This window comes from Rana temporaria, chromosome 5 (genome assembly GCF_905171775.1).
Source record: "Rana temporaria chromosome 5, aRanTem1.1, whole genome shotgun sequence".
Lineage (NCBI taxonomy): Eukaryota > Metazoa > Chordata > Amphibia > Anura > Ranidae > Rana > Rana temporaria.
In genome coordinates, this window is record NC_053493.1 from 318,126,876 (window position 1) to 318,415,233 (window position 288,358).

General features: G+C 40.9%; 1 protein-coding gene across 6 annotated transcripts; it reads right to left on the reverse strand.

The window, feature by feature from the left end:
* Positions 1-18,418: 18,418 nt before the first annotated feature.
* ST18 (ST18 C2H2C-type zinc finger transcription factor) lies at positions 18,419-173,197 on the reverse strand. Of its 6 annotated transcripts, none has more exons than XM_040354186.1 (20): positions 173,147-173,197; positions 160,681-160,711; positions 153,615-153,808; positions 136,907-137,593; positions 133,268-133,402; positions 129,650-129,740; positions 115,882-115,974; positions 113,702-113,901; positions 111,320-111,528; positions 89,086-89,331; positions 60,876-60,991; positions 52,148-52,210; positions 49,748-49,816; positions 48,049-48,111; positions 47,885-47,965; positions 44,669-44,890; positions 40,866-40,954; positions 33,319-33,422; positions 26,911-27,054; positions 18,419-23,930 (listed from the first exon to the last, which is right to left on the reverse strand). In XM_040354186.1, the coding sequence occupies exons 1-20, from the start codon at positions 173,151-173,153 to the stop codon at positions 23,790-23,792; spliced, it is 2,985 nt and encodes a 994-aa protein (XP_040210120.1). In that variant the 5' UTR covers positions 173,154-173,197; the 3' UTR covers positions 18,419-23,789. The 6 variants fall into 6 exon arrangements, 5 of the variants coding, with proteins under 5 accessions (XP_040210120.1, XP_040210119.1, XP_040210121.1 ...); XM_040354185.1 differs by having other exon boundaries at positions 33,319-33,425; XM_040354187.1 differs by lacking the exon at positions 48,049-48,111 and having other exon boundaries at positions 33,319-33,425.
* Positions 173,198-288,358: the final 115,161 nt, after the last annotated feature.

The window sequence follows — 288,358 nt, forward strand, 5'->3', positions numbered from 1 at the left end:
AAAAACAATAAGGGCAAATTATTTAGTCACATCACCCCCTGCCACCAACACTCCCTGCCTTCACCCCCTCTGCGGTGCCTCCAATCTCCCCCAGACCCCCTGCCTCCAATCACCCCCTGCCTCCATCCCCCTCTGCGGTGCCACCAACAACCCCTGTCTCCATCCCCCACCCTCTGCGGTGCCACCATCCCCCTCTGCGGTGCCACCAACACCCCCTGCCTCCAATCACCCCCTGCCTCCAATCACCCCCTGCCTCCAATCTCCCCCTGCCTCCAATCTCCCCCTGCCTCCATTGCCCCCTGCCTCCATCCCCCTCTGCGGTGCCACCGCAGCCACCATCACCCCCTGCCTCCAATCACCCCCTGCCTCTAATCTCCATGCGCAGTTCCAATCCCAACCAATCTTGGCTATTTTTACTGGCACATTCCCGCAACTACCGACATTTACGAACGGGGGAAACAAGTACCTGTTTTTACGAACTGTCCGTAAAAATACGAACGGTCGGCAACACTGCCTACAACCGGTCATCCTACAGCCAGCCAGTGCCAACCTTCTGGTCACATGGGATAGTCCACATCGCTTTCTTGGGGATACCAAGATCCCATTAACAGTTTCAAATGAGTGTGAATCTATAAAAGATACCCCATAAACAAACACACAATGTAACTCATGGGACAAAGCAGCAACTGATAAACACAAAAACAGTAAATAGGGCAAGAAGGTAACCTACGTGGGGCCCTTTAAGTTACAAGCTACACCCCTACTCTCCAGATTGAGACATCATATATACTGTAATTTGTACATCACTAGAGGGTCCTCCTTTAAGGCACCTCCTCCCCTTTTTTCATTACTGATTTAAATGGTCTATGTGCGCTCTAATTTGCCACAGAATGGATGTAATAACACAACAAACGACAACTGTCAGGATTTATTTCCTTAATTAAAGTAGCAATGGGCCTGCTTCTAGGGAAGTGGGGGCTTAGAGGATTAGGTCTTAAACCTAATGTTCATTTTTGTTTGCATTTTTCTTTTTAGCCTTTCAACACATTTCCCTGAAGTCTGAGACTCCGATTTCTTGACACTACAATTGCTTCTAAAATTTGTATACTGACAAATGTCTGAACTCTAGCTAATCTGTCTTGAATCTCTCTAAGCATGAGCACATTTAATATAACTCTACCAGAGACTAAAGATTTAGGGGCAGATCCACAGAGCGAGTATGCCGGCGTATCTACTGATACGCCGGCGTACTTTCAAATTACCCGCATCGTATCTTTGGTTTGAATCCTCTAACCAAGATACAACGGCATCTGGGTTAGATCCGACAGGCGTATGGCTTCATACGCCTTCGGATCTTAGATGCAATACTTCGGCGTCCGCTGGGTGGAGTTCTCGTCGTTTTCCGCGTCGAGTATGCAAATTAGCTATTTCCGACGATCCATGAACGTACACGCGGCCGTCGCATTCTCTTACGTCGTCTCTAGTCAGTTTTTTCCGGTGTATAGTTAAAGCTGCTGTTTTGCGGCGTATAGTTAGACTTGCCATGTTAAGTATGGCCATCGTTCCCGCGTTTCTTTTGAATTTTTTTCTTTGCGTAAGTCGTCCGTGAATCGGGATGGACGTAATTCACGTCTATGTTAAAAAATATATCGTCCTTGCGACGTCATTTAGCGCAATGCACGACGGGAAATTTAGGGACGGCGCATGCGCAGTTCATTTGGCGCGGGGACGCGCTTCATTTAAATGAAACACGCCCCCTAATCGCCGATTTGAATTCTGCGCCGTTACGCCGATTGAGATACACTACGCCGCCGTAACTTACGGCGCAAATTCTTTATGGATTCGATTTAAAGCCAGGTAAGGTACGGCGGCGTAGCGTATCTCGGATACGATGTGCCGTGGCAGATCTTTGTGGATCTGCCCCTTAATATTTAACTGCTAATTTTTGTCTAGGGGTTTCAGGAAGCCAAGATTTACTCACCAAATCCTCTGAACCTCCAAGCAAAATACTGTCCCGTTTGGCTCCTGCCCCCTCCCCCCAAAGTCAAGCAGTCCTGTGTGGTGGACTGTTCCAGACGTCACCACCCCCATGGACCAGCTCTAGACATGAAGATGTCGGGAGCAGTCCACCGCTGGACATGGGGAGTGACGCTTTCCAGAGGATTGAAGGATTTGGTGAGTATAGGTGCTGTGCTCACCCCTGGAGAAAATGAGCAGTTAACTCATGCAGTGTGGCAACAGACCCACTGCATGGGGAAAAAAAGGAAATTGCCCAGAGTTGGGCTTTAATAATAGATTTAGCAATTATTCGACGAATACACGTACTGTATATATGCATTTGCTATCATTGCAGTTTTAACATTTGCTGGAGTTTTTCTTAAAATAATGCTATATACAAAACAATATTTATTGTGACATTTCTGAATGAAAAGTTAGCCACTTTTGATTTCTAAATATACGTATTTATAGATATTATATACCATGCAGATAATTATTTCTAGTGAGCAAAAATGGAAGTGCTTGAAATTAACTTTGGATTATGCCATAACAGGTGCCGGAGAGAAGTAGGCTGGTGACAGATGGATAAGATACACAAACACAGAACAAAGTGAATTTGAATGGGGAAGGAAGAGGATCATTAGCTACATAAGAGAGCAAAAATAGATGAATTATTGAACAAGCTGGTATAGCTGGATTCTCTTTGAGAATCATCATCCTCTGTTTAGCACAACAGGGAACAAGCTATTTAGTACAGTGGCAGATGCATGTTTACATGACATAAGTTTATATACAACATCTTATTTTTTCTTTGGGAAAAATGCTGATCTATATGATTGAAAATATTTTAAAATTACCATTTTTGTCTTACAAATCATAAAATGTAAATACTGTAATAACTTTACACTAGATATATTATATATTTATCATACAATGGAGGACATACACTTGATTAAAGGCTATAGGCTTGAACCTTATGGTTATTAGCACTGGTAAAGCTTTTGAGGAAACATACCTTGTTTCTTGTTTCCTAAGGTAATGCATCTCTTCTCCTGTATTTAGAAATTACCCATAACTTACCTAGTTTATTATTTTATCTTCAAATTCTTCAATCAGCTATTTAATTAACTTTTCCCCATCTTCTAATACAAAAACAGAAGCAGTGCATTGGGATTGGTGCAATCTCGGTCAAACCTTGGGAGTCATACCAGGGCGGCACACCATTGGCACATCCTGTAATGTTGCATTGGGCACTGAATCCAACATGGGTGCTTAGCACTATATGCAACGCATGTAGAAAGGCCGCAGGATAATATATATAATATATAATATATATGTCCAGGGCTGTGGTCCATTCCTATGGAATACAAGGGAAGATCCCATCAGGGGCATGATCATCATGACGGGCAAAGCATGGACCCTATATAGAGACCAACAACATGGACAGATAAGTCAGGGTCACTCTGTATCCTTTGACCGCTACTGTAGTGCCACAGCGAGCATAAGGCAAAATATTTCTGTTACTTGCTTTATGCATTTATGGGTAGATTCAGGTAGGGGCGCGCTAATTTGCGGCGGCGTAGCCTAGCGTGTTTACACTACGCCACCTTAAGTAAGAGAGGCAAGTACATGATTCACAAAGTACTTGCCTCCTTACTTAGGGTGGCGTAGTGTAAACGCGGCGGGCGTAAGGGCGCCTAATTCAAATGGGTTGGAGGGGGGCGTGTTTAATGGTAATGAGGCTTGACCTCACGTTTTTGATGTTTTTTGGCCACTGCGCATGCGCCGGGCGCCTACATCTCCCAGTGCGCATTGCGGCTAAGTACGGGCCTATTGATTTCGACGTGGACGTAAATGACGTAACTCCCTATTCGAGGACGACTTACGCAAACGACGTAAAGAATTCGAACCTCGCGGCGGGAACGGCAGCCATACTTTAACATTGTTATTCCACCTAATAGGTGGAATAACTTTAGGCCGCCTAAGGCCTTACGGAAACGGCGTAAAACGACTGCGGCGGCCGGGCGTACGTTCGTGAATCGGTGTACAAACTCATTTACATAATCTACACAGACCGCAATGGAAGCGCCACCTAGCGGCCATCCAAAAAATTGCAATCTAAGATAGGACGGCGCAAGCCGTCCTATCTTAGATATGTTTAAGCGTATCTCTGTTTGAGCATACGCTTAAACATACATCGGCGTAGATTCTGAGTTAGGCCGGCTTATCTACTGATAAGTCGGCCTAACTCTTACTGAATCTACCTATTTATGTGTATTATGGTCTTTAAGGCCGGGTACTAACGAGCAAACATGTACGATGAAACCGGTCCGTCGGACCGTTTTCACCGTACATGTCTGCCAGAGGGCTTCTGTACGATGGCTGTACTAACCATCGTACAGAAGTCCGCGCGTAAACAATACGCGGGGCGTGTCCGCGTCGTCGCCGCGACGATGATGCGGCGATGACGCGGCGACGTGGGCGGGCCTGCCATTTAAAGGCTTCCACGCATGCGAGGGACGGCAGGCGCTCGGACATGTACGGTAGGTCTGTACTGACGACCGTACATGTCCGAGCGGGCAGGATTCCAGCGGACGGTTTTAAAACACGTCCAGGAATATTTGTCTGCTGGGAAAAGGCCCGGCGGGCAAATGTTTGCTGGAATTCGGCCCGCTCGCGCCTACACACGACCGAACATGTATGCTGAAACTGGTCCGCGGACCAGTTTCAGCATACATGTTTGGTCGTGTGTACGGGGCCTATCAGTCACCAAAGGGCACCAAGAGTCATGAAACATTGATAGAAGCAAACCTGATCATCTCATGGATGGAAAAACTCTTTCCAGTGATCTCTGCTGTACACATTCCTGGAGTGAACAATTGGACCACTGACTACTTAAGTCATCACCACCTGGACCAAGGAGAATTGGCCCTTCATTCAAGCATCTTCGGCCTGATGTGTCAGAGATGGGAGACTCCAGATGTAAATAGCCTGACCTCCAGGTTCAACAAAAAGTTATCCCTGTTTGTGGCCAGGACCAGGACCCTCTAGTACTGGTGTTTGATGCTCTGATAATGCTCTGAACTCAGTGCCTTTCTATTTGCTGTTTCGAGGCTCCTTGTTACATTCTGCAACTGGATTTAATGGAAGCTCGGGTCTTGAGAGATAGAGCCGACATAATGTCCACCATCCATGATGACACTACAGTTGAGATTCAAAGAAGATGAAGTCCCATTGAAAAGCCCACATGTGTCCAAGAATACAGGGCCAGATTCACATAGAAGAGCGGCGGCGTAACGTATCGTAGATACGTTACACCGCCGCAATTTTTCATCGCAAGTGCCTGATTCACCAAGCACTTGCGATAAAAACCTATGCCGCGGCCTCCGGCGCAAGGCGGACCAATTCAAATGGGTATGTACCATTTAAATTAGGCGCGCTCCCGCACCGGACCTACCGCGCATGCTCCGTTTCCGAACTCCCGCCGTGCTTTGCGCGAAGTGACGTAATTTTTTTGAACGGCGACGCGCGTAGCGTAATTCCGTATTCCCGGACGGCTTACGCAAACAACGTTATTTTTTAAATTTCGACGCGGGAACGATTGCTGTGTAAAGTTAAGGCACCAAAAAAAATGACTAACTTTGCGACGGGAAACTAGACTAGCGGCGACATAGCGAACGCGAAAAACCGTCGGGGATCGCCGTAACTCCTAATTTGCATACCCGACGCTGGTTTACGACGCAAACTCCCCCCAGCGGCGGCCGCGGTATTGCATCTTAAGATCGGACAGTGTAAAACAATTACACCTGTCGGATCTTATGGCTATCTATGCGTAACTGATTCTATGAATCAGTCGCATAGATAGAAACAGAGATACGACGGCTTATCAGGAGATACGCCGTCGTACCTCATTTGTGAATCTGGCCCACAGTCTCTACATGGTGAGGGAGGGGTGGATTTCAACAACCAAATGCTTCAGCCCTATTTGTCAATAAATAGGTCCCAATTCTGGTACAAGAAAGTAGGAATTTATCTAATTAATTTTCGCCATTTATAATGCATACATAATCTACACCAAATCCACAGAAAGCCCAACCCACTTCCTAAAATTCATTGAAGAAGTTGTCACGTCCATCATCTATCAACAAAGACCCCCCCCCGCCCCAGAAAACCTTCGCTCTGATGCTGTTAGCTGACTTCATGAGCGCCTATTCTAGGACAACATTCCACCATCTGAAGCAGGCCGAAGACACCAAAAAAGATGTTGCGTATGCAGCAAAAGCGGATTTCAAAGAAATATCAGCTACTATTGTCTCCAGTGTCTCTCCAAACCCGACCTTTGCATTAGTAAATGCTTCTGAAATTTATCACACATCCCTAAAATATTAGCCCATATTTGTATCCATTTCTCCATTTTCATCATCTGTGCTGACCATTTTCCATGCTTCCTCAAATAACCATGCCACTGCCTTCCACATGAACTGACCCTAGCCTGTTTTTGATTATGCCTCTGCCTACTGTTTGGACTGCTTCCACGTGAACTGACCCTGGCCTGTTTTATCAACTATGCTTCTGCCCACCGCTTGGACTGCTTGCACGTGAACCAACTCTGGCCTATTTTATCGACTATGCTTTTGCCTACCGCTTGGACTGATCTGTTGCCTGCTACTGTAGTACACAGGAACCTTACATGTGATGGGCTCCAGAATAGTTTTTCCAGGTTTTGTAATTTTTGGATTAGGGTCTGGAGTCTGGAGGCTTCAAAGAGATTTGGGTGGGTGAAGCCTCTACCCCTGCGCCCCTGTGCCCAGGTCTTATTTGATTGAGGTCCTCAGCCTGCTGCTGACTTACTGCCATCATGCCTCTGCCTGCCGCATAAACTAACCTCACCTCTGCCTGCTACCTGGACTATGGAAATAATTAGCTGTAGCAAGAAGCAGTATGTTTATGAAGGGCTGGAGAGCAATACAATAATGAGTGTCTGTAGGTAACAGTGTACTGGGATCAATATTATGGCTGTGCTGGCTGTCTCTGTATGAACAATTCCTATGGACACATGCTTTGGCTGTGCTGACAATATCCTTGTGCTGTCTATAGACAATATTCCTGCCTGTTGCCTGGATAATTACTATTGATGTCCCTAAGCACATTCCTGCCTGCTGCCTGGACCAATTCTCTCCTCAGTGGACACTACTAAAACCACAGGTAATACTTTTTTTTACCCCTATCGCAATAGAATTTATTTTGGAGTACAATTCTTGGTATGTACATGCTATGTGTTAGAAATATAAAGGGCCTTCACAAATGATAGGTTGTCAGGAAATTTGATGTGTAATTTATGCTCCTAGAATGATGGAAGGTGCTATTTGAATGTTAGGCCTCTGTATATGGCCAGGCTGTGTAAAAGTCTAACACATATGGTATCGCCATACTCAGGAGGGGTAGAAGAATCTATTTTGGGGTGACATTTTTGCTATGTACATGCTGTGTTAGAAATGTTGTATAAATGGACAACTTTGTGTAAAACAAAATGCTTTTTAATTTTCTTTCCACATTTTCAAAAAACATGTGGAAAAAAATTACACGTTCAAAAGACTCATTATGCCCCATAGCTTATAAATTGGGGTGTTTGCTTTCCTTAATGGGGTAGATTTTTGGGCATTTCCATTGTCCTGGTGATCCAGGGCCTTCAAAAGTGTGATAGGTTGTCAGGAAATTATATGTGTTATTTATGCTCCTAGAATGCCTGACGTTGGGCATCTGTATGTAGCTGTGCTGTGAAAAAATCTCACAGATGTGGTATTGCCATACTCAGTAGGAGTAGCAGAATGTGTTTTGGCGGTGTAGTTGCAAGTGTGCATATGCTGTGTGAGAAAAGTAACCTGTTAATGTGCCAATTTTGTAAAAATAAAAAAATAATAATTTTGCAAAGAATTGTGGGATAAATAAATTACAACTTCAAAAAACTCACCATGTGACTTACTAAATACCTTGGAATGTATACTTTCTGAAAATGGGGCATTTGGGGGTTATTTGTACTTTCCTGGCTTGTTCGTGTCTCAAGAAATGGGAGATAGGCCTTCAGTACATCGGGTGTGATCAATTATTAATTTATAAAATATTATGACAGAAACAAAGAAAAAGGCATTTTTTTATAGCACAACAAAAAAAACAGTGGTGATTAAATACCATGAAAAGAAAGCTCTATTTGTGTGAGAAAAATGACAAACATTTCATATGGGTACAGTGTTGCATGACTGAGTAATTGTCATTCAAACTGTGAAAGCACTGAAAGCTGAAAATTTGCCTGGGCAGGAAGGGGGTGAAAGTGCCCTGTAGGCAAGTGGTTAATATTCACAGCCTTTGCCATAACACTCAAAATTGAGCTCAGGTGCATCCTGTTTCCACAGATCATCCTTGAGATGTTTCTACAACTTTATTGGAGTTCACCTGTGGTAAATGTAGTTGATTGGACATGATTTGGAAGTTACCAGTGCATGTCAGAGCACAAACCAAACCATAAAGTCAAAGAAATTGTCTATAGACCTCCAAGAGAGGATTGTATCGAAGCACAGATCTGGGGATGGGAACTGAAAAATGTCTGTAGCATTGAAGGTCTCAATGAGCACAGTGGCCTCCATCATCTGTAAATATAAGAAGTTTAGAACCACCAGGACTCTTCCTAGAGTGGGCTGCCCGCCCAAACTAAGTGTTCTGGGAAGAAGGGCCTTAGTCAGGGAGGTGACCTAGAACCCGATGGTCACTCTGACAGAGATCCAGCGTTTCTCTGTGGAGAGAGGAGAACCTTCCAGAAGAACAACCATCTCTGCAGCACCCCACCATTTAGGCCTGTATGGTAGAGTGGTCAGACGGAAGGCACATGATGCCCCGTCTGGAGTTTGCCAAAAAACAGCTAAAGGACTATAAGACCATGAAAAACAAAATCCTTTATTCTGAGGAAACAAAGATTACACTTTTTGGCCTGAATGGAAAGCTTTGTGTCTGGAGGAAACCAGGCACTGCTCATATCCTGGCCAGTACCATCCACACAGTGAAGCATGGTGGTGGCAGCATCATGCTGTGAGGATTTATTCATTGGAAGGAACTTGGAGAATAGTCAGGATCGAGGGAAAGATGAATACAGCAATGTACAGAGACATCCTTAATGAAAACTTGCTCCAGAGCGCTCTAGACCTCAGACTGGGGCGAAGGTTTATCTTCAAACAGGACAACAAACCTAAGCACACAGCCAAGATAACAAAGAGTTGGCTATGGGACAACTCTGTAAATGTCCTTGAGTGGCCCAGCCAGAGCCCAGACTTGAACCCTATTTAACATCCCAGGAGAGACCTGAAAATGGCTGAGCACCAAAGCTCCCCATTCAATCTGATGGAGCTTGAGAAGTCCTGCAAAGAAGAATGGGAGAAACTGCCCAAAAATAGAGGTGCCAAGCTTATAGCCTCATACTCAAAAAGACTTGAGGATGTAGTTGGTGCCAAAGATGCTTCGACAAAGTATTGAGCAAAGGCTGTGAATACCTATGTACATGAGATTTTTTTTGTTCTTTATTTTTAATACATTTGCAAAGATTTCAAACAAACTTCTTTCGCATTGTTATTATGGGGTAATGCTTGTAGAATTTTGAGGAAAATAATGAATTGAATCCCTTTTGGAATAAGGCTGTAACATAACAAAATGTGGAAAAAGTTAAGTGCTGTGAATAAGGGAAGAGAAGTATATATCACTAGATTTGCATTGTCTGCCATATATAACTCCTAGGGCAGTGATGGTGAACCTTGGCACCGCGGATGTTTTGGAACTACATTTCCCATGATTAGGGATGAGCCGAACACCCCCCCCCGTTCGGTTCGCACCAGAACCTTCGAACGGACCGAACGTTCGTGCAAACATTTAGAACCCCATTGACGTCTATGGGACTCGAACGTTCGAATTCAAAAATGCTAATTTTAAAGCCTAATATGGAAGTTATTGTTGTAAAACGTCTTTGAGAACCCAGGTCTTGCCCCAGGGAACGTGTATCAATGGAAAAAAAGTTTTAAAAATGGTTGTTTTTTTCAGGAGCAGTGATTTTAATGATGCTTAAATAAAAAAATAAAAAAATGAAAAATTCCTTTAAATATTGTACCTGCTGGGTGTCTATAGTATGCCTGTAAAGTGGCAAGTGTTTAGAACTGTCCCTGCACAAAATGAGATTACTATAAGAAAAAAGTAATTTAAAACTGCTTGCTGCTTTAATGTAATGTCTGGTCCCTGCAATACTGGCACACAGCCAGTACACACCAAGTAGCTTTAAGTGCAAACTACAGAGGACACAGACAATAAACCACGTAAGAATACTGCAGCTAGCACAATCACCTGCCTGCCAGTAAATTAGGAAGAACTGATCTAGCTAAACTATACAGTGTATAAATATATGTACAACACCTGGGATGTATATATATCCTCTACACACTGTAACATTAACTGACTAGCCTGCCCGCCTGCCTGCCTTCTCTATCTACCTGCAAAAAATGACACTCTCTCTGTCTCTCTCTGTTCTCTCTAACATTGCCGCAACACACTACATAAGGCCGCCCTGCAGGCGGCCTTTTATAGTGTGGGGCGTGTACTAAAGCCCTGAGCCATAATTGGCCAAAGCCACCCTGGCTTTGGCCAATTATGGCTCTCCATTTTTTGCGCGCTGTGATTGGCCAAGCATGCGGGTCATAGTGCATGCTTGGCCAATCATCAGCCAGCAATGCCGCAGTGAATTATGGGCCGTGACGCACCACTCGAATTTGGCACGAACGACCCGTTTTGTTCGTATTTCGACGAACGATCGAACATACGATGTTCAAGTCGAACATGAGTTTGACTCGAATACGAAGCTCATCCCTACCCATGATGCTTAAAGCGGGAGTTCACCCATTTCTAAAAAATTTTTTTTTCTTCCCCTAGATTCCTGCTCGTTCGGTCTAGGGGAATCGGCTATTTGTATTAAAATAGGTGCAGTACTTACCCGTTTTCGAGCTGCATCTTCTTCCGTCGCTTCCGGGTATGGTCTTCGGGAGCGGGCGTTCCTTCTTGATTGACAGTCTTCCGAGAGGCTTCCGACGGTCGCATCCATCGCGTCACTCGTAGCCGAAAGAAGCCGAACGTCGGTGCGGCTCTATACTGCGCCTGCGCACCGACGTTCGGCTTCTTTCGGAAAATCGTGACGCGATGGATGCGACCGTCGGAAGCCTCTCGGAAACCTGTCAATCAAGAAGGAACGCCCATTCCCGAAGCCCATACCCGGAAGCGACGGAGAGGATGCGTCTCGTAAACGGGTAAGTACTGCACATATTTTTAAATAAATAGCCGATTCCCCTAGTAATAACGAGCAGGAATCTAAGGGGGAAAAGTGCCCTCTAAGGGTGAACCCCCGCTTTAAGCACTCTGCAGTGTAGGAAAGCATCATGGGAAATGTGGTTCCAAAACATCTGGGGTGGCAAGGTTCACCATCACTGTCCTAGGGTAATGTATGAACACCCTTTGAGTCATATAGTATTCTAATATAGGACAAGATATTCCATATGACACCACAGGCTAACCCAGAATTTAAAGAAATGAAACAATACTCCGGTCAACCATTTATTATATTAGAGTATTCTGTAGAGTTTCGAAAGATAAACCATGCTGTCCAAGTTTTGTGAAAGCAGGCAATATTATCAGTTGTGAGGTCTAGGGTTTCCTCTGTGTCATACAAAAGATCTACCCTATATAGCCAATCTTTCACAGAAGGGACACAGATAGGCTTCCAGTGTATAGGTATCAAGGATTTGGCCACCCTGAGCAGATGCTTAACCAGAGAATGATTGTATTTACATAAGGAGTACTCAGATACAGTATATGTAGTAAACAACAATGCGGTGTCAGATCGAGATTTACTTTGGTAATAAGGGCAATTAAATTGCGTATCTGAGTCCAGAATGGCACAAACCGTGGACAATGCCAACAGATGTGCACAAGTGTCCCCTGGTCTTGACCACATCTCCAACACAAATCTGCAGAAACCACTTTTTGATCCTGACAGGGGTGGAGTACCAATGAGTCAGCAGTTTATAAGCTGCTTCTTGTGTTTGAGTACTTATGGAACATTTATGCGCCAGTATGCATACCTTTCCATTGTTTCTCAGAGATATCCATTTGTAGGGCAGCTTCCCACTTCTCCATAAACCCATCCAGAATCATTTTTTATAATGTTGTAGCCATACATTGATGTAGACCTTTTTGCATCTGAGAATCATTAAAAAAAATAGGGCCAAATCCTCAAAAGGGATACGCAGGCGGAACTGCTGTTCAGCCTGCGTATCCCTGTGCCTATCTTTGGAACTGATCCTCAGAAGCAGTTTTCCAAAGATAGGCAGAAGATCTGACATCTGTAAGACACTTACACTGTCAGATCTTGGGATGCAGTACCGCATCCGCCGCTGGGGGCATTTTGCGTTGAAATGCCGCTTTGCGTATGCAAATGAGGACTTACGGAGATCCACAAAGCTTTTCAGCTTTGTTTTTTCTGCGTAAGTTTACGTTTGCATACGTAAAATTAGGGATGCTTTTACAAAGTGTAAACTAGTTACACCTTGTAAAAACAGACCTTTTTTTCGATCGCCGCTATTTTTTTAAAATTTTGATTTTTTTTTTTCGGCGCGTAACTTTTTTTTTACCCGACGCAACTTTATTGTCCCGTCGCAATCCATAAAGCCCGGCGTAACGTAATTTCGCGCGCTGCCCGTCGGGAAAATGACGTCACGAGCATGCGCAGTACGGCCGGCGCGGGAGCGAGCCTCATTTAAAGTGTCATCGCCCCCTGCAGAAGAGGACCGCCTTGCGCCGGAGACATTTAAGTTACACGGCCGAAAATTTCTAGGTAAGTGCTTTGTGGATCGGGCACTTAGGTAGAAATTTTCCGCCAGTGTAACTTAAATGGTAAAAGTTAAGTTAGGCTACGTTTTTGTGGATTTGCCCCATAGTTTCTAGTGCCGTAGGCACCCTAGGAAAGAGTCCTTTCCTCTGATGACTTGTTAGATAACTATTAAGCTACAGATATTACCAGAACAGAAGTGGCTGTTTGATTTTTTTCTTCGTATTGTGTAAGTCGCCTCAAATATTATTAGATAAAATATACCAAAATATGAAAAAAAATGGAAAGAAAATGGAATTATGTTATTTATTTTTTTATTTTTTAATTACTTATTTGTTTAACAAATCCATTCATATTATTCAGCTGCATGAGTCACCATTGTCCTCATTTCACCTGCTGACACACATATAAATGGCTTTATTTACCTTCAAACCCATTAAAATATTTGAATAAGTATGAAGATTAAATAATCCCTGTCATACCAACAATCCCTGGAGGCTTCTGTGATCTGTGTCATGGTAAGAAGGAAAGCATTTTGACAGAGAAACAGGTAGCAAAGAACAATTTGAATGGATGGGACATAAAACAAGAGAAGGCCAGGAAAGGAGGATTCTGAAAGGGGAAGAAAGCTTGGAGCAGTGTGACTGATGGGGATATAGTTTTATTGGGGGGGGGGAGAAGCAGCCAGGGAGAATGGCAAGTGGGGGAGGTGGGAAAGGCAACCTTTCTATACAGGAGCTAGTACAATTTGTCATAACTTCTAAACGAGAAGGCTGGCAAATTTGTTTACATTATACAGGAGCGCTGGCAGTGACTCCTGTATGGGTATAAACAATGCTGTGCTCCAGAACTACACATAACTGAGCCATGGTATGGAACAATTAGGTACATGTTTTGAAAGCAAAAAAATAAATAAGAAAATATTGGTTGCCATGATAGCTTAAAGGATAAGTTCACCTTTGTAAAAAAATAAATAAAAAAATAAATAATAAATGCACATCTTTTTGGAGGTAAAGGGCCAGATTCACAGAGCGAGTACGCCGGTGTACTTTCAAATTTGCCGCGTCGTATCTTTAGTTTAAATCCTCAAACCAAGATACGACGGCTTCTGGCTTCGATCCGACAGGCGTACGAAGCCGTACGCCTTCGGATCGTAGGTGCAATACTTTGGCGCCCGCTGGGTGGAGTTTGCGTCGTTTTCCGCGCCGGGTATGCTAATTACCTTTTTCCGTCGATCCACGAAGGTACGCGCGGCCGTCACATTCTCTTACGTCGTCGCTAGTCGGCTTTTCCCGGCGTATAGTTAAAGCTGCTATTTTGCGGCGTATAGATAGACTTGCCATGTTAAGTATGGCCGTTGTTCCCGCGTCGAAATTTGAATATTTTTTTTTGCGTAAGTCGTCCGTGAATAGGAAAGGACGTAACTCACGTCTAAGTTGGTGCGACGTCATTTCGCGCAAAGCACGGCGGGAAATTTCAAAACAGAGCATGCGCAGTTCATTCGGCGCGGGGACGCGCTTCATTTAAATGAATCACGCCCCCAACCCGCCGAATTTCGAATACGCCGCCAGAAAAACACTACGGCACCGTAACTTACGGTGCGAAATCGCTGAGGATTCAAAATTCCGCCAGGTAAGATACGGCAGCGTACCGTATCACTGATACGCGGCGAAAGTGCAAATGTCTGTGAATCCGGCCCAAATTTTTTTGCATTTATTATTCCTTTTACTAGGAGTCTGCAATGCATTGCACCGGCGATCAGCAAATCACGGGTGTAATGCAGAGCTCTTGCAGACTGTTAGTGTAAGCCAGGGATCTTCAAACTGCGGCCCTCCAGCTGTTGCAGAACTACACATCCCATGAGGCATTGCAAAACTCTAACATTCACAGATATGACTAGGCATGATGGGAATTGTAGTTCCTGAACAACTGGAGGGCCGTAGTTTGAAGACCCCTGGTAAGCTGTCTGCTCATACCTTGTACGGGCAGGCAGTTACACACTGACAGGTAGCATCAATGAGCTACCAAGAGCGCTCAACAGCTCTCTGGTGGTTCATTGAGATCTGTAAGGCGACAGCCTCCCATTTACAGAAATGTAAAAAACAAATTGTGATAAAGGGTGCGATCCCCCGCTCACTGTCACAACAGGAGGATAGGGGGTGCGGAAGCTGCTGCAACAGGAACATGTTACAAGAGGTAAACACACAGTTGTGCTCATAAGTTTACATACCCTGGCAGAATTTATGACTTCTTGGCCATTTTTCAGAGAATATGAATGTTAACACAAAAACTTTTCTTTCACTCATGGTTAGTGTTTGGCTGAAGTCATTTATTAACAATCAACTGTGTTTATTCTTTTTATATCATAATGGCAACAGAAACTACCCAAATGACCCCGATCAAAAGTTTACATACCCCAGTTCTTAATACCGTGTGTTGCCCTCTTTTACATCAATGACAGCTTGAAGTCTTTTGTGGTATTTGTAGATGAGGCTCTTTATCTTCTCAGATGGTAAAGTTGCCCATTCCTCTTGGCAAAAAGCCTCCAGTTCCTGGAAATTCTTGGGCTGTCTTGCATGAACTGCACATTTGAGATGATGAGGTCAGAGACTGAGATGTCCACTCCAGAACCTTCACTTTATTCTGCTGTAGCCAATGACAGGTCAACTTGGCCTTGTGTTTTGGATCATGGTCATCTTGGAATGTCCAAGTACATTCTATGCGCAGCTTCCTGGCTGATGAATGCAAATGTTCCACCAGTATTTTTTGATAACATACTGCATTCATCTTGCCATCAATTTTGACCAAATTTCCTGTGCCTCCTGTGTAGCTCACATATCCCCAAAATATCAGCAATCCACCTCCGTGTTTCACAGTAGGAATGGTGTACCTTTCACCATAGGCCTTATTGACTCTTCTCCAAATGTAACGTATATAGTTGTGGCCAAAAGGCTAAATTTCGGTCTCATCACACCAAATGACTTTGCGCCAGAACATTTGAGGCTTGTCTCTGTGCTGTTTGGCATATTGTAAGCAGGATACTTTGTGGCATTTGTGTAGTAATGGCTTTCTTCTGGCGACAAGACCATGCAGCCCATCTTTCTTCAAGTGTATCCTTATTGTGCATCTTGAAACAGCCACACCACATGTTTTCAGAGAGTCCTGTATTTCACCTGAAGTTATTTGTGGGTTTTTCTTTGCATCCCAAACAATTTTCCTGGCACTTGTGGCTGAAATTTTAGTTGGTCTACCTGGCCGCAGTTTGATTTCAACAGAACTCCTAATTTTCCACTTCTTGATTGGAGTTTGAACACTGCTGATTGGCATTCTTAATTCCTTGGATATCTTTTTATATCCCTTTCCTGTTTTCTACAGTTCAACTACCTTTTCCTGCAGATATTTTGACTATTCTTTTGCTTTCCCCATGACTCCGAATCCAGAAACGTCAGTGTAGCAATGGATTAAAGATACAAGGGTCTGTCAGGAGTCCAGAAACTCATTGACCTTTTATACACACACGCACTAATTACAAGCAAACAGATCACAGGTGAGGATGGTTACCTTTAATAGCCATTCATCCCCCTTTGTGTCAACTTGTGTGCATGTTATCAGGCCAAAATCACCAGGGTATGTAAACTTTTGATCAGGGTCATTTGGGTAGTTTCTGTTGCCATTATGATTTAAAAAGAGTAAACACAGTTGATTGCTAGTAAATGGTTTCAGCCAAACACTAACCACGAGTGAAAGAAAAGTTATTGTGTTATCATTCATATTCTCTGAAAAATGGGCAAAAAATCCTAAATTCTGCCAAAATAACAGTATTTTCCTTCTACATATTAAAAATAACTGCAGCTGATTAAACAGTGACAGAAATGTTTACTGTTTTATATGGATCTGTTTCATTTATGAAAATACTGAAAGTTTAGAGTTTCAGTGAGACCTTTAAATGATAAATACATGTTATTGTTAATAAACATCTATACTATACTTACTATTTATAAATCATAGAGGCAGGGGCATTGCTTGGTCTACAAAAGATCTCGGGCTAGAGCCCATAGCAGCGAAGTAAAGTCATACTCCAGAGCCCTCCTCATTACATCAGGGTCCTCAGAGAGCCCCTCTTTACATCAGGGTCCTTTAGAGAGCCCCCTTTACATCAGGGTCCTCAGAGAGCCCCCCTTTACATCAGGGTCCCCAGAGCTGATCCTCTTCTAGCATTAAATATAAGCCTTCTAAAATTTCTTACCTTCTTTAAATTCGCAATGTGTGAAGGGCGAGGTGGGTCTAAATGAGAAGGTTCCCCACTGGGAGGGAGAGGACTAGAAACCAACCACCGAGGAGACAGTGAGCAAGGGAGGTTTGGCAACAGCCAGCCCAGGACAGGACTGCAAGCTAGGAAAGTTCCGCTCTCCGCTGAGTGCCAGGGGGCGTAGTCATGTGGTTGGTTGCTAGATGCCAGGTGGTCCTAGCAACAAACCACCGCTGGAATGTCAGTCAATGGCGAGCAGGAAATGGGATTGCCAATGGAGTATGGCACCGCTGCACCCGGTAAGAGACTCGGGGCTAGAGCCCCAGAAGCCACCCCCTAGCGACACCACTGCTTAGAGGCATTTTGCCAAAACAACATTTTTGTTCAGGTAGACCTATCTCACGATTGGTATTCTATTTCAGTAGGTATTCAGTAGAGATGAGGTCAGGTCTCTGTGCAGGCAACTTATGTTTTTTCACACCAACCTCACTGGAACAGAAGCTAGAACAGAAAAGGGCTTACCCCAAACTGCTGCCACAAGGTTGAAAGAACTCAGTTGTCTATTCGTAGAATTACTTGTGCTTTTCATTGAAAACATCTGAACATGACAATTTGGTTTTAGAATGCAATGTCCAACAAGCCTTTATATAGGATTGAAGGTACAGTGTCCTCAGACTTTGGGCCATGCAATTTAGTTTCCATCTACATATAACTTTTATATCTCTTTTAGGTCATAGAAAAGAAGTGGAGGGCCATAGTGAAATTGACAGAGTAAATGTCCTGAAACATTTTCAGAAAGAGGGAATTAGTATGAAATGTGTGCAAATGTCCTGAGTTACACTTCTGTTGTCACACATCTTTGAAAATCAATATTGGTTGTAGCTGTAAAGCTCATATTTTCTTGTTTATAAAAGGAAAGACATTGGGTAATAAAAAAAAATGGCAAAATCTGCAAAAACATGAATAGCAAATATTTCATTTGCTAAGCAGTTATGTAAACCTTTAGAAACAAGTAAATGTTTTAAATGTATTTGTTAAAAATGTATATAAATTAGGTTTATACTCTATGTCGGGGATATGCAATTAGCGGACTTCCAGCTGTTGCAGAACTACAAATCCCATGAGACATAGCAAGGCTCTGACAGCCACGAGCATGACACCCAGAGGCAGAGGCATGATGGGATTTGTAGTTTTGCAACATCTGGAGGTCCGCTAATTGCATATCCCTGCTCTATGTGTATTAAATACAGCAAGACAAAATGAAGCTTGGTGTTTTATAATCAACTTTATTTTCTAACATCCACCAGTTGTACATCACAAAACACAATTTGTTGCTTTGAATGTAAGAAATATTAATTTGTGAAGACACAATATATAAACTACTCCAGATAAAAGTCGCATACATTGCTCCATACAAAAAAAAATCTAATTTACAGTGTTGCTCACTGATGCAATTTAACACAAAAATCAGTGCACATTACATAGGAAAAAAATGTAAATAAAAAAAAAACACATCAATTACAAAAGAAGCAAATTAATAAATACAAACATATACTACCAAACACCCTTAGCATCAGAAATAAATTAATAATTAAGCCTTAGCAATAAATACATAGGTCAGTGAAATTTATTTTTCTTAACTTAAATATAAAACACATTTAGACATGTAGTAAATAAAATATTAACAATTGCTGTGATTCCTGTAGTAACTATTACTTCCCTGAATACTCCCATTGTGTAGATGCAAGATCTCAGAAACCTTCTCTTGTAAAATGGAACAGCCACAGTTATGATTTTTAGGTTAGGTTTGTTGAGATATAGCCACAGGCATTTTAAACTCACCACTTTTTACAACAGAATCTGCTTAGGACCTCAGTGGCCCTTCGACCTGCCTCCTTTCACCACAGAGACCTGTGTCCAGGATCAGCCTTAAGTTATATTGTGCCCTAAGCAAAATCTGAATATTGTGTCCCAGGGCAAAAGCAAATCTTGTCCGTTAGTATAGGCCACATATAGCTAAGGCCGTCATTGCCCATGTCTTTCGGTTATTATGAAAGTCATGATACTGTAAATAATATTACAGTAATAAAATTGTATTAAAGCATTCTGACACAGTTGCCTGAACTATAGTATATACATACATTCAATAAATCCTATTTCTCTTCCAGGTACTACTTGGATAAGCTATTTTTCAACTAGACAATAATGGTCTTTGAGGCATTTTTCTCTGTCTACTTGGCTCCCTCTGCTACTGGGCCCAATGGCAAATGCATCAGTTGCTATGGCTATAGTTACCTCCTTGGGTATAGCAGACATTTTTTATGATTGATAGATTTGACCTTCACTTTACAAAGTATGTATGTAGACATAATGTAGACTTAAATGTCAATATATTAGATCTAGGTAGCTAGCAAATTCTATCACTTTTTCAATATCAAAGCTTGGCTAGAGACAAACATTCTTTAAAATGTTTGCAATGGAATGAGATGTTTGGAAACATTACACGAGAAGTAATACATCATAAAAACATCTCCACTTCTATCCGTCTACCTTTTCAAAGAAGTGCTACTGTATATGTGAGTGTTTGTATATGTAGCCCAAACTGAGTACATATGTGATATTAAATAAATTGTTTTCCATTTATGTACTAGCAACTTCGCTAAGTAAAGCTTTGAGGTGCAAGGTCAGAATTCCTGTCTGTCTCGTGCTACATAGCCAACAGAAGCCCTAGTCAGAAGTCAGATAAAGCAGTTCTCCTGACAATAAGCAAAGCTGATTGATTGCCAATTTGGGCCCATCTACAAGGCCTGCACCCCGAATGTCCCTCTTTATCAGGACTACATATTGCATTGTAAATCACCTTACTTTTTGCTATGTGAAAATGCTACACAATGAGTCACAATGTGCAAAACAGATCTAGCACCATGAAATGACATTAGGGCTCAGATACACTAGATATTTTTAACTAATTAACTTATTGATGGCATTGTGGTTTATATAAGGCAGTTTTCAAAAAGGGGTAATCTCATGCTGTTAAGTGAGTACAAATCTGTGTAGCTGAGCCCTTTTTATTGATGGATATCCATGGCACATACAAAACACTTTAAATATAATTTATGAAGTGATTAAAACAGTAATTAGCAATGCATTGACTTTTAATGCATCTTATCTCAAAGAATAGTTATCGCCTGTTTATATGCTACTGAGTCTCACCCACATTAGGAGATTCTCCTACAGATGACCAAACTTGCTCATTGTCAATACCAGATTTTTTAATATGACCAATTGTAAAAAAAAAATACAATAGCACATAATATTGCTTATGGGTATACGTGTTAGAATATGTTAATTAGTCTTGCAGCCAGGCAAAAAACTTTTTACTAAGTGCCCTATTATTTTCCATTGTGTAATGGTAATTCAAACACCAATGCAGACAGTCTACTTCTAAAACTTTTATTCCCCAAAAAATAAATTAAAGGCTTCTAAATGAATGTACAGGAAGGTCACTATCTCCAAGGGATCAGTAAAAATCAAGACCTGTTGGGAATGAAAGAATGAAGAACCACCTTTACCAACACGTGAAACAAATGTAATAATCATTGCACTCAAAATCAATAACTGTACCATGTATGCACTTTAAAAAAAATGCATTTGACTTAGCTACAGCACTGTTTACATTTCCTTTACCTATCCCTAACTGAAAAGTAAACTTTTTTTCTGAGCTACTTTTTACCCGGTAGTCAGAAATAGATTTTCAACTTGAGCCAGAAGATTGAAACTTCTCAAAGCAATGCTTTATTGCAAGGAGACTTTCTGCTTTTGGGAGATACTTGACAAATTAATTTGTTAGTACCAAATTAAAAAAGAGAGACATGCTTGCATTTTAATACACCACTCCAAGCTGAAGAGTGAATATGATGGTCTTGAATTCCATTTTGTAGTTGGTTTTTATGCCAACTTAATTATCAGGGAAGTGGTTGGAAATTAAGTTTTGAAATATTTATCATGAATACATTTTAGAATATTTCCTTAAATATTGTTTTGAATAATTTATAATGTCTTGCTAAATCAAACTTGTAAAATGTTTCACTATTATAACATGGCACATTTTTTAAACTGTAAAGTAATCTTCATATTTCTACGTCTAAACAGTGATTACTATAAAAGTGGCACAAATTGTGCATTTTATTAATAGGTTCTTCTTCATCCAGGGATCATGGCAGATATGTAACATTTGTAACACATGTTTGCTGCCCTGTTGAGTTGATGGTTGTTGATTTTAATAGTAATTGACCTTTCCAATTCCAAAAAAACAAGGGCACCAATCAAAATGAGATAACCTGAAGTACTTTTAGTATTAAACAAACACATGTTGAACTAACTCGTTTATACTGAGGCACATATGCACAACAAAAGTGCATACACAAGGCAGTTTAGCTGGTATTTTACATCATCTTGCAAAAATATAGTATGTGAAAAAAATACACGGGAAAGCACTATAAGCATATTTAACTGTCCTAGTTTCTATAAATTTAGTATTTGTACACAATTATGTGATCAGTAATAGTGTGCCCTCATGAACTTGGCATATTGGCATAAGAAATAGAAGAGAAAGTCGATTTTTCTAAAGCAACCTGGTCATCCTAAATTAGGATGTGGAAATCTATTTTTTTTAACTTGCAAGATTGTACTATCTGTACATCTTTGGGGAGCAGAACAGTGGCAAAATGATGTGTCTCTAATCAATAGCAAATGGACCTTTGTTGTTGGCACTTAGTAAAAATGGGAAACCCATGTCCAAATGCCACATAGCCAATGTTATTGTCAAAGAAAGGTGGGATCAAACTACAGTTGTTTATAATCTTTACATTTTCATCATCTAATGGCAATAACATTGAAAAAAAAAACAGGCAACAACTGGGATACCTATGACTTCTACAAACCTCAACCGATATCCTTAGTTGATATCATTCAAGAGAAATAGGTGTTATCTGGGCTGGATTATTTTATCAATTAGCAGATTGTCCTCCTAAAATCTTTATTTTTCTCCCAAGAGGCACACCAACAATTGGTGGGTCATTTTACAAGAAATAGTCCCAAATCTTCATGTGTCTCAGAATAAAATACTTGGACATAGTTGTTCAGACAACTTGGATATTTCCATTCAGCCATCACCAAGTGTCAATAGTGCATTTAAAATCACCTGAACATAACACCCCATTATTTGTTGAAATGTACACGTGCCTTCAAAACATGTCTAGATATTTAAAAAAAGGTTGGCTGCTGGTGTTGTATCTTATGACTGTATAACGGTTTAACAGTTGCCTTTTATAGAAAGGATTTATTAAAATAAATGTTGTACAACTACAGCCAAAACAAATGTTCATTTTTTTCTGAGTATGTTAGATATATTTTAGATTTATCCAAGCCCCAATATCCCAATATCTGTCCTTGATATCTGTTTTTTTTTTCAACAACTGTTTCTGCAGAAATATGTCAATTCCCATAGCAGAACCTACTCTCTCTTCCATCACTCCTGTGGTAATCAGGCATAAACATAAAAGAAGCAAGGGAGAGAAGCTCATATACACCAGCCCTTATTTACAATCTAAGAAAATTATGGTAATGAGAAAACAGTTGGATTTGCACAAATAAACTACAATATATAACCTGTAAAAATAAGTCATATTACAATATTGAGCTCTAAAGGATTAAGATTAGATTGCCCCAGTATGTGGAAGAAGACTTAACTTTTATATTTTTAAGAAAACATGCCAGTAAAGCATAAAAATCCTAGAAACAAAAACGGTAGTGTTATATGTCTTAATTTTCTATATGCTAAAGGCCATGAGGTATCATTTATGAATTATTCAAGTGCTAGCAAGAAATCCAGTGTTTATGACACAAATAAATAATATATATTACAATAAACAACATTAATTTATATGCTACTAATTATTATTGCTAGCATTAATCTAAAATAAACAAAAACATTAAATAAAAAAATCTTTATATTGGTGGCTATCTGTCATTTTTTATCGCTGATCTCATGGTGCAGCAATGCTACTTTTAAAACTGATATTAAGGATTTAAGGGATACAGTCGATAGTACCAAAAATATAATAATGACCTTCACCTCATTTTTTTTTCTGTAGTAACATGTCTTTTCATTTTAGATTTTTCCATTGTTATTTACAGAATCACCAATCCTTAAATCTGTTTAAAATCCACTCATAAAATAACTCAGGAAAAAAAGATATTTGTAAAAATATGGTAATCCTAATCAAATAAAAAATTCATCAAAAGTTATGAACAAAACGTCTTTTTGAACTGAAATAAATACAATTTATAAAAAATAGTTGCAAACACCTTTTTACATTCACTATACAAAAAAGAGTGCAATAGAGAAAAAAATGAGCTGAAATAAGTACATTGGAATACACTCTTAAGTGTGATGCTGTTCATTTAAACAGTCACTTATTTTAGTTTTTGATTTATGACTGCTGGGAAAGAAAATAGTGCAGTTTTGGAGTACATCAATCCATAATTTTCATTGTGTTGGTAGACGTACTTTAGCAAGATACCGATGGACTTTTCTTTTCAGTTATATTGCAGTGCCCAGCAGCTTTTTGCATACTATACATGAATACCCTTCACTGCCTGCTTTATATTTTCCAAGAGCGCTTTGCATTCTGGGGAATAGTCCTGCTCCATATTGCTGTACATCTCAGTGAGAGTATTTACATAGGCCTCAAAATTATGTTCACTGATTGGTTCCTAATGGGAGAAATGAATATGGATTATTACAGATCAAGTTTATATAGGTGGATTGCAACAACATCAAGTAAGAAGATAGCATGTAAACGGAAACAAATCTGTCTTGCAAGTTTCTAAATAAAGTCAAAACTTTGGGATAGACCTCTCTTTATCCCATTGGGAAATCACCCATCACTTCCTGTTCTGAAAGAGAAAAATCTCCAAAATGAAGAAAATTCCATCTCAGATCGTTATCCCTGTCACAGGTCCCTAACTGGAAGATCTCTCTTTATTAATTTGGTGACAACGCCGAAGTATTGATTTTTCCATCACTTTCAGCCCCAGTGACAATCATCATCAAGACAAATACAGAGAGAATGAAGCTCCGTAGCAAGGACACGGATAGGGATACCACTGTATCCAAAAAAGTTATAATATTTTGGCTTTAGATACATTTTAATGTAAGTATATACAGTACAGAAAAAACAAAAGATTTCTACAGAATATTAATTTGTGATTTCAAAGTCAATGAATAAAAACCTTAATCCTCCTAGCACCACATTGCTTGGCCATCCACTTTCAAGAGGTCATTAGTTTTTATGTATTGGATGCACATATATAAATTGCAATTTCTGCTTTATATCAGCAAAAAAAGCCAAGTTGCTACCTTGTCCCTTGTATATAGTTGATCAATAGTTATCTGTATACATGGGAAAAGGAGGTGGTGCTCTTTGGGAAGCGGCAGAACTTTGTGGCCTCAACTGATACATTTAAGCATCTTATTCAAGCAGTTGTCATGTCAAGTAGTGGGATTGCTTCAGCCACTACCATGCAGAGCCCGTAATATGAAAAAAAAAATGATATTTAGAACAACCAATTGGTTTCTGTGGTTAATCCAGAAAATATTTCTTTCAGGCAGTACGTCCAAATGCAAAATACTTTTGTGTTGGCCAAGAAAGTTGAAGGCATAGGAATTGTCTTAGTAATTAGGGCAGCCATGAGGGATACCATTTGGTATATCTTTATAGGTCACAGTTTTAATAAAGGGTTCCAAATTTTAAGAGGTTTACACAGGGGTGGACTGACAACTCATGGGGCCCCTGGGCAATAGAAGATTATGGGGCCCCCGGGCTTATAGATGGCCACCACGCCAGGAGGCAGTGCAGAGGCAAGGCAGGTAAAATCCCAGGCATTTCACATCAAAAGCATGTCGGTTTCGGACATATCAGGGACAGATGTAAAAAAAACACAGATTTGTACATACTGTCCCTGTTTTTTTTTAGCCTGGCAACCCTGATGGGGCCCCCTAGTGGCATGGGCCCCCCCGGGCAGTGCCCAAGAGTCCCAATGGTCAGTCCGCCCCTGGGTTTACAACACTTTGGCTTTGCCATACCACTTTCTCATTGTTATAGGAAAGTGGCGTTGGGAGTTGACAAGCGTATCTAGCAGTATTTTTTATGAAATCATTAAAAATTCATAATGCTGGTATACCCTTCTTAACCAGTGAGGCATTCACTTCCCATCAAGACATTATACACAAAGTTTGTGTGAGCTCTGTCACTATCATTACTGTATGCAATTTCTTTTTTACCTAGAAATAGAAAAATGTACAAACTAAAACAGTCCTATGCCTGTTTCAAGGTTATAACCAAGCCAGCTGTATTGTGCACATATCTCTGTGCTTGTTTTAGGAAGTTAGGGAATAAGATGCATTGTGCCACGGTCCTACAGGAATGGTTACAATCTTTCTTTATTATTCTGTAATAAAGAATAATAGAAAGATGGAAGTTAACTAATAGTTCTATTTGACAGATCCTGGGAAAAATTCACCATAGTAACAAGCAACTAACTGAGCAGGTATTAAGCAGATGGTATATACATAAGGGTAGCAGGCGTGAACAAGTTGTTCATCAATAGCCTTGGTATTATATTTTCAGATCTTACTCTCCATGTACAATTACACAATAATTGTTGGTCAGATACATCACAACCACTACACTGTTTATATTTAGCTACCAGATGGACAGTTGTGTTTTGCAGTAGTTTAGCTTACAACTATCCACAGAGTTGAATAAACTATTTTATAATGGTAGCAAGGTGTCTTAGTTTTTAAGAAATGTGGCTTTACAGTTATGCCATTCCAGATGCATTTCTTATCTTGAGCACCATCTACATCGAGTTTTATGTTTCCACTGTGTGTGGGTTTCCTCTGTGTACTGCGTGTTCTCTTCTCTATTTATAAACTTACTTGTAGGTAAATCAGTGTCTACCAAAGCTGACACTAATGTTTGTAATTCTTTATAACTGTTACAGGGGACATTAGACTGTATGCTTCATAGTGGATATGGGCTGAAATGAATAGTTTAGTGGTTTCTCTATAATTTGATGAAATGTGTAGGTGTTACATACAGTCAAATAAATTGTGGAGGAGGGGTCCTATTTTGAAGCTGAAGACTGTGGGGGTATAGCCCTTTGAATCTGTGGTATATAATTTTCTTCTGTTAGAGAGGCCATAGATGCCAACTTATAAGTTAGATGAGCATTAGTGTATGAAGAATGAAGCCATGCAAACAATATCAACACCCATGACATGAAGTTAGATTATCTACTGTAGACTGAGCTACTGTATGTTCAACAGTTTCAAGTCAACAAAACAGCATCGTCCATGACAAAAGTCAGCTACACTCAGACATGCCCAGAGTTTATTGTTCACCCATAAAAACCCTGATCTAATATGCATTCTACCGATCTATTTGTTAGCTTAATAATTCAGAGTGTCATTACTTCAGTCTCAGCAGTGTCTGTGAGAAGGTCACATCAGTTCTTAGCACTGACATTTTTTAACATCAGGTCCATAGTATCATGCATGCACTTTTGGCCAAAATATGACCTAATTTTACTGATTTTCTTTTAAATTTGTGTTTCACAGCATACAGATGACTTGGCGCATATCAAGGATGCTATCATAGGTGGATAATGATGGCAAACTTTATAGCCTTACCATTTGTGGAAGCTGTATATCGGCAAGACTTGAGATAAGGGCTTGGCTCAGACCAGCCAACTCCTTCAAAAGACTTTCATTGTTCTGCTCTATGAGTTTGTTCTCCTCCTCTATTGTTTTCAGATTTGTCTCCATTGAAGAGATCTAAATCAGAAGATTTTGAGGGTTACATGGGAACTATGAAATTATGGCCTGAATGAGAGACACAACTACATAAACAGAGATTAGTGTATTGAAAGACCTGTAGGAATGATGAATACTTTCCCTTTTTTAAATTGGCTTTTCTTTCCAGGAATATTCCCTATGCAGGTTTACTCCTAAGCAAATGAAGTTATTGTGCTGTGCTTTTGATTGAACTTGACTGAACTTGCAGACAAATTGTCCAGTAGGGCCCAACTTGTGAATAAGCAGGAGTATACTGTATCAGCTAATGTATAGCAGACAAATATACAGTTCCACTTCCATATTCTCAAAAACAACATTGAACACCTACAGTAATAGGTGTTATTTTTCTGCCCTTTCAAATAGATTGATTGCAGTACTTTCCCGTTAATGGCAGGTCAAGGGACTCTACATCATTGGCTTTTGTTTGCTTATATCTGTATATAAGATTTTGTTCTTAAAGGTGGTTAGAGTAAAAAACAGAAAGGATTAAAAAGTAAAGAAAAAAGTGATCCACAACAGATGGGGTGGCATAACAGAGTCTGACACATGTTATTGCTACCTCCCAGGTGCCTGTTTTTTTTTTTTTTTTTACTGTTTTAGATTGCTGAATATCATATATGCTTCAAGGGACTGCACTGTAACTGCGAGCCAAACATTTGATTCATTGTTTCCATGCAGCTGCATTGATCTCAATGGGTGAGTTTGAATGGCAGTGTCGTCTGCAGCTGGAGTTAAAAATGCCATAGCCATTGCATGTGAACAGCCCTATCAGGCTGCAAAAATCCTGGCTCAGCCACCTGTTTTTACTGCACACCTTCCCCAACCACTCGGATGAAAGAGCCCTAACTGCTTAAAATGTGTTAGTTAGAGTTTGAGAATGGAAACTAGAAGCTTATTGCCATGCACAGTTGCCTCAGATTCTGGCGCTCCAGGCCTCCAGCAAATTCCCCTTACTGTATGTATGGTGGCCTTATCATGATCAAGTGACCTTGATTGCAGCACAGATTCTTGTTAGTATTGGTTTCAGCCCTGTTATTTTTGTCCTTTATTATAAGATCAGGCAAATCTGATAAACCACTAATATTGATCATTCCATGAAACCATATGAAGAGATAAAGGCCATTGTCACCCCCCACATCTTGGGATTGTCACAATACTGTATTTGATGGAGGGGTTGAGGTGAACCCTGTGTCACTACATGTTGCATAATGACAGGTAGAGATGGGTTTGCTGTTCAACTCGAACATCAGCTGTTCATAGAACAAACAAACATATTAGGGGCTCACGGCAAGTTTGCCTACCACTGAGCGAGATCGCCATGCATTATGACCCCACACAGTTGTTGTTCATAGATTTTTCATATTGCTGGGAATACATTACAGCCATGAGCAAGTTTAAATTAAATGTTTTCCTTTAGAAATGTCATTATTTCTGTGGCATGTTCTACACATCGCGTGCCACTTTGCAGGCAAACTAAGCCCCCCCCCCAGGTACGATATACTGTATAACGGAATATTCAATTTTTATTGTTTCACTTTAACCAATTTAATTAAAATCACTGCTCCTGAAAAAACAATAGTTTAAAAAACTTTAAGCCTTTAAAATTAGGACTTTTGATTTTTCATCTTCGTGTCCCATAGACTTTAACCACGGACGATTTGCCCCCTTAACCACTTCACCCCCGGAAGAATTTACCCCCTTCCTTACCAGAGCATTTTTTGCGATTTGGCACTGCGTGGGTTTAACTGACAATTCCACGGTCGTGCAACGTGACTCCCAAACAAAATTTACATATTTTTTCCCCCAAACATAGAGCTTTCTTTTGGTGGTATTTGATCACCTCCGTGATTTTTATTTTTTGCGCTATAAACAAAAATACAGCGACAATTTTGAAAAAATATTTTTTACTTTTTGCTAATAAATATCCCCAAAAAATCTATAAAAAAACTTTTTTTTCCTCAGTTTAGGTCGATACGTATTCTTCTACATATTTTTGGTAAAAAAATCGCAATAAGCGTATATTGATTGGTTTGCGCAAAAGTTATAGAGTCTACAAAATAGGGCATAGTTGTATTGCACTTCTATTTATTTTATTTTTTTTACTAGTAATGGCGGCGATCTGTGATTTTTATTGTGACCGCGACATTGCGTCGGACATATCGGACACTTTTGACACTTTTTTGGGACCAATCACAGTTATACAGCGATTAGTGCTATAAAACTGCACTGATTACTGTATAAATGTGACTGGGAGGGAAGGGGTTAACACTAGGGGGTGCTAAAGGGGTTAATATGTTCCCTAGTGTGTGATTCTAACTGTAGGGGGGGACTCACAAGGGGAGGAGACCAATGTGTGTTCCTCTGTACTGGGAACACACACATCGGTCTCCTGACCTGACAGGACCGTGGATCTGTGTCCTGCCGTTATTGCAGGCAATCGCGGGTGCTCGGCGGACATCGCGGCCACCGGGGAAGCGCACCAGGTCCCGCGCAATTACGCTGGTGCGCGTGCCCCCTAGACGACCGGGAAGCCGAGGACGTCATATGAAATCCACCCAGGATAGGAGATCCCATCTGTGGACGTCATATGACAATGGGCGGTAGGGAAGTGGTTAATAACCAGGCCTTTTTTTGCAATATGGCTTTAACAGACAATTGCAACGTCATACACAATAATGTATGTCCTATTTTTCCCACAAAAAGAGCTTTCTTTCAGTGGTATTTGATAACCTCTGTGGATTACATTTTTTGCGCCATAAATAAAGAAAGACCAACAATTTTGAAAAAAACAAAACAACATTTTTTACTTTTGCTTTAATAAATATTTCCTCAAAAAAAAAGTAAAAAAAACCAATTTCTTCATCACTTTAGGCCAATATGTATTCTTCTACATATTTTTGGTAAAAAAAATAGCAATAAGTGTATATTGATTGGTTTGCGCAAAAGTTATAGTGTTTACAATATAGGGGATTTATGGAATTTTTATTATTGTTTTACTAGTAATGGCAGTGATCATTGATTTTTAGCGGAACTGCGACATTGCAGTGGACAGATCAGATTTTTGACACTTCTTTGGGACCATTTACATTTATACAGCGATCAGTGCTATAAAAATGATTACTGTGTAAATATCCCTGGCAGGGAAGGGGTTAACACTAGGGGATGATCAAAGGGTTAAATGTGTTCCCTGGGAGGTGTTTCTAACTATGGGGGGAGGGGACTGACTGGGAGTACAGAGAGATTGCTGTTCCTAATCACTAGGAACAGACGATCACTCAGTACTCCCCTGACAGAACAGGGATGTTTGTTTACATTGACAGATCCCCATTCAGGCTGTCTCGGAGCAATTGCGGGTGGCCGGCAGACATCGCATAAACCAGAACGGGACTCTATTTACCATACCTATATACATTATGCATGTAATTAGTGGTTATTATAAATGCATGTAATTAATGGTTAATATAAATGCATTTATAAATAGCTACAAAACTATTTTACTTTGATTAAACTAACCAATGTCTTGTACTTTACCAATATGATATATGGGCAATTCAAGGAGTACTCCATGCAGAACACCAAATGCATGTTATATATGTAATGCAATTTTTTTTTACCTGCGTTTGATTTAAATACCGGGCTTTAATACACACCTCTATACCGGGCCTATTCTGGCACGTCTCTCCTACATGTACAAATCATCATTCTTTTGCTAGAAAATTACTCAGAACCCCCAAACATTATATATGTTTTTTAGCAGACATCCTAGGGAATAAAATGGCGATCATTGCAACTTTTTATCTTGCACGGTATTTGCGCATTAATTTCTCAAACCTCTTTTTTTTTTAAAAAAAATGGTTTCATGAATTAAAAAATAGTAAAGTTAGCCCAATTTTTTTATAAAATATGAAAGATGATGTTACGCCGAGTAAATTGATACCTAACATGTCATGCTTTAAAATTGCGCACACTCATGGAATGGCGCCAAACTTCGTTACTTAAAAATCTCCATAGGCGACGCTTTAAATGTTTTACAGGTTATCAGTTTAGAGTTACAGAGGAGGTCTAGTGCTAGAATTGCTGCACACGCTTACACACGCGGCTACACCTCACATGTGTGGTTTGAACGACGTTTACATACGTAGGCGGGACTTACGTGTGTGTTCGCTTCTGAGCGCGAGCTACCGGGGACAGGGCGTTTTAATTTTTTTTTTTTTTTTTTTTACTTATTTATTTATTTTTTACACTTTTTTTTAAAAAAGAATTCCGATCGCTGCTATTCCTTTTACAAGGAATGTAAACATCCCTTGTAATAGGAATAGTGTGTGACAGGTCCTCTTTAAGGAGAGATGCGGGGTCAATAAGACCCCACATCTCTCCTCCAGGCTGGAAAGAATGAGTTTCTGAAAAAAAAAATCACAGATCTCATTCTTTCTAGCCGCAATTGCGGTTTGTTTACTTACGGGTACCCGGACGTTACGTCATCACATCGCACCCGGCCCTCTGGCGGTCATAGAGATGACTGGTGACCATCTGGTCACCAGTCATCTCTATGCCTCCCATCCGGCGCACAGCGATCATCTCTCCGGGCCCCCGATGCCACGGGAGAGCCCGGAGAAGCACTGGATGGCGGCGGGAGGGGGAGATGTCCCCTCCCACCGCCTATAAGAATGATCAAGCGGTGGAACCACCGCTATGATCATTCTTATGGTGCGCAGGATCGCCGCCGGAAGAAAATGATATGTGAATGATGCCTCTAGGTGCAGGCATCATTCAGATATCACCGCACAAAGTACAGGACGTCATATGACGTCCACCCGGGATAAGAGATCCCCTTTTTGGACGTCATATGACGGCGTGCGGTTTTGAAGTGGTTAATGTTTCAGATTTTCAAGAAGCCTGTTTTTTTACTTTGTTTTATTTAAATGGTTATGTCTACAAACAAAACACTAATGCAGTGTACACACGATCGGATTTCCGATAGGATAAAATCTGATGGAATTTTCCATCGGAATTCCAATGAAGCTGACTTTCATCAGTCTTACGTACACACTATCAGACTAAATTCCGACTGTCCAAAACGTAAAACACTACGAGCCGAGAAAAATTAAGTTCAATGCTTCCGAGCATGCGTCGACTTGATTCTGAGCATGCATGGATTTTTCTCCGATGGAATTCCACACAGACGATCGGAATTTCCCATCGGATTTTTTCCATCGGAAACATTTAAAACATGTTCTATTTTTTTTACACCAATGAAAATAAGTCAGATGGGGCCACACACAATCGTTTTTTTACGATAAAAATAGTCCATTTTCTCTTGGTAATAATGGGGTGGATTCAGGTACGAATTGCGCCCTCTTACGGAGGCGCAGCGTACCGTTTTAACGCTGCGCCTCCGTAAATTACGTGCGCTACGCTTTATTCATGAAGCAGTAGCTACGTAATTTGCACGGGCGCTCCTTAAAAAAAGGCCCGGCGTAAGGGCGCGTAATTTAAATGATCCCGTAGGGGGCGTGGATAATTTAAATTTGGCGCATTCCCGCGCCGAACGTAGTGCGCATGCTCCGTCGGGAAACGTTCCCAACGTGCATTGCGGCAAATGACGTCGCAAGGACGTCATTTGCTTCAACGTGAACGTAAATGGCGTCCAGCGCCATTCACGATTCACTTACGCAAACAACGTAATTTTTAAACATCGCAACGCGGGAACGACGGGTATACTTAGCATTGGCTGCCCCTGCTAATAGCAGGAGCAGCCTTACGCGGAACCCGACGAACGTAAACGACGTAAACTGCGTACGTAGGGCGCGGGTACGGTTGTGAATCGGCGTTAGTATGCAATTTGCATACTCTACGCTGACCACTACGGGAACGCCACCTAGCGGCCAGCGTAAGAATGCAGCCTACGATATGACGGCATAAGAGCCTTATTCCAGTCATATCTTAGGCTGCAGTCGGCGTTTCGAGCTCTCTGAATCAGGAGCAGTCGATACGCCGGCACAACTAAGCAATTGCGCTGCGTAACTATGGTTACGCAGACGCAATTGCTTTCTGAATCTACCCCATTAACTATAGGAAGTGAGGGCAAATCTTCCAAACAGGGACATAAACAGCAGATAAACAAGGAAAGGTGTTCACTGGAGTTCCGCTCTATAAAAAAAAATGGTTTGACCACGGCGATTTTTGTATGCATAATTTGTGTTTTGAATAGAGGTGTTAACAGAAGGACTGAAATATTCTAACCTGGGTTTGAAGTTTCATCATATCAGCTTCTATCTTCAAATTTGATTCATTCAGTTCTTTGATCTCTTCATCTAAATTCCTGATATCATCCCCATTCTCTATGCCTGCTGGGTACATTAACACATTTATATTTATGAACAGTTGTTTTCAGGGTGATGCCAGTGTTCAGATGTATAGTATAACATCAATGAAATGTGGGAAGTGAGCTTGGTAGAACTACATTTAAAATATATAATTTACGGGCTTTAATGTAATCAATCATTCAATAGATTAACAACTTCAGCAGAAGCTAATGTTAACTAAAAATGTTGTTGTTTTATAACGTTTGTTATGGAGTTTACAAATAGGATTGTTTGAACTGAAAAATTTCCCGAAAAAAAGGCATTTTATCATTAGTTTTTTAATCCTTCCAACATGTTTTATTCTGTTTTGTATGACATTTACTATTAAAGGCGCATTAATATAGGAAACATCACATATGTTGAACTATATTTATTCAGCTTGTTTTAAAGGAATAAGTTAAAAGTTGTGCTTCACATTTAAAACAAATAGGGTTGATCCCTTCATACTGTATCTCTTTTTTAAGACATTTTAGTGTTTTTCTTGAACCTGTGAATCACTAAATCATAATAAAGCTAGCCATGGGCCTTTAAAATGTAAAATGTGGTGAAGAGCAGCAAAGTAAGTTAAACCTGATTTTTTAAAGTGGCTAGTAAATTAAAGTAAACCTGTTCACTTCACTTCAAACATCTAATTATTTAAAGGAGAAGCTGCATCCATTCTCTGCCTGTGATTAGAAAGGTTGATGGGCACTTTTTAGAAGAATAGCTTAATTGCAGATTTAGGGCTCTTTCACATGGGTGGCCGGTTCAGGTCCGCCTGCCAGTTTTTTTGGCAGACCTGAACGGGCGCTCCGTGCTCCTCTATGGAGTGTGACGGAGGAAAAACCTACTTTTCCATCTGTCTGGCGGATCGGGTGAACACGGATAGACGGTCCGTGTTCATCCGATCCCCCCATAGGGGAGAGCGGAGAAAAGACAGGGCGGTCCCTGCACAGTGTGCGGGGACCGCCCTGTCATCCGCCGGCTCAGCGGGGATCAACGGAGCGATCCCCGCTGAGCAAGCGTAGGTTCACGGGGCGGATCATTGCTGATCTGCCCTGTGTGAAAGGAGCATTACAAACCTTTTTGTTTGTCTGAATATATTCCTGCATATTTGCTTAGCCACTTAAGAACCATCTCACGACTTTTTACGTCATCAGAATGGCACGGACAGGCATAGGTATGTACAGGTACGCCCCCTTTAAGATGCTGCCGTTTGGTCGCCACCGCCGGCGTGCTCGGGACCCTGCGGCCTTCACCGTGAGTTTGATTGCGGTTCCCATGCACTCGATCGCCCCGGGGATACCCGTGATCGTCTCACGGAGAGATAGAGCGGGGAGATGCTTATGTAAACAAGCATCTCCCTGCTCTGCCTAGTGACAATGACAGTGATCACCGCTTCCTGTAATCGGAAGTGGTGATCGCTGTCTTGTCACACACAGCCCATCCCCTGTACAGTTAGAAGCACTCATCAGGGCACACTTAACCACTAGGTAGCGCTTTATGGGTTAACCTCTTCACTGCCAGTGTCATTTTCACACTAATCAGTGCATTTTTATAGGACTGATCGCTGTAAAAATTATAATAGTCCCAAAAATGTGTCAAAAGTGTTCAACAGGTCCGCCATAATGTCGTAGTCACAATAAATGCTTATTGCGATTAATTTATTTTTTAAACAAAAATATGTGGAATAATACACATTGGCCTAAACTGAAGAAAACATAGTTTTTTATATATTTTTTGGGGATATTTATTATAGCAAAAATAAAAAAATATTGCATTTTTTTTTAAATTGTCGCTCTATTTTTTTTATAGCGCAAAAAATAAAAACCGCAGAGGTGATCAAATACAACCAAAAGAAAGCTCTATTTGTGGGGAAAAAAGGACGTCAATTTTGTTTGGGAGCCACATCGCACCACTGCGCAATTTTCAGTTAAAGCGACGCGGTGCCGAATCGGTCCGGGGCTGAAGTGGTTAATTTGATGTTTAATATTAATCAGTTGTGGACAGTGCTTGTGATTCTTGGTCTCTTATTCGTATCATGAGAAAACAACCAGTTCAGCAAGTTAAAGTAACAGCTATGACTAAGCACCAAGTAATAGTGTGAAACGCGTCAGCTGGTATCCTGTTTGCTGTGGCATGTATTTTGTGATACTGTTTTATTAATAAAAAGCTACATTTTCGGAGTGCGGCTGTCCAGACATTCCTCCTTATCTTGCATTGCCAGCACCTGGGGCTTCAGATTTGGTGAAAAGGTTCATCATTTGCATCTTCTACCTTGAGCGATGACTCACTTTCTCTTAAAGTAAACTGTGTTATCTTTAAAATAACTAACTAAGCTTTTTGGCATGTATGCACCATAAAGTGTTGCGCATTGCTGTCCATGTTACATTAATACTTTTTGGAGTTTAAAAGCTTCCGGACCACGTATTGTCATGTGGGTGTGCTCCTAAAATTATGCAACTACTGAATTCCAGACTGCAGGTATAGGAACGTTTGTGGTCATAAGTGGCGCATTGAAGGGGGTTATTGTACCTCCCCTTCATGGTGTCTACTGTCTGTCATATATTGTAGCGTAATCCATTTTCACCAGTACAAAAAAACAATTCGGTAAACTGCTAATACCATCTAACAAATAATATAACTTTACTAGCTAGAATTTTCTTAGAATTTACCCTCCATCTGAATTTTATATAATTATTTGAAGACAGATTATTCAATTTTTTTTTTACAATGCTTGTAGGTGGTAATGCTTGTAGGCTTGTAGGTGGTAATACAGGTTTTAGTCAGACTGTGTGCTGTGCTAATGTCTCCTGCTCTGACATGTGGAGGTTACAGTGGCCTCAGGTAGACTGGGGTTTCCAGGAAAGACTAAGGGTTTTTGGAAATGCATCCTGTCTACTAGGGATGGGCGAATGGTTCGGCCGAGCATGAGTTCAGGCTGAACATTGGCTGTTCGCCCCTTTGACTAACACCCAAATTATCGGGATGTTCGACCGTTTGTTTGGCTTGCCAAATGACCACATGACCACAATGCACTGGAATCCCTGATTAGCTGAAGCAATGAAAGCTTTGCCCAATCAGGGCACAGATCACTGTCAGAGCCAAGATTGGATGCTGTCATGATGACTCTATCCAATCATGGCTCATTGTCATTAGTCCCGCCCCACACTATAAAAGTATTCTTTCAATAGAGGCCATTTTTATTGTGATATCGGTGTTCAGTGCTACTAGACAGTTAGTATGCTATAGTGTGCTATTCTGATTCTTTTATCAGTGAAGAATATCAGTTTAGTGTGACTCTAGTGATAGTTCAGTCAGTGTGAGTGTAATGACCACCATTCATCTTTACATTAGTGTGAATCTAATGATAGTTCAGTCAGTGTAGTGTGTGACCATTTTTACTTTAGTGTGGATCTATTGATAGTTCAGTCAGTGTGAATGTAGTGACTGTTTAACACAGTGGGGTTATTTACGAAAGGCAAATCCACTTTGCACTACAAGTGCACTTGAAAAGTGCACTTGGAAGTGCAGTCACTGTAGATCCGAGAGGGACTTGCGAGGGTTATAAAAAACATTTTAGATTGCACATGATTGGATGATAAAATCAGCAGAGCTTCCCCTCATTTCAGATCTACCCCTCATCAGATTTACAGCGACTGCACTTCCAAGTGCACTTCCAGTGCACTTGTATTGCAAAGTGTATTTGACTTTCGTAAACAACCCCCAGTATATTTAAGCGCATGTATATTTCTGTGCATTAGTGCATGTTTAACGCAGTTTACTTCAGTGCGTTACTGCAAGTTTAATGCTGTATATTTCAGTGCATTATGTGCCGTTTAACGCAGTATATTTCAGTGTGTTACTGCAAGTTTAACGCTGCATATTTCAGTGTGTTATGTGCCGTTTAATGCAGTATATTTCAGTGCATTAGTGCACAAGTTTAACGCAGTATATTCAAGTGCGTTATGTGCCGTTTAACTCAGTATACTTCAGTGTGCTAATGCAAGTTTAACGCTGTATATTTCAGTGTGTTACGTGCAGTTTAACCCAGTATATTTCAGTGCGTTACTGCAAGTTTAACGCCCTATATTTCAGTGCATTACGTGACGTTGCATGCCATTTAACACACAACCCCAATGAGGCAGCCATCTTGGAAAAGTAGAGAGCAGCCATCCTATTCCATAATATTGTGGAGCTGTTATCTCCCGACGTAGAGTTCCCGCAGCTCAGCTGTCTGGGCCTTTATTTAGCACATGTGCAGCCGATTGCACTGTTGGGTACCAAATGCTTGACAAGGCATTTAACCTTCTACTACTCAGCCTATTGGCACAAGCACCTAAAAGCCACACAAAAGGGGGGCAATTCTGTTTCTCCTGCTTACTCACCTCAGTCTACCCCTGCTATACCTCATAACCTCTCAGCAGCCTCCACTGACAGGGATGATGGTATAGCACAGGGTGTCCCAGGTCCTTGCAGCACATTTGCCAGTAGCACACCACCATCCGTAGATTATAGGCGGCAAATTTCTCAGCCCCATCTGCTACAGCCATATGCAAGCTTGTCAAACCTGCTGGCTCTACAACTTCTGCATTTCCATCTGATGGATTCTGCCCCTTCTGTGAATTTGTAGAATGGGCTGTGCCCATTGATGTATTGTGTTTAACTTATTTCTGTAATACCTGTCATGGTCCATGAATAAAAACCAAATCAAGTCAAACAAAATTGTATTCTTTAAAAATGAGTAGCACCCCCTTGGAATCCTGCAGTTTTTATAACACACCACAGTGCTTTATAAATGTGATGGCATTTTTAAGTAGCAGCATGGACACAGTAAGTTCATATCTGCCGATTTTCTTAAAAGGGCCCTAAGTAGTGAATTGTCATCTTTAGAAGGGGGTCAGAAATGTCAGATCAGGTATTTCTCTCAGGAATTCTTACATCATTTTGTTTACTATATACATATATATATATATATATATATATATATATATATATATATATATATATATATATATATATATATATATATATATATATATATATATAGTGCCTTGAAAAAGTATTCCTACCCTTGAAAATTTTCAAATGTTGTCATGTTACAACAAAAAATGTAAATGTATTATATTGGGATTTTATGTGATAGACCAACACAAAGTGGCACATAATTGTGAAGTGTAAGGAAAATTATACTTTTATTTGTATTTTTTTACAAAAACATATATATGTAAAGTGTGGTGTGCATTTGTATTCAGCCCTCTTTACTCTGATAACCCTAACTAAAATCTAGTGGAACCAATTGCCTTCAAAAGTCACCTAATTAGTAAATAGAGTGCACCTGTGTGTAATTTAATCTCAGTATAAACACAGCTGTTCTGTGAGGTCCTCAGAGGTTTATTAGAGAACCTTGGTAAACAAAGAACATCATGAAGGCCAAGGAACACACCAGCCAGGTCAGGGATTACGTTGTGGAAAAGTTTAAAGCAGGGTTAGGTTATAAAAAAATATCTCAAGCTTTGAAAATATCATGGAGCACTGTTCAATCCATTATCCAAAAATGAAAAGAGTATGACACAAATGCAAACCTACCAAGACATGGCCATCCACCTAAACTGACAGGCCGGGCAAGGAAAGCATCAATTGGAGAAGCAGCCAATAAGCCAATGGTAACTCTGGAGGAGCTGCAGAGATCCACAGCGCAAGTGGAAAAATCTGTCCACAGGTCAACTATTAGTAGTGCACTCCACAAATCTGGCCTTTATAGAAGAGTGGCAAGAAGAATTGCATTGCTGAAAGAAAGCCATAAGAAGTCCCATTTGCAGTTTTCCAGAAGCCATGTGGGGGACACAGCAAACATGTGGAAGAAGGTGCTCTGGTCAGATGAGACCAAAACTCAACTTTTTGGCCTAAAAGCAACTATGTGTGGCGGAAAACTAATACCGCACATCACCCTGAACACACCATACCCACCATGAAAATTGTGGTGCTAGCATCATGTTGTGGGAATGCTTTTCTTCAGCAGGGACAGAGAAGCTGGTCAGAGTTGATGGGAAATTGGATGGAGTCAAACACAGGGCAATCTTAAAAAAACACCTGTTAAAGACGGCAAAAGACTTGAGACTGGGGTGGAAGTTCACCTTTCAGCAGGACAACGACCCTAAACATACAGCTAGAGCTACATTGGAATGGTTTGTATCAAAGCATATTCATGTGTAAGAATAGACCAGTCAAAGTTCAGACCTAAATCCAATTGAGAATTTGTGACAAGATTTGAAAATTGCTGTTCACAGACGCTTGAGCTATTATGCAAAGAAGAATGGGCAAAAATGTCACTCTCTAGATGTGCAAAGCTGGTAAAGACATCCCCAAAAAGACTTGCAGCTGTAATTGCAGTGAAAGGTGGTTCTACAAAGTAGTGAATAAAAATGCATGCTAGAATTTTCAGATATTTACACACGACCAGTTTCCTCGGCAGAATTCAGCTTCCGACCGAGTTTCTGGCTGAATTCTGCCGAGAAACCCGGCCGTGTGTACACTTTCGGCCGAGGAAGCCGACGAGGACCTCGGCGAGGAAATAGAGAACATGTTCTCTATTTCCTCGTTGTTCTATGGGAGAACTCGGCCCGCCGAGGTCCTCGGCGGCTCCAGGACTGAACTGGCCGAGGAACTCGATGTGTTTGGCACGTCGAGTTCCTCGGCCGTGTGTACGGGGCCTTACGGTATGTGCCACTTTGTGTTGGTCTGTCACAAAAAAATTCCAATAAAATACATTTACGTTTTTGGTTGTAACATGACAAAATGTGAAAAATGTCAAGGGGTACTTTTTCAAGGCACTGTAGTTATTAAAATTTTGAGGAGTCCTCCTTTAACTGCTCACTTTTTGAATTTAAACTATACAGTCTATTGAATTTTTTTTAATTTTAAAGTCAATGTTGTTTGCTGTCCCCCTCCCAAACACACATTTATTTCCTTCTTTTTAGATTTTAGGTAGCTATGTAATGATCTTACTTAGTACACAAAACAAAGTCCAATTGCTGAATGTTATAAGAACATATTTTTAACCAAGCAATCTCATTGAATTATTTCTGCAAAGTCTGTTGATCATTATTCCCCTGGACTCTGAGACTTAAACAAATTCAAAATCTCTGTCAATGAGTGGGAGTAACTTTGGATAGTGAACATGTGAAATACAGGATTTGATATTTCTTTTATGGGTTATAACAGTTACCTTTAAATTCCTTTTACAGCCCTAGGCAAAACATTGAAGTGGACTCATGATATATTACAAAAAGCCACGTAAATGTCAGAAATCATATTCACTTGGAGAAATGCATTTATTTTGCTTTCATGTTTGAATGAAACATTTACTGTATGAGTATCAAAGACGAGGATGTATTTAGATTAGTTGCGGCAGCCTTTCATAAACATTGATAAACAGCACCTTACCTCCGCTTGTCTTCAGCTTTACACTCATTAGTTCCTCTGATGTTTTTCCCTTTTTTATGGATTGTGCATTTAAAGGGCATCCAGATAAACTGTAAATCATGTAAAAGAAAATATTTAGTGTTAGTCTAAAAAATCTCCTAAAATTATAAAAAGTGCAGTGTAAATAAACAAAGGTGGCAAAACTATATGGGTTACATTGGGTGCAGCAACTTGTATGGTGCTGATGGAAAATGCTTTGGTAAGGGCTGCCACTTTTACTTATCACAGAGAAGAAAAATAGTAATCAAGGCAGGTTACAAATCCTGCCTGACTAATTGTTTCTGATGACCATCATTACTCAATACAGAATAGAGAAGGTCACTTAGGGCCAGATTCACAGAAAAAGTACGCCGGAGTAACTGCTGATACTCCGGCGTACTTTCAAATTTGCTGTGTTGTATCTTTATTTGTAATTCACAAACAAAGATACAACGGCATTTGGCTAAGATCCGACAGGCGTACGGCTTCGTACGCCTTTGGATCTTAGGATGCAATACTTTGGCGACCGCTGGGTGGAGTTTGCATCGTTTTCCGCGTAGGGTATGCAAATTAGCTGTTTACGGCGATCCACGAAGGTACGCGCGTTCGTCGCATTCTCTTACATCGTCGCTAGTCGGTTTTTCCCGTCGTAAAGTTGCACTTTCTATTTAGGTGGTGTAATATTAGACAGCCCATGTTAAAGTATGGCCGTCGTTCCCGCGTCGAATTTTTTTTTTGCGTAAGACGTCCGGGAATACGAAAGGACGTAAAGCACGTCGCCGTTCAAAAAACACGTCGGGGCGCCGTAATTTCGCGCAAAGCACGGCGGGAAATTTCCTAACGGAGCATGCGCAGAACGTTCAGCGCGGGAACGCGCCTAATTTAAATGGTACACGCCCCATTTGAATTAGGCAGGCTTGCGCCGGATGGCTTTACGCTACGCTGCCGCAAGTTTACAGGCAAGTGCTTTGTGAATCAAGCACTTACGCCGAAAACTTGCGGTGGTGTAACGTAAACGGGATACGTTACGCCACCGTAATTCTACATGAATCTGGCCCTTAAAGTAGAACTACTTTAGGCAATTTTTTTCCAATTTGGATATAGCAAGAGAGGGTTATAGCCCCTGACAGATTTTTGTCACCATCTGTATCCAAGGAAATTCCTGCAAACTAAAGGAAATTCCTTGGGGAACCCCAGGTTACCAGAACTAGTGTCCCAAGTCAAAGATTTCCACACATTTCTGGGGACAACCCAAAATGTTCTTTTACCTTGAATGATAATGATAAACAGGACATATTTAGAGGGTGAATCTCCTTAACGGGCACAGACAGCAATAAAAATTGACAGATGTTCTAATACCTCTCCAGTCTATCCAAAACAAAAACAGTTTTGCCTTTAGTTATACTTTAAGGTTACAAAATAGTTCATAATTAGGAGATCAAGAGGAGTTTAAATTGAATTGGTCTGACTTCCAGTTTCATCTCAATGGAACTAGCTGGCACAAGCACAGAAATGGGGAATAAATAATTCTTCCTCTTGCTATTGTCACTCAACTCGGTGGGCTCGGAGCGCAGTTCTCTGCGCCCCGAGCCCACCCTTTTTTGAAGCTTATTAGAACCTCTGGCTCTAATCACGTGCTTCAAAAAAACACTCCCCCCCTATTGGAATAAGTGAAAAAGGAGGGTGCTAGAAAGTGATTATAAAAAACACTAATATATATTAAATATACTAAAGTGAGAAAAATACAAATCATAAAGTTCTCCCAAGTGGATAAACCAGTGATATACAATTAGTGGCAATAAATCTTTAAAATAGATCACCAAAAAGTGTTGCACACATAATATAAGTCCATAAAGAAAGTGTTTGACTCTTTTTAAGGAAACATATACAAAGAAAAAAAGATAAAAAATTGTCCCAATTGAAAAAAAAAACTAATAATGTGATTAATTTCCAAAATCCATCCACCAACAAAAAACAAAATCTTGCTGTAAAAGGATTGTTGTCCAGACAGTGCAAACGTGTTCCTTCACCATACTTTTAATGTACGTGGCCATTTGGCCTTTTTTGTTCTGTCATTTTATTCTTTTATTAAATGGTTTGCACTATGGAAGTTTTGGCTTTTTCATTCCATGTTCCATCTCTGCAATGGAGGTCTTAAGCCAATACCCACATCTCCCGTTTATGGCCAAGTGTGCAGGCACGCTCCTGCTAAGCGCATGAGATCTTTTTCTAATCAAAAAGATCCATTGACTCTGGTAAGCACATTCCCCTTCTGTGCACTTTGGGTGTCTTATCCTTGCGTATGGTGAAGGAACAAGTTTGCACTGTCTGGACAACAATCCTTTTACAGCAAGATTTTGTTTTTTGTTGGTGGATGGATTTTGGAAATTAATCACATTATTTCTTTTTTTTTTCTTTTTTGCTTTGTATATTTTTCCTTAGAACGAGTCAAACACTTTCTTTATGGACTTATATTATGTGTGCAATACTTTTTGGTGATTTATTTTAAAGATTTATTACCACTAATTGTATATCACTGGTTTATCCACTTGGGAGAATTTTATGATTTGTATTTTTCTCACTTTAGTATATTTAATATATATAAGTGTTTTTTATAATCACTTTCTAGCGCCCTCCTTTTTCACTCATCACTTTGTAGTAAGAATTATAGGAGCAACTTAATAATTGAATTGAATTAATCACTTTTAGATAATTGGCGCGGATTTATTCTTTTTAAATCCCCTATTGGAAGCCATAGTCCGGCGCCCTGATATGTAGATCAGTTGGCCGGATGCATGGATAGGGGAGGCGGCACTCGTGCACTCTCTATGGACGGGATGCCACTGCAAATAACACTAGCTGAAATGCTGATGGATCGTACCAAACAACAAGCTCCAATTTTTGTGTTTACACTATGAATGGTGTAAAATGGATGCAAATATAAACATACACATTTTAGCTTTAATACTAAATAATTTTCATGCCAGGGACTTAAAATGTCTTTGGGCACTACACATTTTATTAAACTAACGATCAAAGGGGAAAATGACTTTTGATACTGCTGTGGTAAGTCCAACATCTTGGATTGCCTTCCATCTATATAACCAGTGGCATCTGGTCGGTTTTTCTTTGGGGGGAGGCAGCAAAAGTCAACTCCACCCCAGGTGGCCAGCGGTCCGGCACTTACCCGATCTAGGTAGCAGGCTGTGTGCCCTCAAGCACGGTCCGCCCACCATGCATGCTGCAGGATGCGGGCAGTGGCTTCGGTGTCCGCTCCTCCAGCAGCTTTCTCTACCATGTGTCTCTTCTCTATTCCACCTAACCCCTAGACAGATGCTTTGGGCAATCGGGAAACAGGTCGCCTCCTGATTGGTTTTTGATTGTACCAAAGAACAAGCTCCACTTTTTGTGTTTACACTATGAATGGTGTAATATGGATGCAAATATTAACATACAAATACTAAATTATTTTCATGCCAGGGACCCTATACATTTTATTAAACTAACGATCAAAGGGGAAAATGGTTTTTGGTACTGCTGTGGTAAATCCAGCACCTACTATAATAAAAATCTTATATTGCCTTCCATCTCACACACCTGTACTTTCCCTCAGTCAAAGATACACCAGCTGTGGAACATTATATAATGATATTCATTATAAGGTGCTAAAAAGAATTCATAGCAGCCCTTTTAGCAGCATAGAAGATATGCACTAGGAGATACAATATATTTATATGGTAGAAAGTATAGCATAAAAATTGCAAACAGGTAAAAAATTGAATTACCTTCGGTGAGTGACAAAAACATTATTGACATGGCCCAGTCCATTGCAGCCTGGAAGTGGACAATGTGGCAACTCCTGCTTATTCTGTTTCCAGGCCAGTGCTGCACCATTCAAAGAGCTGTCCTTCTGCCTTTTTGCAGCCAAGGGGCAACCAGAAGCACTTCGATGGGATGTGTATTTGCCAGATATATGTCCCTGGCCCTCACAGCCTGAAACTGGACACCTGTTCAAACATGTAATGATACTATTATTGTAGACCTTTCTATCAAACATATAATTTTACAAGTTTAGAACAATTATTTCTCAGTAATTTATTAGTTAATTTTATGAACAATATATCTTCAGTGGAAAAGTTTCAGTAATATTTATTTTATTCCTCTGTACAAACTGCTCTGACCTTATCTAATCTTAGCACAGCTAGTTTGTATATGCCCACAAAATGTGTATTCAAAGATCATTTTGTGACTTGCACACTTTTTTAACTTATGCAGAACATACAAATACAGTTTGTGCAAGAAATGTAGACAGAACAACCTTGGGTTCTGTGTCAGTGTTCTACAAAAACATCCAGAAGGAACAGATATTATTTAAAACTGAACTCTGGGCATAAATGTTTTTTAATATTTATAATGGTGCTTTCTCACCTTGAACAAATGTGGTGTTGCATGCATTAATAAGTATATTACTGCTTCAAAACTGGGCCCTTTAACCCCATTCGTGCCCAGGCCAATTTTCAGCTTTCAGCGCTGTCACACTTTGAATGACAATTACGCAGTCACAATGCTGTACCCAAATGACATTTTTATAATATTTTTCACGCAAAGTGAGTGAATTTTTTTTTTAAAATAGTTTTTGTTAGTTTCTATCAGAAAAACTTGTAAATAAGTAATTTAGCCCTTGTTAAAGGGAGCTTCCAGATTCTGATAAGGTTCTCACCCGCATACCACCACAACCATTGGCCTGGGTGGCAGGGAAGAGGCCTTTGTCCCCATCAACCTCATGTCTGAGGTTTACAACCACTTTAATGCTTTTTGGGCCAGATCCACAAAAGGGGTACGCCGGCGTATCTACTGATACGCCGTCGTATCCCTGTTTCTATCTATGCGACTGATTCACAGAATCAGTTACGCATAGATATTCCTAAAAATTCCGCGTCGGGTATGCAAATGAGCACTTACGGAGATCCACAAAGCGATTCCCCTTCGTGAAGTCTCCGTAAGTTGTTAGTTTGCAAACGCAAAATTAGGGCTACTTTTACAAAGTGTAAAGTTAGTACACCATGTAAAAGTAGACCCTTCTTTCCCGCGACACTGTTAAATTTTTTTTAACATTTTTTTTTTTCCGCCGCATCTCTTTTTTTTCCCGACGCAACTTTTTTTACCCGGCGCGATTCACAAAACTCGACTCAACGGAACTTCGCGCAAAACACGTCGGGAAAATCGTGTCGGGAGCATGCGCAGTACGTCCGGCGCGGGAGCGCGTCTAATTTAAATGGGACTCGCCCCATTAGATTGGGCACGCCTTGCGCCGGACAGATTTAAGTTACACAGCCGAAAATTTCAAGGTAAGTGCTTTGTGGATCGGGCACTTAGGTAGAAATTTTGCGGCGGTGTAACTTAAATAGGAAGATTTAAGTTAAGCCCGCTGGCTGTGGATCTGGCCCTTTGTTTTTAGTATTTTTGTATTAATTATATGAATTTTAGTCACTTGTGTGCATTTCCTCTTTTATTTGGATGATATATATGGTGCTTGTGTTATAAATTTGAGGCTGCAGCTATTTTTTACTTGTAGTTTCTCCTAAAAGTACAGTGTGTCTTTTATTTGATTACTATTTCAAAAAGAAAACATTATTGCCATGGATATTCCTATCATATTCACTTAAGCAGGTCCCAATACAATTTTGGTTGACTAAAGCTTTAAGCTACATTTGCTGATGTAGGCAAGACCCTGATTCTGAGAATAAAATTGTAATTTCTGTTATAACAATATAATCACATGTGTTCCTGGCTAAAATATCTGCATACACACGCAAGCAAAGCACTCCCATATACAACTTTGCATTTTCCATCTTTAACCACTTCCCGACCTCCGCATGTAAATGTACGTCCACAATATGGCACGTACAGGCACATGGGCGTTAATGTACGTCCTTGCCTATTAGCGGGTGGGGGGTCCGATCGTGACCCCCCCGCTACATGCGGCGGTCGGGTTCGCTCGGGGAGCGATCCGGGACCACGGCGCGGCTATTTGTTTATAGCCGCTCCATCGCGATCGCTCCCCGGAGCTGAAGAACGGGGAGAGCCGTATGTAAACACGGCTTCCCCGTGCTTCACTGTGTCGGCGCATCGATCGTGTCATCCCCTTTATAGGGGAGACACAATCGATGACGTCAGTCCTACAGCCACACCCCCCTACAGTTGTAAACACACACTAGGTGCACCCTAACTCCTACAGCGCCACCTGTGGTTAACTCCCAAACTGCAACTGTCATTTTCACAATAAAGAATGCAATTTAAATGCATTTTTTGCTGTGAAAATGACAATGGTCCCAAAAATGTGTCAAAATTGTCCGAAGTGTCCGCCATAATGTCGCAGTCATGAAAAAAATTGCTGATCGCCGCCATTAGTAGTAAAAAAAAAAAAAATAATAATAATGCAATAAAACTATCCCCTATTTTGTAAACGCTATAAATTTTGCGCAAACCAATCGATAAACGCTTATTGCGATTTTTTTTACTAAAAATAGGTCGAAGAAAACGTATCGGCCTAAACTGAGGGAAAAAAATGTTTTTATATATGTTTTTGGGGGATATTTATTATAGCAAAAAGTAAAAAATATTGCATTTTTTTCAAAATTGTCGCTCTATTTTTGTTTATAGCGCAAAAACTAAAAACCGCAGATGTGATCAAATACCACCAAAAGAAAGCTCTATTTGTGGGGAAAAAAGGACGCCAATTTTGTTTGGGAGCCACGTCGCACGACCGTGCAATTGTCTGTTAAAGCGACGCAGTCCCGAACTGTAGGGAATCTTTAGGCTGCATATTGGTCCGGGGCTTAAGTGGTTAACTGGATTAGCAACAGAGGGACTGGAGAAAGAAAAGAAAGACTATCCAAGAACACCATTCTCATCTCTGTAGTAGTCTAACTAAACACATGCTTAAATATAAACAGAAAAAAAAGATATAAAGTAGGAACATTTTAAATGTGTTTGCTTACTTAAGTTCTGGGTCTTCTTTATCTTCTTTGCTTGGAAATGCCTTGACCCCACTTTTTCTGGCTCTTGGACACCCTGATAAACTATGGAAGTAATTAACATAATAATTATTTATATATCACAACCTATTGGTAGATGAGATGATGCACCTAGAGAAACATTTTACCTTCTATGAGATGCATAATTTCCAGTAACATGTCCAGATCCATCACAGCCTGGTGTCGGACACCTGAAGACATAATAATCATCACTTGTTCCATTCACTTGCAATGAACATGCTGTTAGGTTCCCGATGCATATAGTCTTGTAATTACGTCATTCCTCTTGAGCTATTTGGTTGCATAGCATAAAGAGGGAGACTACACTTTACAGAGTTTGCTTTCTTGCAGATTTTGTGCCACTGCCCCACATTCTGTCTGCTCCCTGGACTGCCAATAAACATCTCAAAAAATATAATGTGATTCCTGACCTCTCCTTATCTCCTCACCCCTACCAGCTTACAGCACATGTACGGATAACCCTGATTTGAATATTCATCCAGCCAATGGGAAATGGATTTTACAATTAGCTGAAATGGGAAATTGCTTCAAGTCTTTTGCAGTAAATCATATTATAATTAAACTAAAGAGGTCTTTTCTATACTTGACTTGAACTGTTCTGAGGCCTCAGTGGTTTACATCATGAATTTGTCTAATAACATTAGTAATGAGTAATCTGTCTTTAAGGTAACGGCATAATTTACTTTATATATGATGTTCCTATTAGAAAGTTTCTTCGTTTCCTTTCTGGATTCCAGAAAAATATCGTTACAAATTGTTCCTAATTGTTTGATTTAAAACACTTTAACATACACCTCTTACAAATATGGACAAATCAGAACATATCAGTATCTCACAAAAGTGAGTACACCCCTCACATTTTTGTAAATATTTATTCTATCTTTTCATGTGACAACACTGAAGAAATGACACTTTACTATAATGTAAAGTAGTCAGTGTAAAGCTTGTATAACAGTGTAAATTTGCTGTCCCCTCAAAATAACTCAACACACAGCCATTAATGTCTAAACAGCTGGCAACAAAAGTGAGTACGCCCCTAAGTGAAAAAGGTCCAAATTGGGCCCAAAGTGTCAATATTTTGTGTGGCTACCATTATTTTCCAGCACTGCATCAACCCTCTTGGAAATGGAGTTCAACAGAGCTTCACAGGTTGCCACTGGAGTTATCTTTCACTTCTCAATGACGACATCATGGAGCTGGTGGATGTTAGAGACCTTGCGCTCCTCCACCTTTGAGAATGCCCGACAGATGCTCAATAGGGTTTAGGTCTGGAGACATGTTGGCCAGTCCATCACCTTTACACAAAGTGTAATTTCTTCAGTGTTGTCACATGAAAAGATATAGAAAAATATTTTAAAAATGTGAGGGGTGCACTCACTTTTGTGAGATACTGTAAATAAGAAATACGTCAGTAGGGGTGAAAGCCATATGTCAAAATGATCAGAGATTGACAGACATATATATTTTCTGTAAAATTTGAGCTTGGTCCCACCACATAATGCCTCTCCAGCATCCCAATTATTCCTATTTGTGATGGGAGGTCTTAATGGCCTATTGAGTTTCCCAGGACAATGCAATGATGGTGCCAAGCTTCAATTTTTATAGTAAAAGTTGAGATTTGCTTGTAAATTCAGATGCCCGTAACTCTGAATCTACTGATTGTTTTAATTTGGAGCTTTCACAGACCTTTTCTCAGTTTGACTTACCCATATTTGTGACTGGTTTACTTTAACAGAAAACCTAGATAATGTTCATATTTCACAGTGTGTGCACAGTGCAAGATTTACTTTGATATGAGACACTTACTTGAGTTCCTGGGAGTTTGCAGCCATTAGAGACTTCAGGGTTTTATCAGCCAGTGGACAGCCAGAAACACTGCAAATTACAATGATAACATCATATTAAAGTATTGTGTTCTTGTTTTAGATACTAAAGGCTCATACACACGGTCAGACATCCAACACAATTTCCCTTGGATTTTTGTCCTAATTGATTTGTCCGGTCACACCCATAGCATACACACAGTCAGACTTTTCTGCAAACTTTTCTAAAACTTTCCTAACATCACGTGTTTTTTTTTTCTCTTTTCTGCTCTTTACCGCCACCCTTTGGTTAACTTCTGCTATTGTTTGTTGCTTTTAACATTGGTTCTGAGCATGCGTATTTGCACTTTGTCCAAAAGTTGGTTGGATTGCTGTACACACGGTCAGACAAGGCACCATCGGACTTTTGTTGCCGAAAAGTTGGTCCGTTTGCAGACCCAACTTTTTGTCGGATGAAACCCAAAAAAGTTGGTCCGATGGAGCGTACACACGGTCGGACAAATTCGAAAAGTTGCAGATTTTGAAGTTGGTTGGCCAAAAGTCCGACCGTGTGTATGGGGCTTTAGTAATTTGGACTTCTTAATTTGCTTCTATTGAATGGTGTCACTATACATTTTGTTTCAGACACAAACGTGTCTATACAATTTAGAATAAGGCATAGCAAATGGATTATGTCGGACAATTATTATTATATTTTTATTTCAATAAAGTATGCAGTGATAATAATGAAGTGATGCGTTATATTTTTATTAGCTGTCTTGAATTTTGACAATATTTGTTTAGTTTGGACTTCAGCTTTAAGAAAGGTTTAATAGGCAGAGTGGACAACGTACAGGCAGTGGCAAAAGATTCCCTGGTGTGTACTTAAAGCTGGAGTTCACCCGAAAAAAAAATGTTAACAGTAGATTGAGCCTAATTACGGGAAGCAGAATCGGGTGTTTTGATTAAAATCAATGCAGTACTTACCTTTTTTGAGATAGATGTTCTTCCGGGTATGGTCTTCGGGACTGGGCGTTCCTATTTGATTGACAGCCTTCCGATGGTCGCATACAGCGCGTCACGAGTTGCCGAACGGCGCCTGCGCACCGACGTTCGGCTACTTTCAGAAACTGGTGACGCGTTGTATGCGACGGTCGGAAGGCTGTCGATCAAATAGTTCGCGCAGCCCATACCCGGAAGCGGCGGGAGAACATTTATCTCAAAAAAGGTAAGTACTGCATTGATTTTAATCAAAACACCCGATTCTGCTTCCCGTAATTAGGCCCAATCTACTGTTAAAAATGTTTTTTTTTGGGTGAACCTCCACTTTAAAGTATTACTAAACCCACAACATTAAAAGCAGTCTGTATATGCAGTAATGCATGCTTGTTATACTCACCATGGAACCTAAGGGGTTAATCCTCTGCAATGTGAAAAAAGGTTGCCTGATCCTGTCTTCTCTTAACCCTTAACCTCCCCTTCTTCCCACTGTCTCCAATTTATCTTGCATTGTTGGTTCACTTACCCTTTCCTTCGATTTCCCTTCTAAATGTTTTTTTTCTTTGTCTGAAGTTCTCACTTCCTGTTCCTCCTCAGTAAGCTTGCTACCATCATTTAGTCAGCCAGAACAACTTACTGAGGAGGGACAGGAAGTGAGAAATTCAGACAAGGAAAAAAAAGAAAAAAAAAACATTTAGAAGGGAAATCAAAGGAAAAGGTAAGTGAACCAACAATGCACTAGCTCAAAGGAACCTATTTAGAAAAAAACAAACCTTTACAACCCCTTTAACCAAGACACTGGTAGAAGTCATAAGACTACTCTAACTGCTGATGAGAAAAGGTGTTTACCAGTTTATATTTACTAAAAAAATAGCATTTTCATGTTCTGCGTACTGGGTTTAGTAACAATTTTATGTTATATTATTAGATGCATTATATAATTTTGCAGCCCTGTTTAATTGTAAATTACAAAAAGTTTATATTGTTGCAAAACAATCTAGTATATGCTGGAATTCCCCTTTAAAGAAAAAATTTAAATATAAAAAATATAGTATAAGTTCAAATTGCAGAACTGGAATTCAATGAACAGAAAATATATTGAGAAACTGAAAATCATCTGACAGGTAATCATTCCACAGTAGGCTTGCTGACAGCTAACTGCCTTTTATTGTATGCAGGAAGATCTACACAGTAAAATGTTCTTTTAAGGCAGGTCTGAACTTAACATCGCAAGATTCTTGTAAAAGTTTAATAATTTAAACCTTTTATTATGTAATGAATATGAGAGAGACAGAGAGAATTAGCAGTACTTTTCTATTCATGTTTTAGTCGTATAGTTTTTCAGCTGAAATAAAAGTAATACAAAAGCCCTGTATTTAATGGTAGCTTCCTGTGGGTTTTGTACCTGCGATGAGAAGCATAGTTTCCTGTTACATGACCACTACCATCACATCCCGGGGTTGGACAACTGTGGGAAAAAAAACACAAAAATAAACATAGAGTATTTTGCAGAGATATGGTGGATACTTGGCATTTGACATTGAAATATTTTGTTTTAACATTTCTTCTTTGTCTATGTATATTCTGATGGCTGTTTACACTGAACTGTGGATCACCCCATATTTTGAAAACATTTAATCAAAACACAGGAAAGACAGCCAATCCTGGGAGAGCTGGACGGGAGAGGAGAGGAGGAGAGGGGAGGAGGATGTGAATCGTGCACTTTACAGAAGCTGTGCATGTCTGCAAGCTAGTGCACAAGATATGTAAATAACCTGTCACTCAAGCAAGGACTTTGGTCTTTATCTGGAAGTCTGTTTTCACTGAACAATAAAAAGAGGATTGCTCAGCGCTGGATTAACTCTGTGTGGCAAGACTGGGCACAGATGATAGGAAATCTTATTCTCTACATTGTGACATCAAAAAATAAATAAAAAATTTGGGGGTTTACATCCACTTTAACAAGCGTTAGAAAACTTTCAGCATGGAGAAAGAGCTCCACAACCACAAGTATAAATGTTTCTCAGTTGTATGTTTTTACTAACCGTATATTGCCATATTATTGATGCTCTAATCACATATGTCATCTGCAAAATCTGCAAAGCATAAGTCAGCAATATATGATAAAGCTATCAAGATTCTATATGCTGCTCCTAAATGTATTTTTTAAAGTGCATTAACACAATTACCTCCATAAAACAAAATCTACCTGACCCCTATGCATAGACTAAAAGACATGCAAGTCCAGCTTTTACAGTGCTAGTTATTATTGACTTGGTAGAATTGGCAGAATTTATTTGTGGCAGTTATGCCCTGTACACAGGATCGGTTTGTTTGATGAAAACGGACCGATGGACCGTTTTCATCGGACGAACCGATCGTGTGTGGGCCCCATCAGTTTCTTTCCCATCTGTGAAAAAAAATAGAACCTGTTTTAAATTTTTCTTATGGTTAAAAACCGATAGAAAAAAACGATCGTCTGTGGGGAAATCCATCGGTCAAAAATCCACGCATGCTCAGAATCAAGTCGACGCATGCTCATCGTTGTGTTTTACGTCACCGCGTTGGACGAGATCGAATCTTTAACTGATGGTGTGTAGGCAAGACTGATGAAAGTCAATTCATCGGATATCTGATAAAAATCCATCGGTTCGTTTTCATCTGACGAACCGATCATGTGTACAGGGCATAAGGGTGAACAATTTCCTCCCCTGTGCCCCTGGTGCTTTTGCCCACTGGGGTCCTTTCTAAGGATTCCCACCATGGCTCTCACTTTCTTGGACCTCATTTAATACATGCTCCACTGCAAAGCCAGAGGAAATTATGTGATAATGCTATTAGATGAGATGCTGCAATCACTAATGTAATCTCTGTAGAGCTTCCAGTGCCTATAATTGTAATCTCAGAAGACCATTTTGGGAAAGTCTGTGTTTCAATGAGATTCCGTGCCATCCTCAAAACAAGGCAGCCTATAAATCTGGTGATTCTAGGTGCATGCTCCTTTTTGAGTCAAGATGCAGATAAAAAGCTTTTACAATGATGAGCTTAAAGGGTCACTAAAGGAAAAAAAAAATATTTTTTTGCTGAAATGACTGTTCACAGGGTATAGAGACATAATAGTTAACTGATTCCTTTTAAAAACGATTAAAAATAGATAAAAATCAATCATATAATGTACCTGTAGTTTTTTAGTTTCGTTTTTGCATTTAGTTTCAGTTTTAGCATGTTATGCTGTATTTGTGCTGGACAGTGCCATAGAGCAGTATTGGTTTGAAAACAAAACTAAAATCTCCCAGTACTGTGGTGATCAGGAAACAGACAACCAGGAAGTGTCCAAAACAGAGGAGAATTACAGCAACATCAGAGCAAAAACGAACAATGGGGACATGAAACCAGGACTGCAGTAAGGTAAAGGAAGCTATTTAGCTAAAAAAAAAAAATCCTTTAGTGACCCTTTAATCTAGTGACCATTTGGGAAAGTCTGCCACCTATTAATGACATTGTTCTATGCTTAGGTATACTCACAGAGCAGAGTGACTAGTGGCAAGCTAGTAGCCATAGTTAGAAATAGAAGAAAAGCTGGAATCTGCAAATCAATTACAGTAAAACCTTGGTTTAAGAGTAACTTGGTTTGAGAGTGTTTTGCAAGACAAGCTATTTAAAAAAAAAAAATTTGACTTTATATACAAGCGATGTCTTGATATAAGAGTAGCGTCATGTCACAACTGAGTATAACATAGAAGAGAGGCGCCTCCAACTGTAGCAATATGGTTACATTTAATGAGGGTACAACATTTAGCAACTCTCATGGTTGATGATTAAAACATGCACATCTAAGTATGCAGGCATCCGGGGTAAAGCTGTCCATTCTGCTCACCACCATTGATGTTGTCCCTTCCACTAGCGCTACAAGCCTTGCATTCAGATCACTCTACTGCAGGGTAGTCTTTCTGGTCATGATTGCAGACTGATAGCGGTGAGAGTCGGCGGTAAGGAGGACGGTCTATGTGGATCGCTTTACCCCAGATGCCTCCATACTTAGATGTGCCTATTTTAATCATCAACCATGTGAGTTGCTAAATGCTGTGCCTTCATTAAATGTAACCATATTGCTACACTTAGAGGCCCCTCTCTTCTCTTTTAAACTCTCTAGCTCCTGCTGGATTTTTCTTCTAATCCACTTGGGGAGGCTTCCATTTGTGGACATTTTATGGTTACACAACTTATCACATTGCTATAATCTTTTTATATGGACTATAAACTGAAGGACTTATGAATAAATGGTTGTGGAATGAATCATTTGAGTTTTCATTATTTCTTATGGGAAAATTCTCTTTGATATACAAGTGCTTTGGATTACAAGCATGCAACTGGAACGAATTATGCTCGTTTTACTGTATTTGCAAATTTTCTCTGTTCAGATATTTTATTAAAGTTTCAAAAGAATAGTTACAAAGGAGTAAACAGCACAGAGGTATCTACAGGCCTTTACAATCAGCATAAGTTTACATAACAGTGGGTTAACAGGGAAAGCAACAGTTTAGGTAATAAGATGCAGCCTAAGAGTACTCAGGTGGGAGACCAGACATTAAAGATAGAGATTGTGGAATTCTTCACTAATAAGGTGAGTGTGCGGTCAGGTGGGAAGATTGCAGGTAAATGGCAATCGGGGATCAATTAGGTCAAAAAGCTTAAAAGAAGGCTTGGGGTATAATTGTGCCATAAAACTATACATAACAGAAATCAAATCCCTAGGGGAGACTAGGACATCCGTGGTAGTTTTGGGAGCAATAAAGTGTCATTGAACCCTGGAGGCAAATAAACCCAGGGTTTCCAGAGTGGCAACTTTAGCCAACGGAACTGCTTCAATTTTGGCGTAAGCCATTGCTTGGGTAATTCTGTGTTTCGTTGCGAGCACACAGAGAGAGGGAGATTTCCAAGCTTTAGATTTGCAATTTGCTAATTTTTTTACCATCTGCAACACAAGATTTTCTCACTGGGAAGAACAAGTATTGGAACATGAAAATGAGTTGCTTTATGAATTTCAATGGGATAATTAATGAGCAAAGAGAACTTTGTAGTAAGCATCAGTTCTTTGCTGCATATAGTGGTCAAACTGATAAAAGCTGATTTCTTCTTGTTTGCTACAAGTGTCACAGCTCTCTCTTTCCCATTAAAAAAAAAGCCAATAAATGTTTTTATACATCATACTGCACATTGTTTTTAGAAAATGTAAATTATAACAATAGCAATACGACATTTAAAATCAAGCCTCATTTTATATAAAGTACAGTGGAATTTTAGGATAGGCCTTAAAAGTTTGACATTTAGTAGCTGATTCATTCAAACTAGAGAAAGCCTTATGCGTTCACATTCATTTCTCAGTTTTCAGCCACTTAGATTTTACTGTCCTTTTCCAAATACACACAGTATATTCTGTTCTGTGTTTAGAAATGTGCAAGACATTATATTAAACCCACAATGTAAATGTTAATACAAGTCAGGTATAAAGTCTGAAATTAAAAGAAAGGTATTGTAAATTACAGTACTGCATATATTTGTGTTATTTGTTTCTTTAGAAGTGGATAATCCTGATAGTATTTCCATATACTTGTGAAATTAGCTGGAATAAAATATTGTATATGTAGTCATTTCAGAAAGAATGCAGTACTTCTGCATATCCACAAGATGGCAATAAATTGCAGGCATTTTCTAAAGAATGCATGGTCTTCATGTTTAACTGAATATACATTTTTATAAAAATGAATAAAAGTTAGATTTTAATAAATTCATGATGAAAACATAAAACTGTATGCAGAAATGCACAATTGTGATTTTAGGTATATCTTTTAGCTTTGTGTGCTTCTTTCTGGAAGAAAGCTTATTCAGAAGTTGCTGGTCCTAGAAAAAAGCTCTAGTCCTAGAAACTCTGTAATGTTGCTATCACATCTTGCGTAATAGAGTGGCTCTAAATTTAATTTACTTTCTACAGCTAATGCTAACCATAAACTAGAAATAGACATTGTGGAAGACCTACAGACTCTCAGAAGCTTGACTTTAGTAAAAAGTACTTCATCTGCTGTCACATCACCCTCTTGTACACACTCAATGGCAGGAACACTTTATGTGAAAGAAAAAGAGCTAAGCTTTTCATCCCTTTCATAAAAGGTCCATTCCACCTCTACAGATTGTTCAGAATGTAAAGACATGAACCAATGTGGGCCCATTTTATATCATTTCCATCCTGATCTTAAATTTTATTTCTACCCCGCTCTCTGTGGCTCAGATTCACAAAGGAGATAAGACGGAGTATCTCAGATACTCCGTCGTATCTCTCAGAGTATCTATGCGGCTGATTCATAGAATCAATTACGCATAGATAGCCCTTAGATCCGACAGGTGTAATTGTTTTACACTGTCGGATCTTAGGATGCAGTACCGCGGCCGCCGCAGGGGGGGAGTTTGCGTCGTAAACCAGCGTCGGGTATGCAAATTAGGAGTTACGGCGATCCACGACGGATTTTCGCGTTCGCTACGTCGCCGCTAGTCTAGTTTCCCGTCGCAAAGTTAGTCGTCATTTTGGGTGCCTTAACTTTACACAGCACACGTATGTGCTGTATAAAGTATGGCCGTCGTTCCCGCGTCGAAATGTAAAAATTAACGTCGTTTGCGTAAGCCGTCCGGGAATACAGAATTACGCTACGCGCGTCGCCGTTCGAAAAAATTACGTCACGTCGCGCAAAGCACGGCAGGTAATTCAAAAGGGAGCATGCGAAGTAGGTCCGGCGCCGGAGGGGGCCTAATTTAAATGGCACACGCCCCTTTGAATTACACGGGCTTACGCCGGAGGCCGCCGGCGTAGTTTTCATCGCAAGTGCTTTGTGAATCAGGCACTTGCGATGAAAACTTGCGGCAGTGTAACGTATCTACGATACGTTACGCTGCCGCACTTCTACCTGAATCTGGCCCTGTGTTCTTAAAGTGTATCTATAGCCAGAATGTTTACTAGGGAAAACCCCTGCCAGGTTTTTTTTGCTGTCTTCGTCCCCACAAGGCAGAATATTTCTGTCTATTTACCATCACCAAGACAGAAAGTGATAAGAAGGCTAACATTTATTATAGGCACAGGAGTTGTAGAGAAAACTCACAATGAGGACACCTACTTCGCTTTTTGCCTGAAGTTTCACTTTCAATTTTAAAATTGCCCATTAATAATAATGCTTGCAGGCCCATTTACACTGCATATGTTTGAATTACCATGTGCTACTGCTGTGTGCTGCAAAGCATTTTACAATATTGTAGGCAACTCAGCACAATTTACTTGCGTTATGAGACATCTGTGTGTTGTGGTGCACTGCATATTTATTTTATCAATGCATTAAGATGTGCTGTCAGACCATTCAGAAAATGGCACTAAAGTATGGCTGTCACAAACTGCGAGCAGGCAGGCTCTTTATTGCAGGAATGACATGCAATGTCTATTCTGCAATAAAATACACCTACCTGCCTGCTTGCAAAGTTCTCTAGCATATAAACTGCACATTTACAGCTTGCATTGCTGGCATGGTTCCCGTGTGTAGGGATGACTGACACCTGCACATGCGCAGGAGTGACATCACCCAGCACTGGCTAGCAAAGACGGCCAAAGACCAGCACATAGAAGAAGATGTTGGCTCTAGTGAGGGATGTGGACCATTGAAAAAAAAGTACTTTTAGTTCCGTTTTAACCTCTGACTAACTGCTACAAACAAACAAACAAGCAAAATCTTTTTTTTTTCTTTAACCAATGTAAGTATTTACCAAACATAATGTGGGTACAAAGACTGTCAGCCACCCCAAATAGGCAAAATTAACCACTTGCCCACCGCTGCATGCCAATATACGCTGGCACAATGGGAGCACTGGGCAAACGGGCGTACCTGTACCTCCCCTTTAAATCGCGGAATTGTGGGCGCGCACGCTTTCCTGGACAAAAGGCTTTAAGAAGTTTCCTATATTATCCTACAATGTCAAGAGGTGGTATGTGTTGCTATGGCCATTTGTATAGTGACCTAATTGCAATAATATAGAGTTAGGTTTAATAACAGCATATGTTTACAGAGGCCTTTCCCGCTCCATTGATATGTAAATAACTGAGACCAGAAGTTCTTTGCAGGAAGTTGGTGTATGCAGGGAATAGGTGGGGGGTGGGGTGGGGGTGGAGCTTGGAGAGCTTTTGGAAAGAAACATGTGTTTGGAGACAGATGTGTTTGGAAGGACAAAGAGGAAGAGGAAGACATGGATGCAAGGAGCTCAAGAACTTTGTGAGTTAACATATATTTTGTAAGCTATGAGTTGTGTTGTATTGTGCATCCTACAGTTGTATGTGCAGCTTTTCTGTTTAGTAAAGCATTGATACACTACAGAAGTCTAAAACTTCCTTAGTTTTACCACAAGAACTTAATGGAGTTGTAAAGGAAAACATTTTTTTTGCTGAAATGACTGTTTACAGGGTATAGAGACATAATAGTTAACTGATTCCTTTTTAAATTGATTAAAAATAGATACAAATCAATCATATAATGTACCTCTAGTTTCGTTTTTGCATGTTATCCTGCCTCTGTGCATGTACAGAGCCATAGAGCAGTGATGGTTTTGGAAAATGAAACTAGAATCTCCCAGTACTGTGGTCATCAGGAAACAGACAACCAGGAAGTGTCCAGAACAGAGAAGAATTACAGCAACATCAGAGCAAAAACGAACAATGAGGACATGAAACCAGGACTGCAGTAAGGTAAAGGAAGCTATTTAACTAAAAAAAAATAATTCCTTTAGTGACCCATTAATAGAGAGACGTAAAGCATTACACCCACCTGGGTTGTATTGCAATAAATATTCAAAAATACATCCCTATACTGAGCCTGCATTTTTGTGTGCTCTGGAACTGGTACATGGGTTGAAAGCCTCTTAATAGGTAAGGGAAGACCCAGTTTGTTTCCAGCAGGCCCACTGTGGGCAAGAGCTACACATATAATAAGAGGCTTATTCACTAAGACAGTAAGAAAAATCTCCTGCAACCCGTGGTTGCAGGAAAGAAATTTGCACCGTGTTAGCTAGGATTGGATTTTTTACTTGCTTGTCTTTTATTTAAAGACTAAGTTAGTTTTAAAAAAGCAGCACAAGTAGCATTATTTACTTTTAAAGTGGTGATGTCCCTAATCTAGTTCCCCCATGCCCACGCACTGTAATCATTTGTTAACAGGATTAATAGAGCTGATTAAGATTAAGAGTGCCGAATATGCCCACCGATTTCTCCCATCTCCTCCATTCATAGAAGCTATGCTAAAGCTTCTATGAATATAATACGATCTACAATTACTGAAGGATTACAGCAGCAGAAATTAAGGTGGGCATGGGGGAAAGAAGATTTCAAGAAATGCAGGAGCCAGCACCACAAGGGAAATGTGGATTTGTTAGTAAGTAATATTCCCTGTGCTGATTTTTCGTTTTGTTTACTAAACCTAAAAAGACATGTCAATCCAAAACTAACCTATCCATTGGGTAACAATGCTGTTGTGCGATTTCAGTGCAGAATGAACAGTGTTGGCAAACTTTTACAGGGAATGAGAAATAGCAAGATCAACAGGTAATAATGTTGTTGTTTTTTCCCATAGTTAAGCTCTCAGGCCGTGTACACACGATCGGTCCATCCGATGAGAGTGGTCCGAAGGACCGTTGTCATCGGTTAACCGATGAAGCTGACTGATGGTCTGATGTGTCTATACACCATCAGTTAAAAAAACGATTGTGTCAGAACGCGGTGATGTAAAACACAACGACGTGCTGAAAAAAATGAAGTTCAATGCTTCCAAGCATGCGTCGACTTGATTCTGAGCGTGTGCAGGTTTTTAACCAATGCTTTTGCATACTAACGATCGGTTTTGACCTATCGGTTATCAGTCCATCGGTTAAATTTTAAAGCAAGTTCTCATTTTTTTGACCGAAGGTTAACTGACGGATGGGGCCCATACACGATCGGTTTGGACCGATGAGAAGGTTCTTCAGTCCGTTTTCATCGATCGTGTGTACGCGGCCTCAGGCTTTATTTGCAAACATTCTGTCACAGATTTTTTTTTGAAATGTAACAAACATACGTGATGAGCTCCTTCTTCATATCCCTTGCATGAAACTTTGCTTTAGGGCCGGTCATTGTAGCATCTCCAGAGTATTTTGTTTCATCTGTGTTTTCCGAACAGCTTCCAGGATCAAGCTGGAACAATAATGTAGAAATATGTTTAGTTTGTATTTTATTATTGCAATTTTTTTCATATCGCCAATAATTTTACAGCTAACTAAGTGGCAGAACCTATACCTAGCTAACCTAAAATATACAGTTGATTGTGTCTTTCGTATTGACAATGAATCAACAACACATTAGGCCACTTCGCCCATAAATTTTCCATGAATGGCTTTCTTGTATCCTGTTCCACTTTGGGAGTGTATGCCCTTTTTTCATCCAACAAATATACTTCATATTTAGCTAACATATCACCTTAACCCCTTTCTGCCAAGAGAACGTGTTTCTGTATCTGTGGGACCGCATATATGCGCTGCAATGTTTGTGCTGGGAGCACTCTGCACAGCGCACTCCAAACACAAATACCAAGCTTTCAGTCACAGCTCTAGATGTCATACTAACGATCAGGAACGGAGAGGCCCAGTTCCCAATCACCTGATTGCTGTGAGTTTCTGAATGGCTATCATAGTGATCTGTCACTATACAGCCCAGTCCTGTGTTGTTTTCTCCTCATGAAGGGAGAAAAAGATATATTGGGGTCGATTCACTAATTTACCACAAGCGATAAAGGTATCAGGTTACTCATTTTCATAAATTATTGCATGCAGTAAACTAAGTCCAAGTCACAAAGAAAAAGTAATGATTATGCTGTATTTACCGGGAAAAAAAATGCTGTATGCAGTATTTACCCCAAAAATAAATAAATGTGACGGTAAATACCGCATAAAAAGCTCTTAAGTCCAATTAAAAAACGATCAGAGTATTAATGTGATAATTACCACCCAGGTTTATTTGGCGGTATCACATGCAGTATTTGTCAAAAAAAAACCTGGGTTTCCCAGGCTGTTTTTTAACAAATAGCTAGTTGCTAATCAGCGGGCCAGGAAGCCGGCCGCCGCGTCCTTAGCAACCAATGACTTTTCAGCTGTGAGCTGGCTTCCCTGCTCACATCTGATTGTAAAAAAAAAGCAGACAATTAAAAAGTATGAAAAGAAAAAACGTTAAGGGGTCCTCCCAGTCCATAATGGCTCTTTGGGTCTGGTATGGATTTTAAGGGGAAGTGAGTGCACCCCCTCCCGAACCATACCAGGCCACATGCCCTCAACATAGGGGAAAGGGCCACAACTGTTGCCGATTGTTGTGGGGGTCCCCAAACTTTTACTTAACACGCAGTAACATGAGATTAGCAAAAGCAGCCCCAAGGGTTGTGCAAGTGGAATCGAACTTCCCCTGCCGTCATACGTGTTGAACGTCACCGCGTTTGAGAATGACGAGATTTTGTCTTGACAGTGTGTACGCAAAGAAAGCTTGTCAAGATTCTCGACAAGCCTAACAAGGAACTTGTCGAGGAAAACGATGTTTCATTTACGACGAGTTCCTCGGTCCTGTGTACGGGGCCTTAAGATAAAAAACCTTCAGTGCGCAGTAGCCTTACTCAGCCCCCCTAATACTTACACGAGCCCCATCCCAATCCACAGAGCTAGAGCCTTGACTGTCTGGCACTCTCCCTCCTGATTGGCTGAGGCACAGCAGCAGGCAACATTGGATCCCATTTCTGATAATCAAAGTCAGTAAGCCATTGAGGAGAAAGAGGGGGTGGGGCCGAGCCATGGCACCGTGTCTGAATGGCAGAGCAGCAGATCGGCTCGGGTGCCCCCAACACAAGCTGCTTGCTGTGGGGGCACCCAGCATGAAGGAGGTGCCAGGAGCGTCAGTGAAGGACCCCAGGAGGATCTGGACTGTGTTGAAAACCAGGGATCACTTGGCTTTCAGTTTTGCAGGCTCACGTGTGTGGCCAATCAGACAATGAGGGTATTGACAACCATAGAATTTTAATCAAGCAGGGTGGACAGATGCATAAGAATGTACCCCCTATGAGTTACAATGCAAACTTCTAATGTTGATTTGAATGTACTTGCACATGCTCCATGTGATTATGATTTCTTCGTCAAGGATTATGTTTGCTCACCAGTGGAATGGGTGAGTTGGAAACATTCTAGATGCCTGATTCAAAACAAAAGATAACGTTCCTACTAGTACTGGAACAAGTATGTACAAATCGAACTGCATTTGGTAAAATTTCATAGCTGCCTTTCACACGTACCCTGCTAACAGGACATCTAACCATTTTAGTGAAGTGTAAATCTAAAATATGCAAATGCAATAATGGTTTTATTTACTGTGAGCTCATAGCACCAAGAGGAATTATGCAGAGCATTATCCAATATTTTTTCTCATATTCCAATTCAAATATAACAAAGGCAGGCCTTTATTGCCACGCTACATAAGCTTAAAAAACAAGCCTTTATCTCTTCACTGACCTTTCTGGTTATTTATCAATAAAAAGGTAAAGTCAGCCATCTGTTGTTTTGTAGGTTGAGTGGGTGTTTTTTTAATGATTCAAAATTAAAACAAAGGTATAGTGCATAAATAACTTTTGTCCTTTAAAGTTAAATTCTAAGCAAATGTTACTTTGGGGACCTAATTGCTGTGTACTTTTATCATGGTGTTAATGAGTAACTAAGTCTTAAATGTTATATTTGCTGGATAAAGGCCTCTTATAACTCTCATGAAAGTCCTGAGTATCCACAGCTGTAGAGGAAGTACAAGTCTTAGCATGCTGGGACCACGTCTGTGGAAATACCTTAAATTCATCACAGTCTGCCCTGGAAGCCTAAGTTCGCCTAAAACAAAAAAATAAAAAATTAACACAAGGGACATTACTTAGCTTGTGTGAGATGTGCATAGGATGTGCATAGGTGCAGAAACTCAACTAACACCCCCCACCAAACAGCAATAAATGGTGGGTGTGGAGTGCGGTTTCAGAGGTGCCCTATGCACAGAATGCAGAGATCAGGGGTGTGTTACATACAGAGCTATGCACTGAGTACAGAGAGCAGGGTTGAGGAGTGTGCTACATACTGAGTGCAGTGTTTGGGGTGTGCTATGCACAGTGTGCAGCGTTCAGCTCTCTTTCACAGGCTGTCCACATCTCACTTACACCCCTCCTTGGCTCTGACCTCTGCACCACTCCCCCCATCCCCGACCTCTGCAGTCCTCTCCCTCCACAGCCCTCATATGCTCCCTTCAAAAGCTTCCTTGCATCTCACCTACCTTTCCCGACTCTAGTACTGTCAGTGTTGGTGACTCCAGCACTCTCTCTCACTTTCAGGGAGATCATTGGTCACCACCACATCCACCTCCCACATGCCACATCCCACACTGCATCTGTAGTTCCCTAGTCCCCAGCATGAGTGCAGGGCAGGCAGTGAGAGCCACTGAGAGGAAAGCTGTCCTTGTAAACACAGAAGACTTCTGTGTTTATAAGTGGCAGTAGAAAGCAGAGGTTGAAAAGCCAAAGTTGGGGGAACAGGGGGCCAGATCCACAGAAGAATTACTCCGGCGTATCTATTGATACGCCGCGTAATTTCAAATTTCCCGCGTCGTATCTTTGTTTTGTATCTAAAAAACAAGATACGACTGCATCTGGGCTCGATCCGACAGGCGTACGTCTTAGTACGCCGTCGGATCGTAAGTGCATTTTTCCACCGGCCGCTAGGTAGCGTTTCCATCGAATTCCGTGTCGAGTATGCAAATTAGCTAGATACGGCGATCCACGAACGTACGTCCGGCCGGCGCTTTTTTTTACATCGTTTGCGTTCGGCTTTTTCTGGCATATAGTTATAGCTGCTATAATGGGGCGTACTCAATGTTAAGTATGGCCGTCGTTCCCGCATCCAATTTTGAATTTTTTACGTCATTTGCGTAAGTCGTTTGCGAATAGGGATTTGCGTAGAATGACGTCACCGTCGTAAGCATTTGCTTGTTCCGGTTTAATTTCGAGCATGCGCACTGGGATACCCCCACGGACAGCGCGGTTAAAAAAATATGTAATTTACGTCGGGTCAAGACGTATTTACATAAAACACGCCCCCATCACATATATTTGAATTCTGCGCCCTTACGCCGCCTAAGTTACGCTACACCGCGGTAACTTACGGCGGAAATCCTTTCAGGATGCAAAAAAAATGTAAGTTACGGTGGCGTAGCGTATCATAGATACGTTACGGTGGCGTAGCGTATCATAGATACGCTACGCCGGACGGAGGAATGCGCCAATCTACCTGGATCTGCCCCAGGTTTTCCGCCATGTACCAGCTGAAAAAAAGTCCTGGCTGCGAGGGCCACATAAAATGACTTGGCGGGCTGAATTCGGCACATGAGCCTTGCGTTTGGCACACATGTTTCACTGTGTGACACAACACCTAGAAATTCACAGATCACCAGACTCCATTGGACCTTTGCCTTCTTTTTATTGAAACACCATACCATTCCTAGCTCAGCATACCAACGCTTGATTGTGAAACTTCTATTCAGTGCAGCGCAGAGCTGTATTTTGGATGTTTGGAAACAATGACAGATGCCCTCCATTGCCGATTTCAATGACATCAGAACAGAGGATTCAATTGCAACAAAAAAAGGTACTTGCAAACATTTTAAAAAAAAATGTTTACTTGCATGAATCCTCCTTTACTCCTGAGCATAAACATTTGATGAGAGAGTCTTAAAGTATTTTGGCTGAGGCATGGGCTGGTCTCTTGGACCTGGTAGAGGGAGATGCGAATACTTCCCTTACCTTCCTTTTGTTCCTTTGTGGTCCCCTTCCAGTGTTTGTCCACCTCTTGGTTTTCCCTTACTCCTTCCTACCCTACCCCCTTATAAAATGCACACTATTGCTTTTGGGCTTTATTACAGGTAAAAACAACAACTGACATACACATGTGGTATCATTGCGATCGTCAGGAGCAAGATGATTTATTTTGGGTTGTTCTTTGGTGGTAGGTTATGGTAGTAATAGGAAATATACAGCTAAATTTCAATTCTTTTTTTACTATTTCGGGCCAGTTTTCTTTTGATAAAAAGGAAAATTAGGAGATATCAATTACTATTTACTACCAAATAAAAGCCCAATTTGTCCTGAAAAAACAAGGTACAATCCACCTGGATGCACAAAGTAGTTGGTAGTTGTGATGATATGTACGGTTTTAGTAAAACATGTAAAAATTGCACAGTTTGCATAGGCATTAAGGTTTAGGCGTGACGAGGTTAATGGCTTGGTAGCCAGTTTGCTGAAACAAGCTCTCTTGTAGAGCTATGTGCACCAATAACACCCCTCTCCTTCTAGCGGCTCTGGTACCTCTTTCCAACCTCTGGTCATTGCAGGACACAATAGTGAAAAATAAGCCAGAAAAAGGAACGAAAGCAGTCATCATGAGGCATGCTATTTGAAACCCCAAAACTGTGGGATAATATCAATGCACAGAGCTCTGCAAGAGGCCAAAGATTCAGCAAACTACCCACCAGAAAGGTAGATTAAAGCATAGCACTTTCAGAGTATTGGTATATTTTTACTTTTACCTGCAACAGGGTCACTTTGACTTTTTTTTATCCCTTGTTGCATTTAAATAATGATGATCTCCTGCAGCCACATCCTGCTTACATGCTTACACTACAGTGATGGCAGCCTGACATTTTTAGGACAGGTTTCCTGATAGTCAGGCATGGACTGGCCTTTGGGACTCCCGGGAGTTTCCCGGTGGGCCGATGGCTCAGTGGGCCAGGCAGGTGCAGTCCTGGAGCCATTCCTCTCTGACAGTGAGTGATCTTGATTTCACTCCTGTCTGGAGAAGCAGCAGCCGTCACTTGCTGGAGTGAGTATTAGCCTTTCTGCTCCCTATAGGGGGAGATAGACAGTCGGCAGACTTTCCTTCCTCTCTCCCCTTATCACTTATCACATTACTGGAGAGAGGAACGATGCTGCCTTTCTGGAGAGCTGTGAGTGAGTACATGTGGGAGGGGAAGGAGAGGGCGGACACTCTGATTCAAGGGGGGACACACTGATGGGGGACACTTTGATGGGGGACACTCTGGTGCAATAGGGGACACTGATGAGGGACACTCTGATCCAGTGGGGACACTCTAAAGCAAGGGGGAAACTCTGATGGGGGACACTCTGATGCAAGGGGGAAACTCTGATGTAAGGGAGACTCTCTGATGCAAGGGTGGACACTGAAGGGGAATACTCTGATGCAAAGAGAACTCGATGGAAGGGGGATCTCTGATGCAAGGGGGGACACTCTGATGCAAGGGGGACTCTGATGGGGGACACTCTGATGCAAGGGAGATTCTGATGGGGACACTCTGATACAAGGGGGGCTCTGATGGTGGACACTCTGATGGGGGACACTCTGATACAAGGGGTACTCTGATGCAAGGGGGACTCTCTGATGCAAGGGGGGCTCTGATGGGGGGACACTGATGTAAGGTGGACACGGATGCAAGGGGGACTCTGATGGGGGACACGGATGCAAGAGGACTCTGATGGGGGACACTCTGATGCAAGGAGGACACTCAAAATTACCCATTGGTAATTAAATTATTCCAAAAACAGCTGCCCTCCAGTAATATTTAAAAAAAAGTGGGTAACGTTGCTGTTTCCATAATGACTTTTTGGCAGCCATTATGGTATGCAAAATTAACAGAATACGTTAATCCAACATTTCAAAATCTTGATATGCACCTGCTGTAACATGTACTTGAATGAACAACTATCCTGTTCCCTCTGCATTGCTTCCTTTGTATGAAATCCCTGGTGCTCCTGCCAGTGCCCCTGCTTTACTATTAAAACTGACCACACTAAGCCTAACAGCACATAGTGGTCAGTTTTCTAACTGTGCTGGGAACTGTGCCTGCTCTTCTCAAAAGATCAGACAAGTGTTGATACTCCCCTTGCACATGATAGACAGGGGGATGTAGTGGCGCTTGCAAATACTAAAAACCGACAATAATTTAAAACAATAAAATATTCTAAACAATGATTCCTAAAGTATGAGAGTGAGTCCGTCCTCTACTGGGGTAAAAATGTGTAACACTCGAGGTCTATGCCCAAAGAATACCATCCAACATCAATAATTAGATGTGGAAGGAACTGCGAGTGAATAAATAATGAAATCCAATGGATAAAAGTGCCTGACTGGCCGCACAGTGTACATGGGATAATAATCCTTTTTTTAAAAATATGTGTCATAAATCCTTAAAGTGCTTGATGAAAAACAAGTGCAAAGTGCTAATAATTAAAACAATAATAGCAGTGAATGAAAGCTCCAGCTCTCCTGGAAAGTAGTGGTTAATTACTAATTAGCAAACACATGCAGGAAAAAGCAACAACTGAAAAGAAGTCCAAAAATGCAAGTGTCCTAAAAACCTAAACGGTTCAATCATAAAACTGTTGTTTTTCTGTGCAATGAAAAAGATATAATAATATAATAATAAAATAAAAAATAAAATAAAAAAATAAAAAAATCATAAATAATAGTCCAAAAACAGATAGTACAATATCACTGCAGGATTAGTGATAGTGAATAAAACTATATCCAGTGCACAATCAAGTGATAATGAAATATTAAAAATAAAGTCCAAAGTGCAAAGTGCATCTGTGCTCCATTCAACAATTCAGATGATCAGTGGTTAATTCAGTAAAGACTTGTTACATTGTGCTCATTCAATGAAGACTTGTTACATTGTGCTCATATGTCTGTGAATCAAACCAGCCCGATTTTCCTCAGTGTGGGGATTATTTTTACCAGCCTCTTACCTTCTTGAGGCTTTTACCAAGCCTGTAACAGGAGCTGCTCTGCAGTCACATAAATACAATCCAGGATCCAAAGACGGCTCACACTCCTCCCCATTCAGGCTCTCAAAAAGAAACACAGGAATGCCTCCATAGCATAAAACCACAGGATATCAGTTTAATAAAGAAAAACGAATACACTCACAAACATTGCTGTGTTAAACAGCGTGTGTACAATCGAGTGTCACCGCTCTGCGGCCGCAAAGCAGGTGACTTCACCAGCAAGCCCTCTGTGTCCTCCTCACGCGTATCGCGACAGCCCTACGTCGCTTAATCATAGGATCCTATGATTAAGCGACGTAGGGCTGTCGCGATACGCGTGAGGAGGACACAGAGGGCTTGCTGGTGAAGTCACCTGCTTTGCGGCCGCAGAGCGGTGACACTCGATTGTACACACGCTGTTTAACACAGCAATGTTTGTGAGTGTATTCGTTTTTCTTTATTAAACTGATATCCTGTGGTTTTATGCTATGGAGGCATTCCTGTGTTTCTTTTTGAGAGCCTGAATGGGGAGGAGTGTGAGCCGTCTTTGGATCCTGGATTGTATTTATGTGACTGCAGAGCAGCTCCTGTTACAGGCTTGGTAAAAGCCTCAAGAAGGTAAGAGGCTGGTAAAAATAATCCCCACACTGAGGAAAATCGGGCTGGTTTGATTCACAGACATATGAGCACAATGTAACAAGTCTTCATTGAATGAGCACAATGTAACAAGTCTTCACTGAATTAACCACTGATCATCTGAATTGTTGAATGGAGCACAGATGCACTTTGCACTTTGGACTTTATTTTTAATATTTCATTATCACTTGATTGTGCACTGGATATAGTTTTATTCACTATCACTAATCCTGCAGTGATATTGTACTATCTGTTTTTGGACTATTATTTATGATTTTTTTATTTTTTTATTTTATTTTTTATTTTATTATTATATTATTATATCTTTTTCATTGCACAGAAAAACAACAGTTTTATGATTGAACCGTTTAGGTTTTTAGGACACTTGCATTTTTGGACTTCTTTTCAGTTGTTGCTTTTTCCTGCATGTGTTTGCTAATTAGTAATTAACCACTACTTTCCAGGAGAGCTGGAGCTTTCATTCACTGCTATTATTGTTTTAATTATTAGCACTTTGCACTTGTTTTTCATCAAGCACTTTAAGGATTTATGACACATATTTTTAAAAAAAGGATTATTATCCCATGTACACTGTGCGGCCAGTCAGGCACTTTTATCCATTGGATTTCATTATTTATTCACTCGCAGTTCCTTCCACATCTAATTATTGATGTTGGATGGTATTCTTTGGGCATAGACCTCGAGTGTTACACATTTTTACCCCAGTAGAGGACGGACTCACTCTCATACTTTAGGAATCATTGTTTAGAATATTTTATTGTTTTAAATTATTGTCGGTTTTTAGTATTTGCAAGCGCCACTACATCCCCCTGTCTATCATATGCTGTCAGTGCGTGAGCACTATTAGTTGTGGCTGCTGCTTGATTGTAACTTTTAATTTATTTGTACCACTATATATATTTTTTCCCGGGTTAGGCTGGTTTGCGCATTAGTTCCCCCCTTGTTTTATACTCCCCTTGCACAGCCATCCACTGGGAAGTTCAGTGTGTTGCTGATTCTCCTCCCTACAGAGGGTATGTGATCACTTATAAAAAGGATTTTTTTTTATAAAATGCACAAATGTTTTGCCTTTTATTTCTATTTTAAAATGAATGGGCTGTTTTACAAGATAAGGGTTCCCATATACTTTAGCTTGTTTCAAAATTTAGCCAAGTAAGGGTAGATCAGGGCTTGGTTCAAATCAAGTCCATAATCGAAGCACTAACTTCCTAGCTGAAGCTGGTATTTGCATAATAGTGTAACCCAGGTTTTGGTCTTCCCTGATGTGTATACCCTTCCATTACCATAACTGTACCTAAATGTTTAAAAGTTTCTGTATCTGCCCTCCAAATCCTGAGGGAGGAGCCAGAAGCACTGGCGGGGGACCCGAAAAGAAGAGGTATGGGGTCACTCTGGGCTTCAGGAGACTTTAAGCTAAGTTTAGTTTACGTTTACTAGTTCCCTACCGAGCCATAATAATATGACATCGGCAGGAACTGTCTGTCCTTCAGAATGGACGTCATACGACGTCCTGTGCATCGTGGTCTATAGGGGGCGCGCGTGTTGCAAAGCTTGCGACCCCGTGCGCGTGCCCGGCGGTCGGGTGTTTGAAGTGTGGATCTGTGTGTGTAAACACACAGATCCAGCTCCTGTCAGAGGTGAGGAGATGGATGTGTGTTCGCCGGAAACAGAGGAACACAGATCGGTCTCCCCCCCTGTGAGTACCCCTGCCCCTACGGTTAGAAATCACTCCCAGAGAACATATTAACCCCTCCAGCGCCCCCTAGTGTTAACACCTTCCTGCCAGTCACATTTACACAGTAATCAGTGCAGTTTTATAGCACTAATCGCTGTATAAATGTGAATGGTCCCAAAAACGTGTCAAAAGTGTCCAATATGTCTGCCGCAATGTCACGGTCACAATAAAAATCGCAGATCGCCGCCATTACTAGTAAAAATTTAAATTACATAAATCTTTCCCCTATTTTGTAGACGCTCTAACTTTTGCGCAAACCAATCAATATACGCTTATTGCGATTTTTTTTACCAAAAATATGTAGAAGAATACATATTAGTCTAAACTGAGGAAAAATTCTTATTTTTTTTTTTTAAATGTTGATATTTATTAAATCAAAAAGTAAAAAAAATTGTGTTTTTTCAAAATTGTTGCTCTTCTTTATGTTTAGAGCGCACAAAACTGCAGAGATGATCAAATACCACCAAACAAAAGCTCTATTTGTGGGGGGGAGAACATAAAGATTTCATTTGGGTACAGTGTTGCATGACCGCGCAATTGTCATTCAAAGTACAACAGCGCTGAAAACTAAAAATTGGTCTGGGCAGGAAGGGGGTGAAAATGCCCTGTATGGAAGTGGTTAAATTTAATTGACTTGTCATTGGAAAGATATGAAGTAAGTAAAGAAAATGTAAATGGGAATAAAGTGGTAAAAGTGTAAGGGGAAAAAGTACAAATTACGGGAATAGCTGTAAATTTTTAATACACCTAACTAAAGCATGTGATTTATAGTTTTTTTATGAACTATACAAGCAACCTATTCTTAATATAAAAATTGGTGTTTTATGTTATGCGTTTATATTGAACTGTATTTTACTCCAATTGGCTTCTGAAAGATAATTTTTGATATTTTGCCATATGTTGTTTTCATCATTTTCACCTTATAAATACTATGGGCCAGATTCACATAGAATTGCCCTGTCGCAGCGCATCAGAGATAAGCTACGCCGCTGTATCTTACCTGGCGCAGTTTCGAATCCAGGAAGATTTTGCGCCGTAAGTTACAGCGGCGTAGTGTATTTCTCGGCGCGTATTTCAAATTGGGCGGGTAGGGGGCGTGATTCATTTAAATGAAGCGCGTCCCCGCGCCGATTGAACTGCGCATGCTCCGTTTTGAAATTTCCCGCCGTGTTTTTCGCGAAATGACGTCGCACCAACGTAATTTTTTGAACTTCGACGTGAGTTACGTCCTTTCCTATTCACGGACGACTTATGCAAAAAAAAAAAAATTTGACTCAGGAACGACGGGCATACTTTAACATGGCAAGTCTATCTATACGCCACAAAATAGCAGCTTTAACTATACGCTGGGAAAAACCGACTAGCGACGACGTAAGAGAATGCGACAGCCGCGCGTACCTTTGTGAATCGACGGAAAAAGCTAATTAACATACCCGACGCGGAAAACAACGCGGACTCCACCCAGCGGGTGCCGAAGTATTGCACCTACAATCCGAAGGCGTACGAAGCCGTACGCCTGTCGGATCGAAGCCAGACGCCGTCGTATCTTGGTTTGAGGATTCAAACTAAAGATACGACGCAGCAAATTTGAAAGTACGCCGGTGTATCAGTAGATACGCCGGCGTACTTCTTCTGTGAATCTGGCCCATTGTATTATAACTTTTTAAATATTCATCCTCTTAGAAACTTGTTCAGCTTCTAACTCTACTTGGCAAAATGTTAGTAAATGTAACCTAAAATTTTCAAAAATGTTTTTGTAAATGTTATTTTATAAATGTGCATTTAATATTGAATTTAAATACAGACTTTAACATAATGTTTTAAATATCCTCTTTAGTTTGTCCTTTAAAAAACTATGATAAAGATGACATTTTGTAGGTGTATTGTGTTTGCATGCTTGGTGGTGATTCAAAAAGAAACAGAGAGGGAGGAATACGCTAAATTCCATTAATATGCAGATGGAAGTTTATAGTGATTCCAGAAAAGACCAGAACATAGTGCTAAAATGAATAACACATAATGGCATCTGGCACTTTAGACATTTTTTTAGGCCTTGAAATTGTTGGAAAACTGACAGTTTGAACTAAACTAACAGCCCTATTTATTTATCAGGGATTTTGTAGAGAATTTGAGCCGTGTCCAAATTCATGCTTTTTTTTTTGTTGTTGTTTGTTAGAGGGCATCTGGACAGGCTATTTCATGGAGACATATAGACAATATTTTCTGTAAATTGCCACCCAAATTAAGCAACTGTTGTGTGTATGAACTGGTGCAATGAGCAAAAGACCACATATCAAAAATACCATTGTCTACAATTTACTAGAAAACAAACAGCCAAACAAAAAAATTATCATTTCCATCCAAAGTAGTGGAAATGTTTTGCTGTAGGAGGCACTGGAAGGAAAGCAACTGTACAACTGTGTCTCCATATGTAGTAATCTGGTCACATAAATCAAATGGGGAACGGTTATGTTACTCCAAAAACAGAACAATAGAAAAGGAATCCAGGACTAACCTTCATTTCTATGTTATTTTTGTGTTGCTGTGTACAAATAAAGGAACCTTCCCTTTCATGGCTGTCATTCCTATCCTGTGGCCTTATTTTTTAGCCTGTTACTGGTCAAGAACAAGTATGCAGGTCGGAAATTTTAGCTCTATTATTTACATACATGTTCTACATCAGTCACTCACTGGATTTGATTTAAAGTGATTGTAAACATTATTTTTTTTTCTAAAAACATAAACGTGTCATACTTGCCTGCTCTGTGCAATGGTTTTGCAAAGAGCATTCCCAATCCTCCTTTTCTGGGTTTCCCTTGCAGGCACACCTGGCTCAACCACTTCGGCAAGTGTCTCCATAGCCATTTCCTATGGGTGCACTCATGTGGGCTTGATCCCACATCTATAGACACAGACAGAGCAGCCCGGCCCTGTCTCCCACTCCTTCACCATAGAATTTGATTGACAGCAGCAGGAGCCAAAGGTGAGGGGGAGAGGGTTTCTGCTCTTGGACACAGAGCTGGATCGAAATTGGGCTCAGGTAAGTATACAGGGGGAATGGGGGTTGTAAACCCTTGTGTTTTTTCACCCTAATGCATCCTATGCATTAAGGTGAAAAAACACCTTGCAGTGTCCGGCCCCCCAGCCCCCCATTTTACTTACCTGAGCCCCGAATTTCCATGTGAGTGATCTCGCATCGCACTCTCCGCGACTTCTTTGCTCTTCATTGGACAGATTGATAGCTGTGCAGCCATTGGCTCCCGCTGCTGACAATCAAATGACGTGGCCGCCTGGGGCAGGGCCGAGTCATACACTTGGCGTCTATGGAAAACTTGAACCTTTAATATCACTTTAATACAGTGACTGAATTAAGGTAAACAACATTAAGCCTTTAGAACCACTTTAATACAAGTATTCTTCATATATTTATATGAATAAATATATCTGACACTAGGTCAATTTTAAAGTTGTTCTAAAGCCTAAACATTTTTTACTGTGCTCTTTGTTGTGCCTGCTCCTAAAAAAGTCAAAACTGTGACAAGGGTGCAAGGGGCAGGGGCCGAGGGGTGCTGGTTGTGTCTATGGACACAGGTAGCATAGCTCAGGAATAAGCCTATAAGTGTGCCGCAATAGGAAGCGGCTTATTATGATGGCACACAGAGAAAAGGAGGAGCCAGGAGCAATGGCGGGGGACTCGAGAAGAAGAATTATGGGGTCACTCTGGGCTTCAGGAGACTTTAAGCTATGTCTAGTTTATAAGTGAAAAAAACATGAAAATATCTGCGCTAACTTAAATATAAAGGAGAAAGCTGCTAGCACTATATGTGGATAAGACAAGCAAAAAATAAAGGAGAAAGTGCAGCGCTATAAAACTTATTAATGAAATAAAACGGTGTCCAAATGAGTATAAAAAACAATCTTCAAAGTGTTCTAATGCCGCGTACAGACGGTCGTTTTTTGTGATGAAAAAAAAACGACGTTTTAAATCATGAAATAAAACAACGTTTTTGAAACTTGATTTTCAAAAACGACGTTGCCTACACACCATCGTTTTTTCACAATGCTCTAGCAAAGCGAGGTTACGTTCACCACTTTTTTCCATTGAAGCTCGCTTCATAACTAGCTTCTGGGCATGCGCGGGTTTAAAAACGTTGTTTTTTGCTACACACAGTCAATTTCTGTGAAACAAAAAATTACGTTTTGAAAAACGACACAAAAAATTCAAGCATGTTCGAATATTTTTTTGTCGTTTTTTTGAAGACATGAAACAACGTTTTGCCCACACACGATCATTTTAAATGACGTTTTTTAAAGCGTCGTCTTTTTTCATCACAAAATCTGTACGCGGAATCAGTGTTGAAAACGAAGAACCTCCAATGAGAATTCAGTGTGCAGATATGGAAACACACCACACCCTGTGCAGTCAAACTGCTTACCAGATAGACATCATTATAGGCATGTAGAGTTAGATAATGCAGGGATCAATGGCAGTCGCACTTCCACTCGGAAAGTAATAATCCACAGACCACATCAAGGATAGGAAAACATCCATATCTCAAAAGGATCCACAGATATATATTGCGTTCATCTCTACATGCCTGAAGTAGCTGCAGGGGTATGTTTTTTTTGGGGCATTTAGAGGTGTCCAAAAAAACACACCAGAAACCAGGAAACCAGCTCAGTATCAGGGGGAATCCTTGATTTTATACTCATTTGGACACTATTTTATTTCATTAATAAGTTTTGTAGGGCTGCACTTTTGAACTTTATGTCTAGTTTATGTTAGGGTGATCAGTACTGATCATTTTGAAAAATTATCAAAGAAAATGTACTGTTTAAATGTAATTTACTTAGAACAGAATGTGAGGCTACGGCAGTATGCTGAGCCTGCATGGGATAGAGCAGAGGGAGAAGTGGGCTGCCGCGCTCTGGGGTAGTAACAGCCTCTGATTGGTCAGCTGCGGCAGCCCCCTTCTCTGATAGGTCCGTTCGCGTGAGGTAAAACCTGCACTGGACGAGCCTATATAAGGGAGAGGCTGAGGCGATTTGCTCAGTCACATCTCCTGACAAGCAGCATCGCCCGCCTCTCCCTCTCTCTCAGGATGAAGCGCGCTGTGCAGGACAGCCGTGAGGAGCTCTTATGTAGACTCCTAGAGAAGGCGGAGAGCAGGGGAGGTGAAGAGTGGCTGAAGCGTTGCCTGTCTGAGGAGAGTGGCTCTGTTTTATCTGTCAGCCCAGCTGCAGTACCAGAGATGAGCGTGGGCGCCCCCAGGAAACAGCCTGGAAGAAAAAAGAAATGTAAGACCAATAATTTAGCTCCTCAAGCTGAGGGAGCTGCAACAAGAGGTGCTTCTTGCCAGCAAGGGAGCAGCGCTGCCTCTTCCCCCCCTCCTGGGGACTTGGGTGAGCATGTTTTACCTGAAGTTGTTTTCAGTAATGTTAACCAGTTATCTGCATTTTCTAGTCTAATTGAATCTTTGTCTGTCATTGTGCAGCAGTTCAAAGGTATACATGATGCGGATTTTACCTCACAAAATGTAAATATGTATGTGCAACCAGGTGAGAGTCTGAGTACTCAGGCATGCACAGTAAGTCAGAGTGCACAGGAGACTGGTGCTGGAAATAGCGATAATGCTATTGATATGGAGGAGGTTGGTGTGGTGTGGCATGAGGCTGGTCATCCCTCTCTGCTAAATAAGGATGTTACTGTCAGATCGAGTGTGAGGTGTCCTGCTGTTAATAATACTTTACCCCTCAGATCCTCGGCTGCTATGGTCAGCGAGTCTTCCTTTAAGGAACCCCTCCCTTGCAGTTTATCCCCGCTGGGTTTTCATCTGTCTAAGTCAGTCAAAGAAAAAATTTGGAGGGGTGAATATCTCGATATATTATCACTTCTCCCTGCTTCTAAGGAGTTTTTGGCTAAATCTGACAGGCAGTCCAGCGAAAGAACAGAGGAAGATAGGAGGAGAGCGGTTCCTAAGACATTTCAAAACTGGCTGCAAGCGTTCTGTATCTATTCAGCAGTTATGGGAGAACGCTTCCCGGGGAAGTGCTCAGGTTTATTCCAACACCTGGATATTATTGCGGAGGCCTTTCGCCACTTTGGCGGCTCCGCATGGTTCTCATATGACGAGAATTTCCGTCAAAAACTAGCTGTGCACCCATCGCTGCATTGGGGGGCTAAGGACGTTGGTTTATGGTTAAACCTTATGCTGCCACCTAGGCCCCAGTTCACCCCTCGCCCCGCTTCAAATGGTCAGAGTCCAGTCAGGAAGGGTGTATGCTTTGCATTCAATGAGGGTCAATGTAAATTCTTATTGAATTGTAGATACAAACATGAGTGTTCTTATTGTGGCGGTACTCACGCGGCGAGCAGATGTTTTCGTAAAGCTGCCGCTAGTTCCTCTTCATTCAGGACCCAAGGACACACATGGGAAAGGCCCCGACTCCGGTGAGCCTGGCAAGAATGCGCCCATGGCTCGAGCGCTATCCAGACCACAGGATGGCGGCTCTGCTAACTGAAGGTTTTGCCAATGGTTTCTTAGTGCCATCCTTTACTGGTTCAGGGTGTACACCAGTTAAAAATTTACTATCGGTATCCATGCACTCTAACTTAGTGCTTGAGAAAATTTGCAAAGAATTGTCTGAGGGTAGGGTGGCTGGCCCCTTTAATGACCCGCCATTCTCTAATTTCCGGTTGCCCCCTTTGGGCATCGTACCCAAGAAAGAGCTGGGTGCGTTCAGACTGATCCACCACCTATCTTACCCACCGCATTCGTCACTCAATGACGAAGTTGCCTCTGTGGAGGCTCCAGTCTGCTACGCCTCATTTGATGAGGCTTTGTGTCTTTTGAGGCAAGCAGGGCAAGGGGCTGTGCTAGCAAAGGCTGATATTAAGTCGGCTTTCCGCCTTCTTCCCGTGCATCCACAAGGCTTCAATTCTTTGGGTTTTCAATTTTTGAATAAATATTATTTTGATAAATGCATGCCAATGGGGTTTTCTATGTCATGCTTTTATTTCGAGGCTTTTTCCTCCTTCTTACATTGGGTCGTGTCAGTCGTTATCCCTCAAGGCCTTATCCTACATTATCTAGATGACTTCTTGTTTTTAGGTCCCCGGGGGTCATCAGTGTGTATGGAAGCTTTACAGGTTTTCTTTGACGTTTGTCATGACTTTGGCGTGCCTCTGGCCCAGGAGAAAACAGTTTTTCCCACAACAGTTATTGAATTTTTGGGGATCACGGTTGACTCCGAACGAATGGAATTCAGATTGCCACAACAGAAGATACATAAAATGAAGTCTATGATTGCAACCTTTCTTGTCAGTAAGAAGGTGTGCTTAAAGGAGGCACAATCTTTGCTGGGTCTTTTTGCTTTTGCAGCCAGAGTCATCCCTATGGCGAGGGTATTTTCGCGCAGGTTCTCGTTAGCCATAAAAGGTATGGTGAACCCTTACGCTCATTTCCGAATTTCAAAAAGCATCAAGGATGATCTAAGAATTTGGGATGCTTTTTTAAATGAGTTTAATGGTTCCTCGGCCTGGCAAATGGACTTTATTAATAGTTCTCAGTTGGAATTCTTCACCGATGCAGCTGGCTCTGCTGGGTTCGGGGCTTTCTTGGATGGGCGCTGGTGCGCCCAGTCCTGGCACCCTGATTGGCTCCAGAAGGAGATACTTCAAAATCTAGTTCTGTTGGAGCTCTTTCCAGTGATTGTGTCGGTGGTTGTGTGGGAAGACATCTTTAGGAATCGTAGAATCTTAGTTCATACGGATAATAAAGGTGTCTTTTTTGCCATCAATACTCTGTCCTCTAAGTCTGATCCCGTTCTGAGGTTATTGCGTTTCCTTGTACTTCATTGTATGAACTGTAATATATGGTTGAGAGCTGAGCATATTGCAGGTAAAGAAAATAACATAGCAGATTCTTTATCTCGTTCACAGTTCAAGAGATTCCGAGAGTTGGCGCCATCAGCGGATCAACATGGCACCCATTGCCCAGACTTCCTCTGGGGCTTAATTTGGGAATAATATTCCGGAATCTCAAGGCTTCAGTAGCGGAAAACACCTGGAGGGATTATAGGCTTTCATGGCACAAATGGTGCTCTTTCTGTCAACCATTGGGTTTGGATCCACTAGATGTATCTTCTTACGTGGCTTTGTCTTTTTTGTCCTTTCTCATTCAGTCTAATCTGTCCCCGGCTTCCATAGGTAAAATATTGGCTGGAGTTTCTTTTTTCCTTAAGTTTGCAGGCCTTCCTGCTCTTACCTCTTTCTTTCAGGTCACTCAGGTTTTGAAGGGCCTCAAAAAGTCTAGGCCCTCTTTAGATAATAGGCGTCCCATATCTATCCCCATTTTGATCGATCTTCTTCAGATCCTTCAAGATGTCTGCTCATCCAATTTCGAATCTTTGCTTTTTAAGGCTGCTTTCTCTATAGCATTCTTTGGAGCCCTTCGGTTAGGTGAGTTTACTGCAGCAAATAGAAACGCTTTTTCATTTCTCCGTTTTTCTCATGTTCAGTTTGACGTCGGTTCTGTCCGTCTGTTTTTGTCCAGATCAAAGTCCTCTCAGGTTGGCCAGTGGTTTTCTTTATCCAGTTCTCCTAATGAGGCTATCTGTCCCGTGTTTCATGTTCGTAATTATCTTTTGGTCAGACCATTGAGTAACGATTCCTTTTTTATTCATGAAGACTTGTCCTCTCTAACTAGGTACCAGTTCTCAGCTGTTTTGGCCTCCTGTTTGAAGCGCTTGAATTTATCTGGGTACCAATTTTCTTCCCATTCTTTCCGAATTGGCGCTGCCACCACAGCTGATTCTATAGGTTTTTCAGAGAGTAAGGTTAAAAAAGTGGGCAGGTGGGGCAGTAATAGATATAAGTTATATGTTCGTCCCAGTCTTCTAACTTTATGATTCTCTTTCAGATTTATCCAGGAATATCGCTTGGGTCATAGGTCACTCCTACGTGTTCTGGGCTTACAAGCACTCCGGATCCAGATCATACTCTGCTAACCTGGGGCTTGATCCTGATTTATTTTTAATTTTATGGTCAGGTGTTAGAGGTATGCGGTGGCGCAATTTAAAAGACCACCTAGCTTATTTGTCTTCTGTCTGGCCTCAACCCCAAGTGATAGTTATCCACGTGGGGGCTAATGACTTGGGTAAATTCAACACATGGGACTTGTTATGTGAAATGAAAAGGGATCTCTATTCCATAACTCAAATGTTCCCAGGTTCAGTGTTAGTATATTCTGAGATGGTTCCCAGGCTGTTATGGTCGCCGCACGGCACCCTTTTCTACGTGGATAGAATCCGCAGACGGCTAAATAGGACGATTCATAGTTTTATGCCTTCAATTGGTGGCTCTTCCTTTCGTCATTCCGAGTTAGAGGGTTTTTTGCCTGGGTTGTTTCGGGTTGACCAAATTCATCTGTCAGGCATTGGCCTGGACATTTTTAATATGGGTATCCAGTCCATGATCGAATCAGCCACGGTGGTGGGGGGGCCTCGGCCAACAGCTTCGCGGTTGGCCCCGGCCGGTGGGGAGTAGTCGTCCAGCTTTTGCTGGATGGACAGAAATTAATTTGATTTTAAAGTTTTAAGTTTAGCCAATTTGGCCTTTTGTAATTTAATTTATTTATTGAGAAAATTTTTGTAACCCCGCCCCCACATTTTATGGATGACACCGTGGCCAATTTTACCAAAGTTAAATAAAAATGTTGTATCAAATTGTTGTTTGGTCTCCTTATTCAATACCTCTGTACTAGCCCATGTGAGGCTACGGCAGTATGCTGAGCCTGCATGGGATAGAGCAGAGGGAGAAGTGGGCTGCCGCGCTCTGGGGTAGTAACAGCCTCTGATTGGTCAGCTGCGGCAGCCCCCTTCTCTGATAGGTCCGTTTGCGTGAGGTAAAACCTGCACTGGACGAGCCTATATAAGGGAGAGGCTGAGGCGATTTGCTCAGTCACATCTCCTGACAAGCAGCATCGCCCGCCCGCCCACCCTTACCTGTCAGTTTGTCATAATAAGTCATGGGGTCGTCTGTATGGGGGGAGTAGTCGTCCAGCTTTTGCTGGATGGACAGAAATTAATTTGATTTTAAAGTTTTAAGTTTAGCCAATTTGGCCTTTTGTAATTTAATTTATTTATTGAGAAAATTTTTGTAACCCCGCCCCCACATTTTATGGATGACACCGTGGCCAATTTTACCAAAGTTAAATAAAAATGTTGTATCAAATTGTTGTTTGGTCTCCTTATTCAATACCTCTGTACTAGCCCATGGCATTGCTACCCAGTGTCCACTAATATAAAAGATAGGACTCTACAAAATGTAATCTTTTTCTCAGAAATGTTTTTACAATATATGCATTTCGATATAACCTGTCTTTAATTTAAATTGTAGCATACCATATTATTTTAGATTATTGTCCTTAAAATAAAATTACAGTACTATGCAGGGTAACATGTAATTAACACAGTTCATCAAAGCCTAATAAGTGCTAATTATACAAGACAGAAAAAAAAAACGTATTTTCTATATTTCAGCTACTAAACATTAAAGCCAATGGTACAATTTTCCACAGTGATTCTGCTCCCTGTCATGATATGTCACAAATAGCCCTATTAGTGAAATGCATACATTCACTGAAATCAGTAGATTTGTTCATTTCTGTGTCAATGCCCCTGCACATGTTCACCAGCAAACCAATCCATCCCAAGGGAGCGCTGTTCTAAATGATGTAAACAATAGTTTCTACATTGCCACCAACACAGGCAGCTCAGACTTAGTAAGTCCAGTGCATTATTTCTCATTTGTAAGCCAGGGCTACCTAAACACTTCGGGCCAGATTCACAGAAGAAATACGCCAGAGTATCTACTGATACTCCGGCGTATTTTCAAATTTGCCGCGTCGTATCTTAATTTGTGATTCACAAACAAGATACAACGGCATTTGGCTAAGATCCGACAGGCTTGCGGCTTTGTACGCCTTCCGATCTTAGGCTGCAATACTTTGGCTGCCGCTGGGTGGAGTTTGCGTCGTTTTCCAGCGTCGGGTATGCAAATTAGCTTTTACGGCGATCCACGAAGGTACTTACGTGCGTTACGTCGTTGCAAGTCGTTTTTTCCCGTCGTAAAGTTAGGCTTGCTTTTTCATGGCTTAACTTTACACCAGCCATGTTAAAGTATGGCCGTCGTTCCCGCGTCAAATTGTTTTATTTATTTTTTTGGTGTAAGTACGTTACGCACGTCGCCATTCACAAACACGTTGGGGCGCTGTAATTTCGCGCAAAGCACGGTGGGAAATTTCCAGACAGAGCATGCACAGAACGTTCGGCGCGGGAACGCGCCTAATTTAAATGGTACATGCCCCATTTGAATTAGGCGGGCTTGCGCCGGACGGCTTTACGCTATGCCGCCGAAAGTTTACACGCAAGTGCTTGGTGAATCAGGCACTTGCGCTGAAAACTTGCGGCGGTGTAATGTAAAGACGATATGTTACGCCGCCGCATTTGTACCTGAATCTGGCCCTATATTTGTAAACACCAGTAGGACCCCTTTTCTGCTGCATTTTAAAGTGTTATCTAAGTAGAAAAAAACTGTGGCTTTTAACAGAAAGGCTATAACATTTGATGTACACTGTAAAGCTGGATTGAAATTTGTCCGGTTCAGCAGGGACCGAGTGAGATTATTTGTACCCAAGTGGATCCATCAATCAACTTGGGCACAACCAGCCTGGCAAACAAGAAAGCAAAGTGGGCGCCAAGTTAGTATTAATAAAATAAACAATACTTTAATTCCATATCCACTTACATAAAGGCTTCTCGCATGCTATATACAGGGCTAATGTGGTGTGCTTGTTTGTTTCTGAGGGAATCCCACACCTGCTGAGGAGCTGCCAGAGATTGTGTGTTTCTCCCTCACTCGCCTGTGGATATGTCCATCTGAGCATCCCTTCTCCATTGTTTTCCAGCCCTGCTTTGTATTGCTTGTTTATGGCCTGGCGGATTTTTTTTACATGCGATTACTGCCAGTGGCTATAGCTTCTAGCAGTAATCTTTGTGTTCTACTGAGAAGGCTCTACATGCACCCCTCCCCCCCATTGGCAGCACCTACGGTGTAAGGAAAGAAAATCAAATCATCTATTGGATGCTTAATACCATGTTTGACCTGCAAGTGGAAAATTTGGAAGAAACATGTACTGAGGATAAATGGCAACTGCTGTTGCTAACCTCTCTTTTGAAAAGTTAATCCTCTGGTTAAAATGCTTAGCCAGCACCTTAAATACTCTCCCTAAAGTTGGCCATAGAAGGATTGACATTTGGCTGGTTTCAGCCGGCACTGGACACATTTTTACCAGTGTGGACATCTCTGTTCACAGGAGATGATATTTGATCGACTTCTATGGAACAAACAAGTTGGATAACTTTTCTAAATCAGTAGCTACAGCTTCTCACCAGTGTATTCTGACATCAGCGGGAGCCACTGTACGAATACAATGTCCCAGTGGGGGGATTTCTCCACCCACCTTGCTTGTGTGGGTACTTGTTGTTTTTTTTTCTTTCAGCATGCTAGTTTTAAAAGTAAGCACAATAGAAGTTTTGACTTCATCCTGTCTTTCCCTTTTTGCTTTGCTTCTGAAGAATATCACCAATTTCATCCTCTGTATTTTTTTTAGTACTTTTTTTAAATAATATCTCTGAGATCAAGTTAACCACAGAAGTTATATAAATTACTTTTGTAGAACGCACAGTTTTTCTACAAATGCATGAAAACGATTTTTTTTTGTAAAAAATACAATAAATTATGTTGAGTGCAGACAAACTATTATTGTAATTAAAATAGGTAAATGGCGGTAGGTTAATAAATAACAAGTCCTAAAATTGTGTGCTTAACAGTGAAAAGTGAAAATATGAAAAACTGTATATTGGTGATGCATTTAAATCCTTTACCGCTTTATCTAGCGTTAGATAAACTGATTTCCTTTGCAATTATGCCTAACCCTTAAAATGTGTGTTCAAACCCACGCTGTTTAAAGGCTTTAAAAGCATATAGGTTGTACTTCATTTATCTCTGTATATTTTTATATAGTTTTATGTAAATTAACTCAATGTATTATTTTTTTGTACCTTTAACTTTTTTTCTTGCTTAAAGACAGACTCTTAGCAAGTAGTCAAAATCACTGCTGAAATTCATACTGTATATGAAAGTGACAAGAATTTATAATTTTCTAAAGCCAGGCTTGCAATCCAACCACCCCTGTCTGAAAGCATAGCTAACACTACAAGACGTGAACACATCCCAGTCTTTCTGACTAAACACTGAAAAAGCAGGAATGTGGTCATCTCGATGCTCTAACCTCCTATCAGCATGTTTAATACATTAAAGGGGAGGTTCACCCTAAAAAACACTTTCTCTAATTACACTGGCCCCCCACATTACAATACGATTATGCCTGTTATGTTTTTTTTCATGCTGTACATACCTTCGTACAGCTATTCACCCGTGGCTTCGGGGTTGCGAGTCCCGCGGGAGTGGGCGTTCCTCACATGCTGGTGATTGACGTTTTGACAAAAAAACAGCTACCCCCGTCGCGTAAGCTGCGTCACGACTGGCGAAATGAGCCGAACGGCGAGTCGGCGCTATACTGCCCCTGCGCATCGCCGTTCGGCTCCTTTCGCCAATCGTGGCGCGGCTTACGCGACGGGGGGGAGCTGTTTTTTTGTCAAAACGTCAATCACCAGCATGTGAGGAACGCCCACTCCCGCGGGACTCGCAACCCCGAAGCCACGGGTGAATAGCTGTACGAAGGTATGTACAGCATCAAAAAAAATATAACAGGCATAATCGTTTTGTAATGTGGGGGGCCAGTGTAATTAGAGAAAGTGGTTTTTAGGGTGAACCTCCCCTTTAATAATTACAGGATGCATTGTTGCACAGCCTTGTTCTGGTCCTGTGTTTTCCAGTCTCAGCGCTGCTATACAAATGATAACTGGATGCTGTCTTCAAGACAGTTTTAAGTATTCCTGATAGTTGCATATGAAAATTCAAATAAATATACACTTTTTTGGTAAATGGGTAGAGGTACTATGCACCCCACACTAATTTAAATAGGGGGTGGGATCTGGGGGCCCCCTTGTTAAGGGAAACTTCCAGATTCCAATAAGCCCCCCACCCACAGACCGCCACAACCACCGGGCAAGGGTTGTGGGGATGAGGTCCTTCTCCCCATCAACATGGGACCCCAAAGCACCCCCCATGTATGGTTCAGGAGGGGGGCATGCTTGTTCGTCCCCCCTCTTTCCTGACCTGCCAGGCTGCGTGCTCAGATAAGGGTGACCCCACACCGTTTCTTTTCTTTATTTTTTTTTCAATAGCCGGGTGCCGTGAGTCAATTTAAATGTGATTTGTCTCCTTTTTTTTCTTTAGAAATTATATTTTTGCTGCAGCACATTCTATACATGCTACAGACGCGCCACTTTACAGGCAGACTAAGGGGACCCCCATGCACAATATTTGAAGGCATTTTTATTGTTGTACTTTAAGCATAATTAAAATCACTGCTACTGAAAAAACAATTGTTTTTAAAGAAACGTTTGCGTTGATACATGTCCCCCAGGGCAGTACCCAGACCCCCATATACCTTTTATGGCCAATTACTTGCATATAAGTCTTCAAAATGGGCACTTTTGATTTCTCATGTTCGGCTCCCATAGACTTCAATGAAGTTTGCTGTTTGGGGCAGAACTTTTCCCTGCTCGGGGGTTCTGCTGTGAACCGAACCGGGGGTTGTTCGGCCCATGTCTATGTGTGAGTTCTAATTAATCTTCCTCTGTGTTCAGCAGATATAAAGTGATTGATTTGCTAAAAGAAAGTAGGATGTTCACTTTTCAAGAGAATTAGTGAATGTGGTAACAACTCACTTTGCAAAGAATACCCAATCACGTGCAAGGGGAAAAAAAAATGTATTTTTCTTTGCACGTGATTGGAAGTCACCTCATTCACTTAGCTAAAGGAAGATTCACTTGCAAAGTAAACAGCCTATTTGACCTTAGTAAACTAACTCCAGGGAATCCTGATCAGCAGCAGAAGTGTAATCAATGCATTGGATAATGGGATTTCATCAGTTTTTTGGAATTTGCCATCCTGAAATTAATTACATACAGTAGGTGCTAAACTTAGAGGAGACCTAAGTGAGAAACATGGATGTGGGCAGTATAGGTGTGGCAGGGGGTGTGCCCACTGAAATCACATGTACAATGCTCATATACTGTAGGTCTATCATTAACTTTTAAAATAAGATGATGACTTCCTTAAATCCCAACTCCAGCTTTGCTGATTTATTTAAAAATAAATATGCCAGCATCTTACAAAAAAGGTTATCAAGCAAGGAAAATACTGCAGGGAATAATGTCCCATCACTAAAGCCATACTGTGCCTTTAAAATATAGAATTCCTTTTATTACTGAAGACAGAAGAGGAGGAAGAGGGACTGTGATATTAATTGAATGGACTGAGAGCCGACGCATAACTGGTATGTATAAACTTGTTTTTAAAAAAGAGACTGCATAGGTGGTACAGGTTGGAGGGGGGGGGGGTGCAGCATCTGTGATCCCAAGACATATACTGCACATCATTGGCTGAAAAAGAGTTAATTACTTATGGGAGCCCTAAGGGTAATGTATTTGGCCAGCTTTGCAACTGATGGCTTCCTTTTAGGTGTGCTTTGAACAAACTATAGTGTTTTTTTAAAAGTACCAAGATTTTAACTTCATTATATTAATTTCTGTTGTTTATATAGCACTGATATACATTATCTCACAAAAGTGGGTACACAGTTTTTTAAATATTTTATTATATCTTTTCATGTGCAACACTGAAGAAATGACACTTTGCTACAATGTACAGCTTGTAAAACAGTGTAAATTTGCTGTCCCCTTAAAATAACTCAACACAGCCATTAATGTCTAAACTGCTGGCAACGAAAGTGAGTACACCCCAAAGTGAAAATGTGCAAATTGGGCCCAAAGTGTCAATATTTTTTATGGCCACCATTATTTTCCAGCACTGCCTTAACCCTCTTGGGCATGAAGTTCACCAGAGCTTCTCAGGTTGCCACTGGAGTCCTCTTCCACTCCTCCATGATGACACCACAGAGCTGGTGGATGTTAGAGACATTGCACTCCTCCGCCTTCCATTTGGGGATTCCCCACAGATGCTCAATAGGGTTTAGGTCTGGAGACATGCTTGACCAGTCCATCACCTTTACGCTTCTTTAACAGGGCAGTGGTCATACTGGAGGTGTGTTTGGGGTCATTATGTTGGAATACTGCCCTGCGGCCCAGTCTCTGAAGGGAGGGGATCATGCTCAGCTTCAGTATGTCACAGTAAATGTTATCATTCATGGTTCCCTCAATGAACTGTAGCTCCCCAGTGCCGGCAGCACTCATGCAGCCCCAGATCATGACACACCCACCACCATGCTTGACTGAAGGCAAGACACACTTGTCTTTGTACTCCTCACCTGGTTTCCACCACACATGCTTGACACTATCTGAACCAAATAAGTTTATCTTGGTCTCATCAGACAACAGGACATGGTTCCAGTAATCCATGTCCTTAGTCTGCTTGTCTTCAGCAAACTGCTGGCTTTTTTCTGCATCATCTTTAGAAGTGTCTTCCTTCTGGGATGGCAGCCATGCAGACCAATTTGATGCAGTGTGCGGTGTATGGTCTGGGCACTAGCAGGCTGACCCTACACCCCCTAAACCTCTGCATCAATGCTGGCAGCATTCATAAGTCTATTTCCAATAGACAACCTCTGGGTATGACGTTGAGCAAGTGCACTCAACTTCTTTGGTCGACCATGGCTAGGCCTGTTCTGCATGGAAACTGTCCTGTTAAACCGCTGTATGGTCTTGGCCACGGTGCTGAAAATTTCAAATTTCTTTGCCATGAGGTGCCATGTTGAACTTCCAGTGACCAGTATGAGAGCGTGAAAGTGATAACACCAAATTTAGTACACCTGCTCCCCATTCACACCCGAGACCTTGTAACACTAACGAGTCACATGACACTGGGAAGGGAAAATGGCTAATTGGGCCCAATTTGGACATTTTTACTTAGAAGTGTACTCACTTTTGTTGCCAATAATGGCTGTGTGTTGAGTTATAAATTTACATTGTTATACAAGCTGTACACTCACTACTTTACATTGTAGCAAAGTGTAATTTCTTCACATGATAAGATATAATACAATATTTACAAAAATGTGAGGGATGTACTCACTTTTGTGAGATACTGCATATTACTAAGGCCTGTACATTTAAATACATTAAAATCGTTGAATTGGGTAAATTAGTACACTTACCCGTGTGTACTTTTGCAATAGTATAAAACCTATAATCATCTTTAAATTGAATTTTTTTAATTCAATTAACATGTATATCATTAAATCTTTATAGGGCATTTGGTATTCAGATATTTCATTTAAATACTACATTTCAGGTCTGCGATTTTGAAGCATAGCCTAGAGTTTACTCTTTTTTATCCTAAAATTGGTCAAAATACACTGACTTTTGATGCAAACAATTTTTATTAGAATATTTTCTTTTATAATGTACGTCGGTTTGGATAAAAGAGACAATAAAAATGTATTTTTTCAAGTGTAGTTCAAATGCTTAATTGTCATGTTGCACTGATCGCCGGGTTAGAGGATATGATTGCCCAATTATGGAGTATTAACAGGGTGATTACAACATGCCGGGCACTTTGACATCACAATGCCCAACCAGAGGATTGTTGGTACTGTCTGTTATTTATCACTGGCATTGAATATTGGACAACTACTACTTAAAATGTAATTTAGTTATGACAGTGTTATTTACTTCTGTTTTGATTTCCTCCACAAAACAATGTAGCTTTGCTTGTGACATTTTAAGCATTTACACTCTAATGAGTCAATATGACACATTTTCAAAGCATCCCAGTAATTACCCATCAATTACCTCAATGTCCTCTTCACTTGTCCCATGAACTTTACTGTAGTTAATTGGTGCATCCCAACCTTCTTTTTCACAGAGAGCTTTGTAAAAGGCAGCATTGACCAACAGGCTACTAGTTTTGAATGGAGAAGAAGATGTTGCTGTTATGATAGGACTACAAGCACCTAAACTGCTAGTCTTGTCATTTAGCCGATTCTTCTTCATACTCAAGTCCAAAGTTCCATTTTCATCAACTTCAATCTCCGCAGCCTGGGGAAAACAGTAACAATATATTTTAAAATTGATGAACAGTTTGTGGCTTTGATAATGCAGCCATGTGGTGCTTTTAAGGGATAAAAGTAAATGCAAGCTTTTATTTAAATAATATCTGATTAAAAAGCTGCTTTTGATTTACATCACATCAGTTAATGTGTAATTCTTTGCCAGAGTTCTGGGTAACCTCATAATGCTTGCCATCTTTTGCAGCTTATTGCATGTAGAATTTAAATAAGACGCTTCCAGATTTTAACTACAATTTATAAAGCAAAAAAAAAAAACTAAATCTCAGTTTATTTGAATAAAAATCAGTCAATAAAAAGCTGCCTGATCTTTTTTGATCTTTTTGATACAATAAAAAAAGTTGACCCAGTTTCATAAATGGAGCTTATGCCATCAATGCATATTCCTGTTCTTTCACACATACACACATATGAGTTATTCATTACTGATACTGTTTATATTCAAGGTACTGTATTTCCCATTGTTGACCTTTTTGTATTATGGAAGAATTGTTTGGAAAGTAAATAATTTTTCAAACAATCTGTTTTGCTAACTACACTATTTCTGGATCTTCTGATTTCTAAAGAAAAATTGAGACACATTTCCTGTTAATGTATTTAAAATTGTAATACAAACATTTAAAAGCTAGATAACGATTGGGACTCGTTCGAATTCAAAAGTGCTCATTTTAAAGCCCAATAAGCAAGTTATTGTTGTAAAACTTCTTTGAGAACCCGGGTCTTGCCCCAGGGAACATGTATTAATGGAAAAAAAGTTTTAAAAACTGTAGTTTTTTGCATGAGCAGTGATTTTAATGATGCTTAAATAAAAAAAATTAAAAATGAAAAATTCCTTTAAATATTGTACCTGCTGGATGTCTATAGTATGCCTGTGAAAACGTTGTTGAGAACCCGGGTCTTGCCCCAGGGAACATGTATCAATGGAAAAAAAAGTTTTAAAAAAGGTCGTTTTTTTCAGGACTCCTGAAAAAACTACGTTTTTTTAAAACTTTGTTTTCATTGATACATGTTCCCTCGGGCAAGACCCGGGTTCTCAAAGACGTTTTCACAGGCATACTATAGACACCCAGCATGTACAATATTTAAAGGAATTTCTCATTTTTTTTTATTTAAGCATCATTAAAATTACTGCTCCTGAATCTTTAGGTGCAAACTGCAGAGCACACGACCAGTACACACCAAGTAGCTTTAGGTGCAAACTACAGAGGACACAGGCAATAAACCACTTAAGAATACTGCAGCTAGCACAATCACCTGCCTGCCAGTAAATTAGGAAGAACTGATCTAGCTAAACTATACAGTGTATAAATATATGTACAACACCTGGGATGTATATACTGTATATCCTCTATACACTGTAACATTAACTGACTAGCCTGCCTGCTCTATCTACCTGCAAAAAATGACACTCTCTCTGTCCTCTCTTAATCTGCCTGGCGGTCTTCCCGAGTGTGACTCGGGGTGAGATTTTCAGGCTGCGAATGGTTACCCCGAGTCACACTCGGGCATGCCTCGCTCGATCCAGAAAAAAGGTTTTCTTACCTTTTCTCCGCGATCCAGCGTTGAATCCTCGCAGTGCACGGCGGGCGGATGTCCGCTCGATGCTGTGTGTTCCCCTGATTCCCTTCCCTGCGAGCGTCGCGACGCAGGGGGCGGAAGGAGGGGGGGGCGGCGGGAAATTCAAACGTATAAAAAGTAAAACAAAGTAAAACACAGTAAAAACACACTGATATCATTGGATAAAATTTTAAAAAAATACAGTGACCTTTGATTGCCCCCCCCAGTGCTTTCCAGTGCCCTGTCTGCAGAATTACTGTATCAGTATCTGTATATTGCACAGCAATAATGGCAAAGCGCGCCTCTGCATCAAACTTATTATGCGACTTGCTGCCAAACAGCGACAGCGATGCCGAATCCATTGCGGAGGAGCTGAGCGACAGCGACGCGTGGGAAAGTTCATCGTCGGATGCAGAAAGTGATGTGGTTGACGATCCTGCACCTGTGCCCAGCGACGTGCGGACCTGGTGCGCAATTGATTGCGCTACGGAGCACGTAGCGCCCCCTAGGTTTCCGTTCACAGGATCACCTGGAATAAAAGTGGACATAGAGGATGACAATCCCTTAGAATACCTCCGACTATTTTTGACCGATGAGGTGATCGACAAAATTGTTTTGGAGACCAATCGGTATGAAGAACAGCAATCTGCTACCCAGCAGTTATTTTCAAGACGCAGAAAATGGGAGCCTGTGACCAGCGAGGATATATGGAAATTCCTTGGCCTCCTAATTTTGCAGGGAGTGGTGGGAAAACCACTCCAAAAGTGGTACTGGACCACAAATAAATTATTGGCCACACCTTTTTTTGGAACAGTAATGTCCGAATATCGGTTTTCACTTATAATGAAATATTTGCACTTTGCAAATAATGAGGAATTTGACGAACGGTCTCATCCAGCTCCAAAGCTTAAAAAAATTTGGGATATTTACCAAATGGTCCTGCAGAATTTCCAGCGGACCTACATACCTGAGAGGGACATTTCAATAGACGAAAGTCTCATGGCCTACAAAGGTCGCCTAAGCTGGATTCAATTCATTGCGTCTAAGCGCGCTCGCTTTGGGATAAAATCCTTTATGTTATGTGAGTCCAGCTCGGGATATATTTGGAACTCAGTACTTTATACTGGCAAAGGGACCAAATTCTCCCCGAGATTCAGTGATTTTGGGATGGCAACCGCGTCAGTGCTTTCATTGATAGAGCCCTTGCTCAACCAGGGCTACTGTATCACTACGGACAATTTCTATACGTCCCCAGAACTATACGAGTTCCTACTTCTGAATAGGACAGACGCTTATGGGACTGTGAGGCCTAACCGGCGTGACATGCCGTCAGGATTTCCAAACAAAAAGCTCGGGAAAGGACAAGTAGCTGCATGGCAAAAGGGGAAAATGTTGGCTCTGAAGTGGCGGGACAAAAAGGACGTTTCCCTTTTGAGCACGGTCCACAACACCTCGACCGCCATGGTCCATACCAAAGGTGGGAAAGACGTTCTAAAGCCACAGGTGGTGTTGGACTACAACCACACAATGGGAGGTGTGGACAGGGCTGACCAGGCCATGACTTTTTACCCTGCAATGAGAAAGCAGCAAAAAAAATATTATAAAAAGATTTTCCGACATCTTTTGGAGCAATGTCTTTGGAACTCTTTCATCCTGCTCAAAAAAAAAAAATGTCAGGTCTATCGTCCATGCGGACTTTATGTGGAAGGTGGCTGAACAAATTTTCCTCAAAAACCAAACACCAACGGTGGTAAACCGTTCTGGACGACGGGCTTCTGGGGTTGTAAATCCAGAGCGACTAACTGGTCGACATTTTTTGGAATATGTACCACCCACTCCAAAAAAAGCAGCACCCACACGGATGTGTGTGGTTTGCTGCTCCAAGCGCGACGCCAGCGGAAGGAAAATTCGCAAAGAAACGCGCTACTGTTGTCTCGACTGTGATGTTGGACTTTGCGCCATACCGTGCTTTAAGGATTTCCACACCCGAGACATTTATTGAATTATCATTTTGCACCCCTGTTTGACCCCCAAAAAAATCAGAGTATCTGAATATATTATTTGTTAAAATTTATTGAATAAAAACTATTGTTATTATTAAATTATTATTTGTTATTATTTATTATATTATAATTTATGATTTTGTGTTTCAAACTTTGTCATAGTCTATTAGAGACTCTGGTTTGGACAGATTTAGGTGAGTTATTCCTAAGAATTGCAGGCCTGCAATCTAAAACGCCAAATTTCCATGCAAAATAATGGTACCGCTTTCAGCACCTTTTTTCAGAAAGAATCATACCGCCAGGGAGGTTAACCACCGCAACACACTACACAAGGCTGACCTGCAGGCGGCCTTTTATAGTGTGGGGCATGTACTAAACCCCCTAAGCCATAATTGCCCAAAGCCACCCTGGCTTTGGCCAATTATGGCTCTCCGTTTTTTGCAAGCTGTGATTGGCCAAGCATTCGGGTGATAGTGCATGCTTGGCCAATCATCAGCCAGCGATGCCGCAGTGAATTACGGTCTGTGAAACGTAACTCGAATTTGGCGCGAACGACCCGTTTTGTTTGTATTTCGACGAACGATTGAACATACGACGTTCGAGTCGAACATGAGTTCGACGCGAATACGAAGCTCTTCCCTAGTGATAGATGACCTCCGTTCCAATAGATCCAAATGTGTATCACTCTACACCATGTGAGCCCCCACCTGTGGGAATATCATTTACCAGATATTATGACTTCCAGATTATAGGTAGGTCACAATGCTTCCAGTGCACAAATAGATCATGGATCTCCTCAAACTGTATCAGAAGGCTGTACTCACTTTAACCACTTGCCAACCGCCCCATAGCAGATTTATTGCTACAGGGCTGCTGCGCTGTGCAGAATCGCGTATATATGTGATTAAGCACGTCCAGGTTTTGGGCATGAGTACGCATCGCCGCCGGCTCGCTCCAACTGTTAATTTACACTGATCAGCAGATCCCAAGGACCCGATGTCTGCCAGCACCCACTGATCATTCAATATATTGACAGAATGGCCGTCTGCCTATGTATACAAGGCAGATTGTCATTCTGTCAGTACAGAAGAAATGGCTCCTGTAAAGCAGAAACACCAATCCATGCCTTCTACTAGTAAAAGCACAGTGACAGTGAATATTTTTAGCACTGATCACAATAATAATGTCACTGGTTCCCAAAAAAGTGTCAAAGGTGTCAGGTGTCCTACTGCAATATCGCAGTCCTGCTATAAGTCGCCGATTGCTGCCATTACTAGTAAAAAATAAAACATGAATAAAAATCCCATAGTTTATAGATGCTATAACTTTTGCGCAAACCAAGCAATATACACTTATTGGGATTATTTTTTACTAAAAATCTGTAGCAGAATACATATTGGCCTAAATTGATGAAGAAATTAATTTGTTTTATATATTTTTTATTGTATGTGTTTTAGAGCAGAAAGTAAAAAATATTGGTGCTTTTTTTTTCCAAACTTGTCGGTCGTTCTTTGTTTCTAGCGCAAAAATAAATAAATGCTGAGGTAATCAAATACCACCAAAAGAAAGCTCTATTTGTGATAAAAAAAAGGACTTAAATTCTATTTAGGTACAGTGTTGAACGAACACAATTGTTAATTAAAGTAAAGCAGTGTCGTATCGCAAAAAAATGGCCTGTCAGGAAGGGGGGTAAACCTTCCGGAGGTCAAGTAGTTTATCAATTTGCATCTTTCTAATATGAATGTTACTCAAACAGGAGCAAAACCTCCCATAGAATAATCAATTTTTTTTTAAAGAGAGTGCCAGTGGTGAGCAAGGTGCTGATATAGTTAGCCCTGCCCTACTTGTTTCACCATAGTAACTTCATCATGAGATGTGGCCATATCTAAGGGTGCTTTATTTCCTATCTGATTTTGTCTACTTGTTAAATTGCTTATTTTTGTCGACATAAAGAACAGAAATAGTGAGGGACATACCGTAGTTGCTTAGCAACTTTTTCCCTTTTCTGTTGCTTATATCTTATGGTTAATGTAATCATGCCCTTTATTTAAGTAATAAACAAATGTTTTAAAATGACAAGCAAATAAAACAGTCATGCATTCACCCCTAAAGACAATATGTAAAATCAGGCTAAAAAATAAAATCAGTACTTAGCAAAAAACATAAGTACTATAAACTGCAACTAAAAGATGTCACAGAGCTGGTATATTTGACTGTCATAATAAATACATTATTTTACCATATTTATATTACAGTACTTTAACTAAGTGTTTCTGGCCATTTCACTACAATAGTTTAATCTGATGTGATAGTTTTAAGTACTGAATTTAACGTTGCAGCTTATCCTAGATAATAACTTAGTAACAACATCTTGTGCCATCTGTATAATATCAAATGCATTTGACGTTAGTATTAATAACTCTTAGTTACAGAAATCCTAGACATTAACTATATCTGTACCAAATGACACAAAGTTTGAATGGAATCAGTAAGTTTAATTTGAATATTTTAAAATCTAGAAAAAGTTTTTTGTTTTGTTTTAAAGAATACATTTTCTTCTTTAAATTTTTTTTTTAAATCTAGTCATACTAACAGTGTTGCCAGTAGACCAAGACTTTTAATAATAAATGGTTCTACTTTGGGAGAGGTAATGTAAAATATAGGTCATAGTAAACATCTTTTATGTATTTTTTTATCTGTTAATTGTCATTTAAAACATTAACAAATATCTCTAAAGGGCTAATGAGTAACAGATAATGATACATTTAAATTACCCATAAATAAATGTTTTACATTTTTTTTTAAAGTACTTAAAAAAAAAACGTTTTTGTGTTTGAGACATGTTAATTTAAACACGGCAAATTGGAACTAACAGAAAGAGCAAAAGGGTGCATTATATGCAATAAATGATGATAGTACTGGTAAAGGACGCCAATGAAAGTTAAAGTAGTTGTGAACATACAATGTTATAGAAACTCTCTAATACTATTATCACTATGCAGGCACCATAATTGTTTTTGCTTAGTTGTTCCTCTGAATGGCCAGCCAAAGAATGAAAACTGACCATGCATGCACTTCTCACCTCCTGTGCTTTGCATGGTCAGTTTAGTACATGGAAGAAAGGTGACAGGCTAGATCAACCAGATACTTCAGATATAAGTATACCCTGTTCACTGACCACAGGCGAAATTAAACCAACCAGTTACTGGTTGATGTATTAATTTGTACTTTCATTTGGGCTTCCTGTCATGGTCTTACCTCTCTCCTGTCTCCTTCGTTTGACATGTGCTGGCGGCCATCTTGGTTTCTGGGACTCTTGTAGCCTCCCACCCTGCGGCTCCTCCTTCCCACTGGGAGGAGCTGGATGCCTGGCTCACATATATAGGAGCTCTGTGGCTTCAGTTCCTTGCTTGGTCCTCCTGTGTTCACATGCTTCTAAGACTGCTGCTGCTTCTGGTTCCGATCCTGGCTTCGTCTGACTTCCCTGCTGGTTCCTGATCCTGGCTTCGTCTGACTTCCCTGCTGGTTCCTGATCCTGGCTTCGTCCGACTACCCTTCTGGTTCCTGACCTCTGGCTTCGCAAGACTCTGTTTAACCATCTGTTTGGACTTTTGCTTTACAGCTTGATTTTCAATAAAGCCTTCTTATTTTCACTTATCTCTTGTTGTACGTCTGGTTCATGGTTCCGTGACATTAGGACCAAGCCATGAATTTTGACGGTACAGGGCCATCCTCGCTACCCACGCTGGTTGCCAGACTTGATCAGCAGGATTACCTGTTGGGTCAGTTCGCCGTGGCGTTGCAAACCCTGCTTGAACGCACGGCTCATTTCGCTCCCGTTGCCGATGGGTCGGTTGTCGCTCCTGGGCCCGCTCCTACTGCCGCTCCGGTTGTTGCACCAGAGTCTACCCCGACACCTGTTGTTGCGCCTGCGGTGTTTCGGGGTATGACCGGTTCTGCCCCCCTTCCACAGCGATTTGGGGGAGAGCCAACTCAGTGCCGAGGTTTCCTTAACCAAGTGGGCATTTATTTCGAGTTGCTGCCACATGCCTTTCCCACTGAGAGATCAAAGGTGGGCTTCTTGATCTCGCTGCTCTCGGACAAGGCCTTGGCCTGGGCCAGCCCTTTATGGGAGAACAACAATCCGGTGGTTGCCGAGTTTTCCGGTTTTGTTGCTTCTCTTCGGAAGGTATTCGATGTGCCGGCTTGCGCCGCCTCTGCTGCGAAGCTCCTTATGTCCGTCAGACAGGGTTCACGATCCGTAGCCGAATACGCCATTGAGTTTCGTACCCTGGCAGCAGAGGTGGGCTGGAATAATGAGGCTCTGGTCGCTGCTTTCTCTCATGGTCTCTCGGATGCCTTGAAGGATGAGGTTGCAGCTAAGGACCTACCAGTGGAGCTCGAGGCTCTTATTTCTTTCCTGATTTTGATTGACACCAGACTCAGGGAGAGACCTTCCTTTAAGGAGAGCCTGCGGAGGCCTCCTAACAGTTTGGCGCCTACGTTTGCTGTCCCACCCGTGCCTCCCTCTCCTCCCACGCCTCCTGGGGTTGACTTGTCTGGGGGTGAACCCATGCAGCTGGGGTTTGCTCGCCTGTCCGAGGGGGAGAGGGTACTCCGGAGACGCGAGGGCCGATGCACGTACTGTGGTCTCGGTGGGCATTTTCGGTTGGCATGTCCGAACCGTCCGGGAAACGCTCGCACCTGAGATCCTGTCGGGGGCAGATCTTGGGTGGAGTCTCCTCGTCCCCGGTTTCCCGTGTTGATAAACCACTGATCACTGTTGTCCTCTCCTGGGTCGGGGGCTCGGTGACGACCCAGGCGTTGGTGGACTCTGGTGCTGGTGGTTTTTTCATTGATAGTGAGTTCGCTGCCGCCAATTCCATTCCTCTGCAGGCTCGAGGTTCCCCGCTGGCTCTAGAGGCGATAGACGGCAGACCCCTCCAGCCGTCACACGTGACTCATGAGACCCTTCCAGTGGGGATAGCCATTGGTGCCGTTCACAGAGAGTCAGTCTGCTTCCAGGTTATTTCGTCTCCACACTACTCGGTGGTCTTGGGGTACCCCTGGCTCCAGAAGCATAATCCGACTTTTGACTGGAGATCGGCCGAGATCCTCTTATGGTCACCACAGTGTGGGGCTAGTTGCATCCATGGGCCTGTCAAGTTGCTGTGTACTTCCTCTGACTCTCTGTTGCCTCCTGAATACGAGGAGTACCGGGATGTATTCGATAAGGTGCGCGCAGTTGCCCTACCTCCGCACCGCCCATACGATTGTGCCATAGAGTTACAACCTGGTGCCGTTCCTCCTCGCGGCAGGGTCTATCCACTGTCGGTTGCGGAGAATGAGGCCATGGAGGAGTACGTGATGGAGGCGCTGTCCCGTGGTCACATTCGCAAATCCTCGTCCCCGGCAGGGGCTGGATTTTTCTTTGTGAAAATAAGAAGGCTTTATTGAAAATCAAGCTGTAAAGCAAAAGTCCAAACGGATGGTTAAACAGAGTCTTGCGAAGCCAGAGGTCAGGAACCAGAAGGGTAGTCGGACGAAGCCAGGATCAGGAACCAGCAGGGAAGTCAGACGAAGCCAGGATCAGGAACCAGCAGGGAAGTCAGACGAAGCCAGGATCGGAACCAGAAGCAGCAGCAGTCTTAGAAGCATGTGAACACAGGAGGACCAAGCAAGGAACTGAAGCCACAGAGCTCCTATATATGTGAGCCAGGCATCCAGCTCCTCCCAGTGGGAAGGAGGAGCCGCAGGGTGGGAGGCTACAAGAGTCCCAGAAACCAAGATGGCCGCCAGCACATGTCAAACGAAGGAGACAGGAGAGAGGTAAGACCATGACACTTCCACAATTTTCATATAAACTAAATGTAGATTGAGCAGTCCAAAGCAGCGTAGCACATCTTAATCACCCTTTACACAAGTGAAATAATGCTCAGTTTCTGTATTGCTTCCTTACTCTGCTGAGTGGTAAAAGCTTCTAATGTTTTATTACCCTCTTTTAGTCCTATATACACTATGGGCCAGATTCACAGATGAGATACGACGGCGTATCTCCTGATATGCAGTCGTATCTCTGTGATCCGCCCGTCCTAACTATGCGGCTGATTCATAGAATCAGTTACGCATAGATAGCCATAAGATCCAACAGGTGTAATTGACTTACACTGTCGGATCTTAGGATGCAATTCTATGCCGGCCGCTAGGTGGCAATTCCATTGCGGTCGGCATAGAATATGCAAATTACTAGTTACGGCGATCCACGAAGATCCGCGCGTTCGTCGCAATCACGTACGTCGTCACTAGTCGTTTTTACCCGTCGCAAAGTTACACCTGCTTTAACATGGCTTATCTTTAGAATTTAGTTTTTTTTTTTTGCGTAAGACGTCAGGGAATACGAAACGCCGTAACACACGTCGCATTTAAAAAAAAACTTCGGGCGCCGTAATTTCGCGCAAAGCACGTCGAGAAACGGGAACGCGCCTAATTTAAATGGTGCCAGCCCCATTTGAATTAGGCGGGCTTGCGCTGAGCGCATTTACGTTACACCGCCGCAAGTTTACAGGTAAGAGCTTTGTGAATCAGGCACTTACGCTGTAAACCTGCGGCGGTGTAACGTAAATGGGATATATTACGCCGTCACGGAGTAACGTATTTCTCTCTGAATCTGGCCCTATATTACCAAAAGTATTGGGATGCCTGTCTTTACACGCACTCAACCTTTAATGGCATCCCAGTCTTAGTCCTTAGGGTTCAATATTGAGTTGGTCCACCCTTTGCAGCTATAACAGCTTCACCTCTTCTGGGAAGGCTGTCCACAAGATTTGGGAGTATGTCTATGGGAATGTTTGACCATTCTTCCAGAAGTGCATTTGTGAGGTCAGGCACAGAACGAGAAGGCCTGGCTCATGGTATCCGCTCTAATTCATCCTTAATGTGTTTTATCGGGTAGAGGTCAGGACTCTGTGCAGGCCAGTCAAATTCCTCCACCACAAACTCGCTCATCCATGTCATTATGGACATTGCTTTGTGCACTGGTCCAAATCGTTTGGTGGAGGGGTATCATGGTGTGGGATTTTTTTTTCAGGTGTTAGGCTTGGCCCTTTAGTTCCAGTGAAGAGAACTCTTAAGGTGTCAGCATATTGAGACATCTTGAACAATTTCATGCTCCCAACTTTGTGGGAACAGTTTGGGAATGGCCCCTTCCTGTTCCAACATGACTGCACTAAGCAAGGTCCAAAAAGATTTGGAAGAGTGAGTTTGGCATGGAGAAACTTGACTGGCCTGCACAGAGTCTTGATCTCAACCCGATAGAAAACCTTTGGGATGAATTAGAGCACTGCGAGCCAGGCCTTCTCATCCAACATCAGTGCCTGAACTCACAAAAGCACTTCTGGAAGAATGGCCAAACATTCCTATAGACACACTCTTAAACCTTGCGTACAGCCTTCCCAGAAGAGTTAAAGCTGTTATAGCTGCAAAGGGTGGGCCAAATCAATGTTGAACCCTACGGACTAAGACTGGGATGCCATTAAAGTTTATGTGCGTGTAAAGGTCGGTGTCCCAAAACTTTTGTAAACCACCTATTTCAGTCCCCTCTATCCCTATGTATTTTAAGCTCTTAAATAAATATTTTCACAGAGGTTAAATAATATAAAATTTTTCACAAACTCATTCACACAAATTATAATATTTGATGCTAGCCACTCCATCATTTTATATTAACATATTATTTTTAGTTTAAAATGGAAATTTGGCTTAGAAAAACAATTGCTAGCAGGAAAGTTTTTACTGCAGAAGAGACTTTTGATGTCTATTCTTAAATAAAAGCATCTTACCTGACTACTAGCAAATTTTAAAGATACGATTTTAGCCTCAGAATGAATTAACTCCTTTACACAAGCATAGGAGTTGCATCTTCCTGGGCCAGGCATTCAAGATTGCTGAAGACTCTGAACCTGCAAGTCCGGGCGAAGGTTTTAAGGTTTTTAGTAGAAGAGAGAGCTTGTGGGTGTTGCAGCTCTAGAATGGAGGTAAGGGAATTGGACTTTAGTTCTGCTTTTCACATGGGTGTCATCAGTTCAGTCACTTTTTAAAAAAAAAAAAAAGCATCAATATGGATTCAAGTTACATCGGTTTACATCAGTTTGCACATCCATCTTCATTTCAGTTCAGTTTACATCAGTTTTTGCATCTGTTTGTTTAGTTGTTGCAGAAACCAATCATATGAGACAAAAGTATAAACAATAAATGTTTCTTGCCTAAAAGCAGACATAAATGGTATAGGCTTAAACAGGCAGCATATGTTTACATCCATTCAGATTTATCTATATGGAAAAGGTTACAGCCTGAATGGATGTAAACAGATGATCATCTGTTTACATCCACCCACCCATAGACATACATTGTAGTTTAGTCTGGATTTGTCTGAAAAATATACAGATGGACCCAGATTGAACGCCATTGTGAAAGGACCCTTAGGGTTCTTCGGCATGCATTGCTGTGGTGTGTGGGTGGTTTGCTCTGAAAAAAAGTACTGCATGCAACAGAGTGACTGCACACTGGCCCATAGTACTCAATGAAATTTCAGTGTATGACATGTCAATAAAATAAGTTAAAAAAACAAAAAAACAATGAGATGCACTCTGTGTTAGTTGGCTGGACCACACCGCACCGAATTGTTATGCAGCATACAGTGTAAACTGGCCCTTAGGTTGATACCTTTTAGATTTAAGAGCAACCTATTTTTAACAGTGAACTACTATGCACTGCATGCTATACTGTATTATTGGCTCTACAATGTTTCCTTCTATTTGCTTCCAGAACAAGAGCAAATTTCGACTGGCAGAGATGGGAGCGCTGAAGAATAGCATAGAGAGCAGGTGGATGTTGATGTGTTATATGGTCTATGTTGGGATCAGGAAAGAGGGGGAAAAACTGATTATTTAATGTGTAGTACCGAGGTTGTGACTGGGACCCTGTACATCAACTGCACTGTAGGCCTTCGCCAAGGTTTTACTTGTGTATGAAATAGCCCTGCGGGGATAAAAGGTGAGAAAGGACTATTATATATCCCAACATTTTTGTGGAGATAAATAATTTAGTCCAGATGGACTGACATTTGATCTAAATTTAATCAAATGATGAATTAGAAAAATAGATGGTTAACTATTTGTTTTAAGGGAAGAGATGATTGATAAGATCAGAGGTGTCTCATAAAATGTGTCTGTTTTTAAAGAATAGAGCCCTAAGCTTGCCCAAACCTAACCCTCTACCACTTTTAGGAAAAACATATAGAGGTTCATTTACCAAAACTGGAGAGCGCAAAATCTGGTACATGGTACATGGTAGCCAATCAGCCTCTAACTTCAGCTTGTTCAATTAACCATTTCAATTTGTATCACCTTCTTGCCCAGGCCAATTTTAAGCTTTCAGTGCTGTTGCACTTTGAATGACAATTGTGCGGTCATACAACACTGTACTCAAACTTAATTTTATAATTTTGTTCATACAGCTAGAGCTTTCTTTTGGTGGTATTTAGTCACTATTGTTTTTTTTAATTGTTTGTTAAATAAATGAAAAAAGCCTGAACATTTTGAAAAAAAAAAACAAGCTTGTCTTTGTTTCTTTTATAACATTTTGCAGGCCAAAATGTATTGTGCTACATTTCTTTGGTGAAACTAACCCAAATCAGTTTATATTATTTAGTTTGTAGGAAAGTTATAGAGTCCACAAACTATGGTATATATCTGAAATGCATCAATCCTGATGCACTCCCATCCCATCTAATTTCTTAAGGCCCAAAAATGTCAGGACAGTACAAATATCCTCCAAATTACCCCTTTTTGGAAAGTTGTTCGACCATCCTGCTTCTGGCATCTGTCTTTCCCTCTGCTGCTGGTCAGCTAGTGATGGGTCTGGTGAGCCGTGACAGGAGACCTACCGCCATGGCTGTCTGGGACGATGAGCTTGTTTTACACTACAATTCTGTGAGTGTTTTTAACTGCATTTGTTGAATAAATACTGGTGTTACTGTACTTAAAGGGCCTCTCTTTCTATTTTTCTTTTACCTCTTTGAGTGCTGCTCACGTTCCCTCTGTGCATCCTCCAGTTCTAATCCATTTGGTGGGAAGCCTAGAGAGTCATGATATCCAGAGGTACCATTCATACAGAAGTGCCCTATATACTCCTCCTTTTTCTTTATTGGAAAGTAGACAGTCCAAGGTATTTAGTAGGAGGCATGGCGGGTTTTTTGAAGTTGTAATTTTTTGTCATGAATTTGGGGAAAATTAAGAAATAAAAAAATATATATATATTTCTTGCATACTGTCTCGAGTGCAGTACAGCATCATCAATGTTTCATTTTTTTGTATTAATTTTTTATTTACAATTTGCTTTTTAATACACTGTGACCAGAGTAATATAATGTTATATTATAATAATATAATGTTACCATTCTGGGGAAGTGATCAGGATTTATTTTTTTGCACATTATGATTGCTTATAGCAATGAATTGAATTGCTATAAGCAAGCATTTTACTGAATTAAATGGAATCCGTTTTGTTGTGATTAGCTGTAATTGGCCAGAGCTAATCACATGATACAGATGGACTGTGATTGGCCCTGTCTGTACCATGTGATCACATTGACCAGTCTCAGCTAGCAACACAATTGTATACAACGGATGGCATGAAAGGAAGCCATCCATTGTTTACATCTGTCATGTGATCTGCTGTGATTGATCACAGCGGTCCCATGGTACCAGCAGTGAGGCGGTACACTGATCAGTCATGTCCGGTCCTCAGAAGGAGCAAAGGCCCACCTGGGATATAGCAGATTTAAGGTGTTAAACAAAAAAAAACTGGAAGATAATTGTTTCCAAGCAGAGCAGCACCAAATTTTGCTCTCTTCATTTTTATTAAAACAACCCCATGATGTCAGACAGGGATTCAACATTGAAGAGAACTGACAGAGCAGAAACACCACATTACACGTTTTCAGTTTTATACATTTTTCAGTCACCTCTTTCCAAACCAAAATAACATTTTCGTACTATTTTAATTTTTTTTATATATATATATATGAAAGTGGCTTTATATACTGAGTTTAATGATTATAAAATATGATTTTAGCAAATAATCACATTGTAAATGGGTTTATGATCACAAACTATCACTTTCAGCAAATAATCACGTAGTTCAAAACAGAAGACTTAATTTTAACAATAAAATTCACCTAAAACTCCAGACCTCGGCAACAGATGGCTTGGATAAAGAGCAATTCAACTGGCCTAAAATCCTTTTATGGTACAAAAACTGTAAAAACTCTCCTACTGAAAAAAGTACTCTTAAGGCAGCAAATGAGCAATATTCCTTTACTCCAAATAACAGATTTGCCTAAATTAGAGAGCATACTGAGTACTTAACAACTGAAAGCAAGTACTAAATGTCTTCCTGCTGTGTTCAGTCCTCACTGAGCAGATTTACTATTGTTGATATTATGGATTTGTTTTGCAATCGGCAGCATTTTGTACCTGGATTTTGGCCTGTCTAATTATTTTAGACTTGAATAGTTTATAAATTGTTCCTCTTTTATACATCTTGGTTAAACATTTATAAAAGACAATTAACCTTTTGCCTATATCTGAATCCTTTTGAAATTGTAATTTGTTTTCTTTTTTTCTCAGAATATTCACAAAAATACAATGGACTTATCTTCTAAAGAGAATATTCATCTAGAAAAGGTTAGTGAATAAAAGTAAACTATGTTTATTTCATCGAGTAATTAGCAAGGTACTATCCTGATTCCTCAAATTCTCCTGCACGTGATTGGGTGTTCAAAGTGAACATATACAGTGCCATGAAAAAGTATTTATACCCCTTGACATGTTCCACATTTTGTCAACATAAAGTGGCACATAATTGGGAAGTGGAAGGAAAATATAGATACTGTATATGGTTTCAATTTTTTTTACAAGTAAATATCTGATAACTGTGGTGTGCATTTGTATTCATCTCCCCTGAGTCAATACCTTGTAGAACCATCTTTCCCTGCAGGGTATCAGTGTAAAGGGGGGTGAATACAAATGCATGCCACACTTTTCAGATATTTATTTGTAAACATTTTGGAAAGCCATTTATAATTTTCTGTCGACTTCACAATTATTTGCCACTTTGTGTTGGTCTATCACATAAAATCCCCATAAAATACATTTACGTTTTTGGTTGTAACATCAAAATTTCAAAGAGTATAAATACTTTTTTAAGGCACTATGGGCCAGATTCACATACCTTTGCAGGCGGATCGTATCGTCTATACGTTACACCGCTGCAAGTTTTCAGCGCAAGTGCCTGATTCACCAAGCACTTGCGTGTAAACTTACGGCGGTGTAACGTAAAGGTGTCCGGCGCAAGCCCGCCTAATTCAAATGGGGCGTGTACCATTTAAATTAGGAGCGCTCCCGCGCCGGACGTACTTTGCATGCTCCGTTTTGAAATTCCCGCCGTACTTTCGTATTCCCGGACGTCTTACGCAAAAAAAAAAAATTGAAATTCGACCCGGGAATGACGGCCATACTTTAACATGGCTCGTCTAAAGTTAAGCCATGTTAAAGCAGGCTTAACTTTGCGACGGGAAAAAACGACTAGCGACGACGTAACGAACGCAAAAAACCTTCGTGGATCGCCGTAAAAGCACATTTGCATACCCGACGCTGGAAAACGACGCAAACTCCACCCAGCGGCGGCCGAAGTATTGCATCCTAAGATCCGACGGTGTAAGTCAATTACACCTGTCGGATCTTAGGGCTATATATGCGTAACTGATTCTATGAATCAGTCGCATAGATACACTCAGAGATACGACGGCGTATCAGGAGATACGCCGTCATATCTCTTCTGTGAATCTGGCCCTATATTCACTTTATTAATTGTGCTAAGTGAACTCTCCTTACGTCCTTGGACTTGTGGTCTTTAAAGTGTAACAAGTGGTTCACGGATGATCTTCATTATCATTACCAATACAAGGATCTGGTTAAAAAAGTTGAAGCTAAGAAGAATGATAGAACACCCGAATCTAGTGTTGATTTAGTACTGATTTAGCATCTGGAAAGTGGATCCTGAATACTGATTGGATGCTATCGCCCCGTCACCCTCATACTTACCTGAGCCCTCACTCGATCCAGCAATGTACCCATCTACAGCAGCTCTCTCCTCTCACTTCCTGGTCTTGCAGGCTTTGCTTAGGTCAAACACTGTAATGAGGGTGTAGGGCTATGTCCATAAACACATAAACATAGGCAGCGTGGCTCAGGATCGAACATGCAGATGTTTCACAATAGGAAGTGGCCTCCTATGGTGGCACACTGAGAAGAGGAAAATCACCAGCGGGAGACCCCAGAAGAGCAGGTTTGGGCTTCTCTGTGCAATTCCATTGCACAGAGCAGGTAAGTATATGATTATTTATTTATTTATGTATTTATTCATTCCCAAGTAAAAAAAAAAACTTAAAGTAATGATGTGAAAATGCAACGACCTGCAGTCTGCTATCAGTCACACGTTAGAAGAAAGCTAATCCATAAAGGCCACATAATTGTTATCAGAGATGAGCTCAGTGATTACATAACTCCAGTTCTTGATTTTTAGGCTTTATGTATTAAAGACCGAGGGAAAAATGTTTATGACAATTCTAGATTATTTTACTTTTGACTGATTCTTAAAATAGCAGGGTAAACAATGATAAAACTGAACTGTGTAATTTCGCAGTTTATGTTTGAATAGACTTTGTTGTGTTGCCCATTCAAGGCAAAGTGACAGGTTATTATAAAATAACAACCCCCAATTCACTGATACTTGCCATCCCTGCCATCCCTGGCACATTGGTGCTTTGTTGGGGTGTAAGGTAAAACACTGTGTAAGCTCAATGTCTTCTGGTGTAGAAGCTTTAACCTCCCTGGCGCAATGATTCTTTCAGAAAAAAGGTGCTGAAAGCGGTACCATTATTTGCAAGGAAATTTGGCGTTTTATACTGTAGGCCTGTAATTTTTAGGAATAACTCACTTAAATCTGACCAAACAAGAGTATTGTAGGGATCCCGGGTATGACATTTTTTTAAAAACAAAATTATAAATTATAATATAATAAATAATTATAAATAATTATAACAAATAATAATATAATTCAAATAAAAATTATTCAATAATGTAATCAACTCAAAATCACTGAAATTTGCTCAGTTGCAGAATTGTTGCTGTCATTATTTTTTTTTTTTATGACGAATTTCCCCACAAATCGCTATCGCACAATTCTGCAATTCTGCAAGTGATTATAATTTATTATCGCTGTTTTCTAGCTGCTCTAAAACCATTTTTGACATAAAGGGACACTTTTGGTTGCTATGGACAATATACAGTTTGCAGGGAGTAAGAACCGTTTTTATTATATAAAATGACATGTAGGGCACTGGGCAGACCACTAGGGACAAGGGGGGTGTGTATGTTTTACATACAGTACTGTAATCTATAAGATTACAGTATACTGTATGTAATGTGTTTGTTTACTTTTTTGAATTTGGCGCCGTTCTCCGCTCCCGTGCGTCGTAACGTCGCAGGGAACGGAGATCGACGGCACAGGAGGACGCTGTGTGAATCGAACGAGGTCCCGCTCGCTCACACAGCGCGGTGGCATCGCTGGATCCAGGAACAAGGAAAGAAAACACTGCCTGTGGATCCAGCGAGGCGAGCCCGAGTCTGACTCAGGGTTACTGATCGCAGCACAGAAATCTCACCCCGAGTCAGACTCGGGAATACCGCCAGGGGGGTTTAACAAGGTGGTAGTTGACCAATCTGGTCTGAACACCACATCTAATGATAAAGGGGAGGAGGTTCCTCCAATATTTGGAACACTGTGTATTTCTGAGGGTTTGAAACAGAGCAACAGATTAGAGTGCTGACTTGATTGGTGTAGAGGAACTATTGCGGCGTGCACAAAGTCGTGACCGCTGAACACCTTTGGGATGAATTTTTTTGACAAGTCTCCTTGTCCACCACCAGTACCTACCCTGACAAATTTTCTTTGGCTAAACGGGCACAAAATTCCTCACAGACAGACTTCAGAACCTTATATTTGTACAAGAAAAGATGGATCACCAGACACTGTTTCATCTGATAATCCAAAGCATCTTACCATCTCAAGACATAGAGGGTACCTAACAATTCTCTTTGTATTGAGTTGCTATGATGTTTCGGATTATCAGATCATTTCAATAAAGCAAATTGATTTTCAATGCACCACTGTGCAGTCATCCATTTTTTATTGAGCTTCTTTGCAAGACTGGCACCTTCTGCATGGATTTAGGGTTAGATCCTAGTTGGACTGATTTGGAGCATCGGATATTCCGATCGTGTGTAGCCCCATCTGAGTTTTTTTATCGGAAATTCCGTTGAATTCCATCAGAGTTTTGATATAGAACATGTTCTATTTTTCTCCAATGAAATTCCATCGGAATTCCGATGTGATTTGGCTGGACATAAGCCCGATCATATGTACACGGCATAACTGTAAGTATCAGATGCAGGCACAATTTCTCATTATTGGTTCAATTTGTAAATGCACTCAAATATGTTTGGTTAGTCTAGCCCCAAATACTGTTCCTATCCAATAACAGGCTTCAGTTAGAGGCAAATCAAGAGAGGCATTCTGAAGGTCTTAAGTTCTTTCATAGTTATGTGAATTTATTTAACTTTCTACTGAATACTTTTTTTTTATTAGCAAGGAATAATGTAGTCTAGTATATTATTCTATGCTTATGTTTTCATATGTGAAGAGAGCCACAATTACAATAAGTTCATTATAACCTCCCAGTATACACCTTGCTACTTTCTCCAATTGTTTATCCACTAAATGCTTATAGCTCAATGCTTATAGCTCCTTCCTCAAATTCTTTATTCCTCTAATCTATTTTAGAATTCAACATACAATGACCACACAAATGTCTTTATTTTGGCATTTGCAGAAACTCACCACAGACTAATTTTGATTGTTATTTTTCTAAATCGAGATGCTGGACTCACAATACACTATGGCAACAAATAATCCACTTAATGATTCATTTTCTCAGGAGGGATGAGCATAATGATCTCCCTGCTCTGTTATTTACCCAGCAGTCTTTCAAGGACTATTGCATATAATCTTCTCACATCCTTGGTAAAGACTTCCAGCTAATAATTTGAATACATATTGGCTGAAACAAGAAAACCTACACCACAGCACATTGCATAGCTTGAAGATATCTCACTCATTCTATTTTTAGAGACTTGAAGGATAAAAGAACACTCTAAAATTTGATATTGGCCAAACAGAAAACAGGAGCAAAGCAGCATGGCGTCTAAGTGGTTAGCACACTAGCTTTTCAACACAAAGATCTTTGGTTCGGCTCTAACGGAAACACTATTTGCATGGATTTTTTTTATATATACTTCCTAATTTTTCTTAAAGTTTCCTTTGATTTTGACCCAGAAACACATTACTAGAAGCATCCCTGTCACATTGATAACATTTTTAAAGCCAGCTGCACCTGTGAAAGAAGACACCTGTGACACCTGTGAAAGAAGACATATCTCTTGACACCCGTGTGTCCCAACCCCACTCTGTTCCTAATGCCCCGTACACATGACCAGGTTTTCTGATGGGAAAACCACGAGGAGATCTTTTGGCCCGAAATCACCGGCCGTGTGTATGCTCCCTCGCAGTTTTTCCAATGGGAAAACTGACAAATCCGCCGCCAAAAAAAGAGAACCAGCTCTGTTTTTTCCCATTGGGATTCCCGACTGACTTTTTTCCCGTCGGAAATCCCGAGCGTGTGTACAGGGCATAAGAAATCATCTCCCAAAGTCTCCTGGAAAACAATCATTACTGGGAATGTCGATCTCAAGGGTTCTCCTCAGCTCGTACTGGTTTCTTAGAACTGCAGGAAACCCATGAGATTGACACTACTGGATTTGTTGGTTTCCCAGTGGAATTCAGGGGATTATGTTTCAGAAATGGAGTGGCTTTTGAGGGCAGCAGGAAAGGTAAGTATTCCCTCTCTCCTTTTACAGGCACTGCTTACCTTATTTTATTTGTAGGTCACTTAGAAACAGGGTTACTTTAACCAGTTGGTCTTAGAATGTGTGTATGTCACTAAATGGCTGTTCGAAGTACATTGCAAGCACGGAATGGTGAAGGCGAATGATTCAGTCTGGGACAGGAAGTGTGTTACTGGCAGGATCACCAGGTAAAAATAAAAGGTAAAAAAGCAAAAAAGGAAAACAAATGCAGCTATTACTTCTAAAGACTGCTAAGCTGCAATATATATATGTTTATCTTGGGTTTAGATACAGTTTAGGCTTTACAATGTGAAAATGTAATACTTTGAATATTTTTTATCCATACCCACTTAAGGCCTGATTCACACCTATGCAGGTTGCAGTTTGCATATTCCAGGTGCATTTTGCATTTTTAAATCCACATTTTAGATCCATTGAAGTCTATGGAACTCAAAACCAGAAACAAATCCCTAGTCCTTTCCATAAAATGCACAGAAGTTAACTACATCTATAGGAAACCATGTTAAATGGACTGTAGTGTGTTTCTGAAAAACCAAAAAAGTAATAAAAAATGCATAGGTGTGAACCAGGCGTTAATGCAGAGATTATCTGATTATTACAATATTAGAACCAACCTGAATGCTGTAATAAGTGATAAATGTTATAGGGCTGTGTTGCGTCTTTCATTCACTGGATTATCAATAATTTAAAGTGTGATACTTTTTGAAATGTAGAAATATCACGAATAACATCACAAAGATGTTTTCTCTTTATAAGTATAATCTTAAAAAGATTGAAACCCTTTTAGGATCCTAATTATGAGGTGTTAAATATGACAAGTTTCAACTATTATTGTGTTCAAGGTAAATAGATTAGTACTTGCTTAATTCACCATGTAAGATGTTCATCCAAACTCTGTGTGAATCTTCCTAGAACAATACAAGCAGGATGGAATTACCTAGTGCACATCTCTCGAGAAAATCATAGCTATCTAAAAATCTGCACTTTGAAAATTCAGCTCCATTACCCTGGAAAATAAAAATGGAACCAATTTTTCTCTCCCCGGGCCTTCTGCAGATGACAATTGGTTATGTCTTACATCCAACTAATTTCCTAATGCTCATAGAAAAACATAACTTGCTTCCAGCTCCACAGAATCATTTTATTTCACCATGTTTTTGTATAAAGTATAGAGTTGCCCCTAGATACAGTAACAGTACATCACATGTTTTTGTGGCCTTTAACACTAATGTGAAAAGCAGTTTATTCACAGCTCAGTAGCCACTACAGGCTCCAGGATCTTGGATTCTCCTACCTTGGCAGACAGACCCAATGGTTTGTTGGACAGGATCTCTGCTGCTGCTTCCCTGCAGCGGGTGGAAAGGTTGAGGATGGCAGCAGCTGCTGCTATGTGGGTGTCTTCACTACACTGACCATAGCTGTAAGAGCTGGCATGGCAGGGACTCTGTGTGTGGGCGCTAGGCAGTCGGTTGGAAGATTTTACTGGACTTGTAAATTGTTTTGCTGTTAAAGAGAGATGAGATTACATGCATACAACATATTTTGTTCATGGCTGAATAACTGATAATACATTTCAGACAATACAAATGGTTTCTGATGTAGGAAAAGCACTAAGAATCTTAACTAAAAATGTTCATCCATTCTATCTTACAATTAACACTAATTTGTTTAGTGGGAAATTATTTAATATTTTTCTCTGTATCATGTTTTTACCATTAAATCACTAAACACGTTTATTGTCCTATAATAAAAAATGTGTAAACCATATGCTTTCCTCTTTTTTTAAATTTATGTATAGACATTTTTTAGTTTAGAATAGGGTAGGTCAAGCTATCATTTCTGTCTGTGCACCATCTAGGTAGATTTACCTTCTCTGTTTGTCCTTATAGAAACAGAGAGTAATATAAAATAATATAATTCTGAAGTTGCTACCGGAACAAGAGGTGAGGGGAAATCTTCCAGAGGGGACACCTTTTCTGGGAATAACTGTCTAAGGCTGGGTTCACTCCATTGCGAATTGGATGCGGAATCCTTGCATCTGATTCGAAATAGCAGGAGGTTTTGACTGACTCTCTATGGAGCCGGTTCACATATCTCCGCAGTGGGGTCTATGCGTTTTGCACAAAAATGTTGTGCGTCTTTTTGTCTGTTTTAGGTCTGAATTCAGCCAAAATCCGGTCTGAAATTGGATCTTAAAGGGTGAACCAGCACATCCTGGACCCCAGTTGTGAGTCGCATGTGGCCCATATGTGAACCGAGTCAAAAATTTGTACAGAATTTCGCTCACTTCCTGTTGCATCCCCAAAGCAGGAAGTGAAAGGAAGCCTCTCCAATGGGACAAAGGCAGGCAAAAAAAAACTGACAAGGGTTTAAGCCCTTCCTTATTCTTAAAATAAACTTACAGGTAAAAAATTCAGTTGCACTATGAGATATTTAGCATGGTATAAAACGGTATTGTTTTAGACAAAAGTAATGGATAGTTCAGCCTGTGATCTCTCTCTCAGACAGGGCTGTCCTGTGGGTTTTGTCCAGAACCGGAATAATTAAGTTTCATACCACACTAGATATTTCAGTGTGCAGCCTTTTTTTCTGTGGTCTGGCTGGGGAGCCTGAACAAGCTTTGGTTCAGGGTTTACAATTGAGTTGGTAAAAGCACTGGTCAACATGGGCTTGTCAGCACTCATTTTATGTTTAGTAAGTAAAATTGCATGTTCACAGGCCAGCTAAATGGTTATGCTGGTAATTTGGTGAAACACATAGGAACATTTGTCAAGGCATGAAAAATTGTTTTACTGTTGCCTTTAAATTTTAGTGGATAGAAAACAAATGATCACCTCCAGAGACAAGCACTATTACTACTTCTTCTGCTACTTCAACTGCTACTAGAGATGAGTGAACTGGTTTATCCAAACCTCGAATCACAGTTTGATGTGCTCCTTACAAGTTAATTTTCTGTATGTAACAGCTTTTCTTCCCTTTCTTCTCTTTGTCCTCACCCACCCTCCTGTCATTCAGTAAATGGCTTAATGGGCAAGTGGGCATTTTATTGGTGATGGAGGTCATGGCCTTTTTAGTGTGCCATGTTATCACGGTGTGCAGTATATACCATGGGACCTCAAACTACGGCCCTCCAGTTGTTCAGGAACTACAATTCCCATCATGCCTGGTCATGTCTGTGAATGTCAGTGTGTTACAATGCCTCATGGGATGTGTAGTTCTACAACAGCTAGAGGGCCGTAGTTTGAGGATCCCTGGTATATACCATAACCTTACTAAGTCCAATAATAACAGCTTTGTCATAATAATATGTGCACTTACCAAATCCCACACTATCAATAAGAGGTGGTGATACATGTTGGAAAATTATTCATTTTAGAGTTAAAGTGTATATAAATAACTCTAACAATAAATATCCCTTATTTGCTCACTTTTGGTCTAGCAAATATATCACTGAAATGTTTTATTTATTTCTGATCATATTTGATTTTTTTTATTACACTTGGCAATCTTGGTGCCGCAATTCAGTCACTGACAAAGACCAGGTTTTTGACTTTCAATGAATAGTAGAGACATGTCTGGTATGGCCAGATTTAAATAATTTAGCAGCATGATTATAAACCTGACAAAATACAGTATATTTTTATGCACATAAAGGTAAGCTGATTATAGTTCTTACCATCACCATTAGTTGTCTCTTGGCTTCGAACAACTGTTGCAATAGTATGTTTCCCAAAAACTTGAGCATCAAAACTGGCATAATCAAATGGAACCTTCCCAAATCTATCATGTTCTTTAATTATTGTTGCTCGTGTTGTAGTAACTGGTGCAGTCCGATAACTGAATTGTGTTACTTCAAGATGTTTCACACATGTTGCTCTGAAAAACATTTAATTTCAGAAAAGTGATGTTAATCAGCTTACATAGGGACATAACATAGGGGCATAACAAGGGGGATAACTCCCCTCAAATCAATAAAGGGGCAGAATTCCTCCCAATGACGTCAACAATGGGGCACAATGCCTCCCAATGACACCAAAGATGGGGCAGAATTCCTCCCAATGACAACAAAGATGGGGCACAATTCCTCCCAATGACATCAACAATGGGGCCAAATGGCACAAATGATGGGGTACAATTCCTCCCACTGTCACCAAGGATGGGGCATTGTTCAATCCCACTGATGTCAGGACCTTTTCTACTCCCAATGGCCACAGTCCAGCCCCCCATAAGTCTGAAGAACATTAAACTGGCTCTTTGTTTAGAAAGTTTGGAGACCCCTGCTCTATTTAATTTGCGCTAATGACGTTCCATTTTTTTTCTATTTTAATAGGTAAAAGACTAGAACCAAAACATTTCCTGTGTTGGTAAATACATTAAAGTGTTTGTTACCCCAACACTTCATATCCCTGATATGTGCCTGCTGTACCGTGTACTTGTATGGTAAAGTATCCTGTTCTCTTTGTATTGCTTCCTTTGTGTGAAATCCCTGATATTCCTGCCAGTCCCTCTGCTTTCCTATTACAAACTGACCATACTATGCAGGAGAGCACAACGTGATCAGTTCTCTAGCTATGATGCTAACTTAGCCTGCTCTCCTCCAATGATCAATCTTGTCCGTACACTCCCTCCCCTCTGCACATCCATTCACTGGGAAGCTCAGTATACTGCTGCTCCTCCCCCAGCCCCTATGCAGCTGAGAATAGAGGGAATGTGATCACTTATAGAAAAAAGGTATTTATAATGCTTTTTTTTATATCTATACAAGCATGTTTTGCATTTTATTTCTATTTCAACCACTTCATTACTGGGCACTTAAACCCCCTTCATGCCCAGACCAAATTTCAGCTTTCAGCGCTGATGCATTTTGAAGGACAATTGCGCGGTCATACAACACTGTACCCAAATTATATTTTTATAATTTTTTTCCCACAAAGAGAGCTTTCTTTTGGTGGCATTTGATCATCTCTGCCATTTTTATTTTTTGCGCTATAAACAAAAAAAGACAGAACATTTTGAAAAAAAAACACACTATTTTTTAATTTTTGTTAAAATAATATCCCATTTACAAAAAAATAAAAAAAAATTCCCTCGGTTTAGGCCGATACGTATTTTACTACATATTTTTGTTAAAATAAATCACAATAAGCGTATATTGATTGGTTTGCGCAAACGTTATAGCGCCTACAAAATAGGGGATAGATTTATGATTTTTTTTTTTTACTAGTAATGGCGGCGATCTGCGATTTTTTTTGTCAGGCCTGCGATATTGCGGCGGACGTATCGGACACTTTTGACACAATTTTGGGACCATTCACATTTATACAGCGATCAGTGCTATAAAAATGCACTAATTACTGTATAAATGTGACTGGCAGTGAAGGGGTTAACAGTAGGGGGTGAGGAAGGGGTTAAATGTGTATCCTGGGTGTGTTCTAACTGTGTGGGGGGAGGGGACTGACTGGGGGAGGTGACCGATGCTGTGTCCCTATGTACAAGGGACACAGATCGGTCTCCTCTCTCCCTGACAGGACGTGGAGCTCTGTGTTCACACACAGAGCTCCACATCCCTGCTGTCACCGCCGATCGCGGGTACCTGACGGACATCACGGCCACCAGGCACACGCATCGGCTTCTCAGCGATGCGCCGGGCACGTTGTTTCCCCGCTGCGCGCCCCCAGCGGCGCGCACAGGGAATGTCAACAACAGGACGTCCAGGGACGTCCACTTGGCACTTGTTTTACAAACACTTGAAATATGTAAATGTGCATTTGGTTACTATTATAAAAGGACTAGAGACTTATTTAATAAGCCAGTACAAGGGGCAATGATGACTTGCAAGGTAGACGACATACACACCTATGAATGGATTCAAGGTTTGCACCAGGGGAATAATGTTTTTCTTGTGTTTTCGAAAGCTTTTCTGCTGCAGCAATTGGACAACCTGAAAGACTTTAAACAAAAAAAAACAATATATATATATTTATGTATAAATTACGATTACACAGAAAAATGTTTTTATATATATATATATATATATATATATATATATATATATATATATATATATATATATATATATATATATATATATATAATTATCACTAACAAAGAAGAATCCTAGCCTTGATGTATGAGTGTTTAAAACAAGAGGAGAAGCATAATATAATAAAATATGATAAGGATAGCAAGGCATTATTTAAAACTGAAAAATCTTAACCACTAGCTAACATAGCTAGTAGCTAGTAACAGTTTTTTTAATTGCTAAATGTTACCCCACATAATATCTGGGAGAGTACAACTCCCTCCAGCCAAAGCTACTAAAACATGGAAAGCCCAGGAAGAAAAAAAAAAAGCTTGAAAAGCTTTTGCTGGAGGGAGTTGTAATGTCCCCATGAGATTGTTATTGCTGCTTGCAGTTCCTTGAAAAAGTATTCATACCCCTTGAAATTTTCCCAAAAATGTTTTGTTAGAACCAAAAACATAAATGTATTTTATTGGGATGTTATGTGATAGACCATCACAAAGTGGCACATAATTGTGAGGTGGAAGAAAAATGATAAATGGGTTTTTATTTATTTTTTACAAATAAATATGTGTGGTGAGCATTTGTATTCAGCCCCCTTGAGTCAATACTTTGTAGAACCACCTTTCACTGCAAATACAGCTGCAAGTTTTTTTGGGGATGTCTCTACCAGCTTTGCACATCTAGAAAGGGAAATGTTTGCCCATTCTTCTTTGCAAAATAGCTAAAGCTCTGTCAGACTGGATGGAGAGCGTCTGTGAACAGCAAATTTCAAGTATTGCCAAAGATTCTTAATTGGATTTAGGTCTGGACATTGACTGGGCCATTCTAACACATGAATATGCTTTGATCTAAACCATTCCATTGTACACTGTAGCTCTGGCTGTATGTTTTGGGTAGTTGTCCTACTAGAAGGTGAACCTCCACCCCAGTCTCAAGTCTTTTGCAGACTCTAATGCCTTGTACACACGATCAGTCCATCCGATGAGAACGGACCGATGGACCGTTTTCATCGGTTAACCGATGTAGCTGACTGATGGTCCGATGCGCCTACACACCATCGGTTAAAAAAACGATCGTGTCAGAACGCGGTGATGTAAAACACAACGACGTGCTGAAAAAAAACGAAGTTCAATGCTTCCAAGCATGCGTCGACTTGATTCTGAGCATGCGTGAATTTTTAACCGAAATTTTTAAAACAAGATTGCTTTTTTTTAACCTATGGATAAATAACCGATGGGGCCCACACACGATCGGTTTGGTCCGATGAAAATGGTCCATCAGACCGTTCTCATCGGTTTGACCGATTGTGTGTACGCGGCATTACAGGTTTTCTTCTAAGATTGCCTTGTATTTGGCTCCATCCATCTGCCCATCAACTCTGATCAGCTTCCCTGTCCCTTTATAAATGTAATATTATAAATGCTAGTTGTGTGTTATCAGTGTAACAAGCATACTAATGTTAGTGTGTGCTAGTCCAAAACATTTATTTTATATTTTAGAGTAGGAAAGGGTTAAATCCCCTTTTAGGTTTTAACTGCTATCTGATGCTTTTTTAGGGCTCCATGCACAGTGACTTAAAAAAACGAAACTTCTACAGAAGTTTTGTGTTTTGGCTGTAGAAGCAGCTCAATGTTATCCTATGGATCCATATAGGACGATTACAGGCATATTTTAAGCTTATCATTTAGAGGCAGGGAAAAAAAACTTTCTGGTTTGCGTTTCTGATTGGAGCTTTTTGGCAGAAAAAAATGCCAAATTCTCATAAACTCGCCTAAACCACAGTATGTACAAAAAATACTCTATATGAAAGTTTCTTCCTGCCAAGGGAACAGACTTTTTTTTTTAAGCCCAGTGTGCATGGAGCCTCGGGGAGATTTCCTTTCACTTATTGCAATGGTGACAAAGGTTTAACCACACAGAATGTATGGGAAAATCTACATATATAGAGACACAGACAACGATAAAAAATCGGAAAGGATTTTAGTGTTTTTTTACTCATTGTTCTATCTGTGTTGCTATTGGAGATATTCCCTCATTTGCTGTCCAGTGAAACCATTATCTCCAGGATAGTGAGAAGAAATCTTTCTAATGAAGCCCTGGGTAGCTGTAAAAATCTAACAGGGGTTCTAATTCTTCAACTCTGTATCCAAAAAAAATATACTTAATGATGCGTAGCATAGAATAGCAGCCTTCCATTTCATATTCTATTCTTCACTAAAACTAGTAAATGGAAAGAGGAACACTGACTAGACATGTGCACACTGAAATATTTTGTTTCGGAATTTCGTTTTCGTCCGAAAAATACATGTAGTTACTCCCGAAATTCGTTTATAATTATTTTGTTTTTTGTTGGAAATTGCATTCATCCGAAAATCTGAACGAATTAAGGCTGAATCTGTCATAGAAGGCTTATGGTGTCTGTCGAATGTTCAAAGAAGATTCGATGGAGCAGCGATACTGTACGACGCTGCAATCATACTTTTCCGGTCGAATGTTCCGCCTACAAGCTATAGTAGAATTCTAATGTTGTATGACTAGTAATAATTATATTTATTAATTATTATTACTAGTCAACCAACATTAGATTTTTCCTATAGCCTATGGGCGAGCATTTGACTGGAAATGTATGATTGCAGCGTCGTACAGTTTAGCTGCTCCGTCGAATCTTCTTAGAACTATCAACAGACACCATAAGCCTTCAATGACAGATTTGATGTTTGTATGTTTTTCGATGCTTCTTCGAATCTTCGTCATTCATTTTGAATTGTCAAGTTAGTTCTAGCTATGTTATTGCTCCTCCTCTTTGGTTACAATCAGCCAATACCATTCATCATCATCATTATTTTTATTTTACTTCCCCCACCCAATTCCAGCAGCAATCTTTTCTCTCTATAATGTTGAATCTTTTCTCTATATAATGTCAAATCTTTTCTCTCTATAATGTTGAATCTTTTCTCTCTATGTAGAAGAATCTTGGACTAATAGAGTTAAGGTTAGGCACATTCGACCAACGAAAATGAAAATAATTCATTCTGTGCGTTCGTTTTCGTTTGTTAAAACGATAATGAAAATACCTGAAATTCGGATTAAAATGCATTCGGACGAAAACGAATGCACATGTCTAACACTGACCAGTTTGCAATGATGCTCAACAGAGCAAGTGAGAAAGGCTGCATTTGGACTTCACCAATGCCTCGTTTCCACTGAGTTTGGAATGGTTAGAATAGTCCGGTCTTTTCTGGTCAGTGGCGGCTGGTGCTCAAAATTTTTGGGGGGGCGCAAACAAACAAAAAAAACATCAATTGCTGCCACTGTGCCCTTCAAACGCAGCCACTGTGCCCATCAAACGCAGCCACTGTGCTCATCAAACGCAGCCACTGTGCCATAAAATTGTCGCCACTGTGCCCTGCCATTAAACGCAGCAACTGTGCCATGCCATTAAACGCAGCAACTGTGCCATGCCTTAAAACGCAGCCACTGTGCCCATCAATTATCACCACTGTGCCATGCCATCAAACGCAGCCACTGTGCTATCAATTGTCGCCACTGTGCCCATCAATTGTCGCCACTGTGCCATGCCATCAATTGTCGCCACTGTGCCATGCCATCAATTGTCGCCACTGTGCCATGCCATCGATTGTCGCCACTGTGCCATGCCAAACGCAGCCACTGTGCCATCAATTGTCGCCACTGTCCCATGCCATTGTCACAACTGTGCCAAGCCAAACACAGCCACTGTGCTATCAATTGTCGCCACTGTGCCATCAATTGTCACCACTGTACCATCAATTGTTGCCACTGTGCCATGCTATTGTCGCCACTGTGCCCATCAATTGTTGCCACTGTGCCATGCCAAACACAGCCACTGTGCCATGCCATTTTCGCCACTGTGCCCATCAATTGTCAACACTGTGCCATGCCATTGTCGCTGCTGTGCCATGCCAAATGCAGCCACTGTGCCATCAATTGTCGCCACTGTGCCATGCCATTGTCACCACTGTGCCATGCCAAACGCAGCCATTGTGCTATCAATTGTCGCCACTGTGCCATGCCATTGTCACCACTGTGCCCATCAATTGTCGCCACTGTGCCATGCCAAACACAGCCACTGTGCCATGCCTTTGTCGCCACTGTGGCCATCAATTTTCAACACTGTGCCATGGCATTGTTGCTGCTGTGTCATGCCAAACGCAGCCACTGTGCCATGCCATTGACGCCACTGTGCCCATCAATTGCCGCCAGTTTGTAACGTAAAATGCCGCCAGATTGCCCCTTAAAATGCCGCTAGATTGCCCCAAAATACCGCCAGATTGACCCCCGCCCGGCACTTACCTTTTTCGATCAGCCATCCTCCTCCACGATCCCTCAATGTCTTCTGCCGCCCTCAATGTCGCTTCAACCAATCAGGTTACCAGTATCCAGATCCGGTGAACCTGATTGGCTGAGATTGGCCCACTATGGACACACAGCCACTGATTCTGGTGAGTCCTTCTACTGCAAGTCGGACCATCCGGGCCAAACAGGGTTTAGAAAAAACACCAATCAGTGGATTGTAACTCCGCCCTAACCGAACCGTACCATTTTCTATGGCCCCACATCTGAAGCAGGACCCAGAATGGTGCGGTATGGTTCGGTTGTATGGGCCGCTTTCATAATGGAAACACCCAAAATAGCGCACCATACCAAACCGATCTGCTCAGTGGAAATGAGGCACAAGTGATCCTCATATTTCTTATTTATCAATATGTATTAACCTCTTAACGACCGTCGCACGAAGATATACGTCGGCAGAATGGCACGGCTGGGCAGATGGACGTACCGGCACATCCTTTACATCTACCCAGCCGTGGACAGCCGTGGATCACCGCTGGGGTCCCGCGATCGCTCCCCGGAACTGAAGAACGGGGAGAGCCGCTTGTAAACACGACTTCCCCCGTGCTTCACTGTTCACTGTGGCGGCTGCATCGATCGTGTCATCCCCTTTATAGGGAGACACAATCGATGATGTCACTCCTACAGCCACACCCCCCTACAGTTGTAAACACACACTAGGTGAAACATAACCCCTTCAGCGCCCCCTGTGGTTAACTCCCAAACTGCAACTATCATTTCCACAATAAAGAATGCATTTTAAATGCATGTTTTGCTGTGAAAATGACAATGGTCCCAAAAATGTGTCAAAATTGTGCGAAGTGTCCGCCATAATGTCGCAGTCACGAAAAAAAACGCTGATCGCCGCCATTAGTAGTAAAAAATAATAAAAATGCAATAAATCTATCCCCTATTTTGTAAACGCTATACATTTTGCGCAAACCAACCGGTAAACGTTTATTGCGATTTTTTTACCAAAAATATGTAGAAGAATACGTATCGGCCTAAACTGAGGAAAAAATTTTTTTTTATATATTTTTGGGGGATATTTATTATAGCAAAAAGTAAAAAATATTGATTTTTTTTCAAAATTGTCGCTCTATTTTTGTTTGTAGCACAAAAAACAAAAACCGCAGAGGTGATCAAATACCACCAAAAGAAAGCTCTATTTGTGTGAAAAAAAGGACGCCAATTTTGTTTGGGAGCCACGTCGCACGACCGCGCAATTGTCAGTTAAAGCGATGCAGTCCCGAATCGCAAAAAGGGGCCTGGTCCTTTACCTGCATTATGGTCCGGGGCTTAAGTGGTTAAATGGGAAATGTGTGGCGAGCCACATCTGAGAAGGTTATGGGGAGTGGCGATATGATTATTCAGTGGCTCTGCTCGATAAGTAATAGTATTTAGTAATCTGTAAGAACATCATGTGCAAAATATGTGATGTCAGTGAATCAGCCATCATTGCTGTGTCAAAACAATGTTGTGAGGCATTCTACATCAGTCATCCTTGTATATCTCAGTATGTGTCTAAATAACGAGAATAACAACATTTGACTCACAACAGCCATGCAGGCCAAGAGGATAAACATACATACTATTTTACATATTTATTATACCTCCCACACATTATTTTTGATGTGAAAATAAATTAGATTTAAAGCAGCCTTTTTAGTTACTGTTGCTAATACTTATTTTCTTTCCCTAAGGCGGAAGCCTATTAAAACATTGTAAGATATCAATACACTTCTTTAACCGCATGCTGACCAGCCGCCACAGTTATGCTGCGGCAGGTTGGTTCCCCTAGGTGAGCTGTCGTAGCTGTATGTCGGCTCTATAAGATGCCATAGCAGGTGTGCGCGCTGTCAGAGGCGCATGTGCGTGCCCGCAGCGTGTCCCCAAAGCCGATGCTTGTGCCTGGCAGGTGTGCTGACTGCCAGGGAACCCATGATCGCTCATGACAGAGTGAGAATCGGGATCTGTGTGAGTAAACAAACAAATCCCGGTTCTGTCAGGGGAGAGGAGAGAGATCGTGTGTTCCCACTAAGTAGGAACAACGATCTCTCTCTTCCTTTAGTCAGCCACATTCCCCCCACCGTTAGAAACATACGCAGGGAACACAGTTAACCCCTTGATCGCCCCCTAGTGTTAACCCCTTCTCTCGCAGTGTCATTTACACAGTAATCAGTGGCTATTTTTAGCTCTGATCGCTGTATAAATGTCACTGATCCCAAAAAAGTGTCAAAAGTGTCCGATCTGTCTGTCGAAATGTTGTAGTCCTGATAAAAATTGCAGCTCGCTGCCATTACTAGTAAAAAAAAAAAATTATAATAAAAATGTCATAAATCTATCCCCTATTTTGTAGACACTATGGGCTAGATTCAGAAAGATTTCGGCGGGAGTAGCATATCTCAGATACACTACGCCGCCGTAAGTTAGAGCAGCAGGTCCTGTATTCACAAAGAAGTTGCGCTCTAACTTACGGCCGCGTAGTGTAACTGGGCCGGCGTAAGCCCACCTAATTCAAAATAGACTGGTTGGGGGCGTGTTCTATGCTAAATACTGTTGACCCCACGTATTTGTCGTTTCTAACGAACGGCGCATGCGCCGTCCGTGGACGTATCCCAGTGCGCATGCTCCAAATTACGCCACAAAGACTCATTGGTTTCGACGTGAACGTAATTTACGCCCAGCCCCATTCAAGGACGACTTACGCAAACGACGTAAAACGTGAAAAATTTGACGCGGTTCCAACGTCCATACTTAACATTGGCTGCGCCATCTTTTTGGTGGTTTATCTTTACGCCTGAAAACGCCTTACGTAAACGGCGTATCTTTACTGCGACGGCCGGGCGTACGTTCGTGAATAGGCGTATCTAGCTGATTTACATATTCTAGGCGTAAATCAGTGTACACGCTCCTAGCGGCCAGCGTAAATATGCAGTTAAGATACGAGGGCGAAGGAGACTTACGCCGGTCGTATCTTAGCAATATTTAAGCATATCTCAGTTTGAGAATACGCTTAAATATACGACGGCGGGGATTCGGATTTACGACGGCGTATCTACTGATACGCCCGTCGTAAGTCTACATGAATCTGGCCCTGTAACTTTTGCGCAAACCAATCAATATACACTTATTGCGATTTTTTACCAAACATATGTAGAATAATACATATTGGCCTAAACTGATGAAGAAATTATTTTTTTTAATACATTTTTGGGAAATATTTATTATAGCAAAAAGTAAAAAATATTGTGTTTTTTTTTAAATTGCACTCTTTTTTTGTTTATAGCGCAAAAAAAAAAACACAGAGGTGATCTAATACCACCAAAAGAAAGCTCTATTTGTGGGGAAAAGGGACATAAATTATTGTTTGGGTACAACATCGCACGACCGCACAATTGTCAGTTCAACGATGCAGTGCCGTATCGCAAAAAATTGGCCTGGTCATTGGGCAGACAAATCTTTCCGGGGGTGAAGTGGTTTAATGCTTAATCTGTCAAAAATCTATAAACACAATGTTTGGGGGATTTGAGTTGAATTATAATTTTAATATATTTGACATCCACCCTATGGGGGTATACTGTACTTCTAGTTATCAATAAGCTATCCCTGTTGGGCTACAGAAAACAAAAAATAAAAAATGGTGCATCATTAGCTTCAAAAGTGATTCATGTTCTATTAAATAGATTGTAGAAGCACCTGTAATTTCAACAATACTTAAAGCAGGATTCCCCCTGCGATTTTTTTTTTTAAAGTCGGCAGCTACTAACAGTGTAGCTGCTGACTTTTAATAAGGACACTTACCTGTCCTAGGCGCCCGCAATGATGGGCCCCCGACGGCTATAAATATATAAATAAACAAATGTATGCATCAATTTAGGCTAATATGTATTCTGCTACACATTTTTGATAAAAAAAATCATAATAAGCGTATATTGATTGGTTTGCAAAAAAGTTATAGCGTCTACAAAATAGGGGATAGATTTATGGTATTTTTTTTTTTTACTAGTAATGGCGGTGATCAGCGATTTTTAGCAGGACTGTGTGAAATTGCGGCGGACAGATCGGACACTTTTGACACTTTTTTTTGGGAACAGTGACATTATTATAGTGAACAGAGCTAAAAATAGCCACTGATCAGTGTATAAATGACACTGGCAGGGAAGGGGGTTAACACTAGGGGCGATCAAGGGGTTAAGTGTGTACCCCAGCCATCTTTTCCCTGTGTCTGCTCTCACCATCATCTTTACTATGGGAACCCGGTTGTGACAGCTTGCGGCTTCACAGCCGGGTGTCCAGTGCTCATGTGTGAGCGGCGCTGCATGTGGCAAATGGTACTGCTGTCTTCTGGGACCTGTCATGTGTCCCAGAAGACTTTGGGAGGAAGAGGCGAAGGAGAAATTCTGCTTCCGATCTCCTAGGAGGTCGGAGCAGAAGTGGGAGTGGGTATCTGTCAGCATCAGGTACCCACTCCCCCCTTCCTCCCCAAAAGCTCCATTTCAAAAACAGGAGCAGGGGAGGATTCCTTAAAGTGGAACTTCCCCTTTTGGGCGGAGCTCCGTGTTAAGACACATTTTTTTTTAAGTTTTGCTATGTGACTGGTAACAAATATTAAGTAAGCATTATTCCAATACCCTGAGAAAAAAAGTCAACACATTTTGTTTCCACAATGTAGTTAGCAATCATATTTATTTTATTCATTATATCCACTTCCAGACCTTAGGTGTTTTTCAGATTCGGTGTTTGCAAGACTAAAACAGTTTTTTCTGCTAGAAAATTACTTAAAACCCCCAAACATTATATATTTTTTTTTCTAACACCCTAGAGAATAAAATAGTGGTCATTCCAATACTTTTTGTCACACCGTATTTGCGCAGCGGTCTTACAAGCGCACTTTTTTTGGAAAAAATTCACTTTTTTTAATTAAAAAATAAGACAACAATAAATTTGGCCCAATTTTTTTATATATTTTGAAATATAATGTTACGCCGAGTAAAATGATGCCCAACATGTCACGCTTAAAAATTGCGCCCGCTCGTGGCATGGCGTCAAACTTTTACCCTTAAAAATCTTGATAGGCGATGTTTAAAAAATTCTAGAGATTGCATTTTTTGAGCTACAGAGTAGCTCTAGGGCTATAATTATTGCTCTCGCTCTAACGATCGCGGTGATATCTCACTTGTGTGATTTGAACACCGTTTTCATATGCGGGCGCTACTCACGTATGCGTTTGCTTCTGCGCGCGAGCTCGTCGGGACGGGGCACTTTAAAAAAAAATTTTTTTTGTTTTCTTATTTATTTTTATTTATTTTATTATTTTTTACACTGAAAAAAAAAAAAATAATTTGATCACTTTTATTCCTATTACAAGGAATGTAAACATCCCTTGTAATAGAAAAAAGCATGACAGGTCCTCTTAAATATGAGATCTGGGGTCAAAAAGACCTCAGATCTCATATTTGGGCTTAAATGCAAAAAATAAAAAATAAATAAAAAATGTCATTTTTTCAAATGACCAAAAAAAAAATTTGTCTCTTTAAGAGGCTGGGCGGGACTGACGTTTTGACGTCACTTCCGCCCAGCCGAGCTATGGGGACGGGCGAAGGAGATTTTTTCTTCAGTCTCGTCCCCGCTCACCAGCCGACAGCATCCGATCGCCTCCGCCGCTCCCGACGGCTCCGGTAAGCGGCGGAGGGCGCGGGAGAGCGGCGGGAGGGGGGGGCCCTCTCCCGCCACCGATAACGGCGATCTCGCGGTGAATCCGCCGCGGAGACCGCCATTATCGGATTCCAGACCGCGCACACTAAAAATGGATACCTCGGTTGTGACAGCAGCTGCTGCCGTTACCGAGATATCCATCTTTAAAAATAGGACGTACATCGTCGTGCGCAGGTCTGGAAGTGGTTAAACTTTGCATTTTCAGTTGAGGGGGTTTTAAAAGTATATTCATTATGTATGAAGTATATTCATTGTATAGCAAGTATTTATTATGTAGCAAAGAATGCATGTTCTTCACCAGAGGAATAACTCGATTCTTCAGGATCGGTGCAAGAAACCATGAAGGGCCATCTGACCCCTGACCGGGGCCCTTCCCACTGATCCCAGGGCCTTTTTACTCCCATTACAGGGGCCCTTTATTACAATCCCACAGAGGGATCCTTTCACATGTTCTGCAGATGGCCTCCTACTTGCTGTCTTGGTCCGCCACACGGTGACAGAACATCGTCAGGGTCTGGTTAAAAGTACAACCTTTATGACGCTAGTAGTTCCACCACTGCCTCCTGTCCTAATTTGACAGGTACGTGGGTGCATGTGTACGGCCTCAAATACAGACAGTGTACATTTGGGGCCACCCACCAGCACCTGCACACTTGTCAAATTAGGACCGGAGGCTGTGTTGATACAGCCACCACATCCCCATAGAGTAACGGTTGCTCCAGCTGCACAAACTGTTAATTTATGGGTCAGAGAACCTGTGTGAACGAGCCCTTAATTTTTAATATTATTATTATTATTATTTATATTTTTAATTATTTTTACATTATTTATTATTGTTGCAATTTTATTTTTTAAAACATTTTCCAAAATGCTTCTGGGATGGAAGGGACTCTGGTGAGATATTATGGATCTAAACAGACCACTGAAGTCTCACTTTTAAGACACAGAATGGGACTCTGGAAACATGTTCCCCAGTTTCTTTCTACATCCTCAGCTGCACAGAATGAATGAACAAGAAGAGTTCTGCACAGCTTTTCTGTTTATTCATAAACTCAAGTATAGTAAACAGTGTTTCCTATGCTTCAGTAATGAACATGGTGAGTGATGATCACTCACTGTGTGCCCATTAAGAGAAGGCTGGGGTCAGTAAATGACATATTTACTGGCCACTTCCTCTCTCTCCATTACTTGCAGCAGCTGGCGGGAAAGGGGAGAAGGAAATTGGGCAGAGCTGCAGGGGGCACACAAGGGGGGGTGGTCAGCAGGCCGCTTATTCATCTCCTCCGCCCCTCCAGTGCCACATTTTGACAGGTCCGCTTCCCAACTTCTGGGGACGGCGCTGCAGCAAAGTTTGGCCCCCCTTCTCCTTCCTCCACCACTGGGCCAATTAGAAAAGGCAGCGCACTTGACGCTTGCACAGTAGGGAACTGGCTGTGGGCACAGACACACAACCAATAGAGAGAGGATGCAATTGGAGGAATTGATCCCCTGTATGCAGCAATTGGGCAGGAGAGGAGGAGAAGCTTTAAACTGTTTCAGGCTGTGCTGTGCAGGGAATCAGATCCTATAATTGCCCCCCCCCCCCCACAAAACCTAATGTGACAACAACACAGCGGTCCATCGGTTCGATTTTAAAGCAAGTTCTAAAATTTTTGACCAAAGGACAACGGACCGATGGGCCGTACACACGGTCGGTTTGGACCGATGAAACTGGACTTCAGTCGGCTTTCATCGATTTGGACCGACCGTGTGTACGCGGCCTCAGAGTTGGAGATAAAGTGCATGTGCACTTTTATTGATGGTTAGAAAACATGAATGGAAAACTAAGTTCCATAGATTTCACAGATACATTTCGTCCATTTCTTCTTTAATTAAAGCAGCGTCCCCCCTCCAATGCCACATTTGGCTACGTTCAGGGGGGAAGGGGGAACAGGGACCTGTTTTTGACTGTTACCATTCCCCACTTCCGGAGATGGTGCCGCAGCAAAGCTCGACCCCCCTCCTCCTGCCTCCACCGCTGGGCCAATTAGAAAGTGCAGCACATGTGCGGTAGGGAAGCAGCTGTGAAGCCGAAAAGCTTCACTGCTGAGTTCCTTTACCAGCAATGGCGGTGTCTGCACCCGACAGACGATCCGAAGATCGGCTGCGTTGCCGACATTGTGCGCTCCTTGGACAGGTAAGTGTCCATATATTAGGGGTCACCAGATGCAGTATTTGTAGCTGCTGACTGTGTGGTGGGCAGACCACCGTTTTAAGGGTGCTTTACCTATAATAACAAGATCTATGGATTATGCATAGCTCAGAGCTAATAGGGACTCAAATTAATTTTGCCACAGAAGAATTATCGGATAAAAACTGTGAGTGGATGAAGCTTTCTGAGATGAAGAGTAGGACAGCACACATACAATACAATTAGATTTACTTTTCAGGCAATACGTTTTTACAAAAAAAATATTTGAAACTACTTTTTAAAAAAAAATTTTTTTTAGAATAAGTGAGGTGATAGATAAATGTAAGTCTTTATCCCTGTACACACGATCGGTCTATCCGATGAGAACGGTCTGATGGACCATTTTCATCGGTTAACTGATGAAGCTGACTGGTGGTCAGTCGTGCCTACGCACCATCGGTTAAAAAAACGATTGTGTCAGAACGCGGTGACGTAAAACACAACGACGTGCTGAAAAAAAAGTTCAATGCTTCCAAGCATGCGTCGACTTGATTCTGAGCATGCCTGGATTTTTAACCGATGGACGTGCCTACAAACGATTGTTTTTCTTTCTATCGGTTAGGTATCCATCGGTTAAATTTAAAAACAAGATTGCTTTTTTTTAACCTATGAATAAATAACCGATGGGGCCCACACACGATCGGTTTGGTCTGATGAAAACGGTCCATCAGACCGTTCTCATCGGTTTGACTGATAGTGTGTACGCGGCATAACTCTTAGCAGTCTCTTGTTCTTTCTATTTCTATTTACTTTACATCATATTACAAATGCAGACAAGAAGTCGATGTCGGAAATAAATGTAAGCCTGTATAGACCCCTATACCATATAAACATATACATGGTGATCCTATGGAGGCACTTCACCTAAATTTTTACTATATAGCCTTTCAAACTTGTCTTATTTCTAACTTAAAAATTCACGATGGTTGAATGATCAGAGAAATTGTCCCTAGAGACAATGTACTGATATACTGCAAATCATTACTAGTAATGTAGGCCAATGAAGCCATAAATGAAAACCTGTAGCCTTTTGCGGCATCTGCTTTTGAAATGCACAACCCTTTCAAAGTTTGAAATCACTATTTTCATTTAAATAAATCTGTGGCTTCAGTAGACTCTAAAAAGCTTCCCAGTAAGCACACCATCTGCTCAATCCTGATTTGTTACAAGATGGTTCCTTTGTAGATGGCAGCCTATTGCTTTATCCAAACAGTCATTTGTCTTGTCAATCATAGTTCAATCATGCAACAGTTTTTAAATCCAGTATCCATTGACGGTACCTTCTGTGAGTGTTACGATTACTGTTCACATGTCCTCTTCCTGTACATCCTGGTGTTGGACACTTTAATACGTTTTCATGCATGGCCAAAACTAATTAAAGAAAAAAAAGAATGATAGAAAACAACATCAGTAATTCTTACCAAATTAAGAAATAAAAAAAATATGTCAATCAAGGGAATTAACTAAAGAAGAAACAACACCAGTGGGGTAATTTTCACTTCCTTTCCAATGCCATTTTAAATAGGTTACATTGTTTGGTTTATTTGTAAAACTATAGCAATAAAAATGGTTGCTGCCAACAGCAGCCAGTAGGGTTGCAGTTTTTTATTGCTAAACTAGAGATATGAATTTTGTTGCTATGGGTAACATCTCTACTTTCGATTGCTTCAGATTTCCTACATTGAGTTGCTGCCCAGTTAGGGTTCATATCCTTTTCTTCTCTAGTTATTTTTGTTTTAAAAATTGTCCCTAGCTTTCTTTCAGCTTTGTCTCATGGGGTCTACAGACATAAGAGAATGCTTGCGTGAACATTCAAATATCTGCAGACATCCCTGAGACTTCTCAGGGGAAGAGTAGATTGGCTGCAATGGCTTCTCTCAGTCAGTTGCTATTTTTTTTACCTGGTATTGGGGTGCCTGTAGAATGCTTATTTTGCTCTACAGAATCAAACATGCACATATTCCTCAGTGGCCAGATTGTCATGTAATGTATTAAGGCATTAGATAACTGTTGACTATAGTTGACTATAATGCTAAAATACTGCTCAAAGAAGACCTACCCCCCTTCCTTAACAGTCCTGACTACATTAATGCAGGCTATCTAGTAAAACTTTTAACATTAGTAGTACTTACCTGCCTCCTTGCACTGTTTCTCCATTCTCAGAACTCTGTCCCTACTGTCTATCAAAATCCGAAGATGTAATTTTAAAAAATGGCATCAGTAGGGCAATAGAAACTGAGGAAGAAGAAGCTGACCATCAATGATGTTTTTTTTAATGACATCACAAGATTTTGACCGACAGTAGGGACATAGTGCTGAGACTGCTTGAAAAAAAGGACTTTCCCCCAAGACCACTGGAAGAAATGCATTCTTTTCTAACAGATCATAGTATGGCGCATTCATCAGATGAGTTGAGAGACATCATGTGCTTCATCTGGTGCATGCACCGTATTACATTACACTATTCTGTTGAGAGAAAACATATTTTTTCCAAGATCCCAAGATTTTTCAGGGGGAGAAAGATGAGATCTTCCTGGAAGGCACTGGTGACAAGCCCTCCAAGAGGGCTTCTATGAAGTCAGGGCTACATTCACAGTGCCTCACTTAACCATGTCCACATATTTGCTTGCATTAGTGCAAATACAGCTGTGTACGGCACAGTTACCAGCTTCTAAGGGAAAGCCTCCAATTGCTGCTTGCAATCTGGAGCTTTCCGATCATGTGACCGACGTGACAGCTAATCACTGCGGTCACATGATCATAAATCTCACCCCAGGCACCGGTTCCAAGGGGTTAAGGATGTGTAATGAATAACATGCAGAACTGCATGCACCTAAGATTTTTTACTTTAGGGGGGAAGAGTCCACTTTGATGCACCTTCAACAGTGCTAAAGAGAAAACACGTACAATGGAACCTCGGATTGCGAGTAACGCGGTTAACAAGCTTTTCGCAATACGAGCAACTATTTTTTTTAATCCTGACTTGGTTTGCGAGTGTTGTCTCACAAAACGAGCAGGATTCAAGCCTCTGTGGTGTGCAGTACCACATTTGGCCAAAAGTGGGGGGGGCGCTGGTGACACTCAGAGATGTTCTGAAATACTCGTAAACACTCAGAAATGCTCAGTTTTCAAGTGTTTCTGAGCCTTTTAAAGGGTTTCTAAATGCAGCAGAGCGATCTCTGAGTATTTCGGAGTCTCTCTGGCACCTCCCCACATCTGGCCACATGCAGTATTGCAGGCCGTAGAAGTCAATGTGGAACAAATTATTTTAGTTTCCATTAACTTCTGTGGGGAAACTCGCTTTGAAATGTGAGTGCCTTGGATTACAAGCATTCTCCTGGAACAGATCAGGCTTGTGATCCAAGGTTCCACTATACAAGTACCTATGTTAGTCTTCAAATCAGTTTGTGTGTGTCTTCTTTGATCCCATGGCCAGGCTGTTTAAGGGTCTTTGACTTCTGCCCAAACTAATATGTTCCCTCATGGTGCTAAGTTCCATACATTTTATTCAACTGTCAATGTCCTGGCCAAAACTAATTGTTAAGCTAAAAGACACATCTGACATAATTTCTATAAAAAATAATATCGTTATTGCACTTTAATAATATCCATTTAATTTTTCTTCACAAGCTCTTTGCATTTAAAAATATTTGAATTAAAAATAACATGAATTCAGTCTCACAAGTGAGAAAAGTATAAAATGTACCTTGCATGTAGCATCAGTATAATCAATTAGTCTTATTTAAATAAAGAAAATACTCATTGTATTTGATGTTATGTGGTATAGATTTTTTTTATAACTGCTTTGTAATCAATTTTGTTATGAATGTAATTTAATTTCAGATGATGAGGCAGCTTTATGGTTGCATGTTAATTGGGTAATATATTAAATAATTTTCTATCATGACACAGTTTCTACTATCATAAATACTGATAAATAAACTGTAAATTCTGTTGAAGAATTAAATCACTCTCTGGCATAGCAGATGGATAAATAAAGATTTGTAATACTTATCTTTCCTGGAGAGAATACTCTCAGACTCTATCCAGGTTAGGCTTTTGGTCACAAGAAATGTGATGAAGGGAATGATATGCCAATCTAAACTCTGCTCCTACCCGTCAACATCTATCACATTATTTAGTGTGGCAGAATTTGGTTATTTGAGCTGAATTTTCTTCAGGAAAGGTATCTCAGTTGCTCAGACTATTAATATATACTGTATATATTCCAGCAAGGCCGGTTACATAGCTTTATGTAAAGGTGTACTGTAGATATTTCATTTTTTGAAGAGATAGTAAATATTTGAAGTGTACATTTAAATGTTATATCTCGCAAGTATTTATTCACATAGCAAAATGCTTGCGCCTGGGTTCATAAGGTCTCCTACATGCTATTGCTTTGACCTTTCTCAAAGGCTGACATTCTGCCTGCTTGGTTTAAAAAGAAGAAGACTTTTTTAAGGCCAAAAACCTCAGTCATACAGTGGGCAAATCATAGAACTGGAGTATCCAAAAGCTATAACAAGTAAGGCGGTGATTCCAAACACCAATTTACACCCATCAATAAATACTTATTTTGGGTGGACTGACCCTTCAACAGTTATAAGACATTACACTGAAGGCATAATGTATATGCTTTTTGCTTTGCAAGGGAATTTTCCCTGCACTTAGTGAGTGTGGTAAACATTCACTTTGCAAAGATCTTGTGCATGGAAAATGAAAAACAGAATTTTTGCTTGCACGTGATTGGAGGACGGAAGTCAACAGAATTTTGCCCCATTCACTATGCTAAGGAAAAATGTTTTTTTTGTCAAGTGAACAGCCCATTTCCCAAAAGTAGGTTAACCCCAATGTGCATGTTTGGTGATCATGATTAATCACTAAGTTTATTTACTGACTTTCTAAAGGCACTCGAACTTTATGAGGACACCCAGATAAACTACGATGATGTGGGTAGAGTCCAGTCACATGACCTGTGCCATCACAGCCTGGGATAGGGCATTTGGTTTCACGTTTATCAGAGCGTAGAGAACCTAAAAGAAAAAAATAATGTCCTTTTAAGCTTCAAATCTAACAACACTAAACCAACACTTTTATATCCAAAGGTAGCCAAAGTCTTCATTGAGTATTATGTAGTACATCTTTTTTCTTTTTTTTTATTCCATCTGAATCATAGGTCTGACCAATCAAAACATCTCAGTTATTTGTTTTAAAACAAATTCTTAATATAGTGCAGTTCTAACAACCCGAGACCTTGGTTTTACTGTGATTATGACATGGGTCAGTTATAATTGATATAATTGTGTAACATTGGACAATTTAATTGAGTAGATCTGAATATCCTACCATAAGCATACAATAAATAAATCTATCTTGGTAACATAAACTATGTGTTGAAGCTTTATCAAGACTTAAGTTAAAGTTCACCTGTACCCAGGCTATGGGCATTACGGGATGTACAGTACATATTAATAACAAACAGTAATATATTTTTAAAACAAGCCATCCCTAACCTTTCTAGCTGCTTTAATGGTTAAGTAATTAATTCTCAAAGATTACAACAAACTCTGTAAAGTAAGTTTAAATTGGACCTTCCCTCCCCTAAAGCACTTTGGAACTTTTAAACCTTCCCTGCCCCTATAATCGTAAGACACATATTTTTTCTGTTTAGCTTTTTTAATTATTTGTGTGCCCTGACCATTCCCCTACCCCCTATTTTGCCGGGAATAATGTGTACCCCATGCCAGTAATCTGGCATACCAGTACTGGGCAGCACAGCATTGCCATCTAGCAGCACTAGGGTCGTCATTTCAAATCCCAACCACGACACTACCTGCCTGGAGTTTGCATGTTTTCCTTGTGCCTGCGTGGCTTTCATCCGGCTTCCTCCCACACTCCAAAGACTAGCTGGTAGATTAATTTGATCCTGTCTAAATTGCCCTGGTGTATGAATGTGAGTTGGGGACTTTAGAGTGTAAGCTTCTTGAGGACAGGTACTGATAAAAATGTGCAATATATATGTAAAATGCTGCATAAATGTACAGTGCTATATAAGTATCTGTAATTAATTAAGTCTCCTGAGATATTTGTGTAAGATATCCAGGAGGCATCAGCTTATAGAGAAGGGCAAACCCAGAGGCGCACCATTGGAGGTGGCTGCAAGAACCCTAAAGAGACAGCTGGTTCCCAATGACATCAGAAACAAAGGAGGTGGTGTGGACAGGGGATCAGATAATCACAGAAGAACAATGGTGGATTGGCTGGGCAGGTGAGTATGCTATTTGAGCTCAACTCATTCAAAAAAGTAAGAGGGAATTCAAAGCACAACATTTTGTAAAACATTTTGAAGCCCCCCAAGCAATTATAGATGTTCGCAAAGCAGAGGCCCTGGAGAATAAAATATTGGCAGCTGCATACAAATGTGTATTTTAAACACATAGATGCACCAAAATTTGCTTTGGTGTACACAAACACAATATAATATACTGTATTTATCGGTGTATAACACGCACAGGCGTATAACACGCACCCCAACTTTAAGAGGGAACTTTCAGGAAAAAATTTTCCACAGCCCACTGCGTATAACACTCAGGCACAGTTTACCCTCTATTTTCAGAGTAAAAAAGTGAGTGTTATATGCCAATAAATACAGCATTTTTTTTATCTAACATATTGCATTGTAATCAGTAAATAGATACCCAACATGTGAAGCCTTAAAATTGTGCAAATCCATGAAATGGCACAATCAATGGTACCCAAAATTGTTCATAAACAATGTTTAAACGTCTTTATGGGTTGTCAGTTTAGAGTTGACTATGAATTATGGCCATATAGTGTTTGCTCTCACCTGGATGTTTGCGGCGATATATCACATGTGTGGCACAATTGCATTTACATACACATGCATGCCCTATGTATGCATTTGTGTGCATGGGGTGACATGGGTGCTTTAAAATGTGTTTTTTAATATTTTTATTTATTAGAGCGAAGTTCCACTCAAAAGTTGAAGTTCCGCTTTAAGCACTTGTCACCCCATTACATGCTATATTTGGGATGTCATTTTTTTTGGAGGGGGGGGGGGGGCGGAATGGGTACCTAGTTTTGACAGGTACCCAGCTTCCACTTCTGCTCAGGCTGGGACTCGAGTGGAAGTTCTCCTCTCCCCCTCCCCCTGCAATCTTCTGGGACAGGTCACAGGTCCCTGAAGATTGCCTGGCCATTGAGGAGGCGCAGAATGACTCGTGCATGTGCAATGTGCACCCGGCTGTGAAGCCTCAAGCTGTCACAGCTGGGCGCCCACACTTGTAATGCCAGCACCGGGGAGAGGTGTGGGAGAGAACCAAGGGTTTGGGTGGCCGCATCCCTGGATCATGGGACAGGTGAGTGTGTGTTTATTAAAGTTCAGCAGCTACAATTTTTGAAGCTGCTGACTTTTAAAAAACACAACAATGTCTCAGAACTCTGCTTTAAATTATATGTATTTTTTTATAACTTTTCTTGAACTAATTTATATTTGTTTCTATAACAAGGGCTGTATTAGACCCCAATGTCTCCTTATAGCCTCCACAAAATAGGGGATAGTTTCATGGCACTAGTAATAGCGGCGATCTTCAATTTTTATCATGACCGCTATATTGCAGCAGACACATCGGACACTTGTGACACTATTTTGGGACCATTGTCATTTATACTGCTATAAAAATGCACTGATTACTGTGTAAATGACACTGGCAGTGACGGAGTTAAGCAGTAGGGGGCAAGGAAGAGGTAAAGTGTGTCCTAGGGAGTGATTCTAACTGTCAGGGGGCTGGGCTACCAGTGACATGGCAGTGATCACTGCTCCCGATGACAGGGAGCAGTAGATCTTTGTCCTGTCACCAGCCAGAACCCGGAAATGATTGTTTACAAAGGCATCTCCCCGTTCTGCCGCTCCATGACATGATCAAGTCCCATGGGCACAGTCACGGAGCTTGCGGCTAGACAGCAGATTCAAAGCAACATACTGGTATGCCATTGCCATGCCATTCTGCCAACGTATGTCAACAGTAGGCAGTTGGAAACTGGTTAAAACTACTTTTTCAGAATATGTAAATACTTTAATTTGCATAGTCTTGGCACAGGTACACATTATTGATTATGCTTGATCATAAATCTTGAGTATTCCAAATAGAAATAGTTGCTATGGGCAACTCAGATACAGTTGTTTTAAACCAGGGACTGTTTATTGATTGTGTACTGGCTGGAAGGGCAAAACGGCTCGTGAAAGCTGAATTAAAGATGTACCCTTTAACATGAAATGTGAATTTGCACTGCTACAATCCTAGCACATTCATTATACTCTGCTATGATAAATCAGGTAGTAGATCCAATGGCACTCATTTTCACATTTGAAACCCTACCATACTGTAAAAAAATAAATAACATAGAAATGAGATAAGTACACGACAACCAACTAAGTTTAGTCTTATGATGTTTTATCAGCAACACCATTTATTTTCTCCAATGTTTATACACTACACCCTGTTAGATTCTCTTACTTTTGTTGCAATATATTTGTCGCCCTGCTACATCAATAACTTTTGTCTGTCTTCTTTCTCTTGCTAGATGCTCCAGGAGAAACATGTCCAGTTCTTTGTAAGTGCTGTGAAACATGTGTCCTTGTTCTGCTTCTATAGTTATTGCTTGCTCAAGCAGACTCAAGTTTCCTTTTGTTTTATCCAAATCCACAGATTCTTCTGTAATAATCGAGAGACATTTATCATCGTCGTCACTCTTGGTGATCTGCTGGTGACTGGTGATGTCAGGCTCTGATAGATCTATTGATGAGTTGCTTTCAGTTTCTGATAGTTTCTCATGTTTAATGTTCATTTCTCCCTTGTGCTTATTGACATGACTGAATGTGTCCTTTGCATGGTCCTGTGCATTGAGCTCTGAGTAACTGGAAGAACTGTCCCACCCATTTTCAGATATGTCAGTGCTGCGGTTATTGTCTTCAGGTGAAAATGGTGGAGAGTCATTTTGCTTGGATAACTGCATTCCATAACTTTCTTCAAGACTTTCTATATTTGTTTTAGTTGATTTAATAACACTTCCTGTATGGTTATCTGTCAGTGTCTCTTTTACTGTCCTTCCCAGCAATGATGGATCAGTGATAAGATTCTGATAACAGGTCTTTGCCTCGGTTGTATGGGTGGTCACACCAGTTGACTGCACAATAATTGTACCTATACAAGACAAAAGACAGACATTAAAACCTCTACAAACTTTGTAATATATATATATATATATATATATATATATATATATATATATATATATATATATATATATATATATACCATATATACTCGAGTACAAGTCGACCTGAATAAAAGCCGAGGTACCTAATTTTACCACAAAAAACTGGGAAAACGTATTGACTCGAGTATAAGCCTAGGGTGTCCATCTGCATGCCTCACTGTGCCTCACTGTGTCTCACTTTGCCTCACTGTGTCTATGTGCATGCCTCACTGTGCCCATGTCTCACTGTGCCCATGTCTCACTGTGCTCATGCCTCACTGTGTCCATGCCTCACTGTGCCCATGCCTCACTGTGCCCATGTCTCACTGTGCTCATGCCTCACTGTGTCCATGCCTCACTGTGCCCATGCCTTCACTGTGTCCATGACTCGACTGACGTTTAACATGGCAGTCTATAGAAGGGGTGACTGGGTTTGAAAAATCGATGCTCCCCGGCCGTAGGTCCCCCAGTCAACAAACTTTGCACACTTGTAGAGAAAGAGTGGGGCTACATGTGTGCCAAGTTTGGGGTCCAGCGGACTTACGGCCGGCCAGAACCTGGTGCCCAAAATCCAGTAGATCAGGTGCAAAAACGTGAGTATAAGCCGAGGGGGGGGGGGGCATTTTCAGCACAAAAAAATGTGCTGAAAAACTTGGGTTATACTCGAGTATACATATGGTATATAAGCTCAACGTCTTCAAGCAGTACTCAGGTAAAGTGTATCTAAAGGCAAAACATTTTTTGGATAGAGTGGATAACCATGGGAACCTTTTTTTAATAATTGATATAGTCTTTTTGTGTGACTGCTGTAGCACTTTATAACTAAGCTGGTTCCTGAACCCTCCTAATTTCTTGAAGAGTCCCACCATTCAGATGGACATTTTCACAACCCCTAAAATGTGTTGGGTGTAGTAACTTATTTCATTTTAATTATGGACAAATACATTTATTTTTCTGTATCCTTCAGCAATTAGTGTGCCACTCATACGTTTTTTTTTTTTTAAATGTTTGAATTCCTCCCAGTTTGCTCTTCAAGGCCCCCCAATATGCTTAAGCTGCCAGAGCATCAAGGAGGTTCATGTATCACTCCCTGTTTAATCATACATGTTATTGCCTCACATCCATATACATTAAAAAGGTTTTATTGCTGCCTGGGAAAATTCACGCTCTTTATTAGTATCCATTGTCACTAGAACTGAAAATTAGGTAAAAATTCAAAGTTAAGCCAGTTATAGATGGATGGAATCTTCGCCAGTTCAGCAGGGACCGGCCAAGATTCAATCCATCTATGGGCAGTCTGGTTGTATTGAACTCAATACATTAATTTCAGAAAAATCAACCCGTAATATTTGATTACTGCCTGTAGCCGCTAGCAGTGATCATTGTGTTCTGCCAACAGGGAAGGCTCCCCGCTTGCAGAACACAATAACACTGTGGAAAATTGCATCGTCTATGGCTTGCTTTAGAGTTGTCACTAGAACAGAGGGAATTATTTCAATGGAGTGTTCGTCAGGTTGACAGCTGTCTAATGCCCTGTACACACGATCGGAATTTCCGTCGGGATAAACTCGGACAGAATTCCATTCACGCTGTCCTGCATACACACTGTCAAACCAAATTCCGACCGTCGAAAACGCAGTGACGTACAACACTATGACGAGCCGAAAAAATTAAGTTCAATGCTTCTGAGCATGAGTCGACTTGATTCTGAGCATGCATGTTTTTTTCTCCGTTGGAGTTCCACACAGACGATCGGAATTTCCGATCGAAAAAAAATAGAACATGTTTCTCTTTCTAAACGCTGACGGAAAAAAGTCCAATGGGGCACACACACGGTCGGAATATCCGATGAAAAAATTCCATCTGACTTTTTCCATCGGAAATTCCGATCGTGTGTTAGAGAGGATTTCTGCTACTTTTAAAAGATTTCCTCTTGTTTCCTATTTTGTCGACTGGACAGGAAATAAAGAGATATGAAATGAAGGAGCCTGGTAGGTAGTAAAGAAAAGGAATGTACCACATCCAATATTAAATAGGAAGTACAAAAGAAAAACGGGTTGGGCTTTATAGTTACTCATAGACTACACAGCAAATACTGGTAAAATTGTACATTTTTATTTGAGAAAGGTTTGTTTGAAGATAAAGTATGTGATATAAAACCAAACACAAGAAATTATCTCTTCCATGCATAGTTCCCCCCTTATTCAGTCATATACAACTATATTAACTAGTTACATCATATCATGCAGCTCAAGTTTCTTCAACACGTTTCATGGGGCAAGCTGCTTCATCAGGAGAATGGAGGAGTTGAAGAGGTGATCATATCTCTAGATCAGGGATATACAATTAGCAGACCTACAGCTGTTGCAGAACCACAAGTCCCATGAGGCATAGCAAGACTCTGACAGCCACAAGCATGACACCCAAAGGCAGAGGCATGATGGGAGTTGTAGTTTTGCAACAGTTGGAGGTCCACTAATTACATATCCCTGCTCTAGATAATCACCTCTTCAACTCCTTCACTCTCCGGATGAAGCAGCTTGCCCCATGAAAGATGTTGAGGAAACTTGGATACACCCTTTCAGCTCTCATTTTGATGTAATGTTAAATTATCTTTAAAAACTTTATCTAATATATTTTTACACTTTTAACAGTATTTACTGTGTAGTCTATAGGGATTAATTAAAGCTGTATTTATTGGCATCTAACACTCACTTTATTACCCTGAAAATAGAGGGTAAATTGTGCCTGCGTGTTATACGCAGGGGGCAGTGGAACGTTTTTTTCCTGAAACTTCCCTCTTAAAGCTAGGGTGTGTGTTATACGCCGATAAATACAGTGATTTTAATTGTTTTACTTTCTAGGAAATCTCCCTAATGGAGACAGGCAAAAAACAAAAACCTAAATGTAATTTTAACCATTCCTTACACTATCAAAAGCTAATAAAGAGGCTTTGGATCTAAAAACAAACAAAAAACAAACCCAAAAAAAAACTGCTGAGGAAAATACAAATCTGACTTTTCTGAATTCTCCTTCTGTAAAAGCAATTCCCTGACTCTGTTTATGATCCTGTAACTGTATTTTTCTGCACCGCTAACTCTTGTTCCTGATCGGTGACTCAGAAAGGACTGAAGGCAGGGAATTATGTGACTGGCAAGCAACCTGCTTTTCTGGAAGGATATGAAATGCCATCCCTTGTATTTCTAATAGTAATGTACTGTGGCAGCCTTTTTCAACCATGGTGCCCAGGCACCCTGGGTGGCCTTAAGGTTTCTTCAGGGGAGCCTTGGCAAAAGTGCCTAAAAATTGCCCAAAAATGTTATACAAACCAGCGTGTGACTAAAGCCTTTTAGTTGCATAAAGCCACAGGTTTTCATTGAGCTCCATTACAACTATCAAGCTGCTTGCGTCCTAATGACCAATGGCATCATCGGTTGATATGGAGGATGTCAGTCGCCTGCATAGCATCCTTGTTTGACCCTCCCCTGCCCCTCTCCATCAGCATAGGGTTATATTTTCTGAGTGATGGAGAAAAACTGAGGGAGAAGAGAAACATTGGAATACTAGCCAGTACCAGTTTTCAAAAGTGTATTTGCTTTGGAAGAATAAATCACCTCTAATGCCGCGTACACATGATCGGATTTTCTGTCGGAAAAATCTTGGATGGTTTTTCCGATGGAATTCCGCTCAAGCTTGGCAGGCATTCACACGGTCACACAAAAGTTCTCTGAACTTCTGACCGCCAAGAACGCGGTGACGTACAAAACTACGATGAGCCAAGAAAATTAAGTTTAATGCTTCCGAGCATGCGTCGAATTGTTTCCGAGCATGCGTCAGAAATTTTGCGTGTTGAAATTGGTACAGACGATCAGATTTTCTGATAGGATTTTTTTCCGGCGAAAGATTTGAGGACCAGCTCTTAATCTTTTGTTGGCGGAAATTCCGACAGCAAAAGTCTGATGGAGCATACACACGGTCGGAATTTTGGACCAGAAGCTCACATCGGACTTTTTTTGTCGGAATTTTTGATCATGTGTACAGGGCATAGCATTGGTGGGGGGAGAGCCGGAGACACTCCGGGTGTCTCTGGCTCCTCCCCCACCTCTGGCCACATGCGGTACTGCATACACTAGCTGTGACACTGGAACAAATTATCTGAGTTCCCACTGATTCCTATGGGGAAACTCGCTTTGATATACGAGAGCTTTGGATTACAAGCATTCTTCTGGAATGGATTATGCTTGTAATTCAAGGTACTACTGTAGTTGGAATTCCTTATTTATTTCTTCGGACATTCGGATGCATGCGAATGTCCCAAAGATGCAAAATTTGACCGAATTTTGATTTGTTATGAAACGAATTGCACATGTCTAGTGCCTTAAAGTGCAGTTCCCGGGCATCATTTTTTGTTTTACAAGCTAAAATTAATCACATTAAATAGTCCCTAAAACATATTAATAGCTCCCCAATTGTTCCAGAAATCATTTCAAACACTTGCCTTATATCCTCCAGCTCATGTTGTGGCTGTATCCATCATATGTGTGGGCATGTGAAGCCCAGTTCCTTTTTCTTCCTGGTTTTCAGGGAGAGGTGCATGCTGGGCGATTTTTAGGCACAGTAATGCCCAGAGACTCCTGGGAAATGAGTGTCATTATTTCCCAGGAGGCAATGGGGTCTTAGGACATGAAGTTAAACCATCTAGGACTAGGAAGTAGACAGATTATGAAATATGCCTAGTAACAGGCAGATAGAAGTGAATAAAAAAAATGATTTACATTTTTTATTTTTTTACATTAAAGACAAGCTGTTAATAGAAAGTACATTTTTAGGGTGGAACTCCGCTTTAAGACTGTCCATTGATTTTAAAGGGGGGGCCTTGACTGAAAAAAAGGTTGAGAAACACTGTACTATGTTACTGAGAACAAAGTGGACTCTACACCCCAATTTTTATAATGCTATAGTTCTGACTCAGTAAGAAACATGCTGGACCTCTGTAGGGTGACCACTGCTTACCCTCAAACAGCATGCTGACAGTGGATAGACTTTCAAAGAACAAAAAAAAACTATACAACTTTGAACACATTTTTATTCACCTGGAATGTATTTATCTGATTTAATCTGAAGGTTCAATTGGACTTGAAAATCTTAGGGCACTCACCTGTGGCCATAGCAAATCAAAAGTAACCCTTGTGTTTTCAATTACTATCCAATGACCTCTTATCCTTTTTGTGATTTGCTACTAAGGAATAGGGATGAGCTGAACACCCCCCTGTTCGGTTTGCACCAGAGCCTTCGAACGGACCGAACGTTCGCGCGAACATTTAGAACCCCATTGACGTCTATGGGACTCGAACGTTCGAATTCAAAAGTGCAAATTTTGAAGCCTAATATGCAAGTTATTGTTGTAAAACGTCTTTGACTTGGTGTTTACTGGCCGTGTGCTCTGTAGTTTGCACCTAAAGCTACTTGGTGTGTACCGGCCGTGTGCAGAGGCGGCTCTAGGCTTTGTGAGGCCTTAGGCAAAACTTGACATGGGGCCCCACTCACACCCATGAAGGGAAAAATAATTCAAGGACAAGAGCCTCTTCCCCTCAACCCTGGCCGGTTTTTGTGGGGGTCTGCAGGCAGGGGGCTTATTGGAATCTGGAAGCCCCCCAGATCCTGCTCTTTAATAACCAAGGGGAGGGGGCCACCCGGTGATGTCATCTGTTGAACCCACCCCCTTGTGACATCATTGACCGAGGGCATGCTGGGTCATTGACGTCACAAGGGGTGGTGTCAGCGATATTCACTGGTTGTTAGGGATGCTGGCGGCCCCGCTCCTGAGGGCTCTTAAAGCTGCCTGAGCACAGCTGCGTTAAGGTCCCCTGTCCCTCAAACCTGGGGTAATGCATTGGGTAAGTTAGGCGGCCGCGAGGCCCCTGTGAGTGCGAGGCCTTAGGTGACTGCCTAATTTGCCTAATTACATGTGAAAACGTCTTTGAGAACCCTGGTCTTGCCCCAGGGAACATGTATCAATAGAATTTTTTTAAAAAAAAACAGTTGTTTTTTTCAGGACTGAAAAAATTACCGTTTTTAAAACTTTTTTTTCATTGATACATGTTCCCTTGGGCAGGACCCAGGTTCTCAAAGATGTTTTCACAGGCATACTATAGACACCCAGCAGGTACAATATTTAAAGGAATTTTTCATTTTTTTTTAATTTAAGCATAATTAAAATCACTGCTCCTGAATCTTTAGGTGCAAACTACAGAGCACACGGCCAGTACACACCAAGTAGCTTTAGGTGCAAACTACAGAGCACACGGCCAGTACACACCAAGTAGCTTTAGATGCAAACTACAGAGGACACAGGCAATAAACCACATAACAATACTGCAGCTAGCACAATCACCTGCCTGCCAGTAAATTAGGAAGAACTGATCTAGCTAAACTATACAGTGTATAAATATATGTACAACACCTGGGATGTATATATATCCTCTACACACTGTAACATTAACTGACTAGCCTGCCTGCCTGCTCTATCTACCTGCAAAAAATGACACTCTCTCGGTCTCTCTCTGTCCTCTCTTAACCACCGCAACACACTACACAAGGCCGACCTGCAGGTGGCCTTTTATAGTGTGGGGCGTGTACTAAACCCCCTGAGCCATAATTGGCCAAAGCCACCCTGGCTCTCTGTTTTTTGCAAGCTGTGATTGGCCAAGCATGCGGGTCATAGTGCATGCTTGGCCAATCATCAGCCAGTGATGCCGCAGTGAATTATGGTCTGTGAAACGTAACTCGAATTTGGCACGAACGACCCATTTTGTTCATATTTCGACGAACGATTGAACACACGATGTTCGAGTCGAACATGAGTTCGACTCAAATACGAAGCTCATCCCTACTAAGGAACAATATCAAATTGTATATTCCCATGGTAGAATACATTCTACTGTTTTCTTAATGCAATTTAATATCCCAACCAGGACCAAGCCCTATGAAACAGCTTTGTTTGTAAAGTGGCTGGGGAGAAAAACCAGCATTAAATTAACAACCTAAAATCCCATCACTTGCTGCAGAGTCTTTCAATGAGCCGTGCGTATTTCATAGACCTTTGTTTTCATTAGATTTCTGCTAAAGTTCTGCAGCCAGGAAACTTTAATAAATATCTCTATCTGTGTTAATTATCATGTTTCTGTCAAAATGACAATATGAACTGGAAAAAAATGGAGAAAAGCAGCAGGTTGTAGCAACCCGGATGAGAGGGTATAATGATAGCAGACAATACCGCTTTTATGCTCCACTGCAATCCTTATAAACAGCTCTGCAGACAAGGGCACTCACGAAAAAAAGTCTACATTATGTATCTTTCTTGTAATTATCCCCCTAAAATCAACAGTGAACTGCCAGGATCAAGTAAATATTGTCATAGTAACTAAAAGCATTTTTGGAAGAAGTCACAACACTAGCCCTTTTAATAACTTTGATTATAGATGGCGTTCTTTTGTTTGGATCTATTCACTCTAAACCAAAAAAAAAAAAATTTAACATTTTGCATCCTAGAAAATAGACTGCATAAAGAGCCACATATCATTCGGCACAATGGCCTATCATCTCTAGATTTCACATCCAACAAACTCCAGTTTTAAATAATAAATTAAACATAGTCTAAAATGCAAATGAAGTTTTTCTCAATAACACTGCAAGCTATTGAGAGATGGTGTAAAGGGTTATGATAATTTTAAAGTATTATGAACTGGAGAAAACAAATAAAAAGCATTTTCTGTGAATATGCTCAATTCATTGAACTATTCTCTCAATCCACTTAACTACCCACATGTGTACAATAATGATTTATAGACATTATGCCTAATTATGCATATTTGGGCTGTGTTAAAGTGCCTAACAAAAGCTCTGGAAAGCAACAATTACCTCTGTTGCTTAGTTACATAGTTTAAAATATTCCTATTAAGTGCAGATTACAGGGGGTAGATATGCACATGTGCGGCCCAATGCATTTCACTTTTCTGTTGCCAAACTGTTAGCATTTTGGGACGTTTCCAACTTACCTAATGTTCGGTTCAACTGTTTGTTATGTGTTAAAAGAAAAAATATTTATTAATTATATTTAAAAGAATAGGATTCATACAGTGAGTGATGATTTGAATTCTGCAAAGAGCAGTTTTACCCAAACCTTACAGTTCTCACTTTTAAAGGACTCCTGCTGTGTTCCAACCCTTGTAAGCTGAATACAGAATTTGGCATGCAGATAAAATAAGGGATAACAAGTAGGGACATTTTTTTTTTCTTTTTTTACTTCCTCATTTCCCTTCAGTTAGAAAATTGTGGCTTAGCATTAGACTTGACTCTATTTTTACAATTATACATTTAGCTTCCCACATTAGAAATGCATTTATTTTTCATAATAAAATAATTAATGGAAAGAACAGTTTGACATATATACATAATTTATAATTTCAATACTTTGCTGACATATTATGGCATTGATGAATTAAATTTTATTTGGAATGCTAATGTAGAGCCTATTTAGAGAGTGGAACTAAGCAGGGTAAATAAATGACTGCTCACATCACTCTCATCTACAGTAGTTGTGGACCAATGATATACTCAGCAGAAATATGATAAGTGACAACTACCTTATAAAGTCATATAAAAAAATAAAAAATAAGGAAAAATCTCTCTCCCTGTATGATAAGTAGTCCACTTCAATACCACAGTTAAACCTACTTAAGTATGTATTCTTGAAGGGGTTGTAAACCCTCATGGTTTTTCATCTTAACCTCCCTGGCGGTATGATTCTGTCTGGAATTACGTACCAAAAGCGGTACAATTATTTTGCAAGGAAATTTGGTGTTTTATACTGTAGGCCTGCAATTCTTAGGAATAACTCATTTAAATCTGACCAAACAAGAGTCTAGTAGGCATCCCGGGTATGATTTTTTTTAAAAAACAAAATTATAAATTATAATATAATAAATAATTATAAATAATTATAACAAAAAATAATATATTTATAATAAAAATTATTCAATAATGTAATCAACTCAAAATCACTGAAATTTGCTCAGTTGCAGAATTGTCGCTGTCATTACTTAAATTTTTTTATGACGAATTTCCCCACAAATCGCTATCGCTCAATTCTGCAAGTGATTCTAATTTATTATCGCTGTTTTCTAGCTGCTCTAAAACCATTTTTGACATAAAGGGACACTTTTGGTTGCTATGGACAATCTACAGTTTGCAGTCAGAAAGAACAGTTTTTATTATATAAAAGAACATGTAGGGCACTGGGCAGACCACTAGGGACAAGGGGAGGGTGTATTTTTTACATACAGTACTGTAAACTAAAAGATTACAGTATACTGTATGTAATGTGTTTGTTTATTTTTATTGAATTTGGCGCCGTTCTCCGCTCCCGTGCGTCGTAACGTCGCAGGGAACGGAGATCGGCGGCACACAGGGACACTGTGAATCGAGCGAGGACCCGCTCGCTCACACAGCAGGGATGCATCGCAGGATCCAGGGACAAGGTAAGTAACTTTGTCTGTGGATGCTGCGAGCACGTAAGCCGCGCCACTGCACATCTACCCCGAGCGTGACTCGGGGATACCGATCCTAGCATGGAAAAACCACCCCGAGTCACGCTCAGGGATACCGCTAAGGAGGTTTATGCATTCTATGCATTAAGGTGAAAAAACTTGTTTTAGTGCTGCAGCCCCCCAGTGCCCCCCTCCCCCCGTTTTACTTACCTGGACGCTTTTATCTTCTGTTCAGGAACGTGCACACCATCTGTAGCTGGTGTCTCTTGTCCCGATTGGATAGATTGATAGCAGTGCAGCCATTGGCTCCCACTGCTGCCAATCGAATCCAATGACGTGGACGCCGGGGGTGGAGCCAAGTATGGCATTCGTATCTATAGACGCAGGATGCTGGACTCGGGTGCGTGCCCGTAAGGTAACCCCCCAGGAGAGTGCTTTTCCTAGGTTATCTGAAGTGAGGAGGAGCCACGAGTGCCGCTGGGGGACCCCAGAAGTCAGTGTTCGGGGGCCACTCTGTGCAAAACGAGCTGCACAGTGGAGGTATGATATGTTTTTTTTTTCTTAAATGATCCTTTACAATCATGTTGCTCTTAACAACTCCAAATCTCCTAATTCCTAAATTTCTTTTTTTTTTCTTTTGTTGCTGTGATCCGACTTCCTGTTAGAGCATGGGTGCTCAACCTGTGGCCCTTTGGCTGTTGTCAAACTAAAATTCCCATCATGCCTCTGCCTTTGGGAGTCATGCTTGTAACCGTCAGCTTTGCAATGTCTCATGGAACAGTATAGTTCAGCAACAGCTGGAGGGCTACAGGTTGAGCACACATGTGTTAGAGGGTGGATACATTTGTTCTCCATGGTCCCATTATATGTAGGAACATAGCCACCTTCTCTTGCTCACTCCCAAAGATGTTTATGGACTAGTGTTGGATGAACGGTTTGGCCCGATTATGAATTCAGGCCATGATTGGAGAAATGATGACTGTGCCCAATCATGGTTCATTGCTCATAGACCCACTGCACACTATAAAAGGTTCCTTCCCAGAGCAGCCATTTGCAGTGTAAAATTGGAGTGGAGATAAAATATAACAGGGCTCTGTTCATTATTGGGCTATAGTGTGCTATTCTATTGTGAGTGTAGAGTATAGGTGTAGTGTGAATCTAGTGATAGTGCAGCGTGAGTGTAGTGCAATCTTTCTCTTTTACTTTAGTGTCAGTTTAGTGTGGATATAGTGATAGTGCAGTGTGAATGAAGAGCGACCATTCATTTTTACTATAGTGTCAGTTTAGTGTTTCTGGGCAGGTTTACTGCAGTATATTGAGGTGTGTCAGTCTAGAGTGTCACGGCAGTTTTACTGCAGTATAGTAGTGTGTCAGGGCACTTTTACTGCAGCATATTGAATTGCATTAGTAGATGTTTATTGCAGTATATTGAAGTGTATTAGTGCACGTTTACTACAGTATATTGACGTGTCTTGGTGCACGTTTACTGCAGTATATTGAAATGTGTTAGTGCACATTTACTGCAGTATATTGAAGTACATTAGTGCACGTTTTACTGCAGTATATTGAAGGACATTAGTGCACTTTTACTGCAGCATATTGAAGTGCATTAGTGCACTTTTATGGCAGTATACTGAAGTGCGTCAGTGCAGTTTTACTGCAATATGTTGTAGTGTGTCAGTCGAGTTTGTCTGTATCGTAGGTACTCAAGGTAAAGTGCATCAAACACCAGATTCAATTGATTAAAGTTCATCCAAGTACACATTTCCCTGTCTCTATTATTATAATTATGTAATTTGGTTATTAAGCCCCCCATCATGTCTGGGAGGCCAACAAGGAGAGTCAGACATTCTCATGGCACTGTGAGGTAGCCAGCAGCATATACTTCCACAGGCAAAGGTGGACGTAGTCCATCCTCAGGCAGGGCATCATTTCCCCTTTTTAGTGATGTTGCCCGTGCTGTCCAGCCACAGCATGCAGAGGAGGTGGCAGACTGTCTTACTAAACCATCCTCATCCTCCTCATCCTCCTCCACCCAAGAAGAGACTAATATGCAGTCTACCGCAGCTGCCAGAGTGGCTTATTCTGCCTCCTTGTCCACAGTATCATGCATGCAGGAGTCAGCTGAGTTATTTGAACACAGCGTCAGCCACTTGCTCCTTGACGATATACAGACAGTACTTGATTCTGATGCAGGTTCTATACATGGTACAGATGTTCTTCTTTACAGGTAGACAATGGAGACCACCCAGACACTATATTTAAAGGAAGTTTTCATTTTTATTGTTTCACTTTAAACATCAGTAAATCACTGGTCATTTAAAAATTAGTATATTTACAAACTTATTTTCGTTGATACATGTTCCCCAGGGCAGTACCCAGCCCCTCATACCCTTTGTATGCCCAAAAACTTGCATCTAAGCCCTCAATTTTTGGGCATTTTTGATTTTTACAGTTCAGGTCCCATAGACTTCAATAAGGTTTGTTATTTGGCTCCGACCCTTTGCAAGGTTCGAGAGTTCTGGTGTGAACCAAACCAGGGGGTGTTCGGCCCATCTCTACTAGGTACTATGGACTATGGGATTCATAGAGTAGCAGAGAAACCAAAGTGAAGTGCAAAAAGAGAGACTTGGACATTACAAGGGGGCAGAAAAAGATTACAGGGCCATTAACCACTTCAATACCAGGCACTTCCCTTCCTGCCCAAGCCAATTTTTAGCTTTTTAGCATGGTCACACTTTGAATGACAATTGTGCGGTCATGCTACACTGTACCCAAACTATTTTTTATCATTTTGTTCCCACAAATAGAGCTTTCTTTTGATGGTATTTGATTATTTGCGCAACAAAAAAAAATCTATTTAGAAAAAAAAAATGTTTTTCTTTGTTTCTGTCAAAATTTTTTGTAAATAAGTATATTTTCTCCTTCAATGACGGGCACTGATATGGCTGCACTGATGGGCACTGATAAGGTGGCACTGATGGGCATTGATGATGGGCACTGAGAGGCAGCATTGATGGGCACTAATGGCTAATGATAGGTGACACTGGTATATGGCACTAATGGATACTCATAGATGGCACTGATGGGCACACATAGGTGACACTGATGGGCACTCATAAGCGGCATTGATTGATACTCATAGGCAGCACTTATGGGCACTCATACGCAGCACTGATGGGCACTCATAGGCAGCACTGATAGGTGGCACGGATGGGCACTGATAGGTGTGCACTGATGGGTACAGATGGGCACTGGTAGGTGGCACTAATGGATACTGATGGGTGGCACTGATGACACTGATGGGTGGCATTGCTGGGCATCACTGATCTGGCAGACATCCATAATGGTGCCAGTCAGTGCCCATTTGTGGACACTGATTGGCATATATTGGGCATGTTGTAGCAATCCTTGTGGTCATAGGGGACATACTTGGCCATCCACATGATGGGGACTTCCCTGGTGTTCCTGGCGGCACCCCTGGTGGTTAAGTGGGGGCATCCATGGGGGGCTGCGCTGGTAAAAAAAAAAACCATCAGCAGAGCCACCGATCGTCTCTCCTCTACTCGTGTCTGACAGATGAAGGCTCTGTCAGAGGCTCTTTACAGAGATCGGTGTATCGGCGTGTCAGACTGACACGCCGCACCACCGATCAGCGTGATGCGTGCCCCCAACAGCGCGTGGCGGCAGTTATCCTGCTCTACATCATATGACGCCCAGTCAGGATAACTGAACCACCGCCCGGCCGTCATTCTGCTATAGGCCGGGCGGGAAGTGGTTAAAGTGGAACTTTAGTTAAAAATGTAAAATGGGCAAACAGACAGGAATTTTAATGCAGAAGGGACATGCTTTGCCTCTTTTGCATCAAAGTAACCTACCTGCTCATCTGCTCTTGTACAGTGAGCCATGCATGTGCAGCTCACTGTACAAATTTGGCAATGACGATCAAGAGCCAGAAGCTGGCCACCCAAAGGTGTCAGCGGCTGGGCAAGGAGCTCGAGGACAGAGCATCACTGGAACTGAGGTGAGTATAGCTCTGCTTTAAGAAGAGGATTTGTATGTATTATTTTTGGAGTATAAGGAAATCAATTAGTGTCATATTAAGAATCAGACTTAGCATTAAAAATGTTTGGCTTCAGAAAGCCAAAAGACTCATCTCTTAAAAGAATATATTTTCTCCTTTATTTGGGCAACTGTTCTTTTAAATGTTGTCATTAGTAAATGTGACTTCACTGGGCCAATCACCAAGCACCAGCACTGTCATATGAAGTATCAGGTATTTTCTTCACTCCTGTCAGGTTAGCAAACCAAAAAGGTGAGTACGTGATGCTTGCCTAAAGTAGTGAGTGGTAAGCCTTTCTAATAACAAAAATCATGTTTCAACAGATATAGTCAAGCCTAGATTGACTGTGAGATTTGTTATTTAGCAATCTTGCCTTTACAGTACTTTTCCACTTGACAACTGCAGGTCGTGTGATCACTCTCATTTCTACAGCAATATACAGACCTGCCAATGGGAGTGTGTAGTATCGGGGCATGTAGATCAGAACAGGAAATGACGTTGCCTCTGAGCTTTTGCGTTTCCATGGCAATGTAACACAATCAGACTTGATGGCAAACTTTCCCCAAGCCAACAACAGTGTGCTGTCATGCACTCACTGTTAGGCCTCGTACACACGACCGGGTTTCTCGACAAAAAACAGATTCCTGTGCGTGTGTGTACGAGGCATTCAGGTTTCTCGTCTGGAAATCTGGCCAGAATCTCGACGACAAAAAAAGAGAACCTGCTCTCTTTTTTCTCATCGAGATTCTTGTCGGTCTGTTTCCGAACGAGAAACCCAAGAGTGTGTATACTTACCTGTAGCCGTGGAAACCCGCGCATGCTCGAAATGACTTTGACGCATGCGCGGTAGCTTCCACGGCATAGGTAGGGTGAACCAAGATGGCGGCGACGGCGTGGAATGTGACAAGCGCATGCTCATCATAAGCAATGACGTCACCGCGTTCTTTCCTTTCAAGAGAACTGCGGTTCTTTTGAAATAAAAGTCAGTACACTCTGGCTGCAAGAGTTTCTTGCCAAGAATCTCATCAGGTAAAACAACAGGTTTTTCCTGACGAGATTCTCGGACGTGTGTACGAGGCCTCAGTCAAGGCAGGAGGGATGGGCGGGGAGCGTGTTTTTTTACTGACTACAGAAGATACAGACACTCTGGGGTTGATTTACTAAAGGCAAAAAGACTATGCACTCTGCCAGTGCAGTTGCTCCAGAGCTTAGTAAATGAGCAGAAGCTCTGCTGACTTCCTTTCTTGCAAGTGATTGGCTATTCTTTGCAATGTGAAGCCTTGCCTCATTTACTAGGCTCTGGAGCAGCTGCACTTGCAGAGGGCAACTGCACTTTGCAAAGTGCACAGGCTATTTGTCTTTAGGAAATCAACCCCTCTTTGTTCTTGCACAGCACACCTGTATGTTCAGCGGGATGACACAAGATAAGATAGAACGAGTCCAGAGACAGGTAACAAAAGTGGTGAAAGGTGTGGGGGATAAAACATATCGAGAGTGACTTCTGGAACTTAATATGTACAGTCTGGACGAAAAAAGGGAAAGTGGAGACATGATTAAAACCTTTAAATACATCAAGGGGGTAAATAAGGTTCAGGAAGGCAGTCTTTTTCAATGTGAAACCAAAATCAAGAACACGGGGAGATGACCTCAACTAACTGGAGGAAAGTTCAAAACGAATCTTAGAAAGTGTTATTTTACTGAAAGGGTAGTTGATGATTGGAATACATTTTTTACCAGAGGTAGTGAGCCAGTCAACAGTAAATGACTTCAAACATGCTTGGGATAAACATAGATCTATAGTCAGACAATAAGTTGAATAAAAAATAGTAAATAAATAAAATGGGCAGACTTGATGGACTGCTCAGTCTTTTTCTGCTGTCACTGTTCTATGTTTCTATGTTTCTAACATGTAAACTGATCACGACAGCATGGATCGGCTGCTATGCTACCGTGGTCAGTTTACTTGTAGAAGGAGCTGCACAGGCAGGGTCAACCATTTAAATTAGAGCGTCGGCAGCCAGAAATATTATAAAGACATTAGAAATCCCCCAGTGAGCTCAGTGTTTTAATTCAGTGGCCCCTATGTCATTACTATGCCCTGTAGTCATGTAGAAACCTGTGGGAGGAACCCACTGGTGTGCTTATTTTTTTATTCGTGTGTTGTTTTATTCGTTAATATTATACATATTTCATCTTCTTTTTTTTTTACTTTAATACCCAGCCAGTAATTTTGATGTTTTTGTAAATCACCCCATACCTTTATATTTTTACATCACAGTATTTATAGTACATTTTTCAACATTTACCAGTGATTCTACATGATGTGCATATATCCTGACATATTTGCCTACCTACCTGTAGTAGTACAGCATTTCTTCTTAGTGAATTTAAAGCTAACAAACTCAGACTTATCCTCGCTGTCTTCATCAAGGTCTTCACTAGGGTTATAGTGCTGGGGTTTCATTAGCAGTGACTTTCTTTTGTTGACTGGAGCTGTGGAACCCTGTTCTTGAAATTTCCTCTTCTTTGACATAATGCAATTGTAAGTACTAGAAAAAAAAATTGGAATATTGATAAATCTGAGTCATCTGAATTCTGAAGATTACAAAGTTCATTATAATTATTATATTTTTATGTTTTAATTCAACGTTTGGATTTGGTTGGTGCGGAAGCCCAAATTCTGCCTGCAGCAAATAGCATTTAAAATAAAGCATATTTTAAAAATCAAATATTCAGTTCTAAATAAGAACATGTTAATCCATGATGTTCGGTATTGAGCCAAGAAAACACAGGATAAAGAAATGTTTTCTTTTGCTAATCTTGATGCATAGCAGATACAAAAAAAAACATACTGTGATACTGGGTTACTTCTTGGAATGTTTTAGTGTAAAAAAAGAAATCTGTTATGTTGATATTTTTTTTTTTTCTTATTACTCAAGACATGTTAGTGTGCTTAGTTTTAGTTTCACAGTTGAATTTTGAATTTAATAAATTTTCCCAATCAAAAAGTTAAAAATAAAAGGCAGGGCTCAGTTCTATCATAATGTCAGAAGCAGGGGTCAAGTCCTGGGGAACAAAGTGTGGGAACTCCCACCCAAGATCCACTCCCCCACCAAAAAAAAATAAAAAAATGATACACTCATATGCATAATTACTAAACCGCAAGTTCTTTCTAAATCCCGCGATAACTTGCGGCAGACCTCCACAATGTCTCCTGGGAACAATGACAAAAGCTCCCAGGAGACATTGCGGCATCAAGGAAGTGATGGAATACCTGCAAACTACCTGATGAATCCATATACAGGAAGCGGCCAGTAACATAAAGGATTACTAAGGTTCGCCTGCCCCTGACAGTAACTCGAGCTGGGCATCGCCGCTTAGTGAAGGATTGGCTTGGGCGGCTCGGCTGCTCTAGTCCTGCAAAGGGATCTGAGTTCCTGCTGTGAAAAAAGTGCAGAAACTCTGTTCCCGCGCGTTCCCGCAGGACTTGAGCCCTGGTCAGAAGCATGGTTATATTATCTCCTCATGGTTGGCTTACCATAGCCGATTGTTGGCAAACATATTTGTTTTATAGAATTGAGATGACTTTACCCTCCTATATACACTTCCCTTGCTTTATAGTTTTTAAAGCTAATATACTATGTTTTGTAACAGTTGTCTTAGCATAAGCATTTTAGCTTTCTGGATGTTCTACATAGGAATCCATAGATTATTTGATAGAAAAACTCTAGTGCTTTGTATTTTATTTATTAAGGCAGTCATACACATATCAATATTATACTTTTTTCCTTGTTTATTTTACTTTTTATTTTTACACCAAAAAAATTTGGATCACTTTTATTCCTATTACAAGGAATGTAAACATCAAACAATGCATGACAGGACCTCTTTAATGTGAGATCTTGGATCAAAAGGACCACAGATCTCACATTTACTCAAAATTGTCTCTTTGAGGCCGTTGGGCGGAAGTAATGTTTGACATCGCTTCCATCATCCAACAACATTGAGTTCGAGGGGGGCCATCATTCCCTCACTTGACTTAGTGCCAAGCAAGGGAAAGGACTGGATCGTTTCCACTGCTTCCAATGGCTTTGGTTAGCGACAGGAAGTGTGGGGGTCCTCTCCCACCACTGATAAAGGTGATCTCGCAGTGAATCCACCGCGGAGACCATTTTTATCTTAATGCAGATCACCCGCTGTGTAAGAAAATACCAGGGTTATGGCAGCTATCTGCTGCCATAACCCCGGTGCTTAATGTCAAAGTACCAACATATAACGATGGCGAGTGGTCCAGAAGTGGTTAAGAAAAAGTGTTTTGCTTGCACATGATTGGATGATGGAAAAATGCACCGACTAATTCCCTTTAGTAAATCAACTCTTAGGCCTCGTACACACGGCCGAGGAACTCGACGTGCCAAACACATCGAGTTCCTCGGCCAGTTCAGCCCTGAAGCCGCCGAGGACCTCGGCGGGACGAGAGCTCCCATAGAACAACGAGGAAATAGAGAACATGTTCTCTATTTCCTCGCCGAGCTCCTCGTCGGCTTCCTCGGCCGAAAGTGTACACACGACCAGTTTCCTCGGCAGAATTCAGCCAGAAACTCGGTCGGAAGCTGAATTCTGCCGAGGAAACTGGTCGTGTGTACGGGGCCTCAGGGCCGGTTCAAACTGCTGTGATGTGAGAACCCGTGTGAGTCCAGTACCTGTTACCTAATCACATAGAACTCGCAGGCAGTTCACATTGCCCTATGAGACCCGCTGTGGGTGTCAATAGAAAGTTAATGACACCCCCGGATCGGTTCGAATATAGCAAGTCGAACTTTCAACTGGACAGGAATCGGATCGCATGGGTGTTACCTGAAATTTACTGAACCTATTACAAAGATCTCCAGTGGGGCCCCTTAAACTGCTTTACAAAACACACAAAGTAAACAATTTGACTAGGTGTTTCAGTTTAGTAAAGTTTCTTTTTATACAAGGCAAAGTAATCATGTTATACATGTTTGAGGCCAAACAGTATAGTTTTGGTATGGATTAACCACTCTCAACATGGATAGGATATCCTGCTGGTGATGGGCACAAGGGCATTCTTCTCCACATCCCTATGTGGATTAAGTATGAATGATTTATAAATATGTGGAGTTCTGTAAGTGTGATCAAGAAACTATTTAATATATAAATTATATTGTATATATTATTTTACTACTAATGTTGAAACAAAATGTGATTATATCTAATATTTCCATATTGATTTTGATAAAAAGTCATTTTATATTTAGTTGTAAAATTCTGAATTATTCTTATACAGTACATTTTTATTTATTTAAAACAATGTTTTCATTGTATTTTAAGCTTAAAATGGATCTACTTAATGATGGGAACTCAACTCTATATCTCCCTGCAATTTGCAAGCAGATGCATTTTTTATTTAAGCAACATGGCAAAACTGCTATCTTTATGGCTTAATACTATAAATGTTGTTTTTTACATGATAAATACCCATGTTTATCTGTTAATCCCCGGTTTGGTAGCTATGGAATCCAAATCCACTGAGAACATCATGTCTGCAAATCCTTAAGGACTAGGTCAGAGATTCTCTATAGCCCTCCCATAAAAGAAATATATACTTGTTTGAAAAAATTGTACCATTTGGTGCAGAAAATATTTTTTAGCACTATGTGTCAGCTGAAAGTTGGTAAGATATTAATACATTTGAAGAAACACAAAAAAAAAAAGAAAGCACATTATAACACAACATACAACCAATTAAGACATTTCAAATATAGAATGTGCATTTACCAAGATACATTTATTGAAGTAAAACTCTTGTTTTCTTTATTTAAACCGTTTTGCTGTAATAGATTTAAATGATCGAGCATATAACTTTATAGACCCTAACTTCAAGATCATGTTTTTCTGCTTTTGAAAAATGCTATTGGGACAAAAATTGTGATATGGTTGTATTATCCTACTCATAATTATGCCTCACTCCCTGTTAACAAGGAAATGCTACAATATTCGATCAAAGTAGATTTAAAGCATACCATTCCCCACAACACTGAAAATCCCTGGTGCATACACCTTTGCATACCAATCCCAAAACACCTGTAAGTCATCTGTTAAATTAAAGATTTATTTTGTTACTCACATTTAATTAATTCACACTTACTGGCCTATCAAGGCACTAGTAAAGTAGTCAGGACTTCACAGCTGACCCCTGGAAAGGCTACATCATGTGTGCCTTTCAAAGATCTTGGCCGTAAACTGTGAGGCCTCGTACACACGTCCGAGGAACTCAACGGGCGAAACACATCCTTTTGCTCGTCGAGTTCCTTGTGAAGCCGCCGAGGATCTCGGCGAGCCAGATTTTCCCATTCCCGTCAAGGAAATAGAGAACATGTTCTCTTTTTGGCCCGACGAGATCCTCGACGGTTTCCTCGTCGAAAAGTGTACATACGACCAGTTTCCTTGGCAAAAAAAAAAAAAAACAGCAAGCTTCTTGCTGGTTTTTGCCGAGAAACTCGGTCATGTGTACGAGGCCTGAGATCTTGTGAAATTTCACAAAATCTTGTGAGATCCCAAATAAAAGGCCTTAGTTTTGTGTATATCTTGCCATGGTTTTGGCAATTTAAGTGTTGGGTAGTCTAATGTCACTTAAGCTACCAAAGCCATGACAACGTATAAACAAGAAAAAATGACACCAGATCCCTCATGTGCACCACATCGCAAATGTGTGATCCAGCACTGATGTCATTGGTAGGCCAGCAGTAAAAACACAGAAAAATAAGTCACTGAAGCCACTCATGACATCTACTTCTCGAAATGGTGGAGCTGGATTGCACGAGGGGGAGAAAAGGAACATTAGCTTGTGGCAACAGGGAAAACAAGGAGCAAAAGAAAGAAAGAAGCATGCTATTTCTGCAATACTCACCTCTTTTCTGGGTATCGTCCCCTGCAGTCTCACTGTTCCCTGCACATCTTTTCAGTTGAATGACACCAAGTGGGAGATTTAGTAAAACTGATGCACACAGAATTAGGTGCAGCTGTGCATATTAACCAACCAGCTTCTAAGTTTTAGGCCGGGTTCACACTGGTATGACAAACTGTATTATTTTCAAAGTCGGCCCGACTTTGAAAATGCTCCCTGCACTACTTTGGTCTGACTTTGATCCTACTTCAGCCTATTGAATATCACTGAAGTTTGCCGTCTTGACTGATCTGACTTTGGCATGTGACTTGTGCTCTGAGCATCTTGAAGAGGAACGCCACGCCATTTTTTTTTTTTAACAGCATGGGTTCCCCCTCCAAGAGCATACCAGGCCCTTCAGTCTGGTATGGATTTTATGGGGAACCTCCATGCCAAAAAACAGCGTGGAGGCCCCCCCCAATGTCCATACCAGACCCTTATCCAAGCACACGGCCTGGCAGGTCGGGAAAGGGGGTGTGGATGAGCGAGCGCTCCCCCTCCTGAACCGTACCAGGCCAAATGCCCTCAACATGGGGGGTGGGTGCTTTGGGGAGGGGGGCTTATCGGAATCTGGAAGCCCCCTTTAACAAGGGGGGCCCTAGATCCCAGCCCCCCACTCTATGTGAATGAGTATGGAGTACATTGTACCCCTACCTATTCACCTAAAAAGTGTAAAAAATTAAACACATTACACATGTTTTTAAAGTAATATATTAAGGCAACTCTGTCGTCTCTTCAGATCTCTTCTCCCCTCTCTAGCTCTTCTCCTCCTCTGCTGACTTCTTCTGCCTCTGTCAGTTCTTCTCCCCTCTCAGGGTCTTCTCTGCTCACCGCTGATGTCTTCTAGCCCTCTATGGTTCTTCTCCCTCTGTCCGCTGTGTTCTTCCTCTGCTGGGTCTTCTCGGCTATCTTCTCACTTTTTTGCTTGGTCTTCTCTGCTGTCTTCTCCCTCTGTTCTTCTTCCAATGTTGACTCAACACTATTCCTCGCTCTAATGCCGGGTAAACAGCGTGCCACTTCTTATATTGGCATGGGGTGGGGTCACTGGAGGCCCGCCCCTTATGACATCATGCCCATCATGTCCCAGGCAGTGACGTCATATGGGGCAGGGCCTCCGAATGACGTCACACGGTGACCCCAGCCCATGCCAATATAAGTAGTGGCACACTGCACACCCAGAATTAGAGCACGAGAGAGCGCTGAGTGAACATCGGAAGAAGAACAGAGGGTGAAGACAGTGGAGAAAACCCAGCAGAGACAGAAGACAGAGGACAGAGGGAGTAGAACCGAAGAGGGCTAGAAGACATCAGCAGAGAGCAGAGAAGACCTGGAGAAGGGAGAAGAACCAGCAGAGGCAGAAGACATCAGCAGAAGATGTCAGCAGAGGAGGCAGAAGAGCAGGAGAGGGGAGAAAAGATCGGAAGAGATGATGGAGCTGCCTAATAAATTACTTTAAAAAAATGCGTAATGTGTTTTATTTTTGACACTTTTTTTAGGGCGAATGGGCAGTGGTACAATGTACCCCATACTCATTCACATAGGGTGGGGGCCAGGATCTGGGGGCCCCCTTGTTAAAGGGGGCTTCCAGATTCCGATAAGCCTCCCACCCGCAGACCCAACAACCAACGTCCAGAGTTGTCGGGAAGGTGCCCTTGTCCTCATCAACATGTGGACAAGGTGCTTTGGGGTGGGGGGTGCAGGGCTCCCCCTGCCCAAAAGCACCCACCCCCCATTTTGAGGGCATGCAGCCTGGTACAGTTCAGGAGGGGGGCGCTCTCTCGTCACCACCCCCTTTCCTGACCTGCTGGGCTGTGTGCTCGGATAAGGACCTGGTAAGGATTTTGGGGGGCCCCTACGCTGTTTTTTTCGGAGTGGGGGTTCCCCTTAAAATCCTTACCAGACCGAAGGGCCTGGTATGCTCCTTGAGGGGGAACCCATGCCATTCTTTTTTTATTTGGCAAGTTTGGCGACAATACCAGTGCTTGGTATTGCCTGGGATCAAAGTCAAATCCCTGTTCATTGAAGTCGGACGCATGTCTGACTTCAAGTTGCAAGGCATAGTCGGATCCAAAGTGGTACAACTGTTGTGTCGTACCTATGTGAACCAGGCCTTATTTTGAAAGCTTAATTGAACTTAAAGGGTTTGTAAAGGTAAACAATGTTTTCCCTAAATAGCTTCCTTTACCTTAGTGCAGTCCTCCTTCACTTACCTCATCCTTCGATTTTGATTTTAAATGTCCTTATTTCTTCTGAGAAATCCTCGCTTCCTGTTCTTCTGTCTGTAACTCCACACAGTAATGCGAGGCTTTCTCCCTGGTGTGGAGAAAGCCTCTTGAGGGGGGAGGGGGCGAAGCAGGAGAAAAGGATTGAGTTTTCCTAACATTACAATGGGGTTATGATCCACAAATAGTGAGCAAATGGGATCTACTTCAATTTGTATTTATTTTCTTTTACCTGAGTTCTTGTGCTAACGAGTCTTCTTCCACTGTTGAATAAAAGGAAATAAGAGTAAGCCAACGTACTTGTCAAACACAGAGACTTCTTTGATACTTTGAAGACATAAATGACTGCTTGAACATTTGAAGAAAACAACAAGGGATGGCTATGAAAGTGCAGCGCTTACTTATTAGCATTGCTAAAAATCTCATATTTGAATGCTTGCATTTTTTTTTCTTTCTAGGACATGTGGTGGGAAAGCTTTGCTCTTGTTAGCAGTAAAAATGATCTGAGAAAGATGAAAGCTGGTGTTTATCAATACCTGCCCACACAAGGGTACACAACATATTGACAGAGCCAACAGGTGGTTTAAAAATTATTCATGTTGTTATAACAGCGACACTTGCGGAAACACACTCCGCGTAGATAATAAATGAGCAAGCCAGTTTCAGTTTAACCCCCGACTGCAACGCGGTGTAAAGATAATCCATTATCACACTAGCATGAAAAGCTTTAGGCACATAAGTATCATTAGCGGCCGTAATGCTGCAGTGCTTGAGTTTACTATTTTTTTTTTTACATACAAATGAAGCAATGTCACCCATAACAAGAAAAAGCTAAATTGTATGTCTTGGTTAAACAATGACTTCAAGGCATTCCTTATGCAAACTTACTTTGGGAATGATTCATAAAAGCAAGAACAATTTAGTTTACCTACAACAGCCAATCATGCATTAACTTTTTTTTTTTTTAACCGGAGTTAGACTGATAGCTGCAATTGTATTGGTTGCTAATAACAACAGCTTTGTATTTTATTCCTTGTTTTATCTCAACAAGCATTTGTGAAGGAACAGCCATTTCAGTGGTTACTTAATTAGTCATTGAGAAGAAGATCTATTATTGCTACGAACTAGGTAAAATTCTGTTACCATTGACTTGCATAAATTTGGGATTACATCATTATGTTTGCTGAGGTCCTGCATTTAATCCTTTGTTAGGTCCCCTCTCTGCCAACAAGCAGAGCTACAGTGCAGAATAATTCATATACAGGCAGTCCCAGAATTACAAACATCCGACTTCCAGTATCTCACAAAAGTGAGTACACCCCTCACATTTTTGTAAATATTTTATTATACCTTTTCATGTGACAACACTGAAGAAATTACACTTTGCTACAATGTACTGTAAAGTAGTGAGTGTACAGCTTGTATAACAGTGTAAATGTGCTCTCCCCTCAAAATAACTCAACACACAGCCATTAATGTCTAAACCGCTGGCAAACAAAGTAAGTTCACCCCTAAGGCCTTGTACACACGAGAGGATTTCCGCTGGAAACGGTCCGCCGGACCGTTTCCAGCAGATAAATCCTCTGGCGGATTTTGATCTGATGGCTGTACACACCATCAGATCAAATCCCCGCGGAATACATCCGCGGTGACGTGGCCGCGCCATCGCCGCGACGATGACGCGGCGACGTGCGCGACCCTGGAAGGTCAATGCTTCCACGCATGCGTCGAATCATTACGACGCATGCGAGGGATGGGATCGGACGGACTTATCCGGTGAGTCTGTACAGACGACCGGATAAGTCCGGCGGACAGGATTCCAGCCGATAGATTTCTTAGCATGCTGAAAATCCGTTGGCTGGATTTTTATCCGCCTGAAAATGTCCGCTAGGCCGTACACACGACTGGATCTATCTGCTGGAACTGATCCGCGGATAAATCCCAGCGGATAGATCCGGTCGTGTGTACGGGGCCTAAGTGAAAATTTCCAAATTGGGCCCACGTGTCAATAATTTGTGTGGCCACCATTATTTTCCAGTATTGCCTTAACCCACTTGGGCATGGAGTTCGCCTGAGCTTCACAGGTTGCCACTGGAGACCTTTTCCACTCCTCCATGATGACATCACAGAGCTGGTGGATGGTAGAGACCTTGCACTTCTCCACCTTGCGTTTGAGGATGCCTCACAGAAGCTCAATAGGGTTTAGGTCTAGAGACATGCTTGGTCAGTCCATCACCTTTACCCAAAGCTTCTTTATCAAGGCAGTGACCATCTTGGAGGTGTGTTTGGAGTCATAATCATGTTGGAATACTGCCCTGTGGCCCAGTCTACAAAGGTAGGGGATCATGCTCTGCTTCAGTATGTCATATGTTGGCATCCATGGTTCCCTCAATGAACCATAGCTCCCCAGTGCCGGAAGCACTCATGCAGCCCCAGACCATGACACTCCCACCACCATGCTTGACTGTAGGCAAGACACACTTGTCTTTGTACTCCTCACTTGGTTGCCACCACACACGTTTGACACTATCTGAACCAAAAACAAATGTATCTTGGTCTCATCACACCACCGGACATGCATCATCTTTAGAAGAGGCTTGTTTAGTGAATTTTCATTTTGCTCAGTAAATGCGGGCAAACTGTGCTAGCTTCAATCATCAAATCTTATGGAAGTTTCCATTTGTCCTTATTTCCTGGAGACAGTCCCCATGGTGAAGGGTCAGTGCCCTGGAAGCAGGCGCCCCCAGACTTGTCCCCAGGAATAAATGTTGTGCTCAGGTAGATAACGTTTGTAGTGTACAGGCCACTAAGGCACCCTGTGTGTGCACAGCTAGTAATGCTGCCACTCACATGCAGACCCCTTCAGCCATACCACTTCTAACTCACATTGCAAATGCCAATCTATGTTTTTGCCTGCAGTGTGATTGATTGGAGCCTGTGCATTGCAAATCTTACACTGCCTGGTGGCTGTCAGGGACATTGCTCTAAACTGTAGGTAACTGCAGCTGGCTTGTTGGATCCTTGTTGCTTTATACCTCTGAACAAGTGTGTTACTTAACTGCTTGCAGACCGCTCGCCTGAAATGTTCTGTAAACAAGTGGCTCATACAGGTGCAACAACCTAGCTGTACTTCAACGCCTGTTTCCAGGTATAGGGCACGCCTGCTCCCCCCACCAGCCTACTTTCACTGTGAGTTTATCAGCAGGTCCCGGCCAATGATTCATAGCCAGTACCTGCTGATCGGCTATGTCCAATCACAGCCCAGAGCCCTGTGTTGACAACCAATACAGGGCTCTGTACAGACGGATTGATCACTCTGTTTCTTTTCCCTGCAAAGCAGGGAGAAGAAGCAAAGAGATATTTAGTAAAAAGCAGAACACATTATAACTTGTTAGGCACCCATTTAACAACTTAATTGCCCTAGATGTTGACCCCTTTCCAGCCAGTGTCATTGCCAGCCAGTGTCATTAGTACAGTGACAGTGTATAGTATTATTACTGATTTCAGTTAGTGTCGGCTTGCCCACACGCTATCACACTCCCCCTATAAGTCCTTGATCACCGCCATTACTAGTATAAAAAAATCCTAGTATACATAACATAATTTGTAGATGCTATAGCCTTCATGCAAACCAATCTGTATACACTTATTGTTTTTTTTTTACCAAAGTCACGTAGTAGAATACATTTTGGCCTAAATTTATGAATACATTTTTTTAAATTTTCTTTATTTAATATGTTTAATAGCAGAAAGCAAAAAATATTTTGTTTATATAATAAAAAATAAAAAACCCAGTGATGATTAAATACCACCAAAAGAAAGCTCTATATGTGTGAAGAAACAATATACATTTTGTTTGGGTACAGTGTTGCATGACCAAACAATTACCAGTTAAAGTAGCGCAGTGGTAAATAGAAAAAAGGAGGTAAAACTTTTCAGGGCTGAAGTGGTTAATCTTGACCCCTGAACTCTGTATGTTACTTAATAAGTAAAACACAGAATTTAGAAGTAAGGATTAAGTAATCACAAAATATATGCACCAAATAAATACATTTTGCAATACATGTATTATGTAATACATAAACTTAATAATAAAGTGTCATAAATAAATGTTATATATATACAGTTGTGCTCATAAGTTTACATACACTGGCAGAATTTATCATTTCTGGCAATTTTTCAGAGAATATGAATGATAACACAAAAACTTTTCTTTCACTTATGGTTAGTGTTTCCCTGAATCCATTTATTATCAATCAACAGTGTTTACTCTTTTTAAATCATAATCACAACAGAAACTACCCAAATGACCCTGATCAAAAGTTTACATACCCCAGTTCTTAATACCGTGTATTTCACCCTTTAACATCAATAACCGCTTGAAGTCTTTTGTGGTATTTGTGGATGAGGCTCTTTATCTTCTCAGATGGTAAAGCTGCCCATTCCTCTTGGCAAAAAGCCTCCAGTTCCTGGAAATTCTTGGGCTGTCTTGCATGAATTGCACATTTTGACATCTCCCCAGAGTGGCTCAATGATAAATTGAGGTCAGGAGACTGAAATGGCCACTCCAGAACCTTCACTTTATTCTGCTGTAGCCAATGGACTTGTGTTTTGGATCATTGTCATGTTGGAATGTCCAAATACGTCCCATGCGCAGCTTCCTGGCTGTTGAATGCAAATGTTCCTCCAGTATTTTTTGATAACATACTGCATTCATCTTGCCATAAATTTTGACCAAATTTCCTGTGACTTTGTAGCTCACACATCCCCAAAACATCAGCGATCCACCTCCGTGTTTCACAGTAGGAATGGTGTACCTTTCATCATAGGCCTTGTTGACTGAAAATGTTGGTCTCATCACTCCAAATGACTTTGTGTCAGAAGGTTTGAGGCTTGTCTCTGTACTGTTTGGCGTATTGTAAGAGGGATACTTTGTGGCATTTGCGTATTAATGGCATTCTTCTGGCGACTCGACCATGCATCCTGTCTTTCTTAAAGTGCCTCCTTATTGTGCATCTTGAAGCAGTCTCACCACATGTTTCCAGAGAGTCCTGTATTTCATTTAAAGTTATTTGTGGGTTTTTCTTTGCATCCCAAACTATTTTCCTGGTAGTTGTGGCTGAAATTTTAGTTGGTCTACCTGACCGTGGTTTGGTTTCAACAGAATCCCTCATTTTCCACTTCTTGATTAGCGTTTGAATACTGCCGATTGGCATTCTCAGTTCCTAGGATATCTTTTTATATCCCTTTCTTGTTTTATACAGTTCATCTTTTCCCCCGTAGATCCTTTGACAATTCTTTTGCTTTCTCCATGACTCATAATCCAGAAATGTCAGTGCAGAATTGGATGAAAGATGCAAGGGTCTGTCAGGAGTCCAGAAACTCATTGACCTTTTTACACACACACACACACACACACTAATTACAAGCAAGCATATCACAGGTGAGGATGGTTACCTTTAATAGCCATTCAAACCCCTTTGTGTCAACTTGTGTGCATGTTATCAGGCAAAAATCATCAGGGTATGTAAACTTTTGATCAGGGTCATTTGGGTAGTTTCTGTTGTGATTATGATTTAAAAAGAGTAAACACAGTTGATTGATAATAAATGGCTTCAGCCAAACACTAACCATGAGTGAACAAAAAGTTTTTGTGTTTTCATTCGTATTCTCCATTGGCCAAGAAATCATAAACTCTGTAAACTTATGAGCATCTATAGCTATATATATATATATCTATATATTTTTTTCTATATATCTATATATAGAGATATATATCTGTGTGTGTGTGTGTGTGTGACATCCAAATCCTGGATCCGCAAACAGGGGAAATGAGGCAACCGTGACCCAGAGGTAAAAAATAGTAGGCTTCAACCTTCTGAATATAGGCAAACAATGCATGTATTACAATTGATGGATGGGCTGGATGAATAGATCTGTGTCTCGAGTAACCTGCAGCCTGATCCCCAAACACTTCCCACACAGCAGTCTTTCTGCTGTATCATTGCCTTGTTAAATGCCATTCAGTATCATGCCAAAAATACAGGACAAGATAAAAAGGAGGCTCTCATAGTGCAGCATTAGAAGACTTCATTATGAAATCAATTAATTAACCACTTGCCTACAGGGCACTTTCACCCTCTTCCTGTCCAGGCCACTTTTCAGCTTTCAGTGCTGTTGCACTTTAAATGACAAGTGTGCGGCCATTCAGATGGCAGAGACAGATATAGCTTTCTTTTGGTGGTATTTACAAAGGGTTTGGGGGTTTGGGTACTGCCCTGGGGGACATGTATCAATGCATTTTTTTTATAAACAATAGTTTTCAAAGGAGCAGTGATTTTAATGATGCTTAAAGTGAAACAATAAAAATTTAAAATTCCTTCAAATATAGTGCCTGGGGGGTCCCATTGGTCTGCCTGTAATGTGGCACATCTGTAACATGTATAGAACATGCTGCAGCAAAAATTATATTTCCAAATAAAAAGAAACAAGTCAAATTACATTTAAATTGAATTGTGGTTTAAAAAAACAGCATGGGACACCCCCCCTCTTGTTCATACCAGGCCCTTCCGCCAAATAAAAAGTCTCGAGACCCCCAAAATCCATACCAGACCCTTATCCGAGCACGCTGCCTGGCAAAGTGAGCACCCTGTGCTATGGTGGGTGCTATGGAGCCTGGTCCTATATTGATGGGGACAAGGGCCTTTTCTCCACAACCCTGGGCTGTGGTTGTGGAGGTCTGCGGGTGGGGGGCTTATCAGACTCTGGAATACCCCTTTAACAAGGGGGCCCCCAGACCCACCCCCCCATGTGAATGAGTATGGGGTATATTGTACCCCTACCCATTCACCAAAAAAAGTGTCAAAATTAATAAAAACAGTAGACAGGTTTTTGACAATTCCTTTATTTAAAAAAAATAAAAACACTATTGTCCACCGATGTAGATCCAATGCCTATCACCACTGTTGGACTCCGCCGTCAATGAAGGCAAACCGCCTACTGCAGGCTCCGCCAGTTCTTATATAGGTAAGGGTCGGGGCCACCAGGTGACACCAGGTGACATCACCAGGTGATGAACAGCCTGCTGAACGCACAGGAAATTTGGGTGTTCAAAGAACACCGAAACGGTCGAAGGTCGGGCCTAACGTTAGTTTTAGGCTGAACTTCCACTTTAAGTTACACACAGTTTAGCCTTAATTCTGACCCCTGATTTTTGTGCACTACTTAATCCTGACCCCTGCATTTGTACATTATTTAGTCATGACCCCTGAACTATGTGCATTAAATTAAATTGCATTAAAAACATATTAATTAGAAAATGTCTGTCTGGATTTTCAACTTTGTCTATGACCCTATTGGGGAGATTTTCCATTATTTCCGGTCCCTTTTATGCTATAGCAGAAATGGGGGGTGAGGTTGTCACCAGTAATTAAAATATTGCCAGATGTTCTAACTATTCTTCTCCCTACTATAAATTTGCATTTGTCTGTGTCCACAAGGAGACATTTCCCATTAGATCTGACTCTTACAGAGAGTCTGAGGCCTCGTACACACGACCAGACATGTCCGATGTAAACGGTCCGCAGACCGTTTTCATCGGACATGTCTGCTGGGATCATTTGGTCTGATGTGTGTACACACCATCAGACCAAATTCCCCGCGGACAGAATATGCGGTGACGACGCGGTGACGTGGCGGCGGCGATGACGCGGCGACGTGCGCGAACCCAGAAGTTCAATGCTTCCACTCATGCGTCGAATCACTTCGACGCCATGCGCGTGATCTCGGGCCAGCGGACATGTCCAATGAGTCGTACTGACCATCGGACATGTCCGACGGACAGGCTTCCAGCAGACAAGTTTCTTAGCATGCTAAGAAACTTTTGTCCGCTGGAAACCTGTCCGCTCGGCCAGGAATCCGGTCCGGTAGGCCCTACACACGGTCGGACATGTCCGCGGAAACTGGTCCGCGGACCAGTTTCAGCAGACATGTTCGGTCGTGTGTACGAGGCCTCACTCATCTCTATTCAAAATGAAACTTCATGTTGTCGCTGGGACTGGACTATATTCTTTTATTTTTATTTTTTTCCATTACATGCTTTTAAACTCTGTGGTGATTAACAATTTCAGTGCTTGTGGACGAGCATCACTTGAGAGTATTTTATGCTTGGTACGGCACTGGATTATTGGAATATGTTTATGTAAAAGATCCTAGCCTGACTTTTTTAGTAGATCCTAGTCTGACTTTCTTTAGTAAAGTAAGAAAATAGAGTGTAATTCCGGTAAGCACATACCTATATAAATATGTAGTGTGATTGTATTGTCTTTTCACTATTATTTTACAGAACTGTGTGAAAATAAATACACTCTCCACAAGGCTTTAAATCTGTAGTCAGCCATGAAGTTCATTTCCAAAAACTTCTTGCTTATTTGTGTTGTGGATAATTAACAAGTCAACTCCACTTCCAACCAATGATAAAATAGAAAGATGCACTCCTACTGGGAACCAATTAATAGAAGCGTCAACAGAGGGACTTCTGCAACTTTCACACAGAAAAATACATTTCAAATACATGGATAATATGCAATTTTTTTTATTTGAACTGAAAATATTCCCTAATATAAAAATTACTTAAACACCAAGCAAATTGCACTCTTTACATGTTTGTTTTGTTGCAGTTAACTATATATTAACTATTGCAAAGTAAATGCTGATTGTGAGGTAGGTCTTCTTACAAATGCTCTTTTGGCTGAAAAGGCACACTACAAAATATAAAAAGCCTTCCCAGGAAAAGGGGAGGCTGTTATAGCCACAAAGGGGGGTCAACTCTCTAAAAATATCCATGATTTTAAAATACTATGTCCAACAAGCTCCTGGGTGCCCACAAACTTCTGGCCATACAAAGAACCTGGTTTAAAGCTCTGCATTACAAACCTGAAGAACAGGATCTCAGTTTATACACAGACTGTTAAATACCTTATCTTGTCACAGTGCCAGGGTCCAAAGGCTATACAGGCATACCCCACTTTTAAGTACACAATGGGGTTTATTTACTAAAGCTGGAAAGTGCAAAATCAGGCTCACTTCTGCATAGAAACTAATGAGCTTCTTACCAAAGCTTGTTCAATTAAGCTTTTGTAATAAAACCAGGAAGCTCATTGGTTTCTATGCAGAAGTGAGCCTAATTTTGCACTTTCCAGCTTTAGTAAATAAAAGCTATTGTGTACTTAAAAGTGGGGTATGCCTGTACTGCATCCTGTGGCCTTCTTTTCCCAAAGTTGAGCCAAGCTGGAAAGAATCTTGGTGACAAGCAACTACTGGCAATCAAGTCAGCATTTGAAGGGGGTCATATCTATTGGAAAGCCCATCCTATTATTCACCAAACACAAAAATCTACAGTACCTAAGGACTGCTAAATGTCTGATACCACTTTGGGCCAGGTGGGACTTGTTTTTTTTTCACATTATTTATTGCCCAAGGTCCAAGAATGGAAGAGTGTATGCCTTATCCTGCATGTTCGCTGACTCTTCCTTCTCAGATACCATTCTGTCCTCTCACAATTTCTTACTGATACAGCCTTATCTAATGTCATCCATTCAGCAAGCCTCTGCACTCTACCCAGAATCTGTGAACAACACCTGTAAGAAGAAAGAGGTGGCTTGGTGGTATAATAGCAGGATCTTTGTTCCTTAGGAAATGTGGCCACATTTGCTAAAAAACTTTCCATGATCATCCATTAGCAGGACACTTTGGAACTCATAAGACACTGGGACTGATCCAATGCATAAGTTTGGTGGCCCAACCTTAGTCAAGATTGTAAGGACTAGGTAAAATCCTGCACACATTATTTTCATAATAGGAACAAATCTAATGCCAGGGGCCTAGTAAGACTTTGCCCATTCTAAAACATCATTGGGAAATGGTCGCTATGGACTCAAGAAACCTCCTCCATCTAAAGGGTATACTACCATACTTATGGTCATGAATTAACTATCCAAGATGTCCCACTTCATACTCATAGTTGGCACTCTTACTGCAGCAGAAACATCAAGTACCTGCAGCTTGCTTGTCTCCTGGGCTATTTGATTGATAAGCCAGGAGGGAGCTAGAATGTGATTGACCACATCAGCAGCAGAAACAGGAGGACTGTGAATGGCCACATTCACAATGGGGATGGAGAGTGCAGAGCCTGGGAAAGGAAGACAGAGTGCAACACAAGGGTAGGGGTCACAGGCATCAGAGAGAGGGGGTGACCTGAGATTGTGGTCACTCTGCTCCCTGCAAAATTACCAAAGACAAAACACAGAGACCCTGACATCTGCATCTAAGGGAAAGAGATACCTGCAGCCAGGTAAAATGCAATCCACATCTTACCCATCCAGGAAAGTATGGTCTACTTCTCATCTGCTTCCATCCTGCCTGTAGGAACTGCCATCTGAGGACATTCATTAGATGTCAGAATGGTGATCGGCCTTGTGTCGATATTTAACACTTCACCTACACTCTTTGGGGCATTACTGCCAATAGTAGAACCCGTAGCCAGTGGTTAGTTAGATTTAGTAGATGAACATAGGACCTCAGTCCTTAGCTGTATCTGTTATCACTACATATTGGAGATTCTTATTGCATTGACTTCTGTTTATTGCCACCTGCAATGTCATTCTCCACACTCCCAGCTCCCATATCAATGCCTTTAGTCACCGTCAAACTGTTTAAAGCTAATACTTTTATGTAGAGGTTATGTCTGCTTTATTGAAGCCTCAATTTAGCCCTATTAGTTTGTCAGTGTATTTGTGGGTCCCGTTACTGGTGGGGTCATCCCTAAAAATGGTAGGAGAGCTGAACATTTCCAGCAGCTCCTTTTGGGGGACATTACTACACTAAGCTGACTGAATATTCCATTGGTAGCAGTGGCGGCCCATCCATACAGAGTGCAGGGGCGCCGTCTCCTTAATCCATGTGTCTGGCCCCTAATCTATATGCATGGTGCCAAAAGCATAGATTCCAATGTTGTTGTTTTTTTTAGAAGCACAGGATTAGAGATAGAGGCTTTAATAAGCTTCAAAAATGGTGGGCTCAGGGCACAGAGCACTGTGGTCTGAGCCCACCCATTTGTGTGACAATAGCGAATTAATATTTGCTATTGTCTTCTCGATTCTCCTCCAAGCCAATCAGAAAGGGAGACCCGATTGGCCAAGAGGAGAAACGATCATATTGGCCGTTGAGGAGGAGAAGGAGAAATGCAGGGGAAGCTCCCATGAAGCAGAGGAGTCGCTGGGTGAAGACGACGGGGAGCAAGCGCTGCCCGTGACCTAGATGGGGTAACTGTTGGGTTGGTGGGCTGATGTTCGAGGAACGGGGGGGTGACTGACTGACCAGCTGGGGCACCAGCTGCCACTGCTCGGTAGAGTAAACATAAGCTTTGATTAGTAAGAATTCACTTTATTGTGTGGACAGTCACTAAACTACCAAATTAAAGCTATATTGATCCTGGGTCTGATTTACTAAAACATCAACAAACCAAAAAGATGAAGGGAAAAAGCTAAGTTTCTTCAGAATTACATGTCTGATTTAAACACAGGCTTACTTCATCACATTTAACTCTTTAATAAATGGGCCCAACTGTATGTCATCTATTTTCACACCACTTCATACTTCAGTAAATCCAGTCTGTGCCCTCTTTCACAGCAAATTACCACCATATGAGATGGTCCTAATTAGGTCTGAAAAGAAAGTCTGGAGTCACACAATAGGGCCAATTTAAAACAGTGAGCAGATACTGCTATTCACTCTTTGTTGAACATTGCAGTATTACTCCACACTGTGGCCTGACATTTACTCTTCACTCAAAAAATGCAGGCCACTGTGTATATCATGTGCTGACACATAGGGGTTGATTTACTAAAGCAAATACACTGCACACTACAAGTGCATTGCAAATGCACTTGGAAGTGCAGTCGCTGTAGATCTGAAAGGGGCATGCAAGGGAAATAAAAAAACTGAATTTTTGCTTGCACATGATTGGATGATAAAAATCAGTAGAGCTTCCTGTCATTTCACATCTTCCCCTCAGATCTAAAGTGACTGCACTTGTAGTGCAAAGTGGATTTGCATTTAGTAAATCAACTTCACAGAGTTCTATCTGCTGCAGAGAAAAGTTAATGATTGGAGGAGAGGCTGGTCACATAATTATGACAGGTAATTGACTTGGCGATCCCTCTCCTGACATTTTGTTTCTCTCTATTTATTTGAATAGCACTCTGCTTCATAACCGTGTTTTTATTATATATTATATACAGTACATTACTATTATATTATCAAAACAAATAAATATAAATAAATATACACACACAATATAGTTTCATCAAATATTTAATTTTGCTGACCTTTAGAGCCGTTTCACACAGGGGCGGCACGACTCGGTAAGGCGATCTAAAGACGACTTGAGAGGCGACTTGCAAAATGACTTCTGTATTGAAGTCAATGCAAGTCGCCCCGAGTCGCCCCCAAAGTCATACAAGAACCTTTTTCTAAGTCGGAGCGTCTTGCATTGCTCCTATTAGAATGGTTCTATTGAATAGAGCGGAGCGCGACTTGTCAGGTGGCTGAGTCGCCCCTGTGTGAACCGCCTCTTAAATGGCATTATTATATATTTAGAATAAAAAGATCTTTGACTTTGTATAACCAATGCAACATACCTTTCATTTCTTTTGAGAGTATGCATAGATGTGTGTCTTCTCTATCTACAGCCATCTAAAAAGAACAAATATATTATCTATTGAATTAACATACTATATCATTCAAAATCCTAGGTTCGGTCCACCCAAAATTGATATTTTAGTTTTTGTTAGATGCTTAGCATGAAAAAAAACATGTACAGTATTATATTTTTTGGAGAATCTGTTAGGTAGGTTTGTTAGGTCTCTCTTAGTTCTGTTGGTAAGGTCTCTGTGGACCCGCAGGATGGCCATTACAAAGGTTTCACACCTTTGAGAATGCAAGATCAAATGTTCCAAGGTGGATGGTAACATCCAAAACTTCTAGAAATATAGGAACAAAGGGGTTTATTTACTAAAGGCAAATCCACTTTGCACTACAAGTGCAGTCGCTTTAGATCTGAAGGAAAGATCTGAAATGAGGGGAAGCTCTGCTGATTTTATCATCCATATATGTACAAGCAAAAATGCTGTTTTTTATTTTCCTTGCATGTCCCCCTCAGATCTACAGTGACTGCACTTCCAAGTGTACTTCCAGGTGCCCTTGCAAATCACTTGTAGTGCTAAGGGGATTTGCCTTTAGTAAATAAACCAGGAACTATGACAATATGGGGGAGATTTCCTAAAACACTCATAATATGGTGCAGCTGTGTATGGTAGCCAATCAGCTTTTAACTTCAGCTTGTTCAATTAAGCTCTGACAATATACCTGGAATCTGATTGGTTTCTATGCAGCGCTGCACCAGATTTTGCATGCTCCAGTTTTAGTAAATCTCCCTCTAGATCTTGTCTCTGGGCTAAGCAAGAAAGCTAAGCAAACTCTGGTCTGGTGCATCAGGTTCCAACTAAAATATCACTTTATGGTGGTGTGTTAAATATTATCAAAGTTTATCAAAGATTGTAATCATTTTGTATGTTAAATAATAATATATTCAGTGCACTTTGGTTGAGCTGGGGGAGTTAAGTTCTGTATCCTAGACTGGCTGAACTATTAAAGTGTTACTAAACTCAGGACTCTGCATGCACTATATCTGGTCTCCCACAGCAGTACACGGAACACGGAAATGCAATAGTTTTAGTACATATAAACTGCTAACTACGCTCTCTAGTTGTGTGACTTCTATAAGTGTCTGGTTAAAGCTTGTACAGTTGAAGGAGTTTTCATTCTACTTTGACTGTCCTGAGAGGCTGCAGGACCCCTGACCCTCTGTCTGGACAGTGCTGATTGGCCCTGTGCTGATCACATGCACTCCCAAGAAAAAAAAACTCTCTAGCAATACACATCAAACTGAGCATGTGCATCTTGCATCCAAGGCTTTGTTTTATCAGGAGATGGTTTGGCGACTGTAGAAGAAGCGGGGGATCAGAGAAGACAGAATCAAACAGCCTTTTTAAACATTGCAGAGGATTAACCCCTTAGGTAACACAGTGAGTATAACAAGCATGATCTACTGCATATACAGACTGATTTTACTGTTGTGGGTTTGAGTAACACTTTAAGCGAAGTCTACACGTTTTCTTACTTACAAAGTTACTATTTGCACTATGCACTCTTGTAGCTGCTTATTACTGTACATTACACCCCTGCTCCTGGCATTATAATCTTTATCTAAAAACTACCCTCAAACTCATTAGATCTATGCATGTAGAAAACACCCTGTTTCCTATATCACTCGGTAGACTGGGGCCTCTAGTAATAATGGCTGTTATACACTGCACTATAACAGATGGGATAGGTTACAATTTTATATTTACCGATCGGCACAACTGCAATACGTTTTTAGTTTTCTGCTTCTAATTGACCAAAAATGGAGAACTCTAGGTGGTACAGACAGTTTTTAGCAATCAGGGGTAGCATAAATATAGTAGGAGGGGTTATTTTAAAAATAAATATGCAAGGTTCAGCAAATAAATATAGAAGTATATCAATGGCCATGCATGTTGCTTTATTATATATAACATACTCCGTGTGCTACTTTGCAATCATTGTGATTTTTGATTTTTGTGGTATATAATACAATGTGCTTTGTTCCAAATATAACTCAAATTATTAACACATTTTGCAATCTTGCAGTAACAACATGAGAAAAGTAGCCAGCAAACACAGGATCTACAAGCACACATCACACGTTTTTTAAGATGGTCTTTTGTTTTTATTTAATGCTTTGTGCTAGTAAGTTGTGAGCACACTAAAGATGAACAACTGAGTGTCCTCGTTGTGGAAGCAATTGTAATGTGAAACATTATCTATTCTGTGCTGCTGAGTTGTGATTGAAGGCACTGACCTGCCATAGACTTATAATAGGGGAGCAGGTGTGGCAATGATGGACTTTAATTTCCTTTAATAAACCTTTTATGTGCCACACTTTTACTGCCATTCGACGCTCTCCAAGGTCCTGCACATAATAGGTTCATTACTTTTGATTACTATAGTCTATTGAGATAAACAACTCTAGAATGCTGTATATATTATGCACAGATATACTATTTATCTATTGTGTGTTTTTTATGGCAGGCAACTCCACAGACAAAATTAAAAGCAGTCTGTGCTTCAATTCAGGAAAGAATTACTACTCGATCAAGCCTAAGTAAATGCCAAGAAATGATTTTATTGGAATATCTGCTTGTTTCATTGTTCTTCTATGCACCATTTATGGACACACAACACACTTAATTGTTTTGTATTTCTTGAAGTTTATCCACTGGTACACTTATTTTTGCAAACGACCTGCAGTTATGGACACATTTAAAAGAATTGCCATAAAGCATCTGAAATGCCATGTAACTCCGTTTAATCATGATTTCTTTTTCAAAGAATTTACAACACACTGCTCTTTTTCAATGCTTTTAATACAGCTTTTTATTCAATCATCAAGCTTTTATTTAGCTTCCAAGAAACCACTGATCAAATGAATTGTAAATTTGTACATGTAGGTTTGCATATTTTTTTTTTTGCAAAATTATTTATTCTTCCATTGTCCTCTGTATTATCAAAACATTTACCTTCAGATTATATAGACCCCAATCCCACCCCCACAAGCTTACACTCTAATATATCTGCCATAAACATGCACTGTGGAATCAGATTGAATAAAAGTAAATTACTTAACAGTATGTTCCTGGACTGAATGAGTAAACATCCACAGGCATTAAGAGAACATAAAAACTCCATGCTAAATAATTGGCCTTACGAAACTTGCGAAGTAATACATTATTTATTATTTGAAAGTGGTGTACCTTTTTAGCAAAAAGGTTAATTTGGGGATTTTCTGCAGTGTTGGTTTTTAGTGCACAGGAACCTAGTACAGAAGAGGTGGGCATGCAAATAAGTTTAAAGAGATTTGATCATTTTGTCCAGTTTACTCTATGGAGTGTAGTGTTATCCCCGAAGGAAGTGCTTGGTAATTTGGGCTCTCTGTTTTGTGCCTCGACTCCAAGAACAATCCCAGCCCCATGACACATCTGATTGAATGAATTACTGTAAGCACTTATAAGAACGCAAGTATAGATACATTTAACTTGGCTGTGAATTAGTATTAGGAAAGAGACACAAGACCGTTTATTTGGTAAATTAACTTAATGCAATGGTATGGGTTGGAATAAATGGTGGTTTGGCCATAAATGAGAAAACAGTATGTAGATGCAGACACAATCAGCTAGACAATATAATTACTATGCCAAAGTAACTCAGAATAGAGTCCTGTACTACTAGACTGGAATTAACTCATAAAGTCAGCAATACATGGCGCATATAAAATTAACTGCAGTGGGGATAGGAATACAACCGGTTTAGAATTCATTGTAAGAGAATGTCTAGTGCAATGCCCACTTAGATGTACCTCTTAAACTAAGCAATGGGCAAGGGTCTCTGTGTAGCATTTGTAAAGGGGCAGTCTTTAGTCCTAATTCTTCCGCCGGTTAGTGATGGAGCCCAGTGGTACCATTGGTGCACATGAGAATAGTCCCAGTCTAACCTGTAGACAGCAATAAGGTGACTAGGTGGCTGTGCAGTCATTTTCTAAAGTTCTCTGTCTCTCTAGTAACAAACAGGTTATGGCCACAAAGCCCTCTCACCAAGCCAAGTGACACATCGGCAGTGGTCCCATTGGTTAGATGTCCAATAACTCTGGGTTGACTTGGGTAACTGCATTTCTCAGCACAGCATGGACTGTATCCTGGCGGTAGCTCAGTCCTTCAGCACTCAGATCACAACTCTGTACTCTCTGGTTTTTCTGCACAGCAATTGCTTTCTGGTGGCTCAGTCTTTTTTCCTATGTCCTCTGGCTCAGGAACACAACACAGAGTCTTAGCTCTTTACCCTGTATCCTCTGCCTGCTCTCTTCCCCGCTGAATTTTTCCAGGAAAATCCTGTGTTCCCCTTCTATCCAAGGCTCCCTCGTGTTGTAATTTACCACCTCATTTCCTCAGGCCCCGTACACACGACCGGTTTTCTCGGCAGAATTCAGCAAGAAACTCGATGGGAGACGTATTCTGCCGAGAAAACCGGTCGTGTGTACACTTTTCGCCGAGGAAACCGACGAGGATCTCGTCGGGCCAAAAAGAGAACATGTTCTCTATTTCCTCGTTAGTCAATGGGAAAAGTTGGCTCGCTGAGATCCTCGGCGGCTTCACAAGGAACTTGACGAGCAAAACAATGTGTTTTGCCCGTCGAGTTTCTCGGCCGTGTGTACGAGGCCTTACACTGTATATTGTTCCTTGGGGACTACATGTCCCATGTTCGATTGCATCTCCTGTCTTCTCACTGTTGCTGCTTAGGAGGGGGGAAGGAGAAAGAGCAAGCACACAGAGCCTATGCTCTACAGCCACCTGGCGGTGATGGTGGACAACAAGTGGGGGATCCCACAACCCGCTATGTACTGTTTAGTGGTGGTGGTAGTGAATGAGGAGAACCTCCTCCAGCAGCCAGCCAATCACTCGGCTACAAGAGGATTAGGGCCTGTCCACACTGTTATGGTGCGTTATGCTGCAAATAAAGTGTGTTGCTTTAAGGCAGTCTTTTCTTTTTAATGTGAGCCTAACACACCATAACACACCAAAAAAATGCATGTACCATTTCTGGCAGTGCACCCATACTCTTAACAGTGCATCTATCTACAAGGTGCATTAGGCTCCATTCACATTGTAACGCCGTGTACGCGGCGTATTTTGCCGCGATTAGTTTACTTTTTTTTTTTCACAAAGAATTTACATTGATGTCTATGGCCGAACGCCAATGCCGCCTGAAAAAAAGGTTCCGGGACTTGTTTTCAGGCTGCAGGCGTTTATGAGATTTGAACCATCTCATAGACATCAATGGAAATTCTCCCCTCCAGCGGCACGGGCGTCGCGCTTCAGGCGTTTTGTCGCCTAGGTGTGAATGCAGCCTTAGAGTGCCATTCAGAATGAATGTAACCACATTGCACCAATAAATATAACTTGAAAAAGTGTGAATAGGCCTTTAGCATTTCAGTTAAGTTTACAAGGTAGTTAAACATGAGCATTATGGTTGGGTTTATGAGAAGGGTTAGTGCAAAAATTTGCCATATAGATATAGTAAGTAGATGGTTAGTGCTACAGTTGTGGTTATAGGGAGAGTTAGTGTAAAGGTTAGTGTTAAGGACAGGGTAAGTGTTTCAGGGAGGGTTAGTGTTATATTTGGGGTTATAAGGAGGATAAGTTTTATTGTTGGGGTTACAGGTAGGGATGGTGTAAAGGTTAGTGTTACAGAGAAGGTTATTGTTATGGTTAGCATTTAAAAGAGGGTTAGTTCTGGGGCTAGAGGGAAGTGTTATAGCTTATAGAGAGGGTTTGTGTAAATGTTAGTGTTACAGGAAGCTAGTGTGGTTATGGGGAGGGTTAGGGTAAAAGTTTGTGCTATAGAAGGGGTAAGTTTTATGGTTACAGAGAGGGTATGTAATGTAGTTGGATTTATAAGGAGGATTCATGTGAAATATAGGTTAGACTTGCAGGGAGGTTTAGTTTGAGGAACAGTGTGAGAGGGTTATGGAGTAGGGCAGACCTGTTTTTTTTTTCTTGAACCTGATTGGGATATTCTTTACAATGTAAAGCTTCACTGCATTCACTATGCTCTGGCAAAAATGAGTGCAAGAGCCATGTGCAAGGAGGCTGCAGTGCCATCAATAAGCCAATCTTAAATCTGATCCACTACATTATAAAACACTAGGGTTCAAACAGCATAGACTTTGAAATTTATTTCCTATATAGCATATTAGTTCATAGACTGATTTTACATTCGCCTAGACCTCATTAAATGTTCCTTTACTAAGGATTTGCCCATTTAATGGACAATTTCAATATTCTGTAATAGAAAAGTGATGATAATATTTATTAATAATAATAATAATAATAATAATAATAATAATAATAATAACAATAATCTTAGCTATTAAGTGAAAACATTTCATACTGTTCACATGCCAGAAGGCTCATGTAATATTTAATACATGTAATGCTCATAATTAATGCCCTAGCTATTATTTAAACACCATAGAGAGCAAGAGTAAGACATACCCTACCATGTATTCCTCATAAACAGTTCACTAACTCTTTGAGGTTTAAAAAAAACACTGCTACATCTTTATCATTACATTATTTGAATAACCATATGAAACTGATTTTAGCAAATGATTTCTAGGTAGTAGGAAAACAAATAGGTTCCATCTGTTGAGGAAATTAGACTTTAACTTCAAAGGGTTTCTAACATGAGATTTTTAACCAGATTCTTTATATTTCAACTGTATTTCAATGTACAGACAACAGTGAATGGATGGGCCATAGGCAGCTTATGTGGACATTGTCTCCAAAGCCATTTACGCTGCACAGCTTCCAAGCAACTTTGCACAACTGGCAGAGCCGAATGTAAAACAAAACCATATGTTTATGTTCTTTTGCCAAACGACTTTAGCAAATAATTCTATTATTCCCCCAGGTAACAAACACGTGCCAAGTATTTCTATTAGAGTGTATCACGAAGGCATTGCAGGGCAGAGAAACAAACATGTCAATGGGGAGCCACAGATAAGCAAAGAGTTCAGAGACAGAAGCACCAAAATATACACACAATGTGTCGTAAAGAAACAATATATCATTTTGTTAAAACAATAATATATTCTAGGACCTTGGGCTGAAAGTCAGTCACTTCTTTCCTATTTTACAGCACATAGTGTACACTTACATACAGTATACTGGTGGTTTAGTACACACATAACGGTCTCCCAACAGCTAAAATTTGCAAAAATTAGGACGGCATTTCAATCACTAGAGCCTGTGAGCATAAAAACTGTAGCACCCCAAGCATCATCCCTCTGCCAACTTCATCTCTTTTGCCTATAACATTTACCGGATTTATAATAATGGTGGAAAAGGCATGTTAACCACTTCATGGTAATTTTTTGCAATGCTGCACTGTGGTATTTTAACTGACAATTGCGCGGCCATCCAACGTTGTGCCCAAACAAAATTGATGTCCTTTTTTATGGTGGTATTTGATCACCTCTACATTAATTTATTTTTGCGCTATAAACAAAAAAAGAGCAACAATTTAAAAAAAACATAATGGCCCAGATTCAGAGAGCAATTGCGTCTGCGTAACCATAGTTACGCAGCGCAATTGCTTACTTGCCCCGGCGTATCGAACGCTCCTGATTCAGGAACCTCGATATGCCGACTGCAGCCTAAGAAATGACTGGCATAAGGCTCCTTATGCCATCATATCTTAGGCTGCATTCTTATACAGGCCGCTAGGTGGCGTTCCCGTTGTGGTCAGCGTATAGTATGCAAATTGCATACTAACGCTGATTCACAACCCTACGCGAGCCCTGCGTACACAGTTTACGTAGTTTGCATACGTCGGTTTTTGCATACGTCGGTTTTTGCTATTAGCAGGGGCAGCCAATGCTACGTATACCCGTCGTTCCCACGTCGCGAATTTAACATTTAACATCGTTTGCGTAAGTGAATCGTGAATGGCGCTGGACGCCATTCACGCTCACTTAGAAGCAAATGACGTCCTTGCGACGTCATTTTCCGCAATGCACGTCGGGAAAGTTTCCCGACGGAGCATGCGCACTACGTTCGGCGCGGGAACGCGCCTAATTTAAATGATCCACGCCCCCTACGGAATCATTTAAATTACGCGCCCTTACGCCGGGCATTTTTGAGGAGCGCCCACGCAAATTACATGGCTACTGCTTCGTGAATGAAGCGTAGCGCAAATAATTTGCGGAGGCGCAGGGCAAAAACGGGACGCTGCGCCTCCGTAAGAAGTGCGCAGCGGTACCTGAATCTGCCCCATTATCTTTTACTTTCTACTATAAAACATATCCCCAAAAAATGTAAAAAAATCTAATTGCTTCATCATTTTAAGGCAATTTGTATTCTGCTACATATTTTTGGTAAAAAAAAAAAAAAAAAAAAATGTCATTTAGGAGATATTGATTGGTTTGGGCAAATGTTATCGCGTCTGCAAACAATGGTATAGATTTGCAGTGATTTTTAGTGTAACTGCAACATTGTGGCTGACAAATTGAACACTAAGTGACACTTTTTGTGGACCAGTGAAACCAATACAGTGATCAGTACTAAAAAACAATATAAATGACACGCCGGCTCCGCTGAATGGCTCCTGCTGTGTCTAATTACAGCGGGAGCGGGTCGGCGGCGGCATTCGCGCTGCAGACCAGGGAGCGCAAACACATTGTTTTGCGCAGCCAGACATCCCTGCCACATGTGCTGTTCCCGGGAGGGGACAGGACGACAGGAGAGTCTGTGTGAGGCTGGGAGGACTGTTTACCATATTCCGATCTGTACATCTTGCTACGAGCCTGTTATAGAGTGGTCCACTGTCGCACCTGCAGTATGTGAGTACCCCGGAAAGGGATCTCTCTTTTTATTAAAAATATATTTTGTTAAAACTTTACTTGCACCATCCAGGTTTTTTCTTATATATTCTATAATCTGGAGCTGCCTGCCAAGGAACCAGGAACCCAGGATTATTCATTAGAACCGAGGTGTGGTTCATAAGTGTGCACAGACCAAGCTTAGTTGCAAGGTTGCACGCTCTAAGGCCCCTTTCACACATGCGGACCGTATGTCCGCTTTTTCACCAATCCGTTTGCGGATGAAAAAGGGACATACATTGGTCCCTATGAGATCGCGGATGTCAGCAGATGAACATCCGCTGACACCCGATCTCGTCCGCCTCCGCAATGATCCGATTCTGCAGACGGAAGAAAACCTTATTTTTCCTTCCGTCTGCGGATCGGATGAACATGGACATACGGTTCATGTTCATCCGTTCCCCCCATAGGGGAGAGCGGAAAAAACACAGGGCGGTCCCTGCACAGTGTGCAGGGACCGCCCTGTCATCCACCAGCTAAGCGGGGATCAATGGAGCGATCCCCGCTGAGCATACGGAGCATACGGAGGTGGATCATTACTGATCCGCCCCGTGTGAAAGAGGCATAAGGCATAAGGTGAGCGCCCATTACCATAGGGGAGAACCTGTGTGACTACACCTTGGCATGACTTTTGGATCACTCACCGGGCCGTGTGTTGTTGTATGAAGTGTATTATACATCACCCTTGGATTGCTGCTACTGATTATATGCACTAAAGCACTGTGGAATTTTTCATTCATTTTTTATCCACACTGAAGCACCTTAGAATACTTTTATATGGACTTGTGTGTAATTTTTAAAGATTGGACTGTTTACCACTAGTATGTATTATGCATGTTTAGCAATTGCCAGATAACCCTCCTGGCGGTATTAACGAGTGTGGCTCGGGGTTAAATTTCATTACCATTAGCGCTAACCCCGAGCCACACTTACATTGTCACCAGGATCCTGCAATGTCCCCCCCCCGCTCTGTCCCCTCCAGGATCATCCACCCGATGCTCTGTGTGCCGGGGTCTGTTCCCTGCGAGCGTCGCAACGCATGGGGGGCGGTGCCTGGTGGCAAATTTAAAAAGTACAAAAAAATAACACATACAGTACACTGTAATCTGTAAGATTACATTACTGTATCAAATAATTTCACCTCCCTTTTGTCCCTAATGCTTTGTCCAGTGCCCTGCATGCACTTTTATATTATATATACTGTTTTTTCTGCCTGGAAACTTGAGATTGTCCATGGCAACCAAAAAGTGTCCCTTTACAGCAAAAGTGGTTTTAGACTAGCTAGAAAACAGCGAGAGTAAATTAGAACACTTGCAGAATTGAGCGATAGTGATTTGTGGGGAAATGTATTTTATTATTATTATTATTATTATTATTATTATTATTATATTATAATTGTTTTATAATTATTTATAGTTATTTATTATCTTATAATTTATGATTTTGTGTTTCAAACTTCATCATACTAGACTCTTGCTTGGACAGATTTAAGTGAGTTATTACTAAGAATTACAGGCCTACAATATAAAACGCAAAATTTCTATGCAAAACAATGTACCGCTTTGAGACGCAAAAATCTGACATAATCATACCGCCAGTCAGGTTAAAGTAGCACAGTGTTGAATAGCAAAAAAAATCCCCAGTCGTGAGCGGGTAAAACCTTTTGGAGGTCAAGCGGACTTGGGATATTTGGGAGGTGTATGCTTGTTTGTATATATTTATTTCTATCTCTAGGTAGCTAGCAATGGTACATAAAATATTTGTGTAAAGGAGAAAGTTATCTTATACTGAGTGTATTTACTCTTAGGCAAATAGGGAAGAACAGAAACCAATCTTCTAGTTTTTTTGTCAAAGCTTAATAAAACAAGCTGACGTTACAAGTTGAATGGCTACCATGCACAGCTGCATCAGATTTTGCACTCTCCAGTTTTAGTAAATCAACCCTATAGTGTCTAGAGCCGGCCCACCATGGGTCAAATTAAAAATTTCTTTTGAAAATCATAATCAAGAAATTTTGTTCAAATTTCACACCATTAGTGGGCCAAAGCAATGGCTGATTTTTATGCGGCCATTGAATTTGAATGAATGGGCCTGTTGGAAATTTTTGGAAAATAAAAAAAAATCTAAATAATGTTGGGAGAATCGTGCAAGAATTATAATCAAAAAAGAAATGTTCATGGGCTGTGACCTGGAAAGAAAAGAAGATTCCCAGCCACGAAAATTATTTTTTGTAGCAACATGAACTTGAAGGCTTGGTTGGTCAAATCTATAGACACTCCACCCTCAATGCAAGTGTGCTTCCTCCCCGCTGCTGCACCTGTCAGACAGCCCAGCGGTAGGCAGTCTTGTACATGGATGGGCAGAGCCCAATAGGGAATCACAGAAATAGTTCCCCATCAGGTCCACTCCCCTTGTGATTGACAGCAAGAAGTGGGCAGATTCCTAGCCAATAGACAGCCTGCTGTTGACTCTAGAATCTGTCCACTGCTTGAGGTCAGTTAAAAGGTGAGAGAGGACCTGATAAGGAAACCAATGTCTCGGCTTCACCACCTGGCTCTGCCCACTTCAACATCACTGGTTGTTAGCAGACTTCAGCTGTGAAGCTGGCAGTATCCTAAACAACCAGTGACTGGGAGAAAAGAGTGGTGGTAAATATGCTACTCTGCTGCACTGCATTCAAGGACTGGTACTTGGCTTTCTCTGCATACCAAGTTAAAGTAGGTCTTACTTACCTCCAGTTTAGTTATCTATGAATTGGAAGTAATTGTTTTTGAATTTGGTGTATTAATTATTATTAGGATCTACCTGAATCTGCTGCACACGTCAGTAAAGTTACCAAAATGCAGTAGGCAATTTTTTATCTAACGCAGGCCATTTTAAAAGGACATAGCACCAGAAAACCATTGGTAGTGCTTTATTGAATTCCCCTGAAAGTATCTTGGATAGTCAAAAGGGGGCTAATCTCACACTAGGAAACTAAATTATTCAAACGATTTACGGCCTGAAACAAATATCCTATAACACAGCACAAAAATGTATTATAGGATATTTTCTCAATTTCTCCAGTACATAGACTTATCATTACAAGGCGTGTAGATTTTAGTGTGACTGTTATAATTTATGTATTTGAAAATTAGTAATTAAGTTTGATAGAAATCTATTAAGCTACTATACTCAGTAATGTATGAGTAGATTTTTCATAAGGGATTGCCACATGTACTAGTATATAGATTTCACTTTTATTTCCTTTAAATTGCCTGTGAATACCCTTTATGAGAAAAAAAAGACCATATAGCAGTAGACTACTGTAGGTACAACAAAAAGATTTGTGAAACTCAAATAAGCCTTGGTACTGTATGTATAATAAAACATGCTTACAGTAGACGTTTGAGAAACCTATTATTTATATACACAAGTGGTCACTATGGTCACTCCCCAGCTGTAAAATTGTTTCTTTCTGTCTATCCAGCCAGCCAGTACTTTGCTCCAATGCCCCCCTACAGTCTGACTGATTAAACGAAAGGCTGAGACTCACATTCTCTATGGGTGTAATTATTTCTCTAGGGAGTCTCAACTCAGCCTCCTGACATGTGTCTGACCTCTGTCTAACCTTCTGTGTATTGTTTAATCACTTTCCCCCACATGGCTTCTCTGTATAGGAAAATGCATATATAGTATGAAGCTCTGATACTTACACCTGTTCTGCCGCCTTTTGCCATTAAAAAAAAAAAAAAAAACACTCTTAGTACCTATTTGATATGGAACCTTAGCTGATGGGAATTTGATAAAAAAAAATGATTGGATACCACATAAAATATTTATCTTTTAACAATTATTTTTTACATATGGATTTGACTGAAAGTTTGACACTTGCTTGCAGATTTTCTAAAAGCATCAAATATTCATATAAAAGTAGAGAACAAGTATCCCGTTCTGAGCTTGCTTTGGGCACTCTTAGGAGATGCGTGTTTGGAGGTTGGAAAGAGATTTTAGGCCTAGAAATTTACTTTTTTTTCCTGAGTAATTATGTAATGTTGAGTGTCCAACATGAGGGCCATGTAGCTGTTTACCAACCAATGTTATTCAATTATTTTTACTTTTATAAAAGCTAATGAATACCAACTTCCTGATGAGGGTAACTTTCTCTCAAGTAACCCTTGATAAGACTTTATTTTATGTTAGTATCCCCAAGCTGTGCATTTATTAAACATCCCATATAATTTAGGCAACTTCAGTTATTTTATATTTGACCCATTTTTAAAGATTAGAAACTTCAGATTATTTATCAGAATTTATATTCTAATATATAATGTGTTTTCATGGAAATATGATCATGGGAAGCCAGCAAGGACCCAGATGTATGATTTGTTCTACCTTACAAACAAGTGGTTGCAACCAAAGTTACTCAAGCCTGCTCAGATGGTGAAATGAGTGGATTGTGATTGTTACATTGCACCCTTGCCTGTTAAGATACAACACAATATTAGACATACAGATCCCAAGAGTGTGGATGAGCTAGTGTCCCTTGTGGAGCAACATACTGCTACTGAGAAATATCTAAAGGATTTGCCTAATAAGTCAGTAATCCCTGAAAACAGGAACATTTCAACCTTAGACAAAAATGTTTCTTTTTATGGAAGGAGTCAAAAAGCTCTTATATAGGGTAATGAGACACATGTGGGTGCCAGATACAGTATGAATGGCCCCCTATCAGGTGATGGTGGTGCTAAGGGATGAGATGTGTGGCTGCCAGTTGCCCCATAATATATGATGCTATAAAATGTCATTTGGGGAGACTAATGCCACTCTTTGCCAAGATCAGTTCTTTTAGCACACTTAAAAACTGAGACTGGATGCAAATGCTATATGTCCTATTACCATAGACACCTGGGGGAGGCATTGTTGGACTCTGGAAGCCTTGTCACCTTGGTCCATGCCAGTCTGGCAGACTCTGCCAATCTTTTCTCAGACCTTATGGAAATACTCTGTATACATGGTGATGCCAAAGGCTATCCTACTGTGGTGTTTAATGAGGAGACACCTAACTGTGGAGCTGTAAAGCATGTGAGCATAAGAACTTGTTACACAGTACAAAATTGGGCTCTGATTCCACGGTTTTGGGAACTGTGGGTTAAAAAAACAGTAAGTTCTGAAAATGATCTTACTATTTTGCCCAGACCTGAGTGTGATGTTGATAACCCTATACGAGAGATACCTGAAAGTCAGTCGAAAAAGCCTCAGACCTAATAGATATGGTGACCAGGAAAGATTTTGAAATCACACAAATAGGGGATATCAGTTTCCCAAACACATGGAAAAATGTAAAAGTGATAAATAGGGTATCCCAAGAACCAGAAATCACCCTTGTTTAACTCCATTTTTCAGTATGCCATGATTTATTGTACTGCATAAAGAAAGCATGGGAGAAAGTTGTGGAACAGCTAATGGTGTTCCACAACTCATGGTGAGTCATGGTTTCCCTGACTCACACAAGCAAAGTTTTGGAACTGGCATATTCTCATGTTTTAGGTGGTCATTAAGCAGTATAAAGAATGAAAGAATGAGTTGAGCAGAGGTTTTCCTGGCTCAGTATATAAAAACCCATTGGGGAGCATTGTAAATTTTGTGCCTAGTGTCAAATAAATTCACCACATCCAATCCACCTTTTACAAGTATCTTAGTACCCTTTTGAGAGGGTTGCTATGGATTTGGCTGCAACATTTCACTGCCAACAACTGTAAAGGGGCATCATCACATATTGGTAGTACTTGGCAACTGGTATCCAGAAGCAAATCTCCCAAAAATGGTGGAAGGGTGGCAAATCCTTCCAGTAAGTTACCAGTAAGGGAAGTACCACAGTTATCCATAGGGTTCTTCACGTTTGAACTTCTGTACAATAGCTGTCCCCAGGCACCACTGGATATAGAGAAGGCAAAAAAGTGAGAGGTGTTTTCAGAATTAACTGGCCAAATGAAATTTACCATGACATCGGGACTGATTCTAATGTCAATATAAAAATAAAACCTTTTATTAGGTACCCGAAGCTCAGGCAAAAGATGTACAAAAATTTTGCTAGGGATCCAGCAAAGGGTTGATAATGTGCTGTCACATATCCATTGTGTGTTGGCAAAATGTCTGATCAGAGAGGGAGGGTGCCACCTAGGTTTCTAACCTACACATAGTGAGGGGCTCTTCAATTTGTGTCTGTTATGCAGAAAACAAACATTTTGTTTTCTCAGATCTTAATAAGTTCAGGTCCACCTGTCAGTTTTTCAAGCGGACCTGATCGTGACATGCTCCCGGACACCCGCTTCTATCCGATCCCGTCCGCCAAATCAAGATGGATGGTAACCCCATTTTCCATCCATCTGGCTGATCGGATGAAAACGGACAGGCGGTCTGTTTTTATCCGATCTCCCCATAGAGGAGAGGCCCTGTACACACGGTCGGACAAAACCGGTGAGAATGGACCGAGGTTCCGTTTCATCGGTCCAAACCGACCGTGTGTATAGCCCATCGGTCTGTTTTCCTTCGGTCCTCCGCTGCCCGATCGGTCCAAACCGATGGTTAGTACAGAAAAGCATTGGTTCAAAACCCGCACATGCTCAGAATCAAGTCGACACATGCTTGGAAGCATTGAACTTTGTTTTATTCAGCACGTCGTGTGTTTGACGTCACCGCGTTCTGACCCAATCGTTTTTGGAAACAATGGTGTGTACACACATCAGGCCACTTCAGCGGTGAACCGATGAAAATGGTCCGTCGGACCATTCTCGTCGGTTTGGAACGACCGTGTGTACAAGGCCTGACAGGTCCGTCTCAGCACATTAAGCAGTCCATCAAACAGACAAGCACATGTGAAAGGACCCTAGGATTAGTTAGTGACTTGGACGAGCAGATGTTTTTTTTTTATGTTATGGACTTGCTGTACAAAACCCTCTTGCAATGAACTGTATTTATTTACTACCTTGCTGAATAAAAGTTCAGGACCAGCCTGTCCGGACTCTTTCCAGGGTGTCCCATTCTTGTGCATGGTTACCGCTGAAACTACCAGTTGAGCCTTATCCCTTTACTATGCATGTATGTGTGTGTGTATGTGTGTGTTTTAATGTCAATATTCCTATCACACACATTCCTGGTTTAACAGATATGCTTAAGCATAGTGAGTGCTGCAGCAACATCCAGCTGGAGACTTAAAACTTTAGAGATACATATTTGCATATGTATCTTCAATGTACATACTATATTTCATACACGCCTGACGAAGCACTCCTGCACGGTCTCAAAATGTTGCACTCTTCCACTGTGATATGATTATTTTGAATACAACTTTTGGATGTTATTTGAAGATCCATGGTGTGCTGGCAAAAAAGTAGATTAATATGTGTGTGTTCTGTTGCTTGTCAGCTTTTGCAGCCAGTGCTGTTGAGGGGTAGGGCTGGCACTGGCCTACACTAGCTGGCTCTTCAACCATGAGGGCATTAGCCTGTATGCCTATTGTGTTTGGCTATATTTTTTTGGAGGAACTACAAATATTCAATAGAAAGAAAAAACTCTTCCGGTGTCAATACTTTACCAACACAGTATAAAGTTATGTAGGTAGTTCACCTAAAGCAAGCTATCACCATTTATTTTAAACCCATTACTAAAAATACATTGTACATTTTTAAATGGTATGACTTATTTTCACTGTTTTGCATGTTTAATAATGTAATAAAGAAAAAAGAAAAAAGTGCCTTAAATAAATAATATTTTCTCATATAACAAATACCTTAACAGCCATTACTATATAAGGTCTATGGGCCAGATTCAGATTCACCAAGCACTTGCATGAAAAATTACACCGGCGGCCTCCAGCGTCGGCCCGCGTAATTTAAATGGGCGTGTGCCATTTAAATTAGGCGCGCTCCCACGCCGGACCTACTGCGCATGCTCCGTTTCTAAATTCCCGCCGTGCTTTGCGCGCAGTGATGTCATTTTTTCGAACGGCGACGCGCGTAGCGTAATTCCGTATTCCCGGACGGCTTACGCAAACGACGTGAATTTTTAAATTTCGACGCGGGAACGACGGCCATACTTTATACAGCAATACGTTTGCTGTGTAAAGTTAAGGCACCCAAAACGACGACTAACTTTGCGACGGGAAACTAGACTAGCGGCAACGTAGCGAATGCGAAAAACCGTCGTGGATCGCCGTAACTCCTAATTTGCATACCCGACGCTGGTTTACGACGCAAACTCCCCCCAGCGGCGGCCGCGGTACTGCATCCTAAGATCCGACAGTGTAAAACAATTACACCTGTCGGATCTTAGGGCTATCTATGCGTAACTGATTCTATGAATCAGTCGCATAGCTACTCTGAGAGATACGACGGAGTATCTGAGATACTCCGTCGTATCTCCGCTGTGAATCTGGCCCTGTGTTTTTTTCTCCTTTCAGATTATTTAATCGGTATCTATACCTGCCTAGATAACTTGATTGAAATAATGACTTGTCTTATGTAACCCTGATATTACTGCTAAATTGAAACTTGGTTTCCTCCAGTGTATAAAAGTTTGATCTGTGCTGTTTAAGTGAAATGTAGAAAATGTTAAAAAGTATGCTGGTTTAATTTTTTTTTTTTAAATGTGATGAAAATGTAAAGATTTGGTATATTCGAGAAAAATAAATTTAACACTTGCAGTTTCATAGAGCTGACACTAGGATTCTTTTTAGTAGGTTGATGTACAGTGTATAGTGAACTAGTAAAAGGAACCATTTTCCCCCGTTTCTTGCTCACATGTGGAGTCTGTACTTAGGATCCAATAGAAATCCTGCTACTGTCCTGTGATGTAGTATATCTTGTAAGGAAACATCATACCACTTTATTAGGTCCTGTTAATAGTGCATGCCAGAAACTGTTAAGTGGCCAATAAGGTCCAAAGGACCTGCTTTCTAATCCACACAGTGGAACAGGGTTGGAGATCCATGGTGCACAATTCACAAGCTGCAGATTGGCCCAAGTCACCACAAATCCATAAATAGACTTTATATATTGACTTAATTAAAACAAAATTGCTTTTCCCTGTCAAAGTATGTCACAACCAGGGATGTCAAAGTATATGTGAATCCTTACCTTTTAACCTCCCTACCGGTATGATTATTTCAGATTTTAGGTGCTGAAAGCGGTACCATTATTTGCAAGGAAATTTGGCGTTTTATACTGTAGGCCTGTAATTCTTAGGAATAACTCACTTAAATCTGACCAAACAAGAGTCTAGTAGGCATCCTGGGTATGATTTTTTTTTTAAAACAAAATTATAAATTATAATATAATAAATAATTATAAATAATTATAACAAATAATAATATAATCATAATAAAAATGATTCAATAATGTAATCAACTCAAAATCACTGAAATTTGCTCAGTTGCAGAATTGTCGCTGTCATTACTTTTATATTTTTATGATGAATTTCCCCACAAATCGCTATCGCACAATTCTGCAAGTGATTATAATTTATTATCGCTGTTTTCTAGCTGCTCTAAAACCATTTTTGACATAAAGGGACACTTTTGGTTGCTATGGACAATCTACAGTTTGCAGGCAGAAAGAACAGTTTTTATTATATAAAAGAACATGTAGGGCACTGGGCAGACCACTAGGGACAGGGGGGGGGTGTATTTTTTACACACAGTACTGTAATCTATAAGATTACAGTATATTGTATGTAATGTGTTTGTTTATGTTTTTGAATTTGGCGCCGTTCTCCGCCCCTGTGCGTCGTAACGTCTCAGGGAACGGAGATCGGCGGCACACAGAGGCACTGTGTAAATCGAGCGAGCACCCGCTCGCTCACACAGCACAGTGGCATCGCTGGATCCAGGGACAAGGTAAGTAAACACTGCATGTGGATTCAGCGAGGCGAGCCCGGGTCTGACTCGGGGTACCGATCGCAACAAAAAAATGTAACCCCGAGTAAGACTCGGGAACACCGCTAGGGGAGTTAAAACAACCCACCCAGTTTAAAACAGACATGCAAACAAAATGTTTCTGCACACATAAAAATAAATAAAAAATACCTCAGCTGCATAAAGGGCTTAGCAAGATGGGGGTGGAGACTACTGGGGGGGGGGGGGTATGTTAAATGGGAGGAAAGGAAACAACAGTGATTAGCACACGTCTGACCAATGGATCACAGGCCAGTAGAATGCATCGAAGCAAACTGACCATGATGGGATGGGTGTACTTCTATGCCTGGTGGTGTGGTCAGATTGAAATAGGAAAGCAGGGGGACTGCCAAGGTCACCGGGTATTTCAGATAAATTAAGCAATTCAGAGAAAACAGGATACCTTTTAATACAAGTACATGGTACAACAGACACATATCAGGAATATGAAATGTTGGGGTAATATACACTTTAAGTCCCAAACCTAATACATTGAGATTGACGATCAATATCCTGTTGCCTTCCATCATTTTGCTAGGGAGTGTAAACAGAAATACTGGCTTGCACTGTCTTATGGAGCATAGAATTTAGAGTATTTTTGTAAAGTATAGAGAAGATGAATAAGGAAATTGCCTATTCACTCCTTGTAAATAGGCCCTTGTAATGACTCTAATCCCTTCTCTGAATTTATATGCTGATATTTTGTTTTAAATGTGTTTTTAAAGACAACTTATTTAATTTCTTTCTACCTAAATTGTCGATAAATGAACTAAAACACATTGGGGAGTAGCGGGTCTGCTGCCCAGGTCCCCAATGCCAAACTGATTAGCATCCAAATAAACACACAGCAGCACATCATCTGCACAATACATTTATTTTTTTACTATTTTAATAGTGTTTCTCAAAGGGCTTGTTTTCAACTTTCTTCAGTGGCAAGTTGGTTCTCAGGGGGAAGAGTCGCTTCCTAATGCTCACAGCTTCTATCCAGTCTAAAGGAACCGCTTGCTGTCATATGCATTCAACCCTCTGCCCTAATCCCATCTGCTGTCTATTTCATCCCCTGGGACTCTGAGTTAAGACAACACAGCTGATATCCACTTAGAAAAGTACATATAGGGTGTATAAAAGAAACAACGAATGTGCACTGAAAAATCTAACCACTGTGGTGCCCACCCGGTTAAAAAAAAAAAGTCTTAAAAATGTATATAATTATGTAAACATATATGTGGTATACATATTGAAAAATATACATATGTCATAAACTTGAGCTAAAAATATGTTGTTGCAAACTTTAATTTTACATACTGTATATGAGCAAAGTCAATCAGCAAACACAAGAAAGGGAAAATGGCAACGCAGGTTAAAACATTGACATCATTAAAACACTGACTAATCACAGATGAAACTCTCTGTGCTTGTTCATTGGCTGTACCCCTTGTATGCACTTGAGGTCTGCAATAGTGTTGGATTTGGGGCGTGCATTCAGGTAAAAACTTGAAAAATTAATGTTCAGCTCCAAGTAGTGATTTTAAAGTGATTGTACAGTCTTGTTTTTTTTCTATAAAAATAGTAAACATGTTATACTTACCTGCCCTGTGCAGTAGATTTGCACAGAGCAGCCCGGATCCACCTCTTCTAGGGTCCCTCTTCTGTGCTCCTGGTCCCTCCCTCCTGTTGAGTGCTCCCACAGCAAGTAGCTTGCTATGGGGGCACCCAAGCCGAGTAAAAGCTCCCTGTGTCCATTCAGACACTGATCCGCATCCTGGCTTGCCTCCTCTCTTTCCTGATTGGCTACCTGACTTTGATTGACAGCAGCAGGAGCCAAAGGCGCTGCTTCTGTGCCTTAGCCAATCAGGAGGGAGAGTCTGAGGCCCCGTACACACGTCCGAGGAACTCGACGGGCAAAACTCATCGTTTTGCTCGTCGAGTTCTGTGTGAAGCCACCGAGGATCTCGGCGAGCCAACTTTCCTCATTGAACAACGAGGAAATAGAGAACATGTTCTCTATTTGTCTCGACGAGGAACTCGTCGGCTTCCTCGGCCGAAAGTGTACACACGCCGGGTTTCTCGGCAGAATTCAGCTCCGATCGAGTTTCTGCCTGAATTCTGCCGAGAAACTCGGTCATGTGTACGGGGCCTCAGACGGTCAAGACACTCGCGGACATCACTGGACAGAGATAGGGCTCAGGTAAGTATTAGGGGGGCTGAGAGGGGCTGTTACACACAGAAGCCTTTTTATCTTAATGCATAGAATGCATTTAGATAAAAAAAACTTCTGACTTTACAACCCCTTTAAATCAGTTTGATGCAAGTTAGGACATATAGGGATTGATATACTAAGGATTTTCACTAAGCAAAATTAGTGTTAATTGTGAAAAGCAAAGGATAGTACATAACTTGTGTTTAGTTTGATTATCAATGATGGGTGAAAGAATTTTAAAAAGTTAATTTTTTTTCTAATGCATGATTGGTTGATTGAAGGGAACACCGCTTACCTCAGTAAACATTAACTTTGCTGGGCGAACAGTCTCTATTTTTTTAGTAAATCAACTCCATTATCATAGCTGATTTGACAGCAATGAAAATACCCAGTGCATCTTCTTTCAGTAACAACATTTAAGTTGACTCTTAGGCCCCGTACACACGACCAAACATGTATGCTGAAACTGGTCCGCGGGCCAGTTTCAGCATACATGTTTGGTCGTGTGTAGGCGCGAGCGGGCCGAATTCCAGCAAACATTTGCCCGCCGGGCCTTTTCCCAGCGGGCAAATATTCCTGGACGTGTTTTAAAACCGTCCGCTGGAATCCTGCCCGCTCGGACATGTACGGTCGTCAGTACAGACCTACCGTACATGTCCAGGCGCCCGCCGTCCCTCGCATGCGTCGAATGACTTCGACGCATGCGTGGAAGCCTTTAAATGGCAGGCCCGCCCACGTCTCCGCGTCATCGCCGCGTCATCGTTGCGGCGACGACGCGGACACGCCCCGCGTATTGTTTACGCGCGGACTTCTGTACGATGGTTAGTACAACCATCGTACAGAAGCCCTCTGGCAGGCATGTACGGTGAAAACGGTCCGACGGACCGCTTTCACCGTACATGTTTGCTCGTGTGTACCGGGCCTTAGCAAAAAGCTGATGAAATAAGGATATCTGTTTCATTCAATCAGTAAACCAATTGATGTAAATATAAAAAAAATAGCAGAGAGGCTTAACTGTAGGTTACAATTTGTTGCAAAAAAGGAGGTAACTTTGCTAAGAGTTTCCAGGGAAGTTGGATTATAAACTAAAAAAAGAACAGATGTACTGAAATGGATTAAATTATATTATCTATACATGAAACAGGTCAGGTCAATAATCTATATGAAAAGAGGTAACTTTGAAAATAGCCATTTGGCAAATTTATTATATTGGGAAATGTTGGGGAATTTGGGGATTCTTTTTCTATAACTTCCCTTTTTCTTGTAATGTTGTAATACTTTGAGTGCAAAATTTGCATTTTAAAAATGCCTCTGTAGTACGGTAAAAGCTTTGTTTTATTATGTAGCTGTTGGTGTTGTGAGATAAAGTTTTCTTTTTGTTAAATTATGTTGACCCCTTTGCGCCTAAGGGTAAAACAAATGTAAATGCCTAAGCCCAATTTTTTCCAATTTTGACACGTGCTAGTAAAACCGCACATATCATCACAACTACTTTGTGCATTTTTCAGGACAAATTGGGCTTTCATTTGGTGATAAATGGTAATGGATACCTCCTATTTATTTTTATTTTTATTATTATTATTATTATCAAAGGACAACTGGCCCAAAATAGTAAAAAAAAACAAAAAAAAATATATTTCTTGCTACTACCATAATCTACCACCAAAGAACAACCCAGAACAATTGTTTTTTTTTACCACATATGTGTATGGTAGTTGTTGTTTGTACCTATAGTACAGCCCAGAAATAGTGCACATTTTGCTTTTTGTTTTAATCATACCCAAAACACACTGACACAGATACTAATAAAAGAAATCCTGTCCAAAAAATACTGACCCTGAACTTTGACCCTGAACTTTGACCTTGACCTTGACCCAAACACTAACCCTGGCACTCACCTAGATCAAACCTTGATCTAGGTATTTTTTTAATATTTTTTTTTCTTTATATGCTTGTTTTTTTTATTTACGAAAGGCAAATCCACTTTGCACTAAAAGTGCAAACTACAAGTGTATAGTGCACTTGAAATTGCACTGACAGTGCACTTGGAAGTGCAGTTGCTGTAAATCTGAGGGGTAGATCTGAAATGAGGGGAAGCTCTGCTGATTTTATTATCCAATCATGTGCAAGCTAAAATGCTGTTTTTTTATTTTCCTTGCATGTTCCCCTCAGATTTTAAGCAACTGCACTTCCAAGTGCACTTTTAGTGCAATTTCAAGTGCACTTTTCACTTGTGGTTTGCACTTGTAGTGCAAAGTGGATTTGTCTTTAGTAAATAACCCCCAATGTATCTCTCTCATCTATTCACAGACAAAAAAAATACGGGCTTCACAGTGACTGATCACTGTAATAGCCAATCCGAGGCTATCACAGCGATTAGGTGACCTGGAATTGGACATTCTGTGTCCCGATCATTAGAATGGGGTCCAGGGCTCTCGGTGAGACCCCGTTCTCTGTGCTGGGAGTGCACCATGCGGCACACTCCCAGCACAAAGGGATATACGCAAATATGCAGCCCCACTGGACTGGGCTTTTTTTACGTGGGCCAGCATGTTTGCGTACTGTCTCTGTGAAGGGGTTAAAATATAAGACTTTAATAGGATTATCATTTTAGGAGCTAGCTTTTAGAATCTTCTTAGAATGATTGTTAGATTTAATAGGTAGGTTCAAATTTGGAGATTAGGTTAAGGCTCCGTTTTGGGGTATGTTTAGGTTAACATTAAGGTTAAGGTGAAAGTACATTTTTTAGGACCTAAAGAGACCCTGTTGCCACATCCTTTACTTTGAAAACAATCATCCAATACAATTATGTGTGCATTTAACCTATTTTTGGCATGTTATTTACCTGTAAAAGCCTCCCCATGTAGAAATCCAAAAGCTCTGAGAGTGCTGCTGGGTGCTGCCATCTTGGATGTAATGTCAGCAGCCCCAGCAGACTCAGAACTGTTACTCAAAATAGTATTATCTTTGCTCCCCCCTTGGCTGCTACCTAAAAGGTTATGTGGGAAGGTAAGAGATAGGGCGGGGGAGTTGCCGACACAGACAGTAGTTAGCAGTCCCAGAGGAAAAGAGGGCTCTGGCATAGCAGGAGGGCTATGCTAGGGAACTGATTCTGCTAAAGAAATTAAAATTGCCAGCAATTTGGAAGTCCATAACACATTATTTACAGAGAGGGAAGAGTAAGTAAGTAAGCATTTAAAATACTTGAGTTAGAATTAGGAGCTTTATTGAGGTTTTAGGTGTGATACCTATTTTTGGAATATGATCGCTTGCTTTTTTTTAGTTTATATCTATTATTTTTTGGGATTACATTTTGTCAGCTTGAACAGTGCTTACACTCATGGGTTTAATTTATTACAGGGAAAAAGGATGTTCACTTTGAAAAGGAAATTTTAATTTGCAAGGGAAATTGCTCTTAGTTTAGTAAATGTGGTAAAAATTCTCTTTGCAATTAATACCCAATCATAGGCAAGGAAAATAATAAAATAAAACAATAGTTTTGCTTGCACATGACTGGATCATGGAAGTCAACAGAGCTTTACCTCATTCACTAAGCTAAAACTTTGTCGCAAAGAAGATTTAATATAAAGCTATCCCGTCCGTTCCCATTTTGCTTGTGGGTATGTGAAGCCCACAAGCATTGATTTCGGCTATGCAGTGAATGCTATGCTCCCAGCATTCACAGATCGTTCCAGCACATGCCCAGCATTTACGGCGAGCGACGCCGTAAACACTGAGGGTTCTCATCACAACGGGCGTGTAATCGCGTCACTTAAGCCGGCTGAAATCCCGCTATAACTAGCAGCAATCCTCCACAATAACTCCTGGGAGCAATGACAACAGCTCCCAGGAGACCGCAGACTACCCGCACATTAGACAGACAGGAAGCTGAGTAAAAGATTAATAAAACAAAGGTACTGTACCTAAAAACTTTCAGTTTTTAACCGCATTAGAGGCTGCAATACAATTGAGCTTATGTATTCAAATAGGGTGGAGCTCCGCTTTAAGAGTTTCCTTAACTGGAACTAAGGGGTCAAGCCCAACCCCTGAAAAACAACCCCACACTATAATCCCCCTCCACAAAATGATTTGGTGGAGTGTGAAGCCCTGCCGGTAACGTGGAAACCCCTAGTTGGAGCGCATTGCCATTTTGAGGAAGTGCTTGAGGTGCTCTTTTTGTTGGAGGTAGGTGATTTGTATTGTGTCTGTGATCATCACCACTAAATGTTAGTGCGCAGCATTTGTTGTTTTCTTTTAATAAAATTAAATGGTAATACACTATCTGTGAGTCTTTTTGGCATTTGTTCCATGGCGAAGGTGGAGATTATTGGGGTTGTTGGTATTAACGAGCTGTATAACCAGTGGAGGAAGAGGAGAGGAAAAGATAAAGAAGTGTGGAGTGGCATTATCACTAATGTATGGACCCTCTATAGCAAGTGGGGAATTATACATCTAGGACTGGATTGATTGTCTGCAATGAAGAGTGATTTCACATTAAGTTTGGTTACACTTGATCACCTAATAAGCATGTTATCAGGTTGGATGTGGAGCATTTTTTTCTTTTTTTTTCTTTAAAGTGTATTTTGTGCGTGTACTCGAGAGAGGAGCCGGACTGCAGGAGTTGGGAGTAGGCAGGCCTCCCCCAGAGGCAATCTGCCACCTTTCTCCATGCCCCAGGTGGCAATGGCGGGTGTGTGAGGGGGTCCTCCCACACAGCCCGCCCTACCTGCTCCGCTTTGAAGCCCAGCGGGGCAGAGGGACTCCCTATAAGGGAGTGAGAGAATTTGCCCGCTCAACCAGCCCTGTTAGTCCTTCGCCTCTCTTTTTTTGGAGACCGCGTGGTCAAAGTGCGTGCATGTTAACCCAATTTCGAGTGCGTGTAAGTGTGGTGGTTTTTGTGGGAGGGGGGTGGGCATACTAAGCGCAGGCTTACCTCGCATAGCACACCCACCAGGAGCCGGGCTGAGACCACCAAACTCAATTCACATGTAGACGAGACCGGGATCCGAACCCCTAGCTGCAGAGGTGAATGGCTTATCAGCGCAGTGCCAATCGCGTTGAGCCACCGCAGCTCCGTGGGGAATTGTACATCTAGGACTGGATTGATTGTCTGCAATGAAGAGTGATTTCACATTAAGTTTGGTTACACTTGATCACCTAATAAGCATGTTATATATATATATATATATATATATATATACACACACACATATATTTTTATATATATATATATATATATATATATATATATATATATATATATGTGTGTATAGATAGATAGATAGATAGATAGATAGATAGATAGATAGATAGATAGATAGATAGATAGATAGATAGATAGATAAAAAAATTGTTATCCATTCTTTGTGTGCACTGTGTTAAAGGTTAAAGTACTACTGATAGTCATAGCATTAGTGGATATGTTTATTATTTGCACACTACTTTGAATGTTTTGTTACTAGCATAACACTAGTAGATATGTGTTTTGTTATGAAAGATTTTTTTTTATATTAGGCTAATGATGGCATAATATTTAAGTCACCTTTTATGTCACAAGAGTGCCAAACCCCTTTCTTTTCTTTATGTACTAATATTGTCCATTGAGAATTATTGTTTGATGTTCAGGTGCAGATCTTATGGAAAGAAAGTTTTTTTTTTCCATAAGCAGATGAAACCAAACGTTTAATAACCCCCAAGATAACAGTAACTTAACCCTCAGCACTTCCTTAATCTAAATACCTATCTTTTTGATTCAGAAAGTGTCTTTTGCCAAATTCATATAACCCCTGTGCATAGAAAGATTCATCTACTTGTGTATGGTCTTGAATAGAGTATGTCTCCTGCCACAGTGACAGCTCCAGGTTGGAAAGCTCATTAGACAGTTCCTTATGTTGTCATCTAATATACTTAAATGTATTAGTTAGGACTAAATAATGCTTTAAGGATCATTTTACAAAACGTCACTTGCCATTAATTTTATACCAGCTGGGAAGAAGTAGACTTAAACTCAACAAATCGAAAGAGGATTATCCTTGAAGGATCAGCACAATCCAAAAGCTACAAGGGGAAGCGCTTTACAACATCCAGATGTACAATTAGAACATCCGTATAACTGAACAGACTTTGAGGACCATGTTTTTAATATGTTTTTGAAGTGCCAACTACAGCAGCCTAAACTAATGCTGACTTCAATTATGGATAATGTTTTAAGTTCTGTTGTCAGGGTCTTCGCTTATTTTCACAACTTTATTTATTATCTAAAAAAAACTCTTTATTATATAAAAAAAATACTGCATTATTAAAAAAAAATATTCATAAGTATGATTCCAATGTATATTTACATTAGTTCTATATCTGTAAAATACTGATCTTTTAAACATATCTATAAAGAGATGAGTCTGTAATGTTTAAGTCATTCCTTCTCATCTAAGAAACTTCTGTTGTTTTGAACTTAGGAAGTCACTTGAATGAGGCATGGCTTGTCTTTAACATTACAGAACAAGTCCAGTTATATGTGACTACTACTAGCTATACCTGAATAATGTAAAGAAATCACAAACATCTAAATTATTTGTGAAAGTTTGCCCTAAATCTGCTTGATTGTTTTTGCAATTGGATGAAAGTTGTTGCAATTGCTAGAAAATTGCTTGTGTGTACGGCTAGCTTTGAAGAATGATAAATATTGTCAGAAAAGTCAGAAAAAATGCCAGATAACTTCACAGCCCCAGAAGCTTTGACCACGTTACCCAATGATTTGCCCACTTTACCTTCTTGTAATGTTTGTATGAGGCATGTGGTTCATGCAATGTTGGCAAATGAAGCCCAAATTACCACTGTCCAGACTGTATAAAATTATGTTAGTGTTTTCCTTATGAAATTTGGCTTGGAAGCTTATTTTTAGATCCAGGAATTCAGCAACGCATACTTGCAGTGAAAGTTATTTTTGCTGCATGTTTTATATATCACAATTAAAAACTAAAATTTGATGTATTGTTTCTGAACAATAATAATAATCACATTATGATCTTTAATTTTAACAGTAAAAAAACACAATAAATGTAACAATAAACCTAACCACCACCTAATCCTTACACTTAACCTAACTCATAAACAGAATGTTAACCTAACTCCGAACACTAAACCTTCAACTTGAAATTTACACAGCAAAAAAATATATATTATGATGTCAACTTTAATCATAGCAGTACTAATAACTTTTGTACATACTGTCACCATAAAAATTCCACATAAACTTTAGTATCTATTTACAAAGCTCCAAACAAAATAGAAAACCTGCACTGAAATCTCCATATCAAATTAAGTGTTTCAATAAACAGTCCTGAGCATTTATACAGATATTTAAGGATGACATTTAATGGAGGAGGTTATTTTAAATGGGATAATGCCCTTTTCCTAAACCATTCCCAAACAGCAGAATTCAATGAAAAGTCAAAGTCTGATATAAATGCAAAAGTTTGTAGTCTGGGTCAATTTATGAAAAATATTGAACTTCAAAACAAGCCCTTGATCATTTACAGCATAGGTGTGCTATGTTATACTTCATAATACACTAAATAGACTAAATAAAATAATAAAAACATAAACAAACACCAATGGCTGTTCAGATGGTGCAACTGTGACAGTAGAACATGGACAATGTTAGGTTATGACAAGGCACCACTGGGAATAATCTTTGGCTTTGGGTCAAACATTAGTTTGGCCTGAACCCAAGTCATTTGGGGTTTTAGAAAATGTCTAACTTATGTGTCTGTGCTTGTAATGTTTATTCTGGTCTCTGAACTGCGGTCAAGTGGCTTAGTCCGGCCAATCATGGGGGGTTTAATTAAGTTCCAGCCCCGTCCCCATAAAAGTCAGGGTTCATAGCATCCTTTTGTTAGAATGTGTTGGAGGAGACACGGTGTAGATAGGGACAGATCACAGAGTATTTGCAGTGAGAAATTGTTTCTGTCATCTTATACAGTGTTGTTGAAATGTCCTATATTTACAGTCAAGGTACATTGGGTAGAGTAGGAGTAGCTAAGGATCACAGACTGTTTGCAATAAAGTTCTGACATGCTATGCAGTGCTGCTTAAAAGTCCTATATTTCCAATCAGTGTGTGTTGGGGACTCTTTGGAGTAGAAGGGTGTGGATCACACAGTTGGGATTATTTACTAAAGCTGGCAAGTGAAAAATCAGGCTCACTTCTGCATAGAAACCAATCAGCATCTAACCTCAGCTTGTTTAATTACGCTTTGGCAATAAAACCCGGAATCTGAATGGTTTCTATGCAGAAGTGAGTCTGACTTTGCACTCTACAGCTTTAGTAAATCAACCCTAGTGTTTGCGGGGAGGGTTCGTTTCTGCCATCCTATACAGTGCTGATGACAATTCCTAAATTCCTTTATATTCAGTCTGTGAAATATTGCACCGTAATTTAGATTTCTTGATTAAAACCTGGTTTGCCTCTCACTGAGAAAATGTGGCCTAGTAAAGGTGCTTAAATACTGTGCATGGAATCACTACTATATTTTTCTGTCCTTTTTTTCTGAAAAGTAAATACACTGTAATGTTGATTTTCATATTAAAGGATTAGTTCGCCTCTAAAAGAGTCAATGAACTAAGAGGGTGCCCATCACGGAGAACTACAGGCCATCTGCTGCAATGGAAGACAGGACTTGTAGTTCACTTATTCACAGAACTCTGTGAATAAATGACACGGCTGTGTGAGCAAAGCCCCACACAGCCATGCTTTTTAAAAATGTGACAGCGGGTGCAGAGAGAGGATCTCTTGCTCCTGTCATAGGGGGGGTGGATGAGGGGGGTGTAGAGGACTGTTCAAAAAAGTAACATGTTACATGTTACACCCTAAATGCATATGATACATTATACATGATACAAAAGGTGAACTTTTCTAGTGAAATATATACCATCTAATGTTGATGTTTGGGATTAAGGCTGGATGGTGTCTTTCCTGTTTAAAATGAGTCCTACTAAAAGTGTTTAAATACTGTGCATGAAGTCACTACATTATTTTGCTGTGTTTTGCTGTGTTTTTCAGTGGAATAAATACATTCTAATGTTGATTTTTTTTTAAACATGTCAAAAGGTATACATTCAAACTAAATTATGGTATGCATGTTCATATATATATATATATATATATATATGTACAGTATGTGAGTTATGTGTCTGACTTCTGTTTAAGATTATCTATATTGTAATCCAAAGTTTGGATTCAGTGTATTATGCAGGCTGTATATTAGGAAATGTATGGTTTACACTTACATCACATTGTATTTAAAAGGAGATTATCACTTATTACAAGTAATATGTGTTACACAGAGGAAGTTAAGAGGCTTATCATGCCATGTCACTGGAATTGATTAAACCATAGATGCACTGGATGTATGTACTTCATCTCCCCTGCTTGTATTGTCTGCTGAAGATACATTTTTAGTTTAACATAATGGTAACATGGCTATTTTTCTAAATATGCACAATACAAGAGATTTATGTACATTATGTCTTTGTTTCTGTTTTGTTTCAGGTGTCATGTGATTGTAGTCATTTTATGTAGTTCCTAGTATCTGCTGCTTGGGTTTTCCCTTTATAGCAATATTTGGTATTTTACCTTTTTGACTTGGGTTAAACCTATATTGGTCTTCTAAATCTTTACTACTTTCTTATTAGTGGGAATGCTTTAATAAGCATTCCCAGTATTGATATTCGTTTTTTATTATTCTTCTTCTTAATTAGTGGGAATGCTTTAATAAGCATTCCCAGTATTGATATTCGTTTTTTATTAGTGGGAATGCTTTCATAAGCATTCCCAGTATTGATATTCGTTTTTTATTATTCTTAATTTTAATTTTATTCCGTACGTTTTTTGGCTCTGCGTAACTCCTGCATACTTTCAGCTATTGAGACCATTCAACTTTTAAAATGTTCATCTCGTTCAGCTAACGATGGGACTTCTTCAAGTTTTTTTGTACTATTTATACTTTTTAAAATATTAAGCTTTTAGACACTTTTTTTTAACATTGAAGTCAATGAGAACATCCTTTTTCCTGCTTCAAAACACACGTTCTGCCAAAAGTTTCAGCTCCTTCATACTTTCACTTACAGACACCAAACAAACTTTAAAGCAGTCACAAAATATTCAGCTATCCAAACATGACTTTTCAGATTGATATCTTTTACGTTTTTTGTGAAAACGCAATTTACGTTTAGTGATTTTTTTATCGGTTATAATGTAATCCTATGGAGCAGGTTTAGAGTGTGTCATGTGACCTTTAGAGTGGAGATCTTTGAAAACAAAAATTATCTTTAAAAAAAGGGCGAACAAATTGCTCTCACGCCCACAAGATCTACTTGTCATACACAATTTATATATCAAAACGTAGGTATGCTTGTCTGGTTTCAGGCAATGTGATCAGTTTTGTGATACGTATTTTAGTTTTAGTTCCAGGAGCTTCTAAAGGACAAGAGTGACAAAACCACTCTCATTGACCGTCCATGTTAAAAATTTAAAAATTTTTCCTGCAAAACACACAAAGACGCTCTTTTCTAAATCGCTGGCATGGCCACAATTTTAAGTTTATCAACATAAATTTCATATCGATGCGTTCACAAGGGCCGTGTCTTTCAAACGGTGAAGTCGCTGTATCGATCGCATGTACGGTTGTGGATTTATTACGTTTTGTTTGGAGGCGTAATTAATGTATTGGTCTGTGAATTAAAAGGCGTTTGTAATGGAATTTCTTTCCATAAATAGCTTTCTACCTCAGTGCAATATTCCTCCTCACTGACCTGGGGGGAGGGGAAACCTCTTGAGGGGGGAGGGGCGACCAGGAAGTCAGCATACTCTCTACTTTGCAGATAGAGAAAGGAGCTGTGTGTCCTAAAGATAGTGTAGTGGTTATGGTGAATGGCTTTGGTGGGGGCTCAGCTATTCAGCATTCCCACTCGCATTTTCCTCAGGGAATGCATTTTCTAGTTATTCTTTTTATTCTTATCCTTTATTCCGTACGTTTTTTGGCTCTGCGTAACTTCTGCATACTTTGAGCTATTGAGACCATTCAACTATTAAAATGTTCGTCTCGTTCAGCTAACGATGGGACTTCTTCAAGTTTTTTTGTACTATTTATACTTTTTAAAATATTAAGCTTTTAGACACTTTTTTTAACATTGAAGTCAATGAGAACATGCTTTTTACCGCTTCAAAACACACGTTCTGCCAAAAGTTTCAGCTCCTTCATACTTTCACTTACAGACACCAAACAAACTTTAAAGCGGTCACAAAATATTCAGCTATCCAAACATGACTTTTTAGATTGATATCTTTTACGGTTTTTGTGAAAACGCAATTTACGTTTAGTGATATTTTATCGGTTATAATGTAATCCTATGGAGCAGGTTTAGAGTGTGTCATGTGACCTTTAGAGTGGAGATCATCCACAAAAAATATTATCTTTAAAAAAAGGGGGAACAAATTGCTCTCACGCCCACACGATCTACTTGTCATACACAATTTATATATCAAAACGTAGGTATGCTTGTCTGGTTTCAGGCAATGTGATCAGTTTTGTGATACGTATTTTAGTTTTAGTTCCAGGAGCTTCTAAAGGACAAGAGTCATGTTAAAAAGTCTAAAAAATGTTTCTGCAAAACACACAAAGACGCTCTTTTCTAAATCGCTGACATGGCCACATTTTTAAGTTTATCAACATAAATTTCATATCGATGCGTTCACAAGGGCCGTGTCTTTCAAACGGTGAAGTCGCTGTATCGATCGCATGTACGGTTGTGGATTTATTACGTTTTGTTTGAAGGCTTCGATAACTGATTTTGTGTGTGGATGAAAGCGTTTCTAATGGTATTTTGATTCCCTAAATAGCTTTCTTTACCTCAGTGCAGTCCTCCTCCCCCACCTCATGTGGAGAAAGCCTCTTGAGGGGGGAGGGGCGACCAGTCAAGTCAGGACACTCTCTATATTGCAGATAGAGAAAGGAGCTGTGTGATATTAGGCTTTATAAGTACTGAAGGAACACTGCTTGTATGTCCTAAAGATAGTGTAGTGGTTATGGTGAATGGCTTTTGTGCGGGCTCAGCTATTCAGCATTCCCACTCGCATTTTCCTCAGGAAATGCATTGTCTAGTTAGTGGGAATGCTTTAATAAGCATTCCCAGTATTGATATTCGTTTTTTATTATTCTTAATTTTAATTTTATTCCGTACGTTTTTTGGCTCTGCGTAACTTCTGCATACTTTCAGCTATTGAGACCATTTAACTTTTAAAATGTTCGTCTCATTCAGCTAACGATGGGACTTCTTCAAGTTTTTTTGTACTATTTATACTTTTTAAAATATTAAGCTTTTAGACACTTTTTTTTAACATTGAAGTCAATGAGAACATCCTTTTTCCTGCTTCAAAACACACGTTCTGCCAAAAGTTTCAGCTCCTTCATACTTTCACTTACAGACACCAAACAAACTTTAAAGCGGTCACAAAATATTCAGCTATCCAAACATGACTTTTTAGATTGATATCTTATACGGTTTTTGTGAAAACGCAATTTACGTTTAGTGATTTTTTTATCGGTTATAATGTAATCCTATGGAGCAGGTTTAGAGTGTGTCATGTGACCTTTAGAGTGGAGATCTTTGAAAACAAAAATTATCTTTAAAAAAAGGGCGAACAAATTGCTCTCACGCCCACAAGATCTACTTGTCATACACAATTTATATATCAAAACGTAGGTATGCTTGTCTGGTTTCAGGCAATGTGATCAGTTTTGTGATACGTATTTTAGTTTTAGTTCCAGGAGCTTCTAAAGGACAAGAGTGACAAAACCACTCTCATTGACCGTCCATGTTAAAAATTTTAAAAATTTTCCTGCAAAACACACAAAGACGCTCTTTTCTAAATCGCTGGCATGGCCACAATTTTAAGTTTATCAACATAAATTTCATATCGATGCGTTCACAAGGGCCGTGTCTTTCAAACGGTGAAGTCGCTGTATCGATCGCATGTACGGTTGTGGATTTATTACGTTTTGTTTGGAGGCGTAATTAATGTATTGGTCTGTGAATTAAAAGGCGTTTGTAATGGAATTTCTTTCCATAAATAGCTTTCTACCTCAGTGCAATATTCCTCCTCACTGACCTGGGGGGAGGGGAAACCTCTTAAGGGGGGAGGGGCGACCAGGAAGTCAGGATACTCTCTACTTTGCAGATAGAGAAAGGAGCTGTGTGTCCTAAAGATAGTGTAGTGGTTATGGTGAATGGCTTTGGTGCGGGCTCAGCAATTCAGCATTCCCACTCGCATTTTCCTCAGGGAATGCATTTTCTAGTTTTAATTTTAATTTTAATTTTAATTTTATTCCGTACGTTTTTTGGCTCTGCGTAACTTCTGCATACTTTCAGCTATTGAGACCATTTAACTTTTAAAATGTTCGTCTCATTCAGCTAACGATGGGACTTCTTCAAGTTTTTTTGTACTATTTATACTTTTTAAAATATTAAGCTTTTAGACACTTTTTTTTAACATTGAAGTCAATGAGAACATCCTTTTTCCTGCTTCAAAACACACGTTCTGCCAAAAGTTTCAGCTCCTTCATACTTTCACTTACAGACACCAAACAAACTTTAAAGCGGTCACAAAATATTCAGCTATCCAAACATGACTTTTTAGATTGATATCTTATACGGTTTTTGTGAAAACGCAATTTACGTTTAGTGATTTTTTTATCGGTTATAATGTAATCCTATGGAGCAGGTTTAGAGTGTGTCATGTGACCTTTAGAGTGGAGATCTTTGAAAACAAAAATTATCTTTAAAAAAAGGGCGAACAAATTGCTCTCACGCCCACAAGATCTACTTGTCATACACAATTTATATATCAAAACGTAGGTATGCTTGTCTGGTTTCAGGCAATGTGATCAGTTTTGCGATAGGCATTTGACTTTTAGTTCCAGGAGCTTCTAAAGGACAAGTGCCTCAAACGCCCTCCCATTGACCGTCATGTTAAAAAGTCTAAAAAAAAATCCTGCAAACACACAAAGACGCTCTTTTCTAAATCGCTGGCATGGCCACAATTTTAAGTTTATCAACATAAATTTCATATCGATGCGTTCACAAGGGCCGTGTCTTTCAAACGGTGAAGTCGCTGTATCGATCGCATGTACGGTTGTGGATTTATTACGTTTTGTTTGGAGGCGTAATTAATGTATTGGTCTGTGAATTAAAAGGCGTTTGTAATGGAATTTCTTTCCATAAATAGCTTTCTACCTCAGTGCAATATTCCTCCTCACTGACCTGGGGGGAGGGGAAACCTCTTGAGGGGGGAGGGGCGACCAGGAAGTCAGGATACTCTCTACTTTGCAGATAGAGAAAGGAGCTGTGTGTCCTAAAGATAGTGTAGTGGTTATGGTGAATGGCTTTGGTGCGGGCTCAGCAATTCAGCATTCCCACTCGCATTTTCCTCAGGGAATGCATTTTCTAGTTTGCTAAATAATTGCTCATTGGGATGTGAAGGTTTTTATTTTATAAAACTGTCTAAACTATGCCAAAATGAGGCTTTACGCTCAGTATTTATGAGTGTCTACAATTATATCTACATTTTAAAATGTTAAATTCAGTGCTTTCAATAGAGTCAGCTATATTTTCACAATTACAAGTATGCAGGTAATTGTGTGCACCCAACATGATGCATTTCTCATGATTTCCCTGTTTGCATATATATTTACTGTAGGGAAACTATGAAATGTTGTGGAGAATTTATCAGCATGTTTTATTATTTCTTGTTGGGGAAATTTAACATGTTGTCATGAAACACACAAAAAAGGCATGTTGCCCTTTTGGTGCCATTCATTGTTAATGGCACCCCAAATGCAGCAAGAAAGATGTGGGGTTTTACATGTGAAAAACATGCAGAAAATACAACAAATTGTGGGGTTAAAGTGGAGTTCCACCCACATTTTTAAGCCTTCGCCATCCAGCAGTAAAGTGTGCAATGATTGCAATTTGGCATATCATTTTTTTATATCACTTATTGTAGTAATGCTTTCTTGTATTCTGACTTCCTCCTTCACGCCCGCCGGTGTTTATTAAGATGGCGCTGATAAGGAGATATGGCATATGTGGTTAGAAAGGAGTACAAATCTGCCTGGGTGCAAAAGCATTTATTGACCTCTTTTTTTACATAAAGGGGTCCGCAACTTTTGGTAAGTAATCCTGGGTGTGGAGGTGGAAACACAGAAAGCAGAAATAGCAGAGCACAAGGTAAATTTGGAACAAAAGGGTGGTGTGTGGAGGACGGAGCACTTTTAGGATCTATTAAAGCACCAACCACATTCATTGGATGAACTTTATTTATATATGAATTATAAATTCTTTGTATGAACTGTATTTTTTGTGATATTGGACACTTTGGAAGGGCATATTTGCGCAAGTGGTTGATTGCACGAGTCACTTTTTTGTAGAATTTAGTTTTTATAGATTGTAGCTAGGGTTGTCCAGATACCGATACCAGTATCGGTATCGGGACCGATACCGAGTATTTGCGGGAGTACTCGTACTCGCGCAAATACCCCCGATACCTAAATAGAATACTTTCCCCCCCCTTTCCCCCCCCGCCGCTGCCGCCGCATCGCGCCTCCGCATCGAGGGACATGGCTAGAGGGACATTGTTGCATATGTGAGGGACATGGCTAGAGGGACATTGCTGCATATGTGAGGGACATGGCTGCATATGTGAGGGACATGGCTAGAGGGACATGGCTGCATATGTGAGGGACATGGCTAGAGGGACATTGCTGCATATGTGAGGGACATGGCTAGAGGGACATTGCTGCATATGTGAGGGACATGGCTAGAGGGACATTGCTGCATATGTGAGGGACATGGCTAGAGGGACATGGCTGCATATGTGAGGGACATGGCTAGAGGGACATGGCTGCATATGTGAGGGACATGGCTAGAGGGACATGGCTGCATATGTGGGGGACATGGCTGCATATGTGGGGGACATGGCTGCATTTGGGGACAAAAAAAAAAAGTATCGGTATTCGGTATCGGCGACTACTTGAAAAAAAGTATCGGTACTTGTACTCGGTCCTAAAAAAGTGGTATCGGGACAACCCTAATTGTAGCACTCTATGCTGTAAAAACACAGAATTTGCACTGATAACATGATAAAATTTGCACTTTATTTATTATAAAAAATATATACCGTATGTTTTTAGCATGTATTGATAATTGGCACAATAGTGCTTTATTACATTATTGGTGAAGATCTGCAGTGATGGTAAGGAGGAGCATTGCAAAGAAAATATTTATTTATTTTTATTGTATATTTCATTAAATACCACTTAGTATTCCTGCATACATTTTGTTCAGGTTCTTCCTGTTATAGGGTGACAACACTCTGTCCCTGTCTCCCAATTACTCTTTTACATTGTTACCTGTCACATGCATCGCCAGCAGAGACTATAAATGTCAATGCTGATTCATAATGTGCAGGCATGCCCCACCATTCTCATCACCTGCCCTGAGCAAAGACATTCTGAGTATTGCTGGAGCTAATGATATAGACAGCAAATGGCTGTAAAGAAGCTGTGGGAAAAAAAAGATCAAAAATTATTAAAAAAAAATGTGAAAATTGTATATTTACTGAAGTTTCACAATTGTTTATGGTACAGTAGTTTTAGCACTAAATGTCAGCCAGTAAGGGTTTACTGCTACTTTAAAGTGGGACTAAACACCTATGCATAATTTTTACCTATAGGCAAGCCTACAATAAGGATTACCTATAGGTACTGTAAATATCTCCTAAACATGCACCGTTTAGGAGATATTTACTTACACGCAGCCGGTGCTGTCACAGGCGTGTCCTGTGCTGTAAACGGTGGCTCCATCACGTGCGCTGGAGTGACTCCGGCCACTCACACAGCTGGAGTCTGCGAACCCAGAAGGAAGACCAGGTGCAGGTGGAAGCGCCTTCAGCTGTGGGCTTCGTTCTAAGGTAAGTTTTACAATGCCTTGAAAAAGTATTCATACCCCTTGAAACTTTGCAAATTTTGTCATGTTACAACCAAAAACGTAAATGTATTTTATTGGGATTTTATGTGATAGACCAACACAAAGCTATGATTAAACACTAACACAGTGTGAAACGTGTCAGCTTTACCGGTGTGCTGTGACATGTAGTGCTGTTTTTTATTCGATTTTTACAATAAAGGCAATTTTTATTTGGAGTGCAGCTGTCCAGAAGAATTTGTTCTTTTGTTTTGCAACTACATAAGCATTGTCTGCACCGTGGTTCTGGGAGAAGCAATCACCTTGAAGATTTCCACACCTGAGCGCCCCTTTTCTCTGTCATAGACCAACACAAAGTCGCACATCATTGTGAAATGTAAGGAAAATGATAAATAATTTTTTTTTTTTTTTTACAAATAAATATTTCGAAAAATTGTGGCGTGCATTTTTATTAAGTCACCTAATTAGTAAATAGAGTCCACCTGTGTGTAATTTAATCTCAGGTTTGTTAGAGAATCTTAGTGAACAAACAGCATCATGAAGGACAAGGAACATACCAGACAGGTCTGGGATAAAGTTGGAAAGAAGTTTAACCACTTAAGGACCCCTTCACACTGATATACGTCGGCAGAATGGCACGGCTGGGCTTAGGCACGTACCTGTACGTCGCCTTTAAGAGCCCAGCCGTGGGCCGCGAGCGCCCCGCCAGTGGCGCGCTCGCGACCTGGTCCTGTTCTCTGTGATCGCACCTGCGGGACCCGCCGAGCCGATCGCCGCCAGGGTCCCGCGATCGGGTCACAGAGAGAAAGAACGGGGAGAGGTGAGTGTAAACAAACCTTCCCTGTTCTTCCTAGTGTGGCTGTCACTGATCGTCTGTTCCCTGTGTTAGGGAACGACGATCAGTGACATCACACACACACAGTCACGCTCCCCCACAGTAAGTACACTCCTTCAGAACACACTTAACCCCTACAGCGCCCCCTCCTAGTTAACCCCTTCACTGCCAGTGTCATTTTCACAGTAATCAGTGCATTTTTATAGAACTTTTCGCTGTGAAAATGACAATGGTCCCAAAATAGTGTCAGATGTGTCCGCCATAATGTCGCAGTCACGAAAAAAAGCGCTGATCGCCGCCATTACTAGTAAAAAATATATATTAATAAAAATGGCATAAAACTATCCCCTATTTTATAAATGCTATAACTTTTGCGCAAACCAAACAATAAAGGCTTATTGCAATTTTTGTTTACCAAAAATAGGTAGAAGAATATGTATCAGCCTAAACTGAGGAAATAAATGTTTTTTTATATATTTTTTGGGGATATTTATTATAGCAAAAAGTAAAAAAATTTGAATTTTTTTCAAAATTGTCACTCTATGTTTGTTTATAGCGCAAAAAATAAAAACCGCAGAGGTGATCAAATACCACCAAAAGAAAGCTCTATTTGTGGGAAAAAAAAGAACGCCAATTTTGTTTGGGAGCCATGTCGCACGACTGCGCAATTGTCAGTTAAAGCGACGCATTGCCGAATCGCAAAAAGGGGCAAGGTCCTTAACCTGCATAATGGTACGGGTCTTAAGTGGTTAAAGCAGGGTTAGGTTATAAAAAATATAATCCCAAGTTTTGAACATTTCACAGAGCACTGTTAAATCCATCATCTGAAAATGAAAAGAGTATGGCATGGCTGCAAACCTAAGAAATAGCCGTCCACCTAAACTGATAGGCCGGGCAAGGAGAGCATTAATCAGGCCATGTACACACGACCGAGAAACTCGACGGGCGAAACACATCGAGTTCCTCGTCGAGTTCCTTGTTAGGCTTGTCGAGGAACCCGACAAGCTTGCTTTGCGTACATACAGTCAAGCCAAAATCTCCTCGTTCTCAAACGCGGTGACATACAACACATACAACGGCAGGGGAAGTTCGATTCCACTGGCTAAACTCTTGGGGCTGCTTTTGCTAATTTCATGTGTTTGCGTGTTAAATAAAAGTTTGGTAAGAGACGATTTGCAATTTTCAGTCTGTTACAGCTTTAAAAATGTGTTATCTCCATTACAAATGCTACTTTTACTCCCGTCTCATACATTAATCTGAGCAAGCGCGGGGTTCTTAGCATACAGACGTTCGAGTTTCTCGTCGAAAACCAGCCCGTCGAGGATCTCGACGAGCCAAATCAGACTCCCATTGAGGAAATGGAGAACTTGCTCTCTTTTTGGCTCGACGAGGTTCTCGACAGTTTCCTAGACGAAAATGTACACACGACCGGTTTCCTCGGCAAAAAAAATATCTCCCAGCAAGGTTCTTGCTGGTTTTTGCAGAAAAACTCGGTCATGTGTACGAGGCCTCAGAGAAGCATCCAAGAGGCCCATGGTAACTCTGGAGGAGCTGCAGAGATCCACAGTTCAGGTGGGAGAATCTGTCCACAGGACAACTATTAGTCATGTACTCCACAAATCTGGCATTTATGGAAGAGTGGCAAGAATAAAGCCATTGTTGAAAGAACGCCATAAGAAATACAGTTTACAGTTTGCAAGAAGCCATGTGGGGGACACAGCAGGGCACTGTGGCAGGTTAGACCGGAGAGAGCCTTGTAGGGCAGTGGGTGACACCCTGCCCAGCTCCCTGCAGGGCACTGTGGCAGGCTAGACAGGAGAGAGCATGATGGGGGGGTGACACTGTGTTTTACAGCACCAGGTGACACCAACCCTAGTGATGCCAGTGAGTTCTCTTTACTTCAAACTTAAGAGCAGCATTGCCTCACTGTGGACTGTGGCAAACACCATGGTCGTGTCCACTGATCAATACATCCCACCATACAGACAGAAAAGTTCTCTTCTGACATTATATAAAAGATAAAGTTTTCAGCATTCATGCTAAAGGAGGAACTCCAACCACAGACATTTAATAAATTTGAAATAGCACCACCTTAGATTTGGGGTGGGTGCTACAGGAGTGAGTGGGGAAGGTTTAGAATTTCTCTGGGTTTAACCTCCCTGGCGGTATGATTCTGTCTGGAATTACGTACCAAAAGCGGTACAATTATTTGCAAGGAAATTTGGTGTTTTATACTGTAGGCCTGTAATTTTTAGGAATAACTCACTTAAATCTGACCAAACAAGAATCTAACAGGCATCCCGAGTATGACATTTTTTAAAAAACAAAATTATAAATTATAATATAATTAATAATTATAAATAATTATAACAAATAATAATATAATTCTAATAAAAATTATTCAATAATGTAATCAAATCAAAATCACTGAAATTTTCTCAGTTGCAGAATTGTTGCTGTCATTATTTTTTTTTTTTTATGACAAATTTCCCAAAAAAACGCTATCACACAATTCTGCAAGTGATTATAATTTATTATCGCTGTTTTTTAGCTGATCTAAAACCATTTTTGACATAAAGGGACACTTTTGGTTGCTATGGACAATCTACAGTTTGCAGGGAGAAAGAAAGGTTTTTATTATATAAAATGACATGTAGGGCACTGGGCAGACCACTAGGGACAAGGGGGGTGTGTTTTTTTTACATACAGTACTGTAATCTATAAGATTACAGTATACTGTATGTATAGTGTTTGTTTACGTTTTTGAATTTGGCGCTGTTCTCCGCTCCCGTGCATCGTAACGTCGCAGGGAACGGAGATCGGCGGCACAGGAGGACGCTGTGTTAATCGAGCGAGGACCCGCTCACTCACACAGCGCGGTGGCATCGCTGGATCCAGGACAAGGTAAGCCAGCGCACGCTGCAGGCTCTGCATAGCTTACCCCGAGCGTGACTCGGGGATACCGATCGCAACATAAAAAACCCACCCCTAATTACGCTCGGGGATACCGCCAGGCAGGTTAAATTGCTCCCTGTATTTCCATTGGGAAGATCTCCCATTACTTCATGATATAACAGTGGTCACCCTGACAGAAAAAAAGGAGAATATTTACTGTGGGGACACAAATAGTAATAAAACATAAATAAATAAATAAAGGATTGGGTGGTTTCTCATATTAATACTGTATTGCCACTGGAGATTAAAGGAAAATCTCCCAAATGGGAACTTAGATGCAGTAAAAAACCTAACATAAGATCTAGCTGTCCCTCATTCTATCCACACAGTATTATAAAAGTGAATGCACTGTAAAACAAACATTTTAAATATGGGTATTCTCATTGCTACAAAATTTGAGACTTTCATCACTATACTAGTAATGTACATATGCCACGTCAAATAGGAAGAAAGCTTAAATTTGTGGAATGGAGTATAATTCTAATGATACATGTGACATAGAGGTATCATCCCAGTACAATAGTTAGAAGGCAAATGAAGGTTAAATTTGGGACTACTATACCTCTAAGATCACTTAGCTTATAAATGAATAAGGTATTCAAATATATATGTATTTTGTATTGATTGCCATATACACTGTATGTATTTTTTTTATTTTTGTAGATTTGTTTTTAAAATTCTGTGAATAGGCTCTTCTAATGTATTAAACTCTGTTGGTCTTGAAGAAGTAGATGACCCGCGAAACACGTTGACCTTCTCAAAGAATTTTATATGCTTACTGTTGTTATGTATTTTGCAGATAACTGTATGTGTGTTTTACATTGTATGAAACCAAAAATAATGTTTTATTTTTTTTTGATAATTTCTGTTTCTATCCTTTTTTAAGCGATCATAGAGGTATACTCAAAGTCCCAAATGTAACTTTAATTTGCCTTCTAACCATATTCCATGTCAGGTTAGGATTTCGCGAAGTAATGAAGAAGATATAAAAATGACAACCCGAAGCTTGCAGCTTCAAAAACAAGTCAACAATGGCATATCCCATTTTTAAATTCAGACAAGCAACTACTGTATATACTCGAGTATAAGCCGAGTTTTTCAGCACCTCGGCTTTTACTCGAGTCACCTTTTTGCGCCTGATCTCCCGGAATATGGGGACCCGGTACCGGCTGGACCCCAAACTTGGCACACATATAGCCCCACAAGTGTGCAAAGTTTGTTGTCCAGGGGACTAACGGCCGGGTAGCATTGATTTTTCAAAGTCAGGCACTCCTTCTTTATACTACCATGTTAAACGTAAGTCTAGTCATGGACACAGTGAGGCATGGGCACAGTGAGGCATGGACACAGTGAGGCACAGTGAGGCATGAGCACAGTGAGGCATGGGAACAGTGAGGTATGGGCACAGTGAGGCATGGGCACAGTGAGGCATGGACACAGTGAGGCATGGACACAGTGAGGCACAGTGAGACATGGGCACAGTGAGGTATGGGCACAGTGAGGCATGGGCACAGTGGGCACAGTGAGGCATGGACACAGTGAGGCATGGACACAGTGAGGCACAGTGAGGCATGGGCACAGTGAGGCATGGGCACAGTGAGGTATAGGCACAGTGAGGCATGGGCACAGTGAGGCATGGGCACAGTGAGGCATGGACACAGTGAGGCATGCACATGGATACAGTGAGGCAAATTGAGGCACAGTGAGGCATACAGATGAACACCCTTGGCTTATACTTGAGTCAATACGTTTTCCCATTTTGTTGTGATACAATTTGGTGCCTCGGCTTATATACTCGAGTATATACAGTATTTCATAAATTATAGTTGCTAATAATGTCTAGGCCTTGTTGTGAATGGTGGGCCCTTAGACAACTTGAATAATACGTGTGCCATTTAAGCTGCGCTGGTGGTCATTTATATGTTGTCCTTGCCATTTTCAGAACACAAGACAGTGTCAGTCTGAATCAGTCTGAAAAAGTCACAGAGGAATTTGAGGCATGCATGTCACAACCTCTCTAAAACAGTTTAATCACTAATTAATAAATGGGCTAGATATCAGAGTAATTTTCAGGCATGTCCTGGAATACTAAACTGCCTTTATTTTTATCAAATAAGAAAAAAAAAATGAATACAACAGACAAAAAAAAAAAGAGTTCCAGGGAGAGAACTAACTAATTCTGATAGTTGAAAGATCAGTCACGCTCTCTCAGGTCTCCATTGTCTGCTACCTACACTTGTGTGTTAAAATGTGTTAAATACAACAGTAATTTCAATGACATGTGCAAGATCATTTGCAGGGTTTAACTTTCACCTGATTTACTTGACAAAGAATCTTTCAGAAAGCAAAAGGCTTCGCTATAATTACCATAACTGCATTCACAGGCCATTCACTACTGATAATGCCAACACCTTGCAAAAGAAGAAAAAAAATGAGTGCCCTTCTGCACACTCTCTAAAACAAATTCAAGTGAGCTTAGCACAATCTGCCATACTTTTTTTTTTCTCTGCCTAAGCTAAGGGACAGTGAAATGGTTAATACAAATGGATTTATAATTTGCTTTGGGGGGCCAGTTTCTTCTTCTTATTTATTAGCCCAGCTGATGGGGCAGATTTGATGAGGCACTTCTGGAATAATTGAGTCATCACACAAAGAAGGCTGCAAGCATTCAGAGTGGTTTTATCAGCAGCAAGCAGGCCTGATTACTGACAATTACACTCTGATCCGGTGATGGAGGAGAAAGAGCCAACGAGTGGGAAATGTCCATGTTTCTATCCAGGAATAATTTCTACATTCATTTTACATGCTAAGTGTTTCCTATCTCTGCATAATAAACTGTAAACAGGAATAGATGGTACAATGTCCCTTAATATTTCCTGGTAATGAAGACACAAATGTATAGCGAGTGCTGATAAATATAGATGAAACATAAGCTATTCTCCTAGTCGGTATTGTTACCTTTAAAATAAATGTATTTTCACAGTAAAACGTAATCAAAGCTAATGTAAAAAAAATGACAGGAGATTGAAGCTGTCCTTGTAACTACATGAAAAGTTTGTGAAAGTCCTGTTTATTATCGCGGCGGCATTACAGAGTTACAGGCTGAAGGTGATATCCCAAAAACGAAATCATTTTTCTCCCTCCGGAATAATCAACTGGACAAGTACTGCTTTGATTAAACAAATAAATGAAAGCAACAATGGTGACCACTGTTGACATCTCTGTAAGACGAACACAGCTCAACGTTGTAATGAAAAGCAAGACAGCTGGCATTGAACGATTTCATTAGGATGAATTATTCTCCCCTTTCATTCTTTCAAAGGCGAGGCTTTTCTTTCTACAGTTAGTGCAACATTAAAATTGCACTAATTGTTATTATGAGTTCTATCACACAGCACGAACTGTTAGGCGGTTTAGAAAGCACTGCAGCTTTATCATCAATTTTTCCTTTTTATACTTTATCCCTATATTCAAATGCTCACAATGATTTTTGTTGGCGGTTGGCACCATACAATGGAAAAATCTAATGTCTCCTAATTTTGTTTGGAAACCTCAGTCCACCCGCTCCTTTTTTGTTTGTGTCTTTTTTTTCTTGTTTTGTTTGTTTTATACTGTTTGAAATGACCCACGGGCCATTTTGTCCTTCTACTCTTTTATGTGATTTAATAGAATGTGGAATACAACTGTGACTACTACTAGTGCTACTACTATTAATATTTATGTCAAATATATAAATGGCCATTTATTAAAAAAGGCTTTTTCTTCAGTCCTTAACCACTTAAGCCCCGTACCATTTTGCAGCTAAATGCCAAGGCCAGGTTTTGCGATTCGGCACTGCGTCGCTTTAACAGACAATTGCGCGGTCGTGCTCCCAAACAAGATTGGCGTCCTTTTTTCCTCACAAATAGAGCTTTCTTTTGGTGGTATTTGATCACCTCTGCGGTTTTTATTTGTTGCGCTATAAACAAAAATAGAGCGACAATTTTGAAAAAAATGCAATATTTTTTACTTTTTGCTGTAATAAATATCCCCCAAAAACATATATAACCCAAAAAATTTCCTCAGTTTAGGCCGATACGTATTCTTCTACCTATTTTTGGTAAAAAAAATCGCAATAAGCATTTATCGATTGGTTTGCGCAAAATTTATAGTGTTTACAAAATAGGGGATAGTGTTATTATTTATTAATTTTTTACTACTAATGGCGGCGATCAGCGATTTTTCCGTGACTGCGACATTATGGCGGACACTTCGGACAATTTTGACACATTTTTGGGACCATTGTCATTTTCACAGCAAAAAATGCATTTAAATTGCATTGTTTATTGTGAAAATGACAGTTGCAGTTTGGGAGTTAACCACAGGGGGCGCTGTAGGAGTTAGGGTTCACCTAGTGTGTGTTTACAACTGTAGGGGGTGTGGCTGTAGGTGTGACATCATCGATCGAGTCTCCCTATAAAAGGGATCACTCGATCGATGCAGCCGCCACAGTGAAGCCCGGGGAAGCCGTGTTTACATACGTCTCTCCCCGTTCTTCAGCCCCCGGGGAGCGATCGCGACGGGGCGGCTACTAACGAATAGCCGCGCCGTCGTCCCGGATCGCTCCCCGCGGGTTAGCGTCCGCCGCATGTACCGGGGGGTCCTGATCAGACCCACGGCAAGGAGGGGACGTACATGTATACCCATATGCCTGTACGAGCCATTCTGTGGACGTATATGTACATGCGGCGGGCGTTAACCGGTTAAAGAGTCTGTGAATGCAAATTTGATATTTCAAATGGACAGAATATTTATTTTTGTCAGTGACTGTGGAGTATATGAGGTTGCTTTGTTTTAAGTGTATCTGTAGGCAAAAGGAAAACCCTTTTTTTTTTAACTGAGTGTGAAAGATTTAGGGCCCTTTCACACGGGACGGATCCGTGATGATCCGCCCCGTGAACCTCCGCTTGCTCAGCGGGGATTTCTCCGCTGATCCCAGCTGAGCCGGCAGATGACAGGGCGGTCCCCGCACACTGTGCAAGGACCGCCCTGTCAGATCTCCGCTCTCTCCTATGGGGGGATTGGATAAACACGAACCGGCTGTCAGTGTTCACCCAATCCGATCTGCAGACGGTTGGAAAAATAGGATTTCCTCCATCTGCAGAATCGGAACATAGCGGACCCGAATGGGATGAGTTCATTCGCTGACACCCGCTATCCCATAGGGATACATGTATGTCCTATTTTCATCCTTAAATGGATGGATGAAAAAGCAGACATACAGTCAGCAGGTGTGAAAGGGGCCTTAGGCTTCATGTACACAAACAGCTCCTAAACTTTGTCAAAGCTCCTTAAAGGAACACTAAAGGTTCGTTTTTTATTAGATCAATTGATTGCTGTAAGCTAGAGCATTTAAATATCACTTACCTCGTTTTTCCTTTTGACCTCCAAAATACTGTAATCCAGGTTTGAAAATGCCATTTCCTGTCACTCCTCTTCTTGCTTTCCACCAGCATCTGAGCCGTTTTACATGGTGGAAAGCAGAATGTGCTCACCCCCTCCCTATGACTACAGCCCTGTGTGAAGATGCTCTCTTACCCCTCACAGGCATGGAGGCTAAGCCTAATGGGAACTGTAGTTCCCATTAGGCCGTGATGTAGCAAGAATGAATGCGCACCGCAAACCAGGAAGTCAGTGAGAATAACGATTCAGGAGTGCTGGAGGTGAATAAAACAGCTCGATTTCAACAGGTATCAAACTAGTTCTAATGCAAAACATTACTCTTTACTTTATCAGCTACTGTCAGACTTTAATTTAAGAGGAAAATATTTTTGTCTTTACAACCCCTTTAACTTAACTCATAAAAGCCTATGGGGGTTATTTACGAAAGGCAAACCCACTTTGCACTACAGGTGCAAACTACAAGTGTAAAGGGCACTTGAAATTGCACTGAAAGTGCACTTGGAAGTGCAGTCACTGTAAATCTGAGGGGTAGATCTGAAATGAGGGGAAGCTCTGCTGATTTTATCATCCAATCACGTGCAAGCTAAAATGCTGTTTTTTTATTTTCCTTGCATGTCCCCCTCGGATCTACAGCAACTGCACTTCCAAGTGCACTTTCAGTGCAATTTCAAGTGCACTTTGCACTTGTAGTTTGCACTTGTAGTGCAAAGCGGATTTGCCTTTAGTAAATAACCCATAAGATGTCAGTGTACAAATAGCCTTTTAGCAGCGCTTAAGAGCTGCTGTGGTTAGGTGAGGTCCAACCTCCCTCAACCTCCATCTTCTGAATGTGGAAGAATCTCATCCAGGATAGAAAAGTTTTGACCGTCGGACACAAAACACGGCAAAACCGTGGCAAAATAATTTCGCCATTTTGCCACGTTTTACATTTTCCCAAGGCTGTGGTAAATGACGGCTAAGTGTACATGAAGCCTGAAGCCTCGTACACACGACCGAGAAACTCGACAGAATCCATCAAGAAACTTGGTGGGAGAGCTTTTTTGCAGAGGAAACCGGTCGTGTGTACGTTTTTCATCGAGGAAACTGCCGAGGAACTCGATGGGGAAAAAAGAGAACAAGTTCTCTTTTTCCTCGACGGGAGTCTCAATTTCCTCGTCATATTCCTCGAGCGTGTGTATGCGTGTGTATGCTAAGAAACCCTCGCATGCTCAAAATAAAGTATGAGACTGAAGTAAAAGTAGCATTTGTAATGGAGATAACACATTTTTCACGCTGTAACAGACTGAAAAGTGCAAATCGTCTCCGACCAAACTTTTACTTAACATGCAGTAACATGAGATTAGCAAAAGCAGCCCCAAGGGTTGTGCCAGTGGAATCAAACTTCCCCTGCCGTTGTATGTGTTGTACGTCACCGCGTTTGAGAACGAGGAGATTTTGTCTTGACTGTGCGTACGTAAAGCAAGCTTGTCGAGTTCCTCGACAAGCCTAACAAGGAACTCGTCAAGGAAAACGATGTGTCTTGCCTGACGAGTTACTCGGTCGTGTGTACGAGGCCTTAGACCTCCTGTCAAGTTTTTATTGCTCTCCACATCCAAATGGGGAATTTCTCCCTCTGGTTACACTCGTGAACATTATCACCTAAAGAGAACCTGAGTGAAAATCCAACATGATATAGGTTTCTTCAGAACTGGTTATGCAAAATTTTCCATTAGAGAAACCTGTTCTAGGGAAAGGTGTCTAGCAGTATAGATTTAATCTAACTTTCTGTTGCACCTCCAATGCAGGAGGTAGAGGAAAATACAATGGTAAGTAAACAACTTAAACATAACCTGCCAGGAGTTTTAACCCATCCCTATTCTATCCATGTTGCAAAGTGAATGTGAACCTGCTTTAAGTGAACCTACATTCAGTTTTACTATCTAATTAAGTACAAAATAAATGTAAAAAAACAGGATTTTTTTTCTTACATGTGATTAGAAGATTGGAGTGCGCATAGCAGTACTATATTTCAAGTGATTTTAAAGGCAGTTTTTTTTTAACAAACATGTTATACTTACCTGCTCTGTGCAATTGTTTTGCACAGAGCAGCCCTGATCCTCCTCTTCTCAGGTCCCCCGCCAGCTCTTCTGGCCCCTTCTTCCTGCCAAGTGCCCCCATAGTAATCAGCTTACTACAGGTGCACCCGAGTAGGCTTGTTTCCAAGTTGCTGCTCAGTGTGTCCATTCACACAAGAACAACTCTCTCCTCATTGACTCACTGTCTGTGATTGACAGTAGCAGGAGGCAATGGCTTCTACTGCTGTCTCAGCCAATGAGGAGGGAGAGATCCGGGAAAGCTGAGTCTCCCGTGCACAGTGCTGGAGGAAGATTGGGCTCAGGTAAGTATTAGGGGGGCTGCACCCAGAAGTTAAAAAAAAAAAACCCTGAGCCTTTACAACTTTTTTAACCACCTCAATACAGGGCATTTTCACCCCCTTCCTGCCCAGACCAATTTTTATTTTTCAGCGCTGTCGCACTTTGAATGACAATTGCGCGGTCATGCAACACTGTACCCAAATTAAATCTTTATGTTTTTACCCCACAAATAGAGCTTTCTTTTGGTGGTATTTGATCACCTCTGCAGAGTTTATTTTTTGCGTTATAAACAAAAGAAAAGCGTCAATTTTGAAAAAAACACAATGGCCCAGATTCTCAAAGACTTACGTCGGCGTATCTCCAGATACGCCGTCGTAAGTCTGAATGGCCTCCGTCGTATCTATGCGCCTGATTCATAGAATCAGTTACGCATAAATTTGGCCAAGATACGAGCAGCGTAAGTCTCCTACGCCGTCGTATCTTGGGGTGCATATTTACGATGGCCGCTAGGTGGCGCTTCCGTTGATTTCCGTGTCGAATATGTAAATGAGCAAGATACGCCGATTCACGAACGTACGTACGCCCGTCGCAATGAGTTATGCCGTTTACGTAAGACATATGCCGGCGTAAAGATAAAGCTGGTCTCTAGGTGGCGCAGCCCATGCAAGGTATGGACGTCGGAACAAGCGTATCTTTTTACGTTGTTTACGTAAGTCGTACGTGAATGGGGCTGTGCGTAGGTTGCGTTCACGTCACAGGCATTGAGCCGGCGTATCTTTGGACGTAAATACGACGTGATACTGAGCATGCGCGCGCATGCGCCGTTCGTTCGGCCATGCATCTACATGGGGTCACGCTTAATTTAAATACAACACGCCCACGACCTGCCTACTTTGAATTACGCATGCTTACGACGGCCGATTTACGCTACTCCGCCGTAACTTAGGACGCAAGTGCTTTGTGAATACAGCACTTGTCTCTCTAAGTAGCGGCGGCGTAGCGTAAATAAGATACGCTACGCCCGCACAACGTTATGCCGCCCTAGATCTAGGCCAATATTTTTTACTTTTTGATTTAATAAATATAACAATATTTTTTTTTTTAAACAATTTATTTCCTCAGTTTAGGCCGATATGTATTCTTCTACATATTTTTGGTAAAAAAAATCGCAATAAGCGTATATTGATTGGTTTGCACAAAAGTTATAGCGTCTACAAAATAGGGGATAGATTTATGGCATTTCTATATTTTTTTTTTTACTAGTAATGGCAGTGATCTGCGATTTTCCTTGTGACCGTGACATTGCGACGGACATATCGGACACTTTTGACACGTTTTTGGGACCATATATACAGCGATTAGTGCTATAAAACTTCACTGATTACTGCGTAAATGTGACTGCCAGGGAAGGGGTTAACACTAGGGGGCGATCAAGGGGTTAAATATGTTCCCTAGGGAGTGATTCTAACTGTAGGGGGAGGGGACTCACAAGGGAAGGAGACTGATCTGTGTTCCTCTGTACTGGGAACACACATCGGTCTCCTTACCTCTGACAGGACGTGGATCTGTGTGTTTACACACACAGATCCACGGTCCTGCTGTGATCATGGGCATGTATGTTATGTGCTCATGACTAGAATGAAATAAAATAACAAATAATAATTAGTTACTAAGGATATTTCTGATGGCCCTCAACATTGACGAATTTGTTAAACACATTGAGTTGGACAGAGCAAATTGGAGTGGAAATAAGTAGCATGGCAGAATGTTTGGATACATTTCAAGCAGCAGATTGATTTGAAAACATTTAGAAATTGTCTAGACCCAAAGATCATTCCAAGTGTATGTTGTGCCATGTAAATCTATAAAATATCCAGATACTATACCTCCTAATATTTCTTATGTTGGATATGCTTAAAATATAAAAATATTGGATATGCTTAAAATATTAGCAGTCTGTAAAATAGAAATACACATAAACATAATACTATAATAATATCTAAATAAATGTGTAATAAAAAAAAATCACAGATGCTAGATATGTACCATGTACTGACGTTGTTGATTGTAAAAACAGACCTGGAGGAAAATTACCAGAGAGGCTGGGGTCAGGAATAGTCCCCAGAAACTGTTAACTGTTGTAGAAATAGTAGGCCTTGAACCTGATTGGAGGTAAAGAGTGAGTTGGTAGGGAGCCTTAGGGATTGAATCCTCAGTTGCTACTGGGAGTTCTTTCCAGAAAATGGATGAGAGAAGAAAGTTGACCCTCTTGCCCCCCCGTTTACTGTTTAACAACAGCTTTAGATTTAAATGTAATTGTCATGGAAGCTTGATATGTTAGAGAGTCTTTGGGGGTCTGAAAAAGAGAGCTGATGAAAATGAGATTGTTACAAAGCAGAGGACCTATCTGGTGGTATGGTGCTTCTCCGTTGGCATTGTTGTTTAATGGGGGCTTAATTCCTTGGAGCGTGGGAAAATAGGATTTTTTACTTACCCATAGAATCTATTTCTTGGAGTACAGTACGGGACACAGAATTTATCGCCATTACCATAAGGTGATATGCAACTACTTTCATGTAATTGGAATGGCAAAAAGAGAAGTCTGCAAGGACATTCCCTTATGCGGTATAATCTTTCTCACTCCCAGCTAGTCTGAGTTTTGTAACAAGCAAAGGACATGAGCATCAGAGGGGCCCTGAACATTTACTTAAAACATATAACTTAAGTTTTTTTTAAATAGAAATCCAGGTGGCAGCCTTGCAACTTTGAGAAACAAATGCCTGATGAGAAAAATCCCATGAAGCACTAACATATCTGGTAACAGTGTGTGCCTTAACAAGGGAGAGAAGAACCTCCACCCTTCAAACCATAAGCTTGAATGGAACAATAACTTGACTGATCCACCATGGAATGGTGGAACTAATAGCAGAGACACCCCCAAAGGAAACCACAGGAAGTACATAGAGGGAATTTGATTGCCCAAAAAAAGGCAGTAACTGACAGGTAAACTCACATGCATACTACGCCAAGTGAAGAGAAATCTCATTTAGGTGTTAAGAAGGAAGGAAGGAATAAGAATATCCTGGTTGAGGAGGAAAAAAGAGACCACTGTCAGGGCAAAGGATGCTTTAGGCTTCAAGACAACCTTGTCTTTGTGAAACACTAAGAATGGCTCTTTAACCCCTTGGGGCTGGCCGATCCGGCCCATTAAGGGGTTTGATATGCCGGGAGGCAGAGCGGGGTTTAAGATCATGTGGCGCTGTGATTGGCTGTCACAGTGGTCGCATGATCGGAAAGCTCCCGATCGCAAGTAGTGATCAGGAGCTTTCTGTTAGCCACCAGTAACTGTGTCGGAAGCATGCAGGGTGTTTCCAATCTGATATGCAAATAAATGTGCTCTCAGCATCAAGGCCCACCAAGAGGCATTATATTTGTGTGCCATCAGCGACAAAAGGTTAAAAGATAAGGCCACTAACTCAGAGACTCTCCATGCAGAGGTAATAGCAGGAAAAAGAAAGGCCGTCTTGTGAGCGAGGTCAGACTAAGGAATAATCCAAATATGTTCTAGATGGCTTTAAAAGTGCTAAGAAAGCAAGATTAAGGCCCAAAAGAGACACCAGAGAGTGTACAGGGGAGGATATATGCAAAACCCCCTGAACAAGAAGTGAAAGGCAGAGGCTCTCTGAAACTGAACAGCCAAGAGCAAAATTAGTCCAAAGTTAGATGCTAATTCAGACCTGACTGGGGAATAGACAGAACACATCCCACTGAATACTTTATAGAATGAAAGTTCTTTAACACTCACCAATCAAAATATATTTTTGAGGTTTGATGGTAGACATCATGAGAAGTCAATTTCAGAATATTCAAGAGTGTAGGAATGCCTGTATCTGACAGGACCTTGTTACTCATACAGATATATATTGTGAGTGACAGGAGGAACCCTGCATTGCCCGAAATAATACATTTTAACATTGGAAGAGTACATAAAGCAGTAAATCCAGTGAAACCGGTGAAAGAACCATGGAGAGTCTGTTCAAGTATCATGTCCTCTTGAGCTAATTTGGTGGGATGAGAATCACAGGAATACCCTCCACCTCAGTTCTGCAGAGCAAACATGCGTGAACCTGAAGAGTCAAAAAGGCATAGATCAGCTTGAACTGATCCCACAGGGTCACATGGGCATCTACTGTGAGTGCCCAAGGGTTCTTGGACCTGAGGACAAACCTGTCCAGTTTGTTGGTGATCCTGAACTAGAGAAGATCCTCATTCAGCGTCCTCCACCTGTCGCAAATGGCTTGAAACACCTCTAGCTGTAGAGCCCATTCCTCTGGATCCAGACACTAATGACTGTGAAAGTCTGCATGTTGGTTAATAGGGACAGGAAGCACTGTTCCTCTTAACAGAAGATCTTTTGGGTACCCCACAACATAAATCGCCTAAGCATGGAACAAATCCAAGACTGGGGAAAAGCACCTTAGCCGTAGAAACTCCAAAATGGAGGGAGATAAATTGGTAATGCTGTTTGCTCACTGCAAACACTAATAGTGCTGATAAGGGGGAAAATGACAAAGCATTATGGATGCCTATTATGGCAAGAAAAAAAGATGTTAGTCTTGCCTAGGGCGAGCACTGGCCCTGGCTGGAACTGGATGTGGTTATATGGGGGATGTCTTTGCAGCCTTGTGTTTTTGCCGCTTTCCAGTCGTCTGAAGATAGCAGCATACAACCCAAACTTAATAACTACAGATCCTGTGTCCCATACTGTACAACTAAGAAAAAGTCAATGATGGTGCTGTCTGTTAGCTGGTGGAGTGCAGTTGGAGATTAAGATACATTTTAGTCAAGTCTTTTGGGCTGATGGATACCAAAGGCCCCTTCTCATAACCAACAGTTGAAATGTTATTTATCTGGTATGTTTGTATGTGGTTATAGTTCATTTGAATTGTTAACTGGTGTGGTAAAAAAAAAAAGGGGGGGGGGCTGCTGCGACCATTTAAAAACATTTTTCCCTATTTCATGTGTTTATTAGGAAATTTCAACAAAGGAAAGGAATTAACAAATCAGTCAAGCAATTTTTTTTGCATAGGCAATCAATTGCTCTAACTTACTCCCCATTGACTTGAAGCCATTACTTTAAGATTTCAGGCTGCTTCCATTCTCCACAATTATTCATACACAACTGTAATATTGCAGGGCAATCACAACATTATGCAGTTATCCAAGGATTAAAGAAGCCAGTGGGAAGCAGAATGGAGAAAGACAATTAGCTCAAAACATGAACATTACGTTTACTAAATCACTGTGGACCAACAAATTCGCTTTTTCACATTTTTCACTATTTATCAGCCTTCTTTTTGTCTACATTAACTTGCTCTAGCATTGGTTGCACATCATTGTTCAGGAGTTGTTTCCTGATAGAGACGATGGGATTACCATGTGTGCGCAATGTGTATCGGCACTTGAAGTCTCCATCAGTTGTGTGTGTGTGTGACAGGATTATAATGCACAGTTGTGTGACTATTGTAACTCCATGATAGGAACATGGGAATTCCTGGTGGGATCACAAGGTATTCTTCTTATAAATGCTACATAGTTAAAAGATTAAAAAGAACTTAAAAGGGGTTGTAAAGGTTTGTTTTTTATTTTCTAAATAGGATACTTTAAGCTAGTGCATTGTTTCCTTCAATTTCCCTTCTAAATGTTTTTTTTTCTTTGTTTTCTTTGTCTGAATTTCTCACTTCCTGTTCTTCCTCAGTAAGGTGTTCAGTAAGCTGTTTTAAATGACTTTCCACTGCTTGGATAATGGTGGAAAGCTTACTGAGGAGAAACAGGAAGTGAGAAATTCAAACAAAGAAAAAAAACATTTAGAAGGGAAATTAAAGGAAAAGGTAAGTAAACCAACAATGCACTAGCTTAAAGAAACCAATTTAGAAAATAAAACACAAACCTTTACAACCCCTTTTAAATTACCTAAACAGATTATGTAACATTTTAGTGGTTTTATATACAGGATATGTTACAAATACGAATAAGTGCAAAACCATGCTAAATTCTTAACTGTACAGCTTACACAGCTGACAGATTCAGAACGGATCAATTTTTATAAACAAGGCAATACTTAAAGAGTAACTCCTTTTTTGTTGAGAAAAAAAAAACATTCCACTCTAGGTGATCTGTGTACATTGCAATGATTTTAACACATTTTGTTGCAGATTCCTAACTTTTGTTATTCTGAAGAAATCCCTGTTTGTTTCTCTTGTGCCCTTGAGCTAAATGTGTCTAATGGGAGTCAACAGCTTATCAACTAGCTGCTACCCCTGCAAGGCTCTAATGAGAAAATTGCAGGGTCTGCATCCCTTTAGATGTGATTTCTTATTGGAAGTCTCTCACCAAAAATTAAATTTTTGTTGCAGGGGATGACAAAAATCTGACTTGTATCTTAGTGCAGACTTAGTGCACACAAGCAGGAAATTATGTTTCAGGGCGGCCTTCTGTGTACAGAACACCTCCAGGTAGCCATATTGCATTGAATTTTACAGAAAATTACAGAGCTGCAGATTGAATAACATTCAATGGAATTTTTATAAACATTCAATTACAGTATGACTTGTGTCGCAATTGTATACACTATAATATTTTTTTTTTATTTGCTATTTGTTTTTGTTAAAGGGAAAAGAGGAGTTACCCTTTAAGTACTGGAAATGCAGCAAAGATTTCTAATTTTGAGACATAATTCATTGGTTAGAATTCACTACAAATTGCAAATAAGATCTTTAAATTAAAAATACTGTACAAATAAGTGGATACGCCAGTGTGAATTACAATTTTCTTTAATGACCAACATATTAGAAAGTTGTAGATGGGAAAATGATTAATGAATTTCACTAACTCACAGACAAATTTTAATATTCAATCTGCTATCTGAGTCAGTATTAAAACCCTATTAAACAAATAAAATAAAAATAAAAGTCTACTAGACTTTCCTCTAACAGTAAATAAATTAAGTCTAGCAAAAAAACGTTATTTCCTTTTGGGAAAAAAAAGTGTGCCCCCAGCTACAGCGAGGACCACTGCTGTGTGTAAGCAACAGTCTCTCTGCAATGGTGCAAGACTCAATCTGCTGAGTCAAAGCTAAAATCTGCATTCTTTCAAAACTAGTTTTCTCAGCAACAGTGACAACTCACAGTGACACCATCAAAATGACCACAATGGATCACCATGAATGACCTAACTTCACATATAAAAGCTCCTGTTGCAGATGGAGTGACCCAGTTGCAATATTGAAAAATGGTTTATGAAACCAAAGCTGATATTTTTTAGCCAGAGTACAATTAGACACAGAGGGCCAGATTCACAGAAAAAGTACGCTGGAGTATCTGCTGATACTCCGGCGTACTTTCAAATTTGCCGCGTCGTATCTTTATTTGTAATTCACAAACAAAGATACGATGGCATTTGGCTTCGTACGCCTTTGGATTTTAGGATGCAATACTTTGGCGACCGCTGGGTGGAGTTTGCGTAGTTTTCCGCGTCGGGTATGCAAATGAGCTGTTTACGGCGATCCACGAAGGTACGCGCGTTCGTTGCATTCTCTTACGTCGTCGCTAGTCAGTTACGAGTGCTATTTAGGTGGTGTAAAAATAGACAGCCCATGTTAAAGTATGGCCGTCGTTCCCGCGTCGAATTTCAATTTTTTTTTTTTTGCGTAAGTCGTCCAGGAATACAAAAGGACGTAACGCACGTCGCCGTTCAAAACATTACGTCGGTGCGACGTTATTTTGCGCAAAGCACGGCGGGAAATTTCAAAACGGAGCATGCGCAGTACGTTCGGCGCGGGAACGCGCCTAATTTAAATGGTACACGCCCCATTTGAATTAGGCGGGCTTGCGCCGGACGGCTTTACGCTACGCCGCCGCAAGTTTACACGCAAGTGCTTTGTGAATCAAGCACTTACGCTGAAAACTTGCGGCGGAGTAACGTAAACGGGATACGTTACGCCGCTGCAAAGGTATGTGAATCTGGCCCAGAGTCCTTAGACACAGAGGGCCAGATCCACGTAGCGCATCGTAATTTTAGGCAGGCTTAGCGTATCGTAGTAACGCTACGCTGCCACAACTTTGAGAGGCAAGTGCTGTATTCACATATACGGCGGCGTAGCGTAAATCTGCCGGCGTAAGGGCGCGGAATTCAAATAATAAAGATGTGGGCGTGTTTTATGTTAATTTTACTTGACCCGACGTAAATGACGTTTTTTCTGAACGGCGCATGCGCCGTCCGTGGGGGTATCCCAGTGCGCATGCTCCAAATTAACCCCCAACAAGCCAATGCTTTCGACGTGAACGTCATTCTACGCAAAGCCCTATTCGCAAACGTTTTACGCAAACGACGCACACAACAGAAAATTCGACGATGTCCATACTTAACATTGGCTACGCCTCATATGGCAGGGGGAACGTTACGCAGAAAAAAGCCTTACGGAAACAACGTAAAAAAATGCGCCGGCCGGATGTACGTTTGTGGATCGCCGTATCTAGCTAATTTGCATACCCAACGTGGAAATCGACGGAAGCGCCACCTAGCGGCCAGCGTAAATATGCACCTAAGATCCGACGGCGTACTAAGACGTACGTCAGTCGGATCGAGCCCTCATTCAGTCGTATCTTGTTTTGTAGATACAAAACAAGGATACGACGGGGGATCTTAGAAATTAGGCGGCGTATCAATAGATACGCCGGCGTCATTTCTTTGCGGATCTGACCCAGAGTGTATGACTTGGCCCCACCCCCTGGCAGCCGCATCATTGGATTTGATTGACAGCAGTGGGAGCCAATGGCTGCGCTGCTATTAATCTATCCAATCAATGCTGAGAAACAGTGGAGAAGGGGATGACGGGGGACATCACAGCAGGTGAACGGGCTCAGGTAAGTAAAACGGGGGAGGCTGGAAGGCCCATGACAGAGAGGTGTTTTTCCACCTTAATGCATAGGATGCATTAAGATGAAAAAACACAAACCTTTACAACCCCTTTAAGAACTCCTGACCCCCTGACATGCCATTTGGCATGTCATTTTTTTGGGGGGGAGCAGGTACCTAGTTTTTGACAGGTACCCAGCTCCCATTTCTGGCGCCACGAGCGCCACCAGCACCACCAGCGGAAGTCCTCCTCTCCCCCTCCCTCCCTCCAATCTTCTGGGCACATCACAGGTCCCAGGAGATTTTCCGACCATTCAGGATGCACAGAGTGACTTATGCATGCACAGAACACACCCGTCTATTCCAGTGCCACGTAGAGGAGAGGGAGAGAAGAGAGGTTCTGAGAGGCTGCATCGCTGGATCCTGGGACAGATGAGTGTGTGTTTATTAGAAGTCAGCAGCTACACTTTTTGTAGCTGCTGACTTTTAATAAACACAGAACTGTGCATGACAAAAAAAATGTTTTGTTTTGTTTAGATTCGTTAATCTAATTATTTTGTTTCGTTAAATTAGGTTGATTCGTTCAATTCATATTCGGGATTCGTATTCGGAATTCGTATTTCGGAATTTGTTTTGTCTTTTTTCAAATTTTCTTTGAATTTACAGATATTTTTCTATTCAAAACGTCAAATTTAGAATCGTTTCAAATGCAGCAAAGTGAACAAACAAAAGTAAAATCTTCATCAAGTGATTACAATGACTCTTTAAATCACATTGGCTTAACAAAAACAGCATTATTTCAAAATGGTACTCTAATACCACACAAAGTATTTGATTTCAGAAATCTGTATACAGCTTGAATGCAAATGGAATTTGATGTAAAATTTGATTCAAATTTCAATTAGAATTTTGGAAATTCAGACGAATTTAGTTTCGCCATTCGGAGCATTCGGTAAACTTTGCTTATACTGTAATTCGGGTATTCGGATATATCCGAATCCCCAAACAATGAAAAATTTGTCTGAATATTAATAAAGGAAACGAACCACACATGTCTAGTAAAATATTGTGCAGAGATGCGCATTGCTTTTATGTTGTAGACCCTTCTGTCAGTGTACTGTTTAACCACCGCAGAACATATACTAAATCATGCACACTTGACGTTAAAATAACGTCATAAAAACACTAGTAGCTTTGCAGTGAGTTTTTCAACTTTTTTCAACGTTTTTTCAATAGTGTTTTTTAGTGTTTATTAGCGTTTTTCTGTGTTTTTTTTTAAGATTATTTTTTTTTTTCAATGGATCAAAATCGTAAAAAAAAGCAGGTTAGTGAAGTTTTTGAGCCTTTTTTTTGGTGTGTATCGATGTTTATCGACGTTTATCAGTGTTTATCAGCGTTAGAGCGTTTTAACAGCTGAAAAATGTCTCTGAAAACCCACTTGTTTTTTATTTATTTTTTTCAAAAACACCACTGCCCAAAATTGCTGATAACAGCCTATGTGTGCATGGACACATAGGATAACATGATGGAGGGTTTCTTGACTGTAGAAAAACCATCTACTGCCAAAAACAGCTTCTGTAAAAATATCCAAAAGCGTCCAGTGTGCATGAGGCCTAAGTGTCAAAAGTGTCAGTTAGGTGCCGATCTGTACCCAAAGTCCCGTTAAAAATCACTGATTGCCGCCATTACTAGTAAAATAAAAAAAATGCAATAAATCTATCCTCTAGTTCAGTGATTCTCAACTAGGGTTCCTCCAGAGGTTGCTAGGGGTTCCTTCAGCATTGGGCAATTTCTACCTCTCCATTGAACTTTTTAGCTATCTGTAAGGAGGTAATTCTTCCATATGACTACAAGTGTAAGGACCATTCTTCCCACTGACCATCACACTAAGGTATCATGAATTGTAGATTTTTTTTATTTTTAGCAGGGGTTCCCCCGAGAGCAGAGAACTATTTCAAGGGTTCCTCTGTGTTGAAAACGTTGAGAAAGACTGCTCTAGTTTGTAGATGCTTTTGTGCAAACAAATCAATATACACTTATTGGATTTTTTTTTACCAAAAATACGAAACAGAATACATATTGGCCTAAATTGATGAAGAAATTAAATGTATTGAATGTGTTTATAGCAGAAAAGTAAAAAATATATATTTTTTTCACAATTGACACTCTTTTTTTGTTTCTAGTGCAAAAAAAAAAAGAGGTGATCAAATAGAACCGAAATAAATTTGCAGGAAAAAAAGGACATCAATTTTGTTTGGGTGCAACGTCGCACGACCGCGCAATTGTCAGTTACAATAATGCAGTGCAGTATCGCAAAAAATGGCTTATACCTTCCAGGGCTGAAGTGGTTAATGAGACCACAGGCTGCAAAAAAATTGGGCGACACTAAAAATGTATTGCAGGATTCGAATTTGGTGTTTTGATTTACAGACAAGACACCACTATACCGTGCAATCCGTGGGGCATTGTAAACTCAACAAGCACAACATTGTTGTTTTTTTACTTGTTTTATATAATGTTATTGTTTAATTGTATGATCCTTTTTAATTATATTATTATATATACACACAGAAGAATAACATGTATTTGTAAAAAATCTGCAGGATCATAAAAACTGATGTTTTTCATTCAAAAGTCTTATTGTCTTAGGGGGAAAAAACAGTCCATACTCACATAGGTATAGATTATGTATTTTTCTCTCTTGAGACAGTCCAGTAATGTAGGTAATTCATGGTATTCCCATAAGCACACAGTGATCAGGCTTTCCCAGTAGAGGTGTGCATAGTGTATGGAGACTTCCCTCATTGTCCTTGAACATTTTAGTAGTCTCAAACTGAGGGTCCAAAGAGCCTTGAGGGATGTTAAGCGTAATTAACAGCGCTCAACCCATACTAGAGGGACACTTTGTTACAGTGTACAGGTATACCCTCATCTCTACCAACAGTATAGTAATAACTATTTTTTTACCAATTAAGACCAAGCAGGTATAAGAAGATGATTACCAAGAGAGTTAACTATTTCATTACAGAAAAATAAATCGCAAAATATTATGTCTGTTCATATAAATGCTTTGGTGATGATGATGTATAAAACGTTCGCTCTAGGAAAAACTTCTTGTTGAACATACAGTAGTAACTAATCAGCTTTGCAAAATGAAACTTGAAATAGTTCTTAAAGCACCCTTTCAATTTATCATCCACAGTTTATTTTAGGGTCATCATTGAATCAGCGATGGTGGCAAAACTTGATGATGTTTAAAACTGAAATCCAGACAGATAGAAAAGAAACAAATGAATGCAGCTCTGCAGTCTTTATTTGATAATGGAATGTATTTTTACTTAAAGTGGTGTTCCGCCCAAAAAAAAGAAAAAATTAAAGCCAGCAGCTACACATACTGCAGCTGCTGGGTTTTAATAATAGGACACTTACCTGTCCTGGAGTCCATCAGCTGCCGGGTGCTGCTGCTGCCATTACGGGTAAGGGAACCCGGCAGTGTAGCCTTAAAATTTCACGCCGGGAACCCTACTGCACATTTGCAAGGCGCCGCTCCTCTCTCCTACTGGCCCGGCGACAGAGGGGAGGAGGGAGCCCCGTGGTGACGTCATGGGTCGCGGCCCGGACTCCCGGAAGTGGAAGTGGGAACAGGATACCTGTCAAAGACAGGTATTCTGTCCCCCCCCACCCCCGAAAGGTGCCAATTGTGGCACCGGAGGGGGAAAGGGGGCAAATGAGCAGAATTTCCACTTTTGGGTGGAACTCTGCTTTACGTTGCAAGCAGAGCTAGTACTTGCATTTGAGCTGGTATCAGTCTTTTGCTGTCCCTCTAAAGCAGTGTTTCTCAATTCCAGTCCTCAGGCCCCCCCAACAGGTCAGGTTTTCAGGATTTCCATTATTTTGCACAGGTGATTTGATCAGTTTCACTGCCTTAGTAATCACCACAGCCTTTTCATCTGAGGGAAATCCTGAAAACATGACCTGTTGGGGGGGGCCTGAGGACTGGAATTGAGAAACACTGCTCTAAAGCAAGCTGGAGTGTAAGAGGGAGTAGCACAAGGATCCAATCAGTTTTTGTGCTGACAAGAACCATGCTGATAGGATGAGAAAGCAGAGTGACAGAGATGAACTAATTTTGCTGCCTCTCCTTTTAGGCTGCATTCACACCTGAGCTTATAGTTTTCAGGCAGTTTTTCTGGCATTTTTTTTTTGTTTTTTTCAGCGTTTGTGTACGGGCATTTTGAGGTCCAAAGGTCACCAATTTAAAAAGCCTGTAATCTGCCTAAAAAGAAGCTCATGTACTTTTTTGCTCTAGGAGACATAACGCTCAGATGAACGGGGGCCACTTAAATGAATGGGATTTTGCTTGTTGGGCGTTTTGGAACTTTTGAGATGAGCGTTTTACGAGCGTTTTACAAGCTGAAATTGCTCAGGTGTGAATGGGGCCTTACTTTCAAGTCACAACCTGCAGCTGGTCCAGGATGACCTGTGCTTAGAAGAAATTGGTTAAATGATCCCGGCCATCTGAATGAGGACATGTTGTGGAAGAAAAAAAAGCAGGGAGGAATATCTTTGGTTTGAGGGTAAATAATGTAGCAAAAGCTGGTTTTGTATTTTTTTTTTTTTTATGGGCTATTGATGTTTATCTTATTTTTGGCTGGAGTTCTACTTATGCTGAATACACACCAGTTTGATTTTCTTCAGATCTAATTTATAAAATGTGTTAATTTTACATATAACTATGCAGTTTTTTTTTTGTTAAACATAACACACATGTTAAACTTACCTGCACTGTGTAGTAGATTAGCACAGAGCAGCCCAGACCCTCCTCTTCTCAGGCCCCTCTTTGGCTCTCCTGGCCCCTCTCCTCTTGACAAGTGCCCCCACAACAAGCAGCTTGTTATGGGGGCACCCAAGCTGAGCTGCAGCTTCCGTGTATTCATTCAGACATGGAGCTTTGGCCCCGCCCGGCCCCCTTTCTCTCCTCATTGGCTGACTGACTTTAATTGACAGCAGCAGGAGTCAATGGTGCTACGCTGCTGTTTCAGCCAATGAGGAGGGGAGTCCCGGGCAGCTGAGACAATCCTACAACTACAGCTGGATAGAGAAGGAGGGTCAGGTAAGTCTTAGGAGGGCTGAGGGGGGCTGCTGAACACAGGAGGCTTTTTATCTTAACTGGTTTGCGACTGGCTCACGCAGATATAATGTAGCAGAATGGCTCCCCTGAGCGAAATCCCGTACGGGTACGTCCTTCTCGTTTTCGCCCATCAGAGGGCACGCACACAGCACAACGGGGAACCCAATTTACGTGGCCGCAGGCATGATCACCGCTGGCCACGCACGATCGTGTGCACGAGCACCAGCACAGGGATTTGTGTGTGTAAACACACAAATCCCTGTGCTGTCAGGGAAGAGAAAACATACTGTTTGTTCCTACTAAGTAGGAAAAACAATATGTCTCCTCTCCTAGTCAATCCTATCACCACACAGTTAGAACACAATGAGGGAAAACATTTAACCCCTTGATCGCCCCCTGGTGTTAACCCCTTCCCTGCCAGTGACATTTACACAGTAATCCGTGCATTTTTATAGCACTGATTGCTGTATAATTGTCAATGGTCCCAAAAAAGTGTCAAATGTGTCCGATGTGTCCGTCACAATGTTGCAGCACCTCTAAAAATCGCAGATCACTGCAATTACTAGTAAAAAATTTAAAAATAGAATGCATTAAGATAAAAAAACCTTCTGACTTTACAACCACTTTAATTACACATATAGTATGTTTAGGTAGGCCCCCACACTACATAGTTATTGTCAAGTTTTAATGTAATATTATACATTTTATTTAATATTATAAAGGAAGATAAAGCTTTGCCTTGTAAAGGTAGCTGTGAACCACATTCATTACAAATCTGTGTTTTGCACATGTAAGTGTAGCGGGGGCATTTTTGCCTTTTAATCTTGTGTTAATGTTGTTGTGTAATAATATAACCTGACTAATGCTATAAATTGGTATTTGGCACCATTCAGTGGCTAAAATGGGAAATGGACTTCAGTTATTCTTTTGTTGTTTTTCAAGAGCACAGTGAAATCGTATGCAAATCACTTACCCATGAACACTTGGGGCTGAAGTACATGCTGGGAAGGAGATAAAAAAAGCCCTGTAGCGGCCATCTTAGGTCTCTTGTTCCTGGGACGCATGGCCTGCAGCAGAGCTCTGTGTGTGTGTGTGTGTTCCACAGAGCTCTGGCCTACATTTTGCTGATCAAACCAGCGACTCTTGGAGGAGGTTACTGAGAACTCTCGGGCATCTGTGAAAGAGAGCAACGCAGCGGTGTGATCAAACCAGCGACTCTTGAAGGAGGTAACCGAGAACTCCTGGTCATCTGTGAAGCAGAACAGCGTGACAGTGTGGTCGCAGAAAACATACTGAGATCCTGTGGAGCGGAGGCATCCATCTGCCTGGACATTGTGTGGTGAGAGGGCTGATGCCCAGAACTTTGTACTGCTTTTCACACACTTAGACCGAGTGCATAGTATTGCTGTGACCGGTAGTTCCACGGAACAGTTCAGTTCAATAGAGTCACATGTGCATAGGCCTCAAGTCTGAATTGATTGTTTGGTGACTACTGCTGAAGGTGCGCTTCTGGGAAGGAGTGTGCAGATACTTTTCACAATTTAAACTACAGTTCCATGTTGTTCTACATTGCTTATTGATCAGAAAGCCCTTTGGATTACAAACTTTGTTTCACTATAGCTATCAGAAGAAAGAAGACCAGAGACTATACTATACTATATTCTTATCGCAAGGCCTTGCAGTGCTGTTACCACTTACTAGAGACTGTAGGGGGGATTGAGTTAATTATACTGTGATATATCATTCTTGCCAAATACTGTGTGCTGCATAGTGGGTTTCATAGTGTCTACATGGTGTGCTGGAAGTGGGAAGGTGCCCAGAGCTGAGGTTGTTGAGGTTGTTGCCTGAGCATTAGTCCCACTTGGAGACACTCCTGCTGAAGCAATACAGGAGGTTTTTGGGCGATTGCCACTTATAGCCTCTTGTCTCATTGTTGTCTACCAATTGTGATTCCATGTTAACATTAAAACCTGTTCTAGTAAAGTTACCTTTTGCTTTAACATAATCTGTTGTGAGGCTTGTTAATTCTCCAAGCAGGTGCAACAGTGTATGCCCGGTGACAACACAGGTACAGTGTATATGATCTGTGTCTATTTACCTGTCCTTTATTATTGACCTTTACACCAGAACTGCACCACAGCTGTGTCAAGGGGAGTGAGACCAAATTATTGGGGGGTGTCAAAGCAGAGTACAGGCCCAATCAATTACCAGCAGCTCCTTCGGGGGTAGCGCTACATAAGCTTCCCCCATTAATATTTTTTTTTTGTTGCTGCCCAATCATTCTGTGTAGCTGGCAGGAACTACACAATACTTGTGAGTTTGAAGGAACATGTAACATCACTGGTGATTGGTCCAGGGGCTGGGAGACAATCAGTCCTGTATAAGCGCCAGCTAAACATCTGATACAACAGATTGGTATCCCTAAATCCATCGTCTCCTTAGCAGACATTATTATACAGAATTCAACTTTTACCTCTTTTTTAATCTCTACAATGAACTTGCTTACAGTACTACACTATGATCAGACTGCCCCCCTTCTCTATTTTATTTTATTTCAATAGTTTGTGCGGCACTTTCCAAAATAAAAGGAGACAGTACAAGTATAATACAGTTCAAGACAAGAGGGTTAGGAGGGTCGGCTTGTAAAAGTACACAATCTAAAGAGAAATGGAAGTGATACAACATGTAGTAACTATGTCGGTGGGAAGTTGTTTGAGTAACTGAGTAGTAGTAATAGTAGTAGTAGTTGAGTAATATTCAGTTAGATAGAGACGGGATAGTCTTTCCTGAAGAGATTCGTTTTCAGAGATTGCCTAAAGGCAAACAGAATAGCAAACAGCCATACAGGTTGGGGTAATGAGTTCCAGAGGTTATGAGAGGCTCTTGAGAAGTACTGGATGTGAGCATGGGAGGAAATGACAAGGAGCTAGAGAACAGGAGGTCATGGATGGATTAAAGTGGATCGTTGTGTTGATATTTTGAGATGAGGATTGTGATGTAGCTGAGGGCAGAGCTGCGAATGGCTTTTTAAGCTGTTGTTAATAATTTTCATTTTATTTGCTGGGCGATTGGAACCCAATGATGGTAAATTGGATGATTCTGGCAGCAGCATTCATGATAGACTGTAGAGGGGGTAGCCTGTGTAAAGGTAGGCTAACAAAAAGGGAGTTGTAGCAGTCAAGGCAAGAAATAACAGGAAAAATAATTAATAGTTTGGTGATGTCATTGATAAGAAAGGACCTGGTTTAGAAAGGTTATGAAGGTGAAGGCGACACAGTGAGGCCACGTACATACGTCCGAGAAACTCGATGGGCGAAACACATCGTTTTCCCCGTCGAGTTCCTTGTTCGGCTGTCAAATAACTCGTCGAGCCAAATGTTCCCATTGCCCAACGAGGAAATAGAGAACATGCTCTCTTTTTGGCTCGACGAGTTTCCCGACGGGTTTCTCGGTGAAAAGTGTACACACAACCGGTTTCCTCGGCAGAATACGTCTCCCATCGAGTTTCTTGCTGAATTCTGCCGAGAAAACCGGTCGTGTGTACGTGGCCTTAGATGTGTATGATGCTATGGGGAAATTATTCTGATTCTGCAGCCAATATCAACGTGGATTATAAATTGGATCCAAGTTAAAGAGTAAAAGTAAGTTATCCTTTTGAGAGGTAAATACTGTGTCCTGAAAAGTCATATCACCATGAAAAGGAAAGTTTTGGCACTGGGTAGTGAAATGGAGGTCAAGATGGAAATAGCCTTCACTTTGTAATAAAAGTCAGTAGTGACAGTGCCCATATTTTTATTCTTATTTTAAGTTTTGGACTTGAATTAGTATCCCTCCACCTCCCCTCCACACAGTTACACGGCTGCAAAGTATCATATGTAATTACAGTACAGGGGTGGAGCTGGGTTTAAGTGACAAAAATTACAAGCTGGGAACACTAATCATCATCAGCATGGGATTGGAAGCAGTGCAACATGAGTAGAGCCAGAATCAGTACTGCGTCACTAAAGACAGATCAGTAGAATCTGAATTTACGTTACCATAGTCAGAGCATTATCCTGATACTAAGGCCAGATATGCACAAGTTTTCTACTACAATCTTTCAGTATATCTGCATGTGCTACAAATGTTAGCTACAGCAGATCACAGTGAAGCGTGAAGCAGTAATGGTAGGGCAGGGGAAGATGTTTCTACTCATGTAACATTAAAGTGGTTGCAAACCTAGTTACACCACTCTTACCCACAGATAAGCCCGTAGTTACTGGAAATATCTCCTAAACCTGCAGGGTTTAGGAGATATTTAAAGAATAATCAAATAATGGTGTTGCGCTCCCACATCAAATAAAACCTCAGTGAATAAATCTAAAGATAACAGTAGGTAGAGACAAGTAAACATAAAATATCTAAAGTTAATAAAGTGCTGATGTGCTGTAATCAAGTGATTTGAAGTGGAACAATTAATATTTATTGAAGTCAGACAATAAATATGTATTAAAACATATATGAAAAAAACATCAAGGCCTGGATTCACGTAGATCGGCGCATATTTCTGCCGGTGTAGCGCATCTCATATGCGCTACACCGAAATAACACAGAGAGGCAAGCAGAGTATTCACAAAGCACTTGCTCCCAACGTTGCGCCAGCGTAACGTAAATTCCTCGGCGTAAGCCCACCTAATTCAAAGTAGGTGGAAGGTGGGCGTGATCCATTTAAATGAAGTGTGACCCCATGCAAATGATGGGCCGAACAAACGGCGCATGTGCCGTCCCGTGGATGCATCCCAGTACGCATGCATCATAATCACGTCGTAAATACTCCATAAGATACGTCGAATCACTGCCTACTACGTGACATAACCTACACCCAGCCCTATTCACGTACTACTACGTAAACAATGTAAAATACGACAGCTGTTCCCTGGTCCATACCTTAACATGACTTACCCCTGCTTTATGAGGCTTAACTTTACGCCGGACGTACGACTTACGTAAACAGCGTATATTAGCATAAAGGGTATGGTGGAATGCTAAGTCATTCAGGATGGGGAGGGGGTTCATTTCTTCTCTGGCATTCCCAATGTTGTGCAGATAGAGGCTGGGAGGGGGCGCTCGGAGAGCCAGGTATAATGGAGAGATGAGAGAAACAGAGCCTCTTGGTGCAATACGTTTGGTAAAAGGTATTGGCAATTTATTAAATTAAAAAAGTACTCACATTTAAAATAACATAAAACTTCATTGAATAAGACGAGCGGCGAGTTCGAGACCTGATCGCGTCACTTTCGTAGTCCGTATGCCTGTGTCCTACGCATTACGCCACTGTCACGTGACTTCAACGGGGATCGTTCCAGAAAAGAGGGAAGGAACCCCCTCCCCATCCTGAATGACGTAGCATTCCACCATACCCTTTATGCTGCTTACCTTACAGCAGTAAGGTAAGAAGGTAGTACACCTCCGGGTGTTACTCACACTGAAGAGCCACTCATCACCAAAGTCACAAGTGCCACCTGTTACTGTTACAGAGCACCTGTATCATTGCACTTTGCACTTTGGATCTAGAAGTATCTTCATTCCCTCTTCTGAGATTCGCTAGCACTCACAGCAACACTGTCAATGGACTCATTTAGACACTTCATGTTTTTTTAATTTATGTTATAATACATATTTATTGTCCGACTTCAATACATATTTATTGTTCCACTTCAAGTCACTTGATTACAGCACATTAGCACTTTATTCACTTTATATATTTTATGTCTTATTGTCTCTACCTACTGTTATCCTTAGATTTATTCACAGAGGTTTTATTTGATGTGGGAGCGCAACACCATTATTAAATTTTTCTTTGTTTCCTTTATGGGTAGTGTTTGACCCTCACAGTGTTTGCCGCACCCTCCAGCTATTGTTACTATTGGTCCATATTAGCACAGGAATACCATGTTATATATAGTTAGGAGATAGTTACCATACACGCTTGTGCCAACGTCATTTGCGCATTCACACTGAAGAAAGGGCACGTTCATGCGCTTTCTAAAGAGCCCATGCTGTGACCGGAGATACGCACGCATTCGTGGGAGTGATATCTCGCGACTCCGACCAGTCACATACCCGGAGTGCATGGCCCCCAGAAAATTAAATGCGAGATCACTTTTATCAGAGAAGGGAGAGGTGCCCCCCCCCCCACCATGTCCCTGTCATCTCCGCCGCTTACCGGAGCTGTCGGAAGCGGCGGTGACGACGATCCGATCCTTTCCTCTGCTTGCCACTACGTCGAGTGAGGGAATGGCCCCCACTCAACGCAATGCCATTAGAGGATGGAAAAGACGTCAAACATCACTTCTGCCCAACGGCCTAAAAAGTAAAAAATGTTTTTATTGAAATGTTTTATTGCATTTAAGTGTAAATGTGAGATATGAGGTCTTTTTGACCCCAGATTTCCCATTAAAGAGGTCCTGTCATGATTTTTTTAATTACAAGGGATATTTACATGCCTTGTAATAGGAATACAAGTGATCCAATTTTTTTTAAAGGTACAGTGTAAAAAAAAATATATAAATGTAAAGCTCCCAGTCCCAGCGTGCTCGCATGCAGAAGCGAACGTATATGTAAGTCACTTCTGCATGTAATGCATGTAATGCATATATGTAAACGGTGTTCAGACCACACATGTAAGGTATTGCCACAATCGTTAGTGCGAGAGCAATAATTCTAGCAAAATACCTCCTCTGTAACTCAAAACTGGTAACCTGTAGAAATTTTTAAATGTCGCCTATGGAGTTTTTTTAAGTGTCAAAGTTTGTTGCCATTCCACGAGCGGGTGCAATTTTGAAGCATGACATGTTGGGTATCAATTTACTCGGCGTAACACTATCTTTCACAAAATAAAAAAATTTGGGCTAATTTTATTGTTTTCTTATTTTTTTATTTAAAAAAGTGACCGATGCGCAAATATGGTGTGACATGAAGTATTGCAACAAGCGCCATTTTATTCTCTAGGGCAGTGATGGCGAACCTTGGCACCCCAGATGTTTTGGAACTACATTTCCCATGATGCTCAACTACACTGCAGAATGAATGAGCATCATGGGAAATGTAGTTTCAAAACATCTGGGGTGCCAAGGTTCGCCATCCCTGCTCTAGGGTGTCTGAAAAAAATCTATAATGTTTGGAAGTTCTAAGTGATTTTCTAACAAAAAAGCATGATTTTGACTTGTAAAGACAGAGTGTAAAAAATAGGCCTGGACCGTAAGTGGTTAATCTTCCTTGCATGTGATCGAGTGTTTTTTGTAAAGTGAAGCTTTCTCTCATTTACAAAGTTCTGGAGCAAATGTCCTTGCAGAGTGCAACTGCATTTGCAAAAGTGCAGTCTATTTGCCTTTGGGGGTAGTTCACACCAGATACAGGCCCAGATTCTCAAAAGAGATACGACGGCGCATCTACAGATACGCCGTCGTATCTCTGCCTAGCGCCGTCGTATCTATGCGACTGATTCTTAGAATCAGTTACGCATAGATATCCCTTAGATCCGACAGGCGCAAGTCTCTTACGCCGTTGGATCTTAACTGCAATTTTTTTTGTCCGCTAGGTGGCGATTCCGTCGATTTCCCCGTCGAGTATGCAAATTAGCTAGATACGTGAATTCCCGAACGTACGCGTGGCCGACGAAGTAAAGTAACGACGTTTACGTTAGGCTTTTCCCGACGTAAAGTTGCCCCTGGGTCTATGAGGCGCAGTCAATGTTAAGTATGGCCGTCGTTCCCGCGTCGAAAATGTAAAAATTTAGGTTGTTTGCGTAAGTCGTCTGTGAATGGTGCTGGATGTAATTTACGTCCACGTCAAAACCAATGACGTCCTTGCGACGTCATTTAGAGCAATGCACGCCGGGATATTTTAGGGACGGCGCATGCGCAGTTCGTTCGGCGTGGGGACGAGCTTCATTTAAATGAAACACGCCCCCTACCCGCCGAATTTGAATTCCGCCGGGTGTTTTACGCTACGCCGCCGCAACTTTACAGGCAAGTGCTTTGTGAATAAAGTACTTGCCTGAAAAACTTGCGGCGGCGTAACGTAAATCAGATACGTTACGCCCTCCCAAATTTACGCCCATCTACGTGAATCTGCCCCACAGTTCCATTCAGTTCCGTGAGCTTTTTTCTGCACAAAATGCATGCACAGTGTTTTCTATGTATTCCAATGGCTTTAGTTGGCTGCACCGGAAACTGACCAGAAACTGACTGCATGGTGTGAACTAGAGCCAACTAGAGCAATTGGAATACATGGAAAACACTGTGCATGCATTTTTAGTGCAGAAAAAATGCGCACGGAACTGCGCCTGGTGTGAACTGGCCCTTAGTAAATCAACCCCATTGTGGTTGCAACAAATGCAGGCTCATTTAAAAAAAAAAAAAATTGCTACAAATATGGGTGCATCTATTATTATTTTTTTTTATTTTTATTTTATTTTTTGGCAAAAGATGGACTTCACTTTTACAGTGGTGATTTTTAAATGCTCAGGGTGAATGCATTGCATTTATCCTTTGCCTTAATTTCATTGGAATGTAAGCTGAAACTCCTTATTTTGTAACATAGCATAGCTACCATCAAATAGGAATACAGAAACTCTAAATTATGTTTAAATGTTTTTGCCAGGGTGAATTTGCTACAATTGGTTGTTAGTTTTTTGGCTGGTTTGATCACAACTTGATGGTGATGAATGTTGTTGAATCTGGCAAAAGTTACCATCTTCCGTGAGCTTGCCATAATGCATATTTATTTTCATCAGAGTGGTTACTAATCATACTTTCCAGAAAAGCACACACAAAACAAATTCCTAGCCTGCTTAATAGATAAAAAATGAGCGTTGGTGAAAAGTGAATTAAATGACACCGCAACAGGTGTTTGTGTTACCTCGTCAATACAACCTATAGAATTTAATCTTTGGCTCCTCCTTCATCAATAACCGGACAGGTGTCTCTTGAAATGTGTTCCAATGCCATTTTAATGAGAAAGCCTTTGTGTTCCGTTACTATGCACTGATCTTTTTTGGGTTTACCTGAAAGTGAATTATCAATGACGGCCTCTTTTTTTTTTTAAGAATCACTGGTTTAACACTAATTTCTAATCAGATCCTACAGAAAGGAACAGCCCGCATGGCAGCTGTACTTTTCCCAGGGTTAATTACCTTTCACTGCTCTCTACTAATGAGTCAGCTGTTCCTGTCATTACACAGCTACACTGTGTTCATCTGTAGCTCTTGCTGTGGACAAACACGGACGCTATATCTGTGTTTACATAGTGTGGATGTTTGTAGTGTTAGGATTTTTCAGAGTTAACAGACTGTGCCTGTGCTTTTTTTTTTTTTTCAGAAACTTTATACTATAGTGTGTGTCATGCTCACATTTGTTTAAATATAAATATTATGTGGAACAGTTTTATATTAGACTCCATTTGTTTTAGTTAAATGTTTTGCAAGCTGTTAGACATATTCATTTTTTCTCACTTGCTTAGAAATAAATGTGAAAGAGATCCGCTGATTGTAGATAGTTTGATTAGTGCACTTGAAGTCTGAATTCAATTTTAGTGATCTGTTGCAGTATATTATGTACAATGGAGTAATGCAGTGCCATTCAATAGCAAAAACATGCACTAAAACAAAGCAGCTGCTTTGCACATGTGTCGCAGTGTATCACAATGTTTGGTAGTGCACTACTACCATGTTTTCCCAAAAATAAGACCTACTGTGATTTTCGGGGAGAGCTACAATATAAGCCCTACCCTGAAAATAAGCTCTAGTTTAGATTGGTTGTGCAATGCTACAGTCCACTCTCCTGCACTAGTATATGTTGTGGAGGGTGTATGTTTCTGTTATTCTAAGCATTGTATTGGTTACCTTCGGTGTGGCGCCGCTTGGCGCTCAGCTGATCTCCTTTTCTCCTTGGTGTCAGCGGAGAATTTCGGCCCCCCTCCCTGCATTGCACAGAGCGTGGAAGATCGCTCATGGTGGGACATGGAAGCACCGAGCAGGGCTCAGCTGATCTCCTCTTCTCCTGGGTGTCAGCAAGGGATCTCGACCCTCCTACCTATGCACTAATCGTAGCCGTGGAAGACGGTTCAGGTGGGCCATTGAAGCGCCGAGCAGGGCTCAGATGATCTCCGCTGCTCTCCTCGTCTTCTGGGTGTCAGGGGGGGATCTCGCCCCCTCCCTCTGCAGTGCTCAGAGCGATTGAAGACAGCTCAAGCATGCCAAGGAAGAAGGTATTTGCACGGTTGCATTGCAGAAACGCACACCTTTTGCATTATGTGATACTGTGATGGATTCTGGTATTTTGCAACCACTGGGAGGACAGCACATTGCATGGCAAGCCCAACCCCCAAAATAAGCCCTAATGTGTCCCTTTCTCTTTGTACATATCTTTGCCATTGAGTGGTGTAACATTGGATGATACTGGTCTACTCATATTTTGTTTTATAGATTTACGTGACCAACCCCTGAAGAGTGGTATTATCCATGAAACATGTCGGGATAATTTGGATGCACATATTCTCATGCTGACGCCTGAGTTCGCCACCTACCATGTATTTTTAAGTGTTTTTATAACATCCAGGATTTGTTCCATACCACACAGTGGTTGGCTGGTTGCTACTAATGTTTGTTTCTATATATGGTCTGTAATATGTGATTGACAATTTTATTCATTGCTGCATGTATCGTGTCACTTTGCCATGTTCCTTGTATCACCAATAAAACATGTTTTTGATATTGACTTATCTTCTAGCCATGTGTACTCACCTCATTCAAAGTCCCCCCCAAAAAAAATCTTTATATAGTGTGTTTTTGGCTGACAAAATGAATATAGTATTATTTTCGGGGAAACACTGTATGTATTCAGGTACGCTGCATCAGAAAAATGCCACATATAAAATAAATACACTCACTGTGTAAAACTGAGTAAACCCAGGATGATTACCTGTGTGCAACTAGCATCAATCAATAAATATCAAATCATATAGAAAGAGTAAATGAATATAAACCAAATCTGTTCAAAACAAAAGCAATATATTGTATTATAAAGTGCTCAGTCCCAATTAGAAAAATTGCAAATTGTTCAGTCTTCCACATAGAAAAAGTGCCTTGTGCTTTTCTTCACATACTATTTCCACTCCAGTGCCACCTATAGGTTGAGATGGGCATCATAATAAGATATAATAGATGCATGCAATGCATGTTTTACACACTAAATGGCCCCAAACATCTAAACACGCATATATATATATATATATATATATATATATATATATATATATATATATATACACCATCTGCCCATTAAGCACTTATTATATATTCATAGGCAAAATGTAGTCTTCATTATACAATATCTTAATATAGGGGCGAGAGTTAAAGGGGTTCTAAAGGTAAAAAAATGTTTTCCTAAAAAGCTTCCTTTACCTTAGTGCAGTCCTCCTTCACTTACCTTATTCTTTGATTTTGCTTTTAAATGTCCTTATTTCTTCTGAGAAATCCTCACTTCCTGTTCTTCTGTAACTCCACACAGTAATGCAAGGCTTTCTCCCTGGTGTGGAGTGTTGCGCTCGCCCCCTCCCTTGGACTACGGAGAGTCAGGACGCCCACTAACACACAGCTCCTTTCTCTATCTGCACCGTAGAGAGCATACCGACTCTCCTGTAGTCCAAGGGAGGGGGCGAGCATGACACTCCACACCAGGGAGAAAGCCTTGCATTACGGTGTGGAGTTACAGACAGAAGAACAGGAAGTGAGGATTTCTGAGAAGAAATAAGGACATTTAGGCTTCAGTTCCACTGGCGTTTTTACAGCCACTTGTGTTAGCCTTTTTTACAGCTTAAAAACGCCTGTCCATGTTTATTTTGTAAGCGTTCTTGAGCGTTTTTGCGCGTTTTGCGCGTTTTTAAGGCGTTTTTTAATGTCTGCCGTTTTTACAGCTCTATTGCTGGAGCCACAGAACGCCCTGGTCCCACATTTTTTTTACAGCTCAAAAACGCCTATGTGGGCATGATGCCATAGAATAACATGGACAGGCGTTTTTAAGCTGTAAAAAACGCTCAGAAAAGTGGCTGTAAAAACACCAGTGGAAATGAAGCCTAAAAAGCAAAATCGAAGGATGAGGTGAAGTGAAGGAGGACTGCACTAAGGTAAAGGAAGCTATTTAAGACATTTTGTTTTTTTACCTTTACAACCCATTTAAGATTGGAGATTTGCCACATGATATGCATAAAGTATTAAGGGTATGAGATTTAGGGATGTTAACGTTGCAGAGGAGGGGATGTAATAAAAGGCAGAGGCACGCACCGCGACTTCTGACTTCTGAGGACGCTACTTAGTGATAAAACACGCCAATGCACGATGCGTAGACACACATACAGCTGGAACGCACACTGGAGTCTAGCAGCCCGCGGCTCTCACTGGTCAATGGGATGCCCATATTTTTAATTGTTGCATTACTTTGTTGTATGTAACTGCAGATTATTCTTTTATAAAATTGGAAACTTTTTACACTATGAGAGGCCTGTCCTTCTCTCTTTTTTCTCCATAAACAGTTTTACATGCAACAAGAGACCACTGCGGGAAAAGGATACTGGTGAACATCTGAGGATACCGCTGGTCTGTGAGAGACCACCAAAGCGATCTTTGACTCCTCTGTCATACGAAAAGAGGGTCAACTACATCTGGTAAGTAGGGACCCATATCATACACGCCGTGCATTGGTGACATTGAAGTGGAAAGAGTAGGTGAAGAAAAGCACAATGCACTTTATTCTATGTGGACGATTGCACAATTTGCACATCGAATTGGGACTGAGCACTTTATATTACAATATATTGCACTTGTTTTAAATGGATTTTGGTTTATATTCATTTACTCTTTCTATATGATTTGATATTTATATGGTTTATATGTTTACTAATTATATTTGCACATAGGGTTTACCCTGTGAGCCTGTATTTGTGAGAAAAATGCCACGTGTTTTTTCTGTCGGATGTGGTGCATTAGCAGCCCATTCTTTGTTAACCTTCTCACTACTTTAGACTTGAAGGGAATCCAACAGATGCTCATAAGAAACAACCAAAAAAATAGGTATGCCCACAAGTTCCAGGGAGGGCTAGGACTAAATGCTTCCCAAAATATACAGAGATTGGAAGTATGGTAGATCTGTCATTGCAGGTATTAACCTTCACGGAGGAAATTTATGGTTTGTTTAACACATCTCTAAACTCCTAATTAGGACACAGCAGGGTTGATTTTCTAACAGCAAATAAGCTATTTACTTAGTTTAGTGAATGTGGTGAAAATTTGCGTTGCAAAGAGCTCCCAATCACATGCAAGGAAATAAAAAAGAATTGTTTATTTTGCTCGCACATCATTAAATGATTGAGGTCAACAGAACTTCGTTTTATTCACTAAGCTAAAGGAAAATTATCTTGCAAAGTTATCATCCTTTTTGTTTTAAGCAAACCCCCCTTGTGATAGCTTTAGTTAGCTGGCTGTTAGGGTTGATTAGGAAATAGGCGATTCACTTTGCAGGGGAATTTTCTCTTAGTTTTGTAAATGTGGTGAAAATTTGCAAGGAAATAAACAAGAACTGTATTTTTGCTTGCACATGATTGGATGATTGAGGTCAGCAGTGCTTCACTTTCACTCAGCTAAAATTCCCTTGTAAAGTGATCGGCCTATGTGTCTGTAGCAAAGCTCACTTGTGTTAGCTGACTGTTACAGCCAGGGAATGACAGCTCTGAAACCCAAAGTGACAAAATCCTTGTCATTTCTGGGTTCATTTGTCACTGAAGAGATCAGGGAAAAGATGTTCCTCCATCAACACTGTAGGAAGCACTCTTGACTATTTACTGCATTTCCAGGCTTCCTGGAGGAACAGGAGAGCCTGGGAACCACCAGTGCAGTGGTGGGAGGGGGCGACCCTTTGCAAGTGCTGTAAAAATGATCCAGCTGCTGTAAAGCCAACAGGATCACATTTACAAATCAGCTGATCCCTGGCTGGAAAAAAACAGTACCAAGACCTAAAATTGCAGCCATTGTCTTGTAATAACCACTTGCTGACAGGACATTTTATACACATGTTGATCATAAAAAGTTTTTTCAACCCCAATAGATATTCTTAACAAACTAAATACAATTCTCTGAGAACCTGGTGGATTCATTATAGATACCATGAAAGTAGACTCCTAATACCTGTCCATTAATCATAGGACTGGAATAGCATCATAAATCATGCAACACAACCTTGCAGAACTGGTCCTACACTGGTACATTTGGACTGAATACAGTTACTTTGCATTTGGGGAAGACCTCTACTTTCACAATTTGAAACAACAATGATATTGTGGTATGTGCAATAGTACAAACATTTTTGATGGTGAGATAAGAGGATTAATCCACCCAAGATATACTTATTGTATATGTTTCTTTCAATTGTAGACAAATGTATGTTCTATGCTTATAATTGTTGCAAAAAGTTAACTGTACAATTCATTCTTGCTTTAATAAACCTTGGATTGTGAAAAAAAAAGAGGAAACATACAAACCTTCCTAAATTCAGCAAGGACTAAAATACCTTTTACCCCAAACTAAACCTGAAACTCACTCAACATTCTAGACAAAGCTATATACAGCACAATGACAACCACAGCTTAGTGGTATCTGTGTAGTTCAAACCCACAGACAGATTTGCCTACCTCTGACCTGTAAAATAACAAGGCAGTGACCATGAAGTTTGTCCCAATGAAAAACTTCAGACATTTTAACAACCCAAAGAGATTGCCCATATCCTCTAAGGTTACTTATCATCCAAAGCAGGACATTTTTGTAGGATAGCTGTCCTAAATAAAAATGACAGACACCAGAAAATATTAACAACCTTCTAACTAGCGATGGGCCGAGCACTCCCATGTTTAGTTCCCACCAGAACTCCCAAACAGAGAAAAAGTTCTATAGGACCCAAACTTGAAAAATCAAAAGTCATAATTTTAAAGGCTCATATGCAAGGTATTGGCCATAAAAAGGGCATGGAGGCCCAAGTACTGCCCTGGGGGACATGTATCAATGCAAATTTTTTTTTAAAGATTGTTCTTACCGGAGCAATGCTTTTAATTATCCTTAAAGTGCAACAATGAAAATGAAAAATCCTTCAATTATTGGGCCTAGGGGTCCCCTTAGTCCACCTGTAAAGTGGCACATCTGTAGCGTGTGTAGAACCTGCTGCAGCAAAACTGACATTTCTAAAGAAAAAATAAAAAATAAACGGCCTGGGGTCCCCTAATCCATACAAGGCCCTTCAGGTCTGGTATGGATTTTAAGGGGAACCCCACGCCAAAATAAAAAAAAGGACATGGCCCCCCCCCCCCCACATCCATACCAGAATGGATCGGTGTTATTTATTTTTAATAAAGGAATTTTCAAAAACAGTTTCCATTTATTTTTACACCTTTTTGGTGAAGGGGTAGGGGCCACCGGACAGTGTTATGGGGATGAGGCCCTTGTCCCCATCAACTTGGGAACAAGGTGCTTAGGGGCAGGGGCGGCAGAGTCCCCCTGTCCCTAAGCACCACACCCCCTGTGTTGAGGACATGTGGCCTGGCCTGCCAGGTAGAATGCTTGGATAAGTGTCTGGTATGGATTTTGAGGAGGACCCCACTCCATTGTTTTTACATTTTAATTTGGGGTTTCCCTTAAAATCCATACCAGAAGGGCCTGGTATGGGTTGGGGGGGATCCCACACCATTTTTTTCACTTTTTTATGGCTGGAAATGTTTTTTTTTTATATTCAGCTGCAAGGATGCGATGGCCTGGATTTCTGGCCCTGCTCCTTAACAACCAGCTATTCACTGAACCCTGATTGGGTAAAGCTTTGCCCAATCAGGGCTTAGAATGCACTGTGCAGTGTGCAGAACATTGCAGGGCGTTCGGCGGGTGTTACTGCAAATTACAGTGTTCACCGAACGGGCGAACAGGCGATGTTCGGGCTGAACTTTTTAGCTCGGCTCGAACCCTTCACCCAACTCTACTTCTGACCTGAAACAGAACATAGTCCACAATACCCTAAAGTGAACCTTTGCTTTATTCCCTCCATCCCCAGCAGGAGGAAATTACCTTTCTTTTACGCCCTCATTATTCAGTTTAGTACTAGGAACTGAAGGAAATACCCCATACATTTTGGTCTGTGGGAATATGTGACATAAACATAGCCCTGTGTGAGCTACAACTTTGTCGACAGCTTGCTTGCAGAGGGCTCTGTTCCTGAAAAGAGTTGCAGGGAAGTTAAAGGAAGTTAAGTATATGCAAATGTGAAGGTCTGCATTACAGGGAACTTGTTGTGCCTTGCAAAGAACACATTGTAAGCATTAAAGCATTGTGCCCATGAAACCTATACCAAATATTTCTTTAAGATTAAATTAACACAAAGCTGGGCAGCCTATACAGTCTTTCAGAGATTTGAGATCATCTATCCCTCTGATATTGCAGCCTATCAGAGCTGCTTATACAGTTAGGTCCATATATATTTAGAAACAGGCACAATTTTAGATTTTTTTCAGGTATTTACCAAAACGTTTTCATGCTATAGCTAAATAATGAGTATGGGCTGAAAGTGCACACTCTCAGGTTTAATTTGAAGGTATGTACATTCAAATCGGAAGAAGGGTTTAGGAATTACAAATCTTAAGAATAGCCATTCTCCCCTTTTTTCTAGGGACCAAAAGTAATTTTTACAATTGAATCAAAGGCTATTTTAATGGCCAGGTGTGGGCTACTCCTTTATTATTTCTTCATCAATTAAACAGGTAAAAGGTCTACAGTTGATTCTAAGTGTGGTATTTGCATTTGGAATCTATTGCTGTGAACCTACATCATGCGCTCAAAAGAGCTGTCCATGCAAGTGAAACAAGCTATTGTAAGGCTTCAAAAATGAAACAAATCCCTCAGAGAGAAAGCAGCAACATTAGGAGTGGCCAAATCAACAGTTTAGTACATTCTGAGGAAAGAAGAATGCACTGGTAAACTCAGCACTGTTGCCGTGTTCCACACAGTGCCCCCTTCCTTTGTGCTGTGATATGGCCTGCACTCACCAAATCCTACACCCCCTCTTGGGGTGAAAAGCTTTCACAGTGTATGCCCTGTGCGGCAATTTCTCATTCCCCTGTGTTGCTCTTCAGTTTCCAATGTTAATTCATATGCAAGGAGAGAGGGATCCCAATAGTGTGATACCATTAAAAAGCATTTGCCTTTATTGTTAAAAAATGGGTACTCACAATTTTGCAGATTGAACAAGCGGTAAAATGATTGTATTTTCGGAAGTGTGTCGTGACAGCGTCAGTGTAGGATCTGGTGAGTGCGGGCTATATCAGAGCACAAAGGAAGGGGGCACTGTGTGGAACACGGGAACAATGTTGAAACTGGCACAAATCACTTTTTATGCAACATCCAGCACTCTCTGAATGAAGACACAAAGCATTTTTTATGCAACATTCAGCACTCTTTTCTTTGATAATATAGTTGCACATGGACTGTTCACTGTAATTTATTATAATCAGCATTTTCACGTGCACCTTTTGTAATATCTTATCCTGTATCATCATTTAACATATATTATTTATAATTTCTTAGCACACTATTGGGAAGCAAATTTATGTATTTATTTATCTTTTTACACTCACTAAATAGAATTTGCCAGGCAGGCGCCAACTTCTACTAATTTCTCCATTCCTAAGATTAATTTGTACCAGAATGACGGGAAGAACAAAGTGTGAAGAAGGCTTGGAACAGCTTATGATCCAAAGCACACAACGTCATCTGTAAAACATGGTGGAGGCAATGTGATGGCATGGGCATGCATGGCTTCCAGTGGCACTGGACCATTGGTTTATAGTTTAGAGATATACTGTCAGCCCAGATTCAGCCAAATGTAGCAAAGTTGATTAAAAGGAAAATTGTGCCTGTGTCCAAATATTTATGGACCTGGCTGGCGCATGCGCGGCGCGATTCTGGACGAACGCTGCTAGCTTGAGCTCCGTCGGACCAGGAAAGCCAGGTGCTGTTCCCGGGGGCCATCCTACAGCCACAAACCCCCAAATTTCGCCTATCCACCACGCGGGACTCGGTGCATGCCCTCTGGCAAGAAGGAGCGCAAACGCCGCTCCAATCACACGATCACCTCTTGGATATCGAGAGAAGGATGTCTCAAAATAGCGCCGGCCACCATGCGGCCTCCAGCTGCTCCCCACAGGCTCCAGTCCTTCACTCAGCTAACAGTGAGTACGCACAGCCTCTCTCAAAGGCTGATTTTGATGCTAGGCTGTCAGCAATATATGAAAAGCTTGTGGGTAAACTGGAGCAGGAATTGTATAAATCTACCAGTGCCCTTACACAGGAAATTGCTAGTATAGGAGGCCGCACTTACATCCTAGAAACTAAGCATGGTGAATTAGCCCTTGCACACAATGACCTGAGAAAAGATTATGAGATACTGGCAGATAGTTTTTCTTTCATGCAAGCACACGTGGAAGATTTGGACAATAGAAATAGACGAAATAATATAAGAGTACGCGGCATCCCAGAATCGGTCACAGATCTAAACCAGGCGATCATAAAACTGTTTCACAATCTTGTGCCTGACAAACCAACGTCTGCATTCGCCTGCGACAGATTACACAGGGCATTGCGCCCTAAACCAACCCCAGATAAACCTCCCAGAGATGTGATTATGTGCTTAAAAGACTTTATCATCACTAAAGAAGATATTATGAGGGCATCCAGAAACACCCCAAATATTAATCTGGATGGAGTTAGATTACAGATCTACCCTGATATCTTCCCTGCGACACTAGACCGCAGACGCAGGATGAAGGAAGTCACAAATATTGTTCAATCAGCTAGAATCAAATACAGATGGGGCTTCCCTTTCAAACTGTCCATAATGCACAATGGTACTACTTACACCGTATATAATGTAATAGAGGGAAAAGATCTGCTGATTAAACTAGGCCTGCTGGATCAGGAACCACCACAACGCTTTCCTGTGACCCAAGATCCTCTCCCATCTGGTCAACCCCATCGACCAGACGTAGCCAGAGGGAACAGAGAAGATGGATTCAACATCCTCTACGTGACCAAGCTGCCTAATCTACTCTGACTGTTCGATTTTTTTTTTCTCTCAAGTTTTTCAAGTTTGAATTTTTGAACTCTGTTTACAAGACAATTTCCTTCCCCCCCCCACCCCCCACCTTTTTTTTTCTTTTTTCTCTGTCCCCTTCCCTTCCCTTTTCCCCCCTTACCTGCCTCTTTTGAGCCGGGGCCTCTTGGGCTCTGTAATATGGTTTGTTATCCTCACCCCGCCTACATCCTATATATACCCTTTTTCAGATGTTTTGTTTTATGTTGTATAATTGGTTTGCTCATGCACTTACACAATTGTGCCAGATTAGATCTCACTTTCTACACGCCTGGCTCATCCGCTGTTGCTAGATTGTCCCCCATTCTCCCTGCGCAGCCCGCCGGCCGGCCCATTTTCTGGGCCTGCCTGCTGGCCCTGCTGGTAGAAATTGGACTTGTTAGCCCACTTTTGTTTTTGTCTGGACCATTGGACCACCTGTCCCCTGGCCCCCTTTCCTGGCACTTTTTAGTAGCCAGCTTTTTTGCCCTATTGGCATTTAATCATACACTTTATTTTTTGGAAGACCTATTTTATTTTTATTTTAGTTCAGTCTATACCTCATTGACTAACACACTGCACACAAGGCATCTATCCTCTGTATACTGTCCGCTTATTAAGACACTGTTGGATATCCTGCCTTAAAACTGTATTGATGTTTTTATGTTAGCTATTTGTGGTATTCAAATTTTCCTGACCATGTTGTTTGTTCCTCTAGGGATTCAGCTAATCACTCCCCTCTCACCATATGCCCTCCCCCTACAAAATTATGGGACTTAAAATATTTTCTCACAATGTCCAGGGCTTTAATTCACCTAACAAGCGTAAGAAAGCCTTTAGACACTATAAAAGACTTGGTGCGGACATTATTTTAATGCAAGAAACCCACTTCTCTACGGCCAGTCACCCCCAATATTTTGACAAAACTTTTAATCAATTTCACTACACCACCTTTTCCAATAAGTCACGAGGCGTGGCTATCTTTATTAGAAATACTGTGATTTTTGAGCTACAGACTGTCTTTAAGGATACTGATAGTAGGTTTATTATCATGAAGGGTAGTATCAATAGACGCAAAATTACAATAGCTTCCTTATACGCTCCCAACGAGGCCCAGACCTAATTTTTTACTAAATTCTTTGATACTCTTGATCTTTATAACTCCCCACATATGATAATTGGGGGTGACTTTAACCTAACTGCCCACCCTACACTAGACAGGAGTAGACCGACCCCCACATCTAAAGCCTTCATCAAAACTATACACCGCTATATCAACAAATCCCAGCTGATTGACACTTGGAGAGTCCATAATGTTGGAAATTAAGGCTTACACGCACCTCATGATTGCTTCGCTAGGTTAGACTATGTCTTCTGCACCCCTATACTTTTGGCCAACTCTTCTAAAGCAACAATTCTTGGTCCGATCACAATATCGCAGCCTTTGAGACCTCCCACATTGGACTAGCCCCAACTACCTTCAAATGGCGCCTCAATGACTCCCTGCTCTCTGACCCTTTCACCTTTCAACAAATTAGATCCCATATTGAAAATTATTTTCAAGACAACATCCCCGGAGAGGTGCTCCCCACTTCCACTTGGGCGGCACATAAAGCGGTCCTAAGGGGACACATTATAAGCATAGCCGCGGCCAAACAAAAAGCCAAACTTACCGACATAAAATGCCTCACCAGAGAATTGAGCGACCTGTACAATAAATTGCATTCCTCTCCCTCACAGGCACTGACTGACCTTATTCACTCAAAACGCCAAGCTCTAAATACTCTGCTATCGGAAGAGACTCTAAGGCCAAATTTCTACTGCAAGGCAATTCGGCCTCTGCAATGTTTAACTAAATTATGATACTAAACCCCCACATGTTTACAAATTGAGATACTCAAAAGGTAATTTGGTCACTCACCCTCAAGATGTACTCCAGGTTTTCACCTCCTTCTACAAGAATCTCCTATCTGGCCCCCAAACCCACCCTAGCCCCTCCTCTCTAGATTGGCTGATTTCTCTGCATCTCCCTAAATTAAATAATTCTCAGATTTCCACCTTAAACGAGCCATGCACAGAAGCTGAGATCACAAATATCATCAAATCTATTAAAACTTCAACAGCCCCTGGCCCAGACGGCTTTACAGCGGCATACTATAAGAAATTTGCCCCCCCTACTAGTACCAAGTCTCACTAAACTATTCAATTATATCCTGCTAGGGGGCCAATTTCCAGAGGACATGCTGCTGGCAAATCTCTCCCTGATACCCAAACCTCAAAAAGACCATTCTTTACCTCAGAATTTCCGCCCAATTTCGGTTCTTAATAACGATCTAAAATTTTTTGGTTGATTGCTTGCAGACAGATTGTCTTCGGTGATCACCTCCCTTATTCATGTAGATCAAACAGGCTTTATCCCAGGTAGACAGATTGTGGACAATATTAGATTAGTCACCAACTTAGTACAGGATGCTAACCTACATTCCCGCCCTTTAAGCTTACTTAGCCTAGATATCCACAAGGCATTCGACAGTGTTAACTGGTCATACCTCAAACACCTCCTCCCTAAGTTTGGCATTTCAGAAAGATTCATTCATGGCTTTAATGCCCTTTATCACCTCCCTAAAACCAGAATCAGAATACCTGGCAGCAATTCGGACTTCTTCCCCCTTAGCAGAGGCACTAGACAGGGTTGTCCCCTCTCTCACCTCCTTTTTGCTCTAGCTATAGAGCCACTTGCACATGCCATCAGACAAAACCCTAACATAAAAGGCTACCACAAAGACTCCCACCAATTCAAACTCAGTATGTACGCAGATGATGCCCTCCTATTCCTAACAAACCCCCATACCTCCATCCCTAACCTCTTGTCTGAACTCAACACCTTCCATAAACTCTCTGGCTTGTCAATTAGCACAAATAAATGTTCCATCCTCCCTATAAATTGTCCCCCCGATCTTGTCTCCCTAATGAAGCAGAATTTGAATTTTATATGGTCCCCCTCGTCACTTAAATATCTTGACGTCCACATCACATCCTCGCACAACCTACTATACAAATCTAACTACCTTCCCTTGTTCTCACATATTAGTGCTCTGCTTAAGGTGTGGTCTTCCTATCATATTTCTTATCTGGGCAGGATATGTGCTTTCAAGATGACCATCTTCCCCAAAATTTTTTACTTTTTCAGGGCACTACCCATCAATGTCCCCAAAACCCGTCTAGAATCTCTACAGAGAGAAATTAATAAATTCATCTGGAATGACAAAAAACCCAGATGCAGCTACTCTCTCATGCACAGATCCCAACTTAAAGCGGTGGTTCACCCTATTTTACATCTTTGTCTTAATGGAACAACCCGCCATTGTGTAAGCACACTGCATTTTTTTTTTGACATTTCCTTACCTTTGTTACTGAGCGTTGAGTACCTTGTCAATCAATCTTTCCCTGCAGGGAATGGGCGTGTATATCATTTTCCGAGAGAGAGAGAGAGAGAGAGAGAGAGAGAGAGCGCGCGTTGTCTCCTGCGAGTGAGTGTTGATTCAGGACGCCGGTGATAGGATTGCGCCTGCGCAGTCCTTAGAGGAACCAGCTCGTTAGGGGAACCAAAACGACAAGTCACCGGCTGCCGTTGTGATGGTAACTGTGCAGTGTTGACGGCGCGGCTCGCCGTCAACACTGCGCAGGCGTGGGATAGAGCGATGAATGCTGGGACATCGGCATTCGCCGCATCCCGGAAGATTCTCCTGGTGGGCTTCACAGTGCCCAAAAACAAGATAGAAACGTCCATCTAGGATTTTTATAAATTATCTTTTTTGGGGAAATGACAATGCTGGCGGCTGGAAAAATAGGACTGGTGAGTACACTGTTTGCTAATGTAACAGCGGGAGAATAACAGATAAAAAAACACGTATTCCCGCGGAACCCCCGCTTTAATGGTGGACTCGGCCTACCAAACCTTTGGTTCTATTTCCTAGCCACTAAATTAGTACACCTGGCACAATGGTTCTCCTCAGACCATAATATCCCATGGCTCAGTTTTGAATCTTCCTCGATACTACCTCTCAATATTAAGGGCATTTTGTGGTCTGACGCAACACCATACCATGCTCTCTCCAAGAAGAACATAATAGTGGCCCAAATGTTGCAAATTTGGAAAAAAATCTAAGTTAAACATATCCTCTCCTCTCTGACCCCTCCCCTTGCTTCATACCTTGGAGACCCCAGATTTCCCCTGCCTTTCTGGACAAGACCCCTTTTGATGTCTGGATTTCCAGAGATCTCACCACTTTAAAATCACTCACCTTTAACTCTAATGTTCTCCCCTTCGCTTCCCTACAATCCAAATTCAACCTTCCTCCCTCCAGTCTCCCCCAGTACTCACAAATCCGAAACTTCTTTTCACTATACTTTTCCACACATATTTCCCCTCCTAGTACTCTATTTGAACATGTTTGCTTAACCTGCCCCAGAGACAAGGGTTTAATCTCTAGTTTCTATAATAACCTTATCACCTCATCCCAACCAGAGAAATCGGCCCTGATGTTGTGCTGGGAACTGGAACTTGACTTCTCATTCCCTGTTGATCAGTGGACTGAAATGACAGAAAATCTCCGTAAGAGCAACCGTGCTGCTGCCTTCAGAGAAACCCCCCTAAAAATATTCACCAGATGGTATACGACCCCTGCTAAAATTCACTCCTTCTACCCTAATACCTCCCCGAACTGCTTCAGAGGTTGCCCTGCGGTGGGTAACTATTTACAAATTTTCTGGGAATGTAAATTCTTAAAACCTATATGGCTCGCACTAGTGAATAGACTAGAAAACACCCTCAACAAGAAAATCTCCCTCACCCCACATATATGTCTACTATATGCCACAGTCCCGGATGTTCCACCTCCATGTAATAGATTGATCCATTCTGTTATCAGCGCAGTACAATGGATGATCGCTTGTAACTGGCATTCACAAAACCTACCATGGCCTCAGGTGGAGTCCAGAATGGAATTCATCAGACTCTCAGAAATAATCAATCACACCTTATTTGATAGCATGCATATCTTTACTGGCAAATGGATATATTGGTCTTCACCACCTTAACCAGTTCCCCCACCCTAAATCTTCCCATTATACTAAGAATATCTGATAGCCCATCCTCACTCATATCCTTGATCGATAAGGTGCCCTTTCCCCCTTTATGCTTCATGTATAACTTATGCTCCTGTATAAATGATTTCAGTTATCTGTACCCTCCCACTTTATGTTCTCATCCCATCCATGGTCCCAACTCCTTTTATCCCCCATGTTATAGTCTTTATATTATTTCGAACCCAATGCATTGTACTCAACTGTATTATTCCTTGTCTTCCAAATAAAACCTTTTTTGAAAACAAATATTTATGGACCTAACTGTATACTGCCCAGCCACTAAACACTTGTTGTGGATATTGTCTGACAGCTATTGTACAGAATATCTCTAATGCAACCTCTGCATTGGAGATGTATGTTTTGGTAAGGATTAAGCCTTAAATCAAATGTAGGTTTGAATTGTCTTGATTACTTGTTTAAAAAAAAAAAACAATTGGTCTGACTCATACTCATCTGGTCCAAAAACCATGTCATCTTTCCAAACATCCACAAGAATTGAAAGGCTACGTTTGCCCGAAACTACATTTTTTAAGTTATGAGTGGAGATTATTAAGCTGCCTACTAACTAGAGTTGAGCGAACCCGAACTGTAAAGTTCGGGTTCGGTACGGACTTTGGGTTTTTCCCGGACCCGAACCCGAATAATTGGAAAAAGTTCGGGTCCGGGTTCGGAGTTCGGGAATTTTTTTTTTTACTTTAGGTCTGGTATGGATATTAAGGGGAACCCCGCCAAAAAAAAAATGACGTGCGGTTCCCCCTAAATATCCATAACCAGACCCTTCAGGTCTATCCGAGCACGTTGACCTGGCCGGCCGCAGAAAAGAGGGGGGACAGAGTGCGCCCCCCTCTCCTGAACCGCACCTGGCCACATGCCCTCAACATTGGGAGGGTGCTTTGGGGTGCCGACCTCCTCTCACCTCTGGACACAGCCTAGCGAATGACGCGCTGAAGCTGTGACATTACTTATATAGGGGAGGCAGGGCCACCCGTCACGTGACCCCGCACCCTCTGACGCACCCTCTGCTACATCACTGGGTAATCCCAGTCTTCCCTCTTCCTGGGCTTCCCCAGTGACGTAGCAGAGGGTACGTCAGAGGGTGCGGGGTCACGTGACGGGTGGCCCTGCCTCCCCTATATAAGTAATGTCACAGCTTCAGCGCGTCATTCACTGGGCTGTGTCCAGCGGTGAGAGTAGGTCGGGGATGCTGCTCTCTGGATGGATGGATCTTCTCATCGCTGGAGATCACCCGCACCCGTCGCTGGATCTTCTCATCGCTGGAGAGCACCCCAAAACACCCTCCCAATGTTGAGGGCATGTGGCCTGGTGCGGTTCAGGAGAGGGGGGCCGCACTCTGTCCCCCCTCTTTTCTGCGGCCGGCCAGGTCAGCGTGCTCGGATAACGGGTCTGGTTATGGATATTTAGGGGGACCCGCACGTAATTTTTTTTTAAATTGACGGCGGGGTTCCCTTTAATATCCATACCAGACCTGAAGGGTCTGGTTATGGATATTTAGGGGGAACCGCACGTCATTTTTTTTTAAATTGACGGCGGGGTTCCCCTTAATATCCATACCAGACCTAAAGGGTCTGGTGATTGAATTTGCAGGGACCTCCGCGCATTTTTTTCTCTAAAAGTCCGTGTCCCATTGCCTACAATGGAGTTCTGAGTTCCGGTTCGGGTTCCCGAACCCAAACTTTTTTTTAAAGTTTGGGTTCGGACCCGAACATCCAGGTGTCCGCTCAACTCTACTACTAACTTTTAATACAGTTGGAATTCATTAGTGAATCTCCCACGCTAGTATTACAAGCTCTAATCTTACATGCACCAAAGACTCAATGCTACTTGAACATTAGGAAAAGTATCACTCTTAAGCCCTATACACACGATCGGTTTGTCTGATGAAAACAGACCGATGGACAATTTTCATCGGACAAACCGATCGTGTGGGGGCCCCATCAGTTTGTTTTCCATCGGTGAAAATAAATAGAACATGTTTTAAAATCTTCCTATGGATAAAAGACCGATAGAAAAAAAACGATCGTCTGTGTGAAAGTCCATCGGTCAAAAATCCACGCATGCTCAGAATCAAGTCAACGCATGCTCGCAAGCATTGAACTTAATTTTTCTCAGCACGTCGTAGTGTTTTATGTCACGTGTTTGGACACGGTCAGATTTTTGACTGATGGTGTGTAGGCAAGACTGCTGAAAGTCAGCTTCATCGGATATCTGTCGAAAAAATCCATCGGATTAGATTCCATCAGATATCCGATCGTGTGTACAGGGCTTTACTGTTGCATTCTCCAATATGTTGAATAAATACTGTAGCAAGTAGACACACTACAGCATAAATAATCTGCAAAGGCCTTGCTGCTAGGATATATATGATGAGGGCAAGTAACAGCCCACCATATTCACTCATAATTGATAAGCCAGTTCGGGATTCTTCCAGAATACCACTGTAAAACACAAATCATTTAACTAATCTAAAATGACCTAACAGACTCCATAATTGACCCTGTTTATGTCTTAACTAGTAACATTTCTAAAATGCAAATGATTGTAACATTCTGAATACATATACAGGAGAAAATAGATGAAGGAAAATGTAACAACGGTTACCCCATGAACTCCTACTCTCTATGTTTATTTGAAAAGTTTATTGTATTATATAATTTGTACCCTTGAATATGTTGTCTAAAGCGGTGCTAAAACCTTCTCTATGAACAAGATCATGTTATGCTTTAATGTGGAGCTACATTGACCTTTGCTTCAGCATGAGAGTACTTAGTAGATTATAATGCAGCTTGTATCAAAAATTAAGTCAGATGTCACTGAATAATGTACAGGAAAAATAGACTGGCAGATGTATTAAAATGTGAGAGTGCCATTGAACTTTGTTAGCAATTTTCACATAAAATATATTAACTGCACAGCAGTTCTATATTCCTGACATTAAAGTGCAAATTTATGAAATGTGTTAAAATTGTGTTAGTTAGGCAATATGCATTTTAGAATTAATAGAAGAAAAAATAGTAAACTGAAGTCAATAATGGATGTTTGCTTGTTGCTAAAATGCTAAACTTTTTTTTTCCGCATAGAAAATACTTCCTCTTTTACTGTGCAGGGAACTAGTGCCCAAACAGATCATTTCCCAATGATCGTTTTGGAAACTCTGATAATTTCTATCCAAAAAAAAAAGAAAAAAGGAACATGGAATATTTTCTTTTATAGCCACCACACTAACGGCACAAACTCATTTTCCAGGTCTGACATTCACCAGGTGACCTCTCTTGTTTGTCCCTACATGTTTTCCAAAATATAAAAGTGAAATAGAGTCCCAAGGGTACTGTACTTGAAAGGTTATGAGAGTTAGAGAATTTCACCCATGCCTGCCAAATCAGCAGATGGCTTGTGATTATAATTATATGCATCAATAAAACGAATAATCTTTACAAAATTTGAATTTCTACTAAAGTAAGGGATTTGGTAAGCAGATGCAACCGAATATATTTTCTTTAACCCATTCTGCTGGTTGCCCTAGCAAGAATGCTTTTCATTTACATCACTGGCTGGAGGTTTTTTTTTTTTTTTGCTTTTTTTTAAACTGTTTGCCTTCTAAGTAGATTTTGTTGATGTAATAAAAAAAACAATACACCTAATTTGACTAGAAATTAACGTTAAACATTTTAAAGATAGAAATACAATACTACCTAAATCTAAACTCAGACTTTAATTTCTATAAAAAGCAGAAGAAAATAACATTGGACCAAAAGTCTATATTATTTCCTTGCTTCCTTTTTCTTTTGTAAATTATTTTATTTAAGTTTTAGATTCAGAACAAGCAAATTACAAGTGACACAAAATAAAAAATGTTACCACTTTACCCAGACAAGTTGTCCTTGTTGCCTTTTAAAACACAGTAAGAGATGGCATTTGATATGTCACTGTGGCAATAACTCCACTTTAGGCCCAGTTTTATTTTCCTCATTTAAAAATTTAAATAGTCCCATAAATACAGCTATTAAAATGTTTCAAAGTACTGGAACTGCAATGGCTGCTAACATTCAAATTAGGTAAACAAAGCACTCCTGTTTGTTCATTAATTTTGGGCCAAGTTCATACTAGTGCGAATTGGATGCGGTTTTCCATGCATCCAGTTCGCATGACAGGAGACAGTGCCCGTCTCTCAATGAAGCCGATTCACAGAGTTCCGGGCGGTTGTGGAGCAGATTGCATAGGGGTCCGAATTCAGGCAAAAATTTGGGCCTGATTTGTCCTTGAAAAGGAGAACAAGGACGTACTGGACCCCTGCTGTGAGCCACATCCGATTTAAGTGTGAACCCAGCCTTAAAAAAATTGCTGTGAGTTAGTGGTAGCAATGCATGTATATGTATGTGCTTCCCCAAAGAATATAGATGAAAACCACATGTGCCTTCCAAGCTATAGCATGAGCACAAGTAATTTATATGGTTTTGTTGCTTTTTCAAAATTGAGGGAAATTCTTGTTCAAACATGCAGAAACATATAGCTGTGTCCAATATGTTCTGGCATGGTATGTTCGATATTATGTGTTGGGGGGACAGTAGAAAGACTGGAAAGTATTTGGATGTCCACAATGCAACATTATCTGTATAATTGTATTAATATGCAGACTGGTGCTCCAGTAAACGTTACAATTAATGATGCAAATACATAACAACTGATCTTATAATGTAGTTCTATGACTTGAACTTTCTGGCTACTGATGCCCCACTGCATATAGCTAAGCTAAGATATGAAAAAAAAAATACGTAGCGTCTGTGGTCAGTAAGGACGGGATTAGTGTCCTATAATCAGTGGGAGGAATAATGCCTTATTGTTAATATCAGAGGGTGTCATTGGGAGGAATTATCCATCATCATGGTGTTATTGGAAGTAATGATGTTGCAGCGTTTATGTCCATAGGATGAAATGCAAACAAAGGACCACTTCTGGCCTGCAGTCTGAAATTTGGAGACCACTGGTCTAAAGAAGCTGCCTGGATGTATTGCTTACTTGTTATCACTGAGTTTAAGTAAAAAAAAATTCCAGGAATTTTTTCAGAGATTTTCTGCTTCAGCTATGAATTGCTAGGCACGGCCTCCGACTCCACTACAATTACTAAAATTGACAGGTCGCCGGCGGCACTGCTCGCTGCTGGGCACACACATTCTGTTAAAGTACTGTTTAAAAAATTTTCAGGAAGAAGTAATAGCTTTAATTTAGTGCAGGTAGGGTAGGAGAGGAGAGCCTCACCATCATATAAAGTAGAATTAAAAAAGTGGAAAAATGAATGACTGATTAACCACTTCAGATCCCGCCCATAGTCAAATGATGTCCACAGATGGGATCTACCTTCCTGGGTGGACGTCATATGACGTCCTGGGCTTCACGGCCATCTAGGGGCACGCGCGGGCGCAGGCGTGGCCGCGATGCCAGGCAATCACGGCAGGACCGTGGATCTGTGTGTGTAAACACACAGATCCACGTCCTGTCAGAGGAGAAGAGACTGATGTGTGTTCCCAGTACAGAGTAACACACATCGGTCTCCTCCCCTTGTGAGTCCCCTCCCCCTACAGTTAGAATCACTCCCTAGGGAACATATTTAACCCCTTCAGCACCCCCAGTGTTAACCCCTTCCCTGACAGTCACATTTACACAGTAATCAGTGCAGTTTTATAGCACTAATCGCTGTATAAAGGTGAATGGTCCCAAAAACGTGTCAAAAGTGTCTGATATGTTCATCACAAGGTCACAATAAAAATCGCAGATCGCCGCCATTACTAGTAAAAATATAAATAAAGAAAAATGCAATACATCTATCCCCTATTTTGGAGACTCTATAACTTTTGCGCAAACCAATCAATATATGCTTATTGCGATTTTTTTTACCAAAAATATGTAGAAGAATACGTATCGTATTGTGATATTTATTGTATCAAAAAGTAAAAAATTATGCGTTTTTTTTCAAAATTGTCGCTTTTCTTTTGTTCATAGCGCAAAATACCACCAAAATAAAGCTCTATTTGTGGGAGAAAAAGGACGTCAATTTTGTTTGGGAGCCACGTTGCACGACCGCGCAATTGTCATTCAAAGTGCGACGGCACTGAAAACTAAGAATTGGTCTGGGCAGGAAGGGGGTGAAAATGCCCTGTATTGAAGCGGTTAAATGAATAAATGTGAACTGAGGGCAATCTTTTTCATTTTGGATAGAATAAGAGAGGGTTATAGCTCATGTCAGTTTTTTTCCCCATCTGTGTCCCATTAGAGATTTCCTTTTAGTTTCCATCCTGTAACCACATCATGAAGTGAGAAGAACTCCCTCTGAAGGGAGAGAAATCTCTGGTAGTCACCAGGGTCACCAAAACTAGTGTCCTCATATTAGGTCAATGATTTCATTAGCATTCTCTCTTCTTTGTGTACCTGCAGTTTCAGGGCAGGGAATGTCCTTACCACATCTGAGTGGCTCAGGATTGACAGCTTACTTGCAGGATTTTCCAAACTCAGGCTCAGACCAAGCCCAATTTTTTTTAAGCATTACTAGAGGTCAACATGAGTGCCCCATAAATAAAAAATCATTAGCTAGAAAAAAAGAAAAATAATATATATTTTTTAAACTTCACAGAACATATTTCCTATCTAGTTAGCTGTTTGTTTTTCTCACACGCCATTTTTTAAAGCATATTCCTAACTGTTGCAGGCTGCATTTTTTTCACAGGCCTGTTATTTAAAGCAAATTTTTCATAAAGATGGAAAGCCAGCTCTATTGAAAGTCTACCAAAGTCAAGTCACACACAAAGGCAAGTAAGTAATAAAGCTTTTGCAAAAAATTTAAAGTTATAACACTAAATACTAATACTAAAAATACTTACTTTGGCCACCTGCTTCTGATGCTTTACATCCCTTCCCTTTTTATCCCTGGAGAAAGACTCACAGGGTACGGGTAACACAGACCAAAGGGGAATAAAATTAATTTCCCACCAAATTTGGTGGCCACACAAATTCCAGTTGAGTCCCCCTTCCCAGCTGCATTATTTTTAGCTAAGTTTGCTTGCCTAGGGTAGGGACAGCCTCACTGGTATATGTGTATACATCCCCAAATTGTTCCCATTAAGTTGGGAGCATGAAATTGTCCAAAATGTCTTGGTATGCTGATGCCTAAAGCGTTCCCTTCACTGAAACTGGCCAAGCCCAACCCACTTGCCTTGTCTCATTCAATTATCTTCCTATTCAGGTGCATGCATATTGTCCTGATGGTATTTAGTAAGGATGAGCCGAACACCCCCGGTTCGGTTCGCACCAGAACTTGCGAACAGGCAAAAAATGTGTTCGATCACATGAACACTGTTAACGTCTATGGGATACGAACATGAAAAACCAAAAGTGCTGGTATGGAATTTGGGGGGGACCCCCACAAATTTTTTCTTTTTGATTTTGGTTTGGGGTTCCCCTTAATATTTATACCAGACCCAAAGGGCCTGGTAATGGACTGGGGGGGAACCCATGCTGTTTTTTTCAAAGACTTTTATCTGTATTGCCGAGACCCAACAATTCATTACAGCCGCGAGTAGTTTTAAATGACTTTTTTCCTTTATAAATGTCATTTTGCTGCAGGACTGTTCTAAACACGGGAAAAATGCACAACTTTACAGGCATTCTATAGACACTCCCCAGGTACGACATTTAAAGGAATATTTTACTTTTATTGTTTCACTTTAAGCATTATTAAAATCACTGCTCCCAAAAAACTTCAGTTTTTAAAACTTTTTTTGCATTGATACATGTCTCCTGGGGCAGGACCCAGGTCCCCAAACACTTTTTATGACAATACCTTGCATATGTATAAGCCTTTAAAATTAGCACTTTTTATTTTTCATGTTCATCTCCCATAGACTTTTAAACAGTGTTCCGCATCTTTCGAATTTGCCGCGAACACCGCAAATTGTTCACTATTCGGCGAACAGGCGAATACCCAATGTTCGAGTCGAACTTAAGTTCAACTCGAACATCGGGGTCATGCCTAGTATTCAGTTTTCATAATAATTGGGAATATGGGGATGAGAGAGGGTTCAGGGAATATGGGGTTGTGGTTTTGAAGGTTTTTTGTGTACTCTGATTTGACAATTTGTTACATTTTTATAACATTGCAGTATGGTACTGTGAGAAAATAAGCTCACCATCTCTATTCTGTCATTGCTGTTTACAGCAGGAGTCACAGTGGAGGTTTCCCCGGTGGAGTTTTTTTTTTAACCAGGTATTGCTGCAGCAGGATAAGTGGGTTTTATATTCAAATAGAAATTAAAATTTTTGATAATACCAATTGCTTAATAGCAATTGGTATTATCAAAAATTTGAATTTCTTATGTTGATGGCATTCAGTGTATATGAAGCAATTTTTGGTGACTAGTTACACCTTTGGATAACCTTAGGACTTGATTATCCTTCTGTATACCATTTGCCCTTCTTATCTTTTGCTGGCTGCCCTTCATTCCCTACGGTTAACACTCTCCACAGTTAATCTAAAGATGACTTCTGTATGTGTTATACATTTTAACATTTTCCTAAGCTCCTGAGGAAGCGCTGAAGCGTGCAACATGTAGAGCAACTTCACATCATATCCACTCCCATCAAGCTATGGTGTCATATCAATAGATGCATGTTTATTACCAAGATTAGGTTATGGTGGTTTTTGTTATGATTCAACTCCTCTTAGGCATTATGTGCTATATCTATTGATCAATTTTTGTATATGTTTTTAAACTTTTGTAATAAATAAAATAACATAATTTTATGAAAGCATGTGTACATGTGCCAAAAAAGTCATAATTCATTTTCCAGTCCAATCTATCTCTACTAATAAACTCTTTTGCCACTGGCCAATTTGTAGAAAAGGCTTTAGATTTATTTTAGAGTAAACTTTCCTATATCTTTTAGATCTTTTGTGGTTGCAACTTTCACCATTTAATTCAGGCCTATCACTGCTACATAAAAAATAAATAAAAAAACAGGTGCTACATCCTAAACTTAAAAACCCTTATTTATATCCGTGTGCTGCTATATTTAAACCAAGCCAGAGGTAAAGTTAAAAAATCAATTACACAGCCAAAACCTGTGATGCCAGAATATATAGTGTCTCTGATGGTATCTGTGAAAATCTGTAACATCACATACAGTATAGGCTAGAGCAGCCTTTCTCAACCAGTGTGCCGCGGCACACTGGTGTTGCGTCAGAGGTTCTTAGGTGTGCCGCGGGGTCAGTGGAGAGAAGGCTGTCAGATGAGCTCTCCTGCCGAACTGTGAGAAGCTCTGTCGGCTTCAAAAGTGAAAGTGAAGTGCAGAGGAGTGTGCTGTGCTCTCTGCTTCCCCCTAGAGTGCAGTACCCGGCTGAATGAGTAATCTGGAAAGGTACTGAGCTAGAAGCTAGATTCATTTTAAAATGGCTTTATACATGTGTCTGTGTGTGTGTGCACATGTGAGTGTCTGTCTGTGTGTGTGTGTGTGTGTGTGCATGTGTATGTATGTATGTGTGTATGCGTGTGTATACGTGTGTAAGCATGTGTCTGTATGTATGTGTGTGTATGTTACTTTTAATCCTGCCCCCCCTCCATTCCTATACCATCAGAATGGCTTTTGTAGGGCTTGTTTGATAGCAGCAAGGACTGCTGCTCCTCTGAAAAGCAATCCATGCACAGATCGCTTTTTAGAGGCATTTGACAGGCGGTAAAGAGGGATTATGTTGGCTCTTTACCACCTGTTTTAAGCCCGAAAATGCAGCATCACTACACCGCAACTGTGCAATGCACACAGTTGCAGGGTAGTTGCAGTGCAGCCCCATTCACCCTAGATATACCGCCAGTTGCAGCCACAGCATGTGAACACCCTCAGCTGCTGCCTCTGCAGCTAAAGTTGGAGAAGTTGGGGGTGGTAAAAACAGCTCAACCACGTGGTTTTACCGCCCCTATGAATTGTGAACAAGCCCTTGGTTCACATCTGTGTAGCTGCATGTAGGGCAGTCCATTCATTTCCGCACCCACAAAAATGCAGGGAAACAAGTCTCTAACCTTTTTTTTTTAAATTGCACTGCAGCAAAAGCACCCCATGTTTTCCAATGTGTGGGGGTATCATTAAGAATTAATGGTACCCCTAAAGAGCAGAGCATTTATCTGTGTGTCATGAATGAGCCTGATTTTGCGTGTGTTCTGCGACATACCGTAATGTGAACAAAGCCTTGGACTGGGGTGCCTCAAGACTAAAAAAACTTTTTAAGGGTGCCCCAACTGGAAAAAGGTTGAGAAACACTGGGCTAGAGGCATCTCCTAATCATGCAATTTGAACAATTTGTATTTTTCATATGGTGCCCTCAAAGTCTCATTTAAAAGACCCTCTCTCCACTGTACAGATTTTAGAAAACAAAATTGGCCTTGTAAAATGCCCTCATAGCAGTGTCTAGTTTCCCATGCCCTTGGCAGTGGCTTACTGATCAGACTTACAAATGGCAAGAATTCAGTATCAAGATTCATTTTAACATTAATACGGGTGCATTACCAAACCAAACCCAGGCAATTTGTTCATCCCTATTCATCATATTTCCAAAAACTCCTCATATAACTTTGCTTTTCAAAAACATTATCGTTGGACAGTTTCTTATCAGGTTGGTTTAATGCAAAAAGTCAACTTGTGCTTATACGTTTTAGATGGCAGCCAGGCATCCATGTATGATCTGTCTATAAAATAAGCATTGCCAAAAAAAGTGACTTTGCATTGGATGGACTTTCATGTTTGCACCTACATAGAGAGGGGGAAGGAGAAGCTGCAGGTGTTACAGTCTGTCTCAGGGGAAAGGTAATATTGATCATCAGGGAAAATGTAATTTATGCAAACATCTGTTTTCCCAAGCAGGTTCAGTTAAGAGGCATTGGGGAGGGCCTACAGACAAATACTTCCCTGATCAAACCAATACTTATGCACTTTAGATAGAAAAACATTAAAGTCTTATTTCCAATCAGAAAAGTTTAGGAATGGAACTGTCCGGTTATGATCCCTACAATTATACACAATTAGTTTGTTTGGCTGTTTTAGAAGATTTACTTACACATGTTTAGAAGTTCCATTCAGTTAAATAAGCCCTTTCATTAAAAAAAAAAGTCTAAAAAAGATGCAAAGATATTTAATACTCACCTCACCTGCTACCCAGACATTCGAGCAATGCTGTATTGCAGAATAAACTGTTGCTTAAAGGCAAAGTTCACCTTTACAGAAAAAAATTATAAATGCACATATTTTTGCAGGAAAAAAAATATCCTTTTTTGTGTGCAGGAGACTGGAAAGCTAGCACCCACGACTAGTAGATCATGGGTGCAATGTGGGCTCCTGCAGACATGTCCTCCAGCTCTCAGCTCATACCTCTGTTCCTGGCTTTCTGTTTGAAAGATGGAAGACATGTCAAAAGACTACGAGACCACTCTTCAGAGCTCCCACAGCCCACTAAATCTACAAGTCCATCTGCCACAGTGGTAAACAGCACTTGTAGTTTCTTAATTCACAGGAATTTGTAAATGAATGACATGGCTGTGTTGGTGGAGCCCTGCACAGCCACGCTGCTTTTAAAAAGTGACAGCAGGTGTGGGAAGAGAAACCTTCAGTGGCTTTCAGGGAAGGGGAGATTGGAAGGGGGCAGGAGCTGGAATATATTACATGTTCCTCCCTAACTACAGGTAGAACATGTTCCAAATGAGAGTTTATCCTGTGTCCTGTAGTGAAGTTGGGGTCAATAAGGGAAACACACTACACGACAGAGAACCCAAAACCAAGACCACACTCAAAAGTATTGGATTCATAATATATTCTATATGTGGCTGTACCTCTGTAATACAGGGTTGATCGCAAGAGTGAGCTGCAGGAGAGGGGAGTATTGATTATCTTATCTGGAGTGGGATACATGTTTTAAATGTGTTTATTTTTAGCAACAAAGTTGCTTTAAACCCAACAGGTGGGAGCCATAGCAGTTCTACAAAATAAACTTGTATGAACAAGTATTACCACCTTAACCGCTTAAGACCCGGACCATTATGCAGCTAAAGGACCTTGCCCCTTTTTGCGATTCGGCACTGCGTCGCTTTAAGTGACGATTGCGCGGTCGTGTGACATGGCTCCCAAACAAAATTGGCGTTCTTTTTTTCCCACAAATTGAGCTTTCTTTTGGTGTATTTGATCACCTCTGCGGTTTTTATTTTTTGCGCTATAAACAAAAATAGAGCAACATTTTTGAAAAAAATTGAATATTTTTTACTTTTTGCTATAATAAATATCCCCAAAAAGATATAAAAAAAACTGGCAATAAGCGTTTAACGATTGGTTTGCGCAAAATTTGTAGCGTTTACAAAATAAGGGATCGTTTTACTGCATTTGTATTAATATTTTTTTTTACTAGTAATGGCGACGATCAGCAATTTTTTTTGTGACTGCGACATTATGGCGGACACATCGGACAATTTTGACACATTTTTGGGACCATTGTCATTTTCACAGCAAAAAGTGCTATAAAAATGCATTGATTACTGTGAAAATGACAAATGCAGTTTAGGAGTTAACCACTAGGGGGCGCTGTAGGGGTTATGTGTGACCTCATATGTGTTTCTAACTTAGGGGGGCAGGGCTGGACTTGGTGTCATTTATCTTTCCCTATATCAGGGAACAGATGATCAGTGACACTGCCACTGTGAAGAACGGGGAAGGTGTGTTTACACACACCTCTCCCCGTTCTTCAGCTCCTGTGACCCATCGCGGGACACCGGCGGCGTGTCCGTGCCTGTGCCCAGTCGTGCCATTCTGCAAACGTATATCGGTGTTAGGCGGTCCTTTAGTGGTTAAAGGGGTTGTAAAGAGATCTTTAGTTCAAATTTTCACCTTAGTTGTGTTTTCATACTTGTCTTGGGTTTTATCTCAAGACTTTCTAAAAAAAAAATGTTATCAATAACTGATGAATGAAAATGTTTTATGACAACAAATAAATATGGCATTTTTTTAATTGTGTAATTTTAAATAATTCTCAGGTATTGCACAAATAAAGTAACACTGTCAATTTCACCCAACTAAGCCTTCTGTTAGAGACCCTTGAAACCTTTGCTACCAGCTCTGACTTGGAGGTTAATGAAACCAAATCAAAGGCCCTTAGTTTGACCCTCTCCCCACAAGCCTCCCTACAAACTTTGTTACCTTTTTTTGTCTACTGACTCAATCCAATATTTGGGTATTCAGCTAACTGCTATGTACAATTTGTCATATCTAGCCAATGTACCCCTCCATGCTAACCAAACTCACATCATTGATGGCTCAATGGGCATCCTGGCATATATCATGGTTGGGCAAAATCAGACATTAAAATGACACTCCTCCCAAAAATCTTGAACTTTTTTTGCATGCTGCCAGTTAACACGCCCTTACTGTATATTACATGTGTATACTTCAACAATGCTTTTCCCACGTTATATGGGGATGAGCACACCCAAAACTCCCTAGACTCACAATTTTTTTGCCCAAAATATGTGGTGGTCTGGGACTCCCCCATCTGATACACTACTACTATACAGTTCAAATGGTCCAACTGACCAAATTGCACTCAACAGTGCAGTACAGTGCATAGATCTATTACAAACCTCATCACTTTATACTCCCTCACTCTCTGGGACTGAATTAAACATTGGAGAGATCACCTCTCACCCCACTTTCCTATGTTATCTTTCATGTAGAATCCCTCACTGTACCCACTCTGTACCTCACCTACAACCGTGGATAGATTTGTTCCTTCCCACTGTCAGGAGCGTATACTGCTCCTGTTCCATGGCAGCTGCTGGTCTCATTCCAGCATCCTGGTTTTGGCTGAGCTGCACCCTAACTGTCTAAATGACCACCTGCCGGGTGATTAATGTAGACAAAGCCTCTGGGTGGAGACCAAACCTGTTTTAGTCCCGCCAAGCCCTTAGATTCATGCTTGTGATAGTGTTTGCAACACATGCTTTAAGCTCTCTGTTTGTCTGCCTTGTTCTCATGCCTTAACCTTTGCCTTTGCCTGATCGGTCCTGCCTGCTAGTTTGGATTTTCTTGTTATCTACCTTGTATTGGACTTTGGACTAATTTCTGAACTCGGATTGCCTTTTGACCATGGATTTGACCTTGAGTGCTTTCTGAACATTGCTTGCCTTAAACCTGGGACTTCCATTGGATCACTCTGCCTGTCTGCCAACCACAAGTACCTATTTGCTGTGCTCAGCTTGTGCCTGCTACAGCGTGGTAGCCAGGCACTATAGCATTGTTTATAAGAGCTGGAAACTTAGCAATCAGTGGTCTTTGATTGCTCAGTTCTTGGTGTATAGGCTTTGGGGGATAAATGCACGGTGTACTGGTAGGCCTGCTTGCCTTATGGGAAAGGGGGCTGCTATGGGTAAAGAGCACAGAGCCAGCTATAGTGCCTGACAGCCAATGCTAGTGTTAGATGTGACATCCACAAACTCTGATACCATGCTACTTGACCTATAACAGCGCACTCCCACCTTATCATCACAAGTAGCCTTCCCACAATGACATTGGCCCCCTCCGGGAACCCCTCCCCCTTTGCCCTCCCTCCCTTACCTCACCCACTCACCTATCTACTTCCCTATCCTTTTCTCTCACTTTTTTACTACTATTACTTTGGGGATTCATTGTTTCCGATCTCCGGTGCCACAATTGGCACCTTTGACAGGTATCCTTAACCACTTCCGGAAGCCTCTGCCACGGGTGGTGACATCACAACTGGGGCTCCCCCCTCCTCTCTCCCCCAGCCGTCGGGCCAGTAGGAGAGAGGAGCAGGCCCCGCGCGAATGCGTAGTAGGGTTCCCGGCGTGAAGCCAAAAGGCTACACTGCCGGGTACCCTTACCTGCAATGGCAGTGGCAGCAGCCGACAGCTGATGGAAACATCAGCTGCGGGTGTCGACATCGCTGGACTCCAGGACAGGTAAATGTCCTATTATTAAAAGCCAACAGCTGCAGCATGTGTAGCTGCTGGCTTTTATTTTATTTTTTTGGGCGGAACACCACTTTAAAGAGAGAAGACACAAACTAAAATACTAAGAATTCAGGTTTAATTATTCATATCAAGACTTTAAAATATTTTCTGATCATTAACCTAAAACAAGAAATCAAAACCTAATAGGTTTATTGGTCATACCCAAGTTAAAATATAACTAAAGTAAAAAAAAAAATTTGTTTAGAGTAGAAATGAATTAGAACAGCTGACAGCTTTTTATTGCTACCTCTTTACCGTATGGGAGAATCACCCTTTCTATTAGTCCCAATTAATATTATACTTAAAAGTGAAAGTAAAAGAAAATCCCAAACCTTGGGTTGTCCCCAGAACAGCAATAGAGGAGACATTTCCAATGGGCACACTTGTTTTGGTGGCCTGAGGACCCTTAGTGAATTCCCTTCATTTTCATTAATTTCTAGGGATTTACTCCCACTTCCTGTTATGGGCAGGATGTGAAGGTAAATATCCTCAATGGGTAGAAAAAAAAGGGGGTTAAAATCCTCCCTTACCTTAAAAAAGGTTTTGCCTATAATTCTACTTTGACTTCTTGCAGCCTGCATTTTGTACCATTTTCAAGTTTAATTACAGGTTTATCAACATGCATCTGAAATTTACCTTCCGATACTAACTAGTAGAATATGGTTATATAACACTGACTGTAATTATTTAATCCACAAGTTCTTAGTACAATATAGAAATTTGTTCTTGAACTGACATGATTTTGAATGTAGTTATCAATCATTTCCTTTTATTCGTGTAAGCAAAAACACTTTTAGATAATGCAAACATGTTCTCTGTGATATTCAGTATCAAATTACTGTACTAGGCAAAACCTCATTTGACCTTTGAAATCGAAGACTGTACTCTGCTCCATATGTTGCATAGAGTATGTACATAGTAACTGAATACTACCAACAAACACACAAGGTTTGCTTGAAAAACTATTGTGCAGTATGCTGTAATTATAATAGTTTCTCTAGGTTTTGGACAGGCAGCTAAAAATGTATATGTTGTTTATAAGTTCATCATGATTAACCATACTACAATTTTGCAATTAATGGCTTAGAACTTAGAAAATCTCAAAATATAAAAGTAGACCAATCATTTATCACTTACACTTCAATTCTCGCTCTCTCTAAGGTCTCTATATTGCATGCATACATACATGCAAAGACATACTAGGGCCAATTTGGGCAGAAGCCAGTAAATATTTTCTCCTGTCTAAATTGACTTGGATTAATAAAGTGTTTGTAAAGGTAGAACGTTTATTACCTTAATTCAATAAGGTAAAAAACCTTCTGGGTGTAGCTCCTCCCAGCCCCCCTAATACTTACCTAAAACCCCATCTCGATCCAGCGATGTGCATGAGAGCAGCGACTCTCTCGGGTCTCTCTCTTCTCATTGTCTTACACTGCTGCTGTCAATCACAGCCTGTGAGCCAATGAGGAGACAACAGAGCCAAGCCGCACTCTGTGTGTGAATGGACTTGAGCAAGTCTGCTCGGTACACATGGGAATCTGGAAAGCCTTTGGTCAGGTCAGACATTCAAGCCCACTGAATCAAACTGATCAAATGTCTAGTGGTCAATGCCTTTGCCAGTTCAGCCCTGCTTATTCATGATACTAAAGGCTAATCTGGATTTCCTTTATGAATTATTTAATAAAATAATCACAATTCTAGAGAAAATAGTAGCCTTATTGTCATCTTTATGGTAAAACAGAATGGCAAGAAAATTCATATGCTGAATAATAATTCTTTAATAAATGCAACAACTATAGTTAACTAGACAAATAAATAACACATTATGCATGTAAATACGCCTGCATAATTAGTAGAAACATATTATTAATATTACCTTTTATTACATGGCATTTTCATAATATGTTAGTTTTTATTTTCATATCATGTTTAACATTCACATCAGTTCATTCCTGATGAATGGCCAACAGAGATCAACACAGACAACAGGAGTTCAAATTTGCACAGTACTGAATCAAGACTTAAGTAAAGCAATGCAGTACTACCAACCACTGTGCCATCACCGCACGCCATAAGTTTGCTCGTTAACATTAATCTTTTCTTGTAGATGTCATTGACTGTAATTTAGACATCTTTATAGACACATTTGTTCTAAACTGTTACAACACGGAATGCCAAATTTAGAATTATTATGATATATATGTATAATGTATATATACAGTGCCTTGCAAAAGTATTCACCCCCCCCCCCCTTGGCATTGTTCGTGTTTTGTTGCCTCACAACCTGGCATTAACACGGATTGTTTGAGGATTTACATAATTTACAGAACATGCCCACAACTTTGAAGAGTTTTTTTTTTTTTTATTGTGAAGCAAACAACAAAAAGGACAAAATAACAGAAAAAGTTAACGTGCATAATTATTCACCCCCCTAAAGTCAATACTTTGTAGAGCCACCTTTTGCAGCTATCACAGCTCCAAGTCTCCAAGAGCTTGCCACATTTTACCACTGGGATTTTTGCCCATTTCTCCTTGCAGAACTGCTCCAGCTCCTTGAATTTGGATGGTTTGTGCTTGTGAACAGCAATATTTAAGTCTGACCACAGATCTTCTATTGGATTGAGTTCTGGGCTTTGACTAGGCCATTCCAACACATTTACATGCTTCCCCTTAAAACACTCAAGTGTTGCTTTAGCAGTGTGTTTGGGGTCATTGTCCTGCTGGAAGGTGAGCCTCCGTCCTAGCCTCAAATCACACACAGAGTGGTACAGATTTTGCTCAAGAATATCCCTGTATTTAGCATCATCCATCTTTCCCTCAACTCTGACCAGTTTGGCAGCCCCAACTGCTGAAAAACATCCCCACAGAATGATGCTGCCACCACCATCTTTCATTGTGGGGGTGGTGTTCATTGCGTGATGTAATGTGTTGGGTTTGCGCCAGACATAGCATTTTCTTTGATGGCCAAAAGTTAAATGTTTGTCTCATCAGACCTGAGCACCTTCCTCTCTGATTAATGCCCACCTTGCCAGGTCCGTGAGTTTTGGTGTGCTCCCATCTCTTGGCAGGTTTGCTGTTGTGTCATGTTCTTTCCATTTGGTTATGATAGATTTATTGGTGCTCCTAGGGATCATCAAAGATTTGGATATTTTTTTATAACCTAACCCTGACTTGTACTTCTCAACAACATTGTCCCGTACTTGTTTGAAAAGTTCCTTGGTCTTCATTAGGGTTGTCCCGATACCGATACTAGTATCGGTATCCGGACCGATTCCGAGTATTTGCGGGAGTACTCGTACTCCCGCAAATACCCCCGATACCCAAATAGAATACTTCCCCCCCCCTCCCCCTCCGCCGCCGCCGTCGCCTTGACGCCGCATCCCGCCGCCATTCGCCGCATCCCCGCTGCCGCCGACTGTGTCATACGCCGGGAACATTACAGCTTTGAATAGCTGTAATGATTGGCGCCGCGCATAGACACTCCCCCTCGCTCGGGTGAACTGTCCAATCCCGAGCGAGGGGGAGTGTCTATACGCAGCGCCAATCATTACAGCGATTCAAAGTTGTAATGTTCCCGGCGTATGACACAGTCGGCGGCAGCGAGGATGCAGGTAAGTGGGACATGGATACATGGGGGGGAGACGCTGGATACATGGGGGGGAGACGCTGGATACATGGGGGGGAGACGCTGGATGGGGGGAGACGCTGGATACATTGGGGGGAGACGCTGGATACATGGGGGGGAGACGCTGGATACATGGGGGGGAGACGCTGGATGGGGGGAGACGCTGGATACATGGGGGGGAGACGCTGGATACATGGGGGGGAGACGCTGGATACATGGGGGGGAGACGCTGGATACATGGGGGGGAGACGCTGGATACATGGGGGGAGACGCTGGATGGGGGGAGACGCTGGATACATGGGGGGGAGATGCTGGATACATGGGGGGAGACGCTGGATGGGGGGAGACAATGGCTGCATGGGGGGAGACAATGGCTGCATGGGGGGAGACGCTGGATGGGGGGAGACAATGGCTGCATGGGGGGAGACATGGCTGGATGGGGGTGACAATGGCTGGATGGGGGGTGACAATGGCTGGATGGGGGGGTGACAATGGCTGCATGGGGGGAGACGCTGGATGGGGGGAGACAATGGCTTCATGGGGGGTGACAATGGCTGCATGGGGGGTGACAATGGCTGCATGGGGGGTGACAATGGCTGGATGGGGGGTGACAATGGCTGCATGGGGGGAGACGCTGGATGGGGGGAGACAATGGCTGGATGGGGGGTGACAATGGCTGGATGGGGGGTGACAATGGCTGCATGGGGGAATACATTGCTGGATGGGGGGTGACAATGGCTGGATGGGGGGATACATTGCTGCATGGGGGGAGACAATGGCTGCATGGGGGGAGACAATGGCTGCATATGTGGGGGGACATCGCTGCATTTGGGGACACATTTAAAAAAAAGTATCGGTATTCGGTATCGGCAACTACTTGAAAAAAAGTATCGGTACTCGTACTCGGTCCTAAAAAAGTGGTATCGGGACAACCCTAGTCTTCATGGCAGTGTTTGGTTAGTGGTGCCTCTTGCTTAGGTGCTGCAGCCTCTGGGGCCTTTCAAAAAGGTGTGTATATGTAATAATGTTTTCTTTATATATTTTTCGAATTTTACTTCACCAACTTACACTATTGTGTTCTGATCCATCACATATAATTCAGATTTAAAAAAAAAAGCCAAGGGGGTGAATACTTTTGCAAGGCACTGTATACTGTCAAAAGTATTGGGAAGCCTGCCTTTACACGCACATGAGCCATAGGGCTCAATATTGAGTTGGCCTTCCCTTTGCAGCTATAACAGCTTTACCACTTCTGGAAGGCTGTCCACAAGGTTTAGGAGTCTGTGTCTATGGAAATGTTTGACCATTCTTCCAAAAGTGTATTTGTGAGGTCAGGCTCTGATGTTGCCTGGCTCACAGTGTCTGCTCTAATTCATACCAATATATGTAATGACAGATCGTGTGACACTTAGATTGAACACAGGTGGAGATCATTTCACTAATTATGTGACTTCTTAAGGTAATTGGTTGCACCAGAGCTTTTTATGGGCTTCATAACAAAGGGGGTAAAAACATACGCACATGCCAATTATAATTTTTTTCTTTCTGAAAAATAGTTTTATGTATCTATTTTTCTTACTTTCACCAACTTAGGCCTGGATTCTCAAACGAGTTACGCCGGCGTATCTCCAGATACGCCGTCGTAACTCTGAGTCCGAGCTGTCGTATCTATGCGCCTGATTCTTAGAATCAGTTACGCATAGATTTGTATTAGATCCGATCGGCGTAAGTCTCTTACGCCGTCGTATCTTAACTGCATATTTACGCTGGCCGCTAGGGGCGTGTACGCTGATTTACACGCCCTAGAAAATAGAAATATGTAAATCAGCTAGATACGTGAATTCACGAGCGTATGCCCGGCCGACGCAGTACAGATACGCCGTTTACGTTAGGCTTTTCCCGGCGTAAAGTTTTTCCCTGCTATATGAGGCGTAAATGCGGCGTACCAATGTTAAGTATGGACGTCGTTCCCGCGTCGAATTTTGAAAATTGTACGTCGTTTGCGTAAGTCATTCGCGAATAGGGCTGGGCATCATTTACGTTCACGTCAAAAGCATTGGCTTCTTGCGGGTTAATTTGGAGCATGCGCACTGGGATACTTTCACGGACGGCGCATGCGCCGTTCGTAAAAAGTGTCATTTACGTGGGGTCACATAAAATTTACATAACCCACGCCCACATCTACCACATTTGAATTAGGCGGGCTTACGCCGGCCTATTTAGGCTACGCCGCCGCAACTTTCGTTTGAGAATACGGCACTTGCCTGTAAAAGTTGCGGAGGCGTAGCGTAAATAGGATACGTTACGCCCGCACAAAGATACGCGATTCTACGTGAATCCGGGCCTAAGACTATTGTGTTCTGATCCATCACATATGTAGCACTACCCCCGAAGGAGCTGCTGGATATTTTCGCCGTCCAGGGTGATGAGTGAGAGTAGAGCAAGTTCAATGTCCACACTTTGTACTTCCTTTTTAAAAATGTATTTGCTGAACTTGGTAGAAGAATAAAAGAAGTGGTTGAAAAAGGGTGGAAGAGTAACAGGTAAATAGGTTCAGGTGCAGTATTTAAATCGGGAAGCACTCCTGCTTCTTGAGACACAGCTTTTGTCGCCACTCTAGCCAGAGTGGGTATTGCGCACCTTGATAGATTTCTCTCAGTAACCTAGCAGCCAGAATGTCACACAGAACATGGTACAGTCTCTGCCACAGACCTTCCCATAGATGGAGATACTTTTTGGTCTGGAATCCCCGTAGCACATGATTCAGCACCCCAGATCTCTCCAGATTAATTTCTTGTAGAACTTGAAACTGACAGGCGATCACCATCAAGCCTTTCAGTGAACGGTGCATCCTTCGATGAAGTTCAAGGCCTCTCTTGAGACACCAGCCTCGTGCTTGGTCCTCTTCAAGATAGGTCCTTCATCAAGCGGCTTCCTCCCTCAGGACAGACAGCACAGGATCACCCTCAAGAATGTAGAGCCAATCTGCTTACTGGGCCTACTTAGAAGATCACAACCCCGGATCAACATGATCCGAAGCCAGGAATACAGAAACACGCACCCCCAGCCAGGAGGGCCACACACAGGGTGGTGGGATGACAGACCCAGGATCGGCGACGACCCCAGACCAGTGACGTCTGTCCCTTAAGTACCTCTCCCCAGCATGCACAGCGGGACGATCAACCCCCACTGATTGGCTGCCGAGGGAAAATACTCAAATCACCTTGACCTAGCTGCTGCCACCCTTGGCCTGGAGTAACAACTACACTCCAGGCAAACAATAGTGGTCACTCACAGCACAGCCATGGCTGGAACAGAAGTCAAATTTGCTCAAAATCATAAACGTCTGAGTCAACTAACTCTCAGACTTTCCCCTAAATTTAAAATAGTACCAGCCCAACAGGAGCAGGCCGCTACACATATAATTCTGATTAAAAAAAACATTGAACTAAAGGCTGTAATGTAACAAAATAGGTAAAAAGCCAAGGGGCTGAATACTTTTGCAAGGCACTGTATATAATTTTAAAGTTAAAGAAACTCAAGTTGATCAAGCAAAGAGTACACCTTTTTGACAGCAGATACTGTGCTGTATTATTTCCTTTCTAATTTTCCGATGTGGGCGCTGTTTTATAACTTATGTGAAGCTGAATGATGTTTTAATATCAGAATATCAGTGTCCATCTCTTTTGACCTTGAGCAGATTACTTTGCATACTGTGTTCAAAGAAATTACATTATAATCTTTATGGGCAGTTGAACATGGAAAACATTTGCCAAAATATTAAAATGCATACTTATGAAGTCTGCAAAACTAAAAGTAATCACAATTCATAAATCTTCTAAGCACATAAAATACAAATAAATATTAATATATAATTACCACACAGTTGACTATTATATTGTGATTTTTGGATATGTATCATATATACTATATATATATATATATATATATATATATATATATATATATATATATATATATATACATATATATATATATATATATACAGTATCTCATAAAAGTGAGTACACCCCTCACATTTTTGTAAATATTTTATTATATCTTTTCATGTGACAACTTTGAAGAAATTACACTTTGCTACAATGTAAAGTAGTGAGTGTACAGCTTGTATAACAGTGTAAATTTGCTGTCCCCTCAAAATAACATTGGGAAACACACAGTCATTAATGTCTAAACCGCAGGCAACAAACCTGAGTACACCTCTAAGTGAAAATGTACAAACTGGGCCCAATTAGCCATTTTCCCTCTCTGGTGTCATATGACTCGTTAGTGTTAGGTGTGAATGGGGAGCAGTTGTGTTAAGTTTGGTGTTATCGCACTCATACTGGTCACTGGAAGATCAACATGTCAGCTTATGGCAAAGAACTCTCTGAGGATCTGAAAAAAAGAATTGTTGCTCTACATAAAGATGGAACCATGTTCTGTGGTCTGATGAGACCAAGATAAACTTTTTTGGTTCAGATGGTGTCAAGTGTGTGTGGCGGCAACCAGGTGAGGAGTGAGAAGATAAGTGTGTCTTGCCTACAGTCAAGCATGTTGGTGGGAGTGTCATGGTCTGGGGCTGCATGAGTGCTGCCGGCACTGGGGAGGTACAGTTTATTAAGGGAACCATGAATGCCAACATGTACTGTGACATACTGAAGCAGAGCATGATCCCCGCCTTTCAGAGACTTGCAGCCCAGTATTCCAATATGATAACGACCCCAAACACACCTCCAAGATGACCACTGCCTTGCGAAAGAAGCTGAGGGTATAGGTACATATCACCTAGCACTCGTTGTAAGGGACTGAACCAGAATCTGGCCCGGTTTTTCCAGCTTCTGTGGCAGTCTGGGTTCCGGTCCGGATGTTCGGATCCACTGGAGTCCACAGTCAGCTGGACTTTAAATATCCAGGAAGAGAGAACAGCAGGGTGACGGAGAGCAGCTCCACACTGTATAGAGAGGAGACTATTTGTTTAGTTAGTGCCGGACGGCAAGGATTTAATTTAGTGTTTGTTTATTTTTATTTTGCAAACCTTCTGTGAATAAACCTGGCATCCGACAGATTTTTAAGAAAGTGCCCGTTTGCTGACTGTCATTCAGAAAAGATGATCCCCATGAGCTAATCTCCCACAATATATATATATATATATATATATATATATATATATATAGATATATATATATAGATATATATAGATATATAGATATATCTCTCTCTCTCTCTCTCTCTCTCTCTATATATATATATATATATATATATATATATATTTCACAATGTAATAGTCAACAGTGTGATCTTTTTGAAGAAATGTTATCATATATTTTATGTTTGGGAGTTTTGCAGAACTTGAGATCTTAAGAAATAATGGGAATATATTGTTTATGGTTAATTCTACAATATTCCATTTAATGCTTCAATCTGGTCATACTTGGGCCAAGATTGGTGCAAAATTGTAGCACAGCTGTGCAACAATTTCTCGCTTTGCAGAATGAGAACAGTTGTATGTGTAGACCTCAAAAGACCAGTGTCTGTTGATTATGTATCTATGAACATAAATAACATGACATTTGCCATCACTGCATCATAAAGATTAAAGAGGAGATCACTGGTATGCCCTAACAAGTGGATATGCATGTCATTTAAAGGGAGGATTGCCCAGGGGGCACTGTTTATGACCATTCTTAGAAGGATGAGTTCACTGAACCTGTAACACACTGATTTCTTTCTCTGTATTGTACTCTACCCAAGCGTCTTCCTTTAATTGAGGGAACACATGTAGGCTAATGAATATTTTTTTAACTTATAAAATAGAAAGATATACCTTTTATTACAAGGAAAAAATATGATAAAACAAACACAAACTAAATCATATATACTGTATATTTAGATACAATAGCCATGAAAACGCTATAAACCACGTATAACCCTTTATATAACCCAAATAAAACAAAGCTGAAAGTACATGCCAGTATACTGGACTCTTGTATTTAAATATAGGTTTTTCCAATTACACGCAATTTGTTGATTTTATTTTTTCTGTTCAAAGTTTTTATTGAACACAATCAAGTAGTACATCAACAAATAATCTCAAATGAACATCAGAGAACAAAACTTATGTACACGTACACACGACCGTTTTTCGGGTTGTAAAAAATGAAGTTTTTAATGGTCTAGAAAAAACAAAGTTTTTTTTCAACCCGATTATTAAAACGGCCTTGCCTACACACGATCGTGAAAAAAAAAATGCTCTAGCAAAGCGCGGTGACATACAACACGTACGAAGGCACTATAAAGGGGAAGTTCCATTTGGATGGCACCACTCTTGGGGCTGCTTTTTGCTGATTTTTGCTGATTTTGTGTTAGTAAAAGACGATTTGCGCTTTTCAGTCTGTTACAGCGTGATGAATGCTTACTCCATTACGAACGGTAGTTTTACCAGAACGAGTGCTCCTTTCTCATAAATTGCTTCTGAGCATGTGCGTTTTTTTCACGTCGTTAAAGCCCACACACGACCATTTTTTACGACGTTAAAAAAAACATTTTTTTGATTGTGAAAAATGCTCTGGAGCCCACACACAATCGTTTTAATGACATAAAAAAAAACATATTTTTTTTAGAACCCGAAAAAAAACGGTCGTGTGTACGTGGCATTACATTACATCTCATAGGATAATAATACAAAGATAACGAAAATATTTTAAAACGCAAATGTTACAATAATGCGTTCCAGGATATAATACATTCAAGCGATCAGTTAGATCTATAGTAAGTTAAATCAGTAAGTTAGATCTATAGAGGATGCTGACATATGAGAGGAGAAGCCCCAACAAAATAATGGGGGTGGGCAAAAACATTCCTCTAGGAGTAGGGGACACCAAGCCTGTACGGTAGATTCGGTCAGCAAATAATATGACAGGTGTAGAGATTATGGATAAGGTTAGTAATCCAAGATAAGAGGTAAGAGATCGGAAATAGACAAAAGAGGGGAGAGATAGAATAGTAAAGGAAAAAGCGGTCGGAGGGATCGCATGGATTCCCAGATGGCTGCAATGTATGTCTAAACCATCCACGGAGGAACTATGGTTTCAGCAAATAAGCATCAAAGTTTGGGGGTAGAAAATGTTCCACCCAGGGGGACCAGGTTTTGAGGTGCTGGGGGGTTCGGTTCAGGATAGTAGCTTCAATTTTGCTATGGATCATAGCTTGGGTGATTTTATTTTTCACTTCTGTTATACTTAATTTCGGGTTTTTCCAAGCTTTGGCTATCGTCTGTTTAGCCGCTGTGGTAAGTTGGAGGAGGAGGCGATATTGGGCCTTTGTAAAGTCCCCTTGTATGTGATTCAATAATGCTAGAGATGGGTCATGGTCTAGGGTAGTCTGGAGTGATATGGAGGCCATGCGGAATATTATTGACCAAAATTGCTGCACAATCGGGCAAGGCCACCAAATATGGACGCGGGTACCTCTCTCACCACAGCCTCGGAAAATGCAGGTGGATAATTTGGTAAAAGTTTTTTTTTTTTTGTTGTGTGTATTTGCATTAAGAAATGCCTGGCTTATTTGGGAAACATCAATTCATACACTAATTTCAAGTTGTAATGTAAAATTGCCTTTGATCCTTTATGTATATAATACATTGCTCAACTTTAACCTTGTAAATAATTGAAAAGTCATTATAAAGCATTATGTATAAAGAAAACAGAACACAACTAAGCAGTCATGTCCATAACAGAGCTCTTAGGCCCCGTACACACGATAGAATCCATCCGCTGAAAAATCCCAGCAAATGGGTTTCAGCGGATAGATCCTACGGTGTGTACACTCCAGCGGATCTGTTTCCGCGGATATTTCTCCCCTGGGATGGATTCCAGCATATCGAATATTTGCTGACATGCCAAACAAATCCATCTGCTGGAATCCATCCCAACGGATGGATCCGCTGGTCTGTATAGACTCACCGGATCCATCCGTCCGAAGGGATCCCCCGCATGCGTTGTAATGATTTGACGCATGCGTGGAATTCCTTATATGACAGCGTCGCGCACGTCGCCGCGTCATAATCGCGGCGACGGCGCGACACGTCATCGCCAGAGGATTTTGGCACGGATTTCAATGCGATGGTGAGTACACTCCATCGCATTAAAATCTGCTGAAATCCTCGAGAGGATTTATCCGCGGAAACGGTCCGCTGGACCGTATCCGCGGATAAATCCTCCCGTGTGTATGGGGCCTTAGAGCCGGTTCACACTGGGGCGGCACGACTTCGGGGGCGATTTGGCAAGGCGTCCGTAAGACGACTTCAGAGGCGACTTGCAAAATGACTTCTGTATAGAAGTCAATGCAAGTCGCACCGAGTCGCCCCCAAAGTCGTACAAGAACCTTTTTCTAAGTCGGAGTGACTTGCGTCGCTCCTATTAGAACGGTTCTATTGAATAGAATGGA

Coding starts and splice junctions, on each gene's coding strand:
- ST18 (XM_040354185.1), bottom strand. Junction 115,975..129,649: donor AATCGTAACACTCACAGAAG/GTACCGTCAATG, acceptor TTTTGTTTAAAG/TCTTTCAGGTTGTCCAATTG. Junction 27,055..33,318: donor TGATGAAACTTCAAACCCAG/GTTAGAATATTT, acceptor CTTCTGATTTAG/ATCTCTTCAATGGAGACAAA.